General features: G+C 40.7%; 8 protein-coding genes and 1 pseudogene across 11 annotated transcripts; 3 read left to right on the top strand and 6 right to left on the bottom strand.

The window, feature by feature from the left end:
* The first annotated feature begins 38,814 nt into the window (after positions 1 to 38,814).
* On the top strand, positions 38,815 to 99,614 carry ATP2A2 (ATPase sarcoplasmic/endoplasmic reticulum Ca2+ transporting 2). Its single transcript, XM_061170223.1, has 20 exons — positions 38,815 to 39,103; positions 39,809 to 39,826; positions 39,912 to 39,994; positions 47,451 to 47,555; positions 51,887 to 52,025; positions 71,497 to 71,577; positions 73,517 to 73,602; positions 74,510 to 74,974; positions 80,919 to 81,007; positions 81,631 to 81,733; positions 82,568 to 82,699; positions 88,579 to 88,701; positions 88,801 to 89,019; positions 89,714 to 90,049; positions 91,147 to 91,367; positions 91,811 to 92,013; positions 93,488 to 93,573; positions 93,842 to 93,975; positions 94,595 to 94,712; positions 94,797 to 99,614. The coding sequence occupies exons 1-20, from the start codon at positions 38,986 to 38,988 to the stop codon at positions 95,064 to 95,066; spliced, it is 3,129 nt and encodes a 1,042-aa protein (XP_061026206.1). The 5' UTR covers positions 38,815 to 38,985; the 3' UTR covers positions 95,067 to 99,614.
* A 20,718-nt stretch (positions 99,615 to 120,332) lies between these two features.
* On the bottom strand, positions 120,333 to 143,017 carry ANAPC7 (anaphase promoting complex subunit 7). Of its 3 annotated transcripts, none has more exons than XM_061169750.1 (11): positions 142,855 to 143,017; positions 138,724 to 138,910; positions 135,339 to 135,458; positions 130,661 to 130,772; positions 130,197 to 130,350; positions 129,322 to 129,464; positions 127,351 to 127,468; positions 126,305 to 126,501; positions 123,655 to 123,879; positions 122,844 to 122,994; positions 120,333 to 121,157 (listed from the first exon to the last, which is right to left on the bottom strand). In XM_061169750.1, exons 1-11 carry the CDS (start codon positions 142,953 to 142,955, stop codon positions 120,968 to 120,970), a joined length of 1,698 nt encoding a protein of 565 aa, XP_061025733.1. In that variant the 5' UTR covers positions 142,956 to 143,017; the 3' UTR covers positions 120,333 to 120,967. The 3 variants fall into 3 exon arrangements, with proteins under 3 accessions (XP_061025733.1, XP_061025735.1, XP_061025734.1); XM_061169752.1 differs by having other exon boundaries at positions 138,724 to 138,935; positions 142,855 to 142,929; XM_061169751.1 differs by lacking the exon at positions 120,333 to 121,157 and adding an exon at positions 121,169 to 121,332.
* LOC133075436 (cold-inducible RNA-binding protein-like) lies at positions 132,038 to 133,257 on the bottom strand (annotated as a pseudogene).
* Positions 143,018 to 157,302: 14,285 nt separating the features above from the next.
* Positions 157,303 to 168,188, bottom strand: ARPC3 (actin related protein 2/3 complex subunit 3). The gene is made up of 7 exons (XM_061169664.1): positions 168,082 to 168,188; positions 165,799 to 165,898; positions 161,541 to 161,617; positions 159,861 to 159,929; positions 158,550 to 158,676; positions 158,098 to 158,192; positions 157,303 to 157,611 (listed from the first exon to the last, which is right to left on the bottom strand). Exons 1-7 carry the CDS (start codon positions 168,085 to 168,087, stop codon positions 157,549 to 157,551), a joined length of 537 nt encoding a protein of 178 aa, XP_061025647.1. The 5' UTR covers positions 168,088 to 168,188; the 3' UTR covers positions 157,303 to 157,548.
* Positions 168,189 to 170,370: 2,182 nt separating this feature from the next.
* On the bottom strand, positions 170,371 to 182,605 carry GPN3 (GPN-loop GTPase 3). Its single transcript, XM_061169599.1, has 8 exons — positions 182,484 to 182,605; positions 180,117 to 180,225; positions 174,890 to 175,057; positions 173,054 to 173,178; positions 172,348 to 172,463; positions 172,102 to 172,198; positions 171,431 to 171,559; positions 170,371 to 170,983 (listed from the first exon to the last, which is right to left on the bottom strand). Exons 1-8 carry the CDS (start codon positions 182,529 to 182,531, stop codon positions 170,921 to 170,923), a joined length of 855 nt encoding a protein of 284 aa, XP_061025582.1. The 5' UTR covers positions 182,532 to 182,605; the 3' UTR covers positions 170,371 to 170,920.
* Positions 182,606 to 183,205: 600 nt separating this feature from the next.
* On the top strand, positions 183,206 to 190,469 carry FAM216A (family with sequence similarity 216 member A). 2 transcript variants are annotated; one of them, XM_061170001.1, is made up of 7 exons: positions 183,206 to 183,371; positions 184,739 to 184,773; positions 186,590 to 186,711; positions 187,945 to 188,074; positions 188,156 to 188,339; positions 188,897 to 188,979; positions 190,121 to 190,469. In XM_061170001.1, exons 1-7 carry the CDS (start codon positions 183,280 to 183,282, stop codon positions 190,237 to 190,239), a joined length of 765 nt encoding a protein of 254 aa, XP_061025984.1. In that variant the 5' UTR covers positions 183,206 to 183,279; the 3' UTR covers positions 190,240 to 190,469. The 2 variants fall into 2 exon arrangements, with proteins under 2 accessions (XP_061025984.1, XP_061025983.1); XM_061170000.1 differs by having other exon boundaries at positions 184,739 to 184,779.
* Positions 190,470 to 192,085: 1,616 nt separating this feature from the next.
* Positions 192,086 to 199,428, bottom strand: VPS29 (VPS29 retromer complex component). The gene is made up of 4 exons (XM_061169447.1): positions 199,335 to 199,428; positions 194,842 to 195,033; positions 192,841 to 193,076; positions 192,086 to 192,588 (listed from the first exon to the last, which is right to left on the bottom strand). The coding sequence occupies exons 1-4, from the start codon at positions 199,335 to 199,337 to the stop codon at positions 192,471 to 192,473; spliced, it is 549 nt and encodes a 182-aa protein (XP_061025430.1). The 5' UTR covers positions 199,338 to 199,428; the 3' UTR covers positions 192,086 to 192,470.
* A 199-nt stretch (positions 199,429 to 199,627) lies between these two features.
* Positions 199,628 to 233,684, top strand: RAD9B (RAD9 checkpoint clamp component B). The gene is made up of 11 exons (XM_061169916.1): positions 199,628 to 199,667; positions 202,162 to 202,232; positions 203,076 to 203,225; positions 203,440 to 203,554; positions 213,889 to 213,988; positions 216,982 to 217,088; positions 220,835 to 220,941; positions 221,027 to 221,091; positions 221,651 to 221,773; positions 222,953 to 223,190; positions 233,556 to 233,684. Exons 1-11 carry the CDS (start codon positions 199,631 to 199,633, stop codon positions 233,682 to 233,684), a joined length of 1,242 nt encoding a protein of 413 aa, XP_061025899.1. The 5' UTR covers positions 199,628 to 199,630.
* A 4,518-nt stretch (positions 233,685 to 238,202) lies between these two features.
* Positions 238,203 to 274,658, bottom strand: PPTC7 (protein phosphatase targeting COQ7). Its single transcript, XM_061169810.1, has 6 exons — positions 274,170 to 274,658; positions 251,546 to 251,725; positions 245,766 to 245,964; positions 242,394 to 242,517; positions 240,722 to 240,851; positions 238,203 to 239,617 (listed from the first exon to the last, which is right to left on the bottom strand). Exons 1-6 carry the CDS (start codon positions 274,390 to 274,392, stop codon positions 239,559 to 239,561), a joined length of 915 nt encoding a protein of 304 aa, XP_061025793.1. The 5' UTR covers positions 274,393 to 274,658; the 3' UTR covers positions 238,203 to 239,558.
* Between the last annotated feature and the right edge of the window lie 9,720 nt (positions 274,659 to 284,378).

The following is a 284,378-nucleotide window of genomic DNA, read 5'->3' as shown; positions in this document are numbered from 1 at the left end:
GTCGACGTTGTTCTTAATATCCCTGCTTCCTTTTGGACCCTTGATGAAATGAGAGATTCATACATTGTAGAGAATCACAAATTAATCATCTCCAAGAGAGACTGCTATCATGGACTACGTTTGATTTGTTTTTTATGACAAAGGAGAGCAGTATAGGCAATAAGCCAGTTATTTGTTTCATTGTCTTTGGAGGAATATCTTTTCCACTAACTCAAAGATTCAACATTTTATTCTTTGATTCAGTTTACAACTCTCTATCATCTCATCTATACAATCACGTTTTTGTTTCATGTCACGTTTTCAGATATATGGAAAAGATTTGCTAATTCAAAGGAGTTTAGGTGAGAAACAGAATATTTTAAAGTTATATTTTTGTTGGGAGACATTTTTATAAGTTTATATGATTTCCTATACATCCAAAAATGTGAGAAAAAAATTCAGAGCTGGTGTTTAACAGTGCTTGATTTCTTTTTCTTGAGAGTAGGAAAAAGAACTCTTTTATGTTGTAATAATTGCCAAGTCGCTGAGGAGAGCCTCAGCCCTTGAAGAGACCCACTTGCTAGTGACTTGGCAGTGTCAAACAAATGTTCAACTTTTATTCTGACACTTCTTGAAGAATTTGATTGAAACTATATATGTCCAGATAACACTCAGCAAAGTGCCCTTCTTGCATTTGTTTCAAGATATATTTGGAAACAAGAGAGATGACCTTGGACTCAGCTGCTTTTCCAATTTAGGACTTCTCTCTGGGTCTACTGAATAATATTCTCCAACATTGAAAATTCAACAAATGGAAAAACATTTTAGATACTATATGCCATAAGTCCTATGATAGAGGATTTTTTTCCCCAGCAATATGTTCTGCCTCTGAAAGAATGATATATTTAGACCACAAGCTCTATATTAGCTTTCTAACCATCTACTTCAAAATACAGGAACACATTTGCTTTTCTTCAGAGTGCCTTTTTATAATCTAAATTGAGCTGTCCTTGCTTTTTAAAATATTTTAGCATCTAAGAAATAAAAAATAACGAGCAGTTAACCCTTCATCTTTGCTTTTTGGCATTCAGAATTTGTTCGGAAGCCAGGGTTCATTGTAGCTTGATGTAAGATCTAAAAGAAGACTTTGGAGGCTCTGACATCCCCGTCTAAGGTTATTGCCACCTGTCCAGATGACAATAGAAGCCCTACTAAGTCTAACCTCAAGGCTGAAAGCCAAGGTTAGCTTCCAAATGTATCTACATTTAGCCCATGGAGATGGATGGTTTTAACTGTCATTAAAGCGATATTCTTTCAGTTACCATTTTGCATATTTTGGAGGTTTAAGCAGTTCCATTTTTAATTTGTTGTCACAGTCACAGGACAAGACTTAGGTAACCTTTCTGATAAAGCAATTTTACTTTTAAGCAAATAATAACAACTGATCATTGTCCTACATGGCATATTACCGGGGATAGTAATGTTTTCTATTTTCATATGGTTTCCTAAGATGTTACAGTCAATCAGAGCATTTAAAGAGATGATTATGTTGTTAGCAATAGTCTCCAGCATGCGCAATTCATTACTTCCCAATAAAATGTTGTGTTAACACACGTGCACACACTTACATGCACATGCAGAAATAGGGAAACACAACATATTATAATACTTCAAAGGATAGCTTGTTCTCGAGGATTCCTTGTTGCTTGATTTTGAATCAAGTATTATGTCAACTGTTAGCCACATGGTGAGTGATTTTTGCAACTGTTACCACTTAAGCTACTTTTAAAGATGATCCATCCCATCAGATAACAGATTGATCTTAAATTTTTAATTGTTATAAATTATTGCACCAGCGGGAATTCCCTGATGGTCCAGTGGTTAGGACTCCGTGCTTTCACTGCTGAGGGCACGGGTTGGGGAACTAAGATCCTGCAAGCCACTGCGCAGCATGGCCTTAAAAAAAAAAAAAAAAAAAATTTTGCACCAGCATTACTTTGCAGTTTCCTAATTCAAAACTGGTGACTTTTATTTTTAATCTGATATTTACTTCTTTATAAAAACAGGTTTTGCATGGGTGTGGCTATCCTGTGTACATTTCCATTATTTTATTGATGTTGAACCAGATCAATTGCTACAGTCACCACAGGGCCCTAATTAAGTATATAAGAGCTCGTAGTACCCAGGCTAATTGATTTTATAGGATGATCGGTGAAGTTTGCTTTTCCTGGTGCCAGAGATTCCTCCAACTGCACAACTTTTGAACTGTGCTTTTTAAAGATACAAAAAAAGGAAATAAGGTGATATTTTACAAAGTGTTCCTAAGATCTGTAGTGCTCAAGCAAGATTTTAATGAGGGAAAAGTCTCAGAGAAAAGGTAATTTTAAGTAATACAGAGATTAAATGTGAGTTTTGCTGAATGTTTTCATAAAATATTATCTTTCAAATGTATGTTTTCTCATCCTTCTTCTAAAAACATATGCAAAACTTTGAGCCAAAGAGTCAGAATATTCCTACATGGTTTGTACTTATTAAGTTTGTCGGTATGTTTCAGGAGCCCTTTTCTCTCTACCCAGCTCTCCTTATTCTCAGGTATTCTTAAGCAAATCAGAGCATTGTTGATGTTCAGTAAGTATTCGTTGCTTAAGAAGTAGTATCTCTCTGTCAGCTTCCTAAGACAGGAGAGATTTCTAGCAACTACAAAGTAAATATATTTTTCTAAACTAAATTCATATCCAGCTATCTGCAGATTTATATAGAATCTGGTCCAAATATTTGCAGTACCATCAAATCAAGGCTTTCTTTGTTTTCTTTTTCTTATCATGCCTAAATATCTTACCTTGATCTTGTTGGTACAGAATCCAGATGTGTTGATTTAATGAAGGCAGATCTGATATGTTCCTAGTTAAAACTCAATTTAACATCTTTATTTTTTTTTTTGTCTCTGACCCTCTCCATCATTTTTTTCCTCCCTGTTTATGTGTATCATTCCCTTACTCTTCAAAACTTTCTTTTTTCGTATCTCAGACACACATTCTCTTGCCACTAGTAAGTTTACTTTTAGAGCATTTTTCAAAATATTTTTCATTAAAAAAAATACACACCGTGGTGATGATTGTACAACTCTGTGAATATACTAAAAAATAGTGAATGTGTGCATACATTTAAATCGCTTTAAATCGGTGAATTGTATGCTATGTGAATTATGTCCCAATAAAGCTGTTAAAAATAAAAATACCAGATCAGTGTAAAAAAATTCAGATAATATCAAAGAATAGTAGTTTAAAAAAATAAACCCTCACCTGTCTCAGTCTTCTCACTTCTCAGAGGTATTTCCACAGTTAGGTTTTAGAATATTCTTCCAGACATTTTAATTGGATACACAGGCACATATATGTATTTACAGCGTTTTAAAATTGTATACAGAAAGGGTTATATTCACTATTCTGAAACTTGCTTTTTGCACTAAACAGTAAATTATAATCATATGTACATATAGAGCTATCTTACTCTTAATAGTTTCAGAATATTCCACTATATAGGTGTAGAACAGTTTAATTAACAAATTCCTTATTGAACATCCTTCTGCTTACATCTTTGCACCCTTATGCAAGTATATCTACAAGGAAAAAAAATCTTAGAAGTAGAATTGTTGGATTCAGAAGTATGTGCATTTAAAATTTGAGATAGATATTTTAGATCAATAGATATTGCCAAATCACCCTGCAAAAAACTGGTGACAATTTGTAATCCCATCAGTCATGAATGACAGTGCCTAGTTTACTGTGCCCTTACCTATACTAGGTATATTAGCTTCATAACATCTCTGTCAATATGATAGGCTTAAAGAATTATTTTAATTTGTATTTTTTAAATTATGTAAGGTTGAGTTTTTATGGCCTCTTTTTTAATTTTTTAAGTAATATTTTTTTCTAAATGAGAAGTCCATAATGTTAATTGTAGACATTTTGAATACAGAAGATAATTAAAATAACCTGTAATCCCACCACCCAGGGATTATCACCATTTACAGTTTTACTTCTGGTCTTCTTTCTGTGAAATTTATCTCATGATTATTTTTAACAAATAATGAAGCTTATTGGCAAAGGAACTTATTTTTGTATTTAAAATATGCAGTTTACAAAATGAGGTTATAATACAGCTACTTAGACTACTGCTTTGAGCTGTTTTAATCAAGGTGCTATATAAACATTCAGTGGACTGAGCTCCCCTCTGCCAAGCTTTTGGGATCAGCTAGTGGAAAAATCATTAGCATTCTTTCCTTGACACTGTCCTGTCACTACCAGGGCTCAAACTGGATGAGATTTCCTAGGAGCCAATAGGTCTCTTAGTGGAGGAGAAGGAGCTCTATAATCCCTTAATGGCATGGAAGATAGAGGAATCCTGTACCTTAAAGAACAAACACATTTTCTTTAAATATATGTCTATAAAGGAATATATTATATATATAAATCTTGTATTATATATGTTTATGTGTGTATATATAATCATTGTTCTCTCACACACACACATAAAACAGGAGATGAGATTGGTGAGCCAGGGTAAGAACCTTCAGAAAGTGTAGTAGACACCTGGGGAACAGTAAAATGCTGAACATATAGGGTCAGCCATTTAAAGATACAAGTCCTGTATGGTAATCGTCCATATCCTTATCTGATTCTCCTTTTGGACTGTAAGAGCATGGAATGCGGAATTGGTTTCTGTTCACAGTTGTATTTCCTGTGCCTACTTGCACATAAGCAACTTTGATCAGTTAATACTAGTTAAATGAATAACGAATGAATGAAAGTAACAGAGTGTGACCTTGAGTAAATCACTTAATTGCTTTGGACCTCAGTTTCTTTCTCTGACAACTTCAAAGAATTGTTGAAAGGATCAAATAAGGTTATGTATGAAGGTGGTAGGTAAGACTGGGAGCCCTCTCCAAGCTGATTGTCTTCTCATTATTTTTACCGAGCTACTTACAGTCACCATTCAGGTAGGGCTTACTGTAGCAACTGCCCGAGTATCATCTTGATTAACCAGATAGAGAATAAAGTAAATATAATATAGCTCTGTTAATTAGAAATAATCGCCAGTATGTCCTGGAGACTTTGACGTCTTAACCACTGCTTCATTCTCACTATTCAAAAGTATGTTATATAAATCTAACACTAGAACACTCATCAGGCTTAGGATAAAGTTTATAGAAAATGAATGTTGGGACTTCCCTGGTGGCACAGTGGTTGGGAGTCCGCCTGCCAATGCAGGGGACCCGGGTTCGATCCCTGGTCTGGGAGGATCCCACGTGCCGCGGAGGGGCTAGGCCCGTGTGCCACAACTGCTGAGGCCCGCACGCCTAGAGCCCGTGCTCTGCAACGGGAGAAGCCACCACAATGAGTAGCACACGCACTGCAGCGTTGAGTAACCCCCGCTCACCACAACTAGAGAAAGCCCAAGCGCAGCAACGAAGACCCAACGCAGTCAAAATAAATAAAATAAATTTATTTTAAAAAAAAAGAAAATGAATGTTGTCATGTCTTTAACACACTTAGAAATGCATATGTATGAAAAAAAATGCATATGTATGATTATTGTCTAAAAGCAGAGATGGTAACTCAGGAATGCACATAGTATAAGTATGGAATAGTTAGTAGCTGTTCTCAGAGTGACCCATTGTACATGATTGTAATGCACATTTGTCCTTTTTGGCTTATCTTGTATCAAATTGTCACAGACAGTTCCAAGCAGTGGTTACATTTTAGAGCTAATGTGATGAAATCAAAAAATCTATGAAATATTTTGTGTATTACTCAAGATAGATTCTGTGACCTTTTAAGTTTGTTGAAAGAGGAAGCTAGTGTATTGTAAAACCAGTTAAAATAAGAATACACTTGGAAATATAAAGTAGCATCAGCTCATAGACCTTGGAAGATGCCTTACTTAGTGGCCAAGGCCCCAAAATTTCAATTTATTTAGAAATAAATCTGTATAAAAACTTGTGTAAGTAGAAATATTTATCAGTCCAGTCCTCTTTAATGTAATGCCATAAAAGATGCAAAAATAATAGACTAGCACGTAAACTTTTCTTTTTTTCTATTTGTAACCAAAAGCATTGCATAATCAGGCAGGAACCAGGAAGTAAAAATAATCACAAAATTAAACCAAGTGATCTGTTTTCATTATACTCCAGCAGGAGTAAAAAGTAAAGATAAACACAAGCCAGGAAGTTTCTTTATCAAATTTGAAAATTCTTTCCATGTCAGTCATACCTTAATACAATAAAAATGAAATTTTTATTAAGGCTTGTAACTCAACACTGTCCTTTTTAAACTTTTTAAATTATGGTGAAAAATACATAACCTAAAATTTACCATGTAACCATCTTTAAGTGTATGGTTCAGAATATTCACATTGTTGCACAATAGATCTCCAGAACAAACTGAAACTCTATACCCATTAAACACTAACTCCCCATCCCCCTTCCCCAGACCTTGGCAACCACCATTCTACTTTCTGTCTCTGAATTTGACTACTCTAGGGCCCTCATATAAGTGGAATCATATAGTATTTATCTTTTTATGACTGGCTTGCTTCACTTAGCATAATGTCCTCAAGGTTCTTCCATGCTGTATGTACCATGTGACAGGATTTCCTTCCTGTTTAAGGCAGACCGCTGTCCTTTTTAATGTCATTTTTATGGCACAGTCTATTCTACTCTTAAACATCTTTGCAGGTATTGTCTATGTTAATGTCCCAGAGCATGATCAAGTACAGAATGATGAGAAGCAAGTTGATATGCACATCTAAACTTCCAAATTATCTTGTCAAGAAATCAAAAGTGGTTATAAAGTGATTAAACAATACAGGACTTAGTTTGAGAAAAACCTTAAAGACCTTTTGCAAGCCCCTTGTATTGAAGGTTTTTAGTTGCTTTGTTTTTCTAGAAATGTATTTGACCTATTACAACTTTTTTTGAAGTATCTTCTAAAAATATCTGCTGCTGGGTTATTTTTTTTCTTTCAAGCCTGTAGACATTTTTTCTCACTTCTTCAATTGAGTTAGCTGTATTCCTGTTCGTGAATAGCACTCCTCCCCTGTTCTGTCATAGCACAGCCTTATGTTCCTACAGTTCATTAAGGGAAAGCAGTCGTCAACTGTAGATATTGTTAGATCACAGAACCTAACAATAATAATTTTTAAGAAGAAGCAGTCCATTCATTTTCAGTCTTCTTACCTTAATTTTTTAACAGCTTTATTGAGATATAATTTACAATTCACCCATTCAAAAATTCATTGATTTTCAGTATATTACCAGAGTTGTGCAACCATTACTACATTCACTTTGGGAACATCTCACCACCCTGAAAAGAAATCATGTACCTATTAGCAGTCACTGCCCATTTCCCCCAGACCCCCCAGCCTGAGAAAACCACTAATCTACTTTCTAGCTCTATAGATTTGCCTATTCTGAAATTTCATATAAATGGAACCATACTATATGTGGTCTTTTGTGTCTGGCTTCTTTCCCTTAGCATAACGTTTTCAAGGCCATCCATGTCATAGTATGTATCATTAGACTTCATTACTTTTTTTTTTTTTTATTGTGGGAAAATACACATAACATAAAATTTACCATCTTAACCTTTTTTCTTGGGTGGGGGGGTGGGGGGGGGTGTGCCACACCACACAGCTTTCGGGCTCTTAGTTCCCCGACCAGGAATTGAACCTGGGCCCATGGCAGCGAAAGCACCAAGTCCTAACCACTCGACCACCAGAGAGTTCCCTTAACCATCTTTAAATGTACATTTCAATATTTTAAATACGTCTACATTGGTTCTACAACCAATCTCCAGAATTCTCTTCATCTTATAAAACTGAACTCTATTCCCATAAAACAGGAATTCCCCATTTTCCTTCTCCCAGCCTCTGCAACCACCATTGTATTTTGTCTCTATGAATTTGACTCCTCAGGAACCTCATATAAGTTGAATCATACAGTATCCTTTCTTGACTGGTTTGTTCCACTTAGCATAATATCCTCAATAACCTTGTCATTCATGTCGTAGCATTTGTCAGAATTTCCTTTCTACTTCATTAACTTTTTATGACTGAATAATACTCCATCATATGGCTATACCACATTTTGTTTATCCAGTCATAAGTTGACAAACACTTAGGTTATTTCCACTTTTTGGTTATTACAAATAACAGTATTATGAACATTCATATACAAGTTTTTGTATAGACATGTTTTCAGCTCTCTTGGGCATTTACCTTGGAGTAGAATTGCTGAGTTATACGGTAAGTCTATGTTTAACTTTTTGTGGAACTGCAAAAGTTTTTCAGAAACTTTTTCACTGCACCATTTTTTACATTCCTACCAGCAAAGTATGAAGGTTCTAATTTCTACACATCCTCACCAAGGATGCTGGAAAAAAGGATATTGTTACCATCCATCTTCTTTATTATAGCCAACTTAGTAAGTATGAAATAGTATTTCATTGTGGTTTTGTAAGCATTACCCTGATGGCTAATTTTCATATATTTATTGGCCATTTGCATATCTTCTTCGACAAAATATCTATTCAGATCCTTCATCCATTTTTTAATTGGGTTACTTGTCTTTTTATTGTTGAGTTGTAGGAGTTCTTTATTCTAAATACAAGTCCCTTTTCAGACATATGACTTACAAATATTTTCTCCTATTCAACTTCATTATTTTGCATGTGGATATCCATTTGTCCCAGCACCATTTGTTGAAAGACTATTATTTTCCCCATTGAATTGTCTTAACACCCTTATTGCAAATCAGTTGATCATAATTGTGACAGTTTACTTTTGGACTTCTCAGGGTTAACCTTATAAAGAGGTTCTGGTTCCCATCTGATCCTTAGCCCTGGGTCCCAGTCATCCTGTCCCACTTCTCCTCACCTATCATCCCTGTGTGTGCATATTTCTAGCATAAGGCAAGGAGATTCGGGGGCATCGATTATTTTTAGTTTAGGACTAATACAAGGTTGAGGGTTAGTCAGTCAAACTCAAAACTGCGTCTGTTAATTTAAGCTCAGGTTTTTTTTTAATTTATCTTATTTTTCTTTGGCTGTGTTGGGTCTTTTTTGTTGTGCGAGGGCTTTCTCTAGTTGCGGCGAGCGGGGGCTACTCTTCTTTGCAGTGCGCAGGCTGCTCATTGTGGTGGCCTCTCTTGTTGCAGAGCACAGGCTCTAGAGCGCAGGCTCAGTAGTTGTGGCTCACGGGCTTAGTTGCTCTGCGGCATGTGGGATCTTCCCAGACCAGGGCTTGAACCCGTGTCCCCTGCCTTGGCAGGCAGATTCTTTTTTTTTTTTTTTTTTTTTTTTTTTTTTAATTTATTTTTGGCTGCGCTGGGTCTTCATTGCTGCACATGGGCTTTCTCTAGTTGCGGCAAGTGGGGGCTACTCTTCGTTGCGGTGCGTGGGCTTCTCGTTGCGGTGGCTTCTCCTGTTGCGGAGCATGGGCTCTAGACGTGGGGCTTCAGTAGTTGCAGCACGCTGGCTCAGTAGTTGTGGCTCGCAGGCTCTAGAGCGCAGGCTCAGTAGTTGTGGCACACGGGCTTAGTTGTTCCGTGGCATGTGGGATCTTCCCGGACCAGGGCTCGAACCCGTGTCGCCTGCATTGGCAGGCGGATTCTCAACCACTGAGCCACCAGGGAAGCCCTAAGCTCAGATTTTAAAAATCACTAACCAGGGAGTTCCCTGGTGGTCCAGTCGTAGGACTCCACACTTTCACTGCCGAGGGCTCAGGTTTGATCCCTGGTTGGGGATCTAGGATCCCACAAGCCACGTGGCGTGGCCAAAAAAATAAAATGAAATGAAATAAAATAAGTAAATAAAAAGCACTACCAGTCTTGCCAAGTGCCATGTCCCACCAGTCCTTCCTTTCATCTTGTCTTGACATCTTTGGCCCCCCATAGTGTTGTTTTGTCACCTTCCCCCACTCAGACACTGAGGGTCATTGACTTTGCCTTTGTCAGCTGCCATTTTCTGCCCTCTGCCTCACGTGACACAGGATCCATGTTGTGGGCCCACTCTGGGCCCTTAGGGAAGGCACCTGGCAACATCAGCTTAATTTTTACGTCCACTTTTACATGACAACCCCATTAGGAGTCTGCTACACTTTTAAAATAGTGTAGCGTTAAACCAAGTCATTCCATTCTCCTTTCTTTATACCTTAAAGAATAGAGAGGGGCACCCTTTCATAGTCTTTGAGAGTCACAAAATGTAGGTGGCAGGAAATGAAGGTGGCTCTGCAAAGCCCCCTGTGCGTGAAAGGGCAGTAGAAGTGGTGGAGCAAGTGCAGAACTTGTCAGCATTTCATGCCGAGCTGTGGGCATTGGTAGTTCTGGCTCTGAAGCCAAAGCCGCTATTCAGCACAAGCCAGCACGATCCCCTTGCAGTGAGTTTGGGGAATCTATTAGTTTTGCTCCTAACGTCAGATTTCAGGCTCTCAGAAGAATGGTAGAGGGAGAGAGAGGAGGAGGGATAAAAGAGAGAAGCTAGAAAAAGATTTGTTTTGATGGTAGAAAAAGAAAAATGAAAGCTCTTCATGGGTTTACTAAGGTAAGGTAGGGACTTCCCTGGCCATCCAGTGGTAAAGAATCCGCCTTACAATGCAGGGGACGTGGGTTCCATCCCTGGTTGGGGAACTAGGATCCCACATGACGCGGGGCAACTAAGCCCGCGTGCCACAACTACTGAGTTCGCACGCCTCAACTAGAGAGCCTGCCTGCCGCAAACTACAGAGCCCACGCGCTCTAGAACCCGCGGCACCACAACTACAGAGCCCACGTGCCCTGGAGCCCACACGCCACAAATAGAGAAGAGAAAACCCGCATGCCACAACTAGAGAGAAGCCTGCGTGCCGCAACGAAAGATCCCACATGCCTCAACAAAGATTCCGCAACTAAGACCTAACGCCGCCAAAAATAAATAATAAATAAATCTTTAAAACAATATGTCTTAAAAAATAAGGTAAGGTAGAGTGCAGATACCTTGACCTGGCAGTTGTTTCACACCCCTGACTACCTTCCAAATTCTCACACACGCACACACACACACCAGGCATACAGAGCAATTCAGAGCTCTATTCTGGTCTGGAAAAATCTTTCCCCTGGGGCATCAGTAGCTTGCCTTGTGATGACAGGCTTAATGGTTTGATATCTCCGCATTCCACTGAGACCACCTACCCAGAGGCTATGCCCTACTGACCTGGTTCACCAGGGCCTGAGACTAAGCATGAGAACACGAGGGCAGTGCCAGTCTAGGAGTTGGGGGAGCTATGTTCTGGTTTGGGCAAATCGTTTTAACTTGCTGGGTGACTGTGTCCATGTTGCTGCTCTCTCTGTAATACTCAGGGTCCCAAATTATAAAATGGGGACCGGACCGATGGTTCTTGTCTCCTAGAAATGTCATGAGACAGAGTAAATTACGGTCTTCCAGTGCTTATGCTTCTAGGAGGCAAGGAACTAGGGGAATCCTGTGCTTTTCTCTTTTTTTATTGAGATAGGGTTTCCTAGGCTCTCTATGCAAGCCCTTAGAAGACATTTAATCAGAAAATAGTCTGGAAAAAAGCAAACCTGCTCACAAAAGAAGAGAGCGCCTTGAAATCCCTTAAGTGTTTCCTTCCAAACAGGGGTCCAAGAGATTCTCTTATGGTTTCTGGCCGGCTACCTGGAGTAGGGAGATAGAAGTGGTTTATTTTTCTTTCTTCCAGTTTTTTCCCTTTCTGGTCTGATCCCTCTGAGTGACACTGGTTGGGGTGGGGCCACAAGTTATGGGAGAAAACCATGTCCCAGACACTCAAGTCTGCCTATTGGATAACAGATTGATCAGTCTGCCCCGTCGGTGGGTAAAAATAAAAGAACAGCCTTTTTATTGATTTGTGTTTATTTGATTGTTTGTTTAAAGGAAGCCATGAGATATAATAGTGAATCAGCCCACCCGATTCAGTGCCCTCCGATGGTCTGGTCATTTGTGGTAAAGTACATCAGGAAGGAAACACCATGGTTTCCCAATCATCTGCCTGCAGTACTAGAGTATGGAGGACCCAAGAACTAACAGAAGGCTTCTTGTCCTTGTAAAAGATCCTTGGGTTCTCAGTTGCTGTATTAGTCTCCTATTGTTGCTGTAACAAATTACTACAAACTTAAAACAACGCAAATGTATTTTCTTACCTTTCTGGAGGTCAGAAGTCTCACGAGGCTAAAATCAAGGTGTCGGCAAGGGTACGTTCCTCCTGGAGACTCTTGGGGAGAATGCAGCTGCTTGTCTTTTCCAGCTTCTGGAGGCCACCTGCGTTCCTTGGCTTGTGGTCCTTCGACTATCTTCCAGGTGCATCACTCTAACCTTTCTTTCCATCGTCACATTCCTCTCTAACTCTGACCCTCTGCCTTCCTGGCACAGGACCCTTGTGATTAAGCCGGGCCCCAGCCCTCTTCTTTCTTGGGCTTCTAAGGACTTCTCAGGAATAGGAGTTGCAGTCATTGTCAGGGCTGGGAGCTAGTGGGGAAGTACATTGATAAGAATCTTTGTAACTTTTCTTAGGACAGGAGGCAGCCTGATATTATAGCCTTTTTGAGCCCCTTCCCCCATAAAGGTGTTGATGACCATGGAAAGAACTAAGAGTCCAGGAGTAAAAATCCAATATGCCTGGATTATAAGAAACTCAGTTAAGGGTGAAAGCAGGCAAATGGGCTGATGTGACATAAAAGCAACCTAACTGACACCTTTCTCCTTCACCCCAATTTTGGAATTATTTCCCCAAGACACCACCATGCTTTCTATCCTTTAAAGCCTGTATTTTTAGTTTGGGGTATTTTCTATTGTTTGAAGGTTGCCTTGCAACCCGTTTGCCTGGAGGGTTTAAACAATATAGAGTTTCTTTGCTGAACAGCAACAGTAGCCAAGAGAGACCGAATATAAACCTTTAAGTCTGTTTTCTCAGAGTTCGTACATTTAAAGCGATGGCTTTAAACAGAATAGCTTATGCCCCCTGGCTTGCTTCTCCCTGGGGGAGGGGAGAAGGGTGGCTGGTGGAGAACATTTTGTGTTCTCTTATCTTTCATACTAGTGGAAGGGGATAAGCACCAGAATAGGAAAACAAAATATCTGTCTATTAATATACCCTAAGTCCTCTAGCACATGGATTGGATTTGTTTATTTGTGAAAGAGAAGGATGCTTCTCTCTGACTGTGGGCTCCCCTGCCAGATGGAAGGGAACTGGCAGGCGTAGTGCCCTCCATAAGGTGAAGGGAATAGGCAACCAGGGCCTAACTTCTTACTTAAAAGAGAAAACTCTCAGCCTTTTCTCAAGAAAAATTGGTTTTCTGGCTCAACCTGCCTTAAGCCCCAGCAGCATCATTCAGGGAAACTAAGAAAGAAAGGGAAAAAAAGCAGGAGGATTTACCATGAAAGAGCCAGAGAGTACCCCTACCTCCCCACTAGACATGTGCCTCCATCACCCTCCTTGTGTCCAGCCTGGGGAGCCAGAGGACTGGAGAACCTTGCTGGAAGAAAGGACACACAGTTTCCTCAGAACAACCACTTAACTGGCAGTGAGCAAGGCAGAAACAGGAGCGTTTCCCTCCCCAAAGGACGAGCCCTGCAAAGAGAAAAGCAACCCTGCTGAACTCAAATTCAGGGGCACTGTCCTTTAATATATTCCCTTGGATCCCTTAGTGGTTCATAGAAGGAGTGCCCAGAGTAGACAGTTTTCTAAAGGAGTAGATGGCTAGTTAATGATAAGCCTTCTGGTTGGAAAAAAGCCAGAAGGGAAGAGATTTCTTTCGGGAGCAGGAACGTACACATGCCTAGGAGCCCCGTGCCTGCCATGTCTGGACAGAGGTTCAGAGCGCCCTTTGGCTGCCAGAAGAGGTCTCTGCTTGCCACCCACCAGGGTCAGGCTTTCTCAGGTCCCGGAGAACATTTTGATTAGCAGGAGTCCCAGGCAGACACGGAGAGAAAGAAGAGAGTAGCATTGGCAGGGCCCGCCCTCTCCCAGAGCAAACGGGGACAAAGGTCGGTGTACTTACAGCTGCCTCTCCCAGCCTGCCCGCCTGCCAGCCAGGCCAGATGCCGCAGGTTGTCCCGGCGTTGCTACATGATGCAGGAATCTGTCATCTTTGTGCCTGCTGGGTCACCCATTACCCCAGATCCAATTCCCAGGCAGGGAAGGTTAGGACACGTGAGCAGAAGCAAAGGCTTTGGCATTCAGTAGCTTTAAAACAGAAATGCCGTCATGTCTTTACCTGTTCAGTTGGGAGCAAAACATGTTTGTTAGGGGTGTGATGTGCTATTGTGGAATAAGTACGAGAGGAAAGAATCTGTGAGCTGCCCATCTGAGAGGAGGGCTCTCTGTGCAAACCGTGGTTCTTCAGGCACTCTTAGAATGTGAACAAACTTTCTTTGTGATGATTTCTTATCCTACATTTCACTGCCAGCCCAGCATGTTTGAATTTGTCTCGGCTTCAGCAGGTCTGAGTATCCATTGGGATTCTCTGTGAGAATTTAAACAACTTGGAGACCACTGAGGTTACCACGTACAACCAGGTCTGGCACAGATTTGGCATGAGAGTAAGCAGGAGACAGAAGCTTTGTGTGTTATGAAATCATTGAGGCTGTAGCCCACAGCCCTTCTTGTTTGGGATTACAATTAGGATTGCTGTTATTTGTTTGTTCGTTTTCTTTCTTTGTACCTAGGGATGGGCTTCAGCTAATGAAATAATGGTGATATAGAAGCTGACATTCATCAAGGCACTGAACTAAGCACTCTCCTTGAATTATCTCATTTAATTTCCACCTCAAACCCATGAGGCAGACATGACATGATCCCCATATGAAGGTGAGGATCCAGGCTCAGAGAAACTGAGTAACATACTTAAGATGATCTGCTATATTCATCTGGGATTATGACTTGCTAGCGCCGTATTCTGAACATAGAGGAAGAAAGAATATGAGAACAAGTATTTCTGAGGGCTGCAATTGTGTACAGGTTTCTTGGAAGCTAGGGCCCTCTTGATTTATGCTCCATGGGGCCATCTGGGGAAGTTGTTTAGCTTCAGAGGTGATAGATGAGGGCTGGGTCACTTCTGTTTGCAGAGCATGGGTTGAAGGGTAAGTCAGGACAACATTTCTTCTCTGGTCCCCATCAGGGACTCCACAGGCCAACCTCTGTGGCTGTGTTTATATCATTATTTTTAAGGCATCAGCACCAGCACAGCAGCTCTAAGCTCTCTCTTCCTTTAGCCATCCTCCATGTGGAAAGAAGCCAAATGGGAGAATTTCCCCAACCATTTCCCTCCAGTGCAGCTGGTACCAACTTGAAACCTAAGACATTTGACACTGCAGCCCAACTGAAGCCTGGCTAAGCCGTATTTCTTTAGACACAGCAGGAAGCCATTCTGTGCTCTAGTATCAAGAACCATCTCAGGGCCCAGGGTGGGCTCTGCTTCCTTGGTTTGACCCCCAAGAGGTCAGCTGGCTGATGAAGCCCATCAGAAGTACTTATGTAGACTAGGACCGTCAGCTGCAGCTTACCAGAAGAGAGGGGAGAGGATGCCCAGGATTTTCATATTTAATTGAAAAGTAGTGTCTTTGGAAAAGGGGATGGTAGAGGAGTTCCTACAGCATTGAAAGAACTCCCTCCACTTGTTGCTGTGGGAGGGTAGCGTAGATCCAGCTGCTTCAGAGCCATTCATTATCCTTCATCCTGGCAAATGGAACTCTTCTATGGATAGGCAGTGTTGGTAGTGAACCCCTGGCTCTCCCGGCCGCCCCCACAGGTCACAGGACCCTCCAAGCTGATGCTCCAGCGTGGTGACCAGAGTCCGGTTCCATCCTCTGTCACCCAGACCGCACACATCAGCTTTGCCCCATTCTGTGCTTCTGAATTACACTCACTGGCAACCAGCACCAGCTCTCCCCTCCCAGTGCCCTGATATCCTCTGGTTAATAAGCAGCTCACATAAAGACACCAAGAACTATTGCAAGAGGGGGAGAAAAGCTGAGGCTCTGAATACAGGCCAGGAAGCCCTGGACTTGGCCCAGGAACTCGGTGGCTGTTTCTGTTCTCTGCCCTTTGGTAGCCTTCCTCACAGGTTATAGAAGGAAGAGAAGCAGGAATGCTTCATCTAAAGCTGTAGTGGACCATAAAGCAATGACGTATTTATCTATCAATGAGAGACTCTTGCTGAAGCCTGAGGTCCCTTCATGGAGACTATTAGTCCTCTCCAGAAGAGACCAGCTTTCTGCCCTTTATCCTTTCAAACCTATTTCCAGAAGAGTCTTAGGTCCCTGTTAATTAAAGCACTAAGCTCCCCACTTCCCTCTCTCTCCTGTCTTTCTGAGCTGCCCAGATGGCACTCTTCCCACCTTCACCTTCATCTCCCCTACTATGTTTTATCTCCCAAGGTTTGGAGATGTCCTTGAGACGTCCCTGTGGAAGGAACCAGTGGGGAGTATGTGCCAGACCCCCCCTCATTGTCACTTTGGTCTGAATCAAATTCTGCAAGGGGAGCTGGAACCCTCTCCCTGGGCCTGCCCATTGTCAAGGTCCTGGTCACCTTTAAAGCCTCCTGCAGGGATTCCCACTGCCAGCGGATCCTTTTCTGAAGCCCAGCACTGTGACATTTTAGACTTGGAAATCCCTAGACAAATATGTCTCACTTAATCCTCACCACACTGGAGACTCTCACTTGGCCAAACTTAACAAGTACCACTAGTTCTTGCAGCAAACGTTCCCCGTGTTCCAGGCATTGTGTTCAGGGCTGGGAAAAGGATAAACAAGGTAAGGTCCCTGTCCTTGAGGAGCAACCAGCTATTAGAAGAGACACACGAAACAGGAGCTCCCCTCTCACTCGAAATGCCTCATACCCAATGTTCCTTTAACTTTCCCAGGCTCTCTAAGGCCCTGTTCTTTCACCATTTACCAGCTCTATAACTTTAGCTCAGTTGCTTGCTCTAAGCATCAGGTTGCTCATCTGTAAAATGGGTTTATTAATAGTATATATCTACCTTTTAGAGATATTATGAGGATTACATGAAACCACTTATTTGTAAGGCACATAGGGCTAAATAAATGCTGGCTGTTACTGTTTTCCTCCTGAGGATAATGTTTGCCAGGAAGAGTGGTAAAAGCAGGGAGAGTTGGGTTTGAACCCCAGTTTCCCCACCCCACTGATACTGTACGCTTATGGGCAAAAAACTATTCTCTCTGAGCATCAGTTTCATGGGTGATAATTTACTTAATTAGAGTAAGTTAGTTGATGTATGTGAAAGTACCTCACACATAGCAGGAGTTCAACACATTAGCCCCTTGGAACTTCTTAAGGATCTGAAGACCCTAAAGCTCCAGGGATCCAGAAGAGACGCAGAAAGATGCTAGCGCCTCCTTTAGGAAACGTCCCCCATTCCCCTGGTTAATCCTTAAAGCATGACCCTCCCCTATTTGGTTCTCGTTCAGCCAGAGAGGCTGCTCCGTGATCAACTGTGTCCCTCCCTCTGTGCTCTGTGCTTCTGTACTAAGTACCTGGAGGCCCTTGTCCTGTCCACACTCAGGCATCACTTGGCCGAGATATCCATTGAGCTCCTCTAATCTTTCCCCACAACTCAGTCTCCCTCTCTCCTCACCCTCCACTTCATCCCTTGTTCCCCTAGCTTCTTAATCAAATTAAGGGAAAGAAGAGGATTTAGATAGGGTTACTAAATATGTTTCTGTTCAGGGGAGGGAGGCATAGAGGAGTCTGGAGGAGGAGGCAGAGTGTGAAATTCCTTAATGGAATGTGCTCTGAGAGCCTCCTTTCTCTAGAATAAGCCCCAGAATCGCCTATCTGGATAGAGTTTTCTCTTTGGCAAAGTGCTTTCACAAACGTTATCTCATTACGATACAGGCCCAGGTGGCAGAGTGCCCACTCCCTGGAAAGGTCTGCCGAGGCCATCATGCCTCACAAGCTGGTCTGACCCTGGTCTATATATTTCACAGGACACCCTGGCCTCACAGGGGTGACTCGGCTTTCTGTGGAGCATGACACCCACGGAGGGGCCACTCACAGCTGGAGGTCACAGTTTTCCCTTCTGTGTTCTCCCCACATCAGATTTGGAATCTTTGGAAATTTTTTACTTTTTAAAAATGATAACGTGCTTATTGTAGAGATTTTTGAAAACACAGTAACTTGTAAAGGAGAAAACAAAAATCACCCATAATCCACAACTTAACTGCTGGTAATATTGTGAGGTAGCTCCTTTACGTGTTTTTGAAATGCATGCGTATATTTGTGTATATGTGTGTGCATTTGCAAAATGGGATTATATGCACACGCATTATTTGTATTCTGCTTTTATATTTAATATGTTATTTTTGTGTTCCATTTCATCAAAAACTCTTCTGAAGTATTATTTTAAAATAGCGTGAATTAGGATTTTTCCTTATTAAAAAATTATGCATGTCCAATATGAAATAATCATTGCCCACATTGATTGAGTCTCGTAATCAGCCGGAAACCCTGATCACATGATCACATTTAATCCTCACAGCAGCTCTCCGGGGTAGATACTGATAAACTCATTTTACAGGTAAATAGAGTGAGGCCTTGGAGAGGTAAAGAACTTGCCCCACTAGCAAAGACTTAAAATGCCCATGGGATTTCACACACATTTTTGGACCAAATTGCCTATACCAATGACCATATTTAATAACTGCATCATATTCTCCAATGTGGATTTATCATGATTAACTATTCTCTTTTGTTGGACATTTCAACTATTTTTTTGTTGTTACAATGAAGCAATGATCATCTTTGCATAAAACCATCTTTGTTCACATCTCTTGTTATTTCTTTAGTCACTTCCTAGAAGAATTACTGAGTCATCATTTTCAAGTCTTGTTACTTATTACCAAGTGACTTTCCAGAAAGCCAGTATGCACTCCCACCAGCATACGTAAGAGAAGGCCCTCTTTAAAAACAGTTCAGTTTGGTAGGTGGAAATTGTATCTCTTTGACTTGATTTACGTTTCCTTGATTACTAGTGAGGTTGAACTCTTCTCTCACACACTCATTAGTCAGTTGTAGATCCATGAGTAAGCATCACAGAGAGCAGCTTGTCCTTCCTGCTGGCACTTCTCTCTTGCTTTCACTCACTGTCTCTGTTGATTTTGAGTTTCAATCTGGACCCAGATAATTTAGGAGTACATCAGCAAGGAGAAATTTTTTCATATTCAACATACCCAGGAGGACTTGGGTCTTAATGAAGATTTGGGTCCCCATTTTGCCCCCTGCCCCCTCTTCTCACCCTCAGCCACACTGTGTAGCTCCCTCAGAATTACCCCACCTCAGAGCAAAGTTCAGATTTCAAGATTTCTCAGACCATTCTAGAGACAGTATAGTTTTATTCAGGAAGTAACTGAGCTAGAGCGCTGCTTTCTCTTCCCAAGAAACTTCAGTTCCTTTTGTTCTCAGGGGAGGTGAGACAGGGATGGGGCCAGGAATAAGAAACTGGCGTTCACAGCCCCTTGGCTGAGGCTGCCTGAGTTCCCCCTACCGAGCTTTGTGACAGGGACCCCTCCCTCCTCCCGTCTTTGAGGAGCCCTTTGATCCTTTGAGTTAGGGAGGAATGCACTGTCATTTCCGATGGGTTGTGTAACCCTCTCTTCTGCCTGGAGCATGAGAAGCACAGAAGGTGCAGCAGCACTGAGAGAGGCAGGTGCCAGCGAGTTAGTCACGTGCACCCTCAGAGTCCTGGAGGAGTTTGCACAAGAGTTCCTCGATTCAGGCTCCAGCCTGAAATGCTGTCCGACAGGTGTGTTCACTTCGGGTTCAATCCCGCACCGCACTCACCCCGTCCTACCTGCTGTTCCTGGACCACCAAACGCTTCCTGGCAGGCTCCACATTGGGTTGTCCTCTTGCTGCCATCATAGAACTTAGGAATCTCTCTTCTATGGACTCTCTCTCCTCTGCCAAGCTCCAGCTTTTAGCCCCTGCGTCCCCCATCCTCACCTCCACTTAGATCTTCCACTCAGGTTGTTGGACATTCAGTTCTGTCAGGTGTTCCCTGCATGGAGCCAGAGGGGACTTTGAATCACTCCAGGCAGGGGAAGTGGAAAAAAGCAGAAATCTGGCCTGAGGACTGGACAGTAAGACCAATAAGACCTTTCCTCAGCCTCTTGATGTAACTCCTTTGTGTTTTTACATCAAAATCGTGTCTTTGACTCTATTCCCTACTTGGAGTCATGTTACAGAAGGCTCCCTTCTGTTATTCTAGCCTGTCTGAGCACCCCCAGCACATGGGTGGGGATGTTCCACACCGTGAAAATGTTGGCATTTATGAAGGGACAGGAATTATGAAAGGCATCAGAAAGCCAAAAATGGCACTCTGCTTGGGCTGGTAGAGTTTCAGAAGCATCATCTTTGAGTAGAGTAGCAGTTAGGATTTGGGAAACAAAGGTGTAGAGGTCATGCTTCTGACCCTTATGGGGTCATAACAATTTAAAGTTGGACTGCAGGCCAAACAAGTGGTCACCCACAATGCTGTATGAATTCAGAGGAGTACCGCCAGATCCCACGCAGCCAGGAAGGCTTCGAAGAGGCAACTCTTCAAGCTGCACCTTACAGGCAAGATGTAAGACTTGAAAAGTGGCCTCGTGGAAGAGGACATTCCAGCAGGGGGTAAGGAACAAGCTAAAACATAGAGGTAGAAACGCAGTTGGCACATTTGGGAATTGCGAGATCATTCTAGCTGCTCCAGAACACATGTGCAGAGTGCTGTATCCATCAGGGTTCCACCAGAGAAACAACCAGTAGGTGATATATAGTAAGAGATTTATTGCGAGCAGGTGGCTTCTGTGATGGCGGGGGCTGTCCAGGAAAATCTGAAATCCATAGGGCAGGCTATCAGGAAGGGCAGATTGGAAGGAAACTGTCACGCAGGAAGTGGAGCTGCTCTCCATGGGCAGAATTTCTTCTTCAAGGAAGCCTCAGCTTTGCTCTTAAGGTCTTTCAACTGATTAGATCAAGCCTACCCAGATTATCTAGAATAAATTCATTTACTTAAAGTCAGCTGATTTTTTTTTCAGCTTTATTGAGGTATAATTGACAAATTGTTAAATATTTTAAGTGTACATCATGATGATTTGATTACTATATGCATTGTGAAAGGATTCCTTCCCATGTAGTTAATTAATACATCCATCTCACGCACACACACACACACACACACACTATATATATATATATATATATATATATATATATAGTATATATATGGTGTGTGAGAGAATATTTGTTTTACTCCCTTTCCAAATTTCAGTTATGTAATAGTTATCATCTATAGTTACCGTGTTATACATTAGATCCTCACACTTTACTCATATTATAACTGAAAGTTTATACTCTTTTACCAACCTCTCCCTATATCTCACACCCCCGCATCCCCAGACCCTGGCAACCACTTTTCTACTCCCTGTTTCTTTGAGTTTGACTTTCTTTTTTTTTAGATTCCACATATAAGTGATATCACACAGTATTTGTCTTTCCCTATCTGGTTTATTTCATTTAGCATAATGCCCTGAAGTTCCATCCATATTGTTGAAAGTTGCAGGATTTCCTTCTTTCTTGTGGCTGGATACTATTCCAGTGTGTGTGTGTGTGTGTGTGCACGCGCGTACGCACGCACGTGCGCACGCCACATCTTTATTCATTCATCCATTGATAGACACTTAGGTTGTTTCTTTATCTTGGCTGTTGCGAATAATGCCGCAATGAACATGGGAGTGCAAGAGTCTCTATCCTGTTTTCATTTCCCTTGGATATATACCCAGAAATGGAGTTGCTGGATCACACAGTAGTTCTATTTTTAATTTTTTGTGGAGCCTCCATACTATTTTCCATAGTGGCTGCACCAATTTACACTCCCACCAACACTGCACCAGGGTCCCCTTTTCTCCATATCCTCACCAACACTTGTTATCTCTTGTCATTTTGATGACAGCCATTCTAACAGTTGTGAGGTTAAATCTCATTGTGGTTTTGATTTACATTTCCCTGATGTGAGTGATTTTGAGCGCCTTTTCATATATCGTGTTGGCCATTTGTATGCCTTCTTTGGAAAATGTTTATTCACTTCCTCTGTTCATTTTTAAATTGGGTTGTTTGGTTTTTTGCTATTGAGCTGTGTAAGTTCTTTATTTATTTTGAACATTACCCCTTATCAGATATATGATTTACAGATATTTTCTCCCATTCTGTAGCTTGCCTTTTCATTTTGTTGATGGTTTGCTTTTCTGTGCAGAAGCTTTTTAGTTTGATGTAGTCCCACTTGTCTATTTTTGCTTTTATTGCTTTTGCTTTTGCTTTTGGTGTCAAATCCAAAAAATCATTGCCAAGACCAAAATGTCAAGGAGATAACCCCCTATGGTTTCTTCTAGGAGTTTTACAGTTTTCAGGTCTTAAATTTAATTATTTAATCCATTTTGAGTTGATTTTTGTGTATGGTGTAAGATAGGGGTCCAGTTTCATTCTTTTGCATGTGGTTGTTCAGTTTTCCCAATACCATTTATTGAACAAACTACCCTTTCCCTATCGTATATTCTTTACTACTTTATTGTAAATTAATTGACCATTTATGCATGGGTTTATGTCTGGGCTCTCTATTCTGTTCCACTGATCTATGTGTCTGTTTTTATGCCGATACCATACTGTTTTGATTGTTATAGCTTTGTAATATAATTTGAAATTAGGACATGTGATGTCTCCAGTAAAGTCAACTGATTATGAATGTTAATCACATCTACAAAATACTTTCACAGCAACAATTGATGTTTGATTGAATAACTTGAGACTGTAATCTAGCCAAGGTGACACATAAAACTGACCATCACAGCTACCAATCATAATGAAAATGGAAAGAGAGAATTGGGTCAACATGATTTTTCAAGGCATGAGACTGACATACATGAGTAAATTTATTACTACCTCCCCATGGAATCAGATTCCCATTATCTTTACCTATTCCCAGATTCTCTAACTGGTGTCTCTTTAGTGGAAACTTAAAATTCAGAGAGGGAAATTAGGTTTATCATGAACCCCCTTTAGAGATGAAACCTCATTTTTCTAAGGCTAAATCGAGATAGGTTAGTTAATTGGTACAGGTTCCAGCCTACCCATGTTTCCAGCAGACAGCATCAATAAGTACTCAGCCCAAGAATTCTGGGCTAAGGGAGAAGACTGTTTTGAACCTTTTCTCTCTCCTCTCTTTCCAACTCTATCCATCACTGAAACTGGAGGATATGGTTCCAGAGGGTAAGAATAATGTTTGAAGGTCTTTGTTTCTCCTTCTGTACCTGCCACCCTTCCTCACAAGTCTAAGGTGGACCTGTGAACCCCAGCAGGTCAAATCTACAGCTGAAGCCAAATGAATCAAGCATAGGTGGGAAGTTACTTGTGCTAGACCTACCCTGGTTAGAAGATGATTCAGGATTCCCAAGCTCAGGATTAGCAGTGAGGCAGCTTGCCCATTGATGGGGTGGTTGTACAAAAAAAAGAAACTCTAACTTTTTGGTCCGATATGGAGCTTAAGGGAAAGATCTGAGCAAAGACTCCATCCTTCTGTGACTTGGGAATTGAATTGTGCATGACTCTGGGCTTTTCCCTTTAAGAGCTCGGTGCTATCAAACCCCTAGAGCTACAGGTGACCCTGAGGAGCAAGAGAACAGAAAGGAAGTTTCTACTAAAAGTTTAGATTCTGTGCACCTGGGCTTCTGAGAGCCAGTTTCACCCACTTCAGTGGCCTCAAGAGCAGAAAAATGACAGAATGAGGCCAACAAACTCCTTCTGACAGTTACATCTCCCTTCCTAGAAAAAAGAGGAGGAAAATAAGAAACAAGTGGCAATGCTTCCCGGATCTAGAATGTAAAAAATAACCAACAGGGAATGTGAGATCGTTTGGTGACCAGGAACTTAGGGCCTCTGCCTGAGCCCTGCTCCATCTGGAATCACTCTCGGAGGCTTAACCAAGGGGGCTGAATGGGGTGGAGCATCCAGAACCCCGAGCACTTAGTGTAGCGAGTTGAATTAGCAGGATAGAGAGAACAGGTGGAAGGTGGGCTCACTAAACTGGTGGGGCAAAGCAGGGCAATGTGGCAAGGATCAAAAGGAGGTGGGCCACTACTGTTGATAGGAATGTAGAATGGGGCGGCCTCTGTGGAAAACAGTATAGAGGCTCCTAAAAAAATTAAAAATAGAACTACCATATGATCCAGCAATCCTACTTCTGGGGATATGTCCAAAAGAATTGAAAATGGGATCTCGAAGAGATAGGCACACCCATGTTCATTGCAGCGTTATTCACAATAGCCACGAGGTGGAGGAAACCTAAATGTCCATCAACAGATGAACAGATAAAGAAAATGTGGTCTATCCATACAATGGAATGTTTTTCAGCCTTTAAAAAACATAAGGAAATTCTGGGGACTTCCCTGGTGGTCCAATGGTTAAGAATCTTCCTGCCAATGCAGGGGACACGGGTTCGAGCCCCGGTCCAGGAAGATCCCACATGCCACGGAGCAATTAAGCCCATGCGCCACAACTACTGAGCCCACGCACCTAGAGCCCGTGCTCCACAGCAAGAGAAGCCACTGCAATGAGAAGGCCGCGCGCAACAACGAAGACCCAACGCAGCCAAAAATAAATAAATGTATTTTAAAAAACATGAGGAAATTCTGATACCTGCTACAATGTATGTGAACCTTGAGGACATTATGCTAAGTGAGATATGCGAGTCATAAAAAGACAAGTACTGCATGATTCCACTTATATGAGGTATATAAAGTAGTCAAACTCTTAGAAAGCAGAATGGTAGTGGCCAGAGGCTGGGGGGGAAGGGAAAGAGGGGCAGTGTTGTTCAATGGGTATAGAATTTCAGTCTTGCAGGATGAAAATGTTTTAGAGATCTGTTGTACGACAATGTGCACCTAGTTAATACTACTGGACTGTGCACTTTAAAATAGTTACGATGGTAAACCATTTTACCATGCTTTTTACCACAATAAAAAAAAAAAAGAAGAGGGAGGGTACTGTACAATGCAGTTATACACATGCCAAAGGTTAGCTCAGTAACGAAACTTGGGGTGAAAGCCTGTCTGCTGTGTAGCAGACCCCACACATGTGACATGGCAGGCTCGCCTGTCACATCTCACCAGGCCACCTGGTCCACCCCAGAACACAGTATCTGGAAGACCCAAAACATCATCTTCATACGCACTGGCCATTTTCCATGATACCACAAATTGAGTTTTTTCTTCTAATATTTTTGCAAATTTTGTTATAGACTTCAATAACAATAGTAATAACTAGCATTTATTGAAAACTTACACAAAAGAATTACATTGTGTATGATGAGCAAGGTGAAAATTAACTATAGTCAAAACCACCTCCGAAAGTCTCTTCAATTGCCAACAAAGTGCAATATATGTGATTTAGTGTAAACAACTCTCCCATACAGTATTTCTCAAGCAAACTAAAGCATAAGAATTATTGTGGTAGCTCAGAGGAAAGACCAAAAGGAAAGTTTATAAGCAGATGTCTGGGCATTCACACCATTCTACCTTTAAGATAACTGAAATATTCCCAGTGGGGGATGGGGGTGGGGGTGAGTGAAAAATTCCTGCTGACCTGCAGGTTTTACTTGATTCTCTCTTAATACTAAGGCTCTATCAAAAGCCTGACAATCGAGAAACGTCATCAGCCAAGTCGCCTGCAGTGCCAGACCCCATGGCAATGCTGGCTTCAGCTTTCTTCCAGGTAGGAGCAGCCTTCTCAGTCTGAAATTGGGGGTGGGACCTGACCTACACGAAGATGAATTCTCTACAGTGCAAACCAGACAGTCTGTTTACAGGCACCTGCAGTGTGAAATTTGGCAGCTTTAAATGAAGTCTCATCAATTTTGGACGCAGAGGAAAAAACAAACAGAGCTAAGTGTTTTGGGAAGAGAGAGAAAGTGAAATCCTCATCTTTGATTTTACCTGGGAAGCCTAACATTGTAAACTACTTATAAGATGGACGGTAGGGGAAAGGGAACAATGAGGATTTCAGCTTTTTCTGTGTGGTTTTACTTGTTTATTTAAAAAATATAAGTAACTACATAGCAACAAAAATGAAGTAACCAGAGCTACATATATCTTTGTGGATAAACCTAAAAAAAAAAAAAAAACTCATTAGTGGTAAGTAAAAAAAGCAAGATGCAGGACATGCACAGAATTGGTGAGGTTTATGTAAAATCTGAAAAATGCAAAACAGTACAGTTTGCAAAATTGTTTTTGGATCTATATATCTGTAGTCAAAATATAAAAATATGCATGAGAATGACAAACTTCAAGTTCAGGGTGGAGGTTATCACTGGGAAAGCAAGGTGGAGAGTGAGTTCAAGGAGCTCACAAAGAACTCCCATGGTACAAATCATGTATTTCTTACACTGGATGGTGGGTATATATTATATTATTATTGTACTTTTTTTTATATGTCGAGCATGTTTCTTTAAAAGGGAGAGGGGGATATGGAGCCTCTGTATCCTCAATTATGTTAATTATGTGTTTGTTGTTATGAGATTAAACCAAATGTTTTGTTTTAAAAGGGCTGGATCTTAAGGTGAGCCTAAGACAAAGGTGTGTCTCTCTACCAGCTGTACCAGGCGTTGTGCTCTGCACTTCGCATTCAGGAAATCTACATGAGGTAGATTCTGTTATCTGCATTTGACCAGTGAGGAACTAGGGACATTGGTTAAGTAGTTTGTCTAAGAGCATGCTTTCCTTACCAGGTGGCTGCAGTTCTCTGAATTTGTTTCCCCACAATTTGTGAAAAGTGGTATTTTGAAGACCTGTGATAACATGGAATCATGTAGCTAGAACAGGGCAAATCACAAGTTAAAACATCCCTGGGGAATTCCCTGGCAGTCCAGTGGTTGGGACTCTGAGCTTCCACTGTAGAGGGCATGGGTTCGATCCCTGGTCAGGGAACTAAGATCCTGCATGCCACGCGGCTCGGCCAAAAAAAAAAGAAAAGGATCCCTAATGCCTGACGTCTACAAAGTACCCTCTGAGAGTATCATTAGCCTGAAGTCTGGGTCTAATGCACTAAGCCCTTTCCCTTCCTTCCCCACCCCAGTGCTCTTTTGTAATTGACATTCATTTGCCTGCGGTCAGGTATCTTTCACTCCCAGTGCCTACAGGCCCCTGATCTTGGGGGACTGGGAGAGCCAGACCTAACTTTTCTTAGATTTCCACTGACTTCTCAAGTTTTTTTGTTTGTTTTTAATTTTTTGGCCGCACCACGCGACATGTGGAATCTTAGTTCCCCCACCAGGGATGGAACCCACGGCCCCTGCAATGGAAGCTCGGAGTCTCAACCACTGGACCGCCAGGGAAGTCCCAACAAGTTTTTATTCTTGGTTACAATGGGCTCCACGTGCACGTCTTGCTTTATATCCCTTTTTCTGTGCACGTGGCGTTAGTTGGGCAATCATAATGCCTTTCTACCATTATGGTTGGTACGGAAGTGAGTAATCAAACTCTCAATTCTAAACTTCGGTAAGATAAGGTCAGCAGCATGTGTGGTATCGGGATGGCACCCGCAAGGGAAAATGACTCTCGGTGGCTCACATTGTTTTGGGGCTTGTTTGTGTTGCCGTGCAGTTGTAATGGAAAACGAATAAAAATAAAAATCCCGGGGCCCATTTTGGCCAGCGCTTGGGAATCTAATCCCACTGTCTTGGCAGAATTCCAGCTCAGGTCACTGCATTCTGCTGGCGGCAGCCTCCTTGTGCAGTTTTCAGTGGATGTAGCTTTCTGCTTTGCCTCTTTCTCGGCTCCCTGTGCAGTGAATTAATCAGCTGTCTCTTCCCCACCCTGAGGAGGGTGTAGTTCTGCGAGCCTCAGAATGATCCACTAGTGGGATCCTACCATAGTGGGAGTAGGGACTGATCTGGGACCTCCCACAGAGATATTTGCTACAATCAAGATCTATGTGCATGTGTCTTTCTCTGAGTGCATTTATGCAGTCATTGAATCAGACTCCTAACGTGAAGTTTTTTCAGCAATCATCTAGTTTCTTTCCAAAACTGTGTGCGTATATTCCCTCCATTTGTTTTGTGGCCCTTTGTTATGCAAATTTAAAATGTTCCTTTATCTGAAGTACTTAGAAATTTATCTCCCTTCCACACATGTATGCTTTTGTTGCTTCTTTTAATTGTTTTACAAATTTTTTTCTACTGTTTAACTCTCTTTCCCATAAGAAATTGATTGCATTTCATGGTGTGAGGAATAGCTCCACTCTAATTCTTCTCCATACAAATAATCTTCTATTCCCAACACTGTTTATTGAATAGTGATTTCTAATTGTATGACTTCAGCAAATGACTTAACCTCTCTGAGAATTAGCTGTGTCTGGAAAAATAGAGATGATAATGGTAACCTATCAGATGGGCTTGTCCTAAGGATGGATTGAGTGAGACAACACATGCTTGGCAAATATGTGTCAAATAAATGATGTCTTCCTTTTTGTCTCCTTTCCTTCCTTTTTATCTGCATCAGCCTTTTTTTTTTTTTTTTTTTTTTTCATGTGGGATCTTAGTTGCCTGACCTGGGATAGAACCAGCGCCCCCTGCATTGGGAGCACCAGGGAAATCCAGCCTATTTTTTTCTAACCGACCCAAAGGTTGTCTATGCCAGGTTTTATATTAGGAAGGTACTAAGTAGAAAGGTTGGGGGAAGTGAGGAGAGGGTGAAGGCACTTTTCTTGAAAAGACCCATCCTAACAACACATGCACTTTCTTTGCTTTCGAGTCACCAGGCTGTTTCTGCAGCTACCCCTCTCCCCAGTCAGAGAATCCTCTTAGAGGCTGTTCTTCTGAGGCCTCAAAATGCCCCCCTCTCCAAGCTGCCATGTCAGATCTTCAGGGGAAATCTGATTTTTGAGGACAAAGCTCTATGTGTGGGTTGTTTTATTTTGGGGGTAAGATGGGGGTAGGAGTTGGCCATGGGTTTGAAGCATTCCGGGAAGAGGGAGGACTCTGCTGTCCTCTGATGAGTCATGGAAGAGAAACGCCTAATGTTTGCAAACAACTCCGGCCAAGCCTCTGCTTTCTTGTACTCCACCCATCCCCCATCTATGCAGATTGGACCCACCTGAGAAGTTTCGAACGTTAAGCTTGAGGAGTAAAGCAGAGGCCCTATGTTCTACCACCCTTTGAGACGGAAAGCAGCTAAGAGAAGGAGAGGCAGTTGTCCTGTACCTCTGGACTCCAGCAAGCGAGACACAAGACAGGACCTTACAATGAGTTTATCGGTCTCCAGGACACGATCTGGGTGGTGCAGGAGGACGAAGTGAACCAGCAGGGCTGTCCCCAAGGGGCCTGCGTGAGAGCACTCCCAATCAGCCCCACCTCGCAGAGGGGTGGGAGATGGAGAGAAGCCACGGGTGGGAGAAGGGAGCAAAAGGGATTGTGGAAAAGAAGGCAAAGGCTAGGAAGAGGGGAAAGATGAAGGCTGAGCGGGCTGGAGAGGGACAGGAGCGGTCGGGGTGTGCTGGGAGAGGACCACTGCCTCAGCCTCGGCAGCCTGCTGGAGCCAGATGGGGCTCATGATGCATCCTCCCAGATGGCACGGATCAGCCTTGTCAGACATGCTTTCCTCAGGATACACAGTGTCCCCCACCCTCCCCCTCTCCAAAATCAGGAGAGAATCACAAGGTGACTTGGGAGGGCAGCCAACCTCCTGGGATCTTTTGTGAACTATCAGGTTAACTACAGCGGGATCACAGTAGGAGACCTAAACATGCCTCTGCCACCTCCACCCCACCCCCCTTTTTTTTTCTATTGTGGGACATCAAGGGAGTGAGCTGGTCAGCTTGGGAACAAAGATCCTATTCTAGGAATTTGTCCACTGCAACTCTATCCACTGCATTCACAGTCCTGGGATTTCTGCCCGTCGTCGGAAACTCTACCTGCTCACTGTGCTACCACTACTGCTAGAGCAACACCCTGGCACCTGGCAGGGAAGGGGGAACTCATCATTTAAAATTAAAAATCGCATTTAATCACTGTTCATTTTTCTACCAGGTTCAGGAGGCCCTGTCATCTCTGCATTTTAAGCATTTTGCTGTTTAAGGTCTGAGTACCTTGGTGGCGGGGCGGGGTGAGGAAGGAGGGCAGTGGAGGAGAACTTTTGAAATCTTTCCACAAAAATCAAAGAACAAACCGACTGGAGGGAAAAAATAGCTGCTATATTTAAACTACATTATCCCATCAGGGAGCTATGGTTTTGAAAACCATTCCACAGTACTTTGTTTGGCACTGTGCTGTATGGGTTTCTCTTCTTTAATTTTTTTTTTTTTTAATGGCAACTTTTTTTTTCCCCCAGAGCAGTAATAGCAAAGGAAGTGAAGGGCCTCATTAATTGATGCGGTAGACAGACATGTACTGAGCACCTGCCACATGGGCCACACTGTGCTAGGCACTGGGGACACAAATAAGGGACACTCAAAGTCCTTAAAGCAAATAATTATCACACGTTCATTCATCACTGTGCATATATCCTAAAGGCATATGATCCCTGCTTTTCTGGAGTTTATAATCAGGTGAGTAAGTGCTAGTGATGAGTGCGGTAAAAGAGTACTCTTTGGGTCTGTCTCCTTTGCTTTTCCTTCTGACCCAAATGCTGTTGTCTCAGCTCTGAATATGCAAACGGATGTATATTATTCACGGCTCACTTCTCCGAGGGAGGGTCGCCCCAGCCCCCACCCCCACCCCCACCCCCGTCATTCTCACAGGAGTCCAAGCCCCAGTCAAATGGCAAAGTCAGGTAGAGAGCTGGGTGTAGGAGTCTGGACATACAAATGGGTGTGTCATCAATATTTTGGTGCGGTTTAAACCAATGGGCCTAAGGCAAAATCCAGATAGAGAAGAAGGCTAAGTCCTCAGTGGTAGGACAGTGCACATTTCAGGTTGAGTAGGAGAGGGGGAGATGCGTGAAAAGAAGGCTGAAAAGGATCAGCCAGAGAAGTAGGAAGTAAACCTGAGTTACTGTAGTAGAGCTGAGTGATATACAAAGTGCTGCGTGGGACACAGAAGAAGGAGCAAGTAATTTTCTGGGTGGTGAGGATGGAAGTGATGGAGCTGGTCCTTATCAGGGAAGGCTTCCCAAATGGGGTAGGATTTGAGCCTTCATTTTGAAGGCTGATTAAGCGTTCACCAGGCATATCCAAGCAGGAACCTCTGAGCAGAGGTGCAGAGGAACAGGTAATGATCCACTGTGGCAGGAGCTTAGAATCGGAGGGGAGGTTGTGGTCGATATAGGGCAGATGAAACTGAAAGCTGCAGTGGAAGAATCTAGGGCATCTCCAAACAAGGTTTCCAGTGCTCCATGCTAGTTACCTCCGCTTCCTCCAAGTCTGTTAGATCTTTGACTTTTCTCGGTGAAGTACACATCTTTGGTTTTGCTAGCCCAACATCCGTTCCCCTCCTTCTGGTAACAGCACCAGGACCTTCCTCTGGGGTATTGTTTTTCAGGGTGTGGGTCCTGAAGTTGCAGCATCGACATCACGTGGCAACTTGTTAGAAATGCAAATTCTTGGTCTCCATCCCAGACCTACTGAATGAGAATTCTGGAGGTAGGGACCGCGCAGTCTGTTTTCACAAGCCACCCAGGTGATGTTGATGCATGCCAAAGTTTGAAAACCACTGCTTTGGGGACCCACTTCTCCCCCTACTCTCTGTCCATGAAGTTCAGGTGGAGCTGACCACAATCCCTGCTTCCAGGGGTGGACACATGGCCCAGAGAAAATATTAGCCCTTTCCTTCCATTGAGATTGCTAAACTTGGTGGACTGTAAACTGGAGATGCTGGGGGTCATATGTGCTACCACCTGGAGAGAATTCACAAGACCGTAAAAAGCAAAGCAAAACAGAGTTTTGCTTTGAGATTCTCAGTTACTTTATTTGAGCACCTGGACCAAGCTGTTCTGAATTTGGAGTCTGTTCCCCAGTAAGTCCTTTTGCTTATAAGCATAAGCTAATCAGTTGGTTTTTTGACGCTTAGCCATCAAAAGAGTGCTTATTAATGGGAGAGGGCCAAATTCTGGAAAAGACATTCTGTTAAGTTTGGCAAATTCTCAGATGTTAAAGTTATAGTTTGTGGGCATGTAGAAAAAGTGGTGGTCACTAGGCACTGACATGTGATCAGTAACACAAGCCATGCCAAACGGGACACATGTCTGTGAAAAGATCACTAGAATATGGACTGCTGTAGACAATTTATTTAGATCTTAGCAACACATTCGACAGAGTCCTCTCGTTAAGTTCTTATGGACCAGTAGAGAAATGTAGGCTAGATAATAATACAGTGGACCAACATCTCATGATTACCTTAAGACACTTTAATTTATGTATGGTCAGGCCACTCAAGATGGCTGTTCTCTTGCTCTCTGTACATATCCTGCCCGACCAGTGCCAGCTTCACCTATACCCTACACACATGACTGACCTTCCTATGTACTTGCCCCAGCTAGTGATATCAAAGGGGTGGTGAGGGGCATGCCCCTCTGCTGGTTTCCCTGGTAACTAATGAGCCAACCTGACGTCAATCTCCCATTCCCCTCGGGAGCGAAGACTGCCACCATGTCCTGCCCGCAGTGGGGCTGTCGCTCCAGGACCTCGCTTCAGACGTGTAAGCTCCCCTATCCATTAAACCGTTGATGTCTCTGTTGCTAACTCTGGGCTCGCTCTTTGGTCTTGAAGCTGGGCAAGTGCAGGCCTTGTAGGCCTGTAAGGGGGCTGCCCAGCAATTTACAGAACAAAGAATGTAAATAGTGCAGGCGATTTTGCCCGGCATTCTACTCAATAAGCATGTGTTCCCGAGTCAGTAAGAGACAGCAGATGTGACTAAGTTGGATGGCCTTAATTCCCACTTACCTTTCAGTGTAAACACCTTACTGTGCCAGTTCTGAGTCTAGTACGTAAATATGTATTTTTCATATATCATGATCCTTAAGTCACGCTGACTACATCAGGTGCTCAACCAAAAGAATGACCTGTATAATAATGTGTTATGGGAGGTAAGGAGGCAAGAGAGTGCATTATAAGATTTTTACTTTCCTGACTTTGGGACCTGTAGTCAAGTTGATTTATAGCAGTTGACAGAAGTCATGCTTATCAAATTTGTGTGTAACCCACGTTCGGGCATATGGCTAAAACATCACTTGAAGACTCCAGAAGACCACAGCGGACTGCAAAGATGGGCCAAAGTGAACAGGAGAACATTCCATTACAGTCAGAGTTCAGTGCCTGGGTTAAAAAGAATCAACAGTGCAAGTAGACGATGGGAAGATTAAATGACTGCGGTTTAGATACACAGGACTCATTTTTGAATTGATAACACAAATCAACAATGTGCAGGGGAAAGCATTGAAACAAAGGTGAACAGTGATAATTCCACCGCAAGATCCTTCCCAGACTTCTGTCTTCAGTGTTGGGTGTCTCCGCGACTGGACGACAAGGATGATGAGGGGTTGCAGACTCCCGCTATACAAGGCACAGCTCAGAGACAGAGCTGTTCTTTTTAGCTGAGAAAAGAGACTCTTAAAAAGCACAATAAATATCTTGAAGTACTGGAAGAGCTCGCACACAGAGGAGGGATTAAACTTATTCAGAGTTATTCCAAAGGGCTAAACAAGAACCAATGTATAGGAGAAGTTGTTAGTGGGAGGTGGATTCAGCCCAGAATGAGATGGCTTTAATGATTAGAGCTGTCCAAATATGGAACAGACTGCCTTTTACCATCTCCATTGCCTTACAGGAGGGTTGTAGAGCGTTGGGAAGTTAGCATGTCATTCTTTTCTACTGGGCCTTTTCTGTCTACCTAGCTTTTTAAACCAGCCTGCCTACTACCAGATAATATCCTCCTCTATTAATTCCTTTGAGGCTCTTTGATCAAATCATCCATCTTTCTGAATCACAGTTTCTCTTTTTTCCTCTCCCTGTCCCCAACCGACTGAAAATAGCTACAATCCTTGGTGAAAAATAGAGTACAGTTGACCCTTGAACAACAGGGGGTTAGAGGCGCCCACCCTCCATGAGGTTGAAAGTCCGAGTTGGGCCACATACACAGTTCCTCCACATCTGTAGTTCCAAATCCGAGGATTCAACCAACCACAGGCAGATCATATAGTACTCCAGTATTCATTATAGAAAAAAATATGCATGTGAGTGGACCCACACAGTTCAAACCTGTGTTGTTCAAGGGTCAACTGTATTTCTAAAACCCATTCTTACTTTGTTTAACCTTATTAACAAGAAGCATGTGTATAAAATACATTGAGCATAAGTCTATTTCTACATAAGAGTAGATAGATCTTTCTGCCTTTGGGAGGCTATGTTTTGCTAAATTTTGGCAACCTCTAAATAACAGGTTTCACCCCAATGTTCGTTGCAACACTATTTACAATAGCCAGGTCATGGAAGCAACCTAAATGTCTATCGACAGATGAATGGATAAAGAAGATGTAGTACATATATACAATGGAATATTACTCAGTCATAAAAAGGAATGAAATTGGGTCATTTGTAGAGATGTGGGTGGACCTAGAGACTGTCATACAGAGGGAAGTAAGTCAGAAAAACAAATATCGTATATTAATGCATATATGTGGAATCTAGAAAAATGGTACAGATGAACCATTGAAAAGCAAAAATAGAGACACAGATGTAGAAAACAAACGTATGGACACCAAGGGGGGAAGGAGGTTGGGATGAACTGGGAGATTGGGATTGACATATATACACTAATATGTATAAAGTAGATAACTAATGAGAACCTGCTGTATAGCACAGGGAACTCTACTCAGTGGTCTGTGGTGACCTAAATGGGAAGGAAATCCAAAAAAGAGGGGATATATGTATACATATAGCTGATTCACTTCACTCTACAGCAGAAACTAACAGAACATTGTAAAGCAGCTATACCCCAATTAAAAAAGAAAAACCACTGTGACCATTATAAAAATAAATTAATAAACAACAGGTTTCAGAGACACCAATGGGTTGAGGAACCAAGGGCATAATTAGTATGTGATACAGAAGGGGCCAACCCCAGGCTGAAAAGCACACTGTTTCAGTTTAAGGGAATACAGACCGTCCCTGACTTATGATGGTTTGACCTACAATTTTTCAACTTCAAGATGGTGCAAAAGCGATACACATTCAGTAGAAACTGAATTTTGATCTTTTCCCAGGCTATCAATACGCAGTACCATCCTCTCTTAAGATGCTGGGCAGCGGCAGCGAGCTGCAGCTCCCAATCAGCTGCGCAGATCACAAGGGTAAATACTGATACACTTAAAACCATTCTGTTTTTCACTTTAAATAAATTACATGAGATATTCAATACTTTAGTATAAAATAGGTCTTGTGTTAGATGATTTTGCCCAACTGTAGGCTAATGTGTGCTGAGCACGTTGAAGGTAGGCTAGACTAAGCTATGAAGCTCAGTAGGTTAGGTGTCTTACATACATTTTCGAATTATGATATTTTCAACTTATGATGGGTTTATCAGGACGTAATCCCATGGTACGTTGAGGAATACCTGTATTCCAACCTCCAGGAAATAGAAGATTTGCAAAGAACAGTCTGGTAACACGACCAATGTGAACTTAGACATTACTCGTCTCTGAGAAACCTATAATGCTGCCTCACTTTGTTTTTTGTTTGTCTGCTTTTAATATTTATTTATTTATTTGTCTGTGCTGGGTCTTAGTTGCGGCACGCAGGAACTTCGGTGCCGCATGCGGGATCTTTAGTTGCAGCATGTGGGATCTAGTTCCCTGACCAGGGATTGAATCCAGGCCCCCTGCATTGGGAGTGCTGAGTCTTAGCCACTGGACCACCAGGGAAGTCCCTGTTTGTTCGTTTTAAACCTAACCTTCACAGCCATTCACATGAGGCGAGTAGTTCAGAGGCCTTCCGGTTTATATCACACACTGGAAATCAATAAACTTGAGTTCAGCAAAAATTTGCTGAGGTCCTCTCAAAGCCAGGCCCTTTGCAAGTCACTGATAGATCAGGGATGGTGGGGCTCTTTCATTCACTCAAATAGTAGGCATTCAATAAATGATGAGTGTATACCAGGGGACTCCTATATCCTGAAGATGGACAAGCTAGACAAGACATGCTGTTCTCATGGAGCCTACATCCTAGCAGGGGGAGACAGGCAGTAAACAGCTAAGCAAAAAATACAACATCAGAGATAAGTGCTGTGAAGAAAATAAAACAGTAATGTGATAGCGAGGGTGACTGGGGAGGGTAGCCCTTTAAGTAGTCAGTCAAGACATCTCTGAGAAGGTAACATGTAAGCTGAGATCTGAACAATAACATAGAACTAGGAGCTCAAAGATCTGGGGAAGAGCATTCAGTACAAAAGCACAGATCAGGAACCTCTCAAGAAGCTCAAAAAGCAGAAGCACTTACAACCCCAAGCAGAGACCAAGCCACAGAACGGAGATCCAAAGTCAAATGCTCAAGATAATTTCCAGGCTGAGAAAGGTAACAATCCTCCTGCCTGGAGTGCTTTTACACTCGCTGGGGTGAGGCAGAAGAGTTGGTAAGAAGTGGTGCAGACCTGGTCTGAGGGGGAAAAGAACCACCAGCCCTCCATTACCACACCTCCCACCGTGCAGCCACGTGTCCCTGCTGGAAGAGGCTCCAATCCTGTGACCTAACCAGTTTCCACTTTGCTTCTCTTAGTGCTTTGCCATACACTAGAATTTTTGTTTGTTTATTTGGTGTAGGGTTTTGTTGGTCCTTTTCCAAGTATCAATCAAAACTGTATACCGGCCTCCACTCCTTGGAAATAATTAAATGAAATGACAAATAAGATGACGTGCCTGATTTTTTCAGCTAGGTAATGCACTGTGATTTGCATCTGTTAAAGAACTTTAAGTCCTGAAGCTGAGCCATCTGGGACAACTGAGGTGATTTTTGTTCTGCCTTGGCTCCTGTGGATGGTACACCATAGCCAAACACAAAAGTGGACTAAATGCTTCATTCTGCAACATAGTCCCTTAAGAAAACTGCCCTTTGTGATGGAAATGTGTTCACCTTTTGCTCAAGAATTCAATGAGAAGGTCCCTTTCTCTGTTGTCTAATTTTTTTATATTGGCAAAATTCCCTTTATCTTGCTGTTACATAGGTTTTCTTTTTTTTTAATTTACTTTTTATTTTATATTAGAGTATAGTTGATTTACAATGTTGTGTTAGTTTCAGGTGTACAGCTACGTGATTTAGTTATATATATATATATATATATATATATATGTTCTTTCTCAGATTCTTTTCCCATTTAGGTTATTACAGAATATTGAGAGGAGTTCCCTGTGCTATACAGTAGGTCCTTGTTGAGGTAGGTTTTCTACAGACCTCAAGAGCAAATTATCTGTGGTTTAAGAATAGATTTTTGGATTTCCTATTGGGGAACGGGGCAGTCTAGAAAATAGCCTTCATCAATGCCCAAGCGAGGCACCTTCTAGCACAACTCTCGCTTATTTAGCAGTTACAGTAGCGTAATCTGTGACTTCCATGCAGACATGTATCAAAGGCTGTGTGGAATATTAAAAACAATATAAAACCTCCTTCTTCCTCTCCCCAGAGTGGGGTTCCCTCAGTCAGAGCACCAGAAGCTGCTGGGGAAGGGCTGGTATTTGCATGCGGTGGAGCTCTCGGCGCGGGGTGTGGGATGCGGTGTTCCTGAAGCGATAGATGAGGGATTTTGGCCGTGTGGGAAGTGAACTGCGGAATTCCTCCCCTCGGTTCCTAAGAGGGGCTCTGAAGTGCACAGATTGGGTTGCAGAGTGCGGCCCTGGCGGGTGGAGGGCAAGGGGGCGAGCCAAGGACACCAACCCCAGCGCGCTTCGGTGAAGCTCTGCGCCGACCGAGTTCGTAAGGTTCCTCGGCCTCGCCTCCCCAATCACCCACCCCAACCCGAGGCCGACTCCGAAGGGTAGGCAGTTCCCTTGGGGCAGCGAGTGCAGGGAGCCCACGTGAACCCTCCACCTCCCTGGGTTCCACGTCTGCAGGTGGTTGAGCCGGGCGGGAATCGAGATCCGCATTAGCCAAAGAGAGGCCGAGAGCTCTCCGCCTAACAGCCGGTCAGAGCGCGCAGGGCGCGGGCACGCCGACTTCGATCCGGGTTCCTGGGGGCGGTGCGCGGGAGGAGGCGGGGCTTGCGCGGCCGCGTGGGCGCAAGTCGCGCGGGAGGGAGGGAGCCTGAGGGAGGGGGCGGGGCCGCGCCTCCCGCGCCGCGCTGGGCCCTCTCGGCCAATGAGCGGCGTCCACATGCCGCGGCGGCGGCGAGAGGGGAGGCAGCGGCGGATAAATGCTATTAGAGCAGCCGCCGCGGAGCCGTCCCCGACGCCACCTCCTTCCCTTCCGCTGCGGTTTCTTCCACTGCTGTCGGGGGTGCAGAGCTGAGGGGAGAGGGCGAGCGCGCCGCGCATCACCCCGCCGGCTCTCCTCCGTTGCTCCGTTCCGCTCTCAGGGGTCGGCCGAGCGCCCCCTCCTCCGGCCCGGGCGGGGCCGAGAATCACCTCAGGAGAACGGGGAGGGGGCCTGGGGGCCGCGGCCTGCACTCCCGGCGGGCGGTTGAGGGTGAAGGAGGCCCTCCCTTCTGACGAGGGGAGGGAGGGTCGGGAGGCCCCCCACCGTCCAGCTGTGCCCGGGGCGGGCGCCGGCGAGGGCCGAGCTGCGAGAGGGGCGGTTGCTGGGGGAGGGGGCGCGGGGTGATTCAGCGCCCGGCGAGGCGGAAGCGGCCGCCGTAGGAGAAGGAGGGGGGAGAGGCCAGTCCGCGCCTGGGCGCCCGGGGTGGCACGAGCCCGCGGCCCGAGTGCGAGGCGGAGGCGAGGAGGCCGCGGGGACTGGAGGCGAGGCCGGCCTGGCCCCCGCAGCCATGGAGAACGCGCACACAAAGACGGTAGAGGAAGTGCTGGGCCACTTCGGCGTCAACGAAAGCACAGGGCTGAGCCTGGAGCAGGTCAAGAAGCTCAAGGAGAGATGGGGCTCCAACGGTAGGTGCCCGGCGCCGGGGCTGCAGCGGCGCCGCGCGGCTAGGCGCGGGCCCGAGAGCCAGGAAAGATGGCTGACCGAGCTCCACCTCGTGGGTCTCGGCTCCGCGCCTGCCTAGGGCTGCAGGCGGCGGGTTGAGCCCGCGCGCCGGCCCCGCGGGAGAGGGGTTGCAGGCTGGGGGCGCCGGGGTCGGGTCTGCGCCTCCTCTCGACTTCCTCGTGGCTCCAGCCCTTGACCTTCCCCGCACGCAGCTAGCTCCGCGGCTTCTCACGAGCAGCAGCTGGCCCCGGCGGAGGGAGGGATGAGCCTCCTGCATCTGGGTTGAGCCCTGCGAGACATTTTCTCGTCCCTACCCGGTTTATGAGGCGTTGTAGTTGAGAATGCCTGTGACCGTTCTTGTACTACCCAAAGTTACACATCTGGCAGAAGTGATGACAGAGCTGAAATGACTCCTTGTTTCAGGAGCCTTGCTTAGGTGGTGATGAGATTTCACGTTTTGGAGTAGATCAATACAACAAATACTGCATATTTTCTTGGGGTACCATTTTGGTATGGTTTCTGTTAAATATGGTTGAATGTTCATATATCTAGGTGCGTCTTTCAAAGACAGTGATAATTTAGTAATTCTTTTTGTAAAGGCAGAGTGCTAAAATGTTTTTTTTCCCCCCCTCTTGACACGTTGCCTGGTGAATTTCTACATTCTACAGAGTTACCGGCTGAAGAAGGTGAGTAATCTTAACACGTTTCTTCCCCCACTTTGTGTGCTGATCTTAAGATGACATTTACAACAGATATGTTTGTTTCTAACAGGAAAAACCTTGCTGGAACTTGTGATTGAGCAGTTTGAAGACTTACTAGTTAGAATTTTATTGTTGGCAGCATGTATATCTTTTGTAAGTATAAAGAAATTTACTTTCTCTCCAAAAAGTTGAGACTATACCATAGATGAAAAACCAGGAAACAAATGTCTATTGAGTGAGAACATTATATTTGGAGATTTAAGCTGTTTCTTCATGTTTTGTGTGGAGTTTTGGGGGGTGGTTTTTTTTTTTTGATTCCCTAGGTATTTTAAACTTATAAATAAAACATTTGAAGCCATTCGCGTACAGAAAATAAATGGATGTCTGACATTGGCAGTGCAGTTAGAAATTGTTCCCAAATGTGGCAGGCAGGGTCTTATAAATTCTTGTGGTTTATCAGCTTTTAATATCAAAAAGTTCTTTATTGGAAGGCCTTTTCTGTTTTGGGTTCTTCCGTTGTGTAAGATCATACTAAGATGATGTTGGGCTCTTTGTAGTCTGTAAATAGAACTTACAAAAGGAATATTCCAGTTGCTCTCCCTTCCTGGTAATGGCAAGGTGACAGTTGTTTCTGACAGTGACAAGAATGATGACGGCAGTGATGGCACCACTGTTGACCAAATTTGGTCACTGACCTTTAGGGTGGTATATTTATCTAAATTGGACCCCTGTCTTGAGTGGCTCCTAGGTTGAGAGAACAAGGTTTAGTACAATTGGTTCTAGATCTTAAAAGAAAAAAAAAAACAAAACTTTTTTCATGTTCTCTATGTGCTTACCAGCTTGAGTTCTGTATGGTTGCTAAGAAACTGGTGAAATGCAAAGAACAGCAGAAGAAAGGTGATGGGGGTTGGAAAGGATAATTCTAGGTTATTATTAACATTTTTTGTGTGTTCAATATTGATTTTTTTATTGCATTTTTTTCTTGGGCATTGGATTTCAAAGTTTTCCTAAAAATGGTCATGAATAGGACACAGATGTTCCTAATCCTAACAGCATGAGATGCCTTTTGTCCTTAAAGTACAGTATTTTATTCTTATAAAAACCAAGATGGGAAGTGAAATTCAGTCAGTGTGAAAACTTGTTTCAGGCTTTGCAAACTTGACACAGCTTCAAGGTTTCATTTTTGTGTGTTTGTAAGCATGCAGGCCTCAGGGATCTACCTCTGTCTTTATTGACAACCTTACCCTAGAGGGCTATTTTGAGAACTAAATACACGAAGCAGTGGGCATTTCTTTACTTTAGGTGAAGGGAAAAAATTGGCAAGAGATGAACTTTTTTGGAGTTTCTGTATGCAGATTCTGCCATGAGACTTTCATATGTCATGCCATGTTAGCCAAGTGATGTGTAGCCGTTAATAATTAATTCCTCACGGATGTTTTCTACGGTTTTCATTGAATAAAATTAAGAGAGTGTCATAGCAAATCATTAAGCATCCTGAATTAATCACTCCATACCTTATATGTGTCTGTTTTTTCTTGGTTGGTTAAAAAAAATTCCCCTTCAGTAAGTGGCTGCTGCTTTACCAATTCAGATAAAGGAATAGAGCTGTTTGATTAATTAGTTTCAATACATTGTTGTGGAACAAAACAAATAATGTGTTTGAGGTAGTATAATGTTTATGTTTAAACTGGCTACATAATTTTAAAATAGTCTCAAGTTTGGTAGCTTTAATACTGGGCTTCAATAAGGTCATCGGGGATCTCTTAGAAGTTAATCAGCTGCTATATACAAGAAGAGATAAAATAAATTTTTATTGAGTTATTTTGTGTGTGTAATTTAAGGCAGTGTTGTAACATCGGTGGCATTACTTCCAGTAGACAAGCTATTGACTATTTGGGTTGTATAGGATCTCTTGAGTGGCCAGTTTGAGTGACTTTATATTAATATTTTGAAATAATGATGTGAGTTTTACTTTGAAGTAAGGAGCTTAAATCTTCTGGGCATTTTCACATTTTTTTTTTTTTATTATTATTATTCTATTTTATTTTTTGGCTGTGCTGCACAGCTTGCAGGATCTGTAGTTCCCCAATCAGGGAAAGAACCCGGCCGCAGCAGTGAAAGCCCGAATCCTAACCACTGGAGTGCCGGGGAATTCCCTCAAATGGGTTTTTAAATAAAAGCTTTAATTTTGTTGTAAGGTAGGATGTTGGCTTTTTGTAGCTTTATAGAGCTATATTTTGGAGTTGAAATTTGAGTTACCTTTTTGGTAACTACATGGAGTTATTGCTTAGGAAATGAACTATGTTACGTTTTTATTTTATGGGTTGCTAAACAGAAAAGTTTAAACATTTATTGTTTAGGAAGTACTGTAACAATTTGCTTTGTTTGATCAAGAAATTGCAGATATAAAACTTGTTGATTTTCTTCATGTGGGATTAGCACTACTGCTACATTATACTTGACCCTTTTCATTCCACATTTCTTTACCTTTGAAAAGACCACTGAGTTTTTTGTGGTAGTCAGTTCATTCCTATTCATTTAAAAGGAAAAATGGTAAAATATACATGCTCTTTTGGAGAAGCAAATAGGCAGTTTTTATAATCTATATATGATACATCATCAGGTTCTGCTCAAGTTAAGAAATACTAGGCTTTAGTGATATATTTCAAATATCTAAGTAGTAAACTGTTAACCATAGTTAATATTTTGCGTTGGCAGAAAGTAGGAAACAGCATTAATGTTTTATCCTTGTGACCTGTAGGGATAAAGTTTAATTAACTTGTCACTTGGATTGGAAGAAGTGAGCTATATATCTCCCATTGTATGTGAAGTAACATTAGAAATTCCTTAACTTGACGTTCAGTACCTTCCTATCCTTTTCACTTTTTCTTTCCATTCCCCCTTGTTCACCAACTTTGCCCTTCATATAACACATCATATGGTTGCTTAATTGGAATGCCTGTTCTTTTCTCTCTTCCCTGCTTTGTTAGGAATTGAGCACCTTAGGTACATGGCACAAACACTGGGGATACAGCATGGAACGAAATACACGGTCTCTTACCTGGAGCTGATGTTCTAGTGGAGACAGATAAAAGTAAAATATATAATAAACTGTTGGATTGGAGATAGTGCTGTGGAAAAAAATAACATGGTTGGTGGTGGCGGAATAGGGGAGACTGGAAGGAGTGCAGTTTTCAAATAGGGCAGTCAGGAGAGGTGAGCTTGAGGACCATATTTGTCTCATCTGTCAGAATCATAAAGTCCTCTCTGGTAACACAATTTGCATAAGCTTCTCTACCCTTCACCCCCATTTCCCTATCTCAGCTACTTAGATTGACCCTAAAATGCTAATAAAACTTTCTTAGACCAGGGCACTTCTCAACTTTGATTTACATTTGAATAATTTGTCTTTTCTTCCTGTTGGAACCTTTGAAGGGATTCATAATTCCTTTTAGAACCTAGGTTAGTGCTTCTTTTCTTTAATTAATTAATTAAATTTTTTAAAATTTATTTTTGGCTGCGTTGGGTCTTCGTTGCTGCGCACGCAGGCTGTCTCTAGTTGCAGCGAACGGGTGCTACTCTTCGTCGTGGTGCCCGGGCTTCCCATTGCGGTGGCTTCTCTTGTTGCGGAGCACGGGGTCTAGGCGCGTGGGCTTCAGTAGTTGCAGCACGCAGGCTCAGCGGTTGTGGCTCGTGGGCTCTAGAGCGCAGGCTCAGTAGCTGTGGGGCACGGGCTTAGCTGCTCCGTGGCATGTGGGATCTTCCCAGACCAGGGCTCAAACCTGTGTCCCCTGCATTGGTAGGTGGATTCTTAAGCACTGCGCCACTAGGGAAGTCCCAGGTTAGTGCTTTTGATATAACAAATATTTGGATGAGTTTGTGTTGGTAGCATTTTCAAAATACATGAAATTTGTTTACTTTGGTTTTCTCAGTAAGATATATTCAAAAAGTATTTGATGATGTAGTGATTTTAAATTTTTCCTGTGTTTTAATTATTTTGAAGGACAAAATGGGCAGTTTACTGATTGGTTTAAGTAATTTATTTAGAGCCTGTCTTTAAAATATGGTTTGAAAGGTGAATGTGTATGGGGTTTTTTGTTTTCTTTTAAAGAAGATTGTATTTTCAAATCTGAAAATATTGAAGAGTGTTTTCACATAAGCTTTATGTCTGGTTCAGAAGAGAATCTATAGTCTAATTCATACTATTTTTTTTATAATGGCTGAACTTTTGTTTCTCACCTCAGAAAATTGCTGTAACACTTATTGGTGATACTTTATTTCTGTTTTCTCTTTTTAAATTTCTTGATGTAAATTTTTTCCTTCATTGAACAAATGTTTGAGTGCCCTAAGGCATTGCAAATTTCTAAGGATACAAGGAGGAATGCAGACCTGATACATGTTTTAAGACCCTCAGCCTTAAGAATGTGCTTATGGTCTCTCATTTTCTTATGTTCTTGTTAAGAGCTCTGCACATTATCCTAACGTGTAGATAACTGAGTCATGGTACCATGACTGTCTCCTAGTTTATACCAGAACATGCCTTTTTACCTTGGATTAAAATTTGCTTAATTCATTAAACCCTGCTCTCTGGCATCTTTCGGCTGTACTCTCAGAAGTTATGGTGATATACAGAGATCAGTCTTCCATATAACAATTAGAAGATACCCTACCCTGTCTAAAGTAACCTAGCAAGTGAATTCCCAGTGGTTAGGACTCGGTGCTTTCACTGCCAGCACCCAGGTTCGATCCCTGGTCGGGGAACTGAATAAATAAAGTAAAACAAATAAATAAATTAAATTAAATAAATAAAGTAACCTAGCAAGTGTTTACTTTGAATAGGATTGACAAGTTTGAAACTTTTGAACTTGCTGTAGCTGGATACTGTAAGCCCCAGAAGTACTGTTACTGTATTAATAGCGCAAAGCAAAGAAAGAAGAAACACTATGCCTAAAATTATACTGCAGTAGCTTTTCCTTCCACTTCCCTTTGATATTGTTAATGAGGTTGGTTACCTTTTTTTTTTTTTTTTTTTTTTTTTTGGTTACCTTTTTGCTCTCTTAATGTTTAAGTTCATAGACTGCCAGGTAGGGACTTGTACCTTAGACGTTTTATGAGATTTTGTTTTGTTTATTCATGCATCTATTCAATAAATATATAGTGAGCATCAACTATGTACCAGAGACTCTTCTAGATCCCTGGGGATAGAATAGTCAACAAAAGGAAATACAAACAGATAATCCTTTATATTCAACCTGTTCTCAATAAAGATTTTTTAGAAACATTCTCTCTGCCCCCTGTATATTTTGTATAACTTCTGGTAAACCATAATTATGAACTGACTGTACTATAATGCTAATAAGACATAATAATTTGTCACTCATCCAGTTTCCCTCTTCACTACCCCCTTCCCCATCTCATGGGATCTTTCATTTGTTAGCATCATCTTCCCATTTACACAAGAGAGGTTTTCTTTTCAATAGAACAAAACCATGAAGGACTGCACCATGTGGTTTGAACATGATTGACTGGATTGGTTCTTAGCAGTAAATGAAATACAGTTCATCTTTATTTTGAGTTGTAGCACTTAATTCTTTGGGTTATTTGTGGGTTTCAAAATATTTTTTAAAATATTAGAAAATTAGTAGTTGTCAGTGTTAAATAGGTTCAGCACTGTCCTTCCACACTAAGAGATTTGCCCACTAGTTTCTCATCAGGCAGTAATTATACATTGTACAGAACCCTCAAATAACTATGAATGCCTGGGTTTCTTACACATAAACATTTAAAGTCACATAGTGGAAGAAAAGGCTACTACATAATACAGATGAGGGTTATTGCATTATTGATAAATACCACTTGTGCAAAGGAACCACACATTTCTTGAAAAGTAGAGGTTTGCTTTGATAGTCCTGTCACTGCTTGCTTGCTTTAGTCTTTTCCTTTGTTCCAGCTTATGTGGGATATTGCTTTAAGTTTGTTCCTCAGGCCTAGCTGCCAAGAGGGAAATTCATACCCGCTTTAACAAGGTGTGAAGCTTATCTTACAGTTGCTAATGCCTCACTGACCTTTTCTAAAGGTCCTCGTTACTCTTCAAGTTGAGCAATTTTTCTCCCCCAAGAGCTAATTAAGTTTCTTATTTCTGATATGCTTTCCTTGGCAAATGTTTGAAAGGCTAGTATCAAAGCAGCTGTGATCTTGCATCTATCAAAATTTATAACTTCCTAGAGAAGTTTTCATCCTGCCATTAGGCCTGGCCTTAACACCAGGAATGCCCAGCTGAAAGCTTGCAGCAACAATTTATATTCATTCTGGTGTTCTGCTTGCCCTGGTTCATTAGCTGTCAGTGGTGATTGGCGTCTTTCAGGACCTGGCCTTGGGTCTCCTGGTTTTTTTCCTGCTCAAATTGATATTTCTTTTGTTGGTGGTATAGTGGTGAGCATAGCTGCCTAACAAATTGATATTTGTTGTTAATTCATCGGTACCCTCTTTTACTTGCAAAATTCATGTTGGGTCTTGCCTTAATCATCTTTCTGGTTGTTTGCTGTTTGTGTCAAAGCTCACTTTATAGTATTCCACTAGGTACAAATGTAGTCGTCAGATGGCTTCATTATTGCCATACATCATATCTGACAATATTAAAAAGTATCAGAAACAGTGCTTTCATTGTTTACTGAATAGATCTTTTAAAGAAAAGATTTCATTGTGGAATATACAAACATTTTAAGCAGTGTTAAAAGGCAAAGGCAAATCTTACCTCCCAGACTCATGAGATACCTTTAACATCCTTTTTGGATTGGCAGTTTTCCACAAAAATTGGTTGTTAAATTTTTAACCATTTAGGTGCCTCTTTTACTATGTTGTTTATTATTTTAAGATTCATTGTGTTGGATTCTCTCTTCATAGGGTTGCTCAGTTAGAAAGTACAGTGTGGCTTGTGTGAGCTAGAAGTTAATTCTCTGCTCATTTTTCTTGGGACAGTGTTCTGTGCCCAGGTATAACATTTTTGGATTTATGTCATCTCTGAAGTGCTGTGTTCCTATACTAGATATCATATGGAGGATAACCTTCAAAATACATTCCTGATCGCAGAACAACCTTGCAGTAATGACCTTCAGCAACACCACTGAAAATACGTGGGACATTAGCAGATTATATACTCTAATTTTGAGTCAATGATTAAGTTGTTTTTACTATGAATTTGTGCCACATAGGTATTATTTGATGTGACTATTAACCAAATTAACAAAGTTTCATGATTGCCTTTTGCTTTAACAAAATCAGGAATTTGTTTTATTTCTTTTGTAAAATATATACAGAAAATGAATGGGATTTAGTTCCCCAAAAGTATTTGTTTTGGATTTTGAACCAATTATTACATGAAAAAATAAATTAGTTCTTAAGGGTATTATTAAGAAGTTTATAGTTTTGAGTCTTAAGAATTATTGGGAACAAGATATAAGCTTGTTGTTTATGTCATTACATTTTGCTACCTTTTGTTTCTAAGGATGGTAAGAAAAGAGATTTTATGTATCATAATAATTCCTTTAATGCCAGCCGCTTTTGTTGTAAGAACACATTACAGTTCTAACGCATGCCATTTCTCTTTTAGGTTTTGGCTTGGTTTGAAGAAGGTGAAGAAACAATTACAGCTTTTGTAGAACCCTTTGTGATTTTACTTATATTAATAGCCAATGCAATTGTGGGTGTATGGCAGGTAAGCAAAAATTCCTGCAGTGCGAAATTTTGGTAATTTACGTAAGTGATTTAAACTGTGTTAAAACAATCTGTGGAACTACGTGTGTTTTTTTATCTGTTTATTTAATGGCAGAATTTTAGACCTCATGCATATATACTTTGCTGTTAAAATTGCTCATCCTTCATGGTAGCATGGAATTAAGAACAGTGGATAAAGAAGCTACTTAAGGAAAACCAGAAAATTTGACAACCAGTATTCTCTTTATATTTTCTAGCTGCTTCCTATGAAAAACTTTTATTCTCCTTGGGGGTGTGTGTGTGTGTGTGTGTGTGTGTGTGTGTGTGTATTTAGCTATAAAAATTGTTTAAATCCTAAATAATTTTACCTTCAGAGCATATTCCTGGCTATTTTCCCGTAACTGCCCAGTACCCAGGCCTTTCTTATTCACAGAATGGAAGCTAATTTTACTACAGAAACATAATGGGATCACACGTCTGCCCCATATTTGCATGATTGGTCTTCTGCAGATAGCTAGTTTGAGAATTTAACTTTTTTAAGACTGTGGATCTGTTAGGTTTTTGTTTTTGATATATTTTAACAAACCCAGACTAATATTTCACATTCATCTTTTTATTTTTGGCTGCGTTGGGTCTTCTTTGCTGTGTGCAGGCTTTCTCTAGTTGCGGTGAGCAGGGGCTACTCTTCGTTGCAGTGCGGTGGCTTCTCTTGTTGCGGAGCGCAGGCTTCAGTAGTTGTGGCTCGCGGACTCTAGAGTGCAGGCTCAGTAGTTGTGGTGCACGGGCTTAGTTGCTCCGCGGCATGTGGGATCTTCCCGGACCAGGGAACGAACCCGTGTCCCCTGCATTGGCAGGCAGATTCTTAATCACTGTGCCACCAGGGAAGTCCCTCTCATTCATCTTTTAAGTATTGATCTTTTAGATTTTTGATAGATATAGTCACCTCTTTCAGGACTAAAATAGAGTGCATCTGTCATTCATAAAGTGGAAGCATCTTATAAACATACTTAGTCCTGTTGGAATTGTAAACTTCTGATCTTATTAATAAACATGAAGGCCTTTATGTGGTGAGCTCATTTAGAAGGAAGCCTACTTAGAAGAAATTTTTAATTGTGCTACATTCCTCTTATTTTGATTTTTTTTAAATTGCTTTTATTTAAATAGAAATGATCTTTTTGTGAATAATTTAGGCAAAAGAAACAATATATAGCATTAGATTGTCCTTCTCAAGTTAGTAATATGCATTTTTAAATTAATTTATGTCAGTTACATAATAGATACCTCATATATATTCCCTTTTCATGCTCAGAGTGATTTTGTAAGGCAGATGATATTCCCATTGGACAGATGTGACATAGAAGTTCAGAGTGATTGACTTATCAAAGGCCATACAGATAGTACATACATAGAGTATCTGGGATTTATATCCAGGGCCAGGCTGACCTGAACTCCAAAGTAAAATTTTACAGCAATTTTCACAGGACTTTTAGATATGTCTTAGCTTAAAGAAAAGAGTAATATTTTTGATGGATATCCCATTACATAATATACAGAAGGGTATGAGCAATAAATACTATAGGGTTCTTGCTTTCTGGAAGTAATGAAAGTTATAATTATAGTGTAAGGTAGTATTTGGGAGGGGTGGGGCATGTATTTCTGATCAGTGTCATCGAGGAAGGCTGACAAGCAATTGGGGGAACCATAAAGAAATGGGACTTTTGTGGGTGGAAGCTGGGGAGAATATTCCAGAGAGGGGGTGGCATGAGCAGAGAGGTACAAAGTGTGTTTGAGGAATGACATTTAGACCTATTTAGGTTTGAGTGGAGGAGGTAGGAGTTGTAACTTTTAGAACAAAGGAAACCTTAGAAGGTCTTCTAAGTTTTTGTTCGTAGTAAGTTAGGTATATTTGTTTTTCCCCAAGCTGACCTGTTTTTTGTCGTTTGTTTGTTTTTGGTTTTTTTTAATAAATTTATGTTTGGCTGTGTTGGGTCTTTGTTGCTTCACGCGGGCTTTCTCTAGTTGCGGTGAGTGGGGGCTACTCTTCATTGAGGTGCGGTGGCTTCTCTTGTTGCGGAACACGGGCTGTAGGCGGGTGGGCTCAGTAGTTGTGGCTCGCAGGCTCTAGAGTGCAGGCCCAGTAGTTGTGGCGCATGGGCTTAGTTGCTCCGTGGTATGTGGGATCTTCCTGGACCAGGGCTAGAACCCGTGTCCCCTGCATTGGCAGGCAGATGCTTAACCACTGCGCCACCAGGGAAGTCCCCCTGATTTTTAATGTGGAACATTTTTGTTTAAGTCTTTATTGAATTTGTTACAATATTGCTTCTGTTCTATGTTTTGGTTTTTTGGCCACAAGGCATGTGGGATCTTAGCTCCTTGACCAGGGATCTAACCTGAACCCCCTGCATTGGAAGGCAAAGTCTTAACCATTGGACCACCAGGGAAGTCCCTCCCTGATTTTTAATAGAAGCAAAATACAGTGCTCCTGGACATCTTAACTTTGGTCAGTCCAATTAAACTCTACCTGACATGACCTCAAGGAAGGAGAAAAAAATAAAACTGCCACAATTCATAAATTCTAGGGGGAAAAATCCTGAGGAAAAAGTAGTTTCAAATTTGAATAATTGAATAGCAGCAATGCTCAGAATTTATTCTTTCTACAATATCAGTAACGTTTGAACTTAACCTGAAGGACCTTTTAGCAGTGACATTAATTAGAGTTAGATATGCTGGTATTTCTGTTAATTATAAGGTGATACAGATAGACTCATTCTTTAAGCAGATCTGATTGGGATTTAAATTAGTTTTATCATGAACTTTCCAAATTTAAGGTTTCCTGTACTTTCTCAGGAATGCATACATAAAAAGTTAGACACATGCCATTAGCTTTCAGTTTTGTGTCATCTAAATTCTCTTTAAGCAGGTTTGAGGACTTAATTTTTACCACAGTGTGAAAAATGAGATTGCATGGTATCGAGCATAAATTTCATCCAAATAAAGGTTAAATTGAAGAGGTTTAGATTGGAGGGCAAAGATGTGAGAGAAATGAAAGAATTGTTTCCTTTGTCCACTGAGTAATCTCAACTGGGCATGTGCTTTGTAGATTTGCTCCTTCTAATTGCTTATTTTCTTTTTTTTTTTAAATTATTTTATTTTATATTTATTTTTGGCTGCGTTGGGTCTTCGTTACTGCGTGCGGACTTTCTCTAGTTGCAGTGAGCAGGGGCCACTTTTCATTGTGGAGTGTGGGTTCTCATTGCAGTGGCTCCTCTTGTTGCAGAGCACGGGCTCTAGGCGTGAGGGCTTCAATAGTTGTGGCACACGGGCTCAGTAGTTGTGGCTTGCAGGCTCTAGAGTGCAGGCTCAGTAGTTGTGGTGCACGGGCTTAGTTGCTCCGCGGCATGTGGGATCTTTCCGGACCAGGGCTCAAATCTGTGTCCCCTGCATTGGCAAGCGGATTCTTAACCACTGCGCCACCAGGGAAGTCCTAATTGCTTATTTTTTAAAAGGAGAAAAGGCAAATTTCACACATACTCCCCCACCACCCCCCAAAGGAACTTTCCCTTAGCTTTTTTTTTCAACATGGCTCATTTTAATTCTGCACCTTTCATCTTGAAATTAGGAAATAAAAATTGTGTGTGACTAAGTCTTGACATGTTCATATATAATATTATGGTAAATGTGGTATGTGACTGGCTGTGCTTCCGGCCACTTATTGGTCTTCAGTACTGGTGAGAGATTTAGAATTTGAGACGTAACTGGATTTTCTTAATTCATCACTCAAAGCATTTACTGTGTGCCAAAACAATCTAAGCATTTTACACATAGCTTGTAAATCCTCACAACCCTTGAGGGTGGGTACTGTTAGTGTCCTGGTTTTGTAGGCCATAAAGCTGTGTGTCATGTAACTTATCCACAGTCACATAGCTTTTGAGTGCAAAAGCCTGGGTTGAGCCTGGGCGGTCCAACCCCAGACCATCACCTTTCATGGGGGTTAAGATTGACTTAATGATGTGAGTGTGTGAAGCTGAAGGTGAGGGCCATATTGCACAGTGTGCATAGGGACAGCAGGTTCTATTAACTGCTTCTTTCCATTGATTTTTATCTCCTTACCCTTCTTCGGGTGCTTATTTTTTCATTTTTAGTACAAAATCATAAGGGCCTAGTGTTTATTACCTTAAGATGTGAATCATTTATTACAAATGTCATTAATGTGCATCTCCTGTGTTTTTTTAAGTTTAGTTTACAACTCTAAAATTTGATTCCTAGGGCTAGAAACACTTGGCAGTGGCAGGCTGTATTTACTACTGTTATCTTTTGTTTTCTTTTTTACAGGAAAGAAATGCTGAAAATGCAATCGAAGCCCTTAAGGAGTATGAGCCTGAAATGGGCAAAGTGTATCGACAAGACAGGAAGAGTGTACAGCGGATTAAAGCTAAAGACATAGTTCCTGGTGATATTGTAGAAATTGCTGGTGAGTTGAGTTTGTCATTTTTATTTTAGGTTGTATATCTGAATACAGTCCTTTTCTGAAGGCTCATACTTAAGAGTTTTAAAAGTTAGGCTCGTGTATCAATTACGTTAACAGATTTTTAGTGCTATCCAAACGAATCAGGTTTTCTGTAAAATTTTCAAAGTGTTTTGGCACCTCCCTTCATGTTGATAAGTGTTTTTCTTTTTTTTTTTAAACAAGGTGTTTTGAATTATTGTGCTTATTACTTTTAGTACATTGTGGAACACTAGTGCTGAAGAGATAATGAACTTAATCTTGATTTGACAGTTAGTTGTAGTGAGCAGTTTGTAGAATACTAGTCAATGGCTACATAGTTCTTCCTGTTTTGGTTCTTGGCACAAATAGGTCAAACTTGCAACCGTCAAACCTAGTTGATGGCTAAGGGTAATCTCATGACTTTAAAAGCTCTACTTAAAAATACTTGGACATAACACTGAGCCAGGGATCTTAGCCAGGGATCTAGGTTTGGGCTTTAAAGAGTTAGTGAATCCACTGCAATGCCAGAGCTCTACACAGATCTCAAAAAGGTCCTCCTTGCTATAGGTCAATGCCATGTTTTCAGGCAACCCAGAATGCCCCTGGAGCCAATCAGAACTGTGTAATCTTTTTGCTGGGGAATCATTACATTGGGTTATTCAAATCATTGTGGTTTTTCACACCCTCCTGAGCTCAGAATACTTGTTTTCTTTTTGTGAATTGTCTCATAGTAATACCTTTACACTGACTTGTGGGGAAAGTGTGCTTTGTCTTACTCATTGTAATGAGAATTCAGTGCTGAGTCTCTTGGCCTGTGCTCTACAGTTTTGGCCTTTAGAAGTAAATTACTGGGACTTCCCTGGTGGTCCAGTGGTTAAGACTCTGCCCTCCCAATGCAGGGGGCCCGGGTTAGATCCCTGGTCAGGGAAACTAGATCCCGCATGCTGCCTGGATCAGCCGAAAAAAACAAACAGAAGAAAAACAAAAGTAAATCACCTTGTCATAGGTCTTCCAGAAAAAGAATAGTGTTGCCTGTGTACCCACACGTTGATTACTTAGGACAGCAAAGTTCGTATAAATGACCTAACAGCTTGCTTAGTAGTGTTAACAAAAGTACAACTCAGAATGCAGTGTTTTGGCCAGTGGATTTTTTAAACTTAATTTTGACATGATTTCAGACTTAAAAGTTGCAAGACTAGTAAGAGTTCCCATTTAGCTTTTACCCAGATTCTCCAAATGTTTGTTGTCACATGTGCATTATCCTCTTTCAGTCTGTATCTATACATTCACACATTTTTGTCTGAACTATTTGAGAGTAAGTTGCAGAAATGATGCGTCTTTACTCCTAAATACTTGAGTGTTTATTTTATAAAATTTAGAGCATTCTTTTAATATGATTCCAATTAACTACTGAAAGATAACAGTAATATATCAGTTTTTTAATCTGTAGACCTTATTTAGATTTAACCATTTGTCACCATGGATTTTACAGCAAAAATATGACTTACAGAGGGAATTCTGGTGGTGATGTAGGAAGTAGGTCAGAATGGGAAGGCTGGAGATAGGTAAGAGCTAATGAGAGCAAACAATAACGAAGGCTGTAGCATTAAGAATAATGAGGGGAAGATTTTGAGTTTATAAGTAGGAGTTTTAAAGCAAGGGTGCACATCAGAATTATCTGGGGACCCTCCTTAAAAGTTTTTACCAGGTCTCAACCCAAAGTATTAACTCTGAATCTCCCTTGGGCAAGGAATTACAGCCATGTATAGTTTGAAAAGTGAGCCTCAGGTTTAGGTGCCAAGCAACAGGTTTTGATAACTTAATAGATATTGGGGGGGATGTGAAGTAGGGTGTGGAATCAAAGATACTGGCAGGATATCTAGTTCAGGTGCCCGGGTGGTGATGGTGCTAGTAACTGAGGAAGGAAACATTAGAGGAAGATAGTTTGTCTTTCCACAAATATATATGTGGTCAGTGCACTTGCAGATCACCTAAATATTGCACAAGATTCATTTTGGCTTTGTATGTTTTCCAGTTCTCCAGCGTAGTCTGGTAATATACTTTCAGCCTGTCAAATTAAGATATTGTAAGAATTTTTTGTGCTAGTTAAGCTATTTCAGTATATTCAATCTATCTGAAAACTTAGAGAAATCACCCCCAAAGTGTTTATCCTTGGTTTGCATCAGTAGATGGCAGTGGTTTACAGCGTCAGAGGAAACTGTAACCTTGATCCTCAAAGCACCATCTTCCCTTTTGAAGGAATAAACTAAGACCAGCTTCTCTTCAATGGGGGTGGTTTTGGTTTCTCTTTTTCTCTGAATTCTGGTTCTCTCCAGTCTTTCCTATCTCAGTAAGTCACTCTTACCACCTAGTTAACTGAGAGAAACTTGGGAATCATCTTGATTCTTTCCTCTCTTATTCTGTCTCTAAGACCAGTTGATTCTGTCTCCAAAACACACCCAAATTTGTTTACTACTTTTTCCTCAGCCACCACACCAGTCCCACCATCACCTCACACTGACATTGTCATTGTGTCCTAACGAGGCTCTGCCTTCCTTTACTGTTTTCTTTCCACACAGAAGCCAGAGTTTCCTAAAGGTCATGTTTATTCACTTGCTAAAACACTTCAGTGGCTTCTCTCTTGCACCAGAAATATAAATTTTTTTCTTTGACCCTAAATGACCTTGCATTGTATAGCTCCTGCTTGCTTCTGTGATTTCATCTTATGCAACTCCCTATGCTCTAGCCATACGGGCCTCTTTTTTCTTTTTTTGGCTGAGTTGGGTCTTTGTTGCTGCGCCCCGGCTTTCTCTAGTTGTGGCTGGCGGGGGCTACTCTTCATTGCAGTGCGCGGGCTTCTTGTTGCGGAGCACAGGCTCTAGGTGCGCGGGCTTCAGTGGTTGTGGTGTGCGGGCTCTAGAGTGCAGGCTCAGTAGTTGTGGCGCACAGGCTTAGTTGCTCTGTGGCTCGTGGGATCTTCTCGGACCAGGGCTCGAACCCGTGTCCCCTGCATTGGCAGGCGGATTCTTAACTACTGCGCCACCAGGGCAGTCCCTATATAGTGTTTTTTTGGTTTTTTTTTTAAGCATTTCTTAATTTTTAAAAAAAATTATTTCTTTTGTTTTATTTATTTTTGGCTGCATTGGGTCTTCATTGCTGTGCACAGGATTTTCCTAGTTGTGGCGAGTGGGGGCTACTCTTCATTGTGGTGCGTGGGGCCTCATTGCAGTGGCTTCTACTTGTTGCAGAGCATGGGCTCTAGGCACGCGGGCTTCAGTAGTTGTGGCTCGCGAGCTCTAGAGCGCAGGCTCAGTAGTTGTGGCGCACGGGCTTAGTTGCTCTGCGGCATGTGGGATCTTCCTGGACCAGAGCTCGAACCTGTGTCCCCTGCATTGGCAGGCGGATTCTTAACCACTGCACCACCAGGGAAGCCCTATGTAGTGTTTTATATGTTGCATTTGATAGTTTAGGAAGGATAGATGATGATTGATCCATAGTATGTGTGACATAGGAGTAGTATCCCTTTCCTATTTTTATTTTTTTATATTGTGGTAAAATATACATAGTACAAAGCTTACCATTTTAACCATTTTTCAGTATACAGTTCTGTGGCATTAAGTATATTCACATCATTGTGCAGCTGTCACCACTATTCATCTCCAGAACTTTTTCATCTTCCCAGACTGAAACTGTTGCCATTGAACAGTAATTTCTCTTTACCTCCCTTCCTCTAGATCCTGGCAACCACTGCCTTTTTTTTTTTTTTTTTTTTTAATTGATTGATTGATTGATTGCTGCATTGGGTCTTCGTTGCTGTGCACGGGCTTCTCATTGTGGTGGCTTCTCCCACCGCGGAGCTCGGGCTTCAGTAGTCATGGCTCACTGCCTTCAGTAGTTGTGGCTCACGGGCTCTAGAGCACAGGCTCAGTCGTTGTGGAGCACGGGCTTAGTTGCTCCGCGGCATGTGGGATCCCCCGGATCAGGGACCGAACCCGCGTCACCTACATTGGCAGGCGGATTCCCAACCACTGCGCCACCAGGGAAGCCCCACTGCCTTTCTTTTCATATTCAAAAAATATATATTAAAACATGAGTTTAAATCCCTCATCTTAGGTGAACCTACTTATTACCAATAGTAACTGTTCTAAGCAGTACACATACTCATCCCTATTCCGATTTCACCTGTTTTTGAATCCTTTGTGAGGAGTCTAACAGGTCCTGATAGTTAACACTTTTTTCCTCCAACTCTTCCCCCAGTGTATACTAATTGCTAAAAGCATATACAATGCTTGGACATTGGGCTCTTGTATACTACTCTTTTTTGAATTTTGACCATTCTGAGGGATGCTGAACAGAGGTGGTAACTAGTTTTAGATAGATATGAGCAACTAGTTTTAGACAGATATGAACATTTTATTAAACACTATTGTCATACTACTAGGCAACGAGCACCTTAAGGGCAGAAGTGTGTCACACTGATCATTGTAATCTTCTTGCTGAGCATGTAACAAGCTCTCAGTGAGTAATAAATGAAACTTGAAATCAGAAGTATGGAGTAGGTTTAGCTAATGTAAACCTGCTTATTGTGCAGCTTCTGTGCAGAATAGATAATTTTAAGTCTCTATGCATAAGTTCAGTAATAACGAAGCTTAAAGTGTGTGCCAGATACAGTGATAAACTTGCTAGTGCTTGGTTTTTAACCATCAACCACTCTATGGGGTGCATACTGTTAGTCATATTTTATAACTGAAACTGAGTCTTTGTGGTTTATTGCTTCTATCTTCAACTGTAGTTAATTTGCTAGAGAATATACAGTATCCTTAGTAAATGTATACATACTTCATATATCAATTTGTTGGAGGCCTAGTTTACAATTTTTTAAAAACAGCTTTATTGAGATATAATTCACATGCCATAACATTCACTCCTTTAAAGTGTGTAATTAAAGTGGTTTTTAGTATATTCAGAGTTCTACAGTCATTACCACTATCTAATTTCAGAACATCTTCCTCCAAAAAGAAAACCCTATACCCATTAGCAATCACTTCCTCTGCCCGTCTTTCCCCAGTCCCTGGCAACCACAATTTGTTTTTAGGGATTTGCTTATTCTGGATATTGCATATAAATGGAATCATACAATAAATGCCCTTTTTAGACTGGCTTCTTTCACTTAGTATATTGTTCTCAGGATTCATTTATGTTGTAGCATGTATCATATAGTTCATTCATGTGTATACTGTATTCTTTATGGCGCAATAATATTCCATTGTTTAGGTGTGCCACATTTTGTTTATTCATTCATCAGTTCATGGGTATTTGAGTGGTTTTCCCCTTTCTGGCTATTATGCTACTGTGAACATTCAAGTATAATTTTTGTGTGAACATATGCTTTCACTCTCTTAGATATATACCTAGACATGGAATTGCTGGAGCTTATGGTGACTCAAAGTTTAACATTTTGAGGAACTTCCCAACTGTTTTCCAAAGTGATTGCATCATTTTACATTCCACCAGCAATGTATATAGGTTCCAGTTTCTCCACATCCTCATCAACACTTGTCTTTTTTAATTTTAGCCATGAAGTGTTATCTCATTGTCATTTTAATTTGTACTTCCCTAATTTCCTAATGATATTGAGCATCTTTTCATGTGCTTATTTTCAGTTAGTATGTCATCTTTGAGAACTGTCTAAATCCATTGGGTTTAGTTGGGTTGTCTTTTTAATGTTGAGTTGTAAGAGTTCTTTATATATCCTGGCTTATCAGATAGGGTTTGAAAATTTTTTTTCCCGTTCTGTAGGTTTCTTTTTTACTTGACGGTGTCCTTTGTAGCATAAAAGTTTTTAATTTGATAGAGTCCTATTGGTCTTTTTTTTTTTCTTTCATTGCTTGTGCTTTTGGTGTCATATCTAAGAAGCTATTCTATGATCTCATGTCACCAAGACTTTGTATATGATGTGAGGTAGGTGTCCAACTTGATTTTTTTGCATTTGGATATCCAGTAGTATCAGCACCATTTGTTGAAAAGACTTCTTCATTGAGTTGTCCTGACCCTTGTCAAAAATCAATTGACTTCATTTTCCACTGCAAATTGACTATTATTCCATTGATCTGTATGTCTTGTCCTCATGCCAGTACCACACTGTCTTGATTACCATAGCTTTGTAGTAAGTTTTGAAATCACTAAATTTGAGTCCCCTGGCTTTGTTGTTTTTCTAGATTATTTTGGGTATTCTGAGTCCCTTGCATTTCCATATACATTTTAAGTTTAGCTTGTTAATTTCTGCCCCAAAACCCTGCATAGATTTTGATAAGAATAATGTTGACTCTGTAGCTCGGTTTGGGGAATATAAACATCACAGTAATATTAAATCTTCTGATCCATGACCATGGGGTGTCTTTATGTTTATTTAGGTCTTGTTTCTTTTAACACTGTTTTCAGTGTTCAAGTCTTGTACTACTTTTGTTAAGTTTATTCCTAAGTATTTTATCGTTTTTTGTTTGTTTTTTGTGGGGGAGCTATTTGTAATTGGAATCGTTTTCTTAATTTCATTTTCGGATTGTTCTTTGCTAGTGTATAGAAATACAGTTGATTTTTGTGTATTGATATTGTACCTTGCAGTCTTGGTAGACTCTTTTATTTTAATAGTTTTTCAGGGGTTCCTTAAGATTTTCTCTATGTAAGACCATGTCATCTGAAAACAAATATTTTTATGTCTTTTCATCCTGGATGCCTTTTCTTTTTCTTGTCTAATTACCCTGGCTAGACTCTCCAGTAGAATGGTGAAAAGAAGTGGCAAGAGTAGACATCCTTGTCTTGTTCCTGATCGTAGGGGAAAAGCATTCAGTCTTTTACCATGAAGTATGATGTTAGCTATGGGTTTTATAGATGCCCTTTATCATGTCGAGGATGCCTGATCACAATTTTAATTTTTAGGTTGTCAATATACTCTTGTTTGGTCTGTTCTGGTGACTTTTCGTGGTGGTTATGTATTTAGATCCAAATTAGAAATGGTAGTTTTGCTAGATTACTAGGACCAGTGGGTCACTGAACTGGGAAACATGTAATCCTAAGGCATTTAAGTGAATTATATGGAACGTTTTGGGGAAACATATTGTGACTGCTTGACCTGGGCCAGATAAATAGGTATTTATTTTATTCAGACTTTTAAGACTATACATGCTGAGGCTTTTTAACTTCTACTTTTATTAGGATTAATAATCTAGTTGACCCTGCAATTTGGCATTTAGCCCAATAATTCAGTTCTGTAAAACTGTAGAAATGAACTTCAGTTCTAAATGTAGATCTAAATTATTTCTTGTCAAAGTCTTACTCTCTACATGGCCTGAAGGGATAAATGGCATGAATTGTGCTCTTAGACATGGTAACTTTTATACTGTTATTTAAATTATGAAATTGAGTGTGAGAGGGTTCTTTCTGGTGAATTGAAAAACTGGAGAATACTTTGAACTGTTTTGAAGATGAAAGTGAGTATGGAGTTGCTTTTTTGATATTTGCCGAAAGAAAGAGACCTTTTTGTAGTCATTGTTTGGATGTAAGAATCATCTCCTAACTTCAGATGATAAACTTCTTTTTGCTAGCTTCTGGAAGACATCTGGTAGGATGGTTCTGCTGAACTTTCTGAAGACTAGACTGGGTGGCTTTTTGAGGGGGAGATGGAGGGGGTTTAAGGGAGTTCTATTTTAGATGTTGCTATACCAACTAATAACCTTTCCAAGAAGACATTGTGTAAGCGTGCATAGCAAAACCATACATATACTTCTAACTATCTACAATACAGGAACCAAATAAAATTGATTTGGCAAGTAAAAATATGGAGACAGTTACCCATGTGTTCATCTTCTGAAGCCACAATAATTTTGTATTATCTTAATGCCAGGAAAATATTTCTCTGATGGATGGAAACCAAAAGTAATAAAATCAGGTATAATTTTATGAGAAATGAACATCAGTGTTTAAGCGTTCTGTATTATCTGCCAATATTATCAAGGTGAATCGAGCTATGATAGTCATGAAAGTCTTTAACTTTAGAATTTGGGGAGGTTTCAGTATTTGCACAGGAGGGCTATTACTGAGTTCTCAAGGCGACTGTTTTCAGATTTTTTATTTATTTATTTATTTATTTATTTTTATTTTTGCGTGTGTTGGGTCTTTGTTGCTGTGCGCGGGCTTTCTCTAGTTGCGGTGAGCAGGGGTTACTATTCGTTGCGGTGCGTGGGCTTCTCATTGTGGTGGCTTCTCTTGTTGCAGAGCATGGGCTCTAGGAGCACAGGCTTCAGTAGTTGTGGCCTGTGGGCTCTAGAGTGCAGGCTCAGTAGTTGTGGCGCACGGGCTTAGTTGCTCCGCGGCATGTGGGATCTTACCGGACAAGGGCTCGAACCCGTGTCTCCTGCGTTAGCAGGCGGATGCTTAACCACTGCGCCACCAGGGAAGTCCCTTCAGAGTTGTTTAAAACAAACTTCTTGTATCTTGGTAACCCAGAGTTGATGAATAGTGCAAGGACATAAATATCCTCAGATGACTTCTGTCCTGTAGTATACTCTGGAATGAATCATATTTTAAGATTATGTAGGTGATAGAAATGAGTCTCAACATATAACTGCATTTGTTTTATTTAGGTTCTGGAGAAGTTGATTTTATATTTCCTAAAATGAAGAATAAATATTCAGCAGTAGTGCCAGCAATTTCAGGATTTTTTAAATGAAAATAATAATTCTTAAACTTGGTAACTATTTAAGGGAAGAAAAGTTTCACTTTTGATAGCTTGCAGTAATGAAATTTAGTAACATGTATGAAGTGGCATTTCCAAGCATTTGAGGAAAAGAAAAGATAAAGAAAAATAGAAAGATGACTGATTCATATAAGAACCTGTGTTATTATCCTAATTCCATATGACACTGGACAAAGTAAATTAACCTAACCTCTACAGAACTGGGTAATTGGAGTAGCCTCTTAAGGAGCTTTCTGGCTAAAAAGATGTATGATTCAGATAATGTAGCCTTATTTGTTTAGCTGGGGCCATGAGCCTTTTTTTCTTTTGCTTTTAGAAAAAAGGATTGGAGAAGCCTGACTGAACAGTCAGCAAACACTTAATCCATACCTGTTGAGCTCCCTAACACAAATATCAGAAAAGTTAATTCTGTGCTGTAGAGCAGAGGGGTTGGCAAACTTTTTTTAACGGAGCTACCTAGTAAATATTTTGGCTTTTGTGGTCCCAAACAGTCTCTGTAGGGAAAAATAAATTTTTTTTTTAAAAAAGACTTTTAAAAATGAAAATCATCCTTGGCTCAAGGGCTGTTTTTATATTGATTTTTATTATTTTGTTGTTGTTGTTTACTTAGGTTGTGCCAGGTCTTACTTGCAGCAGGTGGGTTCCTTGGTTGTGGTATGCAAACTCTTAGTTGCGACATGCATGTGGGATCTAGTTCCCTGACTAGGGATCAAACCCAGGCCCCCTGCATTGGGAGCGTGGAGTCTTATCCACTCTGCCACCAGGGATGTCCTTCAAGGGCTGTTTTTAGTGTGTTTTTTTTTTTTTGTTTTTTGTTTTTTGTTTTTTTTTTGCCTGCGTTGGGTCTTCATTGCTGGGTGCGGGCTTTTCTCTAGTTGTGGTGAGCGGGGGCTACCCTTTGTTGCGGTGCGTGGGCTTCTCATTGTGGTGGCTTCTCTTGTTGCAGAGCACAGGCTCTAGGGCGCACGGGCTTCAGTAGTTTTGGCGCGCAGGCTCAGTAGTTGTGGCGCACGGGCTTAGTTGCTCTGCGGCATGTGGGATCTTCCTGGACCAGGGCTCGAACCTGTGTCGCCTGCATTGGCAGGCAGATTCTTAACCACTGCGCCACCAGGGAAGTCTACAGCAGTAGTTCTTAATCATTTCTAGATCACAGGTCCTCTAAAAATTAATGAAATCTATGGACTCTTTCCCCAAATACACGTATTCAAAATCTTGTATGCAATTTCAGGGGATTCTTTTGCCCTTCTCCCTAGAAATCCACCCCAAGATTCTAGCTATTTGGTTTTAAAAAATGAAGTTACAAGCATACCCAGTTTTACTGTGCTTCTCTTTATTGTGCTTTGCAGATACTGCATTTTTTGCAAATATTTCAAGTTTTTATTATATTTTTATGATCTGTGATCTTTGATGTTACTATTGCAAAAAGATTGACTCACTGAGGGCTCAGGTGATTAGCTTTTTTTTTAGGTGATTAAGTCTTTAAATTAACGTATGTACATTTTTTTTTAGACAATGCTATTGCACACTTAATAGACTACAGTATAGTGTAAAATCTTCCATATGGCTCGCTTTATTGCAGTATTTGCTTTTGTGGTTATCTGGAATTGAACCCACAGTGTCCCCAAGGTATGGCTATGTACTATATGATCCAGCAATTCCACTTCTGGGGTATATATTCAAAAGACATGAAATCACTCTCTTTAAGAGGTCTGCACCCTTATGTTCATTGCAGCATTTGTGTATAATAGGCAAAACATGGTAAAAACCTAAGTATCCATCGACGGATAAATGGATAAAGAAAATGTGGTGTGTACACACACTCTCTAGAATATTATTCAGCCATAAAAATGAAGGAAATCCTGCTGTTTGCAACAACATGGATGGATCTTAAGTGAAATAAGTCAGAGAAAGGCAAGTACTGTGTAATCTCACTTACATGTAAATCTTTAAGAAAGCAAACTCATAGAAACGTATATCAGATTGGTGGTTGCCAGGGGCAGGGAGTGGGGGAATTGGGTGAAGGTGGTCAGAAGGTACAAATTCCAGTTTTAAGACAAATGTGTTCTGGGAATGTAACGTACAGCATGATGACTGTAGGTAACAAAACTGTAGTGCATATTTGAAAGTTGCTAAGAATAGATCTTAAGTTCTCATCATAAGGAAAAAATTGTAACTGTGAGGTGATGAATATTAACTGATTGTAGTAATTTCACATTGTATGTATATATCAGATGTTTTACACCCTAAACTTACAGTGTTACAAGCTGGTTTATATCTCAATAAAATGGGAAAAGTCGATTACAGTTAAACAGTGTAGTTAGTAAAATATTGTCTGATTAAGCAATTTACATAGTGTTGGAATATTGTTAGAATAAACCGTTTTCACCTGTTCCTAGAATGATTAAACATAGCTCAGAGAAATAGAAGCAAAGATACATGACCAAATAAGGTTTGTTGTCTTTTGCCTTTTCCCCCATATGCAGTTGTTTCACAACAAGAAGGATGGGAGAACAAGGCTAGTTAGCGATGTAGATCTAAGCCATCTGTAACCAAATAACAGTAGAAATCATTATTTTAGTTGTTCCCGTAAGTTACATCTCTTTGCGTAGAGATATAAGTTCTTAATCTTAAGAACTTGTATATAAGCAGAACAGCAAATAGTCTAAAACAGAAATCAGCGTGGGAAAAAAGAAAGAAAGAAAGAAATCAGCGTGGATGTATTAGAAGCAGAGGGTTTTGAGACCTAGAGCCCTTTATTCATCACTTTGAGAGTAGCTAAGACGTTAAGAACAATGAGAAATGAAGAACTCAGAAAGATCTCCCCAATCATCAGATCATGATGGACCAGTTGATCTTGAAGGCTGACCTGAATTTCATGGGGCTGGCATTTCCTCATTTCCTGTAATCATCTCCTCCCCTTCTCCCCTCTCACTGTGACTCAGTGATAGTCACAGTACCAATAAGTGCCAACCTTTCCAATCCTTATCAGTGTGATTAAGATTTGGGGAAAATTAGAAGAAAGACATGGTATAGGGAGCACATTTCCTAAGTGTGACACAAAACCACCAAGATCACCAGATTTGACTATGTAAAAATATAAAACAACTTTTGTTTTGAAGATGATAAAAGAATTTTAAAAAATAAAGTGTTTGGTGTTAACAGTGGTCAGAAAAATACAAGATTGAGAGTATGGGGAAATGGCAAGAAAATAAATTTGGTGGAAGTACACATTTGTAGGAAAATTCTGTTTCTGTGAATCTTTTCTCCAGAAGTAATCTAAGTGCACAAAGATGTTCTCTATATAACATTGTAATAGGAAAATTGGAAACACCTAGATGGCTATGAAAATGGTGACTGATTAATTTCGTCCATCCACAGTATGGCTGTGAAATACCTGTGACCTTGAGCAAGTTAGCCTTTTGTGCCTCATTTTCCTCATCTGTAAACAGGGAATGAAGATAATCAGACCTTCCCTAGAACTGTGAAGATTAAGAGTTAGTAACTCATAAAGCTCTTGTAGTAGTGCTTGGTATAGAATAAGCATTCTCCAAAGTTTAGCTTTAGAGATTATTGCTTTAGCTTTAGGTATTATTATTATGTAGCCATTAAAAAAGAATGAGACAGATAAGTATATACTAATGTAAAAGGAGGTTTGTGATTTTTATTTTAATGAAGTTTTAATAAGTGTTATCCATAGACAAAGGTATCTGATAAATACTGTTAACAGCTAGATATTTGGATGAAGGGAGCGAGGGATGGGTTTTCACCTCGTAAAAAGCATACTTCACTTTTGTAATAAAGAGGAATTTATGTTGGTATCCCAGATATTGTATACTCTAAATTTGCCTAATGATGGGCTGCCTCCACAGCATCTAATGAGCCGGTTATCTTCCATTCTAGTAGCTGGAAACTTGCCTGCCTAGGAACCGCCATGCCATTTTTATTGGTAGTTATATATTACACCAGTTTTATTATAAAATGTTCCTTTATAAGGAGCTAAAATATACTTGTCTGTTTTATACGTTAGTTTTTTGCTTTGGAGGCACATAGAAGTCTGATTCCTCTTCCTATGGTGGCCTGTTAACGTAGTTGAAGATAAATTCGTCTCCCTTTCAGAGCTGGGGGGAGACCTCAACTAAAACTCTGAGAGCGTGCAACTTGTCCAAAAGCATGTGGCAGTTCATGGTAGAACTGGGAGTCTCAAGTGTTAACGGTGTGGTGTATCCTAAAATTTTTATTTTCAGGTTAGTCTTGGCTCTTTCTGTTGTTCATGTAATTATTTTTAAACCCTTTACCATCTTGATGGCTTTTTTTGGTGCCCAGACTTGAATGCAGTTAATGTAAATGGAGTCTGGTTGATATTCTAGACCTTATCCTCCACTCTTACACATAAGGACATTTCTTTGGCAATCTTCATTGCCTTACCAGCTAAAACCCGTGAGTCTTTTTCATGCTTCTCTTTCCCCACTACATCTAGTCCTCCACTAGCATACATGTATTTTGTTTTTAGTCTAAATTTTAAGCAGCAATCACTGTTAAACCTCATTCAGCTCAACCAAGTCTAAGGTCTGTTTGGATCCTGATTTTTTCGTTGTTCCCAGCTTTGTGACATTCTTCAACTTCATAATTATCATAAGTTTCTGGTGCTTGTTTTTTAAAGAAAATAATGTGTGTGCAGGTACTTCATTCCTTAACAAATATTTTACTTGGTAGCCACTATGTGCCAGCACAATACCAGGACCTGGGAAATCAGTGGTGACTGAGTGCCTTCTTGGAGCTTTTGGGTCTAGTGGGGAAGACACATCAAATATGTAATGTGATGAGTGCTAGGAAAGGACAGCTCTCTATTAGGTTGGTATCCCTTAATCTTGGAAGTTCAAGGAAAGCCTTGCTTTTTGTGAAGACTCAGAACTTTGAGGAACTGAAGAGCATTGTGTTTGAAGCTTAGAGGGAAGGGGAGAGTCATAAAAAGTAAGAGCAATTGGGTCATGGAGGGTGTTGAAAACCATGGTTAAGACACTAAACTTTATTTAAAGTCTAGTAGGAAGAAGCTCTTGAAAGGTTTTAAAGAAAAGAATTATATATCTGCATTTTTAAAAGATGAGTTTCATTTCATTATAGATAATACATCCAAAAAACCAGACTGGGAACAAATATGGTATAAAGTATGGCAGTTTGTAATGTTCCTTCCATGCTCACCCTGAGGCCTAGAAGTAGTTTTAAGTAGGCAAGTAGGGCTTCGCAAATGAAGAATTTCATTCATTCTTCCTGACTACAAAATTTATGACTCAAATTGCAAAGAGTGAAAGTATTTGAGTCATAGTTAAATGTTTAAGTAATTTAGGTTAATTAATTCTATTGTGGGTTGTTTTTCCTCAGAACCATCTAAACCCAGAAACAATAGTGGTATTTAGGAGATAATTTCTGATCTTATGTATAGTTTTCTCTTAAAAAAAGATTTGAATAACTGGTAGAATTTGCCACAATAAACTAGATTTTTTTCCTTATATATAATTAATTCAAAAAAGGCTTTTTCTGAGTAGTGCTGATTTTAACCATCAGTCTTTTTGATGTAATGATATAAACAATGTTAAAGTATCCTGGCTTTATAAAACTCCTTCCTAGGTTTTTTTTTTTTTTTTTTTTTTTTAATTTTTATTTATTTTTGGCTGTATTGCATGGCATGTGGGATCTTAGTTCCCCAACCAGGGATCGAACCTGCACCCCCTGCATTGGAAGTGCAGAGTCTTAACCACTGGACTGCCAGGGAAGTCCCCTTCCTAGGTTTTAAGGTAAAGAAAGCTTGTGTTCATTCGATTCTAAAATGTGGCCAAGTAATAATTTCCTTTAAATGACTTTTACTTGCATTCTTGGTAACCTAGCATAAAGTATACATTGAAGAATTTGTTCAGAGTGGAAATCTGTGATAGCAGGTTTTAAAGAGCTACAGACTTAAGGAGCCAAGAGCTGAATTTGAAGTGTCAGATGTTAAACAAATAGAAGGTAGTTTATAACAGAGTTTATTCTTTTATTACACTGCCTGAACTCAAGAGACAAAAAAACTTTCAGAGGAAATTATTGCAGAGCATCCCCTTGGCAAGAGTAAGAATTTTCCACTACCACTTGCCCTAAGGGCATTGACATTCCCCATCAGGGAAATATCACTGGATGTGATCATCAGAACAGGCTGCCTACTCCTCATGTACAAAACTCTCTGTCTGGAATTCACAGAAGCCTGCAGACAAAGGAAAATTATGTCTTAGTGGAAAAGTATTCATTGAATCTTTGCTTTCATGGATTTTTTACTTCCTTAGACAACCAGCTTCCTAACAGAATTAATCCTAAATTGACTCCTACAAACAAAAAGCACAGAGTCATACAGTAAGATAAAGGAAGTCTTTCATTAATTGAGGCTCCTTAGGCAAGACTCCTTTTACTTACTACCTTTAGTTTCCTGTCTAAAATGAGGACATGAGTTGGGTTGGTCAAGATGATGTGAGGGAGGGTCTTTCTAGCTAAGAGAATACTAGAATTTGGCAGGTTTTTAAAACCAGTTTGGATTTATGCTATTTAGTACCTTTCCACAAAGAGATCGGTTTATAATGGAAACAAATTAAATGTGAAACTTTAAGGTAGTACATTTCCCAAGTGTTGGGGGATTTAGGGTCTTCTTGGTCTAGAGCTGTGGCATACGTGGCACATGAGAAACAGCACATAGTAAAGGCTATTCTAAACAGGCCCTTCACAGGACCTGTGACACCAGGTACTAAGCTTTTTTTTTTCTTATATTAATTTTTTTATGTGCTTGGAGAATTTCTTTAAAATATGAATTCCTGGACCCCAGACTCTTGAAGAGCAGGTCCTGAGATTCTGTAGTTTATAAAAGGCCCCCAGGTCATCTCTTAATTTTAGAATGGCTGTTACAGGATGGAAGAAAAGTGAAGAAGAGCTTGAGGTCAGTTTTTAAGGACTTCCCAGTCACTTGTTCCACTGGCATTTTAAACTTATTTATTTTTGGCTGCATTGGGTCTTCATTGCTGCACGCGGGCTCTCTAGTTGCGGCGAGCGGGGGCTACTCTTCACTGAGGTGCGCAGGCTTCTCATTGCGGTGGCTTCTCTTGTTGCGGAGCACGGGCTCTAGGCGCTCAGGCGTTAGTAGTTGTGGCACGCAGGCTCAGTAGTTGTGGCTAACGGGCTCTAGAGAACAGGCTCAGTAGTTGTGGAGCATGGGCTTAGTTGCTCCGCGGCATGTGGGATCTTCCCGGACCAGGGCTCGAACCCATGTCCCCTGCATTGGCAGGCGGATTCTTAACCACTGCGCCACCAGGGCAGTCCCTCCATTAGCATTTTACATTTGACTCATTCTTGAATATTTAACCAATAATTAAATGTATATGAATACAATTTTTGTGCAGCAAAGAGACAGCCTTCATATATTTAAAACAGACATATAGGGGGAAAAATAGCTGGTTTCTTTGTCGTGCCAGTTTAAATATAATTTTAAATGCTGCATATATAGTATCAGTCCCACCTTAAACTAGTAGCTTATATGTTGACTGTGTTACCCAGGAAAGAAATTTAATCTTGGTATTTCTTGCCTCAAAAACACATTTTTCATTCATTTTTAATCCTCTGAGCTTCCACTGAAACACAGCAAAGTAAATGGCAAGATAAAACTTTTGGGTCCTCAATTTGAATATTAGATTTGCTGGCCTTAATTAAATAGTGGCCAGGTATATGAGAGTATGAGCTAGGGCTAATACATGAAATTGTTTAAAAAGAAGTAAGAGATTCAACTTTCAGTATAAAATGATACCTTCTGCTTTTTTTTTTTCCTCTTTTTTTTTCTTTTTTGGCTGTACCACTTGGCATGCGGGATCTTAGTTCCCCAACCAGGGATCAAACCCTGTGCCCCCTGCAGTGGAAGCGAGGAGTCCTAACCACTGGATCGCCAGGAAATTCCCGGCGTTGTGCTTTTAGATTGCTGGTTTATGTTCAGTTGTTACAGTGCAGACATGCTTATAGATTGTGGCGATCTCTATACCATGTTAGAAGTTTTCCGCTCCTGTAGGATCATGACATAAATTGCTTCAGACGTTAAAGGAACATTTTCAGGTAATTTTTCCATTTAGGGTCATATGCTCATCATTGAACTTGCATTCTTTTCATGTTCAGGGTCATGTGGGATAAAATTAACTATGACAAACAGAACTAATACAGAAAAAGGTTTTTTTTTAAGTTTATTTTATTTTATTTTTTGGCCATGCTGTGCAGCTTGCAGGATCTTAATTCCCCAACCAGGGATCGAACCCGCGCCCTTGGCAGTGAATGTGTGTAGTCCTAACAACTGGACTCCCAGGGGATTCCCTAAATTGATTTTAAAGTTTTATCTTCATGGGGTATTTTAGGTGTTGAAGGTCACTAAAGTTTAGGGTATGGTTACTTTAGTGTAGTATGAGCAGAATTATATTAAAATGAAAGGTTCTCATTTCTTCAGTCTGAACATTGCTGTTTGTTGCATAAGCATTTCCAGCAGGAATTTCACCTTAATGTGTCCCTGCAGTCAAATGCAGGGATGATCTTTGCCTCTTGAGATTATATATTGGCAGTCTCTTTCTGTGCCACCTTGTGACCACATTTCCTACTTAGGTTACAGGGTTGTTTCATGAACTAGAGCTCAAAAAGCATACCATACTCTCCCTGAATTTAAAAGCTCTGAGATACAGAAAAATTAGAACTAAGTTAAAGGTTTAGCAAATGAAATAAATCTACTTCTTGGACAGAATGGCTGTTTTGCCAGTTTATGTATAACCAGTGACAGTTACAGTTCAGTACAGTAGGGTAAGTCTTTAAAATTAATATTTAACTTAAAAATACCATATGCAGTTGTAAGGGGGACTGTGCTTATTTGTTCTGACTTTTAGCTGTCCTTGCATAAGACTTCTAAAACCACCGTAGTACCTTTCAGAAAGTCAGGGAAAGCTGTTGTATACTTATTTTTTACTGTCCAGTTGCTTTGGTACTGATGCGTACTCATCCAGCAATATTTGAACACCTACAGTACACTGGGCATTGTTCTCAAGGTGCAGGTGAAATACTGGCTTTATCTGTTGCTGGGTCTGTGTTGTGGCATTTACTTCAAATACGTCAAGGAAAGGGGCTAAGACATGGTCTGTTTAAGAGCTGTTAAAGGGACTCTTTGGCCCGGAAAAGAAAACTCAGTTGACTTAAAGATCTTCTAGAGGTTATGCAAGAGGTTTATTCATTTATCTGATAATTCAAACTTCAAAAGGTACCAAAGGGTACAAGGTGAAAAGTCTCTTGCCACTCATGCCCTGCTCCCTAGTGGTACAAGTCTGTTACACCTTCCCAGAGGTATTTTCTCGTACCAGTGGAGCTCCATATACATGATGCTTCACACTTGTGTTTTCCCCACTTAATGTACAGTATGTCTTAGAGGAAGTTTTTACTTTAGTATGAATAGAGTTGTCTCTTTTTTCTACTGCTGATAAAAAAAACTAACCACATACAGCAAGCATATCTGTAGAATAAATTCTTTGTAGTGGAATTTATGGGATAAAAAGATTGTGCTTTGCATTTTTTTTTTTTTTTGGCCGCGCCATGCGGCTTGCGGGGATCCCAGGTCCCCGACCAGGAATCGAACCCACGCCCTCAGCAGTGAAAGCAAAGCGTGGAGTCCCAACCACTGGACCACCAGGGAACTCCTGTGCTTTGCAATTTTGATATGTATTGCCAGTTTGCCCTCCAGAGATTTTGTAAGTTTTTTTCTTTGTACTCAGCAGTATATATAGGGTCGTCACAAAGTCTGGACGCGTAGTTGAATTAAGAATACTAAATGGGTTACTAACATTACATGGTATGTTTAGTGACATTATATTCAGTTTGTCCTTGTTAGCAGTGCACTAACACCGAGTTTTCATTAATATCTGCTCGTGCACTTGCCTCTAAATGATTTGTGCCTCTGGTTTTGTTTGTTTTGGTTTGTTTTTTTGCTTATTAAAACTAAACTTTCCACATCTTACAGTCACCCTGTATAAGAAGCCCTGTTTCTATACATCCTTTCAAACTTGGTGCATTTTTCTCAACTCCTTTGTCAATTTGATAGTTTAAAAGTGGTCTCTCTGTGTAGTTTTATCTTGCCTTTCTTTTATGAGTGATATTAATTGAACATCTTTTTATAGAGGCATTTGTTTCCTGTTCATGGTAATTTGGCTTTCCTAGTGGAATAAATCATGGCTTGTACAATTCAGTCCCCTTCACCATGCTGTGTGTGTGTGTAAGTGTGCAAATAATGTGTACTTATAGCTGTTTGCCCGAGCATTATTATTCTCTTCTTGTGTACTTCAAATCTTGTATCTATCCAGGAAGAGTTTTTATGACCCTGAGATTAAGTTGATTATATTGCTTATTGTATCAGATTTTTTTTTTTTTCCTCCCATGCCATGTGGCCTGCGGGATCTTAGTTCCCCAGGATCAAACCCGTGCCCCCTGCAGTGGGAGCTCGGAGTCCTAACCACTGGACTGCCAGGGAATTCCCTATAGCAGATTTTTATATATTTGTGCTGTATACAGGCTATTTATTTCCTTTAAAAATTGTGTTTGATTTGGAGACAGATTTTTCTTTATGTAACATGATTGCAAAAGTTGCTTATTTTAGCTGACCTTTTTTTTCTCCCCAATTAGTTGGTGACAAAGTTCCTGCTGATATAAGATTAACTTCCATCAGATCTACTACTCTAAGAGTTGACCAGTCAATTCTCACAGGTAAATATTATGTATTGGGAGGTTGTTTAATTTCTGAAGGCTCCCTCAGATTCCATGCTAATAATTGAGTTGACTTCTTGCCTCACTGTCTCTTAATCCTCTCCAGGATATTTATTTCTTAATGCTTTATCAGTTAGGCTTTTTGCCAATACATGAGGTAAAGCTATGATTTAAAAACAATTGGCTTTCATCTCATAAGGCCTATTTATCTTTAAATTTTATTAAAAATTAGTTTTGATTTAAACTTACCTGTTAAAATTTTTTTAAAAGGTTACAAATTCCTTCAGTAGCAGAGGTAATATTCTTAAGGTTGAAGTAGTGTTGTTGTCTCTCTGTTTTGTGGAAAGTGAATTAATTACTTAGTGTTCTTTTTCCAAGCAGGAAAAATATAGACTCCAGGAATGCTAATCTCACATCTGACATACTTTGCAATAATCAGATGTACAATTAACAAAAGTTAGCACCCTCCAAAATGGTGAATGTTTACTACCTAAAGTTTGCACACTTAGATTTGGGATTGTTTGGAACATTTTCCCGTTTTTGTTTGATACAGGCACAGTCTAGGGTGGAGGGTTCATATTAACTGGAAGTAAGGTGGTCAGAAGATTAAACACAATGCTAACCTGAATTAAATAGAGAGTAAATATAAAATTCAAAGATTTATCTGATTATTAGTTTTGAAAAGCAACTCATGTCATAGAAGTAGGGATGTGAGTAACCTGGGCTCTGTGTTTTTTATTGTTTCTTTATGAATAGCTTATCTACTAAAACTCCCTTAGCAGCAACAACCTGGAAGCTGATTAAGCCATAAAATGGTAGGGAATTGATTGGGTTGAATGTATGAAATTCTCATATTATGCCTACAAAAATAATTTCCATTTTAAAACCTTCCGTAGAGTTTCTTGAATGTTGTTTTTTTGTTTAAAAGTCATACTCTAGTTTTAGGCTAGATTGAAGAACCAGATTCTTTTGTTAAATTTTTAGAGTGAAATTTGCTACCTGAAATTTGGCCTAACAACTAGGGCCATATTTCACCCTCATTATATACAGTTAACCCTTGAACAACATGGGTTTGAATTGTGTGGGTTCACTTATCTGCGGATATTTTTCAATAGTAAATACTACAGTACTTACACTATACTAGTTGGTTGAATCCTCAGATGCAAAACCGCAAATATAGAGGAATTGCATATACGGAGGGCCAACCATAAGTTCTGTGCAGATTTTGACTGTGCAGAGGGTTGGTGCCCCTAACTCCTGCGGTTTTCAAGGATCAACTGCATTTCATAAGTGATGTTAAGTTGAAACCAGATTCAGACATTGTGAAAGTTCTAAGAAGTAGTCTCTTACTTCTTAGAGACATCTGCTTACTTCTTAGTAGACTCACTTCTTAGTCTCTTGCTGTTTTTCATTTTGGTTTATTGAAATAGAATGGTCTGATTACTGCGTGCAAATATTTCTAGAACAATGTTTTCATTTCTCATCTTCGGCACTATTGAACAAAAACAAAAACAGGCTTTCCAGTGGATGATCCTCAGTATTCATATACTGTACCTACAGTTTGTTCATTTTGTTAAAAGTAAATATACTTTCACCTTCTTAAGTATCAGAGTGTATGTGTATATAAGTATACAACAAATCTACATTCACAATATTAGAGTATAAAATGATACCTGAAAATGAACTAAATTTGTATAGTTATTCAAGAAAATAAAGGTAATTGGGATTTTACTTCAAAATTAAATTCCTTTATTTTGATTTTTTTTCTTTGAAATTAGTTTCTGTTAACTGAATTTTACTAGTTTATGTTCTTTTGAATGAATTGGGCCTTTTCTTCTTTTTCCTGAGAGTGGTAGTGGCATGAGTGGATGAGGGTACCAAGGTTCTAGGTGCAGACTGCACAGATCTAAACAAACCTTCTGTATCACAACCTGCTTAGGTGAATCTGTCTCTGTCATCAAGCACACTGACCCCGTCCCTGACCCACGGGCCGTCAATCAAGATAAGAAGAACATGCTCTTTTCTGTGAGTACTTTGTTTGGAAAAGACTTAGCCTATAAAGGGATGTTTTCAAAATGATGTGGATGATAACTGTGTGTAGTTCACAGTGTGTGTTTAGAGAGAAGGCAAATGTGGGGAACCATTAATAATTGGTGAGTCTGGGTGAAAATGGATGGATGTTCATTGTACTACTTCAATTTTTCTGTTAAATTTTTTTGAAATAGAAATTTGGGAAATTTATAGTTTTCGTTTGTTTAGAACTTAAAGTGGTATTTCAAGTAGTGGGCTTTTGTGGGTTAGCATGGGAATCTAACCACCCCATAGTAAGTAAAAAAGTAGAGCTACAATGAAAATAATGAAGCCCTCTGTTCTTCCAACATTAGAAATTAAAATGGGGTGGGGGGGAACCTTACACTTGATTGTATTGATCTTTGAATACTAGTGCTAAGGTGGAGGTCCTCAAGGACAGCCCATGGTCCTGGTTGCCCTTCTTATTATGGGTGATAAAAGTAGGAGGGGTTGAGTTGTTGGAGCCAGAGGTGGAGAATGCTTAGGGTTGAGAGCTGTATGAAGTATGAAAAGTCAGGAACACAGAGGGGTTAAGCGCTGTCCCAGCCCAAAGCTAGTCTGCAAGCCAGGCTCAGTATTGTGAATAGAGATTCCAGGTGGGCCGGTGTAGAGGGCTCTGGGGCAAATAGGTACCATTCTAATTTCATGGAGAATCAAATCAGGGAGAGATGGACCACACTGCCTGCATGAGGTATTGCTCATCATCAAAGTTAGATGGCTGATTGCCACTGGAAGACCCAGTAGAATGTGGTGAGAGAATCTGGGTGCGCTCTTGAAAATCCACACAAGTCTGAGTTTACTAGTCAGTATTTAAATTGGGTGTGGTGTTAATCTTGTAACCATTTCTCTACTTCTGTCCTAGGGTACAAACATTGCTGCCGGCAAAGCCATGGGAGTGGTGGTGGCAACTGGAGTCAACACTGAAATTGGCAAGATCCGGGATGAAATGGTGGCCACGGAACAGGAGAGAACACCCCTCCAGCAGAAACTAGATGAGTTTGGGGAACAGCTATCCAAAGTCATCTCCCTTATATGCATTGCGGTCTGGATCATAAACATTGGACACTTCAATGACCCAGTTCATGGAGGCTCCTGGATCAGAGGTGCTATTTACTACTTTAAAATTGCTGTGGCCCTGGCTGTAGCAGCCATTCCTGAAGGTCTGCCTGCTGTCATCACCACCTGTCTGGCTCTTGGAACTCGCAGAATGGCAAAGAAAAATGCCATTGTTCGAAGTCTCCCTTCCGTGGAAACCCTTGGTTGTACTTCTGTTATCTGCTCAGACAAGACTGGTACACTGACAACGAACCAGATGTCAGTCTGCAGGGTAAGTGGGAATAGTTTCAGAATCTTTGCAGGTTATGGTTGTTGATTCATCCTAAGAATATGCCTTCATGCCATCAAAACCTTTGATTTATTATTTTTTTAATTACTATTTTTTTTTAATTGGTGTATAGTTGTTTTACGATATTATGTTAGTTTCTACTGTACAGCGAAGTGAAGTAGAGCTCCCTGTGTGATTTATTTTTTTATTTTATTTTTATTGAAGTATAATTGGTTTACAGTGTTGTGTTAGTTTCAGGTGTATAGCAAAGTGAATCAGTTACATATATACATATACCTGCTTTTTTTTTAGATTCTTTTCCCATATAGGCCATTACAGAGTATTGAGTAGAGTTCCCTGTGTTATACAGCAGGTTCTTATTAGTGATCTATTTTATATATAGAAGTATGTGTATGTCAATCCCAATCTCCCATATTATCCCTCCCACTGCTTATCCCCTGGTAACCATAAGTTTGTTTTCTACATCCATAACTCTACTTCTGTTTTGTAAATAAGTTCATTTGTACCCTTTTTTTTAGATTCCACATATAACAAGTGGCATTATTTTCATTCTTTTTTATGGCTGAGTAATATTCCATTGTATATCTATATACCACATCTCCTTATACATTCATCTATCGATGGACAGACACTTAGGTTTCTTCCCATGTCTTCCTCCCTCCCTCCCCCCTGCCTCCCTCCCCCCCTTCCTTTCTTTGCTCTGCTGGGCCTCAGCTGCAGCATGCAGGGTCTTTTTTTAGTTGCGGCATGCAGACCTCTTTGTATGCGGGCTCTTAGTTGCAACATGCAAACTCTTAGTTGTGGCATGCATGCTGGATCCAGCTCCCCAACCAGGGATTGAACCTGGGCCCCCTGCATTGGGAGTGTGGAGTCCTACCCACTGGACCACCAGGGAAGTCCCTCTATGTCTTTTTTTTTTTTTTTGGCTGCGTTGGGTCTTCGTTGCTGTGCACGGGCTTTCTCTAGTTGCGGTGAGCGGGGACTACTCTTTGTTGCAGTACGCAGGCTTCTTATTGCGGTGGCTTCTCTTGTGGTGCACGGGCTTCAGTAGTTGCAGCACGCAGGCTCAGTAGTTGTGGCTTGCAGGTTCTAGAGCGCAGGCTCAGTAGGTGTGGCACACGGGCTTAGTTGCTCCACGGCATGTGGGATCTTCCCAGACCAGGGCTCGAACCCGTGTCCCCTGCATTGGCAGGCAGATTCTTAACCACTGCACCACCAGGGAGGTCTCCCTCTGTCTTGACTATTGTAAATAGTGCTGCTATGAACATTGGGGTGCATATATCTTTTCATCATTTCTGGATATATGCCCACGAGTGGGATTGCTGGATCTTAAAACCTTTGATTTATAATTTGATACCTTTTTATGTGCTTTAAGCAAATTGGGTTGTATGTGTAGCCTGAGCCCAGGGTAATTTCTTACACTTCAGAGGAATTAATCATTTAATTCCCAAAACTATGTCATGAAATAAAAGTTATCTACATGGCTGATATATTTGTACTGGGGAAATAACTGTAAGCAGTCTGTAAACGTGTTAGGTGACTATGCTTACTTTATTTCCCTGTTCTTCTCTCTCTAAGTGTATGTATGTTAACATAAGCTTCAAAGGAAGAGTTCTATAAACCAGCTAGTTACCTGCCTACATAAAATTCTAATTGGTACTTCCTTAACACATTGAATGAGACATGTTTTCTTCTTGGAAAGTAAATAATTGCCTTTAACTTGCTTCATTCTCTGTGTTCATCCTTCCTTTCTTAGGTTGTTTTGTTTTGTTTTTTGTGTTTGTTTTTTTTAATATTTATTTATTTATTTATCTTTGGCTGCATTGGGTCTTCATTGCTGTGCGTGGGCTTTCTCTAGTTGCAGCGAGCAGTGGCTTCTCTTGTTGTGGAGCACGGGCTCAGTAGTTGTAGCTCGCGGGCTCTAGAACGCAGGCTCAGTAGTTGTGGCTCACGGATTAGTTGCTCCGCGGCATGTGGGATCTTCCCAGACCAGGGCTCGAACCCGTGTTCCCTGCACTGGCAGGCGGATTCTCAACCACTGCGCCACCAGGGAAGCCCTCTTAGGTTGTTTTGACCATCACTTGGGGATAAAATTAAAAACTTTAAACCTTCCCTTAGCAAAATAAGAACTAAAGAAATAATGTAATGGTACAGCTTAATGAAGTTCTTTCATGTAATTCAATTTCCCTAGGTTTTGTTTAAACAACTTTGAGGTGGGGGGCGATGAGAGAAACAGATGAGGGAAATTGAGGTACAAACTTCCAGTTACAGAATAAGTGTGTCATGGGTATGAAATGTAGAGTGCAGGGAACACAGTCAATAATAATGTAATATCTTTGTATGGTGACAGATGAGAACTAGACTTATCATGATGATCATTTTGAAATGTATAGAAATATCGCATCACTATCCCATGCACCAGGAAGTTTTAGTTCAATTATACTTCAAAAACAAACATAGAAAAAGATCAAATTTGTGATTATCAGAGGCAGGGGTGTGGGTGGGAGGGGGAGGAATTGGATGAAGGTGATCAAAAGGTACAAACTTCCAGTTATAGGATAAATAAGTCTTAGGGAATGTAATGTACAACATGATAAATATAATTAGCACTGCTGTATGTTATATATGAAAGTTGTCAAGAGAGTAAATCTTAAGAATTCTCATCACAAGGAGAAAACTTTTTTATTTTGTATATATTAGACGATGTTCATTAAACTTAACTTATTGTGATAATCATTTCATGATGATCGTAAGTCAGATCATTGTGCTGTATACCTTAAGCTTATACAGTGCTGTATGTCACTTATATCTCAATAAAACTGGAAGGATAAATTAAATATAAAATTGACACACGCACACAAAAAAACTACTACTACTTTGTACAAGGCAAAGTAATTTTCCAAAAGGTACACAACTCATACAAATACTGAGTGGACACATGTCAAAGATTCTGTTTGGCTCATTAATTCAATGAGGGAGAATCAGTAAGATGGTAAAACTGGTTACAGGACCATGTGAGGAAGTGCTCAATATTAGAATAGAATTGATGTGTGTTAGATTACAAAAACTGGTTAATATCCTATAGGGCAGTAAAACTAAGGTTATCTTTTATAGAGGACAAAAAGCCACAACTTCATAAAACATGAGCCCTTGATAATAGCACAGTGAAAGAATGTTAAATTTTTCCAAAACACTAAATCTTTGAGTGTGCTTGTTTTTAAGTAATGCTTCTGAATGACATTGAGAGGACATGCCATCCTCCCCTTGGCCTTATCTCCAGGTTTTAGTTAATGTTTTTTTAGCATTGGAAATTGTTCTTGTTTTAATAGTTGAACCCTCTGAATCTTTTTCTTGCCAAATTTATATTCATGGTATTTTTTTGATATACACACCCTCAACTTTTTGTGTTGTCCAAAACCCAGATTTAGAGTGAATGGACAGGTGTTTAAAACACACTGGGGTGTTCTCTCAAGTGGTAAGCTTCTAGCTTGTCTTGAGTTTCTTGAGTAGATGCAGGGTGTAACTGAGCTACCTAAGTTCTCTTTCCTTGGAACCAAAAAAGGTTGGACGAATCTGCTAAAAGCTAGTTGTCAGCTAAAAGCTGATTGATTGGGGAAGAGAAAGGGAATTTCATTTTACCTGTTTGGTTTCCCCCAGGAAATTGTTTAAACTTAGACTGTAAGCTTTAATTCCTCAGAATAGTCCTTATATCCATGAAGGTAAAGCAGTGTGTGAAATTGTAATCTTTAAAAAATGGTAAGGTTGTGGCAGCTTCAGACTTTAAACTAAGACTAAAACACAGTCCATGATAAAAATGTTTTTGTTCTTATATTTTCCCTTAAATGATTTGATTTAAAATGTTCTATTGAAGAAATAGCTTGCCTCTTTGTTCTGTTCTACCTTTGGCGACAGAAAGCTGATGCTAATCAGTATTCTACAGGAGGTTTCTTGCAGTGGATTGCATAACTGCCCTTGACTTCGGGATACTTTCGTCATGCAGTTTCTAAATGGTTTACTGGCTTGCAGTCTAAAATGCCCATGTGCATTCAGATTTAGTTGGTGTGGGTTAGAATTCTGAATGTCTTAGAATATTTTGGACTCTGGTATAGACCCAAAGAGTTTCACTTTTATAAACTGTCATTAAAGAAATGGCATGGTGTATAGTAATAATAATGCCAACTTGCTTTGATAAGGCTTAGTGCAGTTAATTTTTCACATGTGACTTTATTTGAATCGTATGGTAATCCTGCTCAAGAGGTTAGAAAACTTAGGCTCTGAGAAGTTGTGACGTGTCCGAGGGTCACACAACTTTTAATAGAAAGGTAAAGTTGAATTTTCTGATGGGAAACATTGGTAAACCTGGTTCTCTCTCTTCCACTGAATAATTGTGTAACTGTGAGCACATCTTTTAACCTCTCTAGTCCTTTGTTTCCTCTTCTGTAAATGTCAGACATCTTTGGAAAGAGCTTTGTGCCAAGCTTCCTTTTTTAGATGTTGTGTCTGTTAGAAAGAAGTTGTAGGGATTGGTGATCTTGCTGCATGTGACCTTGGACATGAATCTTTTCCTCATTTGACACACCAGTTATATGTGTTTGAACTAGCACCTTTTATCAGGAGTCATCACAGTTTTAAATCCCATTGTATATTTTAATTTTTAAAAAAATCGTTTTGTCTTACTCATAGCTTTAGTTCAGTTCCAAGGTTGATTTAGTTCTGAGTGTACTTTTGAAATGAAGCTTTTGGAATTTAAAAGTATGTGCTATAATTGACATATATACACTATCAAATGTAAAATGGATGGCTAGTGGGAAGCTGCTGCATAGCACAAGGAGACCAATTCCATGCTTTGTGACGACCTAGAGGGATGGGATAAGGGAGGGTGGGAGGGAGGCTCAAGAGGGAGGGGATATAGGGATATATGTATGCATATAGCCGATTCACTCTGTTGTACAGCAGAAACTAACACAACATTGTAAAGCACTTATACTCCAATAAAGATGTGGGAGAAAAAAGTATGTGCTATATAATAAGCAAATCTTATGAGGCAAAAGAAGTTATTTTAAAATAAAAATGAGCAGATTTTCTTACTGAATATGAGTCAGAATGCTCTGAAAAGATGTTTTTAAAGCATTACATGGCCCTTTTTTACTTTAACATTTTAAAAATTCCTTATTGTAGAATGGTTTGATCATTCCAAACTGGACTTCTGAATTATAATTGGAAAGCAAACCAAGAAAAAAGAAGCCATCTTTAAGAAACTAGCTTATGTCACTTTATTATTCTGTAAAATTAAGAATTCTTTCCTAAGCATGCTTCCATCTATATTGTCTTGGTAGCATCAGTTCATTCAGCTCTGCGGGCTTCTTACTGTATACATGTAGTTGTGCAGCTTCATAGAAAATGAGCTATTGCCACAATAAAAATAAGTAGGAAGAAGTAGAGAAGCAATTTGTCTTATTTTACTTGGGGAGTGTTTATGCAACTCTGAAATGTGAGTTTATTCTTCCTAAGCTTTTACTGTTAGCTCTAAGGCAGGAATACCTATGTCACTTCCTCAGCCAGCCATTTGAAATTTGGAATTCTGAGCATTCTAAAGAGTACTGCTGAGTCTTTGGAATTGACTGACCCAGAGTCCTCATAACTCAGATTTCACATGGGTTCTCTTCTGTGTCTGGTGCTGTTGCTGCTTATTATTTATTCAGCTCCTCAGTGATGCTGTTTCTCGGACTGTTAGGAGGATGGGGGAGGCAGTCTTAATAGTGTCCAGTTGGAATAAGGGACAATATTCCTCATGCTGAGCTTCAATTAATCACTTTCATTAACATTGATACTTAAGTGAGAAAGGTCTTTTGTCTTAGCAAAAGTTATATGTTTTTTCTAGCATATTTTTTATACCTTTTCAACACTTAGCTTTTTTTTTCTGTAGATGTTCATTCTGGACAAAGTTGACAGTGATACTTGTTCCCTTAATGAGTTTACCATAACTGGATCAACATACGCACCTATCGGAGAAATGTGAGTAATCCCTCCTTGTCCTTTAAAGGCTCCACTCTGGTAGTTTGGTGCTTGTATAGACTTGCAGTGTCTCTAAAATGTTCAGACAGTTTTCCTAATGTGGCTCATGTTTATCAGAGTAGGTCATTTTCTTTAAAAACAAAATTGATAATACATACTTTGGAAATTGAAATTGATATTACAGGTTGTATAGGCCAGTGACCCTTTTTCATCTTTTGAAGCCTAAATTTTCAAGTGGGGTTTCTGGTTTGGTTTGGTTTGGTTTTGGTTTTGGTTTGGTTTTTTTGGTCATGCTGCACGGCTTGCGGGATCTTAGTTCCCTGACCAGGAATTGGACCCAGGGCCCTGGCAGTGAGAGCACCGAGCCCTAACCACTGGACCACCAGGGAATTCCTGTTTGTTTTTCATTGATAACAGTGGTGGAGGAATTTCATTAACTAAGAATTCCTGGTCTTTACTGATTAACTATTGATACCAGAGAAACGTTCTGTCTCCAGCATCAGATTTCTTTTGAATGCTTGCCAGTCCGTTGTCCACGAAATTCTATTTATTAGTAAATGATTAAATAAAAATCAATAGAGATGACCACAGTGTGTTCTAAGAGTTACTTTTTCTTTTGACAGACATAAAGATGATAAACCAGTGAAATGTCATCAATATGATGGTCTTGTGGAATTGGCAACAATTTGTGCTCTCTGTAATGACTCTGCTTTGGATTACAATGAGGTAAGCCTCCTCACAAATGAGAAACTAGACCTGGCTGTTCGTAGTTCAAGGGTGCGGTGGGTGGAATGAAAATCCAGCCTTCCTTCCTCCCTTTTTGAAAGTATGGGTTCCTGGTTTTATTTTCCCTTTCCATTAAGAGCCTATCTCTATCAGAGCCAGCATGACCTACCCAAAGGAAGTTGGGAGCCTTTCATATATTCTCTGTGACTGAGCATTGCAGTTACTTAACTAGGAGTTGTAGCATACATGATGTTCTCTTCTGTGTATAGCTTAGTTACTATAAATGATTAAAACCCAGGATACTTTTTCCTGAAAGTATAGGGTATTGATCTTGCTTTTTAAGATGGGTAACATTATGTCCTAGAGGACAGACTGAGGCTTAGAAGGTTGTTTTGATGATGATGATATAAAATTTAACCAACAGAAAACCTTTTTTTCCTCCCTTTTTAATTATAAACACAGTGAGATAAATTCTTTGGTTTCTAAAGGCAAGCCAGTCCCCAACAGAAACAGAATGTAAACTCTGTAGAATGATAAATAATGACAAGGAATTACAAATACTGTTTGAAAGCTATGTTTGAATTAATACTGTGATTATTGGCTTCTTATGGTTAAGGGAAATGAAAGACCTAATTACTAGAAAAAGATAAAATGCACACCTATGCTTTGAGTTTATTTTTAATTATCTGGATCGTATGCTCCAGAATAGGATAAAATGGCCCAAAGAATAATGGTACAATGGACGAGAGATTGTCCACCTATGGAAAAAGTCTTTATTAAAGAAAATTTACTACTTTTCCCTTTTTGTAATTTGTATGCTTTTAACTACTACAGGCGAAGGGTGTGTATGAAAAAGTTGGAGAAGCTACAGAGACTGCTCTCACTTGCCTGGTAGAGAAGATGAATGTATTTGATACTGAATTGAAGGGTCTTTCTAAAATAGAACGAGCAAATGCCTGCAACTCGGTCAGTATTTGAGCTTAGTGTTTTATTCATGTTGCCCATCACTCAGACCATATATTCTTAGTCTGCTCACTCTCTTACTCTCTTAGATAACTTAGTATATACCTTATTTCCTCAAACTTGCAATATCTCCTTCCCCATACTCACTATAAGGTAAAATGGTCTGGCCATTTGACCACGAAAATAAAAGTAATCATTGGATAATTTCCACATGCAGCCTCTGTGCCCATAAGGTATGCCGTCTCCCCTGGTGCTGTGAAATGGACTCTTCTTGCTCCCAGCAAAACCCAGCTGCTCCTTGTCTAGTAAGCCCCAACATCTTTCCTGCTTATCAATCTCCCATCTTTACTGGATCTTCATTAGAGAAATAATAGTATGTTTTTTTTGTTTTTTAATTAAATTTATTTAATTTATTTATTTTTGGCTGCGTTGGGTCTTCGTTGCTGCACGTGGGCTTTCTCTAGTTGCGGCGAGTGAGGGCTACTCCTCGTTGCAGTGCGCGGGCCTCTTATTGCTGTGGCCCCTCTTGTTGCAGAGCACAGGCTCTAGGCGCGCGGACTTCAGTAGCCGTGGCACGTGGGCTCAGCAGTTGTGGCTCACGGGCTCTAGAGCGCAGGCTCAGCAGTTGTGGCGCAGGAGCCCAGCCGCTCTGCGGCATGTGGGATCTTCCCGGACCAGGGCTCGAACCCGTGTCCCCTGCATTGGCAGGCGGATTCCCAACCACTCCGCCACCAAGGAAGCCCAATAGTATGTTTTTATCTAAAAACTTTCTTTTGCCTTAAGCACCCTGCTTCTTTTCCTTCACAGTAAAATTTCTCAAAAGAGCTGTTTTTATGTATTGTATTGTTTCATTCTTCCCATTTTCTTGAATCCACTCCAGTCAAGCTTTTGCCTCCTTCTAGTCTATCAAAACCTCTTGTCAAAGTTGCCCATGACCTTGTGCTAAATGGGCCAATTGTTTATGCATGTGTACTACTAACACATTTAAAGTACATGAAGCAAGGACTTCCCTGGTGGCACAGTGGTTAAGAATCTGCCTGCCAATGCAGGGGACATGGGTTCGAGCCCTGGTCCAGGAAGATCCCACATGCCACGGAGCAACTAAGCCCGTGCACCACAACTACTGAGCCTGCGCTCTAGAGCCCACAAGCCACAACTACTGAAGCCTGTGTGCCTAACGCCCTTGCTCCACAACAAGAGAAGCCACCGCGATGAAGAGCTCACCACAACTAGAGAAAGCCCGCATGCAGCAACAAAGACCCAGCACAGCCAAAAATAAGATAAATAAATAAATAAAATTTTTAAAAGGTACACGAAGCAAAAGTTGACAGAAATAAAAGGGCAAGTAGATGAATTCACAATGAGAGTTGGAGATTTTAACACACCTATCTCAAAAATTGACAGAACAAGCAGTTGAAAAATCAGGATATGGAACAACACTGTAAATATACTCAATCCAACCCTTATTTCTATTGTGCTACTTCTTTTTAATTTATTTATCTATCTATTTTTGGCTGTGTTGGGTCTTCATTGCTGCGCGTGGGCTTTCTCTAGTTGCGGCGAGCACAGGCTACTCTTTGTTGTGGTGTGCGGGCTTCTCATTGAGGTGGCTTCACTTGTTGCGAAGCACGGGCTCTAGGCGCACGGGCTTCAGTAGTAGTGGTGCACGGGCTTAGTTGCTCCACGGCATGTGGGATCTTCCCAGACCAGGCTTGAACCTGTGTACCCTGCTTTAGCAGGCAGATTCTTAACCACTGCGCCACCAGGGAAGTCCGTATCGTGCTACTTCCAATATGCTTTTCAAATGCATAAGGAACATTCACCAGAATAGACCATATTGCTGGTCCATGAAGCAAGACTCAACAAATTACAAAGGATTGAAATACAGCCGGTTGCTGATCATGAAAGAATTAAACTAGAAATTGATAACAAAAAGATAAATAAGCTTCCATCTGAAGAAAGTAGAAAACCAGCAAATTAAATACAAGTAGAAGGGAAATAGCAAAGACAAGATCAGAAAGCTATTCTGAACAATTTTGACGGCGTAGAAGAAATCAACAAGTCCTTTCAGTAACACAGCTTTCTAAGCTGACACAGAAAAATGGAATAATCCTGTGTCTGTTATATTAATTGAATCTATAATTAAAAATCTGCCCCACAAAAATTCCTCAGGCCCAATTCTGCATAACGCTAAAGAAATACCAGCTTGGGGGAGTTCCCTGGCAGTCCAGTGGTTAGGACTCGGTGCTTTCACTGCAAGCTGTGCAGCACGGCGGCCACAAAAAAACAAAGGGCAGAAAATGGAACCCTTATCAACTCATTTGATGAGGCCAGTATAACCCTGATACCAAAACCTGACATGGATGCGACAAGAAAAGGAAGTTACAAGCTAGTATTCTTCATAATATATCAATAGAAGTAGAGATTCTCAGCACATTAGCAGATTGAGTCTAGTAATATATCAAAACTTTGACGTGTTATATTTGAGCAGAATTACCACAACTACAAGGCTAGCTTGACATTCAAAGCTCAGTGAGGTGGCAGTGTTGGAGGGTGCAGGCGTGTCTGCCCTAGACACTATAGACAAATCTGTGGCTCCTCAGCTGCCTTCCCCCTGCCTGTCGGAGCCCCAGAGCCTGGGTTTCTTGGGCTGAACAAAGTGGCAGGCAGGATGGACCAGTCTGTTGAGGAGACCCAGGAGCTGGAGGCTGACCAGATGGCCAGTGTCTGCCAGCCTCTGTTGCAGGTGGTTTTACTCAGGTCCAGCTGTACCAAATGTGCGAGGACACAGAATCCACTGACAGTTTACTGCAGGACAGATCCAGCCTTTGTCCTAGCCAGAGTGGTGAGTGGTTGCTTAGATGAGAAGCAGCGTAAGCAGTGTGCAAACAAGATGTTATAACACACGAAGGTCAGAGTAACAGGCAGCAGCACGTACAAGTGGAACGAGAGGAAGAGAAGAAGCATGGCGCCAAGAAGCGAGCTAAGGAAGCTCAGAAATGGGAACTGCAGAAGCCAGAGAAGACGGGTTGAAGGGACTGTGATGCCGGGCAGGAGCAGAAGGTACCTAAGAAGGAAGCAGGTCAGGCCCCAACGTCTCCGTCTGGGCCCACCCCCACAATCCACCACCCTGGAAACACACCTGCCCCTCTGCACCAGGGTGAACACCATCTTCGTGCAGTGCAGGGTGGTGTAGCCAGGAGATCCTACGGTGGGTCTCCAGACCTATTCCCAGTACCTGCTGCCTCCCAGCCTTGGAGCTTAGATTTCTTTGGAATTGGGTTCTGCTACACATAATCTCTTAGTACCTGTCATCTCCAAATGGCTGCCAGTTAGTGCTTGAGGCTCCTCTTTGTAGCACTTCTTTGATTTGTAGTCAGGGTTTCCTGGTAGAATAAGGAGAAATGGGAACTTAAAATATAGCCTTTCCTATATTTTTATGCAAAAGCAAGACTCATTTCTACTAAATGAGCTGTCAGCTGTCGCTACGTTTCCTTTCTTTCATCCTCCCCTGGATATCCAGGGCAGATTAGGAGGCAGTGTGTTTTGGGGGAGTAGGGTGGCACCACACGGCACAGGCAGCCTAAGGTGGGCGACAGGGTGAGGCAGAACTGGACTTCTGCTCTGGCACTCTGTTTCCTTTACATTGTTTTGCCTCCTTTATACTATCCCGAGAAATCAAAACTCGCACCGGCGTGGAGGATGTCTCAGCTGAAGTATAGTCGCCCTACTTGTGCTTCACAACTAACAGTCTCACTGCCGTGAGGGTCTTGGGCAGCTCCTATGGCATCCTGCCCTGATTTACATGGTTTTCATGAAACAGACATCCAGGCCCTTTGTTTCTGTTATAGGGAATTCACCCCAGTTGTCATTAAGCAGGGGGCCAATCCTTGCAAAGCCACATTGTCTGACAGCTCTATTATTAGTTGGTGTGACTAAACCCCTCAGAAGCAACCCGAAGATTCAGCTTCACAGAGACTGAGGTTTAGAATTATATGATTCTAGACCTGTAACTGCTCAATGAAGGGAAACAAGTAGCAGCATGGAACTTAAAAAAGTGGTACGTTAATTGTAATGACCACTGCAAATAAGGGCAGGAGTGTCCGTTCTGTAAGAGTCTGCGGTCTAAGTATTTTCTTGCTCTGTGCCCTCCTTTGCCTCATTTTTTGCCACAGCAGCTGAGTGAAGGGATCAGAAATGACTGTCATGGTGCTCACTCACTGAAAATTCCCAGAAATGAACTTTTGCCCACTCCTCCCGCCCCCGAAAGCAAGAACCTTGCATAGTACAGAGGTGAATAGAGCAGGACCAGCTTTTTAAGGCCTAGTGGCCCATTTGGATAGGACTGTTGATCTTCACAGCCCTGATACTGGAAGCAATGGCTTTGTTCTTCTCTCCCCCTAGGATGTATCTGGCGCCGAGGTCCACACCTCACTCAGAATCACTACCCATTCTTTCAGTCTTCCTAGAGTCATTGGTACAAATGCTTAATGGAAACTAAATACATAAGTAATATATCAGTCAAATAATGTAGAATTCATAGTGATTGTCTTTGTTGCTTGGGGCAACTCTTGCTGAGAGGATGGCTTCAGTCCACTCGTAATTGCCTATATTGGATGCTGAGGTTCTTTGGGATTTCTACAGTTATTATTAAATACTTGTCTGAATTAGGGAGAAATCAGTGTAATTCACCACATAATTGAGTAAAGGCAAAAAACCGTAAGATCATTTAAATAGATGTAGAAAAGGCATCTGATAAAATTTAATCTCAGTTCATGATAAAAACTCAACAAACTTATCTTCAAGTTGATGGTGTATTTACACAAAATTAACATCATATCTAATGGCAAAAGAAGAATTTCTACTTTCAACATTTCTATTCAGTGTTGTACTGGCAGTCCTAGTTCATGCAGTAAGGCAAGAAAAATCAAAGATACAAAAATTGGGAAGGATAAAGTATGTTTATTTTGTAGGTAACATGATTGTATACATAGACAGTCCAAATCTGAATCTGAAGGTTAATTCTTAGTCTTCGTTTTACCTGAGCTGTCAGTTTATCCTGCCAGTCTCTCCCTCCTTGAAAGTCCTTCACTTCACTCGTTCTCCTCTCTCCCCCGCCCCCTGTCCCCTGCCATCTCCTTGGCTGCATCTTCCACATCCCACCAGAGGTGAAGAGGTTCCAGGGCCCAGTCCTCGGCCTTTTCTGTCTGCAGTTACTCCCTTGAACTCTTCTCACCTCATGACTTTAAATACTGTCCATGTGCTGACATCTAATATAGTACCCACTAGCTATCTAAAGCTATTTAGAATATTTAAGTGGTGTTCCTTGCCCCTGCTTCAGCTAATACTTAACTGCCAGAGCTCGAAACCCTCCATTGTCTTCCTGTTTCACCTGTTAAAAAAGCCAGATGCCTTACATTGACTTTTAAGATCCTACAACCTGCTTCTGCCACCCCTGCCATTAACCTCTCACTTCTTTTTTGCAAACTCTGTTCCAGCCATGTTGGCCTGGAGGCTCCTTGAACGTGCCAGGTCACGTCAGCCTGCACGTCTGTTCTCTCTGCCACACTCACACATCTTTCACATTTTTACTCAAATACTGCCTTCTCAATACTTTATGTAAAAGCGCAATCATACATAATTTTCTCTCTTCCCTGCTTATTTTTAAATATTCTTCTCCGTAGCACTTATAATCTACTTTCACATTCTAGTGTGTCTTTCCCAAACTAGAGGGTAAGTTTTATGAGGGTGAGAACTTGTTTGTCTGTTGCTGTATCCCCATTGCCTTTCACATAATAGGTACTTAGTGAATGTTAGTTTAACAAATCAAAAATGTACAGAAATTGCCATCCAATAATATTCCATATATGTTGTCTTTATAGGTCATTAAACAGTTGATGAAAAAAGAATTTACTCTAGAGTTTTCACGTGATAGAAAATCGATGTCGGTTTACTGTACACCAAACAAACCGAGCCGGACATCGATGAGCAAAATGTTTGTGAAGGCAAGTACAGCAGATTGCAGTTGAGATGTTCTTACCAGGATTGGAATCCTGGGTGAGCTAATAAATAAAATTGTTGATCTAAATCTGTAACATTTCCAGGGTGCCCCCGAAGGTGTCATTGACAGGTGTACCCACATTCGAGTTGGAAGTACTAAAGTCCCCATGACTCCTGGAGTCAAACAGAAGATCATGTCTGTCATTCGGGAATGGGGCAGTGGCAGCGACACACTGCGATGCCTGGCTCTGGCCACTCATGACAACCCACTGAGAAGAGAAGAAATGAACCTGGAGGACTCTGCCAACTTTATTAAATATGAGGTTAGCTAATGAAAAGCTGCTTTGCCCACATCCTGCACATTCATTGTGTTCAGACAGCACTCCTTCAATAAAAGGTCAAATGAGTCTTGCTTTTTCCGAGAAAAGGGTGCGGTTATTTGTTTTTCTGCAGGCCAAATGTATTACCTTTATAATTTAGATTGCTGCTTCAAACATACACAGTTAACAACTTAATACAGGCCTATTACTTTCAAAGTAGAATCATCAAGGCTAAAAACCTATTTTGCAGCGCTCATGTAAATTAAGATGTTTTAAAAATTGAGGCTATTTTTAAAACACTTGTTAGTTACTGAAGGTCAAATTGTCCAAGTGGAGAGATTCCGTCTACTTTTCTGCTCACAGAATACTTTCATATCAGGTATGTGACTTCCTGAAGCCTTGAACAGGGAACAAATTTGGGTACTATGGGCCACTAATTGGCCACTATCAAAATGTTTTTATTCCTCGGTATATTTTTTTCCTCATTTCAGAATATTATTATGAAAGCTAAAGAATTATTTGGTAACAAGAATGTAGTGATTTTTAATTGTTTCTGATTTATTGGAATTCTGTTCTTCATTGGATTTATATCAATGGTGTGAATTCTGTCATAAGAAAATGCAGAAACCTTTGCTGTCCACACTAGGGGAAAAACCAGAATTTCCTGTTTTGACATAAGGTGATTCTTTAACTCTAGACCAATCTGACTTTTGTTGGCTGTGTGGGCATGCTGGACCCTCCCAGAACTGAAGTGGCCTCCTCTGTGAAGCTGTGCCGGCAGGCAGGCATCCGGGTCATCATGATCACGGGCGACAACAAGGGCACCGCTGTGGCCATCTGCCGGCGCATTGGCATCTTCAGGCAGGACGAGGATGTGACATCAAGGGCCTTCACGGGTCGGGAGTTTGATGAGCTCAGTCCTTCAGCCCAAAGAGAAGCCTGCTTGAATGCCCGCTGTTTCGCTCGAGTTGAACCTTCCCACAAGTCTAAAATTGTAGAATTTCTTCAGTCTTTTGATGAGATTACAGCCATGGTGAGTGTCTTTAGACATGTACGGGTAACAGACTGCACAAACACAGCAGATTCTAATTCTGACCATTAAATTTTTAGTAATAGCTCCCATATTTGGAACTTCTTTATTTTTGTCATGATCTGGGGCTGTTTCTCAAGGGTTCTATTGACCAGTAGTTGGCATGCTGTATGTTGCATGCATGGAAGATTCTGGAGAAGTTTAAGACCTGGAAGTCTGAATCAGTCACAGGGGAAATATTTGGTGATATCTTTTTTTATCTTTGATGTGGTTAAAATATACATGTTTGTATCTCACGTTTCTAAAAGCTGATTCAGGACATAATCCACACTCTTGTCACCCAGTTTTGGATAGCCTTACCTGAGATGAGATGTACTGGTGATGTGTTCTCTTAAGAGCTACCTGTTGATGAAGCATTTCCCATATTCTTCCTCGCATCTGATTTTTTCACCGAGACATATTAACATTGTGTCATATTTGCTTTCTGCTGCTTATCTGTGAAACTTCACACTCTTAAAAACAACTTAATTTTGTTGCTTGAAACCAGTTATTATAGTTGTCTTCCTCCCTTCCTCTTTCCTCCCCCTTCCCTTCTCTCTCCCAGAGGAAAGCACCATTCTGAATTCAGTACTGGGTGTTTAGTAGAAGTATAGAAAACATACATGGGAATGATAGTTTTGTATCTGTAGACAATATTTAAGTGTTTTTGCCCGTTTTTGGTCTTTATATATTATAGTTTACATATTTTTGAAGTCTGCCTTTATTCTACTTGAGATTTATCCATGTGGATACAAGTATTTTGTCTTGACTGCCATATTGTGTTTTGTTTGGTAAAAAAATAATACAGATAATTTGAAGTCCCCTTTGTCCCACTTCCCTCTGAAGTGTCACCTATTAGCTCGTTTGGCAATTTTACATTTCCCAGGTAAAACGTGTTTTATGACACCAACTTAAAAAAATGAAAACTCTCCCAGAGAATTCTGTTGTCCAGAGGCCCAACAGCTCCATTCATCATTCCCTGGCTTTAGGATGGCTGAGCATTTGTTGGCAGTGTGTTAGGTGGCAGGTGTAAACCAGTGGTGGGTTTCTAACCCTTTCAGACTGGAGACGGTGTGAATGATGCTCCTGCTCTGAAGAAATCTGAAATCGGCATTGCCATGGGCTCTGGCACCGCAGTGGCTAAAACCGCCTCTGAGATGGTCCTGGCTGATGACAACTTCTCCACCATCGTGGCTGCCGTGGAGGAGGGACGGGCGATATACAACAACATGAAGCAGTTTATCCGCTACCTCATCTCGTCCAATGTCGGGGAAGTTGTTTGGTGGGTCCCTATGACAGGTCACGTGTATTCCTTGGCTTGTGATGACCAGTTTTCCAGATTTGCTCTTCATGTGGCAGCAGCTTTGCTCTTAGTGCAGCAGGAGAGAGGGAGGGCCGGAAAAGATGAAGGAGGCCCTTTTGAAGGTAGAGGTACTTCCTCTGGCCCTCAGGAGGGCTGTCTGCGGCTGCTCCAGTGTGCAAAGGATGCACTTTAACATAGAAATGAATTTAAATTAACTATATATGGTAACATAAAATTCTTAGTCTTGTAAAAGTTAATTTGGAATTGGATATAATAAATATTTTATGATTGCCCAGGGAAAAAGTTAAAACAATCATTGCTGTCCACTGATTTTTATGGAGGAAGATGGGGTGGTGATGTTATTTTAAATAGTGGCCAAAAATAATTTGGGGTCTTTTTCTTCTTTTCTTGGATGGAAACAGTATTTTCCTAACAGCAGCCCTTGGATTTCCTGAGGCTTTAATTCCTGTCCAGCTGCTCTGGGTCAATCTGGTGACAGATGGCCTGCCTGCCACTGCACTGGGGTTCAATCCTCCTGATCTGGACATTATGAACAGACCACCCCGGAACCCAAAGGAACCACTGATCAGTGGGTGGCTCTTTTTCCGTTACCTGGCTATTGGCTGTGAGTACAGTTTTTTATATTATTGATTTTTAAACGACTGTTTGAGTCCAAATTTTGTAAATGCATCCCTTAAAAGCACATTTTTTTCTATCCCCATATTAGGGTAGCAAAATATGGAGACTGCCCTCTTGCAGTTTAATGAGCTGTGTATGTGTATACCCAGTTTACAGTAAAGTTAGTCCCTTACTTTAGCATCCTCCTTCTTCCTTGGGCCTTTGTGAATGAGGTTCTCAGATTTAATCTATGGGCAAAGGAAATACAGGGACGACTGAGGCCTTAAATGATCAAGATGTAAAACGAAGTCCCCCCTTTCCCTAAGTGAGAGGAAGCGATCTGTGCATTCATCAGCAGTGGTTGGTTCTTCCACATGTGTCGGCTTTGTAGACCTCGTCCTGACCCAGGATACTGCTTCTCTCTTCCCCATTTCATAGGTTAGGAAAGTGAGGCCCAGAGAGAGGTTAAATGACTTCCTTAGGGTCCCATAGGAAACTGTTTTGTTTTAATATGTTCACATGATTTAACACTCAAAAACCACACAGTGGCATAAAGCAGGAAGGCTCTCAACCAGTTGGTTCCCCTCCGGCACGCCTTCTTGGGATACTCTAGCAAATAGATCCATCTTAGGTGTTTATTTTCGCAAGCGATGGCATGCTGTACACACCTGTATGCTGAACCTTGTCTTTTTGTATTTCTGTTTTTTGGGTAGTTTTACATCAGTACTAGTATAGCTGCCTCATCGCTGTGCACCACCTGCCTACTGCTCTGTTGGAATTGCTGGGTTAGAGGGTGTGCACTTGGACCTTTCAGTGGATACTACTGGATACTACTGCATTGGGACAGTCTCTTATTCTCAAGTGCCTGTATTCTCCACTACCCTTTGTTGCTTCTTTATAATAAACTTGCTGAATTCAAAAGGAATTGTTGGGGTGGGGGAGGGGATGGTCCCAGAATTGGCTTCAAGCACTGCCATGTGCTCAGCGTTCTGCACTAACTGCTCTAATGGCCTTTCCGTGTAAAGGTTCTGCCAGGCCTTTGATGGAGCAAATAAATTAGTGTATAACTGGTAGCACGAGTTTGCCAGAAAGTCATGACGGGTGTCATCTGGTGCTCCAGCACAGCATGGCCTTCCTCACGTGGAGAACACGTGCCTGCAGCCTTAACATACTGGCTGCTGGTTAGCGAGGGCATGGCTAGTGTAAAGGTCCTACCAATTCTATAGTAGGTGCTTTTCCTCACAAATTCTGGAGGAAAAGTTGCCTGGTTCTTCTGTACCACAGACACCCTTCTCATTGTGGAAACCGTCAGCCTAGCTGCTTTATCTGATGCGAGTGAGCAGGTGCTAGTGGCAGCACAGGCTCATTGACATACCATGTCTTTGATCTCTGTCCTAGGGGTTGGCCCACGAGGCAGCACCTGCAGTAACGCTGCAGGCCGTAAACCCCATGTGTGTTAGTGTCATGATGTTTGTTCCCAGGTTATGTTGGCGCTGCTACCGTGGGTGCTGCTGCGTGGTGGTTCATTGCTGCCGAGGGTGGTCCGAGACTGTCCTTCTACCAGCTGGTACGTAGCCACCTTTCTTTCTGTACCTTAGATGCAAAGTGTTGTAAGTCTTCACAGACAAAGTTGTCCTTGAGCTTTCTACGGTTTGGATGTCAGTCAAATAATCTTAATACTCTAACAATAAGCAGTTGCATCTAAGGCTATTCTGAAGGACCAGGGCTTCTCTGGGAAATGCGGTGAGATTTTGCGTGGGTCTGTGTTCTGGGCTTGGTGTGGACTTTGGAAATGTCCTTGGCTGATCAGGAACTTGATTGGGCTTTTGTTGCAGAGCCATTTCCTACAGTGTAAAGAGGACAACCTGGACTTTGAAGGAGTGGATTGTACAGTCTTTGAATCCCCATACCCAATGACAATGGCGCTCTCTGTTCTAGTAACCATAGAGATGTGCAACGCCCTTAACAGGTCAGTGAGTCTTCTCAGCATGCTGGGGCAAGAGCCTGACAGCCAGGGCACTGGGGGATTGTGTGTGTGTCATGGTTGATTGAGAATCACAGGAAAGCTCCGCCCTCCCCAAAAGGAAGAACAAGCAGCACCGGTTTTAAGAGCTTAAGTCATCATCACCTCCAGGAAGTAGTGGGAGTGCTTAGCCACATGTTCTTCAAGAGACAGCAGTGGCCAAAAATAGGGACTTCTGCACCCCTGTGTGCCAGTGCCCACAGGGAAGGAGCTCTTGCCCTTTAGCATTGAGACAAACAGTATCATCTAATTAAGCCAGTGACAAAAATGGAAATTTCAAAATAGCCTAAGTGTCAAGGGCAATTGAGAGCAGCTTTGAACACACTGAAATGGGATTGCTACGCTGAAGCCTAGATTTAAATTGGAAGTCTGTCCTACATCAACATTCTTCCTTAACTTTGCCACTGTAGAAACTTAATAGAATTAGGTCAGTAGGCAATAGGCAATGCCAAGTTAGCCGTCGCTTTATTGAAGTGTGGTTCTGAACAGTCTCTGTCGGTGATGGCATATGCTTTTGCCCTTTCAGCAGGCACATTTCACCCACCTACCTCTCCTTGTTCTGCAGCTTGTCTGAAAACCAGTCCCTGCTGAGGATGCCCCCTTGGGAGAACATTTGGCTCGTGGGCTCCATCTGCCTGTCCATGTCACTCCATTTCTTAATTCTCTACGTGGAACCCTTGCCAGTAAGCGGTGGGGGGAGCCTGGGCTGGGGCCTGGCTGCCTGTCCAGCAAGTTGGGGAGCTTGATGAGGTTTCTTTGTGTTTCAGATTATCTTCCAGATCACACCACTGAATTTGACCCAGTGGCTGATGGTGCTGAAAATCTCCTTGCCTGTGATTCTAATGGATGAGACCCTCAAGTTTGTGGCCCGCAACTACCTAGAACCTGGTAAAGAGTGTGTGCAGCCTGCCACCAAATCCTGCTCGTTTTCAGCATGCACCGATGGGATCTCCTGGCCCTTTGTGCTGCTCATAATGCCTCTGGTGATCTGGGTCTATAGCACAGACACTAACTTTAGTGATATGTTCTGGTCTTGACTGACAGTTTTGCATAAAGATGATGTTTAACTTAATCAATTTTTTTATTGTTTAAAGCAACTGTCTATTTCTGCTGAATTTTCACATGAACATACTGGCTGGTGAAGGAGGTTTTCATACTCTAGATTTTGTTTTGCTTTTTCTGACTCCAGTGGGGCAAGATTTTCCTTTTTTATACACATGATTAAAGTGTCCATTGACATGTACAGAGAACTAACACTATTTTATGCAAATATTTTTTTGTAGATGAAAAAGCATGTACAGTGTTCTGTTTAATACTCATCCTTGTATAAAAAAAAATAGTTGAGCCAGCAGACATTGTCAGCAAATTAATTGGCAGCAGATTTTAGGAAATGAATGTGTGTGGTTTTTTTCTAAAACTAAATAGCATGTATTGTGTCTTTTGCATGATCATCTGGATTTAATCTGAGATCACAGTCTAATTTTTATTCATAAGCCAATTTTTCTGCACTGAGCAGAGTACTGCTACCTCAGTCAGTATTTTTTTTTGGTTTGCCCCCCACCCCTTTACCCCTTGGCCCTTGTTCACCTCCACCCCACCTCCACCCCCACCCCGCTCGGCTGCTTCTCCTGTAGGATTTTGATGGTTCTGTTTACATCAGTCTTAACAAGAGGTATGCTTGTTCTCGCTTGTGCAGAAAACATTGTTCCAGATTCAATCGACTGGGTTCATGTCCCCTCACATAGTTTTTAAGGTTATTTATTTAAATGTCTAATGTATTTTATTGTAACAGACATTGTTTTGCCAACATTGCCTATTTCAGTGGCACTTCACAATCTAGTTTAAAAAGAAAAATAAAACATTTTAAATGGACAGAGAAAAATAACTGTCTTGTTTTTAACTCTTAAGTGGCTTAGTTTGAACGAACATGTCCAACTTTCTCTTAAGTTCTTAGTTTTACTTATAGTTTTACTGTGCTTGAGGGGAAGAAGGATCCTGTTCTGCTGCATAGGTAGTTGTAGGAATTTTATTTTTAGTGTATAGGCACTGTTATCTGTGATACATTTTTATGCAAGTTTCTGCTGGCCTGTTTTAGCCTGGTGTAGAGGACATAAGGGCAAGTGTGTGTGTGTATGTGTTTTGTAAAATCTGTAAATAGCACATGACCAAATGAACATATTGTATAGAACTATTTTTATTTGAATGTGGCACTAACCACCACCGTTACTATGATAAATGTTTGCGCATGTTCGAGATCAGTCTTAACCAACAGTGTGTAAGTCATTAACAGTCCTAACTGTGGTGTTTTCCTCCAATGCCTTCCAACATCCATCAACTAACGTGAGTATTCCCTGAAATTTGGATGCTTTAGCCTAAAGGTGACTGCCACTAAATGAGCTGGCTATATGACACTAATGAGTAAGCCCCTTATGTCAGGCACCCTGAGAGCAGCGGGCATACGATTTTATGTGGCACCTATGCACCTGTGGGCTGGGGTAGCTGTTCTCGACGCCACCCACTGCCTAGGACAACAGCACAGCCACATGTCAGTGGGGGGGAGGGCCTGGGGGAAGAGAAGGTAGTTCTGCTTTGGTCAGACTGACAGGTGCCTTCACAAATGCCAAGATGAGGATTCACAAAAAAACTTGTCATGGTTCCTTTGATCTTTGTTAGCTGCAAGGACTTGTCCCAGAATCTTGCTACCTGGTTCATTAAAAAGCAAAAAGCGAGTGAAAGGAAGTAACTGAACCAATAAACTCATGCATCATTTGTTGCATGACTTTTTTCTTTTTATGGCTGTGCTGCGCAGCTTGTGGGATCTTAGTTCCCTGACCAGGGACTGAACTCGGGCCCCAGCAGTGAGCGCACTGAGTCCTAGCCACTGGGCTGCCAGGGAATTCCCTGGTTCATTTTAAATAGGCCACCTTTTTCCACCTTCTGGGTCATACTCTTTGCGGCTGAGATTTAACTGTGCTTTAATGTACCCGGGAGAGAAAAGATACTGGCCATAGTTCTGCTCAGCTAGCAAACAACCTGCCCCATCATTAGCCAGGGTGAAGGAGGGCCTAGGCAGCAGCTCGGTATTCAGGGTGGTAGCTCCCTCCACGTGAAGCCCCAAGAGTTCTTGTGAGTACTTGAAGGTACTTGGGCCCTGGATACAGGGCCAGCCAGAAGACATGATGTAAATGCTGAGAGTCTGGGGAAAGGTTAACAGGTATCAAGCAGGACAAGGTGCTGCGAAGTTAAGAGGTCTCCGTGTAAGGGGGTAGAAAGGGCACATGGAGGCGGATTCTTAATTTAGAGTCCTGGCCTGGCTCATGGAGGCCTCTCAGAGGAGGGGTAAGCTGGTTTGCTTGGCAGAGAATGTAGGGGGTACATTTTGCCAATTTCAGCGTTATGGGGTGTAGAAACAGGTTGAGCAGATCAAATGCAAGGAGTGTGTCTCGGCTGCAAACCAAACCAGGATGTCTGAGCTTGTTGGGTGGGGTGCCATTCAGTGGTCAACTTTTCCTGACTCAGTTCCTTGATTATTATTGGCCCTTACAGAGTAAGTTGAATGGTATGGAAGGCTGTTACCTTGTGCTTTCTCAGCTTCAGGCCTGTTCAGCCCACAGAGGTGGTTTAGGCACCCATTTCCCTCAACTCAGACAGCTGGGAGTGGGAAAGACCCAGTGGTGCAGAGTCCTTTTGTCTGCTCTGTTTCAGGCTTCGCCGCCAAAAACATCTGCATTGGCACCTCCTCAGTAGTTAGTGCTGCTGTGGGCACATCCCTGGCCTCTGTCCTATAGGGAGAAGCAGGTACCCAGCCCCATCCTCACCAAGTACCCGCAGGAAGGCACTGTTGGCCTCTCTGCTTCTGCCGCCATCAGTAGCTGGATAGGACGGCACCATCCTCAGACCCATCGTGTTACATGCTCTCAGGCAGCTCTTGCCTGAAACTTGCTCCAGGTTCTTTCTCGACGGGCAAGTGGGCTGAAGGCCCATCCCATCAGTGTTCTGGTTTTTTGCCACCCCATGCCCAGACTGACCTCTTTAGTAGAGCTTTACCCTTTGCCCAGGAGATGGCAGCCTTACACGTTTCCTAAGTGGGGCACTGTGCCAGCAGGTCATTCTGCATCTGCACGGTGCAGGTGGCACGTTGGGTAGGGAGAGCTGCAGGAGCTCAGAGACAAGCAGGGCAACTGCCACCTTCCCTCACAAGCAGCGGCTGCCGCATTACCTTCAAACTGGGGCCTCGGGCCCCTGAATGTCTGTGGGGTGGGCAGACCTCAGGAATATCCAAGACCACAAGCGTTAGCTCAGTGTCTGCCAAGCCTGTTGTGTCTGCAGTGCGGATGCACCAAATTGTGTCAAAACCACCACCCTGCATATGAGGGTAATCTGCAGCCTTTTTTCTTGAAAGGGAACAGTGATAAGCAGTTCCCCTTCTAGGACTGGCCCCCGGGGAAGGAAGGAGAGGGGTTTGGCGCTGATTACCACGCTGCTCACTCTGCTTTGCCTTCCTTACCCTCTGCACTGCTAACCGAGGACTTCTTCTCAACTTCTGTTATACCTGAGGCGATTAAGTGTCTGCCTGGTGGGATTCTCTGTAGCCAGGTGACATGAGGGGCCTGTGTTGCTGAGCCAGTGCTTCTGGATGCTACCCTGTGTGGGCAACCCCTCAGGGACAGTTGATCAGAAATGCTAGTCTTAAAATCTTAAAAGATCAAACCGAATATTCCTTTTCATCTGTCACTATTAATCTTAAATTAGTTATTCTAACATTTCCTCCCCATATTTCATAAAGCTGATTTCCTCTCTCTTTCCTTTTCAGCAATACTGGAGTAACCGCTTCCTAAACCATTTTGCAGAAATTTAAGGGTGTTCAGTTGCGTGCATGTGCGTTTTTTAGCAACACGTCTACCAGCCCCTCTGCATGATTGATGTTGGGGGGAAAAAGAAAATTAGAAAAAACTCCCCAACTCATTGTGTGTTATGTGGAGGAAACGTGTATTACCAGTGGGGTTTTTAGCTTTTAAATCAAAATAATTACAAATGTACAGTTTAGCTTAATGAATCAGAAAGCCTCTCCAGAGAAATTTGGTTTCTTTGCTGCAAGAAGAATGAGGTTCTGAAACCTTATCCAAGAACTTAGAAGCCATCAGCCAAGTCTCCATATTTCTCTGTGCAAAATGTCATAGCTTAAATAAATGTACAATATTCAGTTGTAATGCATGCCTTCAGTTGTAAGTAGCCAGATTTCTCTATGGTGTCATTGAAACATGCTACTTTTTAATTGGCCCTGTACAGTTTGCTTATTTATAAATTTATTGAAAACACTACAGGTGTTGAATGGTTAAAAATGTAGGCTTCCAGTTCATAACTTCAGTTATTTTTTGAGTGTGCAGCTATTTTGCACTGTATTAAATGTAACTTATTTAATGAAATCAGAAGCAGTAGACAGATGTTGGTGCAATACGAATATTGTGATGCATTTATATCAATAAAATGCTAAACGTCAATTTATCACAACGCATGTTTGACTTAGACTGTAAATAGAAAGCAGTTTGTTTCTGTGCTGGTAACAGGCAATGCACAGACATGGTTTCAGGTAAATAAATCTATTCTACGATAAGTTCACAGTGTGGTGTTGACTGTTCTCCTGCAGGAGGGGTGGGTGGTGTGCACTGAGGGCCTCCAGCCCTGCACCCTGAGCAGTTGTGCCCTTAGGTAGATAAAAGGGACAGAAAGTTCTTGTTGACTTTCTGCATAGGAGAGCAGAGTGGTAGAAGGTCTGGTTGTGTGACATGAGATCTATAAAATATCCCTGCCCTGGTTCCACTGTCTCCCCTCAAGTATGAGAAAAAGAGTGTGTCATGAGTGGGGTTTTCAGAGATAATTAACATGATTTAAAAGTTGTCAGCAGCTTGGAGACTATAGTGATGGAGAGATACTTGTAATACTACTCAGATGCAAAATGTAAAATTTTACATTCCCACTGTTAAGAGATACAGAAAAGAGCTGAGTAAACCAACTATACTCCAACTTAAAAAAAGAGAAAGGAGGCCCCCCCCCCAAAAAAAAGGAACTGAAATCTATATACATGGGGAAAATATTTGATAAATTTTAACATCCATTCTGTAAAGGAAAAAAAAAACTTTTGAGTACCCATAATTCCCATTTTTTGACATAATGAAAAATAAGCCAGAAGTATTGAATTCCAGAATTACACTCACCATCCACTATTGCCCACAACTTAGCGCTGTTCTGGAGAGTCACTGTAGTCAGACAAGAGAAGGGAAAATGCCTAGGAGTGAACAGAAAGGAGCAATGGTCATACTGGATCAATGAGAACACCTTATTTTTAGGAAAGTTTAATAATTTGGGGGAATTAACATCTTAGTATGAATGACACACGTCATACATTATTAATAATATATGAAAATATCAACAAGTGTTTTAATCAGACTGATTCTAATAAAAATGAAGAAAATGCAAGAGTAGCAAGGAAGGGTACAAACCTCAGGTATAAAACCTATAGTCATTAAATGTATTATCTGAGAAAGGTGGCATTTTAGCTTAGTAGGTAAAAGTTGGGTTATCCATTATGTCACTGGTTATTCTGAAAAAAAATATGGCTGTATCCCTCACACCCAGTCGACTGCAAATGGATCACAAGATTTGAAAAATGAAGTTACACCCCCAAAAGAAAAATGGCTAAATGATATAAACAAAACTTGTAAATACAAGATGTTCAATCTCACTAGCAAATTAAATTCACAATGAGATACCATTTCATGCCCATCAATTGACAAAAAAATGGGTCTTCTAATACCAAGGATGTGGACAATGGGCCATCTTTACATTGTAGAGCAATTGGGTATCATCATCTGGTACATTTACAGATGCTCCTAACATACAACCTGGCAGGTCCTTACCTTAGGGAGTTCCTCACAAGTGCTGGAAGGGCCATACCAGGATGTTTGTTTGCAAAAGAAAAGCACCAACCTAAATGACTAACAACAGGAAAATGGGTAAGTATATTTAAGGCATGTTGAAATCACTGCATCAGTGAAAATGAATAAACAAACCAGGCATCAGAAAATAAACCTCCCTGCACAGTGCCACCAAGTGCAGTGTATATCAAGTTTAAAATATGCAAAATAAGACTATATCATAGTGGGGGTTTTTTTTGTTTTTTCTTTTCTTGGCTGCACTGCACAGCATGCAGGATCTAGTTCCCTGACCAGTGGTCCAACCTGTGGTGTGCCCCCTGCAGTGGAAGTGCAGAGTCTTAACCACTGGACAGCCAGGGAACTCCATAACCATATCATACTCTTTAACCTGGCCCTAGGGCCAGTGCCTGTCTGTGCTAAGGCATGTGCACTAGCTTCCTTGATGAGAAAGTCCAGCTCATAGAAAGTCAGCTAAACTAAACAGCCATGTGGTGGGTTCACAGTGCAAGCTCCTCACCTCTGTAGACTAGGAGCAAACAGATAAGTAACAAGTTCACAGACACCAGCCACAGGGATAGGAAGTGAGTAGGTGGATAGTGGTTAGTTCCAAGAGGGAGGGAGAGCAGAGTTCCACTTCTGTAAGTAATGCTTGGGTGCCATGTATGTAGGGGTTCATTATGCCTTTTGCAAATCTGAGATTTTTTTTTTTTAAGTCAAAAGTACCAGGAGAAAACATGGAAGCTGAGAAGACTTTCTAAGCATGACACAAAATCCCAGGAGAGTGATAAACTTGACTACATAAAAATGTAAAATATTTGGAATAGCATACACCTCTCTGGAGTTAGTAAAATAGATGTGCTATGCATATAACAAAGAGCAAATTCTCTAAACATACTAGCAAAGATAAAAGTTTGATGATCTCTCCTTTGCAGCTGGCATTAGGAAACAGCTCATGCTGATGGTGAAAATATAAATTGGCCCAATCTCTAGAGGGGAATCTGACATATCCATGACATTTTAAAACATCCATACCCTTTGATCAAGCACTTCACTTTGGTGAAATCCCCCCACATGTTTACTAAGCCAAACATAATCCTGCTGCACTATTGTTAGCAAAAGATTGGAAATAACCTGTATGTCCATCAATAAACAAGCTAGCTGTTAAATAAGAACATGCTTACCATGGAGTATTATGCAGCCTTCAGAAAACCCAAGGTTAGATCTATGAGCCAGCAAGGAATGACGTCCAATACACATTTTCTGCCCAGTGAAATATTCAAGTGCAGGTCCATCCATGTTGTCATAAAGGGCAAAATTTCATTTTTCATGGCTGAGTAATGTTCCATTGCTATGTTCCACATCTTTATCCATTCATCATCTACTGATGGGCACTTGGGTTGCTTCCATGTCTTGGCTATTGTAAATAATGCTGCAATGAACATAGGGGTGCATGTATCTTTTCTAAAATATGCAGGAGTGGAATTACTAGATCACATGGTAGCTCTATTTTTTTTGAGGGACCTCCATACTGTTTAGTGGCCATGCCAATTTACTTTCCCACCAGCAGTGCACGAGGACTCCCTTTTCTCCACACCCTCCCCAACACTTGTGATTTGTTGTCATTTTGATAAGTCATTCTGACAGGTGTGAGGTAATACAGCTAACTGTGGTTCTGGTTTGCATTTCCCCAACTGTGATGTTGAGCATCTTTTTATGTACCTGTTGGCCATCTGTATGTCTCTGGAAAACGGTATTCAGATCGTATGCCCATTTTTTAATCAGGTTTTTTGATGCTGAGTTGTATATTTTGGATATTAACCCCTTGTCATATGTATCATTTGCAAATATCTCCTCCCATTTAGTAGGTGGCCTTTTCATTTTGTTGATAGTTTCCTTTGCTGTGCAAAAGCTTTTTAGTTTGATGTAGTCACATTTGTTTGTTTTTGCTTTGTTTCCCTTGCTTGAGGAGACAGATCCAAAAAAATATTACTAAGACCAATGTCAAAGAGCATACTGCCTATGTTTTCTCCTAGAAGTTTTATGGTTTCAGGTCTTACATTTAAGTCTTTAATCCATTTTGACTTTATTTTTGTGCATGGTGTGAGAGTAGTCCAGTTTGATTCTTTTGCATGTAGCTGTCCAGTTTTCCCAAAACTATTTACTGAAGAGACTGTCTTTTCCCCATTGTGTATTCTCGCCTCCTTTGTCATAATTAATTGCACATATAGTCGTGGGCTCATTTGGGCTCTCTATTCTTTTCCATTGATCTATATGTGTTTTTTTGTGCTAGTACCATGCTATTTTGATGATTGTAGCTTTGTAGTATAGTTTGAAATCAGGGAACATATCTTCAGCTTCGTTCTTCTTTCTCAAGATTGTTTTGGCTATTTAGGGTCTTTTTTGTTTCCGTACAAATTTTAGAGTTATTTGCTCTAGATGTGTGAAAAATGCCACTGGTATTTTGATAGGGATTGCACTGAATCTGTAGATTGCCTGGGATAGTATGGTCATTTTAACAATATTCTTCCAATCCATTAGTATATCTTTCTTCCGTTTCTGTCTTCTTCAGCTTCTTTCATGAGTGTCTTTTAGTTTTCAGAGTACAGGCCTTTTACCTCCTTAGATTTATTCCTAGGTATTTTACTCTTTTTGATGTGATTATAAATGGGATTTTTTTCTTAATTTCTTTTTCTGATACTTCATTGTTAGTGTATAGAAATTCAACAGGTTTCTGTATATTAATTTTGTATCCTGCAACATTACCAAATTCATTGATGAGCTCTAATAATTTTTTGGTGGCATCTTGTGGATTTTCTATGTATAGTATCATGTCACCTGTAAACAATAAATTTATTAATTTTTATTTTTATTTTTGGCTGTGTTGGGTCTTTGTTGCTGTGCGCAGGCTTTCTCTGGTTGCGGCGAGCATATGGCCTGTACTATGTTGAAGTATGTTCCTCTATATGTACTTTGTTGAGAGTTTTTATCATAAATGGATGTTGAATCTTGTCAAAAGCTTTTTCTCCATCTATTTATATGATCATCTGGCTTTTATTCTTCAGTTTGTTAATGTGGTATATAACACTCATTTGCAGATATTGAACTATCCTTGCATCCCTGAGATAAATCCCACTTGATCATGGTGTATGATCCTTTTTATGAATTGTTGAATTTGGTTTGCTAATATTTTCTTGAGGATTTTGCATCTATGTTCAGCAGTGATACTAGCCTCTAATTTTCTTTTTCTGTGATATCTCTGTCTGGTTTTGGTATCAGAGTGATTCTGGCATTGTAGAATGAGTTTGGAAACATTCCTTCCTCTGCAATTTCTTGAAATAGTTGAGAAAGATAGGTGTTAATTCTTCTCTAAATGTACAGAATTCATCTGTGAAGCCATCTGGTCCTACACTTTTGTTTTGGGGAAGTTGTTTTATTGCTGATTGAACTTCATTAATGGTAACTGGTCTGTTTATGTATTTTCTATTTCCTCCTGGTTCAGTCTTGGGAGAGTGTACATTTCTAGGACTTTGTTCATTTCTTCTAGGTTGTCCATTTTATTGGCATGTAGTTATTTGTAGTAGTCTCTTATGATCCTTTATATTTCTGGGGTGTTGGTTGTGACTTCTCCTTTTTTTTTTTTTAATTTATTTTTGGCTGCATTGGGTCTTTGTTGCTGCAGGCAGGCTTTCTCTAGTTGTGGTGAGCAGGGGCTACTCTTTGTTGCGGTGCATGTGCTTCTCATTGTGGTGGCTTCTCTTGTTGCGGAGCACGGGCTCTAGGCACACGGGCTTCAGTAGTTGTGGCACGAGGGCTCAGTAGTTGTGGCTTGCGGGATCTAGATCACAGGCTCAGCAGTTGTGGCACACAGGCTTAGTTGCTCCACGGCATGTGGGATCTTCCCAGACCAGGGCTCGAACCCGAGTCCCCTGCATTAGTAGGCGGATTCTTAACCCTTGCGCCACCAGGGAAGCCCTTCATTTCTGATTTTATTGATTTGGGCGCTCTCTCTTTTTCTTGATGAGTCTGGCTAAAGGTTTATCAATTTTGTTTATTTTTTCAAAGAATCAGCTCTTAGTTTTTTGATCCTTCCTATTGTTTTCTTAGTCTTTATTTCTGCTCTAATCTTTATGATTTCTTTCTTTCTACTAACTTTGGGTTTTGTTTGTTCTTCTTTTTCTAGTTCTTTTAGATGTAAAGTTAAGTTGTTTGAGATTTTTCTTGTTTCCTGAGCTAGGCTTGGATCACTATAAATATCCCTCTTAGAACTGCTTCTGCTGCATCCCACAGATTTTGAATCATTCTGGTTTTGCTTTTATTTGTCTTCAAGTATTTTTTAAATTTCTTCTGTGATTTCTTCAGTGATCCACTGCTTGTTTAGTAGCATATTCCCCACAAGGGAAGAGAACAAAAGAAGAAAGGGAGAAAAAATAACTACAAAAACAACCCCCCAAACACTTAACAAAATGGCAATAAGTGGGACTTCCCTGGTGGCGCAGTGGTTAAGAATCCGCCTGCCAATGCAGGGGACCCAGGTTCGAGCCCTGATTCAGGAAGATCCCACATGCCACAGAGCAACTAAGCCCGTGCGCCACAACTACTGAGCCTGTGCTCTAGAGCCCGCGAGCCACAACTACTGAAGCCCGCGCACCTAGAGCCTGTGCTCCGCAACAAGAGAAGCCACCGCAATGAGAAGCCCGCGCACCACAATGAAGAGTAGCCCCCGCTTGCCGCAACTAGAGGAAGCCCGCACACAGCAATGAAGACCTGATGGCTGCATCAGGCTGCATAAATAAATAAATTTATTATTTTTTTTAATGGCAGTAAGTACATACCTATCAATAATTACTTTAAATGTAAATGGACTAAATGCTCCAAGACATAGAGTGACTGAATGGATACAAAAAGAAGACCCATATATATGCTGCCTTCAAGAGACTCATTTCAGGTCAAAAGGCATACTGAAAGTGAGAGGATGGAAAAAGGCATTCTATGCAAAGGGAAATGAAAAGAACGCTGGAGTAGCAATACTTGTGTCAGACAAAATAGATTTTGAAACAAAGACTTTAACAGGAGGCAAAGGACATTACATAGTGATCAAGGGATCAATCCAAAGAGAAGACATAACAACTCTATATATATATTCACCCAACACAGGAGCACCTAAATACATAAAGCAAATATTAACAGACATAAAGGGAGAAATTGACAGTAACACAATATTAGTAGGGGACTTTAACACACCACTTAGATCGATGGACATATCATCCAGACAGAAAACACTGGCCTTGAATGACACATTAGAACAAATGGAATATATATATAAAACATCCCATCCAAAAGGAGCAGAATACACATTCTTTTCAAGTACATATGGAACATTCTCCAGGACAGAGTCATAAACTGGGGTTGGTAAATTTAAGAAAACTGAAATCATAGCAAACATCTTTTCTGACCACAATGCTATGATACTAGAAATCAAGTATAAGAAAAAAACAGAAACAAAAAAAACCCTGCAAACACACAAACATGTAGAGGCTAAATAATATTCTACCATTTCTTTTAAAAAACAAGAGGAAGTTTTCAGTAATGATGGTTGCTGAGAATAACTGAAAATGCTGTGATATAGATGGCAGATGGTGGTAGCCAGTTTTCTCACTGCTGGAGTAGGAGGCTACAGATAAGCAAGGGAAGACAGCTAGAATGATCCATGTGGTAGTGAATTACAGTTGGAAACACCAGGATAAATTATGTTTAGCTTAATATCGATACAGACAATTCCATATAGAAATATTTCTAGTTATGTGTATACACATATGTATTGCACTGTCAACTGAGTGGGCCAAGAAGCAAGGACACTCCAGTGGCGATGAGCACACTTAGCTCCCAGTTTAGGTTTCTGATGCCATTCTCCAATTAAAGGAATCAAGTCTCCTTGGAGAAATGGCTGATTCTAGAACTGAGGCAGAAAATGTACAAATGCCTGGAGAACACTAGTGCCAGAAAGTAAGGAAGTGCTCAAACACAAAATCAATGATCAAGGAGATGAAGTTATGTCAAAGGGACACAGGAGCCAAGTGAAGAAGCTTTGAATGGCCAAAGCTGGAACAATTAGAGCAATAAAATAAAGTAGTATTGAATTATAATCCAAAGTATAAAATAAATATCCATGAGTTCATATTGATATAAGTAAATGGGAGAAAACAGAAATCTCCCTTGCAGAAGAAATCCAAGTAATTTCTATAGGCAATCTGCCATTACAGAGGTGAAGTTCTTTAAGCCTGAGCTTAAATCACATAGTGACTTCCTTCCAAAGAGTACATATGGGGACGTCCCTGGTGGCGCAGTGGTTAAAAATCCGCCTGCCAATGCAGGGGATGCGCGTTCGATCCCTGGTCCAGGAAGATGCCACATGCCGTGGAGCAACTAAGCCCGTGCGCCACAACTACTGAGCCCACATGTTGCAACTACTGAAGCCCAAGCATCTAGAGCCCGTGCTCCACAACAAGAGAAGCCACCACAATGAGAAGCCCGCACATCGCAACGGAGAGCAGCCCCCCCGCTCACTGCAACTAGAGAAAGCCCATGTGCAGTAACACGGGGCCCAATGCAGCCACCCACCCCCCCAAAAAAGGAGTACATATAATGTAGACAGGGGAAAAAGTAACTCAGAGTGGAGAAACCTGACAGACCCTACCTCAGCTAAGTGATATCATCCTGAGAGCATGTACCCTTGATATGAAGTGAAGAGGACGACATTTTATCTGTGGTCTTCCTCCCAAAACACATAACCTCAGTCTAATCAAAGGAAAAACATCTGACAAATCCCAAAAGACATTCTGCAAAATCCCTGACCAATGGTCCTTAAAACTGTTGAGGTCATCAAAAAGAAGGAAAGTCTGAGAAACTTTCACAGCCAAGAGAAGCCTAAGAACACATGCTGACTAAATGCAATACGGTATCCTGAATGGGATCCTAGAATAGAAATAGGAAAAGACTAACGAAATCTGAATAAATTACGGACTTTAGTTAATAGTAATGTATAAGTATCATTAAAAATGTACCATATTGTTAAAAAATGTTAATAACAAGGGAATCTGGGTCTGGGGTATATGAGAACCCTCTGTACTATCTGCTTAATTTTTCCATAAGTCTAAAAGCATTCTATATTTTATATATATATATATATGACTCAGCCACAAAAAAGAATGAAATCTTGCCATTTGCCACAACATGGATGGATACATACCACATCTCCTTTATCCATTCTTCCACTGTAAAGCTGGTTTCATGATTTTGTGTGTGCCCTTTAAAAGCACCCACTGACCTTTGAAGCCAAATGTTCTGGGGACTCGTTTTCCTAGTGTGACGTCCCTGGGCTAGGGAGCCCAATGTGGGGCTCAGACCCCTTTACTCCTTGGGGAGAACCTCTCTAATTGTAATTATCCTCCCATTTGTGGTTCGCCTACCTGGGGGTATAGGTCTTGACTATACTGCGTCTCCACCCTTCCTACTTGTCTCATGGTTCCTTCATTTTATCTTTAGTTGCAGAGATCTTTTCTGCTAGTCTTCATGTCGTTCTCATCAATAGTTGCTGTGTATAAATAGTTGTAGTCTTGCTGTGCCCATGGAAGGAGATGAGCTCAGGGTCTTCTTATTCCACAATTTTGCCCACTCACCAAATTTTTAAAAAATCCTCATAGAAGCATCGAAGAACTATAAGGTGGTCCAGAATTTCCAGGCAAAAATCTAAGAGAAAGCAAGAGAGATCATCAGAATACCCACTAGGAGAGGTCAACTTTTCTCCTAGTGGCATCTACCCATCCAAATAAACTAAGCTGTGAATGAAAGCAGGGGTTTTGAGGGCTCACAGAGTAAAAAAGGCAAAGTCAAATCCAGGGCCCACCAAAAGTGGGAAGTCTCAAAGGACATTAAGCTGTGACCCCTGAAGGGCTAACACCTCAGGGTACAAGCAAACCTTCCCCAAAACTCAAAGAATGGTAGGCAGCATTGCCTTGGTGCTGAGCAGAACCAGGAAAATATCTGCAGCCCAAACTCTATCCTAGTGGTGACCTATGAAACCTCAAGGCATGAATTTAAAGTCACTGACAGTACTCCTAAGCACCAAGCAGAAATAAATGTAAATCCTGTCTGGGGGGAAGGCACCTTCATTTTACGTCATAGGAGAACCACACAATTATTTTTCAAAGCAGCACACAGTAAAAGACAACCAAGTACATAAGAAAACAAGGTACCATGAGTGAGAGCCTACAGAAACACACATTACAGATCCACACAGACTTCACATATGGGAAGTATTAGATATAAAACATTCATACTGGGACTTCCTTGGTGGTCCACTGGTAAAGAATCTGCCTTCCAATGCAGGGGGCGCGGGTTGGATCCCTGGTCAGGGAACTAAGGTCCCATGTGCCGCGGGGCAACTAAGCCTGCACACCACAACTACTAAGCTTCCGCGCTTCAACTAGAGAGCCTGCATGCTGCAAACTACAGAGCCCATGAGCTCTGGAACCCGAGCGCCACAACTACAGAGCCCACATGCCCTTTAGCCTGTGCGCCACAACTAGAGAAGAGAAAAACCCGTACACCACAATTAGAGAGAAGCTCGTGCACTGCAACGAAAGATCCCGCATGCCACAGCTAAGACCCGACACAGCCAAAAATAAATTAATAATTAAATCTTTAAAAAAAATAAATAAATAAAAAGAACACATTCATGCTTACTTTGCTTAAAGAAAAATAGATGAAAATCTGCAGGACACAGGAATTATTAAAAGTGAACAAAGGGGGACTTCCCTGGCAGTCCAGTGGTGAGACTTCACCTTCCAATGCAGGGGGTGCAGATCTGATCCCTGGTTGGGGAGCTAAGATCCCACATGCCTCATGGCCAAAAAACCAAAACATAAAACAGAAGCAACATTGTAACAAAGTCAATAAAGACTTTAAAAAATGGTCCATATCAAAAAAAATCTTAAAAGAAAAAAAAAAGTTAACATAGGGACTTCCCTGGCAGTCCAGTGGTTAAGACTCCATGCTTCCACTGCAGGGGGCACAGGTTTGATCCCTGGTCTGGGAACTAATATCCCACATGCTGCAGCGCAGCCAAAAAAAAGGGAACATAGCAGAGAGGGAAGTTAAATGGAACCCTAGAAATGAAAAGTACAATAACCAAAACTAAAAACTTAATGGATGGATGGACGTGGTATCAGAGTGGACACTGCAAAATAACAAATGAAGTGGAAGACAGATGAAAAGAAAATACAGCAGAATGCAGCAGAGAAAGGGAAAAAAAGCTAGAAAATACAGAAGGAAGGTAAAAATACCTGGAAGATAGACTGAGAAAGGTGACAAAGTCAAATATACATTTTATCATAGTTTCAGAAGACGAGAATATGAGAGACGTATTATTTGAAGAGGAAATGGCTGAGAATTTTCTAGAAGTGATAATCCAGATGCAAGAATCCCAACAAATCACAAAAAGTGTAAATAACAAGAAATCCGGCCCTAGAAATAGTATAGTGAACTGCAGAGAAGCAAAGACAGAGAAAATCTTAAAAGCAACAGAGGGCAAAAAAAAAAAAAAAAAAAAGGCACTACCTTTAAGGAGTGACAGCCTACTGCTGACTTCACAACAGTTAGTGGAGGCCAGAAAACAGTGAGATGACAGCTTCATGTGCTGAAATTACTGGCAACCTAGAATACTAAACCTGGAGAAAACATACAGTAATTAAAGAATCAAAGTCAAATATTTTCAGACAAACAAAAACAGAATTCTTCACCAGCAGACTCACACTAAGGGAAACTCTAGATGGGGTGCAGGGGTAAGCAATCTAAGTGATGTGCAGGCCTCTGTCACCCAGGAGCATGGCAATGTCACTGGCTAGCTCCAGATGTAGATACACTGGTAAGTATGTTGCTATTTCCTAGAGTAAACACTAAATGACAGAAATAGAGGCAAGACTAACAAATCAACAGAAGGACAAAAATGAAAGAAATCTAAAAAGATATTAAAAAAATGAAAAGGATATAAAAAATAGAAAGGATAATAGAAGATGATAGAGCCAACCCCAAATATAATCAATAGTAACATTATAAGAACATACTAAATATGTTATTCCTGTTGCTCTGTTTCTGCGAGAGTGATTTCCGCATGACCCAGATATTTCTATTTTGAAAAGCAATCCGTGCTTCTAATATGATTCCAGCAGCAGGAAGAGATACAAACATGTCCAGCAGTCAGCTAGGAAGTGTTGGAGGAGCTGAAACTGACTGCTTTTTCATCAAAATTAGTAGAAATTATAAAATACATTTGTAAGTTAAACTTACTTAAAATCAAAATGGTTTAAATTCAGGACTAAAAGTGTACAAAGTTTAACATTTTTATGTCTTTGATATTTATACATCATGACCTATTAAGAAAGATTTCACTGAATATGGAAAGTTTACTTTTTAAATAAACTCTGCCGATGAACAGTACAGGTACAAAACGGAGGGTGGTATAGTATACATACAAACATGCAATTTCAAATTATTTCTGAAAAAAATACACAAGAAACTAGTAATTATGATTGCTTCTGAGGAGGGAATTAGGAGAAGAAAGAAGACGGGGAAGTTTCACCTTATGCCCTTTTGAAAATTGTGAATCTAACTTAAGAAAATATATTAGACCATCTGATACTAACAATTTAATGGAAGTGCAAAGAGCTAAGAATAGCCAGAAAACTTCTAAGAATAAGATCAAGGAGTCTTGCCCTTCCAAATATCAATAAATTTTATAAAGCTACAGTAAAATTAAGACAGTGAGGTATAGGTGCTGGGATAGAAAAACAGACCAATGGTATGGAAAAGAGAGCTTAGAAACAGAGTTGCTCATTTCGAACACCTGATTTGTAACCCAGCTGGCATTAAAGATCAGTGGAAAAAGCAGGTAATTTTTTAATACCTGATGGTTATGCATGTTTAAACCTAAATTTTTAAAAATCAATAAAATTGGATCCCTACCTCGCACCGTACATACAGGAGAATAAATTTTTGACTCTGAGATAAGGAAAGATTTCATAAGAATTAGAAAATACAACCATAGGGAATTCCCTGGCGGCCTAGTGGTTAGGATTCTGGGCTTTCACTGCCGTGGCCCAAGTTCAATCCCTGGTTGGGGAACTGAGATCCCACAAGTCACACGGTGTGGCCAAAAAACAACAGGAAAGGAAGGAAGGAAGGAGGGAGGGAGGAGGGAAGGAAGGAAGGAAATACAACCATAAAGAAAAAGACTGGTAAATTCAAGTACATTAAAATTAAGACCCTCTGTTAATCAAAAGATACTATTGGGGCTTCCCTGGTGGCTCAGTGGTTAAGAATCTGCCTGCCAATGCAGGGGACACAGGTTTGAGCCCTGGTCCGAGAAGATCCCACATGCCGCGGAGCAACTAAGCCCATGCGCCACAACTACTGAGCCTGTGCTCTAGAGCCTGCAAACCACAACTACTGAAGCCCGTGTGCCACAACTACTGAAGCCTGCGCGCCTAAAGCCTGTGATCTGCAACAAAAGAAGCCATCACAATGAGAAGGCCTCACACTGCAACGAAGAGTAGCCCCCGCTCGCCACAACTAGAGAAAGCCCGTGCACAGCAACGAAGACCCAACGCAGCCAAAAAATAAATTAAATAAATCTAAAAAAAAAAAAAAAAAGATACTATTAAAGAGAGTGAAGGAGACTTCCCTGGTGGTCCAGTGGTTAAGAATCCGCCTTCCAATGCAGGGGACGCAGGTTTGATCCCTGGTCAGGGAACTAAGATCCCGCATGCTGCGGGGCAACTAAGCCCACGTACCGCAACTACAGAGCCCACGCACCACAACTAGAGAGCATGCACGCTGCAACTAGACAGAAGCCCGCACGCCGCAACAAAAGATCCCGTGTGCCTCAACTAAGACCCGAAGCAGCCAAAAATAAATAAATAAATATTTCCAAAAAATAAATAAATAAAGAAGGCTGGAGATAGCATAGCTCTGACTTCCAAAGATGAAAAAACAAAAAGGTGAATGTTAAAAAAGAGAATGAAAAGGCAAGTCACAAACTGGAAGAAGGTATCTGCAACTCATATCCTGAATTACATCCAGAATATATAAAGAACTTCTGTGAATTAATAAGAAAAATAAATGCAATAGAAAAACGGGCAAAAATTTTTTTCACAGGAGAGGAAGCACAAGTAATTCCTAGATATATGAAATGATGTTCAATCTTGTTACAAAAACAGAAACTTGTAAATTAAAATCACTATGTCATCCCACATCCAGGAGAAAATTAAGGTTTGACAATACCAAATGCCAGTGAGGAACTGGGACAAAGGACTGCAGGTGTGCATGTAAATTTGTACAACTTCTTTGGAAAACAGTTTGACAATATCTGGTAAAACTGAACACGCGCATACCTTACACCCATCAGTTCCACCTCTGAGTATAACCCTACACAAGTCTGTGCTTATGCACAGAAGTCACATATGAAAACATACATAGCAGCACTGTTTGTAAAAAACTAGAAACTACTAAAATGTCCATCATTGGCAGAATTAATAAGATGGGGGTGTTGGATACACCCCGTGGAATATTATATAGCAATGAAAAATGAATGTAGTATCCTACGAATGCCTGACCACTCCTCACCAAATTTTCAAGGAAAGTCATCAAAAAAAAAAAAAGGATAGTCTGAGAAACTTTCACAGCCAAGAGGAACCTAAGGAGACATGATGATGTCTAAATGTAATGTGCTACCCTGGATGGAACCCTGGAACCAAAAAAGGACATAAGGTAAAAACTAAAGGAAACTTGAATAAACTATGGACTTTTGTTAATAATAATATAACAGTCTTCATTAATTGTAATAAACATGCCATACTAATGTAAGATGTTAGCAGGGAAAACTGTGTGCAGGGTATATGGGTATTCTCTGTACTATCTACTCAATTTTTCTATAAATCTAAAACTGTTCTAAAAATAATGTCTATCAATTAAAAATGAAGCTATAGGAGTATTAATATGAATCAATATTTAAAATGTTAAGTAAGGGTATCATGGAAAAATATAGACAACATGACTATTTACATTAAGTTCAAGAACAGCATATAAATGTGTTATTTAGGATAAAAACATGGTAAAACTGAAAATAAAATGGAAAAACAATATTACAGGTGAGAAAAATGAGCTATCTGTTCAAGGTTCACTTGAACTTCCAGGATCAGAAAGTAAAGGAAGTATATAAAAACAAGATTCAGAATAGTGGTTACCTCTGGCAGGGGTAGTGGGGAAAGGCGGGCAGAAGGAGGGAGGGAATGAGATGTTATCAGTTTTGAGCACAAGGGGTCTTCTGGGATTGTGAAAGTGTTCTATTTCTTGTCCTGGATAAAGTGTACATGTGTGTTTCTACATATTTTCATATACTTCTATATGTATGCTATATTTTACAAATTTTACATTTTTATTTAAAAAGACAGGAAAAACTTATCTGTCCCCTAGGCAGGCTCTGGCCCTAGTGCCCTGGCACAATTATTCTTCATGGGAGGCGGTTCTCCTAGATTTGGCTAGGGGTCTTCACATGACCTTGTCCTCTGAGGTGGCTCCCTCTGGCCTCCCCTAAGCTGACAGAAGCTGTCTTTCTGGTCAACACGGCTGGTTAGAGTAGCTCCAGGTGGGGACTGTGCATAGGGGTCATCTCTGTCCCTTCCCGTCAAACACCATCAAGCTCAGCAAAGCAGCAGCATGGGACTGGGGAGCAGTAGGGGCCTGGGGGGCTTTGGAGATCAGCTTCTTTCAGCCCATCAAGGATGGGGCTTCAGTCTTGGCACCACCCAGGCTGGAGGGCAGAGGCCTCTCTCAGAAAAGATCCCTGCTTGCTACCATTCCCTCTCAATTCCTGGACAAAATCCCCACTGCCCCAGGGGCCTGACAAGGGAGATGGGCTGGTGGGTAGAGTGGACTGAAGTCATAAGTGGAAAATGATCCAAAAATTAAAAATAATTTCTCTGGGCCACAGACCCATGTAGGACTAAACCTGGCACTGAGAGGGGCTCAGGGCAAATCTGTTCATCCAGCACCAAAGGGGGCCAGAGGGCAAGGCTCATGTCCACAAGGATGCTGACCCCAAAAGGACCAAGGTTTAGCCTTGGGAGGCCACTCCCCTCCCACACGACCCACCCAAAGGCTCCAATGCTGACAGCCCTGCCACAAAGCCCCACACACTGGACGACCCAGAGAGGGGTCCCGACTCCCTGAGTTCTCTTCCAAAAGAAGATGGAGGCACAGAGAGGTTAAGGGCCACGTAGCCAGTGACAGGCCACTGACCTGAGCCTTCTACCTGGTGGTAGGGACAGGCCCTCCCTTTGAGAGGCTCAGCCCTCCTAGTGGGGAGGGTGGAATTCCTCCAAGGAGGCACTGAAAGAAGGATGGAGGCTCAGAGAGGACACGAGTAGCCCGCAATCACCACTGCCACACACACACACACAAACACACGCACACACACACACACACACCATAAGCCTCATCAAGCACGGTCTCCCTCAGCCCTAAAATAGAGATGTGACCTCAGTCCAGGAAACACTCTCCAACCCAGAGCCAGCAAGGGCTGTCCCATGGGGGAAGGGGTCCCCAAATCCCAAAGGCCTGAGAAAGCAAAGGTAGAGGCCTCAGCAGACCTCACCAGAGTCCACCATAAGCTCCCACTCCAGCAAAAGGAAGTGAGATGGGAGTTCCAGAGACTGGGAATCTCCTGGTTCACCCCTAACCTGAAGCCAATGGATGGACTCCCTAGGTAGACTGGGGCAGCTGGGGCACACCGACCAGAGACAGGGAGGCCACAGGGCTGGCCTGAGCTTACAGATTCGCTTCACAGAAACAGGACCAGCTAGTCAGCCCCCTTGAAAGTTCCAAAAAAGATCACTATATCCTTTCACTCTGAAATCCCCCTCCTGGGAATTTACCCAAAGAAGGAAAAAGCTGTGAGCACAACGGAGGTCACCACAGGGTTGTTTATAAAGAGACAGACACTGGAAGATTGAAGTGGCCAGCAAGAGCTGCATAGTGACGGTGTTGCCCTTGCCAAACGGTTTGGCAGCCCTTAAATCCAGCAAGACTGAGGATTAAGATGGACAGCAAGGGGTGCTTAGAGCCCATTTTTTCCTTAACAGACTAGAAAATAGTGCAGAGATCGCAGTTAAGAACACACAAAAACTCTAAGATGAGAAATCTTGGACAGATGAAGACTGTTTGCTCATCTATGAAATGCGGCTAATTTCAGTGATGCCTCAGGAGTGTGAGGCTAAAATGTGATAACACAGGCACAGGGCTTACCTTATAGCTCAGGCCGGACGAGTGCTCAAGAAATAGCAAATCAAAATGATACGAGCTTTTATCACACCGAAGACCGGTAAAAAACAAACACGCTTGATGACACCAGTGTTTACTGAGGGTTCAGGAAACAAGCACTCCCATCTATTGTTGGAGAGCAATCTGACAGCATCCATCAAAGCCTTTAAATGCACATACTCTGAGATCAGAAATTTTACTACAAGGAACTTGAACTGTCTTTGGAATACTATGCCAAAACATGTTCATGGTAGTGCAGACTGCAATAATTACATACAAAGCTGGAAACAGGGGTCTACCAACAGCAGAAGGGTTACAACAGAAATGGTTCCATCCACAGAATGGGATTCTGTGGAACTGTTAAGGCAAGGAAGAGCACAGTGATACCGCTGGCAGGAACTTGTGTGTGTACAGCATGACCAATTTAGTGTAACTTTCATATACATTATCATTAGGTAAAAGCTCAAGACTATTTTTCTAAATGTAGTCCAGAAAATTTATTTTGTGGAGACACTGGGATTCAGTAGATTGGGAAGTAGATATATTTTTAATTTTATACCTTTCTCTCTTAATTTTAACCATGTGTACGTTTATATAACGTCTATATATTACAAACACATGGGTTGACAGGGTTATCTGAATGGCAGAATTACAGGCCATTTCTTTTTTTTGGATATATGTATTTTTTTAAACCATCTTAACCATTTTTAACCATCTTAACCATTTTTAAGTAGTTTGTTATACAACCATCACCACCATCCATCTCCAGAGTTTTTTCAACATTCCAAACTTGTACTCATTAAACTCCCCATTCCCCCTCCCTCCAGGCCCTGGTAACCACCATTCTACTTTGTCTCTATGAATCTGACTCCTCTAGGGGTCTCATATAAGCAGAATCATTCTACTGTCCTTTAGTGACCGGCTTATTTCACTTAGCGTAATGTCCTTAAGGTTTATCCATATTGTTAACATGTGGCAGAATTTACTTTCTTTTTAAGGTTGAATAATATTCCTTTGTATGGATATACTATATTTTGTTTGTCCATTCATCCAACAATGGACATTTGGGTTATTTCCATTGTGAATAGTGTTGCTATGAACACAGGTGTGCAAGCATCTGAGACCCTGCTTCAATTCTTTTGGGTATATACCCAGAAGTGGAATTGCTGGTTCATATGGTAAATGTTTAAATTTTTGAAGAACTGCCAGACTGTTTTCCACAGCAGCTATATTATTTTATCTTCCCGCCAGCAATGTATGAGGGTACTTGGTTATTTTTAAACTGTTTTCTTCTAATGGCTGCTAAGAAGACTTACGATCTGATCTTCTGGCTTTTCTCGGTGTTGCTGGTACCATGTAGTTTGTGAAATAAGTAACATGTTCTGTGATGGCAACAACTGACATCTTGCACACACCCTGGCCCCAAATGGTGGAGGCCCAGGTGTAGCCAGGGCAGGTCAGAGCGTCTAGACAATAAAAGCCTGCCCTCTGTGACCCGTGAGTGGTACCCCTTCCACTGCCCCAGGGCAGGGAAGCTCCTGGGGGAAGTGGAAAACCTTAGTAAGGCACTTACCTCAACAGGCCCTCCCAGTGCCAGGAATTCCTGGCAGGCCTGGTTATGGCTGCTGTCCCTGGACGCTGAAGTGAGGTTCTTGTTGAGTCAGGCCTCACTGCCTGTTGTCAGCAGAGAGAATGCAGCAGGCAGTGCCCATGGCTTCGGGGTCAGCAAGCAGGCCTGGGCATGGGCTCAAGAGGCCTGGTCATGAGAGTTGCCCCACCCACAGGCAACTACAGAGTGAGGCCCCCAGGGGCCCTCTAAGGTCAGGCCTGCAGCTTCTGGGGCCCTCAAACCCTTCTCCCAGGTTTCTCAATATTTGCACCAGGGAACACCTGCATCAGAATAGTAAATTGGGATGGGATTAAAGATGCAGACTCTTGGGCCCAGGGCCCAGACTTGGATTCAAGTTTGGTGTCCAGCCTAGAAATCTGTATCACTGAGAAGCATAATCAAGTTTCAGAATTACAGATTCAGGCAAAAGCTGGCCTCATTCTCTGGGAAAGAATTCAGAGGCAGGAGTGTGGCCTCCAAACTAAGGCTGGCAAGGAGCACTCCTGACATAAGCTCTGTAGGGGTCACATCTGCCAGGTCCCTGGCACACAGCATGGGTTCAGAAACGAAGAGTGAAGGGCCAAGGTGGAGGGCATGGAACACCCTTCCTTAGGACCCTGCCTCCCTGCTCAGCAGAGGGACCTCCAGGAGAGAAGAGCAAGAAGGCTTCAGAGTGATACCACCAGTCCCCAGTTCCCCAGGAAAGAATTGGCATTCTAGCATCTCCATTACCCTTGTGATGGCGATGATGTTCCCAATGGAGACCATGCTGAACTCCACACAATGAGGCTAACCACCTGGCCCCTGACCCACAGCACTAACAGGTGAGCTCAGACTTTTAGAACCCAACCCAGTCTGATTCCAAACCTATGCTTCAAACAATCTGGAAGGAGCCAGGAGGAATGACAAGCATCAGTTAAAACATCCCCGTATTGGCTGTGCGAAAATCCAGACAGCAGAAGGTACCTGTGGTGACTGCAGGCATGTGGAAGGGCATCCCTTATAAGGTTGCTTGGTCTCCTGCAAGTGGATCAGTGGGACAGCGACAGGGCTGGTCAGCCTGATTGTGCCCCTGCTTCCTGGGGCTCCTCACCCTCATGAGGTTTTCTGTTTATGAGAGCAAGTGACTGGCAGGGAAGAGCTTCAGCACCCTCCAACTCAAACTCCTCTGATTCTTTGAAGTAAACTGAGAGTGTTTTCAATCCTATGTCAGGTGCTCTAAAAATATAGTTTCAGTTGCCACTTCAACCCAGTTGTCACCCCAGCACTGCCGAGATGGAAATACTGGAGCTGCAGGTGTGAGGGGCCTGAGGAATCCAGTGCAGGGTGTTGCTGGGAGGGAGGGGCCTGGGATGGACAGGCCAGACTAATCCAGGGGCTCCCAGCAGAGATGAAAGGGGAGGAACGTGAGGCTGCTGATGGAAGGCGGTGCACAGGTGTGGGTTCCAAGGCACAGACTGATCCTGAGAGAATCTCAGGGCTCATGGTGATGAGCCTGACATGCAGAAACAAGATCAGGAGGGTGGGGCTGGGCTTCCTCCCCAGAGGAGAGATTTCACTTTTTCTCCCAAAGCACTAACTGATCATCGATGCTCAGAGGTGAGCTGAGGAAGGACATGAGCCTGCATCCTGCGGCGAGCTTGCATCCTGCAGCGAGCACCAATGAGCAGTGTCTTCTCTGGGCCACACATTCACCTGGCGTGACTCCAACTGCCTGCTGGGCTCTTTAAAAACCGCTCCATCAAATGATGCTGCCCAAGCTTTGGTTCTCATACTGAAAGATACTTTAACAGTAACTTTTTGCCCACTTTAAATTGCAGTTACCAGATGTTCTAAGCTCCTGAACTATTGTACACTTCTATGTTTTTACACATTAAGATAGAACTTTACATTTATGTCAAATTCCCATTTTGTACCACCTTTGACTAATTTTAATGAGAATTTGGGGTTAGCTACGACACCCCCCACTACCTTCACCTCCAAAAGCATCACATATTAAACAAGGGGGAAAGGGTGGGTAGTCTCCCAGCACCCGAGCCCAGGGAATGAGCTCCCTGCTGACCCCACAACAGAATGCTGAAACCAGACACCGACCTCAGCGCCCCTGACAGAGACAGGCAGAATCAGTCTAAAATCTGGCCAAAGACTCTCCCCAGGAATTTACCAATCAAAAATGCAAATGGATGAACCAGCTCAGTGTTACCTGAGGTTCCCAATCCTCCCAGCTCCCAGCACTCTGAGAAAAAGGGAGTCTATTTATGGCAAATACTTCTAGAGCTGAATCAATGCACTGTAAATAAGAGACCAAAAAAAGAATCTATAAAGGGCTTCCATTCTGACCAACCCAACACCATTACTGTACAAAAAACAGTTTTATTAATTACCCCAACTGCGCCTCTGTTCATGCTCTAGGTCACACTTGTTTCTCAGATTCGGCCCAGGCTCACAGGCAAGTTATCAGATTAGCAAATAGGAAAACTGTTCTGCAAAACAGCAACTGTCAGCTTAAGGCATTACTAACATTGCAGAGGGAAGCAAGGTTACTAGGGAAGTTTGGACAACCCAGGATAATGATTTCTGGGACAGGAAACCCTCTCTGAAAGGGCCAGTCCATGCTGCTGCTGGGAGATGACACTCTTGCTCTGGGGAACAGGTCACTCCTTTAAACCCATCCACAACATCACAGACAAAACACTGTCTATTCCTCGAGCTTTCAGATTTAGAAGTTAGTTCTATAAAAAGCACTCTGTCCCAGAAGCCCCGACATGTCCACGGGCCTCTGAGCGCTCACTTGGTCCTCCCTGACTGGAGCAGAGGAGGATGGAGATATATGGAAGGTTGGTCAGGCTCAGTTTTTAAAAATGAAGTCACTACTAGAAATATGGAGCAAGGGGCAGAGACCCCTGCTGCAATCACATGCTGAATCATTGTCCTCCCAGAGAGCGGGCTCCTACAGGTTCCTTCAGTCCATGGAAGTGCTCAGAGCAGGGCAGGCCAGTGTGGCCACGGAGCTGTGCCTGCCTCACTGCATGCCGAACCACTGCTCCTGGTCAGCCCACTGGGCCGCCTCACTGTCGCTGCCCTCCAGGTCCCCTTCTTCCCCACTCCCTTCCATGTCGTCCACATCCTCCTCCTGAGTGGCATCCGTGGGACTCTCCTCCTTCTCCATCTTCTGCATCCCCTCTAGAGACTTCTGGTCATTGGGGTCCAAACTAGGGGACAACAAAACAAAGGAGAGGCCTGAATCTCTGCCTTGCTTCTTGCTGGCTGATGCGTCATCTCTCCCTGGCACAGCAGTGAAATGACCACCCAGTCACAGAGAAACTGCTAATGCCTGGCCTCTCCAAACAACTCCAGTTCCATAGGGAGGATCGAGGGAGTCCACCACTAGAAGCGAAAAAAGGCATCTTGTCCTAAGTTTTAGAATTCTTAATTTGAGTTTTCTCCATTTATTTCTTAAACCTTTTCACACTTAATACCCCTAGCATTCTGCCAGAGGAAGATACTAGATAACACAAATGAAAAAGCAAACAACCATTAACAGAAAAATTCAAATATAATTTAACAGTATTGGGTTTTTAAGTTACAAGTTTACAAAAAATACTTATTTTTCTGTGAGTAAAATTGTTCCATGTTCTTATGATATAATTAAACATATCAGCATTTCAGTAGTCAACCAAAATCATCATGCTTACCATGGAACAGATCTGTCAACTCCTAGGTTAGACCCCAGGACCCAAAGCTACCCCACCTGGGCATTTGACTGTAGCAGCTAAGAGTATTGTGCATGCCAAAACCCTCAAAGTTCAGAGGGTCCAGAACATTTATTTACTTGGTTCCTAAGCAATCTCTCCTCTTGCCTTTGTGACCATCACTGAGGCCAGCCGGTGTCCAATCTCTAGCAAATCCCGCCTCTATATTTTATTTTCACATTTGCTTCTGGGTTTCCAAAGAGCAAATGAAACCCATGTTGGAATCCTGTTCCTACTTATATAACTGTAGATTGATTGTAACATCTCCTATTCTCTGAAACCTTCCATACAGCTCTCACCCACACCCAGCGCTCCCCACCCTCTGCACTCCCACCTTGCCTTCTAGAGACTGCTTTGAAAGCACTTAGCACATGGTATCTATCAGTCTGCACATCTGAGACTGAGAGCTCCCGGAATCACAGCATCCCCAGTGGTTACTGAGATGCCAGGCACATGAGTGGTGCTTAACTGCTGAACAAGTAAATGGATGTGATCAGACTCGATTAAAGACAGGCCTCCACCATAACTTTATAGACACACAGACAACCCTCAAAGAAATCACTTCTGTATTAAGCAGTAAGAATACCACTATTTATTTAGTATTTACTATATACCAGGCACAGTGCTAAGAGCTTTACATGGAATAATCTTTTAATCCTCATTTAATCGTTTAATACCTAATAAGGTAGATATAGACAAGGAAATCTGTTAGTAACTTGTCCAAGATAACAGGTGGTAAAGGTAGTATTCTTCAGAGCTTAAGTTCTTAACTACTACAGTAGGTAGAAACATGGGAAAGTACTTACAATACGTTGATTGAAAAAGCAGAATATAAAATATATACTACGTATAACCCTATAAAAATACGTATATGTGTTGGCAAGGCCAGGAAGATGATCTACACAAATGAAAACAGATGTTATAGTGGTGTGGCTGGTTATGAGTGAAACAGTTCTTTAATGTTGTTAATATCACTTAAGGAAAAGAAGTTAGAAGTCATAAATTTACAAACAACTCTACCATTACTATTATTACTGTTTTCAACCGTGGGCACAAAGTGTGTGTGTTTCCAGAACTCTTGTTACATTGTTCCCTGCTTCCTCTACCCCTCAATGACCTTCCCCCCATGGGAGGCTAAGTGCCTACCTTAGTGCTATACTATACTGGTCCATTGCTTCCTGATACTCATTGACAGCTACAAGGAAATCTCCTAGGATCCGATGCAGGACACAGTCACTCTGATTAGCTAGTGCGTTGCGCAGCAAAGCAATTCCATCTTCATATTTCTGTTCTCTGCCTGGAAAGAAAAAGACCCTCATTTTCCTACTTACACAACATTTTGAAATATATTCCCATCGCAAGTCATATACACAAAACCAAAACAATGATCACAATCCAATATCTATTTATAGATGTCAAGACAACAGTGGTGTGGCAGGAAGTGAGAACAAGCTCGTTTGAATTCTTATTCCATTAGGAACTCTGCAGTTTGAGTTCTGATTTTTAAAAACTTACTCACGACCAAAGTTCATATAAAAAGCCAAAATGGATTTTATTTGCCAAACTACCCTAAACTCAGTTCATCATAAATCAGGACTTAAAAAACCAAGGCTAAAAGGGAAGTCATAAGAGAATCAAGATGGGTCAAAACAATTCAAATTGGTTAAAACCAGTTATATTCGGCCCAAATTAGTTCAGGACAAAGTGAGCTGAATAGGTACTAACCAAGTACACCTGGTTTGAGCCACTCCACAAAAGTCATTCACTGCCAATCCAAGCAGGTCTAAGCCAATTACGTTTGGTTGTGCTAAATATAAACCAATTCACATGGGCTCAGACCTACTGCAAAAGCACACACCTGTTTGGTCATCTGTAACCAACTGGGACTAGGGAATCCAACTGAGATGAGGTTTTACACAATTAGCTACGAACAGGGAAGTAAACAAGTTACACTTACTAAGCAGTTCCGCTTTTTTCACCACAGCCTTAATGTAGTCCGGCCTTTGAGTCAGGGCTTTATCTAATAAAGTTTTGGCTTTCTCCTGTGTCACTGGGTCTTCAAGACAAACGGTGGCTAAAAGGGTAAGGGTCTGTGCATTTGCTCCTAGAGTTTTGTAAACATTGTTAGCCATTACCATGGCTTCACGAATACTGTTGGAGGCTAAGTAACATTCGATGAGACCTGAAAAAATATAACACAAAATTCAACCACATTACCATTCCAAGCCAGCCATGCTTCCATTCTGACAGCCTTCCAAATTACAAACCTTCAAAGTTTCAAACAAAGGGCAGGCCAAGGGAAAACTCTGATGGTGAGATCAGACTGAAGGGTATGTTGATGGAACAGCTAAGAGGAGCTCTTCCCCAGAGCTCCTGACGGACGTGGAAAAAGTCTGTAGTGCAAAGGCACCTTCAGTTAGTGAAGGAAACAAACATGCACCAGTAAACCAAAGCATGTAGGCAGCCCAGCTGCATGTCAGAGGAACAAATGTGACACTACTCATTAATTGATACTGTGAAAGATGAGGTTTCCAACAAAACCCAAGGTTTTGCTGCCTCTTAACAAACTGTTAATTTCCAGCTGTGCTCAGTCACCTTTAGTCCTACATTTAAAGGGGAGGGCTCCTACAGTCCACAGCGAATGTCCAGCTCTAAAAACTAAAGGACCTAGGGAGCAACCTCAGGAGAAAGGAAGACCTTTTCATTTGAAACATAAACGTTATCTCAAGAAGCATTTGCTGAGGGTTTCCCTAAACTGGATGGAAAGGGCTTAATCAGATGGATCAAATACACTGAGATCGGCAGCTCCTGCCTCTTTCCATACCCACGGCAAGATGCTCCACGGGGACATTTCAAGTACAGTCAACTCTCAACTGTTCATGCCAAGGAACCAAAGAGAACAGAGGAGGTACTTTTTAGTCCAAAGCACTCATCAAAACAGAAAAACAGCTTAAACCCCAAACCCACACACTCCCTGGCAGATTTTCTCTGTATACTCCTCCACCCTAGTGGCATTTATAACATATGTGCACATTCTACCACACACTATGGTTACTTAACCAGAAATTACCTAACTCTTAAGGGCCACATGGTGGATTCAGAATATGGTGGTTGGTTGTAACTACCTACTGAATAGTTTTACTTTCCTGCTAAAGCCCCACTGGCAATTCAGAGGGAAATGTGAAGAATGCATTTCACTGATCCAGGGCCCCCACCAGTAAAGAAAGCTTGGTTGGCGGCTGCAAGAAGCACCAGAAGGCATAACCAAGTCACCCTGATCCAAATTTCCAAATTGTAGCTTGAGTGAAGGCATCCCATAAAGCCTCACTGGCCAACTGGGGAACAACTCTTAACTATCCTGTGTTCAACCACTCACTGTGGTAATGCAGTTAGCTGCATTCCTGGGCTCTTGTGAAACAGGCACACAGCAGACAGGAGTTAGCGTGATAAAAGCAGCTGGGAGGCTAGGGAAGTTACAGTTTCAGGATCAAGAATTTAATCTGAAACCAAAAGCTTGGTTTGCTGCAGTTTCTTAAGAACAAATCCACAACAGGCAAAGTTCTCTGGCTATCTAAGCAGATTTGTTCTTTACTCCAACTTCCAAATTTTATTTCTCAAATTTGAACTCATCTTCCTGTTAAGAGCAAATCACTCCTAGACTCCTGGGTTTATTTTTAAATTCTTATAAAAATATGCTTTGGAGGAACTGCATCTTGTAAGATCTATTTTAACGTCTCTGACTGAGTCACCAAATGCTGCTGAAGCTGGCACAGCTTTGAACTCCTAGGGGCAGTTCACACGAACTTAAAATAGTACATAACAAAACAAAATTTGACCCTGATCATGCCTACTCTAGAGGTCACAATGAACTGACCAGTTCCCACAACCAACACTGTCATATGGATACTGAGTTACCCTATGAGTAATATTTCTGGCCCAAGGTAAGACAACTGTAAAAAAGAATAAAGACAAGAACTTCCCTAGTGCTCCACTGGTTAAGACTCTGCGCTCCCAATGCAGGGGGCCCGGGTTCGATCCCTGGTCAGGGAACTAGATCCCGCATATGCTGCAACTAAAGATCCCGCACCCGGCAACTAAGACCTGGCACAGCCAAATACATAAATAAATATTAAAAAAAAGAAAAAAAAAAAGAATAAAGACGTACCAAGCAATTCAGCACAGTGCCAGCACAGAGAAACTCACATTAATGAGTGGGCCACGTTTGAGAAACAAAACAGGAAAAAAAACCAACCCAACTATACCCTAACCAAAAATCAGAAACAAAAAATGAGAAAAATGGATTGAAAGTATGGAGTGAAAAGTCCAGCCCTAAATGAATTTATAATGCCTAATGCAGTGGTTCCCAAATATGTCTGCACAATGGCATTACCTGTGATATTAAAAAAGTACTGATGCCTATATCCCAACAGCAAATATTCTGACTTAAACAGTACTGGAGTGACCTAGCATCAGGATTTTTCAGAGTTCCCCCAGAGGACTCCAATGTACAACAAACTTTGGAAACTGCTGGCCCAACAAAACCTTCCACCTGAGTGCTGTCGCCACATCTACAGATCCACACCATTCATCTATATTTTTTATCTTACCTTCATAACAATCTAAGCGACAAGGTGCAAGACGTATAGCCTCCCGAAAGTGAATTATTGCTTCTTGGACTCTGCCCATGTTTCTAAGTGCTGCTCCCTTAAGTAGCAAAGCTTGAACACTATTACTATTCAGCTGAATGGCCTTGGCTCCTAAATAGAGGGCTCGGGAGTAGCGTTTGCTATAGAAGCTATGACACCTGGAAGAAAAAACAACCAAAAGTTATCTGAGATAAGACCATAAAGAAACTTCTTCGAAAAGGAAAATCAAAGAAAAGGCCCTCTACGTGATCCTTACTACAAACCCCTTACAACTTTAGCCTAAGATATTAGTGAAAAAACAGAACAAGAATCTACTGAATATTTATTTTTAAGGGAGAAATCTTGATACGGTAGGGAAAAATTACAAAAAAGAACCTGATGGAGACTTCCCTGGGGGTCCAGTGGTTAAGAATCAGCCTTCCAATGCAGGGGACGTGGGTTCGATCCCTGGTTGGGGAACTAAGATCCCACATGCCGCGGGACAACTAAGCCCGCATGCTCTAGAGCCCACGCACCGCAACTACTGAGCCCACAGGCCGCAACTAGAGAAGCCCACACGCTGCAACGAAGAGCCCATGAGCTGCAACTAAGACCCGACACAGCCAAATAATAATAAAATTAAAAAAAAAAAGAACCTGACGATCTGGGTATGTTATCAGGTCAGAGACATTCAGAGAATTTGTAAAGCCAGGTTAATAGCAGCAGCACAGTTCCTGGCCTGCTCACTGATGGCTGCCCGTGTGCAGGTGCAGTGCTGAGCATGATGCATTCACTATCTCAGTAAACACCTACCCCATAAAGCAGGGGTATTACCCTCATTTTCCAAATGAGAAAACAGACTCAGAGAAGTAAATGATGTATCCAAAGTCACAGGCAGACCATGGTTTGAATCCAAGTCTGATTATCCGTTAAACCAGAGCTTTCAAATCTATATTCTATTGAGGAGGAACCACAATTTCCTAAAGAATCTACTAAAACTGGGGAGAAAAGGGAATGCATAAACATACCCAGAGACCACCCAGGGTTCTGCATGTTGATCAGAAATATTGAAAAGGCGGCAGCCAAGGTTCTCCACATCCTCCAGCCGCCCTTCTCGTGCCAGGAGGTAGCCATATACATCCATTCCTACAGAGGAAGAGGCTCATTAAACAAAGCAGCAGGGGTCTTTTCTGAAGGAGTTGTAACCTTCATCAGAGTCCACACTGAGGCCCCAGCTCCTGCAGGGTATGAGCCCTCTCCACCATCATGAGCTCCTCCCACCAGCATTCCCAGTTTCCTACAGAATGACTATTAAAAAGACAAAACACATCCAAAAGTTAAAAAAAAAAAAAGACAAAGGAGTAGAAGGACCTACCTCACAATTTGAAAGCCTGTTATTTTCAGGAACTATTTGTCCCTATATCCTGTGGCGTGATAATACAGCTATCCTAACACATAACCAAAAAAGGCATCAAATTAAGTTCTCTCTTCCAACAGGTCTAGACACAGTCAGGAGTACACACTTAATATGACGGTCTCAGAAAAAGTTAGCCTATTCTAGAAAAAGCATCTAGTTCCTTCTGGAGTCTAGTTCATTTAAGATCATCCCCCAGCCCTACCCCCCACCCCCCCATTCTCGCTCATGTTCTATTAAAAAAAGGCCCCAAGCTCGCTGTCACCCATCTCTTACCACCATTCCCCTCCATTCCTTAATATTCCTTCAGATTCCCAAGAAAATGCCTCTCAAACCAAGATTACTGCAACTCTCCCTGCTGGCCCCTGGACTCGGGTCTGAGCTTCTAACTCCAAGATGCTGACTACTGCCAGGCTAGTACTTCTAAAACATCATTTTCATCACGGGCACAGGCAGTTTGAAGAAGAGGAATAACACTGGGCAGGAGGGTACCTTGGGCAAACAAATTCATCTTTCTGGATCTGTTTCCCCATCTACATGCTTGTGAAGCTCCGCCCCGGCTCTGTCGACTCTACAAAACTGGGACTTCCCTGGTGGCACAGTGGTTAAGAATCCGCCTGCCAATGCAGGGGACACAGGTTCGAGCCCTGGTCCGGGAAGATCCCACATGCCGCGGAGCAACTAAGCCCATGTGCCGCAACTACCGAGCCTGCGTGCCACAACTACTGAAGCCTGTGCACCTAGAGCCCGTGCTCCATAAGAGAAGCCACCGCAATGAGAAGCCCGTGCACCACAACGAAGAGTAGCCCCCGCTCGCCACAACTAGAGAAAGCCTGTGCACAGCAACGAAGACCCAACACAACCAAAAATAAATAAATAAATTTATTCATTTATTAAAAGAAAAATAAAGAGTCTACAAAACTGTTTATTGTCACAAGGCCATGTTTTTCTGATGATCTTTTTTGGGCCTTTACAAGCAGACGTCAGCCTATCTACCCAACCTTATTTCCTACTATTCCTGTGCACATTACCCTTCACTCACTGCCACTCACCTAACAGCCATCCTTTGGAAGTCCCTGTGGCTTACCTCCTTCAGCAGCAATCTTCTTTTAAATCAATGATTTTTTTGTTGTTCACTTCTAATTACTTCCTTTAACCACCTGATCACTTCCTTAGTATCTGTTCACTTACTCCTTTTTAACTATATTTAAGGACACAGTAAAGCTAAATTCCCTAAAAGGATATACGGTTCTGGGGACGCCATCCAAATTCTCAGTCAGGCACATCATAAATCTGTAAATCATAAGGAAGGGCTATGATCCCTCCCCAAAGAAAAAAAGCCAAATAATGATCTGTGGGGAGATGACACTTGAATTCACGCAAAAACAACTGCTCAAAATGGAATTACCCAAGTGTCAGAGACATTGTCAAGACCTAAAAAAAAAAAAAGGTAAAAGGCTACTCTCATAAATTTTATAAAATATTTTTTGCAAAAAATTGTATCAGAAGATCATGTTACATCTTCTCCCTATCTTCTGATTTGCCCCTCTACAGCCACCTCCATCCTGCCCCAAGAATTACTTACCTTTTATCAGATAAGGATCCAACATCTGTGCCTGTTCAAACTTGAGGACAGAGTTTTTATTGTCTCCGGCTCTGAAGTACAGATCTGCTAAGCTTCCCAGTAGGTCCACGTTATCTCTCAATAAGGACTTTTTCTCTAGTGAACTTTAAGATATTAAACATTGAACCTTAAAATCTATTGTAAATCCTCTTAGTTGTTGAATCTGGGTGATGGGTATATGGGCACTATTTTCTTCTGTGTATGGACAAGATTTTTCACAAGGAAAGACTAAAAAAAAAGTGTAACTAGATTTTCTCATTCTGAGCTTTTAACTTAAAGTTATACAAGATTGGATAGTAAATACACAGAATAAAGCAGAAATCTCTCTCATTACCTAGAAACTTTCTGGTTGCAGTTTTTCAGAGGATAACATACACTATATGGTGTTAAATGTAATGTCATTCAAAGTGACAGCTACTTATTATTCAACCAAATGACTTTGTCTAACACAAACCCCACTCTGTTGTCCTTGGACTTTACCTGACTAGAAAGAAAAATCCCAGTCCTGAGGCAACCCAGGTCAGATGCTGCAATAAACTATGCTTCTGGGGCATCCAAAAAGATGTTCTTCCAGGTTCAAGTATGACACACTAAGGCCGTCTGTTTTGCAAAGGTTACTACTTTTGCAAGTACAGAGCTAAACTTGGTCCAGGTTTACATTTAACAGAGACTATTACATCTGGGACCATTCAGTACATTAACAGACTAACAAAGCCTAGGGACAACTGGCTGTAATACCAACAGATAAGCATCCATTTTTCTGTTTTGCTAATTTATATACATAAAAGCCCCATACAAGGGCCCCAGGAATACTGAATTAACTTCGTGGCTCTCACCAGATGGTATTGATTGCTCTCGAGTTGTCACCAATGTGCACAAAAGCATACGCTTTGATCCACACAGAGAGCCAATCTAAGTTAGGCAAGGTCTGGATCACGTTCATCGTCATTGATGCCACCTCTGCACCTTTTACAGAAAGGGACAGCAAACCTAATCCAACAGAAAGTAGGAGAAAGAAGGTGAGGCATAGCATCCTTCTTCTACAATGCAAAAAGCAATAGGCTACCCTTTCCCTAGGTTATAAGGCAACCCTTTCCCTATTCTAAGCAAGATGGATATGACAGAACAAGTGCAGTATTTCTTGATCAGTGAAAGAATGCACGGCAATAGTAACCTATTGACTCACTCTCTGGAGGTGCGGCATGGGCAACTTTAAAAAAAATAAAGTTATTCTAATGTACAGCCAAGATTATCTTAGAGAGTAAACACTCCATGAAAATAGGGAGAGGATGACCTGTACCTAGAATGGCATCAAGGGCTAATGGGCACTGCCTCAGCACTTCCTTATAGCTGGTGACTGAAGGTCGCTCCTGACCGGCCTTCTTGTACAGGTTTGCCAGCATCATGTTTATCTGTAATGAAAAGAAAGGACAATAAGGTAAGTATATATTTAAAAACAAAATCTCACCATCAATAAGTCCTGATTTTTATTATCAGCTATTCTACTTTTTACTGGAAAATCTACCCAAAGCCGTGTGGAAATAAAGCCCAACCCCATTCTTCAAACCAAAGAGGAAATTACTACTTTGCTTTTCCTATGTCCTCCCATTTCCCCCCAAATTCCTCTCACTTACCCAGCCAAAAGGTCCAAAAATATCTGGACCAAAGATGCTGCCTCTGGAAATGGAAGTAACATTCATTTGAGAAATGTTACAGAATTCTAATTACCTTGATTTTTAAGACAGAAGATGAACTACCCTAAAAATGCTTGTTTACATATTTTATTTTTTAAGTTTACATATTCTAAATGCAATTAATATCACAGCATGAGAAAGTGAGGAATTCTTAACACAGCTAATTAAAAAAGATCAGATGAATTTTCCTCAAAAAGGAAATGACAGATACAGAAGTAAAACACTTGGCTTCTCTCTGACAATTGGTCTAGCAGCTAGACTCTAGCCTTTCTAATGCTTAAAGCTTTGACCCACAGGTACTGTCTGACTGATCAAAGTAATGCTACAAAAATCAAACTCTAACTGACCTCTAGAGGTGATGATGATCCTGAGATTAGTTACACTATTTAAATCTAGTGAATGCATTTTTAGCACAATTCAAATATGTAACTCAGAAAAGCTCTAGTTAAAAAAAAAAAAAAAAGATAAAGAAAAACCCTTCCTAAAAATGCAACAGGGAAAATTTGAGAATACCTAAAAGTTCCAAAGAATATAGAAGTTACAGGGAAGGGATATATATTCTCAATAGTACAAAGAGAAAAACACAATTTTCCAATTTAAAATTAATAGATATTAAATAGAACACATTGTTTGCCAGATCATTAACCTAAGGAAGCAGTCAACATGAGGGCACAAAAGAAAAAAAAAAGCCAATCCCCAATCTCCTCAATTATCTGTAGCTTGGTATGCCAGACACTTACTAAAAATTACTCTGAAGATGAAGAACATCAACATCTGTTCCAATTATGAACTCACAGTATATAAAAATCTAGTATGTCATTAATCCATACTGATTCAAACAATGAAATAATGGAATACTAGAAATAAAATTTTTTTTTTTTTCATTCAGATGGTCTTTTAATCAGCTTCGTGAAGCCAAAGAAAACTGCGTATAAGAATTCCTTCACCCTTTCAGATACAACATTGATGGGATATGTGTACGTCTTCCGGTAAAAAAGGACAATATAAATACACATTTTCAAGAACCTCTCAGGGATGTCTGCAAGTCTACTGTGGGTCCCACAGGACAGGTGGACGCCCGGGCCGGGCCAGGGCAGCCCGGGTGCTCTGCTGCCACCCGCACGGTTCTACCACGCTACACTCAGAAACGTGACACCGAGTTGGAAAAAAGCTACAACTTGCTCAGCTTCGGACAAACAGCAGATTCAGAGCCTGTTCAATCTCAAAGAGAAGTGACTCGGGGCACCCAACTTCACAGGGCCGACCCCAATGAAAAGAAAAAGAAAAAAAGCAACACAACCGAAAACAAAAAACAAAACTCTCACAACCCCTGGTGATTTTCTAAAAAAAAAACTCTTGGCTCACGGTAAAAAGGTAAAAGTAAAACTGGAAGTGCTCTTCAAAACGTTTTTAAGACTCTTAAGAACGGACAGCGCTTCCTTAAAAAGCAAAGTGTAGTAACAAGGCCATCTGGGGGCCAGAAGCAGTCAGGCTGTGTTTGACAAGATCAGAACCAGTAAGACTACAAAAGTGGGTACAAGGAGGTGTGATCACTACACATAAACGATTCAGCGGAGCTCCCAAAATCTTTAAATATACGGCCACTCGAAGGACGATCTTGAGCAGGAATGATTTTTACTCGTTGTGCGTGGCGTAACTGTCGTAGCTGTCTCTGTAGGACCCGCCCGAGCTCCAGTCACCGCAGCTGCCACCCTGACTCCGGCTGCTGTAGTAGTCTCTGGAGCCTCCATAGCCCCCACTCCTGGACTCGAACTGGCTCCCCCTGTAGCCGCGGTCCCCTCCTCCTCTGGAGAACCCACGGCCCCGGCCTCGGCCCTGGCCCTCGGCAGAGCCACCTCGGTACCCGTGGGATCAGTTATCAGACGACTTGCCAGCCTGGTCGACCCGGATCTGCCGCCCATCCACAGACTTCCCGTTCATGGCCATCATGGCGTCCTTGGCATCGTCGATGTTCTCAAAGGTGACAAACCCAAAGCCCCTCAATCGCTGGGTCTCCGTCTTTCACGACCACCACTTCTGAGATCTGTCCATATTTTGAGAAGACCTGCTCCAGTGACTGCTCGTTGGTGTCAAAACTCAGCCTTCCGACGAAAAGCTTGCCTTCATGTGATGCCATGGCGGCCACTGAGTCGGGCAGGTCTCTGATGCAGGCGGGAAGACGGCACAGCACAACGACCCGAGCTCCTAACACACGAAGTGACTCAAAACTATTTTTTATTTGGCCTCAGATTTTCCATTTTAGGCTATGTTGAAATGCAAAAAAAAGGTACTTAAAGGAAAACTCCAGTACTGGTGTCAATACTTGAAAATAATAAAAGAATTAAATTTAATATCCTTTCTTGATTAGCAAACTATGACGGATGGACCATCTGTCTCAACAAATATTAAAATTCCCTTTAAACTACCTGACACTTTGAAAGAGTGAGTTTTGAGTACTACCTAGTAGGAAAGTCAATTCTTTTTAAAACAGATCCTTACTTGGGGGCATCATTAAAGCCACAGTCTACCAGTTATAAACACAAGCAGTCATCGTGTTCTAAAAACTGAGTGAGAAATTGTTTGTTGGTATGTTTCTCTTAAAAGTTGAAGATTTTCCAAGATATAATAATTTCACACTGGAATTTTCCTTTAAAATTGTGAAAGAATGTGTGGCGGTGTTTACCACACATTAACAGACGTTCATTTTGACTCACTTCCTTGTCCTTTACACAGACTGAGAAGCCAGTTAACTCCCTAACGGACAAGAAAGAAAAACTGTAAATATTCTAGGTTTATGTGTGAGGCACACATCTTTGCTTGCTCCTGGCTCTACAGAACAACAGCTCTACAGAATGAAGAATGAAAGATATGTACTCCTAACATATGTGGACTCCTCTGGTCTCTCCTGAAATGATGGCTGTAAACACCAAAGTGCTAGATACAAAGCTCAGCTTCTTTGCCATTACTCATTTTAAAAAATGTCCCTGAACTCCCTCAAGTCATCAAGAAAGAAATTATGGTACATTTCCAATAAGATAAGGAATAGGTACCATGCAAAGTTTATAATCAAAACAGCATTTTCCAAAAGAAGACACTCTTCATATATACAAAAAAATTATTCTTGGAGTAAGACTTTCATAGCGTACCAGAACATAATTTAGTATATAGCGCCCAGCTTATTATAAGACAAGTTAATCTATAATACTCTTACAAATGTTTTTAATAACAGTTATCACCATAAAATATACTGAGGAAATAGCTTACTTTTTAAAATTTAGAAAATATTAAATAAATCCTCAACATCAGGAGATGCTTCAACATGTTCTCATAAAGTTTGATTATTTACTTTTAAAACTCAGTAACACCTGGGTGAAAAAACACTAACTAAATACACCAGGTCCCTACTGGTTATGATTCCTTTTCTTTTAAGGGCAGGAAGATGTACATAGACATCATACCTATAAAATTCCTTATTGTTAAGCACACACTGCACAGAACAGTTTTTCAATGAAGTGAGGACGGGAGGTGACATGAGAGTATGAAGAATATTAAATACTGATGTGAATTTACGCCTAAGATTTTCATTGTTTTTCTAAACTGGACTTCAAAAAAACCTGTAATCAGAGATGCCCAATATAATACTCCTTATAGAATAGTACTTTTAAAAAGTATTCTCACATACATGAACTTAATTTATACCAGAGAAAGTATCATTATCCTCAGTAAGAAAAAAAAAAGTAAAGCCAGATTTTTAACTTGTGCCAAGTTCACACTGCACACAGCTTGAATGCCCTAAACTCAGACAAGACACCAGAACTTTTGATTTCAGTTGAAGGTGTTCTATACACTATAATATGTTGACAAATCAAACACAAATACTATCCTACACACAAATAAGTACAAAAGGATCTTGTAGTCTTAATTCTGAAAATGAAAGGAATACACATTATCAAATGGGTATACCTATAGAATGCAAAAAATGAGGTTCTAAAAAGTATTGTTGCTACCTGGAAGTATATGGCAAATCATCTTTCCTACAATAAGAAACACCAAAAAATAAACACATGTAATATTATTCTCCAGCTACCACTTTCATTAGCTGAATTTTCAGGGTCTCATAAGAAAGTCACTCCTCCATCTCTCTAAACAGGGAGAACAGGGGAACAAAGTGGGAATTAGAGACAAGGATAAAATGTTCAGATGGAGTCCCTGAAAACAGGGCAGAAGAGGGTTGGAAGGACTGGGGAAGAGAAAAATATGTAACAAGTTGTTAATTCAACTTACTTTGGGAGTTCTTTGTCTTGAAGGGATCCCATCAAGAATAGCAATGGCATCTTTATCTTGTTTTAGCATTGTATAACATTCAGCCATTTTGTATTTTACTTCAATTTCAGATGGAAGACACTTAAGAGGAAATGAAAACATCTCTTCAAAATATTACTTCAACAGTATAGCAGTTCTTCAAAACGTTAAACATAATTACCATATGACCCAGCAATTCCGCTTTTATGTATACAGCCAAGAGAACTGAAAACATGTCCACACAAAAACCTGCACACAAATGTTCACAGCAGCATTAATAATAGATAAAAAGTGGAAACAGGGCTTCCCTGGTGGCGCAGTGGTTAAGAATCCACCTGTCAATGCTGGGGACATGGGTTCGAGCCCTGGTCCAGGAAGATTCCACATGCTGCAGAGCAACTAAGCCCATGCTCCACAACTACTGAGCCTGCGCTCTAGAGTCCACGAGCCACAACTACTGATCCCATGCGCCTAGAGCCCAGGCTCTGCAACAAGAGAAGTCACAGCAACAAGAAGCCCACGCACCGCAACGAAGAGTAGCCCCCGCTCACCGCAACTAGAGAAAGCCACGTGCGGCAACGAAGACCCAACGCAGCCAAATAAAAATTAATTAATTAATTATTTTAAAAAGTGGAAACAACCCAAATGCCCAACAACTAATGAATAGTTAAAATATGGCATATCCATACAATGGAATATTATTCTGCAATAAAAAGGAATAAAGAACTGATTCTTTATTCCATGCTGTAACATGGATCACCCTTGAAACCATTATGCTAAGTAAAAGAAGCCAGCCACAAAAGGCCACATATTGCACAATTCCATTCATATAAAATGTCCAGAATAGGTAAATTCACAGAGGCAGAAAGGTTAGTGATTCCCTGGGGCTGGGGAGATAAAGGGCACAAGGTTTTTCTAGGGTGATGAAAATATTCTGGAATTAGACAGTACTGATGGTTGTACAATTCTGTGAATACACTAAAACCCACTGAATTATGAACTTTATGTTGTGAATTGTATGTCAACTTTTTAAAAGACTCTTTAAAGATTAAATGTATTTAATTCACATGGAAGGTTCAGCATGGCGTTAAGCATACAGAGTGCTCAAAAACAGTTAACTACTGGCCTTCCCTGGTGGCGCGGTGGTTAAGAATCTGCCTGCCAATGCAGGGGACACGGGGTCGAGCCCTGGTCCGGAAAGATCCCACATGCCGTGGAGCAACTAAGCCCATGTGCCACAACTACTGAGTCTGCGCTCTAGAGCCCGTGAGCCACAACTATTAAGGCTGCGAGCCACAACTACTGAAGCCCGCATGCCTAGAGCCCGTGCTCTGCAACGAGAAGCCACCGCAAATGAGAAGCCTGCTCACCGCAACAAAGAGTAGCCCCCACTCGCCGCAACTAGAGAAAGCCCGCGCACAGCAACAAAGACCCAACAAAGCCAAAAATAAATAAATAAAATAAATAAATTTATTAAAAAAAAAAAGTTAACTACTTCTATGAATGATCCTGTGTCGATAATACACATGACTTCCATTCAGTGTCAGAAAACAGAAGTCCGGCAATCAGCTCTTTAATAACAAAAACAAAGGTTCTGGGCTTCCCTGGTGCCACAGTGGTTAAGAATCCGCCTGCCAATGCAGGGGACACGGGTTCGAACCCTGATTCGGGAAGACCCCACATGCCGTGGAGCAACTAAGCCCATGCGTCACAACTACTGAGCCTTCGCTCTGGAGCCCGCGAGCCACAACTGCTGAAGCCCGTGCACCTGGAGCCCGAGGAGAAGCCCGCGCACCGCAACGAAGAGTAGCCCCTGCTCACTGCAACTAGAGGAAGCCCGCACGCAGCAACGAAGACCCAACGCTGCCAAAAATAAATAAAAATTAAATAAATTTTAAAAAAAAAGCTTCATTTAAAAAAAGAACAAAAACAAAGGTTCTACATAAAAAGAAAGAAAACAAGAGGAAGATGTACAGGCTTTAAAAGAAAGCAACAATATTACTTTGTATCTTTTTTTAATGTGGAAAAATACAGAACACAACTCATAATTTCACTTCACAGTTCATTCTACTGACATTCCTTTTAAATATAAGTTGCATGTATAATTTAAATGTAAAGACAGATTCAAACTGAAAAGTCAAAGTTCCCCTCTCCCTAAAGCCTCCCATTAAATGTATTTCCTTCACGCACACAGAAAATTTTTCATGTATATTAACCATATATATTTTAGGCATATACCAGGATATACTTATATAACTATAAACTATCCCCTTTAGGGAATTCCCTGGCAGTTCAGTGGTTAGAACTCCGTGCTTTCACTGCCCAGGGCCAGGGAGGGCCCGGGTTCAATCCCTGGTCCCGCAAGCTGTGCGGTGTGGCCAAAAAATAAAAATAAAATAAACAAACTATCCCCTTTAAACAAAAAGAGTAGTGAACACACTGCTTCAAACCTTATTTTCTTTACTAATATACACAGTGTTTTCCACATCAGCACATACACCTCTATATTTCATTTCTTCAATATTTCCATCACAGTCCATCCTAGGGCTATATTATAATTTAACTAGACCCTACTGATAAACACTTTTGCTTCCAGTTTCTTACCATTATAAACAATACTACAATAAGCAGCCTTAATTATATACCCTTGTAAACCTTTTGTGAATCTACTTTTAGGATTAATTTCTAGGAATAGGATGACTGTCGAATGGTGAAATTATAATTTTTTACCCTTCATTTATTTAACTAATTATCAAACAACCAAAACTAGTAGGAATTCATAAGATTATTTTGTATAAATTTCCCCAGGTACTCACTATCCTAAAAACGGAGTTACATTTTAAGAGTGTACTTTCATTAAAATTATTAAAAACACTTTAGATTTTGAGTTCTGTTTGTATAAAAGGGAGGAACAGGGACTTCCCTGGCGGTCCAGTGGTTAAGACTCCGCGCTTCTAACGCAGGGGGCGCAGGTTCAATCCCTGGTTGCGAAACTAAGATCCCACGTGCCATGTGGTGCGGCCAATAAATAAATAAATAATAAAATAAAAGGAAGGAACAATGAATGGCTTTGGTTAGAGCCTAGATAATTCTATTTAATTTTTAAACTAATTAATTTAAAATTTAATTCTATTTTTAGATTCATCCATAGAGTGAACTTTGCTTCTAGCCCTTAGTGCTCGGTTGGATGCATTCTTGCATCTAAGTGGTTTTTCATCTTTGTTTCTCCAGTCAGCTCCCCTTTAAAGTTACTTTTTATTTTACTTCTTCTACATCTAATCAGCAGTCTTTCAAATTCCTTCAGTGTCTCTTGCTCTCAAAACAACCCAACCAACCAAAAACACATCACACATCTATCTCCAATTACCTGACTTTGTGGAGTGGATGCAGAATTTCCAGTTGAAGGTCTCACTTTTGAAGTTTTACTTAAGGCTTTCTTCTGCTGTAAAGCCATAGTATACTTACTCACAGCATTCCGATATTCCTTATCGTGAAAGAGAGAATCTGCATGATACACCAAAAGCTGGTACTTCTGAGATGGGGAGAATAACTCACTAGAAAACAAAGAAAGTATACCCCCTACATGGGTTGTTTTGAAATGTTAGAAAGAACGCTCTCCTTAGTGTCTATATAAGCCTAATACAAAGCCTTGTGTTGACAGTTTACAAAAAAGTAAATTTACCTTAAGTGCTAGTCCCCCAAAAAAGAGGCAAGAGTCATACTTCATGTCAGTATGGTCAACACATGTAGGAAATTGCCTTAAATTGTTCTCTTTACTATAAAAACAATGCTACATCTAAATCAAATTCAGTAATACAGAGATATACAAGAGAAATGTAATACAGTTGACCCTTGAACAAACCAGGTTTGAATTACAAGGGTCCACCTATATGTACAGATTTTTTTTCAATAGCACACACTACAGTACTACACCACCCTTGGTTGAATCCGTGTATGCAGAACTGCAGATATGGAGGAAATGCATATATAAAGGGCCAACTATAACTTATACGTGGATTTTTGACTGTGGGGAGGGCTGGCACCCCCTCCCCTCCCTTGAAAGTTGTTCAAGGGTCAACTGTGTATCTTTTCCTCCCCTTCTTTAACCCAAGCCCTCTTAACTGAAGAGTCTGATGTATATCCATAACTCTCATATTAACATCAATTTTTAGGGTAATACAGACAAAAGAGAGCAATCATGACTTAACTAATTATTACTAAATATTACCAAAGAAGGGTTAAAGAACCTGGAAAAGAGAAACTCACCACTCTGAATCCTTTTTAGCTAAGTGCTGAACAAAAAGAGGTTTGGAGGGTACTTAAAACTCTTCAAATACTGAAAAAAGTGGGAATACTAAAATACTGAAGTATGGGAATAGACTAGGATAAGCCAGTGGGACAGAGTGGAACAGAATGAGAGAGGATTAGCCTTATTTGATGAAAGGTTTTTTTTTTTTTTTACATACAGAAGTAAACTTCACTAACAGAAGAATTTTTACTTCCTTGAGTCTCAGGGGTTTAAGGACAGCGTAACGGAACCAATACATTTCAGAACCTTTTCTTTAACCTTGAATATTGCTCACAAGTGTTATAAGTGCCTAGGACTGGCCACCAATCTTAATGGGAAACTCGTATTTTTAATCTCCAATCCCATCCTTCCCCCAGTTAGAGTTTACACTTTTTCATTGACAGGGAAAAGCTACAGCCACTTAAAATGAAAGAACAGAGTCAAAGAACTCTGTAGATGGTTAACTGCTCAGCAAATGAAGGATACTCAAGAACAGGTACCATAGATTAGTAGTTGCCAGGGGCTGGGGCAAGTGGAATTGGTAAGTGACTACTAATACATTTGGGGTTTCTTTTGGAGGTAATGCAAATGTTTTGGAATAGACAGTGGTGACAGTTGTACAACTCTGTGAATGTACTTAAAACCACAGAAATGTATTCTTTAAAAGGGTGAATCTGATGGTATGTGAGTTTTATCTTAGTAAAAAAATAATTTAAAAAAAAGGATAGGTAGGCTAAACACTGGATATAAAGTTACAAAAGAAAGTCAAGGACTGAAAGGTACAGTCCAGATAGTTGAGATCTCTTCCAACTCTGAGATTCTATATATTTAGTGAGAAATAAGATGTGAAAGAAAATAGTTGATTTGATAGAAATACTACACTCAGAGAAAGGATTCAGATGTTTATATTTTGTAACATACATGCCTACTTATGCATGCATAAGTTATCTCTGAAATGATACATGAAAAACTGTTAAGTTGTTGCCTCTGGAGAAGGGAAATAGTGGGGTGAGGTTCAAGACTCAGGGGCAGACACTTATCTGCATACCCCTTCAGTACTGTTTGATTTTTTTTGTGGTGTGTATTGGCAATTAAGAAATGTTAAAATATAAATGATAAAGGTCAGAATTTAAACACCTCCTGAAGCGAGGAAGGAAACTGCCAGTTTAGCCTAATATAAAGAAGAACAGGCCAAGTCTAATCAAAGGACCAAACTCCTTCTAACTATCCTGTAACATCTTCAAGAACCAAGAATAATGACTAACTGGTGCATAAATTCCCAATGGTAGACACTGTATGCTTTGACAAATCACTCAGAACCAGGTGAAAGGCTCCAGAATAAACAAAGAAGGCCGACAGAGACCAGGGCTCCTCACTGTCAACACTAAGTGGATGGTGGTAAAATGATGGGTCTCCCGTAGTGAGGTCCAAAAGCACTAATGGAAATGAAATAGGTAGCAACAGCTGCAACGCCCTTAAGTGGCCCAGACAGCTTCCAGATCAGGCCAAATGCAAATGGGTCCACCCTGAGTAGAAGATTACAATGCCATTTTGACGCAGTAGACTGTGGTGGGTCAGAATGGAGACTTTGGAGTCAGAAGGACCAAAATCCAGACATTGTGGCTCTTCCACTTACTAGGTGTGAACTTGAACACGGTATTTCACCTTCCTGAGGTTGCACGTATTTCCTTAGCACCTTCAATAAACATCTGAGTGCTTACTGCACACAGGCACTGTGCTGATTTCATTAGGTGTTAAGTGATGAAGAATAGATCTTAAAAGTTCCCATCACAGGAAAAACATTTTTCTGTAACTATGTGAGATGACAGATGTTAGCCAGACTTACTATGATGATCATTTCACAATACAGACAAATATCGAATCATTATGTTGTACACCTGACACTAGTATGTCAATTATATCTTGGTTAAAAAAAAAAAGGTGATGTAGAATATAAAACAGGGCAAAGAGACAAAATGGTGAGGGTAAGGGACAATTCTGGTGGCCAGACAAGAGTTTTCTAGGAGGGAGACTGTCATACAGAGTGAAGTAAGTCAGAAAGAGAAAAATATCGTGTTTTAACGCATATATGTGGAACCTAGAAAAATGGTACAGATGAACCGGTTTGCAGGGCAGAAAGTGAGACACATATGTAGAGAACAAACGTATGGACGCCAAGGGGGGAAAGTGGCGGGGTGTGGGATGAATTGGGAGATTGGGATTGACATATATACACTAATATGTATAAAACAGATAACTAATAAGAATCTGCTGTATTAAAAAATAAAATTAAATTTAAAAAAAAGAAGAGTTCTCTAGGAGGGATATCTGAGCTGAAACCTAAATGAGGAGGCAGCTCTGAGGCGAGGACTCCAAGCAGAACCGCAAATGCAAAAGCCCTGAGTTGAGAACGAGCTTGGTGTGTTCAAGTAACAGAAAGAATAGCCAGGGAAGCTGGAGCACAGAGTGAGAGAGAGAGATGTTTAGCCTCGTAGGCCGTGGGAAGGAACTTTAATTTAACCACAAGGGAGAAATGTAAGCACAGGGGCGACATGCACTCAAGGCTGGAAATAGCCCTGTGCTTCATCCGCAATAAGACTCCATAAGCGGCAGCTTTGGAAACATGAAAAGGGCACTGCGAGTCCTTAAAAAGGCGCCACTCTCACCCATCAAGGAAGTCTCCCGTTTTCAGGTGTTTGCAGGGACGAGAAAGTAAACCCTACTGACACACCAAGGGAAAAAATCAATCTCAAATGCAGGACAAGGATCTAAAACCAGGGGATTGGGCTTCTTTGAGCCTCGGCGAGCGAGAAAACGTTCTTCGGGAAGGAGCTGGGAAGGGATGAGTCAGCCCAGCGATGTGACAGTCGCTATGCCCGGCGACAAGTTCCTCAGGAAAACCTCTGCTCCCAACTTTCGGGAAACCCTCGCCAGGGTGGTCCTCACAGCCCCCGCCTTCCGTTTCTCGAAGCAGCCGCTCGCCGCATCCCCCGCAGAGAGCGCATTCCAGCGCCCGGCACAACGCGGGGACCCAGTGAACTCAACTTCGTTCCTAAGTCGGCTCCGCCCAACGAGGCCCTCGCTGACCTCGGAACCTCAGCTGGGGCCCGCAGCCGCTCCTTCCCGCCAATCCCCAGGTCCCCTCAGCCCCTGCTCCCAAACCGGCGCCGCTTTCTCCTCAGCCCCAGGCCGCTCCCCGCCTCAACTCACGGGTTGTTATTACTCATTGTAAGTAACAAGCTGCTGAGGAGCCGCACGTTGGAGTGCAGCCCCGCTGCCGCCATGTCTCGCAAGTGGTCTATCACATTCATTCTGCCCAGCAAGGCCGCCGCGACACCAGCCCGAAAAGCCGGTTGAAGCTCCTTCGGGAAGACTCCAAAATGGCCGCCTCGCCAGGGTCCATCGGGTCTACACGCGGCACCGCCCCCAGGATAATAGGCAGCTACCGAAATGCCTGAGAAAAACGAAAACAAAAACAACCCTCTCAGTTCCTTCCCCGCCAAGCCCCCTGTGAGGTGGTACGAGTTGGTTTGGGGTGTGGGGGGGTTGTTTTTAGCAAAAGTTACATCATCATTCTAAGCTGCAAACTTTATGGAGGGCTTACAATGGGCTGCGGACAAAAGGCAACCAGGACGAATGCATGCCCAATTGAAATGAGTCTGAGAGGACTGTCAGAAATTAATAAAAATGTATTGACATTTATCATAAATAAAAGTTAATATACTAGTAGGATGCGGGGGGAAAAAAATCCCCGACAGCTGGAATTAGATATTTTCATCAGGCGCCAGGGGCAGTCCTAACTGCTTTTAGTCTCGCACGAGCGCTAAGGCTGAAAGCGCCACGCCCCCTCCCCTCAGGTGTTGCGTGTACCTTTGGGAGTCAGGCTTCATTCTTCGGGTGCAAAAGGACATATTTTTACCATGGGAAATTACTCACTAGCTCAGAGTGAATAAAGACTAGGTTGAGTTTTAGCCGTCCTAATATGAGTGTAGTGTTATCTTGTGATTTTTATTTGCCATTCCCTAATGACGTATGAAATTGAGCATCTTCTCATACGCCTATTTGCCATCTGGATATCTTCTTTGGTGAGGTATCTGTGCAGTTCTTTTGTCCATTTTTTAGTCCAGGTGTTTGTGTTCTTTTTTTTCTTTCTTTCTTTTCGGCCGCAGGGCGCGGCTTGTGGGAGTTTAGTTCCCCGACCGGGGGTCGAACCTGGGCACTCCTCAATGAGAGCGCGGAGTCCTAACCATTGGATGGCCAGGGAATTCCCAGGGTGTTCGTGTTCTTATTGTTCAATTTTAAGGGCTCTTTGTGTATTTCGGATAGCAGTCCTTTATCAGATTGTATCAGAAAATATTTTGCAAATATTTGCTCCAAGTCTGTGGCTTGTCTCATTCTCTTGACCACTCCCTCGCTTTTACTTTCAGTAAGAGTCCTGAAATGAAATGACTAATAATAATGGCCCGAAAAGAAACAGACAGTGAAAATATTATTTTATTAAACTTCAGCTAAATAACGATGTCAGTAAAATTTTTAATGAAAAAATAAAACCAATATTACAGGACAAAAAGTTAACAGATTAATACTTTATAATTACATTAATGTGTTTTTTAAAACTGTTACCCTACATGTTGGATTAGCAAACAAATTAATAATATACAGTTTCTGGTTTTGATCTTTAAATTCTGAAAACTTGTCAATGACTGCCAAGCTGATCATCTTTGCATATTCATGTTCCATACACAGTGTAAACAGATTTGTCAATCATTGGAGCACAGCCGTGAAAAGACAGGGAGGAAACTTAAATGCATATTACTAAGTGAAAGAAGCCAATCTGAAAAGGTTACATTCTGTATGATTCCAACTATATGACATTCTGGAAAAGATAAAACTGGGGACAGTAGAAACATCAGTGGTTGCCAGGGATAGAGGGGAGGGAAGAAGAGGTGGAGCAAAGGGCATTTTTAGGGCAGTGAAACTATTCTATATGACACTATGATGGTAGATACATGTCATACATTTGTCAAAACTCATAAAATGTACATCACCGAGAGAAATCTAAGGTAAACTATGGACTTTGGGTGACAGTGGTAGGTTCATCAGTTGTAACAAATGCACCCTGAATGTGAGATGCTGATAGTGGGGCAGGCTGTGCACGTGTGAGGGCAGGGGTATATGGGAACTCTCTGTTAGTTGCCCTCAGTTTTGCTCTGAACCTAAAACTGCTTGAAAAAATTTAACTTAATAAGAAAGAAGAAAGAAAGGGGGGGGGGGTGTAAAAATTGACCTTCTCTGGGTGTCAAACACACTAGATACACCACTGTATCTAACACACTTGCAACAATGGCTGACACACAGTAAACATTATATAAATGCTTGCTATTATACTTTTTTCTACATTTGAAATATTTCATAATTAAAACCACATCTAATAATAGCAAAAAGTGGAAACAAGTGAAATGTTCACCAACTGATGACTATATAACCAAATATGGTATATTCATACAATGTAATCCTATTCAGCAAAAAATTAAAAACGAAAAGAACAAACTGCTGACAACAACATGAATGAATCTCAAAAATATTATGCTAAATATAAAGTCATGCTAGGTGAAATAAATCAGACCAGAAGAAAAAAAAAATCACATAATCCCTGACTCCATTTATATGAAATATCCAGAAAAGATAAACTGAAAGCAACAGAAAGATTTGTGATTGCTTGGTGGTGAAGGTGGGAACAAAAACAAAAGCCCATGTTCTGGGACTTCCCTGGTGTCGCAGTGGTTGGGAGTCCGCTGGGACACGGGTTCGAGCCCTGGTCTGGGAAGATCCCACATGCCGTGGAACAACTAAGCCCGGGCGCCACAGCTGCTGGGCCTGCGCTCTGGAGCCTATGAGTCACAACTACTGAACTACGCGCCTGGAGCCTGTGCTCCGCAGCAAGAGGGGCCACCCCAAGGAGAGGCCCGCGCACCCAATGCAGCCAAATAATAAGTAAATAAATTTATTAAAAAAAAAAAAAAGCCCATGTTCTTATGGAGCTGACATTATAATGAGGGAAGATAAACAATAACTAAGTAATACAAATAGTATTATGAGAAGGTAATAAAACATATGAAAGTATTTATGGAAGAAAAAATGTATAGGGTTTACTTTAAAATATTCCTGGGAGTGGAGGGAGATAGATGAAACAAAATTAGCAAAATGTTGATATCAACTGAAATTAAGTGGCAGGTACATGGGAGTTCATTATGCTATTCTTTCAACTTGTATGTATATTTAAATTTTTCATAAGTGTTTTTTAAAGGTGCTTAAAAGGTAAAGAAGAAAGAAAGGGAGTATTGGGGCAGGGGCTGCCATTTTTAATCAAAATCAGAGAAGGCTGCACTGATTAGGTGACATATGAGTAAAGACCTGAGAGAGGGGAAGTGGGAGCCATGTAGAAATCTACAGGGAGAGGATCCCAAGCAAAGGAAACAGCAAGCTTAGAGGTCTGAAGCAGGAGTGAGCTTGGCATGTTACAGGAAGAGTAAGGAGGTAAGTGGGCTGGAGCTGAGCAAGCTGGGAGAGGAGTAGGAAACAAGTTCATGGATGCCAATGGAGAGTCTTGAGCAGAAAAGTAACATGATCTGACTTGCTTTTTAAGAGGATTGTTCTGTCTGTTGCGTCAAGATTAGATTGGAGGAGGCAATCAAGTCCAAAATGTCCAAGTGCCAAGGTTGAGAAGGCCTGTTATAAAGGGAAGGAGGAAATGAGTGACAGCAGGTGGGAGAAACAGAATAAAGAGAGGATTTTTTTTTTTTTAATGGAAGAAATAACATGTTTATATCCTGATGGGAATGAAGGAGAATATATCACTAGCTAAATGGCAGGAGAAACGTTGATAATTTCTATAAAGAAATAGTGCTAAAAGACATCTGTGGAGTTGATAAACCACACAAAGAATGCATGAAGCAAAATATTTATAGAGAAAAAGAAGCAAAGGAGAGACCACCTCCTCTGGAAATTTTTTTATAATCCTCTTTAAAATAAATTACTCCAAAATAGGATGGATTCCATGGTTAAGTTCCATTAACTTCATGTAAGTCAGATCATACTGATTTTCATATTATACAAAGGACACATGGAATATTAAACTAACATGGGACACACAAGAGATAAATCCAAGGGGACAAAGCCTCCTCTTTCTCATGGAATCATCATCTTCTAAAATGATAATTTTGTAACTGGAGGGGTCTTTTCAGACACACAGCTGGCCATGAACATTTAGATAAGCCACTTAGATGCAGAATGATGTGAATTCCATGGAGTGTTGAATCAGATACATTTAGAGGAACAATTTATAAATGTAAATGTTTTGCTCCACTTAAGTTCATTTCTAAATCTCCAACAGCCTCCTAAGAATGAAAATCTTTCCCAGCTGCATTAGACATTTTTCTTAGATCTGTCTTTTGTACAAGGGGAAAAACATAACAATTGTAAATTGCTCTAAGGGAAACATTACTTAATATCCCTTAAGTGTCTCCTGGCAGTGATAGCCTTCCTTTCAGTGGAAAAGTAACTTCAGGACAAAGAATTTGCCTGGACAACTGGAGGGAATAAATATAGCCATCTTTCCAAATGATTTTCCCTCTTTTCAGTAAAAGTGGCTGGCAAAGCAATATATTCTAGGGTTCTAAGGTGTCCAGATTGGCACTTTGTTTATGAGATGGTCAGACAAGTAAGGATAGAGCAACTAACTCATTCACACACAAATGCAAAACCAACAAGGCTTGCTGAGTTAGAGTTCAACTGCCATAAAATAAAGTTTTCTGGAGATTTTAATACTATTAACAACCCCCTCCAAGAAATTCCTCTCTAGGACTCGCATGTTTTATTGATCCACCCTTTATTCCGATTAACCTCTTAGACTGATTCTTTGCTGAGTCCTTCCTTCTTCCTGATTCCTAACTGCTGACTTGTCTCAGGGATCAAATTCTATCTCCTAATTCCGCTAAAGACCTCCTGTCTCTCAAGTCTTTATTTCTATTCCTTTCACATATATTTTTGTTTGCTGCTGGATATCACCCAGGCCATCAGCTGCCCCCTCACACTCAAAGTGCTCAGAATTAAACTCATCTCCCATGCCCCTTCCAAAGGACTTCCAATTATTGATTTCTAGAAGTTTGCTCGGGACAATTCCAGTTTATGTCTGCTGTTCCAGAATTAATTATAGCACGTTCTTTTATGCTCAAGAGTTTGGATGACAAATTATGTCATCACCCAACCTATTTGCATCAAAGGAACTGCTATTGTCCAAGTCAACTAGACTCAAAACCAAAACAAAACAAACAAACAAACAAACAAACAAAAAAACCCCTCAACCTAGGGGAATTCCCTGGCGGTAGACGAAACAGGTGAATTTAATAAAAACAAAACAACAACAACAACAACAAAAACACCTCAACCTAACCTTCAGCTGCTAATTCGAATGCAGTAGAATCTCCCTCAAATCTCCCCTTATTTTTACATTCCCAGTAACACTCACTAAGCCCTTACATGGGAACCACTAATAAAGCTTCTTACTCCCTGGTGTCTCTCCCTCCCATCTCTCTACCCTCCAATCCATCTGGTGCACTGTAATTAACTAAATTTCATAAAAGTCCTGACTTTATCCTTTCACCATCCGCTTGAAAATGTAAACGTAATCTTCATTCAGTATATATTTGAATGCCTCCTCACCTCGTTTCAGGCATTGGGGCTACAATGATGATAGGCATGGCTCATGACCGTGTTAAGAAAAAGTTAAATAGTAATATAAGAACAGACAAGATAATGACTGGTTCAGGGGGAAGTCTTCAGAGGACTTGTGATGAAATGGCAGATGAGTGATTTTTTTTTAAAGCACTGTAAGAAACAAGAACTCGAACAGGTACTTGTACACATGTTCATTACAGCATTATTCACAAGGGCCAAAACATAGAAACAACCCATCAGCAGATGAACGGATAAACAAAATAGAGTATATCTATACAACGGAATATTATTCAGCCACAAAAAGGAAGATTACAACATGGATGAACCCCCAAAACATGATGTTAAGTAAAAGATGCCAGTCACAAAAGGACAAATATTGTATGATTCCCCCTTATGTGAGACACGTAAATAAGCAAATCCAGAGACAGAGAGTAGATTAGAGGTTACCAGGGGCTGGGGGAAGAGGAATGAGGAGTTACTGTGTAATGGGTACAGAGTTTCTATTTGGGATAATAAAAAAGGTTTGGAAATAGTGGTGGTGGTTGCATAACATTATGAATTTAATGCCACTGAATTGTACACTTAAAATGGTTAAAATGGAAAAATGACAATGTAATATGCTACAAACCATTGAATTGTATACTATAAATGGGTGAATTATATGATACATGAATTACATCTCCAGAAGACCGTTTAAAAAAAAAGTTCTTGAGAGTTAAGCACAGAAACTCTGGAATGGCTTGGGGAAAAATGGGGCAGGAAAAGTGATGTTCAGGCAAATCGTTCTCATCATGGTAGGTAAAAGCAGAATGGTGCCCTTGTATGGAGAATCTGTCATGTCCTTTGTCCCACTAATAGAATACAGTTTAAAGTTCTAACCCTGGGGGTTTCCCTGGTGGCACAGTGGTTAAGAATCCGCCTGCCAATGCAGGGGACACGGGTTCGAGCCCTGGTCCGGGAAGATCCCACATGCCACGGAACAACTAAGCTCATGCGCCACAACTACTGAGCCTGCGCTCTAGAGCCTGTGAGCCACAACTACTGAGCTCACGTGCCACAACTACTGAAGCCCGCGTGCCTAGAGCCTGTGCTCCGCAACAAGAGAAGCCACCATGATGAGATGCCTGCGCGCCACAACGAAGAGTAGCCCCCACTCGCTGCAACTAGAGAAAGCCTGCGCACAGCAACCAAGACCCAACGCAGCCAAAAAAAAAAAAAGTTCTAACCCTGACCCTGGCTCTCAAAAACGTGGGTCCTTCATTATTACCTGCTAGGGCAGCTTTGTCCCCATCACATTCTTTGCCCTAACGTTTCCTTCATGCCAGGCCTGATCATGTCACAAAGCTGCCCAATATACTTCTTTCTCATTTAGCCTACCCAATTTGGTTCACCTGTTCTGAGCTCAGTTAATTTGAGTGCCATCTTCATTAAGTCTTCCCCAAGGGACCTCAGCAGTAACAGCCTGCTCTTTCTCTGGGCAGCACTGAGCAGTCATGTCAATCTTTCAGTGTTTCGTCTCTCCTATCTTGATACACACATTTCTCATCAGATGGCTAAGGTCCTGAAGAGCATAGTTGCCCTTTACATTTCTTGTATATCCTCAATCTCCTGCTTTTGTTGCCTGAATGTTCTACTAAAAGTTGCAATGTAGCCAAGTGACCATCTTATAATGGCTGAGAGGGCCAGCCCTGGGTTTGGAAAGACTTAGGTTTCATTGCCATTTCTGCCAACTTCCAGGTGCTTGAGTTTGGGCAAGTTATTTAAATCCTGTAGGCGTCAGCGTCTTCATCTGAAAAGGGGGATAGTGCCTGTATCTGCCACAAAGATTCTTGAAAGGGTTAAACAGGATTTAAAAAGGCAAAGCGTTTAGCAAGCTGCCAGATCACCTGTAAACTGGAGCTGCAGTGTTAAAGGAAAGTGGAAAATTGTGATTGGTGATTTATCTCAAAATCAACACAGAACAGATGTGGCCCTAAAATTACACTCTCCTAATGGAATGGTCTTCCAAACTTCTATAAACAAAATGAAGGGAAAAACAAACCAAATGGCTTTTGGTATAATAGTATTACATCCCTTTCTGGACACAGCTCCAAACTTTTTATTAAGGTCTTCAGTACTAATAATTTTGGAGGAAAGGAAAATGTAGCATAAAACAATTCTCATAAATCTTGTTCAAGCATTTCCATGTACTGTAATTTTTCTATGCATATGACAATAATTGGTGGCATATTAAAAAATTAATAAATGTAAACAGGATGCTTAAGAAAAGAACCAGGTGACTGTTGTCCTCAGCCTGGTTTTTGGCTAATATATTTTTTTCTAATATTTGATTTTCTATCAATGTTCTTTTTAAAAACTAGATTTTCCCTCCTGGTTATTAAGGAAACACATCTCTTACTGAATTGTAGTATATATGACTTAGAATGTACAAGTCTTTGTAATTGCCCCTGGAGCAAAATAATCACTCTTAACAGTTTGGTATATGTATTCCCATACTTTTTTTTTGGAGTACATACAATTAAATAAACAAGAATGAAATCATACTATAATGCTACCCTCAACCTTTTTTTTTTTAACTCAATGATCTATACCCTAAGGCATCTTTCCATGAGAGAACAGATAGAGCCCCTTACTATTTTTAAGGGCTGCATATTTCATTTTATGGATGCACCATGATTATTTACTTATCCACTTCTCTATTAAAAGATGTCTGGGGCTTCCCTGGTGGCACAGTGGTTGGGAATCTGCCTGCTAATGCAGGGGACACAGGTTCGAGCCCTGGTCTGGGAAGATCCCACATGCCGCGGAGCAACTAGGCCTGTGAGCCACAACTGCTGAGCCTGCGCGTCTGGAGCCTGTGCTCCACAACAAGAGAGGCCACGATAGTGAGAGGCCCGCGCACCTCCATGAAGAGTGGCCCCCGCTTGCCGCAACTAGAGAAAGCCCTCGCACAGAAACGAAGACCCAACACAGCCAAAAATAAATAAATAAATTTTTTTAAAAAGTGTTAAAAAAAAAATGTCTGAATTATTTCCAGGTGTGCGTGTATATGTGTGTGTGTGTGTGTGTGTGTGTGTGTGTGTGTTTCAGCATTCAACAATACTTCAAGATGAGTTGCTGAACCAAAAAGAATGAACATTCAAAAATGTGATACAATTTTAAAACGACAAACAAACAAACAAAATCTGATAATTATTACTAAACTGCCTTCCCTAAAAAGTTGTTCCTTGTAATAATATTCTTTTAATGTCGACATTACATTTTGCTTAAAGATGTATTTTTGAACCCATTATGCTATACTTCATGTATAATTTATTCTAAATCCTTTGGAAACTGTTCTCTCTGGTACATTAAAAAACAAAACACTTATCATCATATAGCACTAATGGGAAATGATTTAGAAGCCAGGTTTTTAGCGCTTATTGTCTGTGCTCTCCCTGCTGGTACTAATGGAATAGGCACCCCAGGAGTTGGTTTTTATCACAAAGGTTCCACAATTTAAAAAAACAGAACACATCTGGTAGAAACAAACCTTTAATCTTGATATGAATCACTGTGGCTTTCTTTCTTTTTGACATGTCTCTGAGTCTATAACAGAAGTTCCAACCCAAACACCCAGAATCTGATTTTAGATAAGAATTTTAATTATAAAACAAAAACACAAACAACCCAACAATAGCACTCTTTTGGCTTCAAGACTATCATTTTACCTATCTATGGAGTATGTTTTAACATACCCACATTCTTGGGTATGTGAAATGTGGTACTTACTTAGCCCATAATTCAGATCTTCAGTGAACAGATGCTCAACAGTATTTAACTCATACATTTAAATTACATATGAACCCATAAAGCCAAAATGGAAATTCTCTAGTCAATCAAGTATCACTGCAAAGCTCCAGTTTTAATACAATTTGAAACTTAGTTCTGTTCCTATATAGCATTCCCTTTGTCCTTAGTAGCACATTACAAACAACCTGACTAACAACACACTCAAAACTTTCCTCTTTCCAGGCTCCCTTGTAGCTAGAGGTCAAGAAGACACAAGTGCAAGTCTGGGCAGGATTTCTGGGAAGGGTAGGTAAGGTGGCACTCAGTTGGTATGCTCCTTTGGCCCTCATGCTCTCCCCTTTTCCTTCTGCCAAGCCCAGAGATGCAGGAGCATCTAGAGACTATGAGGATGAGAGCCACATGCAAAGGAGAGTGGAGCAGGAAGACAGGAGGAGACTGGGCCCCCCATGACATCCTTAAATGGCTGCCCCATGTGGGACTACTTCCAGATTAAAAACAAACAAACAAGGACTTCCCTGGTGGCACAGTGGTTAAGAATCCTCCTGCCAACTCAGGGGACACGGGTTCGAGCCCTGGTCTGAGAAGATTCCACATGCCACAGAGCAACTAAGCCCGTGCGCCACAACCACTGAGCCTGCGCTCTAGAGCCTGTGAGCCACAACTCCTGAGCCCACGTGCCACAACTCCTGAGCCCACGTGCCACAACTACTGAAGCCTGCACACCTAGAGCCTATGCTCCGCAACAAGAGAAGCCACTGCAATGAGAAGCCCGCGCGCCGCAACGAAGAGTAGCCCCCACTTGCCGCAACTAGAGAAAGCCCGCGCACAGCAACGAAGACCCAACACAGACATAAAGACATTAATTAATTAATTAATTAATTAATTAAAAACAAGCAAACAAAACCCCCAAGACACCGTAAATTGGGTTTTCTGTACTTGTGGCCAAATACAATCCCAGCATAGATACCAAAACAACTGCATCTTTCTTTCTTTCTTTTGGCTGTGTTGGGTCTTCGTTGCTGTGCGTGGGCTTTCTCTAGTTGCGGTGAGTGGGGGCTACTCTTCATTGCGGTGCGCGGGCTTCTCATTGCGGCGGCTTCTCTTGTTGCGGAGCACGGGCTCTAGGCTCGCGGGCTCTAGAGCACAGGCTCAGTAGTTGTGGCGCACGGGCTTAGTTGCTCCACGGCATGTGGGATCTTCCCCAACCAGGGCTCGAATCTGTGTCCCCTGCATTGGCAGACGGATTCTTAACCAGTGCGCCACCAGGGAAGCCCCAAAACAACTGCTTCTTAAAGTAAAAGTCAACCACGTAAAGGTATGATAAAGGTGGCAGTGCAATAACTATGTCCAAAGGACTTGAGGCACCTCCTGAAATATCTATTCTATAACCTTAACATACCTGGAAATACATGGTCCCATAAGTTTTTGGAAGAACTCACACTTTCTGTCAGTCTAACAATAAAAACCTCTTAAATGCTAAAAACTGGCCAAATATAAAAATGAATGCCACATAAGGATAGAAAGTAGCATCTAAAAATAAACCCAGGGCTTCCCTGGTGGCGCAGTGGTTAAGAATCCGCCTGCCAAGACGGGAATAAAGACACAGACCTACTAGAGAATGGACTTGAGGATATGGGGAGGGGGAGGGGTGAGATGTGACAGGGTGAGAGAGTGTCATGGACATATATACACTACCAAATGTAAAATGGACAGCTAGTGGGAAGCAGCCGCATAGCACAGGGAGATCGGCTTGGTGCTTTGTGACCACCTAGAGGGGTGGGATGGGGAGGGTGGGAGGGAGGGAGATGCAAGAGGGAAGAGATATGGGAACATATGTATATGTATGGCTGATTCACTTTGTTATGAAGCAGAAACTAACACACCATTGTAAAGCAATTATACTTCAATAAAGATGTTTAAAAATAAAAATAAAAAAAATTAAAAAAAAAAAAAAGAATCCGCCTGCCAATGCAGGGGACACAGGTTCGAGCCCTGGTCCGGGAAGATCCCACATGCCTCGGAGCAACTAAGCCCATGCGCCACAACTACTGAGCCTGCGTTCTAGAGCTCGCAAGCCACAACTACTGAGCCCATGCACCTAGAGCCCGTGCTCCGCAACAAGAGAAGCCACCGCAATGAGAAGCCCGCGCACCGCAACGAAGAGTAGCCCCCAGTCACCACAACTAGAGAAAGCCCACACGCAGCAACGAAGACCAATGCAGCCAAAAATTAAAAAAAAATAAATTAAAAAAAAGTTTAGTTTAAAAAATAAATAAGTAAATAAATAAAAATAAACCTATACATTTATGGTCAGCTGATTTTTGACAAGGGAGCCAATACAATTCAAAGAGTAAAGAATAGTCTTTTCAACAGATGGTATTGGTACCAATGGATAGTCACATGCAAAAGAAAAAAAGCTAGACCCCTATCTCACTTCACATACAAAAGTTAATTCAAAATGGATCAAAGAAGACTATACTTTCAGGGATCATATAGAATGGACCTGAGGACATGGGGAGGGAGAAGGGTAAGCTGGGACGAAGTGAGAGAGTGGCATGGACAGATACACACTACCAAATGTAAAATAGCTAGCTAGTGGGAAGCAGCCGCATAGCACAGGGAGATCAGCTCGGTGCTTTGTGTCCACCTAGAGGGGTGGGATAGGGAGGGTGGGAGGGAGACGCAAGGGGGAGGGGATGTGGGGATATATGTATATGTATAGCTGATTCACTTTGTTATACAGCAGAAACTAACACACCATTGTAAAGCAATTATACTCCAATAAAGATGTTAAAAAAAAATGGATCAAAGACCTAAAATTTCTTGTTACGTGAAAAAAAAAAAAAAAGACCTAAATGCAAGAGCTAAAAGTATAAAATGCTTAGGAAACTTAGGTGTAAACTGACAGTTTGGTATAGGCAATGGTCTTTTAGATATGACACCAAAAGCATAAGCAACCAAAGAAAAAATAGACAAACGACACTTAACTAAAATTAAATATATCTCTGTGCTTCAAAAGACACAATCAAGAAAGTTAAAAAAAACAACAGGGACCTACTGTATAGCACAGGGAACTATACTCAGTGTCTTGTAATAACCTATAATGGAAAAGAATCTGAAAAAGTGTACTTTCCTGTACATGTGAAACTAACAAAACATTGTAAATTAACTACACTTCAATTTTAAAAGAAAGATCTTCATGGGAAATAAACATTTCATTCATGGCAAAAAAAAAAAAACCTATGGAATGGGAGAAAATTTCTGCAACTCATATATCTGCTATGGGTCTAGTATTCAGAATATATATAAAAAACCTACAAACACAACAACAAAAAGACAAATCAAATAAAAAATGAGCATAGGATTTGAATAAACATTTCTTTAAAAAAGTTATACAAACAGTCAATATCCACATGAAAAGATGTTGAACATCATTAGCATTGGAGAAATACCAATGAAAACCACAATGAGATACTTCACACCCACTAGGATGGCTACAAACCAATAACAAGTGTTGGTGAGGATGTGGGGAAATCAGAAGCTTCATACACTGCTGGTGGGAACGTTAAATGGCGCAGCTGCCACAGCCTCTGTGGAAAAAAGAGTCTGGCGGTTCTTTAGAAAGTTAAGTATAGCTATCATGTGACTCAGCAATTCCATTTCTAGGTATATAACCAAGAGAAATGGAAACGTAGGTCCACACAAAAACTTGTACATGAATGTTCTTGGCAGCACTGTTCATAACAGCCAAAAAAATGGAAGCAACTCTGATGACCATACACTGATGGATAAACAAAATGGGGTCTATTCACACAATGGAATATTACTGAGCCATAAAAGGGAATGAAGTACTGATACAGGGTACAATATAGATGAACCTTAAAGATTATGCTAAGTAAAAGAAGCCAGACACAATAAGACAAATATTGTTTGATTGCAGTTATATGAGGTGCTGGGAAAAGGTAAATTCAGACACTGAAAGCAGATTAGAGGTCACCAGGAATTGGGGGTTACAGGTACCAGGGGTTTAACGGTTAGTGTTTCTGCTTGGGGTAACAAAAAAGTTTTGGAAGTAGATAGTGGTGATGGTGGTGCAACATTGTGTATGTAATTAATACCAGTGAATTATATACTTAAAAGTGGTTAAAACATACTAAATGTTATATGTATTTTACCACAATAAAAAAAAAAAGAAAAAGGAATGTGGTACTGATATAACATGGATGAACCTTTTTTTAAAAAAAATATTTATTTTGCTGCGGCAGTTCTTAGTTGTGGCAGGCAGGTTCCTTAGTTGCGGCATATAAACTCTTAGTTGCGGCATGTGGGATGTTCCCTGACCAGGGATGGAACCCAGGCCCCCCTGTATTGGGAGAGTGGAGTCTTAGCCACTGGACCACCAGGGAAGTCCCTAACATGGATGAACCTTGAAAACATTATGCTGAGTGAAAGAAACAAGACAGGAAAGACCCCTTGTTTTATGATCCCATTTATGTGAAATGTCCAGAATAGGCAAATCCATAGAGACTGAAAGTAGATCAGTGGGAGGAAAGGGTTGGATAGGAATTGCAGGGCAGTGACTGCTGAAGAGTACAGGTACATCTTTTTTGGGTGGCAAAATATTCTGGAATTAGTGGTGATGACTGCAAAACTTTGTGTCTATATTAACCACCACTGAATTGTACACTTTATTTTTTTTAAAAAAACATTTATTTATTTATTAATTATTTATTTATTTTTGGCTGCATTGGGTCTTCCTTGCTGCGTGCGGGCTTTCTCTAGTTGCGGTAAGTGGGGGCTACTCTGCATTGCAGTGCGCAGGCTTCTCATTGCGGTGGCTTCTCTTGTCGCGGAGTGTGGGTTCTAGGCAGGCGGGGTCAGTGGTTGTGGCTCACGAGCTCTAGAGCACAGGCTCAGTAGTTGTGGCACATGGGCTTAGTTGCTCTGCGGCGTGTGGGATCTTCCCGGACCAGGGCTCAAACCCGTGTCCCCTGCATTGGCAGGTGGATTCTTAACCACTGCGCCACCAGGGAAGTCCCCTGAACTATACACTTTAAAAGGGTGAATATTATCTCAAAAAATTTTTAAGTGAATGTCAAAGATAAGCAATGAAGTTTTTCTGACATGAAATGTTAGAAAATTTCTTTATTACTCATTAAGCACCAGCTTAATACTGCAGAAATTTCAAATCACCCGTCAACAACTCATTCTTCCCCACCCCACAGCCCCAAATTCTTGATAAAGAGCTCTTCAAGTAAAGACACGCTCTCTTCTCTCCTCTGTATAAAACTTTACGAAATAAAGGCAAAGAACTGTGTACATCTTGCTGTAAATGCTGCCCACAGCTGTGGAGACAGTGTCTGCCCAAGGCTCCCTTTACTGTCCAGGTCCTGAAAGACTCTTGTTCATGAATTGTCTCTTCACAAAGCAAGTCCACCACTAACAAGAGGGGACAAAACAGAATGGACAGTGGTGGTCAAATCACAATGCAAGTTCAAGGTAAGGTCAGAATATGAATTTACTTAATAACAAAACTTAATATTGGTCTGGCAGCCCTTATATTATATAAACTCTTTGAAGGCACATAAAAAACTTTCCTCCCTCCCTCCCTCCCTCCCTTTCTTTTGGAGTGACTCACAGGTTACTCAAAACTACAACAACAAAATAAATGGAATACATTAAAGCTATCTCACACAAAAAAGCTGTTCTATGGGTTTACAATGTCCCAACATAAGAATATACAACCAAAATTTTTTATTACATGCAATTCATTATTCAGTGTGATTCAGTGAACTCCTACTATGTATAAGGCACCAAAGTTAAGCAACACTGCAATGCAAAAACTAAAGACCTCAGTGTGTTTTAACAGTGGCTACAGGGTAAAAGGTGATTTATCAACTAAATAAGCAAAGAAAAGAGTTTTACCTTGCTGGGTTTATCATTCTGAGGGTCAAAAACTTTCTCACAAAGTCTCAGTCCAGTCTCTTGCCTCAGCTGTTGTAAGTAGGCCCTCATCACTTCTAAAATCAAGAGCAGGTAGAACAATAAAAAACCGTATTTGAGAAAGCATCCCAAATGGGCTGGCTACTGATCTGGACATTGACCTTGGCAATACATTTCAATACCTTCGAACAGGATAAGAAATAGAAACAACAGTTCAAATGATTTTATAACTATACTCATTTTGGTCCAAAAGATTCTCTACATGTCATGCTTGTTGCCAAGGATCTTTTGTGAGAGTGAGTAGTAAGATAATGTACGGGCTAAAGATTCCACTCTCAATCTGTACACCAGTCAAGGCAAGAAAAGGAGGGGGGTTAAAAAGTCCAGTGGAGAAAATCTTGTGCCATATAGGAAGGTAGAGATGTTGTTCTTACCATCTTCCTGTTTGTTTGCAGGTTTGGCGTAAATTGCATTAAGTGGAAAACCAGGCTCTCCGGGAATGGGAAAATTAGTGATTCCCAGTGTATACATTTCTTTCTCGCCTTGGCTTTTAGAATTGCACTTAAAAAAAAAAAAAAAAATTATATACACAAACATAGGGAAAAAGGATAGTAATATCCAATTTTCAGTTTTTTATCTAAGTAGCCATGTCTGGGGTTATGTTTTTGGTGCCCTTTTGCAATCTGGTGAAGCCTGTAGGCCCCTTCTCAGACTAATGTTTTAAATGAATAAGATAAAACAGAACTACAAAAGAAACCAATTATAGTGAAATACAATAATTACAATATTAAAACATCAAATTTATGACACAGTCATACATGTGCTTCTTTATTAATGCGCTAAATAACAAGACCCAGCAGCGGGCCTAACAACTAAATTTTGAAGTAGTAATGAATGTAAACAAAATTTCAAAATATCTTCAACTCTAAATGTAATATGAAAACGCTGGGGACTTCCCTGATGGCGCAGTGGTTAAGAATCTGCCTGCCAATGCAGGGGACATGGGTTCAATCCCTGATCTGGGAAGATCCCACATGCCGTGGAGCAACTAAGCCCGTGTGCCACAACTACTGAGCCTGTGCTCCACAGTCTGTGAGCCACAACTACTGAGCCCGCGCGCCTAGAGCCCGTGCTTTGCAACAAGAGAAGCCACTGCAGTGAGAAGCCCGTGCACCACAACGAAGAGTAGCCCTCGCTTTGCTCGCTGCAACTAGAGAAAGCCCGCACGCAGCAAGAAAGACCCAACGCAGTCATAAATAAATAAATAAATAAATAAATAAATAAATAAATTTATTTAAAAAGAAAATGCTACAGAAAGTCACAGGTATTGCTAATACTACTGTGGATGCTGCCTACATTAATCATTAAAGTAAATGCTAAATTTCAGTTAGAGATTAGTGAAAAGAAAGATGTAATCTTTTCTCCACTCAAGTTCATGGAACCTTGAATTCTATCCTTGGACCCCAGGTTAATAACCCTTCAGCCAAGGGCTTAAAAGGGAATTTTCTGGTCAAGATTTCTGTCTTGGGAAAATATATGCAAAGCCTTAAAACACCACTGCCCTTATCTTCTCATTAGTCAACTACACTATAAGTTTAGAGATCTACATTCAGATTTTCCAGATTTTCCTCTCAAGTCCATGCTCTAAGTCAGAGGAAATATTTTCTACTTGTCCTTAAAGTCTCAACAAGTCTAAATACCTATTAATTTGTGTTCCTGACAAATGATCATCCAAGTTTAATTACCTTTTGGAGTTTCTTTAGACACTCAGAAATGTAGAGAGTTATATATATCAAGGTCCTATCAGCTTCATTCTATGGGAAGAAAACAAAACTTAAAAACAGTTCTGATCAAAACCTAATAATTATGTGCAATAAATGAATTGAATCTTTGTCTTTTGATTTATCAACTGAAAACTGTAAAAGCATAGTTACTACAGCATCAAAAATTCCCATTCTCCACATGCAATCTTCTCAAGCCCCCTTTCTGTCTGCCCCTGGGGAGGGAGCCACCAGCTTCCACCCTGAGCTTGTGTGGCTGCCCCTGTTTTCCTCAGCTCCCCTCGCCCTTGGGTTCCTGAAGAGTTGTGCCAATAGCCCCTCATTCTGTGTAGGAAAGAGAGTTAACAAAGTCTCCTGGAAAACCTGAGATGAACCATATGGCTGGCTAATCTTTAAAAACTCTTTCACTTCAGGATCTCTGCCAAGAACAGAAACATTTATGACTCTAAAGGAGGAAGCAATTATTTCACAAGTGACTTGTTCTTGAAGAGCTCCATTAGCCCAACTCTTGACCTAACCCAAAGGAAAATGTGGAGAAGACAAATTGATGCTAATCAAACGTGGCATATACTTCATGTCAAATTTTACACAGATTTATAATTTTAAAGAAACAAACTACACTTTTCCCTATTTTTAAGATTATATGATATTCGAGAGAGAATGAAATGTGGCAGAATTTTAATTACAAACACCACACTTAAGATCATGCATTAGATATAGAAACATCTATAACATCATAGAATGTTTAGACCACAGTTTATAGACCAAGAGTCTACAAATAAAGATTTCACACCCTGCTTGTTTCCAAGAGATTAAAGTTTGGCAAGTAGTTGAAGTTCCATATTCTAGAACATTATCAAGAAGATTTATTGACATTCCTTGTAACTTGCTCATAGCAGCATCTCAGAGAACTTCCTTTTCCATTCCCCCCCTCCTTTTCTGCCCCCACCCCACTTCTGCCTTCCTCCTGAGCTCACAAGAACTAAGAGCAGAAGGGAAGAAATGGAGGTTGAGGGAAGGGTCCAGGTCATTGAATTTTCTTTATTTCTCCATCTTAGGTCCAGGACACAGAAGTATATTAAAAAAGTAACATAGCATGCAGAATTTTTTGGTTTTGGACTGTCATACAGTAGGCGCTTAATATTGTTGAATAAATATAAATAAGTGTCTAGATCATGGGCTGGTAAATTTCCTCTGTACAGGACCAGATAGCAAGTATTGTAAGTTTCGTGGGCCATAGTCTCTGTCACAACTACTCAACTCAGCTATTGCGGCATGTAAGCAGCCACAGATGATATATAAACAAATGCACGTGGCTATGTTCCAATAAAAGTTTATTTACAAAAAGAAGTGGTGGGCCAGATTTGGCCCTCAGGCTGTAGTTTGCCAACCCACGGTGTAGACCTTGGAGGAAAAATGAGGAACTAACATTGATACAGAATTAGGCACTGTTCTGGATTTTTAAAATCACACAATCTCATTTCATTTAATTTATTCCTTACATCAACCCTGACTGCCAGGTAGATACTATTCCTATCAGAAAACTAAATTAAAGAGTAAAAGCTCTATACAACATTGTAAATCACCTATACTCCAAGAGAAATTAAAAAAAAAAAAAAAAAGAGTAAAAGCTCTGTACTTTACCTTAATTTCATAGTTTTTGAAGAAGACATTGGCCTTGAAGTAATAGATAGCTTCATCCACAATATCTGTATCTTTTGCTAAGCAGGACACAAGGGGAGGAAGGCAGAAAACATTAGCCAAATGTAAAACATAACATCTAAAAAAGCTATAAAGAGGGGCTTCCCTGGTGGCGCAGTGGTTAAGAATCCACCTGCCAACACAGGGGACACGGGTTCGAGCCCTGGTCCAGGAAGATCCCACATCCTGTGGAGCTACTAAGTCCATGTGCCACAACTACTGAAGCCCGCGTGTCACAACTACTGAAGCCTGCGCGCCTAGAGCCTGTGCTCTGCAACGAGAAGCCATCGCAATGAGAAGCCCTCGCACCGCAACGAAGAGTAGCCCCTGCTCGCCGCAACTAGAGAAAGCCTGCGCACAGCAACGAAGACCCAACACAGCCAAAAAATAAATTAAAAAAATAAATGTATAAATAAATAAATAAAAATTAAAAAGCTATCAAGAAAAAAAATATCCAAGCTCAACAGTCAAGGGTTTTGGAGTTGAATAAAATAAGATGAGACTACTGAAATATAAAGTCTTTAGAAACAATTTCTAGAAAAATAAGCACATGATTTATTCTTTTTTTTTTTTTTTAATTTATTTTTTTGGCTGGGTTGGTTGTGGCACACGAGCTTAGTTGCTCCGCGGCATGTGGGATCTTCCCGGACCAGGGCTCGAACCCGTGTCCCCTGCATTGGCAGGCGGATTCTCAACCACTGCGCCACCGGGGAAGCCCCATGATTTATTCTTATAGCTTTATTGTTTTACAAAAGTTATACATGCCCATTAGAGAAACTAATTAATCAATACAGAAAAAAAACTTAACTGTCACCCTAATCTCACTACCCAGAAATAACTACTATCAACATTTGGTGAACATCACTCCAGACATTTCTCAATACATTTATAAAAATAGACTGAGACAGGCCATTGGGATTGACATATATACACTAATATGTATAAAATAGATAAGTAATAAGAACCTGCTGTATAAATTAATTAATTAATTTAAAAAAAAAAAAAGACTGAGACAGGGACTTCCCTGGTGGTCCAGTGGCTAAGACTCCATGCTCCCAATGTAGGGGGCCTGGATTTGATCCCTGGTTAGGGAACTAGATCCCACATGCATGCCGCAACTAAAGATCCTGTGTGCCGCAACTAAGACCTGGAGCAGCCAAATAAATAAATAAATATAAATATCAAAAAAAAAAAGACTGAAACATAGACTAACTTTAATAAAATGCTTTTTAAAAAATACAAAGTACTCAATATAATTTTATTTGACCTTACATACTATAGCTTTAGGTAAAAAACTCTTAACTGTCATTTAGGAACACACTGGGATTCACACATACATCTTTCTTTTTACGAAAACTGACTTCAAATATATTTGTACAAGCTGTTCAGATGGCTAGAGACTGAGAAAAGCCAGAAGTACTGTTGTAACAAAGACAGATCTCATTACAAAATTTCTTTGGCTTTTTTCTGGGTTTTCCTTTTTTTTTTTTAATTTTAAAAAGGTCAAAATCCCAGGGTCTTGATATCCGACAGCTGGTTTCAGCAATGCAGAAATGGTTATTTATATTTCTCATCCCTGACTTCTATCCCTCTCACACAGCAGAAATGCAAAGCAATTCTGAAGTTTTGGTACTCTGAAGAATTTCAACAGAATTCTTTTTTTTTCTTTCCTTTTTTAAAAAAATTTTTTGGCTTCGCTGCACAGCCTGTGGGATCTTAGTTCCCCAACCAGGGATCAAACCCATTCCTCCTGCAGTGGAAGCGTGGAATCTTAACCACTGCAACACCAGGGAAGTCCGCAACAGAATTCTAACTCTAGACTTGTGTTCCCTGCAATCTATTTTCTTATCTGCAAAAAGGAAACTTCCTCAGATGATCCAAACAGCACTTACAAGAGCCAGCTAGTTCTAAATGTCACATTGCAGGGAGGGGGAGGAGGCTAGACTATAGGATTCAGAACCTAGAAGAGTGTTTGGCATATAAAAGGTGTCCAAAAGATATTTGTTGGATGTAAGTAATTAGATTAATGTTAACAGTTACTTAGTCTACAGCACAGGCTTATACTTCTCCATAATTCCAATTCAGTCCTAATCCAGCCCCTAGGGAAGAGTTAAGAGGTCACTCCTTATCTACAGAAATCATGGAGTTCTGGTTTCTTGGGGTCCCATTCTCCCTCAAGGGCCCAAGAATTGCAAAGGTGGTAATTAGATTTACTCCATCCTTGGTCAACTGCATCTTCTGATATATAATATCGTATTTCGTAACGATCTGAGAAGAGCTCTGGGCCAGCACTGATTCTTATTCTTCCTTTGCACTGTAATTCTTTTACATTATTTTTTCTCTTTTTGGTCTGCTTTTTCCCACTGTTCCTTTTTTTTCATCTCAGAACAAGTAAACAGTGTGGTGACTCACCAAATTTATTAAGTTTACTGAGCTCTCAAACGGTGTTGAAAACAAAATTAAGAGGAAGTCAAGTCAAATAATCTGGCAGAAGAATGGAGACAGGGTCAGTACAAAATTGGTAATCCAAACTATGGTCTTGGAAACCATGAATGGAACTCAGTGCAGGCCCTTCCTGGGTGCAGGGAAACCGTGTCTAATATAATACAAATTACACTGTTGGCAGAACATCTCAGAATGTGTCAGAAGAGTCTCAGATAGCATCTGAAATGAATGAAGCTTTCTGAACAGTAAAGAAAATGGCTCACCCCCGCAAAAAAAAAAAAAAAATGAGTACCAAGAAAGAAAGTAAAGATATAACGTTCAAGAAGCAAGAGAAAAGATATACAGATTGCCAACAGACACATGAAAGAATGCTCAACATCATTAATCATTAGAGAAATGCAAATCAAAACTACAATGAGGTATCATCTCACACCGGTCAGAATGGCCATCATCAAAAAATCTAGAAACAATAAATGCTGGAGAGGGTGTGGAGAAAAGGGAACACTCTTGCACTGTTGGTGGGAATGTAAATTGATACAGCCACTATGGAGAACAGTATGGAGGTTCCTTAAAAAACTAAAAATAGAACTACCATACGACCCAGCAATCCCACTACTGGGCATATACCCTGAGAAAACCATAATTCAAAAAGAGTCATGTACCAAAATGTTCATTGCAGCTCTGTTTACAATAGCCAGGACATGGAAGCAACCTAGGTGTCCATCATCGGATGAATGGATAAAGAAGATGTGGCACATATATACAATGGAATATTACTCAGCCATAAAAAGAAATAAAATGGAGGTATTTGTAATGAGGTGGATGGAGTTAGAGTCTGTCATACAGAGTGAAGTAAGTCAGAAAGAGAAAAAGAAATACAGTATGCTAACACATATATATGGAATCTAAGGGGAAAAAAAAAAAAAAGGTCACGAAGAACCTAGTGGCAAGACGGGAATAAAGACACAGACCTACTAGAGAATGGACTTGAGGATATGGGGAGGGGGAGGGGTGAGATGTGACAGGGTGAGAGAGTGTCATGGACATATATACACTACCAGATGTAAAATGGATAGCTAGTGGGAAGCAGCCGCATAGCACAGGGAGATCAGCTCGGTGCTTTGTGACCACCTAGAGGGGTGGGATAGGGAGGGTGGGAGGGAGGGAGATGAAAGAGGGAAGAGATATGGGAACACATGTATATGTATAACTGATTCACTTTGTTATAAAGCAGAAACTAACACACCATTGTAAAGCAATTATACTTCAATAAAGATGTTTAAAAAAAAAAAAAGCAAGAGAAGAAATTAGTAATGTTATACAGGACACTTAAGATTGAGGTATTGCTGAAAACTGAGATCCTGAAGAATGGACAAAGAAAGTAGATTTAAATAAGGAAGAGGTTAAAATACATTTTGTTTTTTCCAGCTTGATGACAGAGAAAGGAGGGAGACATGGCGTTCTACAGAAGTAGCAGCATTAGATTAGTTCTTAAGAAATGATAGTGATGATAGGAAGAGTGTCGAGAATTAAGCACATTTCCTCTTCCCTCTCAACAAAATATCCTGGAGAAATTGGCAGCAATAATACAGTTTCTTGTTAAATGCAATATATACCCATGATCTGAAAAGGTCTAGAGCACAATATCCCCCAAGCAAATAGAAAATACAAGAGCAACCTGAGACAGAATTTCCTTGATTTGATAATGTCAGAGAGTTTCATACCAAAATCTGAAAATAATGGAGTTTCGACTTACTCTCCCTAGGGGCAGGTCCTTTGAACTGACTTCTGATAGGCAACAGTGCCATGTTTCCAATGAGTTTCGTGTCAGGGTCCATGAGGGAAGAGTGGTAAGCCTGTAGCGACAAGCCAGGTAAGAACACAAAAGCAGAAAGAGAGCAAATGTCAGCAGGGCAAACAAGTACATTTCCCTAAAGGAAAAAAAAGACTAACTCATCCAAGATTAACTGGCTCATGAAAACTGACTATTAAATTTTGAGAAAATTTGAGGCAAGCTGGTTGTTGAACACAGCCATTATTAAAAATGAAATTATACAAATTTACAATTACATAAATTATAATAAAAACAAAGGTAATAAATACTTGAAATTTATTACTTCCTATTTAAAAATTTATTTTTAATATGATCTTAAGCTTATTTATGTCTTTTGTATCTTTATGGTGGAAATACTATATAATGAGGTGCTAATGTGCATCTCTTCCAGTTCCACATTCAGTGACACCACATTGGTAAGTGGTGGAGTATTTACACTATAGAAATAGGCAAACACTATATAAATCAGGGGTACCCAGCCCCCAGCTGTTGTTAAACCACAACCCAAGCACTGGCTCTTCAGCTCTGCCACTTCCTGGCTTTATGCCTTTTGACCTAGACATCACTTTTCTTCTCTTAGCCTATTTCCAAATTTGTAAAATGAAGAGATACATACTTGCTTTCAGTGGGTGGATGGGAGTTAAAGGAGGAGGGGGAAAAATCACATTTATGAGAGCAATTTATAGGCTGATTTCTAGTTCTGCTTTTTACAAGATGTCTGGCTTTTTGTAAGACAACATGGATCCCATTCATTTATTCATTCATTCATTCATCAAAAGATTACTAAGCACCTTCTGTGTGCAAGGCATGCAGATACAATGGCATGCAAGGCCAGTATGGGCTCTGTCCTTGAAGAATTTGCAGGTGAATGGAGAAGACAGACATTAAGTCTGTCTTCTTAAGAGCACCCCCCGGACAGGGGAAGTCCAGGTGCTCTATGTGCAACTGGAATGATGCGCACAAGGCTTTAGTGTTCTGGTAAAATCTGGCTTTATCAAGATTTACTAGTGTGCAGCCTTGGGCAAGTTACTTAACTTCTCTGAGCCTCAGTTTCCTCCTCAGCAAAATGAGAAAACAATAACATATCTACTTGATAGAGTCACTGTGAGGATTAAATGGGATAATTTATATAAAGTGTGTAGCTCAGGGCCTGCCTGGCATACATCAGGAGTCAAATGGTGGCTATGAGATCCATAAAAATACGTTATCGATAACTATGGTTTGCTCCTTTTTATTACAGATATGCTTCATCTAAACAAGCCTCTACCCTCCCCTTCACCAGCTATACTGTCTTGTTACCCATCTATTTCCTTCATGGCATTTGTCATTATCTGAAACAATCTCCTTTATTTTATTTGTATTTACATGTTTATTGTCGGTCTCCCCATTAGAATGTAAACTCCTTAAGAATAGGGATTTGTTGGCCTTATTCACTGCTGTCACAGTGCTTGGCATGCAGCAGGTGCTCAGTAATGTTTGTCCTATGAATAATCACATGTTATTGAACCTCTTTTTTCCTCATTTGTAAAATGGAGACCATGATGGTGATAAATCTACCCCAGAGACTGGCTGTCAGAACTTAAGAGCAACCAAACCACCATCAATTTTTTACTCCCACTCTGATGCACGCGAAAACAGAAACATCTGGAAACCGGGCGCGGACCTTGCGTCTGCTCTGAGAGCCCTAAACCCAGCGGCGCAGGGGTGGCCGCCACTACCCGGGTGACAGGGGAGGAGTCCGGGAAGTGGGGTCTCATAGATGACAAGAAGCGGAAGAGACCCGCCCCCAGAGGCGGAGGAGGAAGTGGGCCTGCAGGAAAAAAAGGAGAAGCCGGACTCTAGACTTGAGATATGAAAAATTACAAGGGCGGCCCTGGCCTTCGCGGCTCTAGTGAGGCTTTGCGAACCCTGCTGGAGTCGGGGGGAGGCAGAAAGGGCGAGAAAAGGGGTCAGGATTGGAGAGGAGAGGGCAGAAGAACTGAGGCAGTCTCCTCAGCACACCGCGCCCCGGTCCTCCAAGCCCGGTCTACAGCCCCGGGCCGCCCGAATCCTACAGGGGTCGGCCCGCTCCTCTCGCCTCTCCCCTTCTCAGGCCCCTGCTTTCTCTCTGCCCCCATCGGCCCGCTTTTCTCAGCGCACCCACGACTTCTCGCCACTCTCCCAAATCCCCGCCTTCTCCCAACACGCCCAGCTCGGCCCCTTTACCGGCATCTTGGAGGCGCCCGGGTTTCAACCCCGATGAGGAGGATCAGGTTAGAGCGCGGCGCTTCCGGTCTGGCAGCCCGGGCGGGGTAGGCGGAAGTGAGCCGGAAGGGGAGGGCGAGGGCAGGACGCCGCGCTTCCGGCCTTGCTGTCCGCGGCTAGCTGTTGCGGCTGCGCGGATTCGAAGGGGCACCAGGGGGCGCCCGAGCCTTAGGAATGGGCTCTGAGTGTCGCGCATGCGTGAGGTGTGGGCAAAAATGGAGATGGATCTCGGGGTTACTGAATCCCAGGGATAAATCACCTCCTTTGTTTTTCCTTAAAGATCACCTTTTCAGTGAAGCATTCCTTGGGGCACACTATTTTAAATTCAGTCCCACTTCACTTCCCTTTCTCTCTTTTTTCCTTAGTTCTGATTCTTTTTAGTTTATTTCTGTGTTTTGTCTCCCTCTCTCCGTGTGAACGTCGACAAGGATTGTGTTTTGTTCACTGCTATATCCCTATGCCGATAACAGTGATGGTACATGGTAAGCATCAATAATACTTGTTGAGTGAAAGAATGAACTCAGTCCACTGATTTTAAAAACGGAGAAAGGATCACAGTGAGAAGGGATTTGTGTATTACTCTTGTATATGATTATGTGCTGCAATTCTTTGTGTAATGGTTGAGAAAATGGACTCTGGGTTTGAATCCAGCTCCAAGATTTATTGGCTGTGTAACTCCGGGCAAGTTAACCTCTCTGTGCCTCAGTTCTTTGTCTGAAAATGGAGATAACAGTACTTACCTCAGTTTTCTGTGGATGAAACGAATTGCATGTAAATAGCTTGGAAATTACACGCCCGGAACATGCTAAAAGCTCAGGAATTCTTAACCTATTACACCTCCAGTTAAAAGCCAAGGTCATTGCTGCTTCTGGCCATTTCTTCTGCCAGTGCCTCAAACTAGATTACTTTGTCCCATGTTCCCACAACTGATTTCTTATTTACATCTCTGGCCAAATTGCACCTTTTAGGGGGAGACTTATTTGACGGGCATGCAAAGTAGCCCCACAGTCACTCTCCATTTCATTACTGTTTTTTCTTCACATTCCTTATCAGAGGTTTCCTTGTTTATGGTTAAGGGCCCAGCATATCAGTGCGATGAGAGTAAGGTCGTGTTTGCCCTAGGTGGTCCCATCTTAGCCCCAGTGCCTGGCACCCACTGGTAAATTTGTCTGAAGAATCGCGTCAGGCTCTCCTACAAGACAGTGAAATCCTTCAGGACTGGAACCGTCATATTCATCTTTTAAACTCCAGTGTCGAGAGGGGAAGGAAATGGAATCTGACCCTTCACCTCTTCCCCACAGGCACACACCAGACTCTCCAGAAGCTAAAGTAGGGAGGTATAGCTCAAGAAGTAATGAAGAGGGCGAATGAAAAGCTTTCTTTCCCCTGTCACATGACAATAAACATTTCTAAAATTTAGCAACACTGGGAGATCAGGGTGTTTTTGCCCTTTGCATACTCGAGGGCCACAGAAAGAGTCCCCGAGCAGCCCAGCACGTCCTCATGTTGTCCACTCATCATGTTCTCCTGAGTGCCCTGTGAGAATAGCTCACACCAGCGGACCATGGTGCAAATACCCAACTCCTGCCCCCAGCCTGGGCCGCTAGGCACAAGTTACCACTGATAGCTATGGCCCCTCACACTTTGCATCTTTAATGAAAATGGATCAAATTTGACACTGCAGGTGTACTTCTGCTATCTAGGCCCAAGTATGATTAAAAATTTAACCCAAGTTACAGGTTCTCTACAAGGACTTAATCTGCAACAGCAGGAAGATCCAGCACCAATGGAGACCGGACCTGCTGTGAGGATTAAATGAAAGAGATTATGCAAAATGCTTCTTTTTAGCACAATGCCTGGCAGAACTCAATAAAAGAGATTCTGCTTTCCTTTAGTGGGTGCTAGAGAAGTATCTGTTGACTGACTAGCCATTCCCCAGGGCCTATCACAAATGAACTTAGAAATACTGAAAATAAACAATTCAATGTGTCAAGAAGTTAAAAAGAAAAAATTATCTTTTGCATTTTTGTGTGCATTTGTTATTCAAGTAAAGTAAACATTTTTAAGTGCTCAGAGACTACAAATCACACTTAAAACAAAAAAGTCACTGCCTACATTTGGACACTTGGGGAAATTTACACATTCAAAACTTTGAAAAAAAAAAACAAAAAACAAATTGCCCTGGCTGAATATTTCAAATTCTGACTGGAAAACAAAAGTGTAATGAAAAGTTAGTACTATTTTCCTGTTTCTTTTATTTATATACATATATATCTTAAAACACAGTTACTTTTCATTTTTAAATTACACAAATAATACATTTTCAATGTAGGAAAACTGGAAGATACAGGTAAGCAATGGTCTTATCTATATCCTTCCAGATTTTTTTTTCTTTGGACACATATATGTATATTTTGTTACAATAATTCCTGTCCCTCCAAAAAAACTTCAAAAATAACAAAAATCAAACAGTAAAACTAAAAGTAGACTGGTCTTAATTGTATCACAGGTGCTAATTTATATTATAAACACAAATCTATGTACATTCATTTCAATTTTGACTTTTAAAATCTAAATTATGCTGTTCCAATAATACTAAAAGATGCCACTTTAAACAGCAGCAGTTCCAGAATAACTAAGAACTTGATTCAGGCATGTTCCTGATTGCTGATAAAGAGTCAAGTATTATTTTTTTTCATTAAAATAAGTAGCTTCTAGTATTCCATCTTTCGAAGAGAAGAAGGTTCTGCCAGTTCAGCCACAAGCTCCTCACACATTCGGTTACTTTTTAACAAACTCTTCATTCATTCTGGTGTTCTTGAAAATATTCGTCAAACACGGAAGATGACTCATCTTCATGTTCCTGACACGAAGGAAACACGAGATAGAAAATACATCCCCTTCCCCTCAGACCTAGTATGTGCTTACATGTGTTTCAGGTAACGCTCTATAAGGAGCTAACGCCCAGCATCCGCTCCAGGTGTTGCTCACAGTAATCATTAATAATAACAAAAGGAATGACTGACAGAATGTTTCCAGACATGTGGTAAATTAAAGGGCTTATGTCTCATTTAGAAGTAAACTCTTCCTCGAGTTTACACTCACGCCGATTCTCAGCTAATGTGCTGTGACAGGGCCCCACTGACACACGTGAGGGCAGCCCGAGCCCAGTTGCATTTCACCTCCTCTTTCCGTGTATGCCCAAGCTCTGAGTACAAAGAGCTTAACTCCATGGGATTATGCAGGAGGCCAGTGAGTGCTGGTAAACGTTTTTACCAAAAGGCAATAAACACCCCAAACCAGAAATTACCTTCGGTTCTTTAAATTCCAAGTCTTCTCCATACTGAATGGCAAAATCAATATGCTGTAATACGATGTTCATGCTTTCTTCATCTGACTGATCGTAAGGCAAAAATCGAACCATGCTGTAGTCGTCAATCTACAAGTTGAGGATTTCAGAAAGGGTCATTCTTAAGTACAGAATACTTAATTTTCAAATTATATTTGAGTTTTATAACCATTTACACTTCCGGTTAAAACCATTTGTGTGTGTGTGTGTGTATGTGTGTGTGTATGTGTGTGTGTTGTGGGGAGGAGGGACAGAGACAGAACAGCAGCAAATCAATACTGATTTTTCTGGCCTCTGACCAACTAGAATACTTGCTAACTTGTTACTGAACCAGACACTGTTTCATAGGCATTAACCTGAACTCAACCACCACTGGTAATTCCAAAAGGCAAAGACAGTCTGAGCTCCCAAAACAGCTTGGAATAATAGACACGTCAGTTAACTTACTAGCTACTGCCAATAATTGCTTCTAAATTAAACTGCTGACCAGCCAGCCCACAGACTCCCACCCTCCTCCCTTGGCAAGGCAATAGGGTTGGACCATGTTTTCCAAAATGGTGGCCACTGAATGGATGCCAATACACACCTGACCAGGTCATTAAAAATAAAATCCAACAATTTCGAAAGCTTACCAGTCCACATATAGCATTAGTCAATTTTTTGAATTTTTTGCTTCTTAAGTCGCTTGTAGGGTCATCTAATAAAGAATACATGTCTGGATCTAGAAACCTTTAAAAGTGAGAAAGAAGACTGATGAATAAAAGGAAGAATAAATCAGGAAACTAGATTTATAGACTGACAGAACCTCACATCGAAATAAAGCTTAGAAGGTTCATCTCTGCAGCTGACATATGATGATATGGAAGAAGCGAACTCACTTCTCAATTTCCTTTTTAGCTTTCTTACTCAGCAGATCCATTTTCGTCATGACGTTAACTTGAGGAATTTCTAGAGAGATCATAGCACTCAGGGCTGACAAGATGCCAGAAATAAACTGAAGGAGGAAACAGAAAAGGTAAGATGAATCAACTGGTGCCAACAAAGTTCCCTGGTCTCCACATAAAAGAGAGGCTCCTGCTCCTCTCTAAACAAAACTGGCCTAAGTAAAAGAAAGGCTAAAGTAAAGTAAAAGAAAAGACAGTCCACTAATCAGATTGTTGACCCCGGGTTTCCAAGGGTGAGGATAAGGAGGGAAAACGTAGATTTAATCCATGGTGATCACAAATCTCAATTTAGGTGATATCTTTAATCTTTTCCATCAAATATTCCTTAGGGGCTACTAATGGGAAATAATGTTTGTTTCAGATAGTTCATAAACTAGACAAAACATCATCAGAAAAATAGACTTATATGAAGATACACATCTGCCTAATTTTTCTTGGTAAGTAGTTCCCCCAAATCTATACAGTATCACAATTTATCATTTGAGTTAAAAATACATTATTATAAGAATTTATATTAAGGGATATTAAATAATTCTGGAGTATAGTTTGTGAAACATCCAGAAATCACACAACAATTAAAGGAGATTGCCATCTGCTTGTACCCATGACTGAAAAATCGACAACAGATTTATCCTCGAACCTTGAACGACTCCACCATGAATTGAGAATCAACAAGAAAAACTCCACAGACTCGAAACTCCCACTGTTCTAGTTGCTGGACCAGCTGTTTCATCACGGGCAGGTGAGTGTACAATTCAATCTGACCTACATGAAGAACATTATGAGACTATTACAATCAGGATATATGTTAAATTACCAAATTACAGGAAAACAATTTCCTGTAAGACAGCCGAGGGAAAAAAAAAAAGGAAGTCAACCTCTGGTGGTAATATATTCAATTTTTAAGGGGTCTTACAGGCTCTTGAAGCAATCACAATACCATGAGAATCCCAAGGAAACTATGCAGTTTTTATGTAGAAAGTGAGGTTCTTCACACTTCCGTTTTTGCTGATCAAAAGTGAATGCTACAAAGGTGCGTTAGGTTTGGGAATCTTCATCAAGCTGTACACTTATGACCTCTGCACTTTTCTGTGGGTGTGTGTATGTTCAGTTAAAAACAAAGGGGAGGGACTTCCCTGGTGGCACAGTGGTTAAGAATCCGCCTGCCAATGCAGGGGACACGGGTTCGAGCCCTGGTCTGGGAAGATCCCACATGCCGCGGAGCAACTAAGCCTGTGCACCACAACTACTGAGCCTGCGCTCTAGAGCCCGCCAGCCACAACTACTGAGCCCACGTGCCACAACTACTGAAGCCCGCGCGCCTAGAGCCCACACTCCGCAATGAGAAGCCCGTGCACCGCAACAAAGAGTAGCCACCACTTGCCGCAACTAGAGAAAGCCCGCGCACAGCAACGAAGACCCAACGCAGCCAAAAATAAATAAATAAATTTATTTTTTTAAAAAAGGGGAAAAAAAGTGAGAGCCACAAACGATCAAAACTAGGTTAGGCTTAAGTCTTAAATTCACAGTTCGGCTTGAGAAGTCATGTGATCATCTGTCCCCTACCAGTCTCACCTCAGGACACTTCCCTTTGTTTACTGTGCTCCAGCCACAAGGGCCTTTTTGGTGCCTCAAACCCAGCTCATTCCTTCCTGCCTCAAGGCCTTCAGCATGCCGTGCCCTCTGCCTGCAGCACCGTCTCCCTCACCTCACCCTATGGTCTGGCTTACACGCTACTTGATGAGAAGCCTCCCCAACCTCCCCAACCTCCCCAACCTCCCTGCTGTGTGACGGTCTGTGCTACTCCTGTGGAGTGCCTGTCAGAAATATATTAAATAATCATTTGGGTGATTATTTTATTTGTTTATTTATTTATTTATGGCTGCATTGGGTCTTCCGTTGCTGTGCGCGGGCTTTCTCTAGTTGCGGCGAGCGGGGGCTACTCTTTGTTGTGGTGTGTGGGCTTCTCATTGCAGTGGCTTCTCTTGTTGCAGAGCACGGGCTATAGGTACGCAGGCTCAGTAGTTGTGGCACGTGGGCTCAGAAGTTGTGGCTCGCGGGTTCTAGAGCGCAGGCTCAGTAGTTGTGGCACATGGGCTTAGTTGCTCCGCGGCATGTGGGAGGGATCTTCCTGGACCAGGGATTGAACCCATGTCCCCTGCATTGGCAGGCGGATTCTTAACCACTGCGCCACCAGGGAAGTCCATTTGGGTGATTTTTGTTTATACTGCCTAGCACTCCCACTTGCCTGTGGGCTCCATGAGGGCAGAGACCATGGCTACCTTGCCTTCTAGGTATTTCCAGTGTACAAAATAAGCACTCAGTAAACTCAATGAATTAATATAACCCAATGAGTAAGCGAGTTGTACCTTACCGCAGCAGGGTTTAGAGCTACGAATGCTCACTCCACTTTCTCCACTGAGGACAGAACGAGCACGACTTCAAGGAAAATGATACATTTAAATAGCTGACTTACCTGGACAGTCAAAAAGGATGTAGTCATCCTCTACATGGCCGAGACAGTCCTCTAGCCAATCGAAATTATTGGCAAAGTATTCCATGCAAAATACCAATCCTCCATTGGGACCGAACTGCAGAGTATTGTCCTCCATCACGTCATCCACTTCAATCAATTCCCGGATGTCTGAAACCACAGAAAGGGCCCAGAATACAAGAGCATTATCCTCACTGGTGATAATTAACAATTATATAAAAACTCACATGCATGAAATTACTTCTGTACATGGTTATTCACTGTAGCAGCGTCCATGGTAACAAATTAAATACATTTTTGTATAGCCAGACAATGAAATCCTATCCAACCATAAAAAGGAGAAGCTCTTTGGGCTTCCCTGGTGGCGCAGTGGTTGAGAGTCTGCCTGCTAATGCAGGGTACACGGGTTCGAGCCCTGGTCTGGGAAGATCCCACATGCCACGGAGCAACTGGGCCCGTGAGCCACAGCTACTGAGCCTGCGCGTCTGGAGCCTGTGCTCCGCAACAAGAGAGGCCACGATAGTGAGGCCCATGCACTGCGATGAAGAGTGGCCCCCGCTCGCTGCAACTAGAGAAAGCCCTCGCACAGAAACGAAGACCCAACACAGCCAAAAATAAATAAATAAATTAATTAATTTAAAAAAAAAAGAAAACTTTAAGAAAAAAAAAAGGAGAAGCTCTTTAAGAACTGAGGTGATATAATCTTCCAGGTATACTGTTAACTGAAAAATGCAAGGTGCAGAACTCTGTGTTAGAATGCCATCATTTGTGTTTAAAAAAAATAAAGACAAAAAGACAAAAATTTACTATATACACAAATATACATATTTTATTTTACATGCATAGACTATGGAAAGATACCCCAGAAACTAGCAACACTGGCTGCCTCAAGGGAGGGTAGCTACCTGCCAGGACATGGAGCTGGCAGGAAGACGGTCTCCTGCATACTTAACTCTTCTGTACCTTTTGCAGTTTGAACAATGTGAATATACACCACCTTTTCTTAAGCAAGTAAAACAAAACCATACCAAGAAAACCAATTACCGTTTCTTAATTTCATCGCCCTAGGGAAGCTACTTAACCTCCCTGTGCCTCACTTTCCTTATGTATAAGAGTGGGGACAAGTCATATATCCTGGGGTAGAAGGATGAGGACTATATGAGATAATGTAGCTAAATCACCTATAGCAGGAGCTTAAACATTCTGGTATACTCATGGTTCTCTTCTATTACAAATTTTTTTTTTAATAAATTTATTTATTTTATTATTTTTAGCTGTGTTGGGTCTTCGTTTCTGTGCGAGGGCTTTCCCTAGTTGCGGCGAGCGGGGGCCACTCTTCATCGCAGTGCACGGGCCTCTCACTGTCGTGGCCTCTCTTGTTGCGGAGCACAGGCTCCAGACGCGCAGGCTCAGTAATTGTGGCTCACGGGCCCAGCTGCTCTGCAGCATGTGGGATCTTCCCAGACCAGGGCTCGAACCCGTGTCCTCTGCATTGGCAGGCAGATTCTCAACCACTGCGCCACCAGGGAAGCCCCTATTACAAATTTTTGGAAATCAGTACTCTTGTGTTCAAACCTACAATCTTGGTTCATTCACAGCCACATTTATATGGATAATATCTTCCTATGCACTTTCCCAGGGATAAACATCTGCTCAAAGTTAGGGCCTTCTAAAAGGATGACTCAAGGACACTAGTCAGTAAGGCACTTGGACCAGAAAGTGATGTGAACTTGGGGTGGGGGGATTTTTGTTGGCTGCCATGTGCCTCCCGAAGCAGAGAAGGCTGGTCTGTAAGACAGACAAAAAGAGACAGAAAGCCAGCCTAGATTCCTGTTAGTTTTTATGTTTTGGGTTCTAGTCTCTCATAAAGCCTTGCTTGCTCTTGGGTTTTGTGAGAAGTCCCCCAATTCCTTCTAAAAAATCCTCCTTTTACATAAGCTAGCTTGAGTGCTCTCTGTTGGAAGCAACCAAATGATCCCAAAGCAATGCAATGCTTTTTCTCAAGGAAGATGACTGTTTCATACCTCTTCCTCTCTTTTCAACCTGCCTCCCTCACCCTACCCACAACCACTTCTAGCCACCCTCAGCTGATGACCACACATCACATTCACAGAAACCAGAAGTCAACAAAAGAGAATTTCCCACATTCCCACCACCAATATTACATGGTGCCTTCCACCTTGGCTTCCTTCCGGCTACAATGGAAGAACCCCCCAACTCTTGGCAAAGGCAAAACCCTCCACCTGTTTGGGAGCCCCTCCCCTTTCTCACTCTCGCAGTCAACCTTGCAGTCATTGCCCCTCTCTGGTATCTTCAGTTTCTTTCTTTCTATTGGATCATTCTCTTCAGCACACAATTCTGTTCCAGTTACCATCTTCAACCTTAAAACCTCCCTTGACCCTCACACACCCCTCCAGTTACAGTCCCACTTCTCTGCTTCTTTCACAGCAAAACTTCCTCAGCAAGTCATCTCCGCTCAGCATCTACATGGCATCACCTCAGTTCACTCTTCAAACCACTCCAACCTGGCCTCCATCCCTACCATCCCACTGAAATCACCAAAGTCGCCAACATTTCCACATTCCCAAATCTCACAGCCACTCCTCTGTCCTCTTCTTGTACAACTTCCCAGCTGCATCTGACATAACCAGGCACCAGCTCTTTCGTGAAACAGTCTCTTCTCCTGGCTTTTTTTAAATAGATTTATTTATTTACTTATTTATTTTTGGCTGTGTTGGATCTTCGTTGCTGCGTGCGGGCTTTCTCTAGTTGTGGTGAGCGGGGGCTACTCTTCATTGCGGTGCGCAGGCTTCTCATTGCGGTGGCTTCTCTTGTTGCGGAGCACGGGCTCTAGAGCGCAGGCTCAGTAGTTGTGGCGCACGAGCTCAGTTGCTCCGCAGCATGTGGGATCTTCCTGGACCAGGGTTCGAACCCGTGTCCCCTGCACTGGCAGGCGGATTCTTAACCACTGCGCCACCAGGGAAGTCCCCTCCTGGCTTCTTTGACGCTACATTTTCCTGACTTTTCTACCTCACTGACCCCACCTCCTCTACCAGACCCCTGAAGATGAGACACCTTCAAGGCTCGGTCTTGGCTCCTTTTCTCTAATCATATTCCCTACCAATGTGATCTCATCCAGTTCTGTGGCTTTATGTTCTAACTATACGCTATTGACCCTCAAATTTACACCTCCAGGCCAGACCTCGTCCTGAATCCCAGAATACTACATCCGAATGCCTTTTTTTTTAAATTAATTAATTATTTACGTTTGGCTGCGTTGAGTCTTCGTTGCTGCCCACAGGCTTTCTCTAGTTGTGGAGAGCAGGGGCTACTCTTCATTGCGGTGCGTGGGCTTCTCATTGTGGAGGCTTCTCTTTGTTGCGGAGCACGGGCTCTAGGCTTGTGGGCTTCAGTAGTTGTGGCATGCGGGCTCAGTAGTTGTGGCTCACGGGCTCTAGAGCGCAGGCTCAGTAGTTGTGGCGCAGGGGCTTAGTTGTTCCGCGGTATGTGGGATCTTCCTGGACCAGGGCTCGAACCCGTGTCCCCTGCATTGGCAGGCGGATTCCCAACCACTGCGCCACCAGGGAAGTCCCCGAATGCCTTCTTGATATCACCTCTTAGATAGTTATCAGACATCTCAAACTTAGCAAGTGCAAAGAGAACTGCCTCAAACTTAAACCGATTTGTCTTCCTCCTCAGTAAACAATATAATGCACTCAACAGCTCAAGTCACAAACCTAAGAGTGACCCTTGATCTCTCCCTTTCCTACACCCTTCTAGTTCAATCTCCCACAAAATGCTGCTAATTCTACTTGCAAAATATATACCATATCTGTCTGCTCCTTTGTATCTCCACCATGATCACCCTAGTCCAAGCCACCTACAACTGTAATAACCTCACTGCTGGTCCCTGCTTCGACTCTTGACCCTCTAGAGTCCATTTTTCATCTGAGAGCCAGTTATTTTAAAAAACATAAATCAGGGACTACCCTGGTGGCACAGTGGTTAAGACTTCACGCTCCCAATGCAGGGGGCCCGGGTTTGATCCCTGGCCCGGGAACTAGATCCCACATGCATGCTGCAAGTGACAGTTCGCATGCGAAGTCCCTTATAAATTGAGTATCTGTGTCCCTCTAAAACTCATATGTTGAAAACCTAATGCCCAGGATGATGATATTAGTAGGTGGGGCTTTGAGGAGGTGAACGGGATTAGTGCTTTTATAAAAGAGGTCCCATAGAGCTCCCTCTCCCCCTTCCATCATGTGAGGACACAGTGAGAAGTCAGCCGTCTACAACTGGGAAGAGGGCCTTCGCCATAATCTGACCATGCTGGCAGCACCCTAATCTTGGACTTCCAGCCTCCAGAACTGCGAGAAATCCATTTCTGTTGTTTATAAGCCACCCAGTCTGGTATTTTGTTACAGCGGCCCAAACAGACTAAACAGGGTAAAAAACAGGAAAAAACCCGTACTTCTTATGTCCTACTAGCTCCTACCCATCTCTTTCCTTCACTCCTTATGCCCCAGCTCATCAGCATCTTTGCTTTTTCTGGAACACACCAAGCCCTTTCCCATCTCTCCCTTATATACTGACCTTGATGTTCTTCCATCTTGGAAAGCCTTTCGCCAACTTGGTGAGCACATTACCATCTTCAGGTCTAGGCCCAAATAGCTCCTTCTCACAGACGTCGTCCCTAAAGCAACCTCCCCCAGTTATTCCTTCTCATCAGCCTAAAGCAGTCCTTATCACAATCTGTAACATGTTTATCATTTTGCTTATCTCCCTTGCTAAAAGGTCCACAAAGGTAGGGATAGTATCTGTCTTGTCCTCTGCTATAACCCTGGTGCCTGGCATAAAGTAGGTGTTCAACAGACAATTGAATGAATAAACTAAAAGACTTAAAAGACAAAACAAAACATTTAGGTTGTTCACTTATAGTATGATCAGCAGTAAAACGGATTTACCAAACATGATCAAACATGAAAGAAACAAAAGGGAAGGGTGGTGAGGGAAGAGTCTACTCACTTTCAATTCTTACATCAGAGACTAAGAATGTCACCAAATGACATTCAGCCTCATGTTGTTCACCACGAAACTAGGCGACCAGACTGTATTAATTTTCAGCTTCTGTGATGAGCAGCCAGTGCTCACTGCCTCCCTACTCCCTTATTTTTCCTGAAGGCGGGGGAAGGCTCTGCTCAGGACTTACCAGCCATCACAGAGTAGTTGAAATGTTCTGCTGCAGGATCTAGGTTCACAACTTGGACAGACCGATTGAGGGCTTCACAGTGCTGGACGATGGTGGCACAATAGGTGCTCTGTAATGTCACAAGGCATGAGGGGTTAGAGCAACGAGCAGTGCAGTGCTTACCCTCTACACCTCCAGAAGGACTCTCCACACCCCTTGGGCAGTGTCTACTAAGGCCAAAACTATTCCTTCATTGACCAAGCAGCTGACTGAAAAGAGGGAAAAGGCATTGGGCTGGGAGTCAGGACACCTGACTGAGCTGCAGATCCAGACCTGGCTCGGACTCATGGGTAACTCTGGGGAGGGTGCTTTTCCATTCTGTCCCTCAATTTTCTCGTCTCTAACTGGAATGGCCTCCATGATCACCAAGGCTCCTTACTGCTCTAACATGCAACAAGTGGAATTTAAAGGGAAGATTTCTGATTACACAGTGCAGCACCTGACACAAGGTGTCTCCACTAGGATTGGTACCGTCCAAACAAAGCTTTAGGTGGGGTGGTCAAGGACGATGTCTCTGAGAAGGGAATATCTGAGCTGAGAGACAGCAGTGTGCTTGCCAAGCCAGGGGAGTAACATTCCAGGATGAGAGAATATCAGGCCAGTAAATAGCCTGGAAGTGCACTATCAGTTTACAACTTTTGGTTTAGAGAATTTCTTATCCCTCATGTACTACGTTAAAATCTCTAGGCTACTTGTCTGTCTCTCCCACCCTCTATTTAAAGGCAGGGATGTGGGAACTTCCCTGGCGGTCCAGTGGTTAGGATTTGGCGCCTTCATTGCCAGGGCCCAGGTTTGATCCCTGGTCAGGGAACTAAGATCCAGCAAATCACACAGCGAGGCCATAAAGTAAGTAAGTAAATAAATAAAGGCAGGGATGTGTCTTATTCAGTTGTATACGCCCAGGGACTAGAACAGTACCTGGTACATAATAAATGCTTGATAATTATTTCTAATTGACTCATATGTTTGAATAAACTCCACAAGTACACAGGATTTTTTGCGTGTGTGTTTTAGTCACTACACAATCCCCAGGGCCCAGAACAATGCTTGGCACAAAGAACATGCCCAGTGAGTATTTCTGGTAGTAGGCATCAAAAGTTTATAGAAGGATACTTATCTAACACAATCAGTCTGAAAATTAATCTAGAATATAGAAATAACCTCTATCATGCTTTTATCTTCCTCCTCAGTGACTTTACACACACTGTTCTCTCTGCCTAGGAGGTCCTGTCTATGCATCACACTGTATTTTAAGTAACTAACTAGTCACCTATAAGTATTCCCAAATAGACTACTGGCTTCGGGTAAGCAAGGGCCATATCATAGTCGCATGTGTATCTCCTGCACCCAGAATAGGCCAAGCATCAGAGCAACGTGTTTGTCAATTTAAAAACTGAAGCCACACAACACCTCCACAGACTCCAGTGTTTCCCACACTCCTGTTATTTGATCAATATCGTCACAATTTCTACCATATTTGAGTGCCCCTAATAGGATTCCCTTAATAGTTGTTTACAAGAAAAAACTGTATCTCTAACCAGAAAACCAGTTATACTTGCCATAACGTGAAGGTAACCATAAAATTATATACAACTTTAACAAAATTCTTTCAGTTCTAGCTAAATATAATTGCCTGTCAAAACCTCTGAGTCTAAGATCTGCTCTCCAAAAAGACTTGAGAATTAAAGAAGTGTTGAAGATATGCTAGCACCAAACTGATGATTTCACCTCAATGAAAACTGAAAAGGGAGCAACTTTCTCAATACACGATTCAATGTTCATTAATGTCAGGCCCATGTACCTCCTAAAGTCTCCTCAAATTCCAGAAGTCCACGTCTCAATCTCTGAGAAGCAGTGATTAACGAGACCCCACCTTAACCTCCTGGGTTAAAGACAGGGGACAGATTCTGGAGTTAGACAAAACTGGATTCAAATTCCAGCCATCACGTACTAGCTGTGTGACCCTGAGCAAAAACTTAACCTTTCTGGGTCTCATTTTCCTTACCGGCAAAATGGGAGTAACAGGACAACTCACAGGGCTGTTAAGGAAATAAGTTTTTTTTCCTTAACAGGAAAGGATCTGGGGCTTAAGTACGCAATACCTGGGGCAGTATCTGGGGCTTAAGTACGCAATAAATATTAGCAACTATCATCAATCTCCTTTCAAAACAACAACAAAAGGGACACTGAAGCCCAGGCTGCAGAAGCGAGCTGCCCAGGGTCTCAAGGTCCCCAATAAACACAACCGCCAGCCCCTCCCTCAGGACCTGAACCTCCCGGCCTCCCACAAACTTCGACATTTCTCTCCTTCTCCCGCCAAAGCCTCACCTTCCCGCTGCCTGCGGGGCCCATGACCAGCTGCGCATACCGAGGCATGGTTGCTCCCCCGGTTCCTGACACCTCCCGCCGCCGAGACCCAGAGCGCGACCACGACGCTCCCTTCAGCCTTCGCGCGACGCCCACTGAGTTCCCGGAACACCACTCCAAACCAATCGCAGTCCAAATTCCTTTTGCGTCTTCAGTTCTGCCACGCCTCTGACTACGGAGTGTCCCGAAGGCCAAATCCCATGTGAAACGCGTTTTGCGAAAAGCCCGGGGAGGGTTTGCGCGTGCGCAGAAGTAGTTGGCTGAAAAAGACGGTTGGGATTCTGGCGCGGTCTGGTTGCCTTGGTGATAACGGACAACCGTAACACTCTGCATCCCTCAGCCGCGTGCTTTGGTCCTTTATTTGCGTACTGATGTTTGACCTATATGGTGACCCTCGAGATTTACAAATTTGCAGAGGATCTGGATACTGAGGTGGAAGGCACCTTTCGTTTTAGAGGGAAGGTATACTTCCTTTCCGTGACGCACACCTTCCACAAAAAGATGCAAACGTACAAACGCTCAATCAACTAAAGGACTCCCGCCCCTCCCCCAACTTAACTCCAGGATCATGGATCTGCCCTCCCCGCTCTCCCGAAGCTGTTCGGGCAGTGTCCGGACTTCATCGGAGGGGGCTAGAATCCGGCGTCTGCCTCTTCACCCCCAGTATCGCCCGGCCTGACGCACGCGTGCTGACAGGGGAGGGGACGGGGGAAAGTTTCTCCCGCACATAGCTCGCGGTCAGGGCACCCGGGAGGAGATGCCCGGCCAGGGTCCAGTGTCCGAGTGGACGGAGTGCAGTTCTTCCACAGAGCCGCCCACAGTGGCCAGGGCCGAGGGTGGCGGCGGCGGGTGAGGCTGCGGGGCCCTGAGGGGTTTGGGAAGATGGCGATCAGCCCCAGGTCGTGATCCCCGGGTAGAGGAGGGGGTAGGAGCAGGCTGCTCCAGTAGACTGGTCCCCAATGTACTGAAGTGAGAGGAAGAGAGAACCTTTGTTGTGGCCGCGATGGGAAATATGGAAGCCGACTCAGTTTAGGGGAAGGGCTTCTGAGGGAAGCTTAGGAGGAGGGTTGGTGCAATGACTGACTAAACGCGGTGACTGCGACAGTCGCCTGGGTGCCTCTTCTGCCCCAGGGGGCGCTACGAAATCTGCTGGAAATTTTGCGGTCTGGTCAACGTACTTCTACAAAAAAGGGGTTGGCGGGGTGGGGTTGGGGGGTTGGGGGGCACCAAGGGAACAGAGGTTCAAAGAAGCGCTTCCAACTCAATAAATCATTTCCCTGTGTGTGACATTAGCCACCTTTATGTCAAATTGGGATTCATAATCTGTAATGAGACAGATGACTGAATCTTAGAGACACCTTGATTTTAACATTTTCTTCACTCAGTAGTTCCTTTTTCATAAATCCATTTCATTTTGAGCAGGTTTTTACTATTATTTCCTGGATGCTGAAGATAATTAGTTGCTGAAGTTACTGCTGGGGGCAGTACCTCCTCATCCCTTGCATGAGTTATTCCCTAAAAGTGAGAATTGCCCGGTGTTCCTCTCAAGCCCACCGTCATGGCTCCTTCTGCACCCATGGCCATCTTTTTTTAAAAAATAAATGTATTTGTGGATTGAGGACTTCTAAACATGGGATGGGGTTGTGTGTGTCTTTTCTGTTCGTCACAGCGCTTGGCAAAGTTCTGGATCCTAGTATCTCAGGGGATCAATGAATTCTTGGTCATTGAATAAATTGCAGGAAGAGGAAAGGGGGAGTGTTTGTCAATTTGAGAAAAGAAAAAATGAACTTGTACAAAATTAGAAACATTCCAGACCAACTTATCAGTTCCAGTTCACCTTAAATTACATACAATAAATTAGTTTATTAAAAATAAAGGAAGAAAATATCATGGATAGCACAGAAGCCCAAACAACTTTATTGAGCTCGGTGTAGGAATTAGATTAGGTGGCTATAAAAGTAAAGCCAAATCTGGCTTAAAGTAAATCCTTTACAGAATGGTAAAAATCTCAGATAACCCACTTTGAAGAAGCCTGGAGTCATTAGGATATAACCAGAATTACAGGAGAAGATTTGCAAGACATTATTATCTGATGGAAACATGAAAAGTAAAAAGCATCTGCAATACTGTCCTTTTTTCATTTAAAATACTTTCTTTAATGCTTATAAAGCTGTCAATTATTACATATTATTTACATCCCTTTTTTTTTTAAACAGATCAGCTGGATATTCTTATTACCAGAATTCCAAAGGTATTGGTGAGTAGAGCATATAAAGCAGATAATATGTATCAATAATATGGCTCAGAGAAGCCAGTTTTGCTATAACTACTCACACAATGGAATTTTAAAAAGTCTTCATTAGCATCCTTGGTAAACCTACTCTTTAAGATTTTCAAACAACAATCCAGCAGGTTCTTTGTCTCCTGTTAAGATATCTCACATCAAAAGAGTACTTCAAAATTGCAGTGAACCTGAAAAGAACTGTGTTTATAACTGATGTTGGTTGAAAAGGACAGAACACAACCTGGGGTTTATACACAGGTTGAAGGAAAAAATTCTAAATTGTTCAACTTCAAAGAACATAAAATATTTCTCAATGCTGCTATTTTCCTCTCACTTGAAATAAAGGATAGAGCTGCTAGAGGTAAGAGGTTAAGACAGGCCCCCAAGACCTCTCACTAATTTTTTGAGGGGAGCAATTTCAATTCAATGATATATAAACCTGAATTCACTTTGCTTTTCCTTGGAAAATTTATAGTCCTTACAGTTACCTAGGGAAAACACACACATATCTGCATGTATATACATATATATCACTATTTATTTTATATACATGTGGTTGTTTTAAAATGGAATTGCTGAATCATATGGCAATTCTGTTTGCTTTTTTTGAGGAACCGCCATACTATTTCCACAGCAGCTGCATCATTTTATTCAATATATTCCCACCAGCAGTGCGCAGGGGTCCAATTTCTCCACATCCCAGCTAACACCTGTTTTCTGTTTTTTTGATGATAGTCATCCTTATGAAGTGATATCTCATGGTGATTTTGATTTGCATTTCCCTAATCATTAGTGGTAGTGAGCATCTTTTCGTGTGTTTATTAGCCATTTGTATATCTTCTTTGGAGACATCCAAAGTCTATTCAAGTCCTTTGCCGATTTTCAATTGGGTTGTTTGTTGCGTTTAACTATTATTATTATTATTATTATTATTTTTAGAAGATGAAACCACCTTGATGGCAGTTTCTCTTTTTTTAAAAATTATTATTAATTAATGTATTTATTCATGGCTGCGTTGGCTCTTTGTTGCTGCGCGCGGGCTTTCTGCGGCGAGCAGGGGCTACTCTTTCCTGCCGTGCGTGGGCTTCTCACTACGATGGCTTCTCTTGTTGCAGAGCACGGGCTGTAGGCGCGCAGGTTCAGTAGTTGTGGCTCGCAGGTTCTAGAGCACAGGCTCAGTGGTTGTGGTGCATGGGCTTAGCTGCTCCGCGGCATGTGGAATCTTCCTGGACCAGGGATTGAACCTGTGTCCCCTGCATTGGCAGGCAGATTCTTAACCACTGCGCCACCAGGGAAGTCCCTAAAGCTCTTCATTTTAACACTGCCTCATTAAAGGGATAAAATGTGTGTTATTCTATCTTGAGTCTAATGTAGAATACAATTTTGAAACTATATACTGAAGGCAAATGAATGATAAAATATTTTTGAAAATCTTTAAAGCACAAATCCTGCTTGTATATTCCTGTTTAGTATGGTCTGACATACAATAAACTAAAGAAATAAGTTACTGTCAACATTTTGCATCTCAGCTGAGTTCAAAATAATTTTGTCCATATGTAATGATTATATATCGTTATATATAGTAAATATTTATAAATATCTTAGATTTTTGTGTGCTCTAAAACCAAATGGCATATCATAATGTCTCTTCAGATTTAACAGTCTGACTCATACTGGTATTCCAGGATAATCAATGACACATGTAAATAGATGGATCTTAATAATTAATTTGTTAAACTGATCTTTGCTCATGAAATTCACATAATAATGTCCTTGCCTACAGATAGACTCAAAGATGGACACAAAATGAATTCACACATAACCAAGCTGCAAGAGTTATGGAAAACGCCTCAAGTTCAAACAATTCACATCCCTAAGTCAATGACAGAGACATCCCTTCTAAAGGTATGCTAACCAAATACCAATACTTTATTCAAATACCAATAGTCTTTGTGTTCAGAGCTGAACTTTTTATTGAAGATAAGCTAGCTAGAGAGTAAGGCACTGTAGAAGACAAGTACACCCAGCACATTGTCTAGGAGTCCATAAATATCTGCTGGGTAAACTCATGAGTGAATGCAAGGATTTTATCATTATAGATTCCCTATCATAAGAGTTCTTTCAGGGTTTTATGATACTTTGGATCTAATGTGCCTTTCCTCAGGAAGCTCAGTGCCAAGCACAAAGATGCTTGAGGAAAGTTCCACTCTAGAGACAGAAACCCAACCTCATAAAGATTTTGCTCAAGGACTACAAAATTAAAAGCAAGCAAGTAAAGAAAATGGCAATAAACACTTCATAACTGTAGACCTGTATTACCCATTAAAGATCATAGCTGGCAGAAGTACCTTCTCTAGAGCAACGTAAATTAGGGTTACTAAAGATCTGTGCAAACTGGTAAGTTATTTCTGACCAACATTTAAAATTTTCTCTGGATTTATTATCTATTCAGTTCAGTAAATCTTGTGTTTGTATGTATATACACATGCATATATAGTGGAGTCTTGCATTTTAGGTGAGCGTTAACTTCTAAAATCAGCAAGTACAGTGAAAATCTTAGTCAAAATTACTTATATGACTGGGACTTCCCTGGTGGTCCAGTGATTAAGACGCCACACTTCCACTGCAGGGGGCACGGGTTTGATCCCAGGTCAGGGAACTAAGATCTCACATGCTGCTAGGCACGGCCAAAAAGAAAAAAAATTACTTATATGAGAGACCAACACACTACCCTCAGTCTGTCCAACACCGAGAGTTATTCTTCTGGTGCTAGAAAAGACTGTTTCTAAGACTAGAGTAATTGTGTTGCTTTTAGGTACCACTTTTGAGGTACCACCTCAAACATCATATTCAGAAGGCAAGATGCCTACACTCACTGAGAGGCACATGGGAACTAAGACTCATTGACAAGACAGCAGATTCACACTTTCCTTATTCTTCTAGGGCAGTGTTTCTCAAACCCAATGGGCATCTGAATCACTTGAGTGGAAATGGCAAACAGAGTCACTTGTACTATTTAAATGGCCATTTCTTTCTCTCTTAATTTTTTGGCCAAATGAACATTCTATCCTTTCAGATATGGAATATTGCCAACCTCTGTTCTACAATGCAGCCTATAAATCTTGTTTTGTCTTCTAGCATCCAGACCTCACCTTAGGCCAGAAGCGTTACCTGTGCAGCATTGCTAAGATCTATAACGCAAACTATCTGAGGACGTTAATGAAGAGGCAGTACATGCATGTGACCCAGCACAGCTCACAAAAGCCAGGCAGGTGCACCTCCAGGTAGTTTCTCACTAGGTCTCACAGGAAACAAGAGGGTGTTCTAACAGAGGTGATTTGTGTGACAGGTGTCCTCACTCATCACAGGAGCCACCTCAGTTCTCGTTACTCACAGAAGCAGCATTACCCCTGCACTACATGGCGACACCAGCTGGAGAGAAAGGACTCGGGGCCTTCTAACATTGCAGCTGCATCTGCACCTGAGATGATCATACAGCATTCCCTTTGGCGACCAGTGAGAAACAAAGAAGGGTTTGTTTCCTACTCTTTAAGAGAAAAATGTACCCCTCAATTTTATTTGAGCTAAATGACATTATATCTTGTGTTCCCTAATATGTTCACTTTGTTAAATTCAGAATAGGTTGGACAAAAAGCACAAAAGAATGCTATCTTATAGTCTCTTTACTGAGCTGACTGGGATATGCTACTGTTTTTAGAATTTTGTGGAATTGTAAAAATTTCGATCAGCTAAAGATACGGAAGACTGCCCTTTTAAATGATTCCCACTCAAATTTAAAATAATACATACACTTCCAAAAGGAGAAGCATATGGTGGCTTATGCGCAGGGGAATACTATAAACAAAAAAGGAAAAAGGAAAAAAGAGATTAAGATGCCTGATTATTCAACCTGCACTACAATCGTTAGCTTTGCATCTCAGGGTTAGTACGTCACGGGAGAATTCAGGGTCTGAAAGGGTCTCTTTGGTGACGCCGGCAGCTTAATAAAAAGAATTTGTATGGTCTTCCACATGCATTTGGCAGCTGTTCACTGTGCTGGTTCCAATTAAGATGCTTCTCTTTCTTACAGTTTAAAGACTGGATATGCATCTAAAACAAGATGTAAGTCACTGAAGATTTTTAGAAAACCAGGCAGACTGTTCATGCAATCAGGTAAATGTGGAATTCTTAATATATGCATTTTTAAAGATGTCATGCTAAAAAGTATTAAACCCAGTATAGTTCCATTTCTATTAAAGACATTAAAAAAATTTAGAATGTGACTTGCTTATATTGCTCCAAACAAAACTAAACATGAAATCGATTTCTGCTTTCATTTAAAAGAACACACTGCTCAGGGACTCCTGCATGCAGGATCTTATTTCCCCGATCAGGGATCGAACTCATGCCCCCTGCAGTGGAAGTGCGGAGTCTTAACCACTGGACCACCAGGGAAGTCCCCAGACAGCAATATTTTGTATAGAATCAAATAGTTAACAAAGGGCTATATCACCTATACCATTTTGTTTAATATTCAAACCAGTGGAAACAAACCAATTATTATTATCAAAATTTTACAGAGCAACTCAGACAAATCCACATTTGGGAAGGATCAGCATAAAGGATCCTTCTACCACAAGTACAGAATATCACAAAATGAAAAAGGCAAGAGAAAGACTGCTCAGAAATATTCCTCAGAATTGATAAAAGTGGAAAGGATTAAGTGGAAGTTAAATAATTTCCTAGTTACTACCACAGTGAGTAGGGAAGTGGGTAGGAAACAGGGAACTTAGGCCTTCTGAACCCATATCCCACTGCTGTATGACAGCACCACCCAGCTCTGCTATAAATACCATACCATGCCTATCCAAGAAATGAGGGAAATGGCAGGGGAGAAGGTAAGTCTGGTTCCAAAAAGAACAGCTGGAGGAAACCACAGATAGAGGAAAAGTCCCCATGGTCCCCCAAGAGAAAAGAAATGAGAAGGAACTTAAAGAAAATAGAGAATACTGAAGCTATAACTTCCTCCAGTCAAAAGATTTTGCAAAACAATGGGAAAATAGGACTTAGTAACAGAGAATTTGCTATACAATAACTTGGCTAGAATACAGTACTGGGCGTCTTATTTTTTAAAATAAGAGATTTAGGGGGAGGGGGAGATAATTAAATTTTGAAAATTGCAATTTGTTTTTGTCAAAGGCTTATTAATAAAGTAGGTCATTTTGAAGGTTGTTCTTGTATACAAATCTCAATTTTCAGGATGAAATACTTTATTTCCAAAACAGACATCATAAACTCTTATTTTTTCCTTCAGTTTCTACAAATGATTCTGAATCATACATGAATGAAGAAAAAAAGGAAGACGATTTGCTAAATAAGTGTATGCAATCAATGTCAATTGAAGAACAGGGAGAACATCTGATGCTAACTTGACAATCTTGTCTTGAGTATTGGTGATGTGCCAAAGGTGGGGGGAAGGGATTGTGAATTGTGTCCTCTCTCTACATTTAGGATAGTATTGTTATTCACCACTAAGTCATTAAGTAATTTTAGTTTGTTCAGAAACTTTTACTACCATGTAAATGGTTTGATGTAGTTCCATGTATCAATGATATTTGTGTAATAAAATTTGTGTGAAATATATGCGTGTAATCCTAGCTAGGTACAATTAAAATTTTTGTCACCTAAAACTGAATTATTCTTCTTTAAATCTGACAAATACATTGTATAATTCTTTTTCTGTTTACAATAAGTCCTAAAATAGCAACATTAGAATATCCTGGAAATATTTTCCAGATCAGGCTGAGGAAAACTCTGAATATCCTGATATAGAATAGCATTTGATAGAGGTAACATCCTGGCTTGCTCAATAAATATTATCTGCTTGAACACAACTTAAAAATGGAAATATCAATTTGCCCTATTTTATGAAAACTGCCAAACACTTGGACTCTCAAACTAGATTTAAGTTGGGAATAGTTGTATTAATGAAAGGATTGTTCACATTACATTTTTGCTCTAGTGTGCTTGCCTTCTAAATCTTTTAGAACATTAGTGTTTTAAAATTTTATTTTTTAAAATTTTAGCTTTCTTTTGAGGTATAGTTGATGTACAATATTATATAAGTTGCAGGTGTACAACATAGTGATTCACAATTTTTAAAGGTTATACTCCATTTATAGTTATTGTAAAATATTGGCTATATTCTTTGTGATATATAATATATCCTTGTAGCTTATTTATTTATACATAATAGTTTGTACCTCTTGATCCTCTACCCCATCTTGCCTCTCCCCACTTCCCTCTCCCCACTGGTAACCACTAGTTTGTTCTCTACATCTGTGTTTCCTTTGCGTTATATTCACTAGTTTATTTTTTAGATTCCACACATAAGTGGTATCATACAGTAATTTGTCTTGCTCTATCTGACTTATTTCACTTAGCATAATACCCTCCAAGTCCATCCATATTGTTGCAAATGGCAAAATTTCACTTTTTTATGGCTAATATTACACTGTGTATGTACGTATGTATGTATGTGTGTATATACACACACACACATACACACCACATCTTCTTTATCCACTCTTCTGTTGATGGACCCTTAGGTTGTTTTCATATCTTGGCAATTGTAAATAATGTTGCTATGAACACTGGAGTGCATGTATCTTTTCAAATTAAACAGTAGTGTTCAAAAAAAATTTTTTTGTTGTTAAAACGTAAAGAATAGGGCACTTAAAAGCAAAAGTCTGAAGAATCACTGATGATTTACTATGTCAATATGGTATTCTATTTAGTTAATAAAATCTGAGTCCAACATTATGACCTAGAACGTTGTAAGAAAGAGCTCTGAGGGCTTCCCTGGTGGCGCAGTGGTTGAGAATCTGCCTGCCAATGCAGGGGACACAGGTTCGAGCCCTGGTCTGGAAAGATCCCACATGCCACGAAGCACCTAGGCCCGTGAGCCACAATTACTGAGCCTGCACGTCTGGAGCCTGTGCTCTGCAACAAGAGAGGCCGCGATAGTGAGAGGCCCGCGCACCGCGATGAAGAGTGGCCCCCACTTGCCGCAACTAGAGAAAGCCCTCGCACAGAAACGAAGACCCAACACACCCAAAAATAAATAAATAAATAAAATTAAAAAAAAAAAAAAAAAAAAAAGAAAGAGCTCTGAAAGGTCATCTCATCTACCTTATCACTGTAACACTTGTCTGCAGTTTCATTTGGCCTCTTATTTTCATAATTTTAAAAAATTAAAACACACTTTATCAAGAAAGTATAAATGAAAGGTAACTGTTTATTACTGGAGAAGAGAAGAATGTATACAAGAAAATCTAGGTTCTTTCTCCTCATGCACTACTGTGGTAGTAAAGTTCCAAATATCAACTATGAAGATATTTACAAGGATAAATTTTTCTTAACATGTGACCATTTACTGTGTGGTGGACGATTTTTCATAGAAATCATATACTTAAACTAAATACAATCTTATAGTTTACAAGAAGCTTAGAACATTGTATTAACAGAAGACGAGATTACATTTTACTGCAAAATATTATAAAAGTGATACAATTTTGTGGCTCTTAAACATTTAATTACTTGAGTTGAACAGGGGAATGAAAAAAAAAAAAAAAAAGCCCAACATCATCAGGACACGCCTCGCTTTAAGATTTTTTGTATTCAATTCGTTCTACTTTCACGTCATCTCCAATTAGCTGATACACATAAGTGACAACTGTAGAAGCCTGGATATCCATCAACACAAATGAAGGAATAATGTTTCTGGAAGAAAATATAAATAATGTCAGTGTTCTGTACTAAAAAGCAGTAGCACTATAAATTTCAATTTAGGATGACAATTTGGATTCAAGGAGAAATCTGGTTGTTAGACATATTAAAAAGAATAATCACCAATAGAAGATTGCCAAAAAGGCTATAATTATTTAAATAATCACATTTCTCTTTTATGAAATGTCACTTGTACAATTATTAACTTCATGAAACCCCCAAATTCCCAAATTGCATACTACTCACGTTTCCAAGGCATTATATGCTCCAGTGGCAGAACCTGGATTAATGTAGAATTTATTTTCATGCTCAAATGCTTCAAATTTATGTGTGTGTCCTGAAATAAGAATATCCACATCAAACTGCCTTTGCAACAGGGCTAAGCTGGCCATATCTCCCCATGGAATAACTTGATGTCCATGGATCAAACCAATTTTGAATTGCCCAACAGTTACAACTTTCTGTTCTGGATAATTCAGATTCTAAAATACGAAATAGACATAAGAAAGACAAATATTTTAGAGACATAGAGGTTTAAAAAATAACCTTCTTAAATATTCAATCTCATATGGGTGTTTTACTACAGTGCTCCACAACCAACATATTTGTTAAATATTTGATTTCTTCTCAATCTCTAAGGCTGCAACAGTGCTCAAAACATAATTTACTTTAGGTAAACTGGAACTTTTCATGCAATCCCTTTGTTGAGTTTATTTTTATAGACTATAAGTTCTTTTCGGCTTTCTGTAGAGGATAATTCCCCCAAATTTGTGTTTCCTCTATCTAAGAATCCAAGGAATATGACCTGTAAGCTAGGATATGTTCAAATTATATCCCAGGCTTTAATAGTTACATAGATGGCTTAAAATAATAATGATAGTTAAACTTATGTAGCACTTAGTATGAACCAGGCACTATTCTAAGAAGTTTATAAATATCAACCTATGTAATAATTACAAACAATCCTAAGAGGTAGGTTCTATTATGACCCCCATTTTATGGATGAGGAAACTGAGGCACAGAGAGGTTAAAATAACTTGCCTAGGAGCACATGTTATTAAGTGTTTGAGCCAAGATCCAAACCCTGGTAGTATGGCTCCAGGGTCAAGCAAAAAATTTAATTCTTGCTACTGAAACTATCTTTAGCATATCATAAACAGAACCCCTAATATATTTTTAACAAATGGCAAACCTATACTCGAATTATTGACAAGATGTTTGACCTTTCCCTTCTCATCCCCCCACCCCACTTTTCACTTTCATGCCACCTCTAGTTTATTCAAACTTAACACCAAAAAAAAAAGCACCAATGAATTTAAATAATTTATGAAAAAGCTTATATTCCCAGGAATAAAAAATAAAATTTTCATACTAGAATCAGGTTTATTAAGCTAGGTCATACAATGTTAGCACTGTCAGGGGTCTTAAAAATCATCTATTCCAATCATATTTACATAGTAGGGAACTAAGAAAGAGGATGTAATTTGCCTAAAATCTCATTATTAATTAATGGGCAAAGTTGGAACTCCAGAACTCCTTATTTTTTCTTTAAAGTTAGGTTTATTGAGGTAAAATTTACGTACAGGAAAATTACCCTTTTTAGTGTACAATTCAAGGAGTTTTGACAAATGCATACAGTTGTGTAAGCACTGCCACAGTAAGATACAGAAAAGTCTATCCCCTCCTCAAAACTCCCTCATGCCTGTTTATAGTTAACCTTTGAGATAGGGAGCCATGGCAGGGTTTTCAGCAGAGAAGTGATGTAATCTTACTTCACCTAAAAAGGATCACTCTGGTTGCTACGTGGAGAATAAACTGTGCAGGGAGCAAGGATAGAGTCAGGAAGCTGGAACACAGTAAAGTGGTAAGTAGCTTGGAACAGGGTAGCAGAGGTGGTGGCGGGTTAAGTTCCTGACAAAAACTTTGTAAACTAAATGATAGTACTACAAAAAATAGTGAGAAAACCATATCAATTTAGTTAGAATAAGTATGTAATATGTTTATTAAGTAGTCTAAAATCAGTGATTTTCAAACTGTAAGGGAGGGGTATGTGTAATAATTTTACATTGGAAAACTAAAAAAAAAAAAAGCAAAACAAACCTTAACAGTTGAGAAACTCTGGTCTCAAAAATAAACCTTATATATATAAAAATCAAGAAAAGGAAATATTTAATTAATATATAATCAACACAACAGGAAAAAAAAAAGGAAAGGAAATATTTGGGAAGGGAAAGGGAAGTACATCACCTCATCGAAGTCTCCTCTCACAATATGAACATCACCAGCCAGAGTCTTGAGATAGTCATAACTCTCTTTGGTACAAAGGTTTCCAGTGCAGAGAATGTGCTGAATCTTTCCTGGCACCAGCAGTTTTTTGAATTTAGCTGGCAAACTGTTGCACCGGTGTGGGATGTGCAGGTCTCCTAATACCAACACCAACTTTAAAGTGTCAAGGTGAGAAAAGGTGTAATGTTAAACATGATTTCAAAACAAGATATTCTCCTCCCATAAGTCCTCTTTTAAATTAAACTAATCAGAGATTCCAGAACCCAAAAGAGCAGATGTTATTCACACAGTTCCTATCATGACCATTTAAACAAACACACATATGATTCTAAATCAATCTTAAGTTTATTTTGGTCATAAATAGGTGTGCACACAATACAGGTAATCATTCTATTTATCAAGAATAAAATCAAGCTTTCTAAAGCGATTCATTTAGAGACCTATAAATTACATTCAAAAAAATTGAAAAATGAAAAATATACTACCGGGCCCTACGGAATTTGATATGGTAATTCATATTTCTGCAGTTTTAATGTAAAACATCATATATTGATTCCAGGGATGTTAATAAAAAGAATGGTTAAAATTATAATGATAGAGGAAAAAAAAGTTAATTCTATAATTTACTAGACTGACAACTATTTGGAGGAACAGTAACCAAAATTTACAATATTTGTTACTTAAAATATTAACTATACATTGCAGAGGAATAAAAACAGCCTATGTTGCAAAGAGTTTCAATAGGGCAAACATGTGCTTTTGAACTATAATTTTGTTGTCTTCTCTTTCCTTCATCATTAGAAATCCTGACTGTCATATTTTTGTCTAGATTAAATTGCCTATGTATCCTCAGTTTAGTTCCCAAACTTAAAATAACAAATCAACCTTTCATGTGCATTAGAGCATTAACAAAAGAGAGAGATCAGCTAAATAAGTGATGAATTCAGCAGGTGGTGGTTTAGAGTTGGAACAATCTCAGACGACAAAAACAAATTCTGCATATAAATATAGAAGAATTAAAAGACCTCAATCCTGCAGATTTTTAATTTTAAAATTTCAAGATTTGACATATATACACCATTTAACACAATAATGTCAAAAAGATCATTTAAAAATAGTATTCGCCCTCCAAAGAACAAGAGAATCAATTTCACCATGTCGATTGGTATAAGCACCTTCAGATGAGATCTGGCGCGTTCAGCGTGGTATGGCTGTAGACAGTATAAGCACCTTCATTCTATGACAGGATGCTTTCCCACACAGACATCCCATCCATAAATGTACATGCCCTTTAACTGGTTCCAAAGAACGCATGACTATTCTTTAATATTACCAAAGAAAACATTAAATATCTAAAACAGGATAAACAGCAAAGTCTGGCCACTACAGACTTTGTAAGTTGAAATTAATCAAAACCAAAATGTGTAAAATTAAAATTATTACCACAATAAGCTTGATTCATCTTGCAACAAATATCAAAATGATTACAAAGGAAAGAAAATGTTATCAGGACATAAAGTAACTGAGGTAACACAAGGTTACAAAACTAGCTCACTTTAAAAGAAATTATTAAATAAGCTTCTTTACAAAGAGTAGTTTCAGCTGGTATTTGCTCAATGACATATTAATTGTTTCAATCCAGATCTTAGTGGACAAAACATCCATAAAACTAAAAACCACCACATAGTTTCCACCCTCAGTGATAATCAATACAAAAGTACCTGGAGATAGAACAATCTTCATCTTTAGAGGGGGATCCCTTCAGATATGGATTGAAGTACATAGTTAATGTGGGAAGCTGGCATTTGAGAAAAAGGTAAAAAAATAGATTTCTATATTAAAAAAAAAAGAACCTCAAACTCATAAATTAAGGATATATGTCTAATACAGGTTGAAAATGTTTGGGCCTAATAATGAATGAGCTGTTCAATCTGAATGTGGTAGAACGAACATTAGTAAGACATGATACTTTATAATGATCTATGACCTAAATTTAATAATGTACTGTGGATTATGCCCAAGTGTACCTAGACTATTAGCAGTCTGAAGATATAACTATGAATGGCCACACAGAAACTATTTCAAATTAGTAAGGATCCTTACTAGGACTTTGATTTCCTGCAGCTTTTTAAGTTATAGGGGGAATAGTGTCACATAACAAATACCATACTTTGAGCAGTGTCTTTGCCCAAATTCCACACTTTGGACAGTTCAGGTTAGACACAGATTACAGAGTCTTTTAAGACAGCAAAAGATCCTGGAAATGGCAGTCTTGTTAAATTCAAATAAAGAATCAACCTAATCAAAGCATAGGAATTTGGTTACTTCCTATTTGATAGACATAAAAGGGTGAAATCCCAGTAACAGCACCCAACCACCATTGTTAGTAGGAGCTAAGAGAAGAAACTTACTCTGTGCCCAGCCTTAGTGGAATGAAGAAGTTGATTGCAGACAGGGGAATGAAAAAAAAAGGGTGAAACATGACCAATGTTAAAAGAAAGCAACGAAAAGAAACAAACCAAAAAAAGAACAAAAAACTCATCGAATGAATATGCAAACAACTGTTAATGATTTCTGAGTGTTATGAAAGAAAATGTTAAAAATCAGCTTTGCTCAAAACAATACCAAAAGAACCATTTGCTGTACTGTTAAATAACTCTCTCTCTCACACACACACACTTAAAATTTTTTCTACTTTTCCTAATCTCATTCGCCACTTTGACTCCCATCCGTTTTGTTCCCTGTTCTGTTTAGAATTTTGTAAAACAATTTGGAAAATTCATCAGCAATAGCTTAAATGAAAGCTAACATTTTCTGGATCCTTTAGGACTAATTATTCTTCAAGTATATTGATTTTAATCCTCCTATGTTTAAAATTCTAGTAGTTGGAAAATTATGCTGCAGCTAGGTCATTTTGTACATAAGATCTAACACAGCACTATGAATACATTGTCAAGTATTGGATGTACTGGATGATAAAAACAGACACCTTCCTCCAGCTAAATCTGGACTTTCCCCACACTTGAATTTGCTGCCCATAGACTCTGGATACTACTGTATATTGAACATTTCTGGTCTCTTTTGCCAAATAAAATGCTTTTAATTGTAAAAGAATCGACTAACTCTAAATTTTGCCCAGTTCTATTTCACACGAAAAGTGATACTTCAGTACAACTACCCTGAAAAAGTGTACACCTCTCAAAAACACTTCAGAAACATTAATATAGAAATCATGTCAGGTAATTTCATCTTCTCCCAGGGATAACTGTCTCAAAATTACTGTAAACGGGACTACTCTAATCTGGAGTCTGTTTAGAAGCAAAAATCAAAAGTGGGATTAAAGTCTCTAACATACATAAAGAAGCTAAAGAACCAGAGACCATGAATCTTCGGCTGTCACGTCTATAAGGCACCTTAAAGGCTGCTGGTCACAGAATCACGATCATCTTAAAAATGCAGTGAATGTTCATCAGAGAGAGAAGTCTCTTTTCAGCAACACAAATACCAAGATCATCAGAAATCCTTTTAAAACCGTTCTTCACTTTGTAGGGGGTCAAGGGCACTTTGAAAATCTGATTACCGCTATTAGCCCTCTCTGGCAGCAGTTCCCGAGTTTTCACGTAGGCAGGTCTTGGGGTACCGACCTACTGGAGGTGAGGGGATGATCTGGGGCAATCTGATGGACGAATGAGGTAAAGCTTTCCAAACTACTCCTTGCTGCCAACAATGGCCCTTTCACCAGAAAAACGTTCCAAAACGTAAAATTTCCAAACCATTTCAAGGAGTTCGAAAACCATTAAGGAATCCTGCTCTAAAGGGTCGCAGCAGCCTGAGGAAGTAGTTCCAGCAACCCTAAAAGCTAAATCCAGTCCTTTTCAGGGCCCACTGCCATATTTCAATGGCAGCTGCACGCTATTTCAGGGGCGAAGGGGATAGTTCTTAGCCCCTTTCTCTAGAGAGCAAACTAAAATGGGTAGCGAATTGTCCTTGCTTCTTCCCGTTTTGCCTCCGAGAAGCCAGCTTTCGCCACATGGGGGTGGTAACCGGTGGGTTACCTACTAGCGGGAGGTGCTTTTTGCGCGAAAGGAGCAAGGAAACGTCTGGAAACGGCGATGTTCCCGTGCTCCTTTCTCTGGGACGCTCGAGGCACAGGCCCAAAGGCCTTCCCCGGCTGGGGCGTGAGGGGCTCGTGACAGAAGCAGCAGCTGAAAGGGACCCTTTCCCCCCTCGGACGTCCTCTGGCTCCTGGGGCTGGGCTGCGAGGCCAGGGCTGGCCGCACCCAGAGGTGGCCGCTCTCTTTCCTCCCTTGTCTTTCCCCAGGCCCGGGCCCCGGCCGCGCCCGCCACGGCCTCCGGGATCGCTTAAGCCCTCGCCCAGAGACTCCCAGCGGCTCCCAACGACGCAGCACCCCAACCGAGAGGCAGGCCTCGGTCGCCGCAGCTGCCGCCCTCACCATCCTGTCACTGGGCTCCGCTCCGTCACCGCAACCGCCGCCGCCCTCTCTTCCTCAGACGCCTCGACGACCCGCCCACCTCGCTCACAACCAATGAAAAGAGAAGTCGGCGAGAGCCAGCTCTACGGAGGCCCGCGTAGGCTCTTTCCCGCCGTAAAGCGAAGTTGTTCTTTGGGAAATTGTGTTGGGGCGGTGGCCAAGATCGCGAAGTTTCCAAAAGCGCGGGCAACATCCGGGCACCTGGGGCCCTCGAGCTGAGGCGCGCAGAGTGACTGACTTTTTTAGGGATTGCAGCCATGCTGAAGTGCGGGATGAGCGGCAGTCAGGTGAAAGGTGCAGAGGCCTTTTTTGCCTTTCTGTGTAGAAAAGGGAAAGCGTAGGGTTCATGGGGAAGTTTCACACCATAGTCTAGTTTCTTGACCTTTGCCTTTCTGCCTAGCAGCTGAGGACACAAGGCCTGGCCACAGCCAGCACCCACCCACCCACGGTCCTGTTACCTTCTGAGGGGCGAATGACGGCCCATCTGCTTTTATTTATGCATAATATTTATATTCATAGGTGTCCATAAAATGAAGTTGCACTATCCGGACAGATATTGGAAGGGCAGCTTCAAACTCGGGACGATAAGGACTGTGTGGGAAGTTGGGAAAAACAATGCTTGGACAGTAAAAGTACTTTAGTGCCATGAGAAAAAAGCATAAACCTGTATTTTTTTCCAAATTCTAGCATTTTTAATGTATGACCTGGGACAAGCCACGGAATCACTTCAGGGCTCAGTTTTCTCATCTGTAAAATGAGAATAGTAACAGCATCTTCATTATAGGGTTTGTTGTAGGAATAAAATGCAGGTAAAGAGCTCAGTAATGAATGGGAATGTACAAGAACTATTGTTTATTGTAAATGGTACTTTAAACATGTAAGTTACTCCAGAAAGTCTCTATTTAGAAAAGTAATGGTCGTACAGATCATAACCTGAAAGTGATTATTGAAAGGCATCTTGTGTTGCAGCCGGCTTCCCCTGTGTTGACGACCTCTATGCAACAGTATTAACAGGAAAGGAAAGCACAAGCCCCCCCAGTGTTGCTGTTCTCAGAGTTCTAGAAAGTTCTCTCTTGCAGTGTGTACCTTAGTTCTCAATAAGTGATTATTTGTATGATTGTTTAAATTTGTTTTTCCTCCATAACTCTAAGCCCTGTGAGGGCAGGAGCTGTAAACCCGTCTTGTTCATTGCTATACCCCCATTGCCTTGGCTTGTACTGTCCTTGGAACGTACTAGGTGCTCAATAAATATTCATTGAATGAATGAAAGGTCTTCATTAGCTAGCTCCAGGAAGAAGTGGTGAATGTGAAGTGGTAAAAAGGGACAAACACCTCTTTTTTTCCCCCTAGTCATCCTCTCTTTCTCAGTTTGAGGCCTGCACCCCCACTTCCGGCCGTGCCGTGCAGCTTGCAGGATCTTAGTTACCCCACCAGGGATTGAACCTGGGCCCTTGGCAGCGGAATTGCGGCGTCCTAACCACCAGACCACCAGGGAATTCCCCGAACTCTGATTCTTTTTTTTTTTTTTTTTTAATTTATTTATTTTTGGCTGCGTTGGGTCTTCGTTGCTGCGCGTGGGCTTTCTGTAGTTGCGACGAGTGGGGGCTATTCATTGTGGTGCGCGGGCTTCTCATTGCGGTGGCTTCTCTTGTTGTGGAGCATGGGCTCTAGGCGCGTGGGCTTCAGTAGTTGTGGCACGTGGGCTCAGTAGTTGTGGCTCACGGGCTGTAGAGCGCAGGCTTAGTAGTTGTGGCTCACGGGCTTAGTTGCTCTGCGGCATGTGGGAATCTCCCCGGATCAGGGCTCGAACCCGTGTCCCCTGCATTGGCAGGCGGATTCTTAATCACTGCGCCACCAGGGAAGCCGGCCAACTCTGATTCTTAAGCATAATAATCTGATTTTATGTTCTGAAATTATTTTTCCTTTTTTCTACTTTTCCATGGATTGATGTGGCCATCCATTTTTATTGCATCATAGTATCCCGTATCTGTTTGCCATATTTTTTACTTATTCATAATTTATAAGAACACTAATGGTGTCTTACCAGATAAGACCAATATTTCATCCAGCCCTGGCCTCTCTTTCTGACAAGGCATCTAACTGTGTTTTCTGGGAAGATCTGGCATGTTCTGTGCTCAAACATCAGAGATACATCTTGAATTCCTCTAATTTCTCTCTCATGACTTGTTTTGACTTTGCCGCCTGTGAAGTTATTAAAACCCTTCAAACCATCTCCTATATGCTCTGTTTTCACACTTTTTGGGGGTGGGGGGTATACATTTATTTAAACCAAGTTTAAAAATGCATTAGTACGGAAACTGGCTTGCCACAGTAGTTCCATGCAACACTGTGAACATATAGAAAGGAAGAATTTTGTTGCATTTTATTATTTCACACACTCACTCTGTGAATTTATTTATTTTTTAATATTTATTTATATATTTGGCTGCGCTGGGTCTTAGTTGCAGCACGCAGGATCTAGATCTAGTTCCCGAGATCTAGTTCCCTGACTGGGGATTGAACCCAGGCCCCCTGCATTGGGAGGGCAGAGTCTTAACCACTAGACTACCAGGGAAATCCCTCATTCTGTTAATTTATTGAGCACTTACTGTGTGTCTGGCATTTTGCCAAGGGTATTATACTGTATTTCTTAAAACAATTTGTAGCATTAGTCTATAAAACACTATTCTTTATGAATTTATCTTGAGTCCTGTGAATGCTGAAGTAGTCCTATGATTTTATTGTTTGAGAAAAAGAATGTAAAAGGCACCTTTCTTTTTCTCCATAGTATTTGGGAAAGCGATCCAAGCACTCTCACGAATTAGTGATGAGCTGTGGCTAGACCCTTCTGAAAAAGGTGTAAGTAAGAAATTTAACTAATAGATTAAGGACAGAAGAAGATGTTTATAAATCCCAGTCCAGATTGAATGTTAACTAGGAAATCCAGAAATTCTAATCAGCCCTTTCACTGTTCATCTTTATTTTACATATCTAAATACATCTAGAGCGTGGTAAACTTAAAAATCGTACACAGTTGATTTAAGCCGGAAGAAACAAACTGGTGGTCAAGAGGCTAGATATGGCTTGCAGAAATGTTTTGTGGGGCCTGCACTATGTTTTTTTTAAAAAATGAAATAATTTTCTAACACTTAGTAATTGGGAGAGTCCACATAAAAATCTGAATTTCGTGATTCTGTTGAAAACTCAGAAGATCTGATAGTTTGGGGCCTGCATTCCCAAGTGGCAGTAGTTGGCTGACTAACAGTTTCTCCTCTTAGGCGAGGGAAAATTTTGCTGCAATCTTTTTACTCCCTTTTATATTGCCTTCTGCCACTTTGTGCTTTAAAGTTAAGGCCCCTGTGGGCATTTACATTTTTACAATTATAAATATGTTCTTGTTACCAAAAACAAACAAACAAGAGAAAAATACAATTTCAGCATGCAGGATTTTAGACTTAATACCTATATATAATATATTCCGTTTAGATGTGTGTACATATGCAAATTAAATGCACACTGTATAATGCAGTCCATATTACATCAGTACTATAACTTATGTGTATAATGTAGTCCATATCATGCAGTTCACATCCCATAGCCTTACTCGGACACATTTCAGTGCGATGTTAAACATAATAGAATTTTTTAAATTAATCATTAAAGTTGATTTTTTCCTGTATAGCTATTATTTTATTTTTCTAGCTTGCTTTAAGATCTGTGAATTCTTGTCGGTCAGCATATGGATGTGTCCTCTTCTCGCCTGTGTTTTTTCAACATTATCAATGGTCAACCTCGGTGAAAACGAATGATAGTGACACAATATCGAATTTAAATTGCAAATTGGGAATGAAGGTAAGAGTAAGTGGGCATGGTTTTCTCTTGTATTGTAGAAATATTCATTATATAGGGCATAACACCTATTCTGTACTTAATACTTGGTTTAAATGGCATGCAGGACAGTCTGTTCATTTACGAATATACTTACTCTTCTTTTGTTAGGTTTTTTTAAAACTAATCAAGCAACCATATTAAGTATGTGCTCTTCTATAATGTGTTTGTGTTACAGTCAATTCTGCCTATCTTTAGATGTCTGAATTCCCTCGAAAGAAATGTAGAGCAGTGCAAAATATTTACCAGATCTGATAAGTGCAAAGTAGTTATTCAATTCTTCTGCAGACATGGTAGGTATAATTAAATCCAGTTTAAAGTATGTGTGTGTTTTGTTAATATTTTTCATGTTTAGAATATTCAAACTGCATATCAAGACTTCCCATTGCACTATTGCTTAGAATTTGTATAGTTTTGTGGTAGGGCGGTTATAAATATTATCTTGTCTCTGTAGAAGTACTGTGAGTTGATTGGTATTAATTATTTCCTTTTTTGGCTTGTCAGTGGCACAAGCTTTGCCTGCACACAGACCAAGTTTTTAAATGTCCATCTGAATTCTAACAATTGATTATTCTAAAATTAACTAGCTGCTTGATGATATTCTGTAAGACTGCCTTGGTAACAGTGTTCCTTGGAATGAACAGAAAAGAATAATGCCTACCTGTATTAAAAATGCTCCAGGAGGTAAATAGTATTTTATCTGGGGCTGAAAGAAGCATGGTAACTGGCCCAAGGTCACAGAACTAGTAAGTCACAGAGCCTGGATTTGAGTCCAGCCCCACAATAGTAGGAGCCAAAACCTTCATTCATTCTCTCTGCTACACCAAGAGATTTCCTGCCTCCTAGCCTTGCATGGTAGATATTCAAATGTTGTAGTCATATAGGATTTTACATGGTTAAATATGTATAGCATGGTGATAAAGTGCATGGACTCTGGAGGTCAACAAGGTCTGGGGTGGAATCCTGCTCTGCCTCTTCCTTGCTGAGACATTGGGCGAATTATTTTACATCTTTGTGCCTCAGTTTCCCTATATGTAAAATGGGGACAATGGTAGTACCAGCCTCCTAGGGTTTTTGTGAAGATTCAATGAGTTATAGGAAGTTATAGTTCTAAAGTGTTTAAAGAAATACCTGGCATATTTTCTAAGAGTTAGCGCTAGTAATATTTATAATGATTGCTGCTATTTTATTTGAAGTTACCAGTTAGGAGTGTATGTTTTAAAAAATCTTGTACTTGTGGTATTGGTCCAAATCTTTTTATAGTGGAATGGTCTTCTGGAAGGTTATATTAGTGTTACGATTTATCTTATATTTCTTAATTTTGTCTTACATTTATCTTAATATTTTTATTTCAGCTCTTATTCATATTATATTCCTTAATTTTTCCTCTGCAAAATATCAATTTTTAACATTATTTTTTCCTTCTTTGAGCTTCAGTTCATGTCATAGCAGAATCATGTAAAGAGCATGATTAAAAGCCCAGGAAGGGTGGGGGGAGGGATAAATTAGGAGTTTGGGATTAAAATATACACACTACTGTATATAAAATAGATAACCAACAAGGACCTACTGTGTAGCACAGGGAACTATACTCAATATCTTGTAATAAGCTATAATAGAAAAGAATCTAAAAAAGAATAATATATATATATGTATAACTGAATCACTTTGCTGTACACCTGAAACTAACACATTGTAAATCAACTATATTTCAGTAAAAATTAAAAAATAAAAGCACACACACACACAAAAAAAGCACCGCAAGCTCTGACATCACACAGATTTGGATGTGGATTCTTCTATAATTCTTATTAGTTTTGTGACGGTACATAAGCTCTCTGAACCTTCATTTTCTTTTCTCTAGAATGGGGATAATCTTACCTACCCTCAGATTCTGGGGTTGTTGTGAGGATGAAGTGAGATCACATGTGTAAAGCACTTAGTGTGGTACCTGACACAGAGGCAGTACTGAATAGTCAGTGACTGATGTTATTACAATTATCCTCATCCCTTATTTCCAGCTAGATTTTATTTTTAAATTTTTTATTAAAAAAAATTTTTTTGGCTGCACCGCGCGGCTTTCAGGATCTTAGTTCCCCGACCAGGGATTGAACCTGGGTCCTCGGCAGTGAAAGCATGGAGTCCTAACCACTGGACCACCAGGGAAGTCCCCAGCTAGATTTTAAACAACCAACTTTTCAGCTTCTTAAGTATGTCTCCAGTGGCTTGATTAATGTCCAATACATATTTGTGATTGGTTGATTTTTAATAGCTTTTGTAGGGAAGTTGTATGAGTTAGAATGCTATAAGTCAGCGGTCCCCAACCTTTTTGGCACCAGGGGCCGGTTTCGTGGAAGACAATTTTTCCACGGACAGGGGTGGGGGGATTGGGATGGTTCAGGTGGTAATGCCAGCGATGGGTAGCAATGGGGCTCAGCTGCCACTCACCTCCTGCTGTGCGGCCTGGGGGGTGGGGGTGGGGGATGGGGACCCCTGCTCTAAGTTACAAATAACAGGGAAAAAAAAAACCACCCAGAAAATCCAACTCAAACTGACTTAAACAATAAGGAGGAATATTGGCTCATGTAAACTAAAAGTTCAAAATTAGGTCATAGGCGTGTTTCCATCCAGGCTGCAGCAGCTGCTTCTCCTTCTTCTTTTTAAAATTCTCTCAGGTCTGCTTGCCTCCATGTGATTTATACTAAGGCGAGCTTCTCTTATAAACTTTTTTTTTTAATATCTTTATTGGAGTATAATTGCTTTGCAGTGGTGTGTTAGTTTTGCTGTATGACAAAGTGAATCAGCCATGCATATACATATATCCCCATATCTCCTCCCTCTTGGCATCTCCCTCCTCTTATAAACTTTTAATAATGAGGTGACTTCTAGCAGCAGCAGCAGCTGGGGCTACATGCTTGCTGTTTCACATCTGGGGGAGTGAGAGCCATACGTCATACATGCACTGAACAAAAGTGCTTGACTTTGCTCTGATTGGACCAACCTAAATTAATCCTGGGGAGCCAGGGGAATTCCATTCTCTAATTGCCTTGGCTTATTGCCATATCTGGACCAAATTCAATTGCAAGGGGGATAAGATTACATCAATTGATTTATACCAATGAGGGCCCACAAGTGATACTGGAAGTGAAGTCAGTCCCACCCAAACCTCATGGCTGCTACATAACAGGGAAGGATGGCTCAGGAAGGAAGGGGGAAGTAGGGGATAGATGCTGATACCCAGTAAATGGGGTAAATAGTTATACTTTCCAAAACTGTATGTACCCAGCCCAGGAAATTATGTTTGCAATTTTATTTTTATAATCTGGTGGAGAAACATTGTTCAAATTTAGTTGAGAAAAATCACCTGGGCAGAGATATCCAATAAACTGCTAGAAATACATATTTGGAACTGGGGAAGAAATTAAAGACAGTGAAGTAAATTTGGCTCTCTTCATTGATAGAAAACAATTGCAAAAGCATGAGCCGCTAAAAAAGACTAACTTCTCTGAATCTAACCATAAATGGTTTCCAGAACGGTGATTTCTTAGGTTATTTAGCATCTGCTAATAGAAAAAAAAAAAAAGATGATTTATGTCATCAAGAACCAAGGTTCATATGAAATATTTACCTGCCTAATAATAATTCTATCAATTCTCTGTATTTTCATTGGCACTGGCCCCAGGGTGGCTAAAAATGAGTCAGTGAATTGTCCCTGAAGAACATGCTCTGATCCAAAGCACCTGCTAATAAGTTCTGTCCTGCTCAAGAAGACAGATCTCCGACAGAGAGGGGCTTCCATACGAGGGGTGCACTGGCTATTGAGTGAAAATAAAACCAGGATTCATACATGTATATTAATGACATGGTGTCAAGAGGGCAGAATTTCCACTTCACGGTTTTAAGGTTTTGTAAAAGGGCATTCTACAGATACGCTAATGACTTTAAACTTGCATAACAGTGAACTTAAAGGGATTGGGAAACATTTGCCAACTTATAAGTATCATTAACCTCTGAAATTCCAAACCCCACGAATGGAACATCTCCAAAATAATGCTTGTTCCTTAGCTGTACCTCTTTAAGTTTGAAAGAGTTCTCTGGAGCCACTGAGGGAAGTTGCAAATTGTGCTATGAAACAGCAAGCAGAATTCTATCATAGCATCATATATGCCATGGCTGGCAGCTGATGGTATAAGGCAGTGCTCCTCAAGCGGTCCATGGACTGGCTGCTGGACCTCAAATTGTCTGTTACTGGTCTGTGAGAAGATAAGGAGCTTGTGTCAGAATTTAAGTCAACCACATTACTAGGCATTCTCTTTAGTTCCGCTGTTTTGTTTTTGTTTCAATAGTGAGACTTTCTCAATGAAGGAAGAAATTCTGGTGAAAATTCCTTGTCTCTTATAGTCCAGTACTTTGTGTAGCACTAGATAAAATCAATAAATGACACAGAGGAAACAGGACTTCTAAATTTTTATCCTGTTTGCATTCTATCAAGGAAAATTATTATTAAACTGGAAGACTAGAAAAACCACAATGAAGAGGTACACCAAGCCAAGTTGCTTTAAAAAGAGCACAATGGATGTACTTGGGGCAAGAGATTCAAAGGAGAGAAAGGTGAAGAGGAAGGGCTATCTGGGTGGTAGCATCACATGTTGGTAAATTTCTTTTCTTTTTTTTTTTTTTAAACATCTTTATTGGAGTATAACTGCTTTACAATGGTGTGTTAGTTTCTGCTTTATAACAAAGTGAATCAGCTGTACGTATACATATATCCCCATATCTCCTCCCTCTTGCGTCTCCCTCCGCCCTCCCTATCCCACCCCTCTAGGTGGTCACAAAGCACCGAGATGATCTCCCTGTGCTATGCGGCTGCTTCCCAGTAGCTATCTATTTTATAATTGGTAGTATATATAAGTCCATGCCATTCTCTCACTTCGTCCCAGCTTACCCTTCCCCCTCCCCGTGTCCTCAAGTCCATTATCTACATCTGCGTCTTTATTCCTGCCCTGCACCTAGGTTCTTCATAACCATTTTTTTTAGATTCCATATATATGTGTTAGCATATGGTATTTGTTTTTCTCTAACTTACTTCACTCTGTATGACAGACTCTAGGTCCATACACCTCACTACAAATAAGTCAATTTCGTTTCTTTTTATGACTGAGTAATATGCCATTGTATATATGTGCCACATCTTCTTTATCCATTCATCTGTAGATGGACATTTAGGTTGGTCCCATGTCCTGGCTATTGTAAATAGTGCTGCAATGAACACTGTGGTACATAATTCTTTTTGAATTATGGTTTTCTCAGGGTTTATGCCCAGTAGTGGGATTGCTGGGTCATATGGTTGTTCTATTTTTAGTTTTTTAAGGAACCTCCATACTGTTCTCCATAGTGGCTGTATCTATTTACATTCCCACCAACAGTGCAAGAGGGTTCCCTTTACTCCACACCCTCTCCAGCATTTATTGTTTGTAGATTTTTTGATGATGGCCATTCTGACCGGTGTGAGGTGATACCTCATTGTAGTTTTGATTTGCATTTCTCTAATGATTAGTGATGTTGAGCATTCTTTCACATGTTTGTTGGCTATCTGTATATCTTCTTTGGAGAAATGTCTATTTAGGTCTTCTGCCCATTTTTGGATTGGGTTGTTTGTTTTTTTGATATTGAGCTGCATGAGCTGCTTGTAAATTTTGGAGATTAATCCTTTGTCGTTTGCAAATATTTTCTTCATTTGCAAATATTTTCTCCCATTCTGAGGGTTGTCTTTTCATCTTGTTTATGGTTTCCTTTGCTGTGCAAAAGCTTTTAAGTTACATTAGGTCCCATTTGTTTATTTTTGTTTTTATTTCCATTTCTCTAGGAGATGGGTCAAAAAGGATCTTGCTGTGATTTATGTCATAGAGTGTTCTGCCTATGTTTTCCTCTAAGAGTTTTATAGTGTCTGGCCTTACATTTAGGTCTTTACTCCATTTTGAGTTTATTTTTGTATATGGTGTTAGGGAGCGTTCTAATTTCATTCTTTTATGTGTAGCTGTCCAGTTTTCCCAGCACCACTTATTGAAGAGGCTGTCTTTTCTCTATTGTATATTTTTGCCTCCAAATCAAAAATAAGGTGACCATATGTGCATGGGTTTATCTCTGGGCTTTCTATCCTGTTCCATTGATCTATATTTCTGTTTTTGTGCCAGTACCATACTGTCTTGATTACTATAGTTTTGTAGTATAGTCTGAAGTCAAGGAGCCTGATTCCTCTAGCTCTGTTTTTATTTCTTAAGATTGCTTGGCTATTTGGGGTCTTTTGTGTTTCCATACAAATTGTGAAATTTTTAGTTCTAGTTCTGTGAAAAATGCCATTGGTAGTTTGACAGGGATTGCATTGAATCTGTAGATTGCTTTGGGTAGTATAGTCATCTTCACAATGTTGATTCTTCCAATCCAAGAACATGGTATATCTCTCCATCTGTTTGTATCATCTGTAATTTCTTTCATCAGTGTCTTTTTTTTTCTTTTATTTATTTATTTATTTATTTATTTATTTATTTATTTATTTATGGCTGTGTTGGGTCTTCGTTTCTGTGTGAGGGCTTTCTCTAGTTGCGGCGAGCGGGGGCCACTCTTCATCGTGGTGCGCGGGCCTCTCACTGTCGTGGCCTCTCTTGTTGCGGAGCACAAGCTCCAGACACGCAGGCTCAGTAGTTGTGGCTCACGGGCCTAGTCGCTCCGCGGCATGTGGAATCTTCCCAGACCAGGGCTTGAACCTGTGTCCCCTGCATTGGCAGGCAGATTCTCAACCACTGCGCCACCAGGGAAGCCCCCTCATCAGTGTCTTATAGTTTTCTGCATACAGGTCTTTTGTCTCCTTAGGTAGGTTTATTCCTAGGTATTTTATTCTTTTTGTTGCAATGGTAAATGGGAGTGTTTCCTTAATTTCTCTTTCAGGTTTTTCATCATTAGTGTATAGGAATGCAAGAGATTTCTGTGCATTAATTTTGTATCCTGCTGCTTTACCAAATTCATTGATTAGCTCTAGTAGTTTTCTGGTAGCATCTTTAGGATTCTCTCTATATAGTATCATGTCATCTGCAAACAGTGACAGCTTTACTTCTTCTTTTCTGATTTGGATTCCTTTTATTTCTTTTTCTTCTCTGATTGCTGTGGCTAAAACTTCCAAAACTATGTTGAATAATAGTGGTGAGAGTGGGCAACCTTGTCTTGTTCCTGATCTTAGTGGAAATGGTTTCAGTTTTTCACCATTGAGAACGATGTTGGCTGTGGGTTTGTCATATATGGCCTTTATTATGTTGAGGTAAGTTCCTTCTATGCCTACTTTCTGGAGGGTTTTTATCATAAATCGGTGTTGAATTTTGTCGAAAGCTTTTTCTGCATCTATTGAGATGATCATATGGTTTTTCTCCTTCAATTTGTTAATATGGTGTATCACATTGATTTATTTGCATATATTGAAGAATCCTTGCATTCCTGGGATAAACCCCACTTGATCATGGTGTATGATCCTTTTAATGTGCTGTTGGATTCTGTTTGCTAGTATTTTGTTGAGGATTTTTGCGTCTATGTTCATCAGTGATATTGACCTGTAGTTTTCTTTCCTTGTGACACCTTTGTCTGGTTTTGCTATCAGGGTGATGGTGGCCTCGTAGAATGAGTTTGGGAGTGTTCCTCCCTCTGCTATATTTTGGAAGAGTTTGAGAAGGATAGGTGTTAGCTCTTCTCTAAATGTTTGATAGAATTTGCCTGTGAAGCCATCTGGTCCTGGGCTAAATTTCTAATAGTCAGAAATGGGAAGGCATTCTATGATGAGGGAGCAGTGTAGTCAAAGGTATAGACTGAAAGTGTTTAGTGTGTTAAGGAAAACGGAGAAGGAGGCAAGTAGCAGGAATGAAAGCATCAGGGATAACAAAGAAATAAGGCATTTCTCAGCTTGGACATCCTTGGCAATGCCAATAGAACTTTCACCCAAGTCAGGTATTTGTTATAGAGATATGATTGTGCTTGTACATGCATGGGCTATTTCTAAAGAATACCTAAGAAACTGGTAACCATAGTTACCTCTGAGGAGGGTACTGGGGTGGCAGGAGTCAGAGGTGGAGGGTGACTTATTTTCACTGTCTATTCTTTGGTATCTTTTGAATTTTATACCATGTACATCTATTACCTTCTATTACCTATCCATCTAAAAGTAACTTGAAAATATTTTTTAAAATAGGTAAGATATGCCAACTTTTGAGCTTTGTGTCTTCCCAAAATAGCAGCCACAGTAATCCCTTTAAAATAGGTCAGATTATGTCACTCCAGTGCTTAAAATTCTCAAAAAGCTCACCATTTTACCCAAGGTAAAAGCCGAAGATCTTACAATGGCCTGTAAGGCCCCACATGATCCGGGAGTCCCAGGCTGGGCCCCTGTTCTCTCTGCCTAGCAAGCTCCTTCTCCAGATAGCACATGGCTTGCTCTTTCAAAAACCTCCTTCAGTCTTGCTCAAATGGCATCTTTTCCATGAGGTCTTCCTTGACCTCCTTATTTGAAATTGCTGCCCACCACCACCGGCACTCCCCAGCCCCCTTTCAGCTTTCCTTTTTTCTTGTGCTACTTATCACTATGTGACAGACCAATTATTTTACTTTTTCTTTTTTTGGCCACACCGCACAGCATGCAGGATCTTAGTTTCCCGACCAGGGAGCAAACCTGTGCCCTCTGCAGTGGAAGCGCGGAGTCTTAACAACTGGACCACCAGGGAAGTACTACTTTTGATTTTCTTACTGTTTGCCTCCCTTCGCTAGAATGTAAGCTCTGTGAGGTCAGAAATTTTTGTCTGAGTTGTTCTTTGCTAGTCCACAGCTCCAAAATTCGTCCCTGTGTGTTTCCCTACTTTGAATCTCAGCTGGCCTTGGAGTTGCTTTGATATCAATAGAATGCACGAGAAGTGATGTTGTGTGAGTTCCAAGCCTAGGCCTCAAGAGGCCTGTCAGCTTCCACTGTTAAACTAAGAACATTTCCATCAGCATGAGAATAAGCACAGCCCAGCACAGACTCCTGGAAGATTGGAGACCATGTGGTGAGAGGCCCCAGCCATCCCGGCTGTCCCTGTTGTCCCAACTGTGAGGCCCCAGATATGAATGTGAGGCCATTCAAAATGATCCAGCCACAGCTAAGCCAACCCAAACCAGAGGAGCCACTCAGCTGAATTGTTAGAAATAACAAACGTTTGTTATTTTGGGCCACTAAATTTCTGATTAAAATTTGTGGTTTTTAATCCATTAAAAACTAACTGATCAGGAATTCCTTGGTGGCGCAGTGGTTAAGAATCCGCCTGCCAATGCAGGGGACACAGGTTAGAGCCCTGGTCTGGGAAGATCCCACATGCCGCGGAGCAACTAAGCCCGTGAGCCACAACTACTGAGCCCACGTGCCACAACTACTGAAGCCTGCACGCCTAGAGCCCATGCTCCAATTCAACAAGAGAAGCCACCGCAACGAGAAGCCCGCGCACCACAACGAAGAGTAGCCCCCACTCGCCGCAACTAGAGAAAGACCGCACGCAGCAACAAAGACCCAACACAGCCAAAAAATTAATTAATTAATTAAAAAAAACAAAAACAAAAAAACTAAGTGGTCAGGGACTTCCTTGGCGGTCCAGTGGTTAAGACTCCGCGCTCCGAATGCAGGGGGCACAGGTTCGATCCCTGGTCAGGAAGGTCACACATGCCTCACTGCGTGGTCAAAAAAAAAAAAAAACCACAACAAAACAAAAAAAAAGAACAACTGATCAGCCTTGTACACAGTAAGTGCTCAGTAAATATTTATGAAAATAATAAATATTGCTGTTGTTATTAATTCAGTTAAAAAATAAGTTGAGAAATGTTGTTTATGGTGAATCCTTTTGATTCTCATTGTAACATTATTATGCTGTAGAAAGTTATAGCCCACCTGGATTTTATTACACGGGCTCCATATTCAAACTCAGATTCAGAAAAAAAAAAGAGATAAAACAAACTTAGATTCAAATTCTAGCTATACTTGTTAAAACAGCATAGCCTTGAAGTCATTTAACAGAGCTAGAGCTATAGTTTCCTCTTCTGAGATCAAGTACCTATCCCATAGGCATAGTGTGAGGATCAGAGGTAATGTACGTACAACATATCCTGCAGTTGCTGGTACATTGGGCCGTAGCCATAATTGCTCCACACCCCTCTTCTCCTCTCAGAGGGAAAGAATTCACAGACTGGATGCTCAGGTTTTACTTTTAAAGTTCCCATCCAAAAGTATCAGTTTGGATGAAAAATACTGAAAAAGAATCATAGATGTATGATCTGTATTGGGCAATTACTATTTTACACACAATTTAAGAAATTACCTGTATTTCAAAAGAATGTGGGAACTGTACTGCCTAATTGGTTGGAGGGTGTGACATGTTACATGGTGTCCACTAGGGAGCGATAAACACATTAATTAAGGGATAGTGCTTCTTGTGAGCTTTGTGCACCTGTCAGATATTAAATATTACTTTAATTTTATTATTTTAATCTGGCTCTGAAACTTAAAGACTTTTAAAAATCTGTTAATTTTGCACTTAAAATTATTAACGGGTTGCTTTATTTTTTTAAGGTATTACAAGGATTCATAATGTGTGTTTTCAAGAAAGTCAGCCTTTGCAAGTTATTTTTGAAAAGAATATGTGTTCTAATACACTAGTGATTCAACCAAGGTAATGAGTTCTCTGTTGTTTATTTTTATTTTTCTGAATAGATTATGGTCACAGAGTGAAGAATTAATAGCCTAGAGCTTTTAAATCAGTTAACATTTTTTTAAGCTAACACTGGACTTGTAGAAATCACCTTACAGGATCAAGAGGAAACCTTGAGAAAGATAAAAGTAGATAATAACTGCCTAATGGTAGAAATAATAATTTAGTGGCCAAAATGTTCTAGAAGTATCCCATCAGTGGCTTTCTACATCAAGTGGTATTAAGAGAAAAATATATTATCTAATAATACTTTGCATTTATATGGTGCCTTCTATCTGAGTCTTAACACACACAGCATGAGGAAATTTTAACACTTTTTACATGAACTGATTTTATCCCTAAGTGTTTGTTTGTTTGTTTGTTTTTTCTAGAGAATGAGTGGGACATATTTGTCAGTGAAAGGTACTCAATTTTTCAGTTAAGCTGTAGCTTAAACATTAATTACTTTGTAAGCCAAAATATATTTTATCCTTATTGTTTTTTAAATTACAAAAGAAATACGTGCTCCTTGCAATACATCTAAAATTTATAGAAGAGTGCAGAGATGAAAAATGGAAGTCTTTCTCCTCTACTTGCCGCATATATCCCACTTGGCAGGGGTTTAACATCTATTAACAATTTGGTGTATATCCTTCTATATCATCTTCTATTTATAGCCAGTCTTTCTATAACTTTCTTTTTCCGTATAGCTATGGATATCTTTCTTCCTCTCTTTTTCTCCTTCTCTCTCAAATTTATATCACCTACTAGACACATACATAGTTTTTTAAAAGAAAATGTCCTACTATCCTTATTGTTTGGCAACTTCCTTTTTTAGTGTCTATGTCAGTTTAGTTAAATCAATTTTATTCTTTTTAATGATTGCATAATTTTTAATTGTATGAGTGAACCATAATTTAGTTACCCGTTACCCTATTAGTGAAAAAGTTGGTTGTTTCCGACTTTTTGCCATCACAAACAATGCTGCTAGTAGTGCATAAGATAGTGTATTAGTTACCTATTTCTGTGAAGCAAATTTCCCCATAACTTAAAGCTTTAAAAAAACCCAGTTGTTTATTACTTCAAAATAATAAGTGTGGCTTAGCTGGGTGCTTTTGGCTCAAGGTTTCTCATGAGGTTGAAGTCAAGCCGTCAGCCAGGGCTGTGGTCTCATCTGAAGGCTGAACTTGGAGAAATTCACTCCCAAGCTCACTGACATGGCTGTGGGAGGCCTCAGAAAGTCAGCTTCTAAGCTCACCCATGTGGTTGCTGGTAGGCGTCAGTTCCTCACCATGCAGGCTGGCCGATTGTCCTCACAACATGGCACCTGGTAACCAGAGAGAGAGAGAGAGAGAGAGGGAAAGAGAGAAGGAAACTCCTATTATGGAAGACATAGTCTTTTTTTTTTATATATATTAAAAAAAAGTCATTTTTTTGGTGTTTATTTTATTACTAGGGAGTTTGAGCATCTTTTCATATATTTATTAGCAATTTGTATTTTTCTTCCTTTTTGAATTGCACATTCATGTTGTCATTTTTGGTATCAGGTTGTTTAGTATCTTGTACAACACCTCTCCCTTAACACTGGAAAAGTTTCCAGATTAATTTGGTAGGTGTTCCTGACATTTTGGCATCGAGAAACTCTGCTAATCTAATGTCTAGTAGCAGGTTAACACTAACATTACAGAAATTCTAAGAATCTCATTTTTATCTGACCTCACCTCAATTTAAAAAATAGGCCAGGGCTTCCCTGGTGGCGCAGTGGTTAAGAATCCACCTGCCAATGCAGGGGACACAGGTTTGAGCCCTGGTCCGGGAAGATCCCACATGCTGTGGGGCAGCTAAGCCCCTGTGCCACAGCTACTGGGCCTGCGTTCTAGAGCCCGTGAACCACAACTACTGAGCTCACATGCCACAGCTACTGAAGCCCACGTGCCTAGAGCCCGTGCTTCATAACAAGAGAAGCCACCACAATGAGAAGCCCGCGCACCACAACAAAGAGTAGCCCCGGCTCGCCGCAACTAGAGAAAGCCTGTGCGCAGCAATGAAGAACAAAACAAAACAAACAAAAAATAGGCCAGAACTTTTAATGCAATAATAAAAAGATAATAAATAACCTAACTAAAAAATGGGCAAAGGATTTGAATGGACATTTTTCCAAAGAACGTATGCAAATGGCCAACAAGCACATGAAAAGATGATCAACACCATTTGTTGTTAGGGAAATGCAAATCAAACAATTTTAAATCTGTGAATTGTGTAGAACGTGAATTATATCTCAGTAAAGGTGTTTTAAAAAAGGGAGCCCAGGATGAAAGGGCATTTGGGATGTCAGGACAACCTTGAAAGAAATAGTTAATAATCTAGGACAAGTGACAAAGGGAAAGAGAATACAGGCAGCAGACTGCTTGTAAACCTCTACCCCTCGACTGCGTCTCCAGCATAGTTCACCCCAGTTCTGTTTGAACATCTCCATTTTCTACTATCTCCCTTAGGAGTATGATTCCAGGTCATTTTTGTTAAAAAATGTATTGGGTATGTGAAAGCATAGAATTAAAGATATTTTATTCTAGTGTTTGGTTTATTTTGCAGTTTTCACATGTTTTACTTAGAACATATTTTGCTATTCTCTTGGCCTTCAAATGATGTTGTAATTCTTTCTTTTTTTTTGGCCGCAGCCGAGCGGCTTTCAGGATCTTAGTTCCCCGACCAAGGATTGATCCCAGCCCCCAGCAGTGAAAGCACCGGGTCCTAACCACTGGACTGCCAGGGGATTCCTAATATTGTAATTTTAAGATATACTAAAAATATAGCAGCTCATATAGAAGAATGAAGATAGGTCTTTTGGGTAGATTTTTCTAAATCCAGGACAATTAACCTATTTATTTCCAGGTTAAAGATGAGTTCCATTTAATATGATAATTTCTTTCTGTTTGTTCTTCAAATAATGTACTACTGTCCCTTACATTTTATAGAGTGCTTGCTGAGGCAATTGTTCTTTTTACATCGAGTCAAGAGGAAGTTACTCTTGCTGTTACTCCACTGAACGTTTGCATTAAGAGTTCTAATGAGGAATCAATGGGTAAGGATTATATCTGTCACTGTGCTTTGATGGAATATTACTTCCTGGCTTTCCTGATTACTGTATGGTTATACAGCAAATATTAGTGACATAATACTTTTTCTTGTCTAAAAGGCAGTAAAATGTAGAAAGATCATTAAAATTTTTAAGAGACCTGAGAAATTTGTCACAATCAGTAATTAAAATACTTGGCTTTGAAATTCAGATTGTTTTAAAATTAGGAAAATGGGACTTCCCTGGTTGCACAGTGGTTAAGAACCCACCTGCCAATGCAGGGGACATGGGTTCGAGCCCTGGTCCGGGAAGATCCCACGTGCCGCAGAGCAACTAACCCATGAGCCACAACTACTGAGCCCGAGTGCCACAACTACTGAAGCCCGCGTGCCTAGAGCCTGTGCTCTGCAACAAAGAGAAGCCACTGCAATGAGAAACCTGTGCACCGTGAGGAAGAGCAGCCCCTGCTCGCCACAACTAGAGAAAGCCCGCATGCAGCAGTGAAGACCCAACGCAGCCAAAAATAAATAAATAAACAAATAAACAAATTTATTAAAAAAATAAAATAAAATAAAATTAGAATGGTTACTGAGAAAAATATTTTTTCAGTTAAAATTTTAAGGTCTATTTCTCATCCTTTGTATTTAGCATAAAGAAAAATTAAGAGGCCAGCAATCCAGTTGAGATGATCTTTGACCACATAAAAAGGAAAAGTAGCTTTAAGTTAGAAATGTAAGATATTCCAGATGGCAAATATATAGGGCAGAAAATGTGAATATTTCTTAATGAATGAAATATTATTATTATTATTTTAATTGGTCTAGAATGTTGCCTAGGAATCGGAATTTTTTTTTTTTTAAATTAAACCTTTCTTACAACACTTCTTAATTTTATTTATTTATTTATTTTTGCTGTGTTGGGTCTTCGTTTCTGTGCGAGGGCTTTCTCTAGTTGTGGCAAGCGGGGGCCTCTCCTCATCGCGGTGCGCGGGCCTCTCACTATCGCGGCCTCTCTTGCTGTGGAGCACAGGCTCCAGACGCGCAGGCTCAGTAATTGTGGCTCACGGGCCCGGTTGCTCCGTGGCATGTGGGATCTTCCCAGACCAGGGCTTAAACCCGTGTCCCCTGCATTGGCAGGCAGATTCTCAACCGCTGCGCCACCAGGGAAGCCCCGAAATATTATTTTTTATAAATTTATTTATTTTATTTTTGGCTGTGTTGGGTCTTCGTTGCTGCGCGCGGGCTTTCTCTAGTTGCGGCGAGCGGGGGCTACTCTTCCTCGCAATGAGCGGGCTTCTCATTGCGGTGGCTTCTCTTGTTGCGGAGCACGGGCTCTAGGTGCGCGGCTTCAGTAGTTGTGGCACGTGGGCTCAGTAGTTGTGGCTGGCGGGCTCTAGAGCGCAGGCTCAGTAGTTGTGGTGCACGGGCTTAGTTGCTCTGCGGCATGTGGGACCTTCCTGGACCAGGGCTCAAACCCGTGTCCTCTGCATTGGCAGGCGGATTCTTAACCACTGTGCCACCAGGGAAGCCCCAACGTGAATATTAAGTCAGCTCTTCTAAGAGTTATACAGATGGAATGGAGAAACTAAAGCATGATTAAGTCAGGAGTTTTGCTATTAAGGAAATTTACTAGGGTATTTTGGGCACAACTTGTCTGAGACTCTTTGACCTTGGATTTTTTTTTTTTTTGGTGATAGCAGTAAAGAAAGAATACAAAGGAAGAAACATTATTTTGAAGTGAAAAACCAGTATAACCAGGGCTTAAGTTGGGTCAGACGACTTTGCAGGGTCTAGTTTGTGCCAGGTTCTGTTCTAAATGGTTTACATTTCTGAATCCATTTGATCTTCGTAACAAGTCTGTGATGTAGGTACTATTAGTATCCCCATTTTCTGTATGAAGAATATGAAGCACAGAGAAACTAAGTGACTTGCCTGCTGTCACACAGTTAATAAGTGGTGGATTATGATCTGAATATAGACTGTCAGGCTCCAGGACTTAGTCTCATTACCACTGTGCTCTTATTTCTTCTCTCAAAGTCCCATCTAGCATTCTGTTTTGGCACTCAGGGGTGCATGATCTGGAAAATATATGCTTGGCTAGTGAAAGGGTCTGTTTTATATTCATAATGCCATCTCTGAATAAATGGCCATTTATTCAGACACTGTCCCTTGTGAGCAGCTTTCTAATGAGTAGTTATAGTTATGGTTAACTGGGGACCCAAGTGTTTAACTTTATTATTGAACTTACTCTATGCCAGCACACTGGGAGTGACATGAGCCTTCTTGTTTTAAAATTAATTTTTTAAATATTCTGTTTCATATTCTTTTCCATTATGGTTTATTACAGGATACTGAACATAGTTCCCTGTGCTATACAGTAGGACCTTGTTGTTTATCCATTCTCTGTATAATAGTTTGCATCTTCTAGTCCCAATCTCCCAATCCAGCGACACCCCCCAACCCCGCCGCCCCCGGCAACCACAAGTCATGACATGAGCCTTCTTGATTGAGATGAAGGTATTTGTAAGGTATTGTTTGGTCCTTTTAAAATATATATACCATTTCTCCTTTGTTCTTACACTTACATAATTCATGTTCATTGCAGAAAATTAAAAACACATAAAAAGCACTAATAAAGTCACCTGAAATCCCACTGTCTAGAGACAAGTACTCAATAGTTTGGTTCATCTCTTTCTATATACCTTAGATCTGACAACAGGAGATTGGTTTAGTGAAATACTATGAAGCTATTAGAAGTAGTCTTGGGAGTTCCCTGGTGGCCTCATGGTTAGGGTGCGGCGCTTTCGCTGCTGTGGCCTGGGTCCAAGCCCTGGTCGGGAAACTGAGATCCCGCAAGCCATGTGGCGTGGCCAAAAAAAAAAAAATAAGTCTTGTGTGTGTGTATATATACATTTCTTTCTCTCTGGGTGTGTATGTCAAAGATGTTTATTGAAGTTAATTTTGTAGTGGAAAACACAAAACACCAACACACATAAATAATTAGGAAAATGTACTTATTGACATGGAAAAATAGTCAGGATATATTATTGAATAGATTATAAAATGGTATGCATAGTATGATCATATTTTCATTTTAAAAAATGCACATAAAAGTTTAATTAAATATTAGGGAACAAAATTCAACACCTCTGGGGGAAAAAAAAATTCAGCACCTCTGTTATTGTCTGTCTTTTGGACGATAGCCATCCTAGTGGGTGTGAAGTGTTGTCTTATTGTGGTTTTGATTTTCATTTCTCTAGCAACTAATGATGTTCAGTATCTTTTTATGTGTCCTTATTGCTTATTTGTATATCTTCTTTGGAGAAATGTCTGTTCACATCCCTTATTTTTCACTTGAGTTATTTGTCTTTTTATTTTTCTCCCCTTTTCATATATATGATTTCAAACATTTTCTCCCATTCTAAGTTGATTTTTACTTTTTTTTTTTGGCTTCCCTGTGTGGCTTGTGGGATTGAGGAAGCGGAGGCTGCCAGTCTCTTAAGGCCTGGGCCCAGACCAGAAACTAGCACCAGGTCACTCCACCATATCCTATTGGTGAGAGCAGATGAAGAGCCCACTCACCGCAGATTCAAGGGGAGGGGACATAGACATAGACCCCACCTCTCAATGAAGGAATGTCAGATAATTTGTGGCTATTTTTAACTTATCACTTATGCTTATATTTTCTTATCAAAATTTAACAAATACCTCTGGAACTAATTTTATTCTTTACTTTCCTATAACATTGAGCAGATTTGACCAATTCTGTATACAGTGAGATGTTTGTTGGGCCAGATGAGTTTGACTTCTTTCAAATTGGAGTCGACACTGAAATAACATTTTGCTTCAAAGAACTGAAGGTAAGCCAAAATTTGTGTCCAAATAGAATTATCAATGGCAATTTTTAATAAAGATTTCACATTTTTCCCCTTTTTTTCCTTTCAGGGAATGCTGACATTTTCAGAAGCTACACATGCTCCTATAGCCATTCATTTTGATTTTCCTGGGAAGTAGGTCCTTGGGAAATTTCTGAGTTTGTTTCTTTTTCTTTTGTCATACATTAATAATAAAACCCTTTGGTTCACTTTGAAATTAATTCACACCTCAGGAATTCCTTAACTTTACTAGCAACACTTATCAAACTAAAATTTTGAAAGATGTCATAACCTAGAGTTCTTTTTATTGGTAACTTGATTTAGAAAGATATATTATTCTGAAGAGTAAAAACATTTATAAACTTGACATATTGAATAAATTGCCGAATTAGAAAATTATACATGGCTTAAACAAGTTAAATCTCTATGAAACTATGGTACTTTATATGATATTTCAGAACTAAAATTTCAGAGAGATTGGGCTAGGATGAATGTGTTTTATGAAATTGGATGTGATGATTTCTAAGGACTCTTTTAGTTCTTAGGACTGTCTCAATTTGTGAAAAGACAAGACTTCTACTGTTTCTTTTTACTCCAAAATTAAGTATCATTTTTTAATGTTTTCCCAATGTCCATCAGAAAATGAGTGTGAGTGTGATGAGTGTGATGTTTGCTCTGACTTTGCCTTTTTTAGACCCATGGCTTTAAGTATTGACGATATGCTATTGGAAGCCAACTTTATTTTGGCTACATTAGCTGATGAGCCAAGTAGAGCATCTTCTCCACAATCACTGTATCTTTCACAAAAACGAAAAAGGTAAGGCCATGTTTTAACGTCTTTATTGGTTGGGATAAAGCCATTGCAGTCTTATTCTGAAATAATTCAATGGCATTCATTTAGGAAACAATTGAGGATGAAAACATTAGAAGATCAGAAATTTTAACTGAATCAGGAAAGCTCCAGGAAGACCTAACTGTAACAGAGAAATATCACCCATCTTTCACTAGATATTTGCTTTTTCTCTTACGATCACAACTTAACAGGACTGCCTGGTTTATCTTTGTCGTTACCTAAAACTCATTTCCATTTTCGGTAGTTGTTTTTTAGGAGTGATATAGTGTTAAGGTTCACAGGAAAGTTTGTATTCACTACCCAGAACTCTCTTTCTTAGAGAGAGAAACAGCCATTGCTTTTCTTTCTTTTTTCCCCTTTTGTCTCTCTCTTTTTTTTTTTTTTTTTTTTTTTTAAATTTTGGCTGCGCTGCGCGGCTTGAGGGATCTCAGTTCCCCGACCAGGGATTGAACCTGGGCCACGGAAGTGAAAGCACCGGATCCTAACCGCTGGACCACCAGGGAGCTCCCCCTTTTGTCTCTTAATAACTTTTTTTTGGGTGGAACGTGCTTCACTGTAAAAGTAACATAAACTTACTATGGGAAATTTGGAAAATGCAGGAAAGTACAAAGAATAAATTAAAAAACACCAACAATTTTACCATCTAGTGATAGCCACTGTTAATGTTTGGCACACTGTGTTTTCTTTCAGACTTTTAATTTTGCATACAGTTGCATTTTAAAACAAGATTGGGGCATATAGCATATGTAGTTTTGTATTCTGTTTTTTCCCACAAAATATTATATTGTGAACATTTTCCAGTATTGCTGATAATAACTTGGAAACATGATTTTTAATGACTCTATACAATTTTATCATACAGATATATTGTAATTTATTTGACTTTTTGCTAACTTCACCCTATTACCGTGTCACAAGATTGTCTCATACACATTGGGTTGCTTTACTGAAAAATTTGAATCTGTCAAGAGAATTTCTAAATAATCATGTATGTAAATCTTAACTTTCAACAATTAGTTCAATGTTATTTCAGTATATTCCCTAAACCAGTGTTATTGTCATCCCATATTGATCCATTAGTTATATAAAAATATATCTTTCAAAGTAAACAGTTCATTCATTTAACCTCTATTAATACCTCAGGTCAGAGCTGATACATTCAAATTCAGAGGCTGGTAAAAATGTAACCAGCAAGGATGCAGAGTATATCTCGAGAAAAGCAGTACCCAAAAGGCTTTATTCTGAGACTCGCACGAACACCTCTTCATTGGAAAACTGTGGCGGCCCTTTAACGGAAAGAGCAAACGGAGACATTAGTGAAGTACCAGAAAGCAGTGTCAGTGACACGGAGGAAGTGCCAGGATCTTCATATCTCAGGAAGGTAAAAGAAAAACACTGAGACACAACTGCATCTCAGTCAAGAATTCTCATCATCCGTCTCCCTTTGCAATCTCCCTGCCTCAGCCCACCCCCAATATCCGGGAAATTAATTTTATTATTTTTTGATAGGGGAGAGGTGAAACCAGTCTGACATGGAGAAAAGGCTGATTTACAGAATGTCAATACAAAATAGTTAAATTGCTCATTGAGTAATTCTAACAAAGTATATTCAAATAGAAATTTGAGTCACTTGTTTTAAAGAATAAATTATGATTTCTTATAGCATACTTATCTTTGAATACAAATAATATGCTAAAGTCATATACTTTGTTTTCTAAAATACATGTCCTTCTAATTTTATTTTTCAAGTTTGGTTGGGAAATCCTTTATTCATGGTAGTACAAATGTAAATTTCATCACAACAAACATCACAAATTCCTTCATAGTGGTGTCCCAGTTAAGAACATTATTATGTCACCAACATTTTACTAGATGGATGATAAACTTCACAAAATGCTATAGTGTTAAACCTTAAGAAATCCACTGAACTGAAGATAAACATAATTTATTAGAAGTATCAAATAATGATAGTCCCTGTTTTACATATTTATATTAATGTTTTATTCAAGCTTGTTTTGCTGTTATTATTATTGGTTTGGAAATACGAGTTTCTTAGAGTTAGAAATAACTCTAAGGAGAAATAATATTACTAAAAGTCACTACTTCCACTGTATGAAGACTTTTAGGGTAGTAAAATTGGATAGTAAATTCCACTTATTATTCAGTTTGATGCCACAGTGTTTATTGAGTACCTGTTATATGCCTGGCACTTATGGCAATTTTCTCTTCTCGTGAATTACTAGCTTGGCCATAAAGTGAAAACTGAAATCTGTCTTTTCATTATACAGAAACATGTTCCTCGTCCTGTTTTTTGGTCACACATATTGTGCTTACTTTTTCACAGGCAGCAACAGGAACACATTTTCCTGCTGCTTCACTTCCCTGAAATTCACTAAGATTGCCAATTTCCTCACTAGGCAAGGTGACATTTAGAGCTGTAAGCTCCATGAGTACCATTACAGCACTCTTTTCTTCAAATTTCCTATCATGTCACTTAAATTCTAAATTCTAAAAAGAAAGTTCTATTTTTAAAGGGAATTATTTGCCTTAACTCCTGCAAAAATGAAATTACATTATGGGTAAATAATTTAGACCATTATCATCTTCTATCTGAACTACGGTGAGCCTTCCGATTGACCTCCATGCCTCCATTCTCCTCCACTCTGGTTTCCTCCACAGTGTACCAGAAGATTCTTTTGAGACCTTATATTTACAATGAGGTATAGGACTCCAGAGCACTGGCTCTAGAGTTTCTGGGTTGGAATCTCTGTCTTGCCACTTATTAGCTGTGTAACTTGGATAAGTTACTTATCTTTGCTTCAATTTTCCTTCTGTTAGTAAAATGGGAATAATAATAATGCTACCCGGTTGAATTGTTGTGAAAATTAATTGGGCTAATACATGGAGCTGGCACATGGTCAGTGCTCATTAAATGTTAGTTATTGTTATACATCACTCTCCTGCTTTTATTGTCTCTTGGATCATTCTGCTTCTCCCATAGGATTTCACCTAAACTCCTTGGAATGGCATTCAGGGACTTTCCCTAGGGTATTTAATAAAATCTTCTCATTTCCTCCCCTGAGGTCCAGTTCTAGCCCTTCAGAGTACGTTTTAATGTCTAGTAGAGTTAGTATCCCTTTGTAGATTTGGTCAGTTTTTCCTGGCTATTCCTGAATGTGTATTTTTTACTTGAACTTTAATATCAACTTATCTAGCTCCAGAAAAAGTCTATTGGTATTTTTTTTATTGGGCTTTCCTTAAATTTCTGTTAACTTGGGGATGTTAAGTGACACCTTTATGATGTTGAGTCATTCTATCCAAACACAGGCAATATATTTCCACTTGTTCAGGTCTATTTTTGTGTTTCTCAGGAGTGTCTTAAAATGTTTCTCATATACATTTACACATTTAAGTTTATTCCTAAGTAATTAACCTTTTATATTGCTATTGTGAATAGTTTCCTCTACCATTATGTTTTCTGACTGCCGATTGTTTGAGTATATGAAGGCTACTGTTTTTTTGGTGTTAATTTTATATCCTACTACCCTTCTGAATTATTTTATTGTTTCCATTAGTTTTATCATTGATTCTCTCAGGGTTTCCAGACACGCTATATGTCATTTTTATATAGAGATAGTTTCATTTCTTCTTTAATCTCTCCAACTGACTCTTTTGTTCAGTTGTATTAGCACATAATCTCTAGTACAACATTAACAGTGGAGAGAGTGGGCATGCTTGCTTAGTTCCGATCTTAGTGGAAACATTCAGCAAACGCTTTTGTGTTCTACTTTTGTTCATACTATTGCTCCTACAGTCTGGGGTGATAGTATTCCTTTTTTCACTGTTCAAACCCCTACCCACCCTTCAAAGCCCAGCTCAAGTGATACGTCTTTTTTTGAAGTCTTCTCATTCTAATCAAATCATTTTGTTTGTTTTATTCATTATTAATGTCGTGTAATAATTTAATAAATATGCTTGTTACTCCACTAGGTAGATTGTGAGCTCATCAAGGGCAGGCCTGAGTCTTACTCATCTCTGTATTCCTAGTGCATAGCCAGTGGTTGGCAAACCTTCAGCCCCGGTTTGGGATAGCCTAAGAAAGTTTTTAAAATCCCTCAAGTAGTATCACAAAATTCCAAAATGAAATCAATTTTAATTCACCTTATTTAAACAAATAAATAATATGGTAGTATTCTACTTTGGGAAAGGGGACTTTCAAAATTAAACTATTGTAGAGGAGTATTACTATATTCTAATATTCAAATGACCAATATTTTTTTCCATTGTGGATTTTCAATAAGTTATACACAGCTCTCAGGGGCACCAAAATGGGGGAAATATCTATATTATTATCATATTTTTTATTGAAGTATTATTGACCTACAACACTATGTTAGTTCTAGGTACAGAACATAATGATTTGATATTTCTATACATTACAAAATGATCACAATAAGTCAATAGCAAATTTAGTGCAGTTTTCAAAGACCAAAGTCACCATACAAAGTTATTATAATATTGTTGACCAAGAGATCAAGAGATCACTGAAGAAGTCAAAGAGGAAATCAAAAAATACCTAGAAACGAATGACAATGGAGACACGACGACCCAAAACCTATGGGATGCAGCAAAAGCAGCTCTAAGAGGGAAGTTTATAGCAATACAAGCCTACATCAAGAAACAGGAAACATCTCGAATAAACAACCTAACCTTGCACCTAAAGCAATTAGAGAAAGAAGAACAAAAAAACCCCAAAGCTAGCAGAAGGAAAGAAATCATAAAGATCAGATCAGAAATAAATGAAAAAGAAATGAAGGAAACAATAGCAAAAATCAATGAAACTAAAAGCTGGTTCTTTGAGAAGATAAACAAAATTGATAAACCATTAGCCAGACTCATCAAGAGAAAAAGGGAGAAGACTCAAATCAATAGAATTAGAAATGAAAAAGGAGAAGTAACCACTGACACTGCAGAAATACAAACGATCATGAGAGATTACTACAAGCAACTCTATGCCAATAAAATGGACAACCTGGAAGAAATGGACAGATTCTTAGAAATGCACAACCTGCCGAGACTGAACCAGGAAGAAATAGAAAATATGAACAGACCAATCACAAGCACTGAAATTGAAACTGTGATTAAAAATCTTCCAACACACAAAAGCCCAGGACCAGATGGCTTCACAGGCGAATTCTATCAAACATTTAGAGAAGAGCTAACACCTATCCTTCTCAAACTCTTCCAAAATATTGCAGAGGGAGGAACACTCCCCAACTCATTCTATGAGGCCACCATCACCCTGATACCAAAACCAGACAAAGATGTCACAAAGAAAGAAAACTACAGGCCAATATCACTGATGAACATAGATGCAAAAATCCTCAACAAAATACTAGCAAACAGAATCCAACAGCACATTAAAAGGATTATACACCATGATCAAGTGGGGTTTATTCCAGGAATGCAAGGATTCTTCAATATACGCAAATCAATCAACGTGATACATCATATTAACAAATTGAAGGAGAAAAACCATATGATCATCTCAATAGATGCAGAGAAAGCTTTCGACAAAATTCAACACCCGTTTATGATAAAAGCCCTGCAGAAAGTAGGCACAGAGGGAACTTTCCTCAACATAATAAAGGCCATATATGACAAACCCACAGCCAACATTGTCCTCAATGGTGAAAAGCTGAAACCATTTCCACTAAGATCAGGAACAAGACAAGGTTGCCCACTCTCACCACTATTATTCAACATAGTTTTGGAAGTGTTAGCCACAGCAATCAGAGAAGAAAAAGAAATAAAAGGAATCCAAATCGGAAAAGAAGAAGTAAAGCTGTCACTGTTTGCAGATGACATGATACTATACATAGAGAATCCTAAAGATGCTACCAGAAAACTACTAGAGCTAATCAATGAATTTGGTAAAGTAGCAGGATACAAAATTAATGCACAGAAATCTCTTGCATTCCTATATACTAATGATGAAAAATCTGAAAGTGAAATTAAGAAAACACTCCCGTTTACCATTGCAACAAAAAGAATAAAATATCTAGGAATAAACCTACCTAAGGAGACAAAAGACCTGTATGCAGAAAATTATAGGACACTGATGAAAGAAATTAAAGATGATACAAATAGATGGAGAGATATACCATGTTCTTGGATTGGAAGAATCAACATTGTGAAAATGACTCTGCTACCCAAAGCAATCTACAGATTCAATGCAATCCCTATCAAACTACCACTGGCATTTTTCACAGAACTAGGACAAAAAATTTCACAATTTGTATGGAAACACAAAAGACCCTGAATAGCCAAAGCAATCTTGAGAACGAAAAATGGAGCTGGAGGAATCAGGCTCCCTGACTTCAGACTATATTACAAAGCTACAGTAATCAAGACAGTTTGGTACTGGCACAAAAACAGAAATATAGATCAATGGAACAGGATAGAAAGCCCAGAGATAAGCCCACGCACATATGGTCACCTTATCTTTGATAAAGGAGGCAAGCATATACAGTGGAGAAAAGACAGCCTCTTCAATAAGTGGTGCTGGGAAAATTGGACAGGTACATGTAAAAGTATGAAATTAGAACACTCCCTGACACCATACACAAAAATAAACTCAAAATGGATTAAAGACCTAAGTGTAAGGCCAGACACTATCAAACTCTTAGAGGAAAACATAGGCAGAACACTCTATGACATAAATCACAGCAAGATCCTTTTTGACCCAGCTCCTAGAGAAATGGAAATAAAAACACAAATAAACAAATGGGACCTAATGAAACTTAAAAGCTTTTGCACAGCAAAGGAAACCATAAACAAGATGAAAAGACAACCCTCAGAATGGGAGAAAATATTTGCAAATGAAGCAACCGACAAAGGATTAATCTCCAAGATTTACAAGCAGCTCATGCAGCTCAATAACAAAAAAACAAACAACCCAATCCAAAAATGGGCAGAAGACCTAAATAGACATTTCTCCAAAGAAGATATACAGATTGCCAATAGACACATGAAAGAATGCTCAACATCATTAATCATTAGAGAAATGCAAATCAAAACTACAATGAGGTATCATCTCACACCGGTCAGAATGGCCATCATCAAAAAATCTAGAAACAATAAATGCTGGAGAGGGTGTGGAGAAAAGGGAACACTCTTGCACTGTTGGTGGGAATGTAAATTGATACAGCCACTATGGAGAACACTATGGAGGTTCCTTAAAAAACTAAAAATAGAACTACCATACGACCCAGCAATCCCACTACTGGGCATATACCCTGAGAAAACCATAATTCAGAAAGAGTCATGTACCAAAATATTCATTGCAGCTCTGTTTACAATAGCCAGGACATGGAAGCAACCTAGATGTCCATCACCGGATGAATGGATAAAGAAGATGTGGCACATATATACAATGGAATATTACTCAGCCATAAAAAGAAATGAAATGGAGGTATTTGTAATGAGGTGGATGGAGTTAGAGTCTGTCATACAGAGTGAAGTAAGTCAGAAAGAGAAAAAGAAATATAGTATGCTAACACATATATATGGAATCTAAGGGAAAAAAAAAAAAGGTCATGAAGAATCTAGTGGCAAGACGGGAATAAAGACACAGACCTACTAGAGAATGGACTTGAGGACATGGGGAGGGGGAGGGGTGAGATGTGACAGGGTGAGAGAGTGTCATGGACATATATACACTACCAAATGTAAAATAGATAGCTAGTGGGAAGCAGCCGCATAGCACAGGGAGATCAGCTCGGTGCTTTGTGACCACCTAGAGGGGTGGGATAAGGAGTGTGGGAGGGAGGGAGATGCAAGAGGGAAGAGATATGGGAACATATGTATATGTATAACTGATTCACTTTGTTATAAAGCAGAAAGTAACACACCATTGTAAAGCAATTATACTTCAATAAAGATGTTTAAAAAAAAATAGTTGACTGTATTCCCCATGCTGTACATTTCATCCCCATGACTCATTTATTTTATAACTGGAAGTTTGTACCTCTTAATCTCCCTCACCTATATCACTCATCCCCCCACACCCCTCCCCTCTGGCAACCACCTGTTTGTTCTTTGTATCTATGAGTCTGTTTCTGTTTTGTTACGTTTGTTCATTTGTTTTGCTTTTTAGATTCCGTATATAAGTGAAATCATACTGTATTTGTCTTTCTCTGACTTATTTCACTGAACATAATACCTTCTAGGTCCATTGATGTTGCTGCAAATGGCAAAGATTTTATTCTTTTTTGTGGCTGAGTGATATTCCACTGTGTACACACACCACATCTTCTTTATCCATTCCTCTATTGGTGGACACTTAGGTTGCGTCTATATCTTGGCTATTATAAATTATGCTGCAATGAACACAGGGGTGCAGATATCTTTTTGAGTTAGCGTTTTTGTTTTTTTTTCTGAAAAATACCCAGGAGTGGAATTGTTGGATTGTATGGTAGTTCTATTTTTAAGAGAATATGAATATTATTTTTAAATTTTTATAATAATTTATCTTCTTACCCAATTCGTATAGGACTTGGACTAATTCCAAGTTGTATGGCCATTCATAAACTTTCTCCATTAGAAGACTGTTATATACCAGGGAAGGGCTTGATCATCCAGCCATGAAAGATTTAAAGGCCAAAGAGTAGGTAGGGAAAAAAGGGGGTAGCAAATGACATTTACCTTAAGTCAATGGCAAATTCAGGGCAGCTCTCAAAGTCCAAAGTAAACTAGTAGGTTTTTAGTTTAATATAGCACAATAAGCATTATGAAGAGCTATTTGCACATGATATTATACATTGAACAGACACAGATGCTATCATTAGGTCAATTCCAGCCTTTGGATCTTGACCTTGGTTAACACTAGACTCTTCAGAGGCAACTGAGACTATGCCTCCAATTAAAATCAAAGCCAGTGTATTAGTTTCCTATTGCTGCTATAACAAATTACCACAAATTCAGTGGCTTAAGACAACACGAATTAGCTTACAGTTCAGAAGTCCAAAATGGGTCTCACAGAGCTAAAATCAAGGTGTTGGCAAGGCTGTGTTCCTTTGCGGAGACTCTAGGGAAGAATCTGCTTTCTTGCCTTTCCTATCTTCTTGAGATCACCTGCATTCTTTGATTGTGGTTTCCTTCCAGCTTTAAAACCAGCAACGGCCGGTCAAGTCCTTTTCACATTGCTTCACTCTGATGCTGATTCTTCTCTGCTTTTCACATTTAAGGATCCTTGTGAGTCCACTGGGCCCACCTGGATAGTCCAGGTCACTGATTAGCAACTTTATTCCATTTGCTACCTTAATTCCCTTTTGCCATGTGATATAACATATTCACAGGCTCCTGGGATTAAGACGTGGACATCTTTGGGGGCGAGGGCAGGCCATCATTCTGCCTACCGCAGGCTATATCACAGCTAATTTGGGGTGTTTCATCTGGAGCAAGGGTTCAACAGCTGCTGTCAGAACTGCCCCATCCAGAGGGCATCTTCACCTTCTGATGTGTGAGGATGAGCCAAGAACAGGGATCATTCATTTATTCATTCTTGCTACCTGCCATGCAACTCCCACAGGTATTTGTTGAGGGCCTTGTGTTGTAGATGTGGGGTATACAATGGTGTGCAAAATAAACAAGAAAGGTTCCTAAACTTGATTATAGACTAGGAGGGAGATAGACCTTAAACAAATAGTCACATGACTAAATATATGATAATTTTTAAAAACCTGTGGTAAGTTCAATAAAGGAAAAGTTTAAGGTGCTTTGAGAGGATTTAAGGTATGAACTGACCTAATCTAGGAGGTCAGAAAGTCTTCTCTGAAACTGGTGTTTGAGCTGAACTGGAAACGATAAGGTAGTAGGGGGGAGTTGAGTGGATATGTGGCATGTGCAAAAGCCCCTGTGATGGAGGGAGCGTGGTGGTTTTAAGGAACTGGAGGATGACCAGTGTGGTTAGCAGGCAGATAGCCAGGGGGAAACAATGGCACAGGGTGAATGAAACTAGAGTAATTGGTGAGTGCCGATTCATGCCAGATGTAAACAGCCATGTAAATGGCCATATAAAGTACTGTGGCATTTAAAGTATTTGAAGGATTTTAACAGGGAGGGCTGCCAGAGTTGAATTTTTGAAAGATAACTTTAGTTGCAGCTACTATGTGCAGAATGGGGTGCAGTGAGGCAAGAATGGAAGTTCAGTTGTGGCATCTGAGAGATGGTGATTCAGTAGCAATGGAGAGAAGTGGCCAAAGTAGACAGCTAATTGAGGAGGTAGAAGTAGCAGGACTCTGTGATGGATTGGTTATGGGGCTTAAGGGAAAAGGAGGTATCAAGGTTTGGAGCAACAGGTTCAGTGCTCACTAAGATCATGAATTCTATTTTGGACATGTTAAGTGGCAGAAATCAAGTAGGTAGTAGGATATATGAAGATCAAATTCTGTGAGGCTCCCTGGCATATACATACATAGTAATTTCTGCCAGCAGTGTGAATGAAAGTTCCTAGGGAGAGGGTGCAGGGGAGAGTACTGCCATCATTTAAAGCAGTGGTTCTTAACCAGGGCCAGGGGACGTTGGGCAATGTCTGGAGACAATTCTGGATGTCACAATTCAGGAAGGAGGGTGCTACTGGCATCTAGTGGGCAGAAGCAAGGGATGCTGCTCAACATCCTCCCATGAGCAGGACAGCCCTCACAACAAAGAAGCATCAGGCCTCAAATGTCAGTAGTGCTAAGGCTGAGAAACCCTTATTCAAAGGCTGGGTAGAAGAACGCAAGCCAGCTGGAAAGTCTAAGAGCAACCAGGAGAATGCAGCATGAGGAAGGTTTGAGAAGAAAGTGTCAGAGTGACTATCAAGTGGGATGGAGACTGAAAGTGGTCATTGGCTTAAGGATCTGGCAATTTTTGGTGACCATCTTGAGAAGAGCTTCTGTGTGAGGGTAGGGAGCTTTTTTAGATAGAAGAATAGGAGAATGAGAAAATGGAGAAAGCAAGTGTAGACAACTCTACAGCAGAGGTAAGGATGAAGGGAGGAAGGGAATGAGGCTATTTATATATTTTAATGAGAGACATTTGATTATTTTAAAATGCTGACATTCTTATCCAGTAGAGGAGAGGCATGGGAGGGGCTGGGAGTCAGAGACAGGGAGAGAAGGACTGGCTCTAGTCAGGAGTAGCTGCTTCTGTAGCAGCAGGAGGGAAAGGGGAGAAGATGGATGGAGTCGAGCAGGATGGCCTGCAGAGTCTCCCTTTATCTCTGTCTCCCACAGCCTTGATGTTAGTTTCTTTCTTTCTTTTTAAAATTAATTAATTAACTAATTTGGCTGCGCCGGGTCTTAGTTGCGGGACACGGGACCTTTGTTGCGGCATGTGGGATCTTTAGTTGCATTTGCTGCATGTGGGACCCAGTTCCCCGACCAGGGATTGAACCTGGGCCTCCTACACTGGGAGCGCGGAGTCCTAGCCACTGGACCGCCAGGGAAGTCCCTGGTGTTAGTTTCAGTGGCTCGGGCAGGGTGGTCAGAAGCAGACCACCGATCCCACACTGTGTGCCTTTGGAGTCCAGGGAAGGGTTTTATTTTAGGATGTTTTGGGCCACTCAAGAAGGTTCTGGGTATTTCATGAATCATCACTATTAAAGTTAGGGAGACCACCTTGGCTGAGTTTCTGAAAAGGGGTATTTGATGAGCACTAAATTGCTCTGAATAAACAGTACAGTTACTTTTTTCCCCTCCAGTTTTCTTGCATGTTCTTTGGAGCAGTTTCTTCTGACCAACGAGAACACTTCAACCACCCTTTCCACAGTGTGGCAACAGCAAGTGACAGTGAAGAGGACGTGAATAATGGCAGTTTTTCCACATTCTAACACTTAATGATGGCTGAGCTGGCCCCCGACCCATTTACTGGCTCACTTGCACCTCAAACACATTTTCACATGTAAGCCTCTGAAGATATTGTCTTGGACTTCCTTGAAATGGATAATGGGCTGCTGGTTTTCTAAACATCTTCTTATACAACAACCATATCTAGAAATAGCTGCTTGTCAAGTAAATGTAATTTGCTTTAAATTCATTGTGCTTCTTGGGAGGGAGAAGAGTTTTCTGTGCAGGGAAAAAGCTCATTAGAATTCTTCAATTCAGGGACTTCCCTGGTGGTGCAGTGGTTGAGAATCCGCCTGCCAATGCAGGGGACACGGGTTCAAGCCCTGGTCCGGGAAGATCCCACATGCTGCGGAGCAACTAAGCCCGTGCGCCTCAACTACTGAGCCTGCACTCTAGAGCCCGTGAGCCACAACTACTGAAGCCCGTGTGCCTAGAGCCCGTGCTCTGCAACAAGAGAAGCCACTGCGATGAGAAGCCCGTGCACCGCAATGAAGAGTAGCTCCTGCTCACCGCAACGAGAGAAAGCACACGTGGAGCAATGAAGACCCAACGCAGCCAAATAAATAAAATTTAAAAAAAAATAAAATAAAAAAGAATTCTTCAATTCAGTGCACATTCACACTGGAGGTTTTAGCATTTTCTTTCCCAGTTTTATAAAGGTATTTAAACTTTCTTTAGCAGCCATTTTGAGTGCATCAATATGGCTTGTAGAGTTCAGGTATCTTCTGTGTTTGATTGCAAACATTTGAGTTTTGGTGCTTTCAGACATAGTAAAAAGTTATGCATGTAATGCCATAACTTTTTTGGTCTATTGCTTGTTATATTTTGTTAAGATTTTAAGTAAAAAAATATGATTTTAAAATTTTGCAGTGTGACGCAGAAAAGAAGTGATGCCAAAAAATTATTTCTGTATTATCTGATACAGAACAGCAGCCTCCGCTGCCAAGAAAGCCTGGGTTTGGAGGGGAATGAGGTGGAAGATGAATGTCTCTGTTCTTTGCCTCTTTAAGAATTAGCTTCTTACCTGCACAGAATAAAAAATCTGGCACAGAAATATTGTTATATAACATCTTAGGATGTGTGCCTCTCCCTCTCCCAAACCTGTTTAGAGTCAATTATAACCTGACAAACTAGACTTTTGTAACACCTTAATTGTTAAGCCTGTGAAACCATCAAATCACAAGGAAATGTTAACTGGCAAGCAATTGTGCTTTAGATTTTGTAAGGAATTAATAAGACAAAGGTGGCTGAGTAGATTAGTAAACTTTAGAACTGTGAACAAAGTTCAAACTAAAACCAGAATGAGTTTGGCTCTTGTAGCTTGGTAATGAGTCATAGCTACCCACAGTAACCTAATAAAAACTCAAGTTCATCCCAAAATGTTCCTCAGTGAATGAAACTGGGCTTTCATCAAGCTTTTTTTGGAAACTGGCAATGCCCACATAATTTCACATTGTAGGCTAAAGATTTATGTATTTTTTGCTTACACTGATGACTAACACTGAATTTCACATATTCCTAATAAATGCAGATGACTACACGGAGAACATCTATACCCGAGAGTAACTGTAGGTCTCCTTGCTGAGGATGAAGTTTCTGGTTCGCTCATTGAAATGGGCCAGGGCAGTTTAGGCTGTGAAGGCATCATCATCATCATCAGTAATCACCTAGATGCAGCACTGGTCTGTAAAAGATAGTTACACTGTCAAATTGTATATAGTTTGGATTTTAGAATTTGGATACAGAATGCTAAATTTAAATGACACCAGATTTTTGTTTGACTTCACATACCATTTAGAAGATGCAAAAGCCTTCTCAGCTGGGAAACCATCTATATGTTACATTCAATTATTCATCCAGTTTGATGAATTTTTGAGGAAGCTAAACTGATGTAGTAAATGAGCTGGTGAAAAAGAGCCTTAGTGAATAAACTAGTAAAAGACAGAAATGATAGCTACAAAGTACGGAGTCACTGCTAGACTGACTAAGGGGCTTGGAAATGAGGACCTGATAGGGACCAACAAAATCAGTGTCAAGGGCCAGTGTCTTATTTTGTTACTACTCAAATTAAAAGGAGTACACAGATTAGTATAAATACTATATTTATTAAATATCTTTACAGTTTATTTAAATGTATTTACAGAACTATTCCTGCATAAGTTATACTTCAGACGTCCAATTCAGGTCATTGCCTCTTGGGTAAGACAAATAATGATAGTCTCAACAGAAAAAAGCAGCTCATTAGTATACACAAATTCAGACTTGCTTCATTATTTAGCAAACTACCTGCTTACAGTTAAAATTTTGACATGGACACTGTCGATTTTTAGTTGAGGAAGTTCAATTTTGCAAAGAATTTAATTTTTTAAACAATAGAATCCAAATGTTTTCTGTTTCACATTTTGTTTTATAAGCAGATTTTGGTTTTTTGATATTGCAAAATTTGTTAAATGCAAAAATGGGATAGTTTCCAGGAAAATTGGATGCTGTAGCTTCTACCAAAGATAGCTGGTATAAGGTGACAAGGAACCATGAACTTAATCAGAAGTACAAACATTTACAGTTCTAGCCAATCTTGTTTACAATCTCCAAAACGCTCAAAACTGACTCAGTGAATTCCCACAATTACTGCCTTGTTACATGATGTGGTATGTTGGTGGTACTGAAGGCGGTACTGAAGGCTACTATTCTATCCAGAACGAATGCAACCGATGGGATAAGACACTCGCCCATCATACAAAGCTCGAAATCTAGTTTCTAATCTAGTTACAGCCCAACTCCCAGACATACACACCTGGAATGGATTCTTTTGTGATTTAGTACCCATCAACCATGTCAAGCCAGTACAGTAATTCAGGACAAGTAACTTGTTTTCCCCACCTCATTTCTTCTTTCAGTTTTTAGGAGCCTATGGACTCTAATGCATATCCATTCGGTGAATTCTTTTTTGTGCGCAGGCAGCTTAAGTTCACAGGAAGAAATAAGGTTCTGATATGTTTAGAGTGCACACTTTAAAACAGAACAAAATAAAAATTTCAAGCATGTGATAAAAATATTGATTTTTATAATACAGTATTGCTTTATAAATATAGATGGAAAAGCTATAAACTTTACTGGTCTTTGGTGCATCCAGAGAGGGATAAATAATTTGCCATTTGTAAATTAGAAATCCAAATTCTCTTTTGTTATAAAAGTCCACTACGTGAGGCAAATGTATCAATATGTGTGTTTATACTGCTTGATTTAAAATACAATTAACACATCAAGTTCAGAATTAGACCCACCAAGTGGTATATCTCAGGCACACCCCACAAAGACTTGGGTCCTGTGACGTGGAAAATTCCAGTATGGGTACTACACAGCCTCTGACCACTGACAGTGGAAGGAGAGTTACTTGTTAAGCAGCACTCCAACAGACCCCCGCAGTCATAAAATTAAGTGCATAACACAAAAAGGGCAGGGGAAAAAAAGAGAAAATATTTTGTGTCCCAAATCTACAGGCCAGGTCCAAAGTCAGTTCCCCTGTGAAACTCAATTCTTGTCCCGCTATTTTCAACATCCCTGGAACAAACACATTGTCAATTTCTAATGCTCATTTCTCAAAAAAGACTAAGTTGATTAAATGAGTTGTGTAAAACACCATCAATCTACCTTTATGAAGATTGTGTTTGATGGGTTTAGATGAGTGCAGAGAAAGCCAGTGACCAGCACTGCTCTTACCAGGAATTAAATGTATGCATTGGAAAATTCATACAAAATATATCCAGATCATAAGGCTCCATACCTCTGACCAGAAATAATTAAAAACCCAACAAAAGAACTGAAGTTGTCAGCCCAAGTGTAAATGTATTCCTTCCAACAAAACCCTTCTGGATGCAACTTTCTTTACTTTTTAAATACTCAGAGACTGCAAATAGTTTGTGCAAAATAAATACCCCGCCACTTGCCACTCACGCTTCTGTGTTTTATCACAGCACAATGGATTCTCATTATTTAAACAGAGTCTCTCTCCACCCCCCACCCCACCCCCATCTCCTCTACCAAAGAATTCTGTTTTGTCAAGTTAGGGTAGTTAAGGCATTCTGACATGTAATTAAAGGTGATTCAAAATAGATATCTAACATTATGCCAATTTAGGAATAGTAGATAAATTACTGAACGGCTTACAAATGAATAACTCATTCTTATTATAAATGAAATGCCTGTTACAAGCATGATGCATTGAAATATAGTAATGACATGTACATGGTACATGTTAAACAATTTTAAATAAAACAAAAGCTTGACAGTTACTCAAATATACAGTACAAATTCACAAAACAAAATCTTTTAAAACAAGTTGAGGTAACCTCAAACGTAAGTTTTAATGCAATAAACCAGGGAGTAAGTATCTCCTTTAGAGAAAGAGACTTTCTATATTCTCAAGTAGATTCTCATTAGGTTTAATTGCATTCTCATCTATACACCAATGTTACCTGACATATATAAAACATGGCTTTAATTTAAGGATTTCTAAGTATATATATTTTTCTACCACGAAGTTAATGAAGGAAAAAAACTGACCCAAAAATATATATCTTTACAGCAGTCGACTTGTACACAAACCTTAAAAATAAGTTTGAGCTTGCAGATAATGGAAAAACTGAATGTGGGGTAATTTTATAAGGAAACTATACACTGCAAGATGGCTATTCGGAAACTGTAAACATTAAGCTTGATTCAGAAACCCCTAAATTTCTGTGTAGGGCAAATGCAAATGTCAGATCATCACTAGGAGTTTTCCTCGTGGACTCTTGTGCCACTGCCCACAGTGCTCTTTCCACAGGGACTCCCTGAATTTGGTACATGCTCTACAGAAAGCAAGGCTACTAACAACAGGTCTGAGAGTGAGACAAGGGGTATAGCGTGACCATCAAAGGCCAACAAAATTCAAAGTTAGAGCTGTTCCATTCTCAACCCATCAGGCCTGTGGGCCTTAAGCTCCCACACAGGGGCATCATATCAGATAGCTGGGAGGAATTTCAGCTGTAACATTAAATTTGTAGGCTTTGAGGAATTTTATAACCTTGAATAATATTTCCATTAAAAATTTTTGGTAAGGAGTCTCCCCAACCCCCCCTGCAGATCAGGCCACCAGCCTGTGATATGCAGTAATCAATAAACTGCTGAAACTTTCATCACAGGAGCACAATTAAGCATCTTTTAAAAACCATGAAACATTTGCATACATAGAACTAAACTGAATTTTTCTTCCAACTTGTAACCAAAAAAAAAGCTCCCCGGATCAAGATTTTGTAATCCAGAGCAATGTTTTAGAGCAAGATTATAAGCCCCTGAAAAATAGGAGTTTATAATGAAAACATAAAGCCACACCCAATCATAACACAGACTGTATAGTACACGTGTAACATATGTTTTGATGAATAACGTATGTTTCTAGTAGATGTAACATAACATACAATTTGTGTTAGACTTTTAAAATCCCTTTAACACATTCTAATTTTGAATTCACTTTACCAATATTACTCATTTTCAATACTTCAACCGTTTTTGAAAAGTAATAGACATTTTGGCTTTGAAAACCTCCATCCCATCATGGAAAAGACAATGTGAAGTGAAGGCCAATCTTCAAATCTTGATTCTCTTCAAATGTTGCTGGCAGATATGAGCTAGTGAATGACAGTAGTGGTTCTCAACAAAGATCTCAATGGGGTCTCAAAAAGACAGGCAAAAGGCTTACATCACTGGCCATTGAGATCAGTAGCAAAGAAACAGGGTCCTGCCAGCAGGATCAGCACACACGGTAGGGGAGAATTTGGGATGATGAAAGGAGAGGCAGGAGTTGACACCTAGGTGAGTCAGTCTGTATACTCAGCCACTATTGAAAGAAGGACGGTGATGTCATCTGGCTTTCCACCTAAAATGAAAATGAAAACGTATTTATATATTTTAAAAGGAAAAGTCAATAAAAAATGTAAGCCTAAATAAATAAGTACTATGAAACAAATACTGGCATTTCAGGCAGGTTTGGTTTGTCAATATACTCTGGCAGAAAAAAGGAAAAAAACCATTTGATAAATAGTTAAAACGCACCAAGAAATTACATGTAATTTAATTGAAGCTTAAAAAAAAAAAACCTTCCCTGCTCCTTTACAACAGCTCTGTTAAAATGGCCACCACCACATCCTCTGTTTATAGCAATCACAATAAAGACAAAATGTGGCTAAGATTAATTCTGCCTGACAAGAAAGTTACATGTTATACCCACAATCCTAATTTGGACAAACATATCCAATGTTTTGAAACTAGTAATAGTCTTGTATTCTAATCTGGCAAACAGCTATGGCATGTGCTTTTTTCTATTTTAATATTTCCTGGACAGCTAAGAAATGCTTTACATGTCATAAGATTATACCAGCAAGAAACTGACCAACTCTACTAGTTCTGATATGCTAGCACCAACATGTCATCTGAGTTCCAAGACTGAGCTACTTGGCCTGCTCCCAAAGTTACATATCGCTCAGTAGATAGGAAGACTCTTTAGGCAAGGACAGTCTAACATTACTTCCATCTTCAAAACCTGCCATGGCAATTTGGCAGGCAAAACTGTCAATGAGTCCCACAAAGCCAGAGGAAGGGAGATGTGAAATGTCAGACTCGTGAAGGGCAGAATGTTTAAACTGTTAGGAATGTCCAGGCCCTCCAGGAAGAGCTCGGAGGCTTTTGGGGCTCAGGTCCAAGCAGTGCAGTGGCAGCAATAAAGGGCTTCAGGTTCCACCTGCCTCTGCAGCCAATTAAATTCAGTTCTGAAGGGCACCTCTGTGGGGAACACATGATGACATGCACTTGCTCTGTCCTTCAGTGTTACAGCCTGCTAACCTTGCTCCCACAGTCTCATAGCTGGGAGAGGGCACCTCAGCAGTGTCACCCCAGTGCTGTAGTTTGCCTCACCCACAGCCCAGAATGCTCCCATCCTCTATGTCCCCAGTTAGTCCCTATGACTCTCCTAAAGAATGCTTACCTCTCACATTCAATCCATTGTCACATGCAAACTGTGCAAAAGGTGACATATAATTTGGGTCATAGGCCAGCTCATGAGCTTGCTCAGCAATGCTTCTTGCCGTCTGTTGTATACTCTCATAATTTGAATTCTAATATGAAAACATGAGGGAGTTATTTTTACCATAATGCCTCACATGATTTCTGCACACAGTAAACATCACTTGCAAGCATCACTTTTTAAGACAGTAACATTTATCTAATCATAGTTTCCACCATTTAAGTTTTATTCCAGTTAGAGAAGACAATGAAACATTATACCTTGACTAAAATGAATGAGATCACCAGTGCTGCCTGCATAAGATGTCAATTTGAAAGTCCTTTGCATGGACTTGGGTCCTAAAGTTTGAATTTTCCTCTTTTTTTTTTTGGCCACACCATGCGGCATGTGGGATCTTGGTTCCCTGACCAGGGATCAAACCCACACCCTGTGCAGTGGAAGTGTGGAGTCTTAACCACTGGACCACGAGGGAAGTCCCTTGAATTTTCATATTTTTTTTTTTTTCCCCATTTGAAATTCTTAAGGCATTCTTGCTAAAATGGGATGGGGTTGAAAGGGCGGATTTTGATAGCACTTCGGGATGACCTCAAAAGTTTTCTTGCTTGGGAATGCACCCCTGGCCAAGCACAGTGTGCTCTCCAAGTAAGGGCTGCCAGCTGCCCTACTGAAAATCCCTCTCTATTCTCTATTCCTTCACCTTGCTTTATTTTTCTTCTTCTTATTTACCACCACCATTATAGCTATTCTTTCTTTCTCTGTATTATCTGTCTTCCTCCACTAGAATGTAAGCTCCATAATGGCAGGGAATGTTTCATTTCTGCTTGTCACTCTGTTACCACACAGAGCACAGTGCCAGCACGTGTAAGCGCCTGACCTTTACTAGGCCCCACAGACAAGGCGTGGTGCTAAGGGTTTCTAATGCATGGTCTTGGTTTATCCTTACCAAAACCCTACAAAACAGGCCTTTTGTACCACTCCACCATTTTGCAGGTGAGGAAAATACTGCTTAAAAAGTTTAGAAACTTACTCAAAGTCATACTGGTTAGTGGTAAAAACATGAGAAAAGACTAATTTTCCCCAGAGTCAGTACTTTACAAAGCCAGGAGAATATGCAGACTGGTTTTCACTTCCTTCCACTCTCTGTATGGGCCAAATCTGAACAGTTTCATTACTGATGACAGCTCAGATCACATCAAGGCCCCTAGCTGCCTGCTGCCCTTGGCTGCTGCCTTGGCTGGCTCTGGTATGATGATTTCCTATCTTTCCCAGCCTGAACACCTGCTGAGTTTGCTATGAGAATAAAGAGTGAAAAAGACAACCAGCAACTAACACCATTAAATACCATTAAAATACCATTAAAAACACAAACAAAAAATCACCCATCTGGACTTTTCCTACCTTTACCACCCTACTAAATAAAGGCTTGGATGAGAAGCCTCTTTTCCCCTCAAGTTCTCCAACTGTGAATATTTCCATCTACAACTGTTTGAAAGATTAGAACCATTTTTATTTTCCTAAATTCACAAAATAGTCCTTTCCAAAACTACAAAGAGAGATAATGCAATTGAATTAATAAAACTCAACTGCCCAGAGAGGGTCACTGTTTCCAAAGGCCAACCTTTGAGTTAATTACCTTTAACTTTTTTAGCTCCTGAAGGATCATATAATCAGGCATGTTGTCAAAGAGTCCATCTGTCGCCGTCAGGATAATGTCTCCTAACTGGACATCAAAAGATGTGCTATCAGCGGCATCCGGGCTGTGACAAGGACAGCGTAGGGACAAAGTTAACAGAGCCCTTTAGAGATAACTGTTAAAAGTTTCCAATGGGAATGATGCTACAATGTAATGAGGCTTTAAGGAAAACTAATATATAGTAGCAGTCAATAATAAAAACCACCATTCTGAAATTTCTAACCTTGAAAAAAATTAACTGAAAACTCTGATATAAATATTTCAAAAGCTTAACTAAAACTATCAAGTAAAACTGAGTTTGATGATTAGTCACATGTGGTTTAAAAGGCGGAAGGGTTCTTTTCTGAGTCAGACACTAAAATGCCTCTAAAATCCTAGTGGAAATGAGTCTTTGTTTCCTAATTCTTTAGAGCCAAATTCCATCCTCTCTTATTCACTTTCCACTCATCAGTTTCCCTGCAGGCTTGAATTTGGCTCTCAGGAGGCTGTGTTATAGTGGAATAACTGAGCACTATGGAGGAGAGCATGCAAATCCTATAAGAATTAATTCATATGAAATACCTGCAATGATATTTCTTACTATAATACTAGTAATTACTAGTATATTACTAGTAATACCAAATTAGTATTACTAAGTCATACTTACTCTGGTAGAGTAAGGACTGTGTGTCTCCCAAGGCTTACAAAGTGCTCATCATGTACAGGTTACTTATTTATTAATGTGCCTGGCACACAGTAGGTCTTCAAGTAATATCTAATGAATGGAAGAAACAAAGTAACTGACCCTCCAAATTGGGGAAAAACTCATTACTATATTGTTAATGAAGAGAAGAAGGTACTCTGTGTGTGTGTGTGTGAGAGAGAGAGAGAGAGAGAGAGAGAGATACATATATATAGACGCTTCTATATGCAGAGAATAAATCTGGCAGTGGCTGCCTCTGAGGACAGAATGTGTGGATGGGTGGATGGGGTAGGGACAGAAGTTTGATTTTTCACTACATCTTTTTGTGTAAAACTTTTAAAAAGATATAAGAAAACAGATATAAGAACGGGGGGTGGGGGGAACCACAGGTGGGGAGAAGAGAAAATATATTCAAAGAGTTAATGGTCCCCTCAGAGGCTGGTTCTCAGCCATTTCCAAAGGCCAGCTCCACTGCTTCCAAGCCTCCAAGGTGAGGGAAAGGTGAAATATCTGATAATCTACCTTCACTTGTAATTAGGGAACAAGAGCCAGGAAAAAATTCATACACTGACCCAGAATGGAGGGGCCAGAACCAAAGCACCCTAAGCTTGATTAAAAACAAAAAAAAAAACAAAGAAGAAACTTGTGTAAGTGACATGTTATAAAATTTGCAAAGAGAAAACATAAAAACAAACAGCCCACCCATGCCTGCTGGGGATTTATGCAAAGCGCACTGAGGAAATTGCTAGTTCATCTTCTCTTGACTGAGGAAAGCAGCAGCACATCTAAAAGTTCTGTGACGGGCTTTTGGCAAGGAACAAATTAGCTTTCGCTTACACAGTTATACAGTAAACATTTTCTAAGAACAGCCACTAAAGGAAATCTGTAAGTTAAGCTTAATATAATATTTTATAGATAAGAGGGACTAATAACTAAGGAGATAACATGCAGCTGGGAAACAAAAAAGACCAAAAAATAAGAAAATTTTAAAAAGACTGTAAAACTGGTAGAAACCAGGTTGATTTCTTCCGTGGAATAAAGAGAAACAATACAAGACATTTCACATTTGCTTAGTCTTTGGAAACTAATCAGATTCTAGAAGTTTAGATTAATGACCAGGTTGGCACGGAAGTTCTATTTTATGCTGAGGTTTTTCTTTCCCCAGGAGTGTCCTTTGCTATTCTGTCTGTGAGAGACTCACTGCCATTGGACAGATCGTCCTCTTCTCCCAACACTCCCACCCATGAGCTTGGTGTTCCGCCAGCTGCAGTTTTGCCCATTTTGATTGAACATACTGTGCTGCTGGAAACTTTTGACTGCACTGAAACACGAGCTGAAATCACATGCTAGCACGCTGCCTCTGGGCTCCAGGGGAAGCAACCTCCACCTCACTGGCAGGCCAGGCCAAGTGCTGTCCTGACCAGACTGTCCCAAAGATAGCGTGTGAGGTACAGCAGGGCCGCTCTAGCACTCAGAAGCCAAAATAACAAGGATCAAGTAAAGGAAAATTAAAACACTGTTCTCCAAAAACTGTTAGGTGAACTTGACATCTACGAAGGCCTTGGGGTTCTGAGTTCTCCCCACTCCAATAGGGCTAATATTGATGTGCATTACAGCCAACTGAAGAAGGGCCTATAATCAAATTTTCTTCCAATTATGGTAATCTGCCTTAATCTGAAAGTAAAAAACTGCTTCCCTCTCTCTAGGAGTCAGCAATAGACTTTAGATGGGCAATACTGAGTACTTAATTATATAGTATGCTCATTCCAGTTTAAAAGATGGCAGTAATCATCATTTTATCTTAGTTTGGACTTAAGATTTGGCCCAATAAGAACTATTAAGTAGAGACAATAGGCACTTGCTAGAATGCTTCTACTTTTACAAAAGGTTCATTACCCATTTAACCACATTTATGAATTGCCAACAATGTTTGTGTCAAGCCCTATAAGGTTGTTAAAGGCAGTGAAATCTGAGACTGTTTTAGTGTTACTCTGTACTCTGATCTTAGAAAAGATAAACTGTAAAAGTTGATTCAAAAAAGTACTGATTTTCCTGAAAAGTTCTTGACAATTTAAAAATGAACTGAGAGAAGGTGTCAGAAGAAAAAAAGAACAGAACACGTCAAGAGCACCATCAGACCACCTCTGAGTCCATTTCCTGAAAGTTAACTTTGCCTGACAAGTTTTGCAGGGACTGCAAGTTCTATTTGATGCATATTATAGGAGGCCCCCAGAATCAGGAAGTTATTCTGATAAATAAAGCAGATGTCTGTTTGCATTCTTCCCTAATAACGTATGCAAAATCTTGTATAGGCAATGGCACAGACAAACAATGACTCATTTCTCCAGCACAATTTAACAAATACAACTGTATGTACCATGTGGTCTTGGTATGAAAAACTGATATTCTGTAAGCCTGAAATAGTATTTTCATAGTCTTGTCAAATTATCAGGTGTTTATCAGAATTCAACTTGGCTGAAATATCAAGTTCAAGCACAGTATCTTTCGATGTCAGACTAAAAGGTCCTCAGTGTGCCTTCTTTTCTCACATGAGAATGGAAAATGCCTATCTCCAACACTGTAGTTAAGGGGAATGGGAGGGAACCTATTGGTGAGAAAGGGGAGATTACCTGTCACTCAAGACGACTCCCTCGGCTTCGGGGGGTGCGATTGAGAGCTGGAACGGAGTGTTGAAGTAATGCTGCTGTTCATCTGATCGGTGCACAACTTCACCACCCCTGACAACCAGAAAGCCTGAGTCGCCCAGGTTTGCTGTGTGTAAGCGGTGGCTAGTTCTGTCCAGCACCACGATGCAGGCAGTACTGCTACCTAGAAACAAAAGTGATCTCCATTTATTTTCTCTTTCTAGGCTGTCTCTGCATACACATTTTTATCATATTGCCCCAAAGAGCAACATGCCATAATTTGAATCTCCTTTGCCTAAACAGGACCTTTCTTAGTTATGGCTCCATATCAATGTCCGTAGTAACCTGATCAGTATCAACATGATGGGGAAAGAAAACAGGATTTATACTATGCAATGTTAAGAGGGCCACTGATGATTTGGATTCTTCCACTTGCAGAGATAGGAAACAATAAAAATGGCTGGTATTTAACCACATTATTTCAACAGTGCTATAATCTATGCCAAATGCTCAAAAGGATGTTGTTGAGATATTAAGTTATAATACTTAAAATGCCAGAAGGAGCATGTTACGTTTCCATAACATTTCTCATTAGTCATAGGCAGAAAGCCTGCTCTGTGAAATTCACTAACATTTAAGACAAGGCACATAACTACAATTTTAAACAGAATTTCCATCTGCTGAGGTCATGAAGAACTTTTACTGCAGACTGACTCACTATGAAGTAACAAGACCAATTTTCCCAGGTAGCTTGTGGAATCAACCTGTTCACTTTACAGAGACTACCTGTTCAGAGAGAAGAGACCACATTCCAAGCAGAAGCTTCTGTGTACCTTTGCAGCACACAGCTCACATGACCTTCCCCAGACTGAGGCTGACAGTACAATTAGTGAAAGTGCTTTCTAGTGCTAAAATTTCAACCTATACCTACAGAAAAATGGCAAAATAGAAAAATGAGCAGTTCACCAAGAAATAAATGTAAATGGTCTGTAAATATATTTCTAAAAAATGATCACTGCACTAGTGTAGGAAACATGGTCACTCTCATTTCACAGTGGTCAGAGAGTAGAACTAAATAACCTTTCTAAAGGACAATATTGCCCTGAAATATGTGCATATCCTTTGGTCTAGCAATTCTACTTGTGAGGATTTATCGTAAGAAAATAATTAGAGATGCAAACAAGACTTAAGTACAAAAACACTGCATAAGATCACAAAGAACTGGTAACAACCTCAACATCTAAAATTAAGGGACTGGGGACTTCCCTGGTGGCACAGTGGTTAAGAATCCGCCTGCCAATGCAGGGGACACGGGTTCAAGCCCTGGTCCGGGAAGATCCCACATGCCGCGGAGCAACTAAGCCCGTGCGCCACAACTACTGAGCCTGCGCTCTAGAGCCCACGAGCCACAATTACTGAGCCTGCCTGCCACAACTACTGAAACCCGCGTGCCTAGAGCCCATGCTCCACAACAAGAGAAGCCCGCGCACCGCAACGAAGAGTAGCCCCCGCTCGCCACAACTAGAGAAAGCCCACGCGCAGCAACGAAGACCCAACGCAGCCAAAAATAAATTAATTAAATAAATAAATTAAAAAAAAATAAAATTAAGGGATTAGTTATATATTTTACAGTTCATCCATACAATGGAAAGCTATGCACTATCACATAATACTTAGGAGTACAGACTCTGTCGTCAGCCTGCCTGAATCTGAATGCTAGCTCTGCCACTTACTAGCTGTGTGACCTGGGGCAAATTATGTAACCTGTCTGTGCCTCAGTTTGCTCATCTATAAAAATAGGGATAACAGTAACTATCTCACAGAGTTGTTTGTAAGGAAAAAAATTAGTTAAATCATGTCAAAGACTTACAACACATAATAAGTGTTAGCTATTTGATAGCCACTAAAATTGTGAGAGAAATATATCTGAAAATGAAAGATAATTTAAGTGAAACAAGTGATTATAAGCTAGTATTAAAGTTTCCTTAAAAGAAAGTGATATCAAATATAAAGAACTGTTCATCAAAAATAATAAAATTTTGGGCTTCCCTGGTGGCGCAGTGGTTGAGAATCCGCCTGCCAATGCAGGGGACACGGGTTCGATCCCTGATCCGGGAAGATCCCACATGCCGCGGGGCAACTAAGCCCATGCACCACAACTACTGAGCCTGTGCTCTAGAGCCCGTGAGCCACAACTACTGAGCCCGCATGCTGTAACTACTGAAGCCTGCGCGCCTAGAGCCTGTGCTCCGCAACAAGAGAAGCCACCGCGATGAGAAGCCCGCGCACCGCAATGAAGAGTAGCCCCTGCTCGCCGCAACTAGAGAAAGCCTGCGCGCAGCAACGAAGACCCAACGCAGCCAAAAATAAATAAATAAAATAAATAAATTTATTTTAAAAAAATAGTGAAATTTACTGTAATTTTTTTTTTTAAAAGCACAATATGTAGGCAAAGGCTAACCTGATAAAATGATAATTAAAAGGCAAAAAGAAACAAAATAAACAGGCTGTGGAACCAGCTGTGTTAAATCCCAGTGCTCTATCATTTTCTAGCCACGTGACATGACCGTGGGCAAACCACTTATTCTCTCTAGGCCTCAGTTTCTTCCTAACAAAATGAGGAACAAAAATACCTACAAATCTACCTCACTGGAGCTATTGTGAGCACAGAGTAGATTCAATTCCTGTTGTTATTATTCTATGGGCAAAGAAAAAAAGTCAGGGAGTATAATCACTAAAAAATTAACAGTTTTCTTAGTGGATTATAGGTAATTTAATTTTTGTTATTAATTTTTCCTTAGTGAAAATGTGTAACTTAATTTAAAAACACTTAAATATAAGCATTTGTGTCACTGTAATGTTCAGAAATTCTGTTTACTTGTTATCTACAGTATATGCATGGGTACAAACTTGACACTTTAATGCTAAGCTATCTAGTCCCTACCCATTAATTGTCAAAGAAAAGAAAAACATGGGTATTGTAACTAACTGGCCATGCTGTCAGAGAACCTACTCCATAGCTTATATTAGAGCTAAAATCACCAATTACCCTTCCTTCCTAACTCAATGCACAAAAACTCCAATCATTTACGTCATTAACAGAATCACCACACAAAAGATCTTCTGAAAGCTGATGGGATTAATTTAACTGAGAACAAAAAATGACAGATGAGTAGCACAGCCTTGAAAATTGTGCTGCAGGAAGGACTCACATTGACTCATTATTACTCACTGACAAATCCAGGCTATCATTTTGCTACCCTTGTGGCAGTAAACCACTGCGTTAGAATCAAAATGGTCCTCGTGAGTGACAGACAGAGCTTTAATATGCAAAGCAGCACCAATGAAGGGAAGCTCAGCCTTACAGAATCATCTGGGCTCGTAGTGTGTAAACTCTTCTGCCTCTTCAAATTACTGATGCGTACAGCGGCTCAGGCCCTGGTAGCGTAATACTGGGAGAAGAGCTCACCATTCTTACGTGTTTGGAGAGGAACAAACTGGCAAAGAAGAAAAGAGTGCTAAGAACAACAGTGTTGAATGTTCAGACGACTGAGCAATCCAGACAGGTCCCTGAGCAAATCCCTCAGGCTAACATGGAAGTATTTTTATCACCTGGCCCTTATTCTGTAAACTACCACTAAGCCTTTTGTGCAGCAAAGAAAGAAAGGGATAACATTACTGGGATTAACCCCTCAAATTCTTAAGATATGCTGGCTTCATAAGACCTAAATCCACTTAAGGGTTTCTGAGGAAATAATATGTCAACAATTAGCCTGTGATGCCAACCCAGATCTAAAAGCAGCTAGAAATTCTCAAGAAATAAGTGGTTACAGCTATCAGCTTGCCCTTTATATTGGAATTATGTTATAGGCTTTTTAGCAATGGCAGAATTTTTAAAAAAGGATCACCTAATCTTATAAAATTATTACTTGCAATTATAGCTAAGGTTCAGTAAAACTCAGCAGCCTGTCTTTGCCAAAATATGCTAGAGTTTTAGTTACAAATAGCTTAGAGATGTGTAGATAAGGTAAGAGAGAAGTGTATATGTGTCAAACATGGTAACGAAGGATTATTTCAACGTGTCTTTTAGGAGAAAGAGGTAGTTATAATATTCAGTGTAAGAAAAACTCTTATATGTCCTTAAATTTATTTTATTAAGCTCTCCCAGTTACGTGAAGGTGAATAGGGGAAAAAGTAGGAACAAGGAAGAAATACAGCAAAAAACAAAGCTTTCAAAGTACAAAATCAGGACAGTTGTTACAGGTTTTAACAGGTTATTCCAAGTCACAGTAATTTAGCAAATGCACTGTGGGGTGCAGGGTGGGGTGGTGTTGGCAGAAGACTCAGGCCCCTGGTATCCCCGTCTACAGGTCCTTTTGTTAGATGGCACCCTGCAATGTTCTCTTTTCCCTCAACATGGTTCTGAATATTGCAAGAAGCTTTAAGTCACTGCTTTTCATAAAAAAGATTTATCCAGTTAACATATGAAATAAGGGGTTAGAGGTTAAGTGGTTTGCCCAAAGTCATATGGCAAGTTTACAGAGATGAAATAGAATCTAGGATGTTTCACGGTATCAGGCAAGCTCAAGACTGCATGCCCAAAACAGCAGATTAAGACAAACCAGTATACTGAAACTTCTAGATAAGATTTCTCTTCAGTTAGAAGGAGAACAAGCTAGGTAATCACAGCACAGAGAAGACAGAAGATGGTAGCATGATGAAAAGTACCCCTTCTTACAAAGGTTTTAAATTGAAGGCAAAATTCTACAACATGGAGATCTCCGTTAACATTGAACATTGAGGGCTGATTTTAAATGTGCATGGTGATTGGGAAGGAGGCCTTCTAGTAACCAGAAAGATGCTGGCAGTTAGCAGAAACTTAATAACACCCTTTCTGAGAGCCTGCTTAGAAGGCTTGGGTAAGTTCCCAAGAAACCATTTAACAAACAAATGTAGAAGCTTAGCCAAAGGATGCTCCATTAGCATACCAGATAAACAAACACTGGGTATTTGTAAATTTTCTAATACAAGATTAACAGGGATCTACACAGACTAAATGTTAACTGCTAGCAGCTGGGGAGCCAATTTGCAACCTGAACTCCTCACAGGTAATCAACTGAGTTTTACATGCTGGACCTATCCCCTTTTTTCCTCCCTGGGACAGAATCACTACCCCAATTATACAACCACTTGCTTTTCTTTCTTCTTTTATCATATTTTAGAATCCCTAAACAATACAGTTTTACTTGTTTATGTTTCTGAATTTGAAATATATGGAATCAGACTGTTAGGTGATATTCTGCAATGTCCTCTTTTCCCTCAACAACATGTTCCTGAGTACTGCATGCAACCGTAACTCGTTCCTTTTCAAAATGCGTTTTTCTACTATAAATGGACTTTTAGGTTGTTCCCAGTTTTCTGCTATTATAAATAATGTTACTATGAACATTCTTGTACCTATCTTTTGATACACAGATGTGCAAGAGTTTCTCTAGTCTAGGGTAAAGACCCAGAAGTGGAACTATTGGGGCATACTATCTGTTCATGTTTAACTTTATTCTGTAATTCTAAATTGTTTTCCAAAGTGGTTGTATCTATTTCAAGCAGTATTATGTATTCTGGTGTTGCCCACAGCTTCTCCATCAAATTGCTTAATAGGAAGAGCCTCAGAAAAAGAGCTGGGCTGGTAAGTGATTTTCTTGGTTTTGTTGTTAACCATCTCCTGGGCTTCTTTAGAGAGGAAAATGCATAGGATATCTACTTACCAAGCAAAGGTACTTTATTTTGCAGCAACTCACAGTAGCTTGTGGTGAGGATTCCAATGGGATTACTCGGGACGAACCGTCCTTCTTTTACTAACCGTTCACATGTCCGCATTAAAGTCCCTGAGAACTGAGACGGATCAACTCCATAGTCTCTCCATCCTCCTACACCATCTGCGACCCCTAAAAAAGAAATTTACATTCAAAGGATATTCTTACCAACGTCTCAGGAATTCTTACCCCTGTTTTCCTAATACTAATTTTACTACATGCTAGTACATCTATTTACCCTGAAATTCAGAATAAAAAGTGCTCAAGTTTAATGTATTACACACTAATACTCCTAAGCCACATTCTCTACTTAGAATCTGATCTTTCATATGTTGATGAATAAACACGTGAGCTACCACAGGGTGGCATTGCCTCCCAGCCAAGAGTTCGATTTCAGCAGGATTTTCATCTTTGTACAGAAGTATTTGTGTTATTAATCTTTGTTGTATTTTATAGGAACGAAAATGGATTTTTTTTAAAAAGTGCTGATGCTAGTGAGAATACAACTGAGCCAGAGCTGTCCATCATTAAGAATACCAAAAGCAGCAAACTTCTAACTTCAAATATTGGTCAATAACTGTGCAAGAGAGAACAAAATTAAGAATACATCCCACCCCCTTTCCTCCTCCCTCTGAGACAACCTCTATCCTGTACAGGGCCGCACTGCCCAGTATAACAGCCACTACCACACGTGGCTAGCGAGCACTAGAAATGGGGCTGATGCAAACTGAGAAGTGCTCTAAGTGTAAAACACACACTGGATTTTTGAAAACTTGTTAGTATGAAAAAAAGGTAAAATAGCTCATTAATTTTTATATTAATTACATGTTGAACTAATATTTTGGATATAATGTGCTAAAGAGAATACATTATTAAAATTAATGTGACCTGTTTCTTTTTATTTTTAATTAATGTGAATATTAGGAAATTTAAAATGACATGTGTGACTCACATTATATTTCTATTAAACAGCACTGGTATAGAGATTTTTCCCGGGTCCAAAGAGCTGTTGATGAGTTCACAGTCTGCCTAAGACTCCTTTATCGAGAGGAAACTAGTGCTCAAGAAAAATTAGACATCAAAGTCAACACCATACCGTCTCCTATTCAATCCCTTGCAACACCAAGCTAGTTGTTCAACATTGAAATCAATTTCTAAATTCAACAGTCTACTAAATTCAAAAACTGTGAGGTTGTTTATTTGAAATTCAAACTAAACTAAAATTCAAACTAAAATGTCAGATATATACATTATTAAAATTTTAAGTGACCACAAATGAAGCTTTCTGGAATGACCTATAAGAAATATAGTTGTTTTCAAAATAAAAGATCCGTGAACAAATGGGAGAGTTAAGCTTTTTACTTCATACTGTTCTGTATTATTAAAATTTTATTTTTATAATGAGCATGTATTGATTTTATAATAAAAATATTAATTAGGGAATTTATAATTTTTAAGGCTATCTGAGCATGAAACATCCTCCCCACATACACATTTACATTTTTTTCTTCCAGTTTTATTGAGATATAATTGACCTACAGCACTATAAAAGTTTAAGGTGTACAGCATAATGATTTGACTTACATACATCATGAAGTGATACCACAGTAAGTTTAGTGAACATCTATCATCTCATGTAGACACAAAATTAAAGAAATAGAAAAAAATTTTTTCCTTGTGATGAGAACTCAGGATTTGCTCTCAACAACTTTCATATATAACACACAGCAGTGTTAATTACATTTATCATGTTGTACATTACATTCCTAGTACTTATTTATCTTATAACTGGAAGTTGTTCCTTTTGACTGCCTTCATCCAATTCCCCCTCCCTTATTCCTGCCTCTGGTAACCACAAACCTGATTTCTTTTTCTATGAGTTTGTTTTTAAGTATAATTGACCTATATTTACATTTTTTGTACATTCAACTTTCACACACACTTCAAAGAGCATATTTGGTGCAAAAGTAGGAAAGTGCTTATATATGTATCCCTGAAAAACTGGCTTAACATGAAATGAACACATTAAACTATTTTTCTGGTGATGGCACTTATCATGCAGAAATGGAACACATCCTGAAAAAATAAGAAGAAACAGAATTGGAAGACAGTAAAGAGGTTGACAAATAACTTACCACTATTGGAGAAGCAACCTTCCTCACCTTTTGTGACCAACCAACAGGCAAAATTTCACTTTTTTTTTTTTTTTTGGCCACTCTGCACGGCATGTGGGATCTTAGTTCCCAGACCAGGGACTGAACCCATGCCCCCTGCAGTGGAAGCTCGGAGTCTTAACCACTGGACCGCCAGGGAAGTCCCAAGGCAAAATTTCACTTTAGGGCAATTCCAAACTAGTTGGTTAGATGATATGATGTCTGCGATTTGTTTCAAAATATTGGGGGGGGGGTGACAAAAGAGTAGATGAAACAAGACTGGCCATGAATGGATAACTGAAGTTGAATAATGAGAGGTACAGTCATCCCTCTACCTTGATGTATATTTGGAATTTTCCATTATATAAAATTTAAATAGTAATAATGATAAGAAAAAAGATCCTTCTGCCTGCTGTGTGGAGAGAAAAGCAGAAAAGGGAATGAATCAGGAGACTGTCTCAGTAGCTCAGTTGTGAAATGGTGGCAGTGCAGTTAGAGTGCAGGGATTTGGGATCCAGTGAAACAAAAGGACTCACAGGTACACTGAATGGGGTACAGTGAGGGTGGGGGAAAGAGAAGCATCAGGGATGACTGAGGTCTACCCTCCCAGGAAGAAGTATCATTTTTTGGTGCTTTTCAAGCAGTTGTAAGGATATCTAGAAATTCTTACAAAATTTAAGGTAGTTTAATAGGAACTTCTTTTGAGGAATTCTTACGTCACCAGGGATAAGATTTTACCATGATTTAAATGCAACAATTTGTGTTAAAACACAGAATGCAATTATAGTCCTTGCAACTCCATCTGATGAATCATTCATTCTTCTCAAACTACTGTTTGCTTGAGGAAAGAATTTCTTAACCAGTTTCTGATCTAAGAGCCACAATTAACTTTAAATACAAACTGGTTTCATCTACAAATGCCCTTCATAAGAAAACCATTAAAACCTGAGATAATGTTGAGAGTTGATCCTGGCACTCACTAAATAATCTGTCAGCAGGTTACAGAGTCTGACTTGGCACAGCCCTTCAACATTAATCAGATTTCTCCCAGAATAGAGGTAACCTTTCAGGCACCTGTTTGCTTTTATATGGGAAAAAGAACACAGGCAAAACTCCATTGGCCAAGTCTCTTTAGGGGGAAAAAGAGACTCAAAAAGCATATAAACTTTTCAATAAAGCTGTGTGAAAAAAGTCTTAGTATACATACATAATTTACTTACAAAGAACAAGTTATATAACAGGAAGAGTTATATTTGGGATTAGAACAGGCTAAAACCAGAATAACCTACATTTGAAACCTAGTTTAATTCATATTAGGCAGTTATTTCTATAAGAAAATGAATATTTCCTCTCTTGCATAAGCAAAAGCTTCAATCCACAGAGAGAACACCTTTTAAACAGTGGAACTGATCCAGATATAAAGGGAAATTTCATTCAGAGGTAAAGAAAACAACTGTTAAAGGAGAGATTGCTTCAGATCTTGAAGATATCAAACAACAAAGGATAAGAATATCCCTAAGAGCAAATGGAGGCTACAGTGAATACTAGGCAACAGAGGCTGAGGGAGACATATCCTGCCTCCGGGAAGCTCACCTTCTAGTGGGCAGCTAGACTACTCACTCATGGGATCTAGACAAACGGCTCTCACAAATGCTGCTACAGAAGAGTCAAGAGCAGGTGGTTAATGCTTACGGGGCACTTCGAGAATGGAGCAAGCTTTCACTAGGAAGTGGCATTCAGATCTGACCCTGGAAGGTAAGTCAGATTTCCTCAGGCAGGGAAGAGTAATTAAAGGAAAAGAAGGCAAATTAGGTGTGGGTGGGGCTTGGGTGAGTGGGGAGAAGTTGAAATATGCAGGGCAGGGGCTGAAGCTGTGGGGTGCCCCAAATTGCAGTCCAAGAACTTTAAGCTTTATGCTATAGACCTGTGCTGTCCAATGCAGGAGCCACTAGCCACATGTGGCTATTCAGTTTGAAATGTGGCTAGCATGGATTGAGATGTGCTGTTAAATGTAAAACACACTCAGGATTCCAAAAACGTAGTACCCCCGAGATTGTAAAATGTCTTAGTTTCATGTTGAACATACATTTTAGATATACTGGGTTAAATAAATATATTAATTGAAATGAACATCATCTGTTTCATTTCACTTTTTTAAATGTGGCTACTAGAAAATTTAAGATTACATATATAGTTTACAGTATATTTCTACTGAAGAGCACTGCTCTAGACAATAAAAAGTCACAAGGTTTCTGGGTAGAAGTGATATAATCCAATCTATATTTTAGAAAAATAATCCTGACAGCAGTGGACAGAACGGGTTCAGAGAGGTAAGAGGTCAGGCATCAGCTGCAAGATTTTAGGTTAGAGGTAATGAGAAAAGTAGAATAGACAACCACTGGAAATACAAAGGACCTAAAGACAAGATGGCTCTCCATCAATACATTTTATATCAATAGGTTTCTGGATTTCAGGAATGAATATTGATTAGATGATTCCCCAGTTAGGAGGGGGTGAAAATGCCTTCAGAAGATACTGACTTCTGTCTCAGGTATGCTGAGTTTCAGACACCGGTAGGGCATTTTTGTGGAAATGTTCTGTATGAAGTAAGGAACTAAGAGTCTGCACTGGGGAAGGCAATCAGGGCAAGTTCTCTGACAAAGGTCCAGTACTGACACCACAGGATGGACTGGATGCTCAAGAGAGTATAGAGTAAAAAGTTTAAGGACTTAAGGGGGATCTTATCTTAGGAATGAGAATTCCTGGCCACATAGCTCACCTGCGATTTGCATCTTACTCTAGGCATCAAATTACAAACACAGATATAACTGATTAAGTTTAGGAAACAGCCAAGTAATCCAATTTGTCAGAATGATATCATTTCTTTAGCGGAGAAGAGAGGTGAAGTTGAAAAGGTGGACTGAACTGGAAAGGCTTTGAATGCCAAGTTAAAGAGTTTGCACCAATATAGAAACTATTTCATTTAACTCACTGTAATCATCTTATGTCTCCATTAATAACATTCTGTCAGCCCACGTCTAGCTTAAGTGTTTCCTTTGACCTAAAATCCAATTAAAACCATTATTAGATTAAGATAATGGTTACATATCTGAAATAGCTGAGCAAAAAGCTGAGAAGAGACTATAGGGCACAGAAAATTCCTTTAGTTGTACCATTTACAACTGAAAATGTCAAGTTTTATGAAGTGGGAAATAGCCAACTAGAAAATATTTATATTTATGATTTTTATTAAATATTTTGCTAAGTTCTCTGTAGATTGCTTTTCTAAAGTAAAGAGTTAAGAGAGAAGGAGAAAGCGTAATTCTGGTGTTATCTCCCATCATTTAAATATATCTTTTTATAGGAAGAAAATTCTTAAAGTAACAATTTTCATTTTTCTAATTAATACATTTTTGTCTTTGCCTTAGTTATAATCATATAAAAACAAAACTTTGCTGTACTTGAAAAAAAATCACTTAGCTTGTTATTAACGCAGAATTTTACTTAATAGCTTTATTCTAAGCAGAAAATTCAAGGAAAAAAGATTTGGTAAGTAAGCTGAAATTGTGGAAGCTTAAAAATCCTCCTTCCAACTGCATTCGGCCACCTAACTGTGTAGCTGGCAAAGGCTCACCTTGAAAAAGATTTTGAACTAAGCGATCATCAGCCTGAGTCTCTCCATCATTATCCATTATCAGCCATCAGCATGAGGCTGCCGTTCTTCTTAAACTCTTCTTACTACACTCATCTTCAGATTGACATGCAATTAGTTACATTTTCCAGAAGAAAGTGATACCCAAAAAATAAATACTAAGTTTCAATTTTAATATAAGCATCAGTGAAGAAAAATAGGTAATTTGATTTTATCCAATAGCTCTGGCAGAATTTCAAATACTAAGTAGTACCCAAAGGTAATAGAGCTTTATTCCTTGTATCTTTGATGATCTCGAGGCATTTTACATTGAGCCTCATACTCTCTCTAATGAAGTAAGACGGTTCTACAGGGATTGTTTTTCCATCAGTGAAACACATCTCCTATCTACTAGGATGGGTACCTGATAGTGAACTGAAACTCCAGAGGAGAAATTGAGTAAGAATCTGGCTGGATCACAAGAGTTGAATAATAAAAGCAGCAGGAGACCCTCTGTACTCAAGGGATAAGGATATCTGGTTTTACACTTTCTGCAGCGAGCACTCATTTGATGAGGAACTGGTTAGGCAGTATCTATTGCAGTGCTACAGCCGGCTTCTTTTCAGATGCCAAGGCTCTTCTTCAAATACTATAGTCTAGTGGTCTCAAAGCCAACCTTATTTGTCTAGGGGCATCACAACATGAAGCATTATAACTAGAGAAAAATGAGATCAGAGGATAAACTCAATTTCTATCAAATGGAACAGATCACACTTGTATCAACAATTCTGAAGCCTCAACTATTTGGGCATTAAAAACACTCCCCTGTGATTCAGGACTGTGAAATGCTTCTGCAAACAATTATCCCAAAGGGAACAAAAAGAAGGATTACTGGAAAAATGTATTCAAAAGTTGATTTATTCAGAAAAGTACAATTTGCTTTGACTAACACTCCTTTCAGTTCTCTAGAGGTGAAATTATATAGATTATCACGTTCTTCCTGCTTTAACAAGTGATATATTCCCTTTGCAAGAAGTTTCCCCAAAATAACCACTATGCATTAGTCACAATGAAACTTGCATTTTCTAATTCTCCAGATACCAAGTCTACGTCAAGAACTCAAGATCTTGGGCTTCCCTGGTGGTGCAGTGGTTGGGAATCCGCCTGCCGATGCGGGGGACACGGGTTCAAGCCCTGGTCCGGGAAGATCCCACATGCCGCGGAGCAACAAAGCCCATGCGCCACAACTGCTGAGAATGCGCTCTAGAGCCCGCGAGCCACAACTACTGAAGCCCACGTGCCTAGAGCTCGTGCTCCGCAACAAGAGAAGCCACCGCAATGAGAAGCACACCCACCGCAATGAAGAGTAGTCCCCACTCGCCGCAACTAGAGAAAGCCCGTGCACAGCAACAAAGACACAATGCAGCCAAAAATAAATAAATAAAGTAAATAAACTTATAAAAAAAAAGAACTCAAGATCTCTAAGCAGAACAGCTAACTCAAAGCTGAGGCAATAAAGCTGAAAGGATGGAAGGAAGAAAGGTTCAACCCTATGACAAAATGTATAAAAAGGGACACATAAGCAAAACTCAAATCCTGCTCAAGAAATAGTACTGTCCAGGACAGTCAACAAAACTCAAATATGGACTCAAAGCAGGAATAAATATTCTATTTTATGTTTTAGAATTCTAAACAAAATAACTATTCCTTTCTAGCTTAGTAAACCTGAAACTACTTAATAATTAATCAAATTAAAATGCACACATATACATATACACATTTAAACCCACTGTCCAGAATACTTCATTAATTAGACACGGTAATCTCCAGACTACTCTGGGTAGTAGAAGACGATTAGGAAATGATAGTGTGAAGGCCAAGAAACTCAAAGTCAATCTTTTTAAAAGAAAAATGGTCTTCCTCTAGCTCTTCTGTTTAAATACCAAATATTTAATGTGGAATGATGTGTTTTGACTTAACTGTGGCTGAGGACCTTGGGTATCTTATAAAGTTGAAGGTTAAGTCACAGATAAAGGTCACTTCACTCCTTTCTGAGCTGCAACAGTATCTTCCTCAAATGCTAAATGCTGTCAGCAATGCTTTCTAGACAGGAGGAAGCAACAGACAAATCATCTGGGGGGCTCACACTTATTTTAAGATATGAACAATAGAGACAGGGACCTTAGTGTGTTACAGAATTAAGGCCTTCTATTAAAGCTGATGCTTCTGTTAGTTTCTAGATATTAGAAAATGTTACACAGTGCCTAATAATTTAACATTTAAGTAAGAAAGTAACAGCAATTAAAGTCCAGCTATCTGATGTGTGTCTACTTGTACTGGCCCTGTAGGCTAAGAGAAAATTTTTCCTTCTATTTATAAGATTAGATCTAGAATTCCGGTCTTAAAGGTTAACCTAATATTTATAACAATTAAGCCATATACCCTGACCTAACCCCAAAGAGGATACTATTTTACCCCCTGCTTTCTCCACCCCTCTATAAATATAAGAGCTGCTTTTTACTAAAATACCACCCTCTGGGAGAGGTCGAGTCACATGCAACCCTGCCACAAATGCTTTTTTAAAAAAAGTGAGAACATAATTCTTTTGAATAAGCCTGCCAAGTTAAGGTCTTCCCTGGTGGCGCAGTGGTTGAGAATCCGCCTGCCAATGCAGGGGACATGGGTTCGATCCCTGGTCCGGGAAGATCCCACATGCCGTGGAGCAACTAAGCCTGCGCGCCACAACTACTGAGCCTGTGCTCTAGAGCCTGTGAGCCACAGCTACTGAGCCTGCGTGCCTAGAGCCTGTGCTCCACAATGAGAAGCCACCGCAATGAGAAGCCGGCGCACCGCAACGAAGAGTAGCCCCTGCTCACCGCAACTAGAGAAAGCCTGCGTGCAGCATAACGAAGACCCAACACAGCCAAAAATAAATAAATTTAAAAAATAAAAAAGCTTGCCAAGAACTGGCCCTTAATTTCTGAAAATTAATTATATTTTCCCTATATATTGTTCAACTAAGTAATGACCTTTGAGGGGGTAGAACAAGTAATTTTTTTCTTTTTTTTTTTTTTAAGATTTATTTATTTATTTGGCTGCGTTGGGTCTTTGTTGCTGTGCGCCGGCTTTCTCTAGATGCGGCAAGCGGGAGCTACTCTTCGTTGTGGTGCGCGGGCTTCTCATTGCGGTGGCTTCTCTTGTTGCGGAGCATGGGCTCTAGGCGCGCCGGCTTCAGTAGTTGTGGCACGCAGGCTCAGTAGTTGCGGCCCACGGGCTTAGTTGCTCCGCGGCATGTGGGATCTTCCCGGACCAGGTCTCGAACCCGGGTCCCCTGCGTTGGCAGGCGTATTCTTAACCACTGCGCCACCAGGGAAGTCCTTTTCTTCTTTTTATTTTCCACACTTCCCCATTTTTCCAGTAATGAGTACATGTTGCCTTTATGGGAGAGATGATAAACTATATGAATTCAGTTAAGAATTGCATTTTACACTTACATTCAATATTAAAGTTAGTCAACACATTTTATTGAACATCTCCTATATGCAAGACATTGTGGTGAAAGGGAGCCAAAGGGATTTACATATAATAAAAGATTTCCCACCCAGAGGAACTTAAAATCAAGTGGTAGTGATGGGGGAGGCGGGGAATTGGAGCAGCTTAAGATAAATGGCTATAATAAAACAAAATAAACATGTACCACTAAAGCCAAAAGCAAGGAAGATCAGATTACATCTAGCTAAAGGAATTAGAAAAGCATTCATGGAGAAGTGTCTGATTTGAGCCTGGAAGGATGAAAATACTGAGTTGTGGGGGAGGAGGAGGCTGAGGAGAGAGGCATTTTGGGCAGTTCCCTGTGATTTTGACTAATATGGATAAAGTATAAGTAATAAAGGCGGAAGTTACAGCTCTAAGAGCAGAGAAACCTCACCTCTAGGTAAATGCCTATCACACCCCTGCCACAAACCTCTCACCAGCAATTAGCGAAACAATGCACTGTAGGAGTTAAGGTATTTAGGAGGTCCCCCAGAAGCAAAGGGCTGGCCTGAGGCCACCAAAGTTCCTGTGGCCTACTGACTAGTTCAACAGGCTCGCTAAGGCCTTTATTTGCTTTAATTAAGGGGCTTTGCTCAATTATTAGCCTAGGAATAGTTATAACTAAATAGTACTCAGACCCAGCAAAGACCCAGTAAAAGTAAGTTTTAAATGATCATTTCTGACTTAAAAGGCAATGTACACACACTGGGCAAGGCTTTGGAGTCAGATCTGGGTTCAAATTCCAGCTCCAGGATTAGGATGAGGTGTACTAAGGGTGTCTTGGGTAGCTCTCTGAGCCTCATTATGTTCACCTGTAAGTGGGAATAAAATCATGAACATCACAGTGCTGGTGTGAGGAACACGGATAATGGTGTTAAAGAGTGCCTCGTCACAGTGCTCAGCTCACGGCCAACATGCAATAAATGAGAGTTATGTCTCTCTTAAGGCCAGGGCTTCCCTGGTGGCACAGTGGTTAAGAATCCACCTGCCAATGCAGGGGACACAGGTTAGAGCCCTGGTCCGGGAAGATCCCACATGCCGTGGAGCAACTAAGCCTGTGTGCCACAACTATTGAGCCCACGTGCCACAACTACTGAAGCCTGTGTGCCTAGAGTCCATGCTCCGCAACAAGAGAAGCCACCACAATAAGCCCCTGCACCGCAATGAAGAGTAGCCTCTGCTCGCCGCAACTAGAGAAAGCCCGCAGGCAGCAACGAAGACCCAACGCAGCCAAAGATAAATTTAAAAAAAAAAAGGCCAAATAACAGTATATAGACCGGTCTGCCCTGTAGCAATCAGAAAAAAAGTCTTTGATCAGTGTCGGCTGCAAGCTCTTCAAACACTGGTCTATGGTCACAATCAAAAGACAATTCCCACTCATATATAATGTTTAAAATATGAGTGGCCCATTCAGCTTTTCTGGTCACACATCCACCACCATTCAATATTCCATTAAACATTTAAACAGCAACATTTTCAAGCACTAAGGAACAAATCTGTATTTGTCTCCAAAAAAATACATGAAGAAAAAAAGATTCATCTGCACCTTGAAAAAATAAGTTTTCGTTTTCCAGAAGTGACTCTGAAGTAACCTTATTTAACAAATACCTCTTAAGTGCCTGCTGCCTACTATGTGCCAGGGTTCAGACTTAGAAATTTCTCATTTTAAATGGGAAATCTTATAACGACAATGAACACATAAATGTTAGTGGGCCTAACCCTCTCCCTAGGTCACTACAATAACAGCAGCACCTGTATCATGACTTTCCTGTCTCCTTTCTCCCACTCCGTAATGTGACCCCCTTCAGGCCTGAGTCTTTTTCATACTGGTAACGTCTTTCATTCTGGAGTGCTAGCCCGGTTCCTGGCACAACAGTTCTCAATTCTTGCTGCACATTGAGATTACCTGTGGAACCCAAGCCCTACTTCCCGAGCCAGTATGCCCAGGGTAGGCCTGGGCCTTGTAACAAAGCATAAAAATCCAAGCTATACAGGTGATTCTAACGAGACTCACTGTGAGAGCACTAAGGACTCAACAAAGACCAGCTGGATCCAAGCATGCCACGAACCAGATGATTCTACCTCTGAAATGCCTCTGCTACCAAGCAATCCCCTGTTTTCAATTCCCAAAGTTTTGATTCTTCTCTTGCATTTCCTAACCTGATTAATGGCAGCCCAAACCACCCCACACTTCCAGGCTAGAAACCTTAAAGAACTTTCCAGAAGCAAAACCTCAAAATCAACTCCAATTTCTCTTTCTCCTTCACCCTCTTCGTCCAGTTATCACTAAGTCCTGTTGATTCTTTGTCTGCAATGTGCCTGAAGCCCAATTACTTTCCAGTACCCTTAAAGACCATTCTAGCTCAGACTATTTCAGTAGCCTCCTAATTGATCTTTTGCCTCCTGTTCTCCCATTACACCGTTTTTATCTTTTTTTTTAAACAAGATTGCTATGTCCATATTACACTTCTAGTCAAATACCTTCCATGTATATACACTTATTTACTTGTATTTCTAAGAACATTCTCTAGAAGAATATACAAGAAACTGATAACATTGGTTTCTTTTGGGAGAGGAACTTTTGCAGCTAGGAGACATGGGTGAGAGGGAGACTTTATGCACCCTTTTGAATTTTGAATACCTTTTCAATTTTGTACCATCTAAATGTGCTTCTTCAGAAAAAACCAAACTAAACCCAAAACAACAAAAGCGAAAACATCTCCTATAGCTTCTACCAAAAACAAAAAATGAAACAACACCCAATATGGCAACTGTGACCTTTGACAATTTGGTCTTAACCTGTTTTCTAACATCAATTCTCAACCATCCTCCCATCCCCACCCTGCCAGCCCAAACTACTCTCTAGCTACAAAATAGCTGTAGTTTGGGAAGTCTTCTTCTGTGCATTTGCTGATCCCTCAATCTGGAGAGCCTTGCCAATCTTCTCCTCACTTGCCTCAGTTTATTGAAAAACCCATCTCTCGGGGCCTGACTCCATGCTTCCACAACATCTAACGTTTCTGTTCCTGTGCATATGTGTACCTTCTCCCCCAGACTGTGAAACTTCAAGGCTAAAGTCTATTTTGTTCGTGGTCTTTTCCCCAGCACCTGTCAAGGACTAACAGGAAACAACCAGTAAACAATGAATTCAGTTGACTGTACTGATAAGTTAGAATACCAACATTCTGATAAACCAACTTTCATCTGAGAACTACAAAAAGAGAATGAACCCACCGGGGATAAAGGCGGGGGGGGGGGTGGGATAAATTGGGAGATTGGGATTGACATATATACACTACTATACATAAAATAGATAACTAGTAAGAACCTACTGCATAGCACAGGGAACTCTACTCAATACTCTGTAATGGCCTATAGGGGAAAGGAATCTAAACAAATAGTGGATATAGGTATAACTGATTCACTTTGCTGTATACCTGAAACTAACATAACATTGTAAATCAACTATACCCCAATAAAAATTAAAAAAAGAAAGAGAGAGAGAGAGAATGAACCATTATCTCATCCTAGAGTTGCACAAGGTGTTGTGCCCTCTTCTCACAGACTGTTAAAATAAGGCTGGATGGAAAGAGCCTTGAAAAGGAGTCTTGGAGATGACACAGCTCCCAGCTTTCTTTGCCACTAACTGGCTGTAGGACACTGGCCAAATAACTTCTCTAAACTTTAGTTTTCTCATCTGTGAAAGAAAGGGCAGGAGGACAAATTCTCTCGAGAGTTCCTTTTTCTAAGCTCTAAGATTCTGGGATTCTAAGTCACATTGCAAGAAAAGGGAGCCTGTTTTAGAAACTCTTTATAAAATAAAAGCTAACAGATACAGCTATATTTTACTTTTCATATACAATATTACATTTACTGCATGAACTAGTTTTGAAACAAAGGCTCCATTTCAGGCTTCTCAATTTATCCTTTCCCCTTAGTACACCACCTCATGTATGTTTTCAGAGAAGTTTTGATAATGATCCAGAGGGTAAAAACACTGCCCCATGTCCTTTTACTTCAGTTTTAACCACCAGACTAGAATATTGGAAAAGTTTTTTTCTCCTTTAGGACACTGACAAAAAGGTAGGCCAACCATTTTTCAATTTGAAATTCTGATGAAAGAATAAAAGATAGTTATAGATTAATTGGCTTCACTGAATTCAGACGATCTGTAAATTATTTAATATGTATGTATAGAATGTATTCACAAAACACACCAAAGACCATTGATTGTTCAGTGAATTCAGGGTACATGAACAAGAAAATAAGATCAACGTTGCAGCTCAAGAACCAAGAGAAGTGAATTTTTAAAAACAATACATGCATAAATGACACCTCTGTTTAGACTTTCTCATTTCATAGAAACACTGATGACCATATTACCAATTAGTATTCAAACTAGAGGCCAGGAACAGTTTTCCAGCTCTAATGTAAATAGCTCAAATCTATTTTCTTATTCAAAACTGCTATCCAAACATTGATGTGAAAACAGAAGCACGTTTTGTTGGCTTCATTCAGCACAGCTAACCTTTTGCATCTACCTCAAATGACAGCACAAATTTTGATAAGTCAAAAAACCTACTGGAGATGGCATCCTTGAAAGATCAAAATGTACAGTCACAGTAGTACAAAAAGAAAGAAGTTCCCTCTTCATGAGGGAATGAGTAAAAAGAAATGAGTAAAAGAAAAATCAGTGCAAAAATGTGTTGGAACTGGCTTGAGTCAAAATAGTACTCGGTCCCTCAACAGAAAGCACTCTTTGTAGTAAGTCACTTTTGCAGTCTCTGGCAAAATTTTTGCAGTCATTTTGTAGCCCTTGGGATTCATACCAACAATTCAATCCGTTCTAGAACTATTCACCAGCTACAAACTTACTCACCTCAAAAACAACTGTTTAAGAACCTAGTAAACTTATAAATTGTTAAATGTGACAGACTCAAGATCAACAATAAGCTTACTGATGAGAGTAATTTCATAGCAAATGGAAAGGTATAAATTAGTATAACCTTTCTGGAGGGAGCTACACTAATATTTAAATCAGAAACCTTTCAAAAGTTCACAGCCTTTGACTCAGGAACTCCTCTTCAAGGAGTTTATCCTAAGGAAATACTTACATGTAGAGATATTCACTCTAGTGTTACTTGTAACAGAAAATTGGAAATAATCTAAATAACTAAAAATAGAGGACTTTATGGACTATATACGCAGTAAAATATGATAGCTATGCTTATTATGGAAGTATGCTCAAGCTACATTACATAACAATAACATTACAGAGCAGAATACACACTAACCCAACCTTATTTACTAATATGTATACATACAATTGTATATACACAAAGGCTAGAGGAAACCATACTGACTATAATTGAGTTATGAGTTACAGGTATTTTATACCGTGCTTTTGTGAACATGTATTACTTTTATAAGCACAAAACAAAACCATTTATTTAAAAGCACTAGATGCGCAAGAGAAAACTTAGGTTCAAGTCCCAGCTTTGATACTAACCTTACTGATGAGTCAGCCTTATAGATGAGGAAACAGATGCAGGTTAAGCAGAAATAAGAGCAACTATTTCACAGTTAAAAGATTAAATAACGTAAAACATAAAAATACACTGTAAAATCTAGGGACTTCCCTGGTGGCGCAGTGGTTAAGAATCCGCCTGCCAATGCAGGGGACACAGGTTCGAGCCCTGATCCCGGAAGATTCCACATGCCGCGGAGCAACTAAGCCCAAGAGCCACAACTACTATAAGCTCGCATGCCTAGAGCCCATGCTCCACAACAAGAGAAGGCACCGCAATGAGAAGCCCGCACACCGCAACGAAGAGTAGCCGCCGCTCGCTGCAACTAGAGAAAAGCCCGCGCACAGCAACAAAGACCCAACGCAGCCAAAAAAAAAAGAGTAAAACCTAAAGCACTGTATATGTATAAAACACTGGTAAGTTGAACCATATTTTGTGTCAGATATTGAATAAATGTTTAGCAGAAAACAGAGTGAAGTATTTTCCACTCTTTAAAGAAAAGGTTCTGCTCCCTCACCCCCACCCCATCCACCCAAAATCCTGTTTGGGATCCCATTCAAAAGTATTTAGCATCTTTTCTTTAAAATTTTAAACTGAAAGATCCGTGCCACTTGTCAACTCAAGTTTAAATGAGTAAGTGTGTGTTATCAGCCCAATGCCTCCTGCAGTTGGTCAGCTTTTGCAAAAAACTTTTGATTTATGATGCAATTCTGTAAACTGTGTGAATTGTTTAATAACAGGAAACAAATGATTTTAGACCTCAGAGAGATAGAAAACTATGAGATTTTTAAAATATTTGACAACTCTCAAACAAGACAGATCACTGAACTTTATTACTAATGACAAAAATTAGAATCTAGGTAACCAGTTCTTAAAATGAGACCAAAAGTTAACACTAATTTTGAAAGGCAAACCCACAAGGCACACCATTTTTCAACTGACCAGAAAAGTAAAATTTCTTTAGAAAGAAACTGTCAACTTACCTTTCCAAAGCATTTCCCTGAAAATTCTGAACCTAAAGCCCCAGGTAAGGCCTCTCTAAAAGGCACGGGGACCTATATAAAATGAATTTGACATTTAGTTTGAACTTGACATAAGCGTTTATTCAAACCGACATAGGCGTTTATTCAAACCGACATAGGCGTTTATTCAAAGGACATGGTTGTAGGTCAAATACTCTGACCTGGTGTAGTACTTCTTGAGTCACACACAAGTACAAACTCCATTTGGATACTGTTGCAACCATTCAGGTTATGTATTGCCCAGTTTCAGAAAGCAGTGCTAAAGTTCAGGAACAGCCTCCTCCAATCCAGGTTCCCCCAACTCCCTCAACACCCTGCCCCCCCCAAAAAAACCCCACAGCACAACCAGTTAACATCTACATCTTACCTTCTGCTACAATTTAAAATCTTTTAACAAAAGTATATTTTCTAAAAAAGTATAAACAGTCATGCTTTTAAAATGCAACTACTTGCTCTATAAAAACAAGATTTATCCATATTCCTTTAAGGAGATTATTAACAAATTGAGAGAAGCTGGAAGTTAGGAAAATTTAAAACTAAGCTCAAGAATTTCTAGATTAAAGACTGAACAAAGGAAAAGTAGTTCTAACAGTATAACAAATGAGGAAATGACTTTAAAAATAATGTGCCTTATAAGAACCTTATGAAAAGTACAATATATAGCAAAATGAGAAAAATATTGGGGAGCAGGAGTTTAAGAAACAAACAGCAAAATTCCTCTATCCATCAACCCTGTAATCTATTTATTACAGAATGACAGAATACTCAGAAAAGTCAGAGGACAACTAGTCAGTGGCTATGTTTTTGTCAGTAGCTTCTTAAACCCTGATGTTTCTGAGTCCTAGAAGGCTCTTTTACTGAAGCCACAACTCTCACACTTCCTTAACATTCCACAATTTTCTCTTGAAAGCACACAGATGATTATGAAATCCAGCATATTTAAAGTACTGATTGATCTCAGAACTTACATACCTGATTGCTGACATTTAAAAAAGATTTCCCCCTCTATTAAATAATTATATTAATGATATATAATCATTATATATTAATGATATAAAATATATAAAAAACAACTATATTGCTCATAAAGTTGCAAAGTTACAATATGACCCAACGATTCCATTTCTAGGTATATACCCAAGAGAATATATATGTTCACAAAAAAGCCTATACATAAATGTGTCACAGCAGCACTATTCACAACAGCCAAAAAAGTGGAAACAACCCAATGTCCATTAATAGATGAATTTTTTTTAACGTGGTATATCCATACAATGGAATATTATTCAGCCATAAAAAGGAATGAAGTACTGATACATGCTACAATGTGGGTAAATCTTGAAAATCTTATGCTAAGTGAAAAAAGCCAGACACAAAAGACCGCATATTATATGATTCCATTTATATGAAATGTCCAGAATAGGCAATCTGTATAGTCAGAATCTACTTTCTGTTGCCAGGGATTGAGGGAGGGGAACTGGGAAGTGACTGCTAACAGGTAGGGGTTTTCTTTTGGGGTGATGAATACGTTCTGGAACTAGTTAGTGGTGGTGGCTGCACAACCTTGTGAATGTTGTGCTACTGAATTCTTCACTTTAAAAGGTAAATGTTACGGCAGGTGAAAAAAATTCAGTCAGGGTTATGTCTGCTGTCAACAGGTGGATCAGACTGAATTCTGACTTTCAGAAAATTATGACTATATAATAATGAGACTAGTTTCCTGACACAGCTTGAAATCTAGATGAGGAAAATTCGAAAGAGGGCTTCTTGAAAGGTTGAAATTAGCGCGTACACACACTCTCCCAAGGTGACTAGCACTTTATTAAAAGGACAACTCACTTTCAGATATAGAGGTTCTACCAAATACATTAAAATTACCATGACTATTGGAAAACATCAAATTCTACCTAATCAATTCACTTCCTAAATAAAATTTTGATCTTTATATTGTTTGTGTAATCCTCATACCTTAAGACAACTACTTTTTCTTTTGGCCGTGCCTTGTGGCTTGCAGGATCTTAGTTCCCCGACCAGGGATTGAGCCTGTGCCCCCAGCAGTGGAAGCGCGGAGTCTTAAACACTAGACCGCCAGGGAATTCCCAAGACAACTACTTTTAAGACTGTATTACTCACAAGAACACTTCAAATTCCTGGCCACAATCAAAATTATATCTAAAGGCTAGAATTTTTCATTTATTTTTAAGGTTTCAAGTTAATCAAGCTTAAATAAACATTGTGCAGTTTTAAAAGAATTACTTTACAGGTCAGTATTCAGAAGTCAGAACTTACATGGCATACACCATGCTGTCTTTTTTCCAATAAACTGTGGTTTAGTATGCAGAGGAGTTTTTTTGCACTTTAATGAGTCATAGAGTGAATAAAGAAGTTGTACACACACACACATCCCCATACCCTTAAGCAAGAAAAGCATTACCAGAACGCTTTAACAGTACCAAAAGACAGATGGGTTTTGAATTCACCTATCTTGTCAAGAAAACTTAAACCAGTGGTGTAACGGAAAGAGGACTGAAACGGGGAATCTTGGTGCTAGTCCTAATTCTGCCCTTAACTAGTGGAGTAACCTTAGCAGAGTCATTTGACCCTCTGTTTTGTCTTCAGTAAAATGAAAGAATTGGATTGCAAGGTTTCTAAGTCTTACAACTCTCAATAGTCTTTGATTCTATTGTTAAGTGGCTTAGGGCTGTGGGAGGCCCAGCAGTTACACGCTAGGCAGTTCTCATATTTTTACGTACTTAGGCAACCATGCCATATAGAGTAATAAGAGAACTCAGTATTAGTCACAGGGAAGAAGGAAAAAGAAAAGTGCACATAGCTCCTGCTGGTACTGGTATACTCCTGTTGGACCTAATAAAGAGAAAGCACCTTTGCCAATTTTCCAGGGGATAGGAGTAGTTCTTATGTCTCACCACACCCACCATAGTTGGTTTTTCCTAAAAGAAATCCAGTGGGACTCTACAAAAATGTTGTAAAGCACCAAGTACTTTTAGTCACTGCATGACTAATACAACAGATCAATTCTAAATTTAAGAAATAAAACAGCTTTCTCTTTCTAATACAAAAGAAATAAACAGTTTTCATTCCAAACAAAGAGTCCTAGACGACCACAGTGAGTTGCACAGATAACTTAGCAATAAACACAGTGTCAACCCAATGAAAATGAATTATCTACAGAACTAGAAGGTTCAAAGCACTGAGGTTCAACATAACATTATTATTCGACATAGCCTTTTTTTTTTTTTTTTTTTGGGCCCCTCCGCGCAGCCTGTGGGATCGCAGTTCCCCGACCAGGGATCGAACCCAGGTCACGGCAGTGACAGCACCAAATCCTAACCACTAGACCACCAGGGAACTCCCTCAACATAGCCCTTTAATGAAATTCAGTTTACAACTCCAACTTCCAGAGTAAAAAGCAGTATTAAAAACTCACTGAGACTCATCACCTCTTTCACAGCAAGAGATAATCAGACCTGCCTGTGATGGGATGGTGTCAATAAAATAGAAGTCACCATCATACGGACTGGACTGTGGAAACCAAAGATCAAATGAGGCCAACTCAGAAGTTGTATCAGGTGGCTCCCAAGAAGGCTTTCTGCAAGGACTCCTCCAAAACAGGACAGTCCTAGCTAGAGAACCTGTGTTCCCTGATTTGCATGCAACTCTCTCTCTTAAAACGGCTCTTTGTCAAATATGGCCACAGACCACATAAGCAATCATCTGTCTGGTTATGCCTAGCAACATTCCTTTCAAGAGGGGTACAGAGCTGTGGTTTTTAATCTGGTACCCATCCATGGACCTCTAGGTGGCACATGGATGGACTTCACGGGGTCAGTGAAGTCCCCAAGGGCCTATGCAAACTTTTGTATCTCTGCACATTTTTGGGGCAAGCGAGCCCTTGGGCAGTAAACCAAGAGGCTGTGAACCAAGGAAAGTTAAGAACCACTGGTGGTTAGCGACAGATGTAAAACAGAACAAATCTACTGACGGTGCCCATGTAAATAAGACAGGAAGTAATGCCCATTATTTGAGATGCAAAATAACAAAGGGTGCTGTCTTTTCAAAACAAAAAGAAAATATGATATGATGGTTGGAAGTTCTTGAGGGTCAGGTAGTCCACTCCCTTCATCCTCTAGTCTAGATGAAGAAAATGAGCTGAGAGACTCTTATCCAAAACCACAGATCACAGAGTGGCAAAGCTGAGCACCAAACCAGGCCAGGTTTCTGCCAGGATGGTATGTTTATACTTTTTTCAGAATGGGTTTGACCAAAATTTTCCTTATGAATACCCCACTCCATTAAGCAGGTAGCCTTCAAAAAATTTTAAATCAAGCTTCAGCCTAGGAATTTGACACATCAAAATATCCCCCAAATCATAAATCAAATCACAAATCTTTCACATAAGCCAGCACATAGCAGATTTGTAAGGGGGAACCTTAGTGGCTCAATATCCCCTATCCTGCTGCACTATAAGTGCAACTTGAAAAAGCAGCACAGGCCACAAGCTTCTAATTGTGAAGTGCCTCAACTGTAATGGAAAAAGACAGCCACTGACAGACCTTTAAAAAAGATACCGAGTCAGGGTCAAGCTGACTTTAGAGTGGATTTGTAGGACTTCAATTTGCAAGTTCCCACAGGGAACTTTACTCAATACTCTGTAATGACCTATATGGGAAAAGAATCTAAAAAAGAATGGGTATATGTATAACTGATTCACTTTGCTGCAGAGCAGACACTAACGCAACACTGTCAATCAACTATACTCCAATAAAAATTTTTTTAAAAAATTGCAAGTTCCCTTCTGAGGAGTCTTAAGTGTTGCCTAAACACTAACTGATTTTTTTCAACCCAGGTAATGGAGACTTTCATGAATTAAACTGATAACCACTTTTCTAGTTCTATGTTCACAAACAGTACATGAGTAGAAGCAAAGATAATAGGCAGTTATTCTAAGACCAAATTAAAAAATAATTATGGGGCTTCCCTGGTGGCGCAGTGGTTGAGAATCTGCCTGCTAATGCAGGGGACACGGGTTCGAGCCCTGGTCTGGGAGGATCCCACATGCCGCGGAGCAACTGGGCCCGTGAGCCACAATTACTGAGCCTGCGCGTCTGGAGCCTGTGCTCTGCAACGAGAGAGGCCGCGATAGTGAGAGGCCCGCGCACCGCGATGAAGAGCGGCCCCCGCTTGCCACAGCTAGAGAAAGCCCTCGCACAGAAACGAAGACCCAACACAGTCATAAACAAAAAAAAAAAAAAAAAAAAAAAAGTACTCAAAACAATGTTAAAAATAAAAAAATAATTATGGTCATAAAGTTACAGGACCATTTGTTCCAATACCTAACTTTGCCTCAGAATATGAAATTTAATTTTTATTATTTATTTTTGGCTGTGTTGGGTCTTCGTTTCTGTGCGAGGGCCCTCCCTAGTTGCGGCGAGCGGGGGCCACTCTTCATCGCGGTGCGCGGGCCTCTCACGATCGCGGCCTCTCTCGTTGCGGAGCACAGGCTCCAGACGCGCAGGCTCAGTAGTTGTGGCTCACGGGCCCAGCTGCTCCGCGGCATGTGGGATCTTCCCAGACCAGGGCTCGAACCCGTGTTCCCTGCATTAGCAGGCAGATTCTCAACCACTGCGCCACCAGGGAAGCCCCAGAATATGAAATTTAACGTGATCAAAATAATCTAACCTGAGAAGTGAAACCAAAGCGACATTTGAACCTAAGTTCAATGACAACATGTCCTTCAATTACAAAGGAAGTGCTTTATTTATTAAAAGAAATTTAACGGCATAGGATTCTATGGCATACGCACTGCCTCCAAAGACATACAATATGGTAAAGTTTCTGATCGCTTGTGAATTATATTTAGCCATTTCTGCAAGCTCTAACTCTAGACTCCCAACCCCTAAGGTGTAACTGGAATGGGCCGTTGGAAGCACCTGTGGCCTTTAAAGGCTTTAACCAATTCTCAAGGCTTTCTTGGCCGCAGTCTAGAAGAGGGTTTGACCATTCTATTTTGGGTCAAGGAGACTCTCTTCCACCCCAAGTGACCTCAAGTGGGCAAGATCAGTTTGGAAGAATGCACTGCGAGTGATTTTTCACCAGGCCAGCGGCCTGCGCTGCGAGACTTCCAAAAGGATGTAGATCTGGTCTCGATCGAGACGACGAAAGAATGCGGCTAGGCTGTGTGGGGCTCACGACAGCTAGTCGGCTCGGGATCCCGCTGCCCGCGGCCGGGCTGTGGCGTCAGGAGCGTGAAGAAGCAGGGATCCCCGGGCCACGCAGAGGGAGGAGAGAGGAGAGAGGAGGGAGGGAGGGAGCCAGAGCGAGGTTCGGAGCCTGCAGGTGTCGCCGGGGGAGGGGACGAGATCGTCCGGGGCTGGCACTACCAAGTGACTAACAGTGCGGTTCCGGACTCAAACTGGTCACATTCTCAGGCTGTGTGACCTTGAGCGTGTGGCTCGTCCGCTCTGCGCCTCAATTTCCTCATCTCTAAAATGGGGGTTGTTCAAGCGGAAAACGCACCTTGGATCGCTTGGCAAGGCGCCTGGCACATAGTAAGCGCTCCGTACAAATGAGCTACTACTGGCTCTCGGGCTCCTCTTACCGCCCAGAGGAGCGAGGAAAGCCCCGAGCAGGGGAGTCCCCAGGAGGCGGATCCCGGGCTGGGAAGGGGGGACCTGGCCGGGCACTCACCGAGCACGTCTGCCGAGCGGTGCCGGGCTACGAAGCACGCATCGTCCCCGTAGCACGCGCCCTTCTTAAGGAGGCCCTTACGGAAGTCCTTGCCGAAGCCGCAGCCGGCCGTCACGAGCCCGTAGTCGCCGCCGCCGCCGCCGCCGGCCCTGGGGTCGGTCTGCGAGAGGCCGCCGAGCACGGCGCGGGCCACCAGTCGCCCGTACGAGAGGACCGAGAACATCGCCGCCGCCGCCCCCCCGAGGAGGCGGGGGGCCCGGGGAGCAGAAGGACGCGGAGGCCCGGAGCCGGCTCTCTCCTCAGCCGCAGCCGCGCCGCCGCCGGGACGCTCCTCAAGGCGGCGCGCAGTCGCCGCCGCCCCTGTCCGACGCGCGGGCCCTCGCACACGCTCCGCCGCGCGCACTGAAGCCAGAGCGAGGTCAGAACCGGCGGCTCCTCCGCCTCAGCCCGACTCGGGTCCCGGCTGCAGCCACCGCTGCCGCCGCCATCTTCCACTCCGCTAGCGTGTTCCGGGCCTCGCCGGCAGCACCGCCCCCTTTGTGGCCACGCCTTCAGCCCCGCCCACGGCCCCCTGCTTAGGCCCAAGCCCCGCCTCCTCGGCTCGGTGCCCTACGCAGCCACAGAGGTCGAGCGTGCGCAGAGGATGTGGACACAATTTCTCTTGGGAGTTGTAGTCGCTTTTTTACTTCACTGCCTAGCTTCAAGGACTTAGGAGGATTCTCCAGACGCGGGACCTAAGTTAAAATACCGAGAATTACAGGTGGGCTGTTTTCTCCCCTGCTTTAACCATATCTTTTAAAAGCTATTGTTTTAAATAACGCCACTATTCCTTTAAAGAAAAACCTGGAAGAAAGTATCGGGTCATATATCATTATTCTGTAGTATATATATTAAGAAACTGAAGTACACTAATCTAGTGACACCTCCAGAACTTATATATTGGAAGGGTTTAGGGGAGGCAATCTGTTTGGAAAGAAGAGCCGTTTTGCATAGTGTTTAGGAAAATTCGAGAAAATACTATATGTTCCTATTAGACGGTGGGGTGAGGGTGGAGGGTTAGTGATGGAGATTCAGGCACGGCTACTGCAGCCATGTCATACAGAAGTGTTTCAGACTTTCAGACGGTTCTGCCAAGTGGGGAATAAAAAATTCTAGGCCCCAGATTTCTTTGCCTCAAATCTTAATTTTCTTGAAGGTCCACCTAGCTAAGCAGGTCTTTTCCCCACCTCTGATTTGGGTGCTCAGAGAGGTCATGCAGTGCCAAAGACTTGCAAAGATGAGGGCCCTGCCTCTCTCCTCCCACAGCTGCCACCTCTTCTCATCAGAAGGACAACTCTTAGCAAGAAAGGCAGCTCCCCTTCCTTTTTTTTTTTAAGCTCTCAGCCCACCCTTAACAAAGACATCACAGTAGCCTTCTCCAGATTTTGACTAACCAACCTTCTTCTGAAAATATTTAGGTTGAAAAATAACTAAATTTAATGGGGAGTTTGTAATGTAATGTGAAGATTAGCTCACCAAATGTGTGTAATATGTTTGTATGTGTATATGAATGTACATTCAAATTACATACCATGCTGGTGGGACTGTACATAATCTAGCCCCTGCATACCTCTCCACCGCATTTGGTCCTGTGCCCCCTTCACTAACTGGGCTCTAGCCATGCTCACAGCTGCCTCAGGGCCTTTGCTTTTGCTCTTCCTTCCACCCACCAGAATGTAATTCCATTACCTGAGGGTCCTGTGCTCTTTCTTACTGTATCCCCAGAACATATGGGCACACAGTAAACACTTTAGTAAATAAATGAAAGAATGAATGAATATTTCACTAGATCCTAAGCACCCCAAAGGCAAGGATCATTTGCCATTGTATTATTACAACTAACGGGCAGTTTGTAAGTGTTGAATAAAAGAAGGGATAATTGAATAGGAAGCATAAATAATATAAAAATAGCATTTGTTGAACAAAGGAATGACTGAATGGATTCAGGAATAAAAGAAAACTGAGATTTGAGGCAAGTGATCTAATTTGGAATACTTTTTGGTTTTATTGAAACATAAATGTATATCACCGAGAAGCACTGGTCCTTTTCTAGTTCACTTTTGACAGAACTGTAGTTCCTCTGGGGATTCCCATCTCATTCTATAAATGAATCTCTTTTATACCTTTTAAAATACATCTAAAGACCTGTAAACCATCCACTCAGAGCACATTCCGTTATCCCAGTTACTGTCATCGTTAAACACTTTTGTGATTCACAGTGTGCTAAGTACTCTATATGTTTCTGTCCTTAAGGGTTTTCATCAAAATTGGACTGAACAAACCACTTCACATAATGAGTGGCATTTTGTCAAAGGTGTAGACAAAAAAAAGTTCATTTACTGGTTAAAAGATACAGCGATCCTAGGAATGCAGTTACACCTTGCTATTTTTTATGGCCCACAAGAATTGGAGAGCGCCCAGAATGAGGGGGTGGAGCTTTGCCGAGCCTGTGCTTGGCATTTACGTCTGTGCCAGCTGTGCTAAAGGTTGTTCTTTTAAGCACACACCACTACCAAATCCCAGCCAGGATGTCAGGTAATTCTACCCCAAGGACAAACTTTTTAAAATAGCACGTCAACCCCTGTTCCTTGCCTCAATTAGACTGCTCCTACCTTTCATTTTCAGGGCATATATTACCTGATTTCCATGTCACTCACAAGAACCGGTTGGATGAGATGAGCAGCAACATAAGATATGACTCTGACGCTGGTAACCTCTGCTCTGTTGGGGTGACTGTTTTCACAGTTAAATGATACGAGTGCCTTGAGTTTCCTGCAAATGAGTTTTCTGCAAATGAGTTGCTCTTCGGAGCACAATGCGAACAGAATCCTTTCTCAAAGATCCTTTGCACCTTTTCGGAAAGGAGAGGAGACAGGGCCTCAGGTTCCCTTGAATCATTTATTCCAGAGCCAGTTCTAAAAAGTTTCACTATTGTGGGGAAGCCAGGAGAGGGTACTCTGAAAAGAAAAAAAAACCTATCTTCCCCTGCCCTCCCCCAGGAGCACAATTCACTTGTGACATTTTGCTAGACTTAAAAAGCCCTAAGAGTTTTCTTCCTTAACAGAGTTACATTCCTAGCACTTCAAGGATTCCTGGGAGGTCACTTGTCACTCTCAGAAGCGAGCAAGTGGTGAAAATACCATCTGTGTTCCCAGGGCACCTCTATGGCATTAGGAAAGAGCTTTGCACTGGACTCACCCCCAGCACCTAAAAAAAGAAAAAAAAAAGGCATGAATTCCCTAATGAGATTTTCTGCCACACTGGTACACTGATCTCGTCTGATTTCTTTCTGCTAACCTATTCAAAATGAGAAGTAATTAGCTTCTCATCCTTGGTACTATTGACATTTGGGGCCAGATAATTCTTTATTGTAGGGGGCTGTCCTACACATTGAAGGGGGTTTAGCAGCATCCCTGACTTGTACCTACTAGATGCCAATAGCACACCTCACCCCCTAGTTGGGACAACCAAAAATGTCTCCAGAGTCTCCAGATATTGCCAAATGCCCCTGGACGGGGGGCGGGCAAAATCACCCCCAGTTTAGAACCACTGGGTTATACCGATGCCTTGCAAGTGAAAAATATTTGGGGAGCACTTGTTAAGTCTGAGACTCTGGGCTAAGGATAAAAAACGTTGGTGCCTTCATGGCAGTCACAGTATTGACACAGAGGGTTAAAATTAAGTAAATTTAGAGAGAAAATAAACACCACTGGTTGAAATAAAGGAGTGTGAGGAGGAGAAAGAGGACCCATTGGGGTGGGAGAACACTCAGGGCACTTCACAGTGGGTGACATTTGTGAGAGGCCTACATGGACAGAGGCCTGAGGAGGGCGTATAACCATTCCAAGTGAAAGAAATGGAAACTCAGCGAATGCAGAATGATTGGAGAACGACAGGTAGTCTAGTGCAGCTCAACCTTAGGGTTTGAATGAGGAATAATGAGAAATGGAGCTAGGAAAATAGTGTAGGAACTATTTAGCCATAGAAAGGAATGAAGTGCTGATACATGCCTCAACATAGAGGAACCTTGAAAACATTATACTTTTTTTTTTTTTTAATATTTATTTACTTATTTATTTGGCTGTGTCGGGTCTTAGTTGTGGCACACGGGATCTTTTAGTTGCAGCATGTGAACTCTTAGTTGCGGCATGTGGGATCTAGTTCCCTGACCAGGGATTGAACCCCGGCCCCCTGCATTAGGAGCACGGAGTCTTAGCTACTGGACCACCAGGGAAGTTCCTACAACATTATACTAAGTTAAAGAAACCAGTCCCCAAAGACCACACATTGTATGATGCTATTTATATGAAATGTCCAGAATAGGCAAACCCATAGAGACAGAAAGCAGATTAGTAATTGCCAGAGGCTGGGAGGAGGGAGAATGGGAAATGATTGCTAATGGGTTTGGGGTTCCTCTTTGGGGTAATGAAAATGTTCTGGAATTAGTAGTAACGGTTGCATAATCTTATATATATACTAAAAAACAATGAACTGTACACTTTAAAAGAGTGAATGTTATGATATGTGAATACCTCAATTAAAAAAAATAGGACCTACTGCAGAGGGCCTTATATGTTAAGCTGAAGGTACTTAATGCTGGAGACACCAAGGAGTCACCAAATGCTTTTAATATGCCAGTAATAATAATAAAATAATAAATAATATTATAATAAAATAATAAAACAAGAATAGTAATGAAAGTGAGAGCAATAGATACCATGGATTGAGCACTTCCTATGTGCATTACCTGCATGGTCTGCACTGACCACCTATTTAAACATGAAAACACCCAACAGTCCCGTCTGCATTTCACACAGGACTTATTTTGTTTATTGTTTGTTTCCTCCCTGACTAAAATGTACGTTCCATAGGAGCAGGGGATTTTGTGTATTTTATTCACTACTTTATCTCAAGGGTCCAGAACACTGCCTAGCATACAATAGGTACTGAATAAATACGTAAGAAGTGAATGCTGTTGATTAAGAGAACCTTAGAGGTCACATAGAACAAGCAACTTGTTTTACAGCTGAGGAAAGGGGGGCAAATAACATGTTCCTCCCATAGGAATTTAATGGGTGGAGCTGGGCCGACTGGAGAGGTATCCAGGGGACTCTTGGTACCTGCCCTGCAAAGCCCCTTTGAAGGCATTAGCCACAAGCTGTTCTTTCCATTGAATTTACCTTGCTTTGCATTGTGTGTGATGGTCATGTTTCTCCCACCTAGTATCCATTCCCCCCATTCTCTGAAAATAGTATTTTGATTCCTTGGAGGAATAATCCATGTTGGTTCATGTGGTTTGGGTGGAACTAGATGGCAGGGAGACACATGACCCAGGTCTGACCAATCAGTGCACTGCATTCTCTTGGTCACGATTGGTCCAGTAGGAAGGCACATGACCCAAGCTAGGTGAGTGAAACTCTATTATGGGATTTTGCTGAAAGCATTAAGGAGAAATTCTCACAGGGTTTCTAAGCTGGTAGAATGAAAGCTTGGAGCTGCTGATGGCTATTTTTGCCACTGCTTGGGAATAGCTAGCCTGAGAATGAAGGGAATTCAGAGAGAAGCAGAGCCTAGAGATGGTAAGAAACAGAGGCTTCGTGATAACGATTAAACCCCTGAATCCAGCTTTGCCTGAAGAAAGATCAGTCCCTCTACTCATATTAATTCCCTGATTTGCTTAAGCCACTTTGAGTTTGGCTTGCAAGGAAGTGAATCCTGACAAACACATCATATGATCCTCATAGCATGACTACAATTATTGAATCAAGAATAAGTCACCAGGGGCTCCCCTGGTGGCACAGTGGTTAAGAACCCGCCTGCCAGTGCAGGGGACACGGGTTCGAGCCCTGGTCCAGGAAGATCCCACATGCCATGGAGCAACTAAGCCTGTGCGCCACAACTACTGAGCCTGTGCTCTAGAGCCCATGAGCCACAGCTACTGAGCCCACATGCTACAACTACTGAAGCCCACGTGCCTAGAGCCCATGCTCTGCAACGAGAAGCCACCACAATGAGAAGCCTGCGCACCACAACGAAGAGCAGCCCCCACTCACCGCAACTAGAGAAAGCCCATGCACAGCAACAAAGACCCAATGCAACCAAAAATAAATAATAAATTAATTAATTAAAAAAAAAAAAGAATAAGTCACCAAACCAAAGGCAACTTTTAGAAGGAAACTTATCCTCCGCCAGTTTACATAGAGGAGAGGGAACTGCCACTTCTCAGTAGAAAAACTGCTGAAGCAAAACTTCTGATCTCTTTCTTTACTACCTCCATGAGATGAGGATAGGGTCTGATTGGTGGATTCAGAAAAAGATGCCGATGTTACTGAACTGAACACGGGTCCACTTGCCTGATGCTCAGCAAAGCCAATCTACTGAAGCCAGGTTGTGGTAAAGAAAAGTACAGCATTTATTTGCAGGGCACCAAGCAAGGAGAACAGGCAGCTAGTGCTCAAAAGACCCAAACTCCCCAATGGCTTTCAGGCAAGGGTTTTCTGTTTTTTGTTTTTTCTCCCTATTTGTGGCTTATTTTTTTCACCTCTTAACATTGTGTCCTTTGATGAACCAAAGATTTTTTTTTTTTTTTGGCTGCATTGGGTCTTCGTTGCTGCATGCAGGCTTTCTCTATTTGTGGCAAGCGGGGGCTACTCTTCATTGTGGTGCACAGGCTTCTCATTGCAGTGGCTTCTCTTGTTGGGGAGCATGGGCTGTAGGCATGCGGGCTTAAGTAATAGCACGCAGGCTCAGTAGTTGTGGCTTGCAGGCTCTAGAGCACAGGCTCAGTAGTTGTGGTGCACAGGCTTAGTTGCTCTGCAGCATGTGGGATCTTCCTGGACCAGGGCTCAAACCCATGTCCCCTGCATTGGCAGGCGGATTCTTAACCACTGCACCACCAGGGAAGCCCCCAGGCAAGGGTTTTTAAAGGCAACATTGGGAGCGAGGGTTGCGGGGTGCATGATCAGCTCGTGAACATTTTTCTGATTGGTTGGTTGTGAGGTAACAGGGTGATGTTTCGGGAATCTTCATCAGCCTTCTGGTTCCAACCAGTCTGGGGTCTTCGTGTTTGTGGTCGGCATGTTGTCACCATCCTCCACCTGGGGGGGAGGGTCTTAATTTCTGCAGAACAGTTCAGAGATATGTGTCAGATTGTTGTCTATATCCCTTTGGGAGGAACTAGGAATCCTGTGACTCTACTGTTCTAGTCATTAACTGCTTTAGTCTGCTCTTTGAAACTCGGGGAAGGCCAAACAGGAAGTGGGGTACACGGAGGGGCTTGTACCTGGGAAGGCCCTGCAGGGTCCTGCTCAGTTTCAGTCCCACCTTTTCTTTGATACTGCTCAATCCCGAGCGGAACAGGGGTGGGACAAGAAAGGGAATAAAGTGTTGGATAGAGAGGTTAATCATAAAGGTGGCAGGGGAACTCAGTTTTAGGGGGACTGGGTTTCAATGCATGTTGCCCAGTCCTTTCTCTTTATTCTTTCTTGCCGTGGTCTGTCCTTTGGATACTCGTTTCCTCCTCTGCTATGGGGAGCCTGTCCCTCTGGAGGAGGCCTGCAGTCTGTGACCAGGTAACTCAGTGTAATCCAGATGGGGATTGTGTGCACAACAAAGCCATGTTCTCCAATCAGGCTCATCAGTAAAGCTGATACTTGGAGCCCCAGCTGCCTGATTCATGCATCTACATCTCAGTGGGTTTAGAATTTGGAAGGGTCAAGAAGGGGGTAATTAATTATCACTCCATGAACCCCAAACATGTTAATTTTCTCTTCAGAAAACCTCAGAGATGGGCACGAAGGCTGACATTTGAGGGCTAAAATAACACATGGGATCAGGTTTCTGGTGTAGTCAGGGCTCTAGGCTGAAAGGTAATTGTGGGTCAAGTGGATTCTTGACCTGAGCAGTTTGTGACAGCTACAGTTGTTCGGTAAGATTTTAACTGGCAGGGGCCTGAGTACGAGGGCCTCTGGGGCAGGCCTTGACCTAACCCGTGAGAGTACAGCTTTGACCTCAGCAGGCAGCTGGGACAGGGATTACGTTATTGTGAAAAAAGCCTTTCTGTCCCAGGGAAGGGTTACCTTAAAGAGGGCAAGGCTTTTTTTTTTTTTTTTTCAAATTTTTATTTATTTGTTTATTTATCCATGGCTTGTGTTGGGTCTTCGTTTCTGTGCGAGGGCCCCCTCCAGTTGTGGCAAGCGGGGGCCACTCTTCATTGCGGTGCGCGGGCCTCTCACTATCACGGCCTCTCTTGTTGCGGAGCACAGGCTCCAGACGCGCAGGCTCAGTAATTGTGGCTCACGGGCCCAGCCGCTCCGCGGCACGCGGGATCCTCCCAGACCAGGGCCCGAACCCGTGTCCCCTGCACTGGCAGGCAGACCCTCAACCACTGCGCCACCAGGGAAGCCCGAGAGGGCAAAGCTTTAGCTTACAAACATTTAGGCTCTGATAGGTAGAAGATTTTTGCTTCTTGTATTACGTATTTCAGCAAAGCTTCAGGCTGGATTTTAAACAGCAAAGACAACTAAATTCTCGAGTCAACAGAGATCTTGTCTGTGAGATTGTAGCCTTTTTACAGCATGAACACAGGGAGTAGGTGGATGCTGCAAATCTGTTCTTCTGTAGGTCGTTCTGAGCTTCATTCAGGGTCATGAGCAGAACCTGTGAAGGGGCTGATCTCTTGACTCCATTTGGCTTGTCACATGCTGGTAAGGTTCACCCCACTACTGGGATCGAGGTTTGCTCTGATTTGTTAATTGCATAAGCCTTGATCATGACTTTGGATCTGGGGAGCCAAGACCCTGAGTTTACCTGCAGAATGGGGGCATATTTTGTTAGTGAAAACAAATGAATAGAACAGGACCCTTATATAGGAGATATACTTCTTCTGGGGTTGAGGTAGAGAAAGCTAATGAAAATCCAAAAGCTAAGAAGGCAGTTAATGAAGCTTATGCCTAGAAGACTTTGTCTCTGGGAAACAGGTTTGCTCAGGCAATCAAGGAAGAACTAGGTTGTTTTTAAAAATATGATTCTGTCATGCATATTTGAAAGTTGCTGAGAGTGGATCTAAAAAGTCTTCATCACAAGAAAAAACATTTTTTTTTGTAACCATGTATGGTGATGGATGTTAACTAGACTTACTGTAGCAATCATTTTGCAATATATACAAATATCAAATTATTTTTAAACTGGTATAATGTTATATGTCAAATATACCTCAAATATAGCAATTTTTAAAAAAAGCTTCTGTCATGCTACCAGAACAGAACCAGTGGAAGAGTGAAAGGCAAATAAAAGAAGACCGACTGACTAAACTGGAGGAAGGCAGGGATTTTTTTTTTTTTTTTAAATTTACAGTATTTTTAATCATGCTAAAGAGAAACAGACACATAGATCTGGAAGTGAGACTGGCAGAGGTAACAGCAGATTTCTGTCTTCTCCCATCTGTTGCCCCCTGTGGGGCATGAATCCTTGGTTCCGGGAGGAGACTGGGGGGATGTTTGCACTCCTTAAACTGCTCGTTTTTGCTTGGAATTTTCTTTCAATGCTGGTATAATTGACTTCACCCAGGTTTTCTGTGCCCTGTGGGATGCTTTTCCTCTGTGGTCTCAAAAGTCTTTGCTTCCAGCTTGCTCCCATCTTCACAATGATTACTCTCCTCAGAAGGGCAGAGATTTTTTAAAGCTAAAACTGTGATCTTAGTAGACAGACCAGACAGATATGAAAGGGAAATGAGTTTGGTTTTTTTTAAATTATACTTTAAAAAAATTTTTTCTTTCCCTTTGGCCACGCCCCGAGGCTTGCGGGATCTTAGTTCCCCGACCAGGGATCAAACCCGGCCCCAGAAGTGGAAGCGTGGAGTCCTAACCACTGGACTGCCAGGGAATTCCCGGGAAATGAGTTTTTGAAGGCTCAGCTAGTAGATATTAAGAGGGCGAATAGACTCATGCCTATGTGGAAACTTGAGAGGAAATGGCGGTAAAATTACAGATTTGTGGGAAGAAATTATTTTAAAAATGGTGGGAGGACATTGGTAATCCCTCTGGGGGAAAAAGAAATTAAATTGGATCCCTAACTCACAACATATACAAGAGTAAATTCCAGAGGTCAAAAGCAAAAGCAGGGGCTTCCCTGGTGGCTCAGTGGTTAAGAACCTGCCTGCCAATGCAGGGG

Source organism: Eubalaena glacialis, chromosome 15 (assembly GCF_028564815.1).
Source record: "Eubalaena glacialis isolate mEubGla1 chromosome 15, mEubGla1.1.hap2.+ XY, whole genome shotgun sequence".
NCBI lineage: Eukaryota > Metazoa > Chordata > Mammalia > Artiodactyla > Balaenidae > Eubalaena > Eubalaena glacialis.
Note: the sequence above shows the minus strand (reverse complement) of the source record. Positions and strands in the feature narration are given on the sequence as shown.

Bases quoted from the DNA above. Each gene is read 5' to 3' on its own strand.
- PPTC7 (XM_061169810.1), bottom strand. From the start codon at position 274,392: ATGTTCTCGGTCCTCTCGTACGGGCGACTGGTGGCCCGCGCCGTGCTC. The intron at 245,965-251,545 runs GTAAGTAGATAT...TTTTGTTTCTAG, and splicing joins AAATAAAGTACCTTTGCTTG to GTAGCAGTACTGCCTGCATC. The intron at 239,618-240,721 runs GTAAGCATTCTT...TTTTCATTTTAG, and splicing joins CAATGGATTGAATGTGAGAG to GTGGAAAGCCAGATGACATC.
- ANAPC7 (XM_061169750.1), bottom strand. From the start codon at position 142,955: ATGAATGTGATAGACCACTTGCGAGACATGGCGGCAGCGGGGCTGCAC. The intron at 138,911-142,854 runs GTGAGTTGAGGC...TTTGTTTTCTAG, and splicing joins ACAATGAGTAATAACAACCC to TGAGTTATTCTCCCCATCTC. The intron at 130,773-135,338 runs GTAAGTTGAATT...TTTTCATTACAG, and splicing joins CAAGACAAAGAACTCCCAAA to ATAAACATGATGCTGGCAAA.
- ARPC3 (XM_061169664.1), bottom strand. The intron at 158,193-158,549 runs GTAAGAACAACA...TCTTGATTTTAG, and splicing joins TGCAAACAAACAGGAAGATG to AAGTGATGAGGGCCTACTTA. The intron at 157,612-158,097 runs GTAAAACTCTTT...CCCTCTTGTTAG, and splicing joins AGAATGATAAACCCAGCAAG to TGGTGGACTTGCTTTGTGAA.
- FAM216A (XM_061170000.1), top strand. From the start codon at position 183,280: ATGCCCGGCCAGGGTCCAGTGTCCGAGTGGACGGAGTGCAGTTCTTCC. The intron at 186,712-187,944 runs GTATGCTAACCA...TTTGTCTTCTAG, and splicing joins CAGAGACATCCCTTCTAAAG to CATCCAGACCTCACCTTAGG. The intron at 188,075-188,155 runs GCAGGTGCACCT...TTTGTGTGACAG, and splicing joins GCACAGCTCACAAAAGCCAG to GTGTCCTCACTCATCACAGG.
- VPS29 (XM_061169447.1), bottom strand. The intron at 193,077-194,841 runs GTGATGTACTTC...TTCGTATTTTAG, and splicing joins TGAGAGGAGACTTCGATGAG to AATCTGAATTATCCAGAACA. The intron at 192,589-192,840 runs GTGAGTAGTATG...ATTTTCTTCCAG, and splicing joins GCATATAATGCCTTGGAAAC to AAACATTATTCCTTCATTTG.
- RAD9B (XM_061169916.1), top strand. From the start codon at position 199,631: ATGCTGAAGTGCGGGATGAGCGGCAGTCAGGTGAAAG. The intron at 203,555-213,888 runs GTAGGTATAATT...TATTTTTTTAAG, and splicing joins TCAATTCTTCTGCAGACATG to GTATTACAAGGATTCATAAT. The intron at 217,089-220,834 runs GTAAGGATTATA...AACATTGAGCAG, and splicing joins TTCTAATGAGGAATCAATGG to ATTTGACCAATTCTGTATAC.
- GPN3 (XM_061169599.1), bottom strand. From the start codon at position 182,531: ATGCCTCGGTATGCGCAGCTGGTCATGGGCCCCGCAGGCAGCGGGAAG. The intron at 172,464-173,053 runs GTTCGAGGATAA...TTCCTCCTTCAG, and splicing joins TCATGGTGGAGTCGTTCAAG to TTTATTTCTGGCATCTTGTC. The intron at 172,199-172,347 runs GTGAGTTCGCTT...TCACTTTTAAAG, and splicing joins GCTAAAAAGGAAATTGAGAA to GTTTCTAGATCCAGACATGT.
- ATP2A2 (XM_061170223.1), top strand. From the start codon at position 38,986: ATGGAGAACGCGCACACAAAGACGGTAGAGGAAGTGCTGGGCCACTTC. The intron at 90,050-91,146 runs GTGAGTGTCTTT...TAACCCTTTCAG, and splicing joins TTGATGAGATTACAGCCATG to ACTGGAGACGGTGTGAATGA. The intron at 93,574-93,841 runs GTACGTAGCCAC...CTTTTGTTGCAG, and splicing joins GACTGTCCTTCTACCAGCTG to AGCCATTTCCTACAGTGTAA.